Genomic DNA, 217,628 nt, shown 5'->3' with positions numbered 1-217,628 from the left:
TTTCATTAGTTGTCTGGCGGCGGGTCGGGGATGGGTGGGAAGAAGTGTTATCTCCATTTTTAGGTTGAGTAAATCACTCAGTATTGCAGAGTGGGAATCTGAAAATTATGCAAATAGACTCCAGAGCCCTCGCCTTTACCCCCACCCTGCTTCTTGTCAATATCACTGAGTGTGCATGAGGGTCTCGTTAACGATGGCTGAGGGGGAGACGATGAAGTAAGAGGAAGGGCTGAACAAAGGGCAAGAGAAAGGCGGAAAGAAGCTCCTAAAGAAAGCTGGACGGAATTGGGCTTCGCAGCCCTAATGGAGAAATGCGCCTTAGGAGGGAAGGGGAGAAGTTTAAGGGGAAACAGGTAAAATGAGGCAGAAGTTGAGCAAGTTAGTCAAACCCTAAATTCTTTTATTTATTTACAAAACAGCCTGGCGCGGTGGCTCTCGCCTGTAATTTCAGCACTTTAGGAGGCCGAGGCAGGAGATCGCTTGAGGCCAGGAGCTCAAGACCCCCCTCTCTGCAAAAAACAATTAAAAAATTAGCCGGGTGTGGTGGTGCGCTGTTGCGGTCTCAGCTACTCGGGAGACTGAGGCGGGAGGATGGCTTGAGCCCGGGAGGCGGAGACTGCAGTGAGCTCTGATCGCGCCACTGCGCTCCAGCCTGGGTGACAGAGCCAGACCGTCTCTAAAAATAATAATAGCAATAACAAAATAAAAATAAACAAATGTACTGCACCCAACTACGCCCCAGGAGTGGCACTGGGTTTCCGCAGCGCAGCGGCCGCGCCTGGGCAACCCAAGCAACACAACCAGCGCTGTCAGGAGGCGAATAGGAGCCAGGACAGAGAGCTGGGGAGGCCACCGCGGTCAGGCGAGGGATAAGAAGGCCGTCCGCGGCGTCATTGACGGGGCTGAAGAAACACCAGGGAGAAGAGTGGCAGACAGCTCCGGAGCCGCGCTGCCCGGGCGACGCCGGAAGAAGGGCCTCCCAGCGGTGTTCCTTTCAGCCAATGGCCGCGAGATGCGCCGTCCGACGGTGCCCCGCGCGGCACAGGGAGGGAACAAGCAGCCCATCGTGCAAGAAAGCACCATCTTTCTAGGTGACTATGCGAACTACCAGGGAAGTGTAGCCAGGGACAGGCTTCTCTGCCAGCGGTTAACCTAACTCAGTGCCACTACGCCTTTAACCTGAAGCCAGGGAGCACGGCTGCCCTCTGCCCTCAGTAAAGATGGCTGACTGGCGCGGAGAAAAAGCCGGAAGCAGCCGGGCCTTGCGGGGAGCCGACTGAGCGCTGCAGGGGCGTGGCCTGGCGGTGGAGGGGCGTGGCCAGCCGCCGTAACCTGGGTTTGCGGTCTTTGAGGCGCGCGCACCGCACCCAGTCCAGACCCTGTGGCTTCCTGGGGGCGGGTCCGCCGTCGGCCCCGCCCCCGCCCAGGTGTCTCCCTTTGGGAAGCTGCCCGCCGAGTCTCCGAGATTTGTCCCCGGTGGTCCCGCGGACCCCTCGTCCCTCCGCGATCTCCGGCTGGCAGCGATGGAGGGCGCCGGGGAGAACGCCCCGGAGTCCAGCTCCTCTGCCCCTGGGTCCGAAGAGTCTGCCAGGGATCCACAGGTGCCGCCTCCGGAGGAAGAATCGGGGGACTGCGCCCGGTCCCTGGAGGCGGTCCCCAAGAAACTCTGTGGGTATTTAAGTAAGTTCGGGGGCAAAGGGCCCATCCGGGGCTGGAAATCCCGCTGGTTTTTCTACGACGAAAGGAAATGTCAGCTGTATTACTCGCGGACGGCGCAGGATGCTAATCCCTTGGACAGCATCGACCTCTCCAGTGCAGTGTTTGACTGCAAGGCGGACGCTGAGGAGGGGATCTTCGAAATCAAGACTCCCAGCCGGGTTATTACCCTGAAGGTAAATTCCTGGAACGACTTTCTCCTTTCCAGCGGCGTGAGGTCCCCTTTTCGCAGGGCAAGGCTGGGCGCGAGTGTGAAGTGGACACAGTAAATTGACTGGAACTGTCGTCACCGACGTGTTCCAAGAACTTTGTGCTTTGCAAAGTGCATTCCCACCCATTTCCTCGTTGGGTTCCCACAAGGCAGGGAAGACAGACCCATTTTACGGATCAAGAAACTGAGTCAGAGGGAGATGAAAGGACTGGCCCAAGGTCCATGCGTCTAGAGAGTAGGGTATCTTGGAATCTCATAGTCTTTCTACCTCTCAGTGCTGAATCAAAACTTTTACTTTTGGGTGTGCCTGACAGTGCAGTTACCTTAACTTTCTTACCTGAGACCTCAGTAAGTCAAAATATGGTCTTTGCAATCCTCTCTCAAGGCCAGGATTCTGATTCCCGTTTCTTGATGTTTTGGCCAAGGTCAGTGAATGCTGAGAAGAGACTGGCAGGGATTAGGAAAATAAACACTTAGGTTTCACTGATCAGCCTAGATTGTTCATCTAGGCATGCCTAAACCTGTTTTCCTATCAGCAGCAAGGGGTAGGTTTTATCATCATGTTTAACTGAGAAAGCCTAAAGCAGTAGAAAGGCCACATTCTTTGAAATCAGACGGGCTTGGATTCAAATTGTACATTTGCTACTTACTAGCTGTGCGACCCTGGACAAGTTACTTAACCTCTCAGAACCTAGGTGGTTTGTAAGCATTTGACACATCACAGGCATGTACAAATTGTTGAATTAATTTCATCACCTAGAATACAGCCTGGTACCTAGTGGGGTACTTAATAATTTTTTGTTGCATAAGCACACATGCACACACAAGGTGATGGAACCAAGGTCAGAGTGCTAATGTCAAGAGGCGGTGTCCCATAACTTAACTGGAAGGACAGATCTGGGCTAAGTATTCTATGGGCATCAGAGAAGAATGTGCCAGGAGATAGCCTTCCCCACCCCATCCCCATCTTTCCACCCCTCCAACCCCACCTCCAGCTAAGTGGGTATCTGTGGATGCCCATGGGTTCAGTTCTCCTTTACTGACTGGACTTGGTGGGTGACCAGGCTGGGGGACTTGGTTAAAATAATGAAACTCAGGAATCCCTGGCCAGGGAAGGCATTTTCGAGGTCATGTGGTTCCTGGGTCTATGTGTCTCTTCCACAGGTTGACTGCTGTATGCAGGGTCTTCAACACATGGTCTTTATAATAGTATTCCATTGCTCCTGGCTCTGCACTTGGCTCTGGGGTGTGGAGCTAATGCACCCCCACCCCTGGTTCTCAGACAGCTTAAAGTCTGGTGGGAGAGACTGACGGAGAACCTGCATGCACCCTATAATGTTCTGTAGAGACACTGGGATAAGTCTGTGCAAAAAAGTGTGGTGACAGGAGGAGTCAGTTCCACCAAGTGGAAGGGGCTAGCCAGAAAGGCATCTGGAGGAGGGACACACCCAAGGCTTGAAAGAAGAAATAATTGGCAAGCAGACAAGAGGGAGAAAGGTATTCCAGGCCAAGAGAGCACCCTGAGCAAAAGTAGGAAACCATGATACAGCCCTGAGTGTCCAGGAGTGGGCGGAGTAACTGGCTGACTGCCTGGTTGGGTCAGTCACTGACAGGAGGGAACTCAGGATGAGGAGCCCATGGAACATCCAGGTACATGTCCCCTGCAGGAGACTCTCAAGTTCCAAGAGGACAGGGACCATGTGTGTTGGCTCACCCCTGTATTCAGTGCCTAGCACTATCTCTGACACATATGTCAATGCTCAGTATACCCTTGTCAAATGAATTAATAAAATGGGGTATGTAGGTTTGGCTGGAGCTCATCAGCATTAAGGTCATGGGGAAGACCTGGGAAGTGCTGCGGTCTCTCTGGGAGAGTGTATGGAAAGAGAACACTGGTGGGCATCATTTATCTTATTGATACCTGTGTGACAGCCTGAGGGTCTCTTTCACAGACTCCCCCCGGCATAGTGCACACCAGTGAACCCCTGAGATAGGGAGTTTGCCTCTGTTGCCATGTAGCCCGCTGCTGTTCTCATGCTGCCTTGATTGCAGGCAGCTCTGTGAGAATCCCCATCCATGCCCGGTGAGCTGTTCATCTTCTGCAGCCCACCTCAACTGATCTCAGGTCTTCTTTACGAAGCCACTAATCTCCTGGCCATAAAATCCAACTTATAGACCAGGGTTCTGGGACCAACTCTACCACCACATGCCTGGGCGACTTCAGAGGTTTAGTTTCTCCATCTGTAGAAAGGGCTGCTCACTCCTGCCTTGCCTCCCTCCTGAAGAATCCAGGAGTTATTGGATGTGAAAGTGGATGTTTGGACCACCGCCAGGCAGTGCTGGGAGACTAATGACCAGCATTTACCATGAACTTGTTTGGAGGGCCAGAGCACCTGGAAGGTGCCACCATGTTGTCACAATGTGCATGCGGCTTTCCAGTCCCCATTCATATCCATGATTCCAGTGCATCCCCAAGGCAAGAAGGATTACTCCTATTCCACAAAAGGCAGCAAAGACTTGGAGATGTCACACAGAGATAGTGATGGTATCAGGAACCCACGCATATCAGAATTCAGTGCACCTCCCCCTCTCACAGCACCTCCAAATTCCTCTATCCAGTGAGCACATTTTGAGCACCTACTGTGTGTCAAATACTGTGTGATACCCTTGTCTCATTTCATCCTCATCATTGTCCTATGCAGTGAGTCTTATTGTCACCAGAGTACAGATGAGCTAACTGAGGCCCAGAGCAGCTAAGAACCTCTGAGTGGGAGACCAGAGCCTGATGATCTTCTGTGGCCAGGAAGCATACATACCTACAGTGACCCTTTTTTTTTCCTGGGAAAGAGAGCATTCCTAAGCCTCCCACGACCTTCCCCTCTCCCCGCACCCAGTGCCACCCTGCGGGCACAGGGCCTTGCCAACTAATCCTTGTGCTTCTCAGGCCGCCACCAAGCAAGCGATGCTGTACTGGCTGCAGCAGCTGCAGATGAAGCGCTGGGAGTTCCACAACAGCCCGCCGGCACCTCCTGCCACCCCTGATGCCGCCCTGGCTGGGAATGGGCCTGTCCTGCACCTTGAGCTAGGTACCCAATGGGCTACCCTCCTGCCTGCACACCCAGGGCTCTGGTGATTAAGCCTTTACCCTCCTGCTGGGAATGAGCGGAAGGAGCCCTCTGCTAAGGAAGCAGAGAGCCAGGGATGTGACTCAGGATTAGTTAGGGCAAGAATTTGGGCTGAGGCCAGGCTGCCTGGGTTCAAATCCTAGTCCTTTATAATTTTAGGCAAGTTGTTTAACCTTTCTGAGCTTGTTTCCTTCCCCATAAGATGAGGTTTATAAATTATCCCTACTTCTTAGGGATGTTATGAGGATTAAATGAATTCATATACCTAAAATGGTTAGAATAATGCCTGCACATGGTCAGAACCCAATACTTGTGAGCTACTATTGTGATGACTATTATGGAAGGCCTCAAGAAATCAAACTTTCACAGAATTGCTGTGAGGAAGGTTAATAAGAAAATGCAGTGTTGTAGATTTGTGTCGTGAGTTGGGTAGATCAGTGATTTTTTTTTTTTTTTTTTTTTTTTTTTTGAGCTGGAGTCTCATTCTGTTGCCCAGGCTGGAGTGCAATGGTGCAATCTCGGCTCACTGCAACTTCCACCTCCTGGGTTTAAGCAATTCTCTGCCTCAGCCTCCCGAGCAGCTGGGATTACAGGCACGTGCCACCACGCCTGGCTAATTTTTGTATTTTTAGTAGAGACAGGGTTTCACCATCTTGGCTAGGCTGATCTTGAACTCCTAACCTCGTGATCCACCCGCCTCAGCCTCCCCAAAGTACTGGGATTACAGGCATGAGCCACCATGCCTGGCCAGATCAATGATTTTTATCACTGGTGTTCCCGTAAGATAGGATCCTTTTCCCCCAGATGACTCACAAATGAAGTTTCTTGATCCCAAATCTTGGATCATCCCAACGTGGAAGAGTCCAGGAGACCACACCCTCCCACCCCCACGCTGCAGCCAGGAACATGATTGGCAGGTTTTAGGATCGGTATGGACCACCTCACAGCTGCCCCTGCAAGAATGTGGAAAATCAGATCCCAGTACAAAGCCACACTGTGTCTAAAGTGCTTCATGTTCAGTTGACAGGGAGGCCAAATAGGCAAGGGCAGGACTTGTTACCAAGTACTCCCTGGACCTCTGTACCTGGGTGCTTTGCATGTCCATAGCTGAGTACATCTGCACCAACCCTTCTCCCTGTTTCCCTTCCCTCCTCTCAGTAGATTTCCCCCCATGTACCCACTAGTAGTTGCCCTCCACCCTTCCTCAATTCCAGCCAGTGAGTCCAGTCAATCACTGTGCTGGCCATTTTTGCCCTCTGACCCATACATCAGACCCAGGCCTTTCTCGCTGCCACTGCCCAGGTCAGACCTCATCTCTCAAAGTCACAGTGGCCTCCTTTCCAGTGTCCCCATGTGGAGGCCTGTGCCAGAACCCATCCCCTTCTCTGCAGCCTGAGTGAGCTTTCTTAAACCTGACCCTGAACCGTCATTGCCATCCAACGCCACCCACCACCCCACTCCTGCGCTCAGGGCTCATCCCTCCTGATCTTACTTCTGCCTGCTCCCCCAGTCCCCACCTTGGGCTTGATGCTTCGGCAGAGTCTCTGCTCTCTCTCTCCTTTGCCTGGTAAATTCTTGCTTATTCTCTATGGCCAAGCTCCAGCATTGCCTCCTCTTCTTGCCAGCCACCTCCTGGAAGCCTTCTCCGACTTTGTCAGCTGGATTCTCTCTGGGCCCTCAACACTTTTTTCAAACCCTTCAAGGGAGACCTGTTCCATTGTGTTCTATTAATAATTACCCCTGTCCTTGTCCATCTCCACCCGCTAGCCCTTAAGGGTGGGGACCTTTTTTTTGTTGCCAGTGTCACCTCCCTGGTGTCCTGCCTGGCACATTGGATATTTGTGGAGTGAATGTGTAAGTCAATACACTAAACTTTATAATTAAATGAGGAAAGGAATGTAAACCTCTTAGCATAACCTCAGGCACATAGTAAGTGCTCAATACATGGGAGTTGTCCTAATAATATTGTTATTCTATGTCCATATGTCTGTGCATAGAACACACCCATGCTATTACTATCATAATAGTATATACACAAACATATATAGGTGCTGTTATTATTATAATAACTGTTCCTTTTATTCTTAATAATCATTAGTAATTTCTTTGGAGTTTCTTTTGAAGGGTTTCTTTGCTTCTGCTCCAGCCCCCACTCCCCATCTGCCAGGGAGCCAGACAACCCTGGTTTTGCAGAAAACTGCAGCCTGGGTTGATGCTGCTGCAAAGATCAGCACCAGACTAGAGGCCAGGAGAAACCTCTGCAATAATAGAATTCCTGTGTGTCTTAACTGAAATTTGAAGAAGCAGATTGTGGAAGAACGGCTCTGGGATCCTCAGCCCTCTTCTGCTGTGGGGAACCTTTTGCAGGTTCTTTAATTCTGCGGCTTTGCTTCAGCACACAAGGCAGGCCTCTTCCAGGCCAGCCCCTCCTGTGGGCATTGGAGAAAGGGATGGAGCTGCTGTGATGACCTGGGTTCCAGTCTCCTGAGGAGGATGCTGCCTGAGACTCAGGAAGCAGGGACGTGAGCTTCTCCTCTTGAAGCCTTTCCTCGCCTTGCAGCAAGCCTGCACTCTCCTCCCAGACCCAGGGCCTGGCAAAACCTTCCCAGCCCACCTAGAAAGATGTTTCTGGTGTCTTGGGCAAGTCAGCAAGGCCTGGATTAGCTACGTGGAGCAGGCTGCCCCACCTCGCCCGCCTCCACCCTTCCTGAGGAAGCAGCTGCCAGCTCCCAGGTCATTGAAAACCTCCTGACCCATGTCTGACTTTGAGTCAGAGACTTCTGGTAAAAAGTGTCTCGTCACTGCTCTTGAGCAATCTGCAAGGCATGTTCTCTCCTGCTTTTAAGGATTTACAACTTTATTTTATACTTTACCTAAACAACGGTCTCCGCAGAGCTAAGAAAGATCAAAGGGAACCCACGAGATTTATAATAATAAGAATAGCAAGTTGCCACAGTAAGCTACAGTTTACAAAGGACCTGTATAAATGTGTACCGTCATGAAATATGCCTGCTGCCCCAACACTTTACATGCATCATCTTATTTAATCCTCACAATAATTTTATAGGGTAGTTAGTGCTATTTCCATTTCATAGACCAGGAAACTAAGGCTCAAAGAGGTCAAGAGACCTGTCCTAGGTCATGTAGTAAGAAAATGTCAGTGCTGAAATTCAAACCCTAGGCTGCAGACTCATAACCTGCCTCCCAAAGCTAAGGGGCAGCCAGGCACTCGTCCAGGGCCCTCTAGGGAGGCAGTGACCTCCTGGGCCAGGCCCTTTTTTTGTCTAGGCAGTGACTTCTTCCCACTGGTGGTGGGACAACCCTCAGAGCTCACACAAAAGGAGAATTACAAATAAATGCTGCTGAAAATCCTCTGTGTGGTCACTCATGGAGAGCATTTCTCCAGGGTGCCCCAGACTACAGCCTCAGGTCATTGATTCTGCCTCCTGTGGGAAGTGCTGGTCTCTGTTGGGGCATCGCCATCCTGTGCCACCCGTGCCTTGCACACTCCTTTGCATTGGGAGCTTGTGCCTTCATGGGCAGCCCCTCCTGTCTTAGATGATCTGCTTGTTAGAAAGGCTGCCCTGATAAGCCACATTGTTTAATGGGAAAAGCAAAAGTGGGGACTTGTTTGAGTCTATAACGGTGTCACCTGCTAGCTTTGACTTTGGCCATAAAACTCACCCTCTCTGAGTGGCTATTTCCTCATTGGTAAAACCCACCAGTGATGACAACCCCCAGGACTTGGCTCTGTGTAGTCTCAGAGTTGATCTAGGGCCACACAGGTGGCACTTACAAGAAAACAGATATTAGCAGTAAGGGAAGTACTGCTAAGATATCAAAATCTTAGAGAAACTGTTAAGTTTTTTTGGTTTGCTTTGAATGAAGGAGAATAAGATGGTTAAAATATTGATAAATAAAAAAGTTTTATTTATTTTGAATCAGTTCAGAGTGGCTTAAAGGTTACTTTGAAAGATGTGAGTCCACAATATGGGGCTTTATGGCTTTTTTTTTGTTTTTTTTTTTTGAGATAGAGTCTCACTCTGTCACCCAGGCTGGAGTACAGTGGCGCGATCTTGCCTCACTGCAACCTCCGCCTCCTGGGTTCAAATGATTCTCCTGCCTCAGCCTCCCAAGTAGCTAGGACTAAAGGCGCATGCCACCATGTGTGGCTAATTTTTTTGTATTTTTATTAGAGACGGGGTTTCACTGTGTTAGCCGGGATGGTCTCAATCTCCTGACCTCCTGATCCACCCACCTCAGCCTCCCAAAGTGCTGGGATTACAGGCGTGAGCCACCGTGCCCAGCCCGGCTTTATGGCTTTTTAAACATTTTTGTATACATTAACTCTGAAGGAGACAAGGTAGAGAGTATCCTTCTTGGTTTTTTTGTTTGTTTGTGTTTGTTTTTGTTTTTGTTTTTTTTGAGATGGAGTCTCGCCCTGTCACCCAGGCTGCTGGAGTGCAGTGATGCGATCTCAGCTCACAGCAACCTCCGCCTCCCAGGTTCAAGCGATTCTCCTGCCTCAGCCTCCCAAGTAGCTGGGACTACAGGCACACATCACCACACCTGGTTTGTTTTTGTATTTTTAGTAGAGAGGGGTTTCCCCATGTTGGCCAGGCTGATCTTGAACTCCTGACCTCAGGTGATCTGCCCACCTTGGCCTTCCAAAGTGCTGGGATTACAGGCATGAGCCACTGCGCCTGGCCCTTGATTTTTTTTTTTTTTTCTAAATGATTTGCAACCAGATCGCAACACCCTCCCCATGGAAACAGGGCCCAGCTACAGATCTTCTACCCAAAGCCAGGTTTGGTTCTTCGGCCTCCTGCTCAAACCCCTAGGAGCTCTAGTTTCCATCGTGATGAGATCCAGCCACTTACCCACACCCCTTTCTATTTGGCCTTCCCCACCCCATCTTCCTGGCTTCCTCCCCGCAAACTCAGCTCTGGGTCTGAAACCCCTTACTGTTGCCTGTATGCTTGGCATAGAAAGATCCTTCCTGGTTCCTCCTGCAGGTTCAAATCAACCCCAGTCCTTAAGGCCCAGCTGCAGTGCCCCTCCTCCAGGAAGTTTTCCCTGACCTGGATTGGAAAGACTCTGTCTCCACCTGCCAGAACTGCCCCTACCCCAGCACCTAACCCCAGGTGTGCACTTCTTCCCCTTCCCTGCTCCTTAGGCTGTGAGTTTGTGCTTTGATTCTTCTCCCTTTCTCCAGCCCCACTCGCAAGCCTCAGGGTAAACACCCAGTCTGTGTTTGGGGAGAGGATTCATGGAAGGGAGGGCCTCAAAGATCTCGCATTTGAGGAGTGTGAGTGCTGGCCTGCCTGCCAGATCTGATGGAGCCTGTTAGGAATTTATAAATACACTATCTGTTGTTGTTTGAACTACTGCAAAGTTTCTTTTCTTAGGTAGGTTGAACAGCTCCCCCTGACCCCCATCATTATATTTAATATTTTTATACCCACACCCTTTTTGCAGATATAGTGCAAAAATAAATCTCCACTCCTAAATATTTCAGTCTCCCAGTAAGAGGGCTCCAAGTGGAAAGTGTCTGCTGCCCTGGTAGATCTCAGGGGCTGTCTAATCAAGCTCATACCAACCCATAAGTGGTCTTGGCTCTTTTCTCCTTTTTCTAACACTCAAAGTTAATTTCTAAATATTTCACCTCCCCTCTCTTATACTTCAAATAACTTCCTTGGCCCTGAAAACTTGCTTAACATTAAACATTTTCAAGTCACTCACTGTAGAAGAATCATTGTTTAAACAGAACATTTGGAAGACTGAAAAGAAAAAGAACCTATAATCCTATCACCCAGAGGCAGCCAGTATTAACCTTATGTTATGACCTCCTGCCTGCCTTTTATTTAAACATATTTCAGATCATATAATAATATAAAATGTCCTACTTTGTTTTTTGATACTTAGTAGTGTGACCCTAATATTTGCCTGTGTTTTTAAAATCTCTGTATAAACATCTATTTTTGATAAATATATATTCTTTTTCTGTTTATAAAGTAACCCATGTTTATTGTAGAAAATTTGGGAAAAAAAACAGTAAAATACAATAAGAATAGCCTGCTCACTTCAAATCCCATCACGCAGCTCAAACCACTGTTAAGATTGCGGAGTATATTTCTTTGAGACTTTTTCTGTACAATTGAGATTATACTATAACCCCAATTTTTTTTTTCTTTGGAGACGGGGTCTTGCTGTGTTGCCCAGGGCTGGAATGCAGTGGCACCATCTCCACTCAATGCAACCTCCACCTCCTGGGCTCAAGTGATCCACCCACCTCAGCCTCCCAAGTAGCTGGGACTACAGGCACGCACCACCACACTCAGCTAATTTTTCTGTTTTTTGTAGAGATGGGGTTTTGCCATGTTGCTCAGGTGGTCTCAAACTTTTGACTCAAGTGACCCACCTGGCTCAGCCTCCCAAAGTGGCAGGATTACAGGTGTGAGCCGCAGCATCCAGCCTTCCAATTTTCTGTTTGTTTTTGTTTTGTTTTTTGAGACAGAGTCTCGCTCTGTTGCCCAGGCTGGAGTGCAGTGGTGCGATCTAGGCTCACTGCAAGCTCCGCCTCCTGGGTTCAGGCCATTCTCCTGCCTCAGCCTCCCAAGTAGCTGGGACTACAGGCGCCTGCAACCATGCCTGGCTAATTTTTTGTATTTTTAGTAGAGATGGGGTTTCACCGTGTTAGCTAGGACAGTCTCGATCTCCTGACCTCATGATCTGCCTGCCTCGGCCTCCCAAAGTGCTGGGATTACAGGCGTGAGCCACTGTGCCCGGCCCAATTTTTTTTAATCTGGCTTTTTCCACTTAATATTATATTCCATACAGGTTTCCCTGTTTATAAGTATTTATTCACATTGTTTTGAATGATTAATATTCCGTCATATGAAGACATTCTGATATACTTAACCTATTCCCAAGTTTTTAGATCTTTTCCAACTTGAGGCTATTGTGACAATGCTAGAATGAACGAACCTCTTGGCACATAAAGTTTTGTCTGCACTTCCATCTTTAGGATGAGCTCTCAGATGTAGAATTAACTGTAGGTCTGCTTTTTTTTTTTTTTTGAGATGGAGTTTCACTCTTGTTGCCCAGGCTGGAGTGCAATGGTGCGATCTCGGCCCACCGCAACCTCCGCCACCCAGGTTCAAGTGATTCTCCTGCCTCAGCCTCCTGAGTAGCTGGGATTGCAAGCATGCGCCACCACGCCTGGCTAATTTTGTGTTTTTAGTAGAGACAGGGTTTCTTCATGTTGGCCAGGCTGGTCTCTTAACTCCCCATCTCAGGTGATCCGCCCATCTCGGCCTCCCAAAGTGCTAAGATTACAGGCATGAGCCACCGCTCCCAGCCAGGTCTGCATATTTTTAAGGGGTTTGCAGGAGGGCTGTACCAGCAAAATGCATCATTTTACTGGCTGCAGAACATTTTGTGAAAAGCCTATTTTGCTGCTGTTAACCTACAGGGAAGGCCTGCTTGCCCCTGCAACTCTTCAACTCCAGCCTGTTCCCAGTCAGGGCTGCAACCATAGCATCCCACCTGACCTGTCTTTCCAAGTGCAGTGACCGGGCTGATTGATTTCCCTTTTCTTTGTTCCCAGGGCAAGAAGAGGCAGAGCTGGAGGAGTTCCTGTGCCCTGTGAAAACACCCCCTGGGCTAGTGGGTGTGACAGCTGCCTTGCAGCCCTTCCCTGCCCTTCAGAATATTTCCCTTAAGCACCTGGGAACTGAAATACAGTAAGTGCCAGTAGAGCTGAGGGGCTAGCCAAGCTGCAGGCAGCCTCTTCAGTGGAGCTTGACCCGCTATGATTCTCCTGCAGGGAGATGGGCCCTGGGAGAGGGTTATGGGCTTTATTTTCAATTAATCACATCATCACTTTAAAATATTACATTTGGCCGGGTACAGTGGCTCATGCCTATAACCCCAGCACTTCGGGAGGCCGAGGAGGCGGATCACTGGAGGTCAGGAGTTCGAGACCAGCCTGGCCAACATGGCAAAACCCCATCTCTACTAAAAATACAGAAATTAGCCGGGCATGGTGGCAGGTGCCTATAATCCCAGCTACTCAGGAGGCTGAGGCAGGAGAAACGCTTGAACCCAGGAGGCAGAGGTTGCAGTGAGCCAAGATCACGCCATTGCACTCCAGCCTGGGCGACAAGAGTAAGACTGTCTCAAAAAAAAAAAAAAAAAAAAATTCATTGGAAAAGTAGTACATGTTCATTATAGGAAATCAGAAACACCTGGAAGGGTATAAAAAATTACCCACTGGACGAGGTGGCTCACAGCCTATAGTCCCAACTACTAGGGAGGCTGAAGCAGGAGGATCACTTGATTATAAGTAAAGTATTTTTTTTAATTATCCGTTATCCTACCACCCAGACAAATATTCTTAGCATTTGGTATATTTCTTTCCTCTACATTTTCTATATACATATTGCATAAATGAGATCATATGGAATGTGATGTAGTGATGGTTTCACAAATGTCTTTACATGTCAAAAGCATCAAATTACTCATTTTTAACTTGTGCAATTTATTGTGTCTATCATATCTCAATTACTTTTTTATTTAATAATATATTATATATATACCTTACTGTTGTCAGGCTTTGTTTTAGATAATTTCTAAGAAGGTAGCAGTATAGGCCAGGCGTGGTGGTTCATGCCTGTGATCGCAACACTTTGGGAGGCCAAGACAGGAGGACCACTTGAGGCCAGGAGTTCAAAACCAGCCTGGGCAACTTCTGAGACCCTGCCTCTACAATAAGTAAAATGAAAAGTTAGCCAGGCGTAGTGGCATGTGCCTGTAATCCCAAGCCCAGGAAGTCAAGGCTGCAGTAAGCCATGATCATACCACTGCATCCTAGCCTGAGCAACAGAGTGAGACCCTGTCTCAAAAAAACAAACAAACAAAAAAAGGCAGCAGTGTGGCCTGGGATTTGGAAGCAAACTGCCTGGGTTTGTATCCTGGCTCCATCAGTCATGGCTGTGCTGCTGTTGGCAAGTTGTTTCTCAGTGCTTTGCTTACCTTGTTAGTAAATGTAAATACAGTAGCACTTGCCTTATAAGCTTAGCATGGTAATTAAATCATTTAATGCATGCAGACTGCTTTAGAACTGTGCTTGGCAGTCTTAAGCATGCAATACATATTAGCTGCTGCTGCTATTGTTACTCTAGTTGAAGGGATGGAAACTTTCAGGAATTCAAAGTATATCCAATAGTGATCCTGTTTGGGTGTTTCTTTTCTTTTCTTTTCTTTTTTTTTTTTTTGGAGATGGAGTCTCGCACTGTTGTCTGGGCTGGAGGGCAGTGGCGTGATCTCAGCTCGCTGCAACCTCTGCCTCCCGTGTTCAAGCGATTCTCCTGCCTCAGCCTCCATAGTAGCTAGGATTACAGGCACCCACCACCACGCCCGGCTGACTTTTTGTATTTTTAGTAGAGATGGGATTTCACTATGTTGGCCAGGCTGGTCTCAAACTCCTGACCTCGTGATCTGCCCACCTCGGCCTCCCAAAGTGCCGGGATTACAGATGTGAGCCACCACCATGCCCAGCCTGGGCATTTATGTTCCGTGTGGACTTCAGATGAACTTAGAGCTCTTAGAAAGCAAAATAGATTGCTCACGGGACTTTGATTAGGGACCCCTGGTTCTGTGTCACTCAGGCAGAGTATTTCCCTCTGCTGGCTTCAGTGTCTGAATTTGCTTGTGTGACTAGGAGGGTGGTGACGTCCTTTCCAGGAGAGAATCAGGTTTTAGGGAAAAGACAATGAGTGTTCTTTGGGGTCTGCTGGCTGGAGGTAGAGCTCCCCCACAGGCATTTGGATGGAATGACCTGGAGCCCAGGAGAGAGATCTAAGCTCGAGAGAGAGGCTTGATGGGTATAGGCCATGGTTGAGCCCCCCAGGGTGAGTGGACCTGGAGGGCACCCTGCAGGAGATCACCTGTTGGAAGGAGCTACAGGGAACTGGGTGCATTGGGAGCATGCTGGGCTAGAGAGGGGACCTGAGAAGTCCAGCTATCCCGCCAGCATGCACCCAGGGCAGTCTCACCAATATTAAGCTGAGTCCATGCCTGATAGAGGCCACAGCAGCAGAAGTGGAACATAGAAAACGCAGAGACCAAGAAAGGAAGGAAGCTTCAGAGGGTCATAGAGCAACTTCCCTCCTGTAACTTGTCATAGCTCACAGAAAATGCTAGGCTACTTTGCAAGAGAAGTGCCATGGGCTGCTGAGAGCCCCAGACAACTTGGTGAGATGAGAGCTGCCTTTGTGTGCTTCACCCCTTTGCTCTGGCTGGTCTTGGAACTCACTGTTGGTGCTGCCATGAACCCAGGTCATACTTAGGGAAGGGGGTAGGGAGCTTCCTGAGCACTGTGTTGGGTGCTTTATGCTCTCGAGTTGTCTGGACAAAGCTGTGAAGTGGTATCATCACATGGTTAAGTCCTCAAACCATGGAGTTAGACATCCAGGGCTGCTCAGCCCCACCGCCTACTTGCTCTTTAGTTTTGGTTACTTATCCTCTTTGAATCTCAGTTCTCTCTGTCCAACGAGGGTGAGAATAGTATTTACTTCATTGGTCTTGGGAGGATTAAGTGAGTGGAATGCATCATAGTGTTTCGCTTAGAACTTGAGCCATGGAAGGGTCCATCCAGTGTTCATTATGGATATGTTTGACATCCCCATTGCAGATGAGGAAACTGAGGCTCAGGGAGGATAACTGGCTTTCCCAAGGTTATCCTTTCAGAACAAGTCTTTAGGATCACCACTCCCATGCTGGCCAGGCCTTGCAGGCCTGGAATTAAACCTAAACAGAAAATGGTCCATGAACTGCTCCAAGCAAAGTTGATAAATTTATGAAATGGAAACAGCTCTTCCAAGCATAGTGGTTTAGCTGGGTGGTGACCAGCCGGACTATTTCAGAAGGTAGCGAGCTTCCCATTCCCAGAGATGTGTGCTAGGGCTTAGAAGGCCTTTCGCTGCCCTAAAGTTGTGGTTTCTGTGCTTTCCCACACCCCAGGCGTGACTGCTTATCAGACCCAGGACATGTCAGGGAGGGAGCAGTTCCTGGTTAAAGTGTGGGCAGCAGTGATGATTACGCCACCTAGTCAGTGCTTCTAGCTATAGGGATGTGGCCCTGTGTCCCTCTCCAACTCATGTGACTTGTGGTTTGTGAAATCCATGTAACAGGGCTCAGCACAGGACCCAGCATAAAGTGATGCTCAGTAAATAGTAGTGCCTATCATGATCATCATGATTCTCTTCAATGGAACTACATTCTTGTATTTTCAGATGGGGAAAGCAAGACTGGGAAAGGGAAGTCACTAGGCCAAGGAGCCAGGGGCTCTCCTTATAACAGGACACCTTAATAATTACAGCAAAAGATCAGGTATTGGGAGTGCTGAGTTCTAATTTCTTCTCTGCTCTTAATTCAACTGATGAATTTTTCCTTCTGTCACTCAGCTGTACTATCCATGAAAGTATAATCTCATTATTTTCTTATTCTGGGCCCAACTGTACAAAACACACACACACACACACACACACACACACACACACACCCCACACACAAACACACCTGAATCTTGTTTTAAGCTAAGTTTGAGATCAATAGAGGTTCTTTGAAAAGAGCAACAAAATTGACAAACCTTTAGCTAGGCAGACTGAGAAAAGAGAGAAAACTCAAATTACTAAAGTCGGGAACAAAAGAGAGCATTGCTACCAACCTTACAGAAACAAAAAGGATTATATGAGAATACTATGAACAACTATGTGCCAACAAATTTGATAACTTAGATGAAAATGGACAAATTCCTAGAAAGACACATTTACTAAAATATACGCAAGAAGAAAATCTGAAAAGACCTAATTACATCGTAGAGATTGAATTAGTAAAATAAATAAATAAATAACTACACACGAAGAAAAACTCAGGACCAAATGACTTCACTGGTGAAGTCCACCAAATATTTAAAGAAAAATTAATACCAATTCTTCACAGATTCTTCCAAAATATAAAAGAGGAGGGGACACATCCCAACTCATTTTATAAGACTGATGTTATTCTGATACCAAAACCAAACAAAGACATCATAAGAAAGATACAGACCAATATCCCTTATGAAGGCAGATGTAAAAATTCTCAACAAAATACTAGCGAACTGAATTCAGCAGCATATAGAAAGGATTAATCCAAGATAAAGTAGGATTTATCTTAGGAATACATGGTTGGTTTCACATCTGAAATTCAATTTATGTAATATACTACATTAATAAGAAGAAGGTGAAAAACCACATCATTTCAGTAGACTGAGAAAAAGCATTTGACAATATTCAACACCTCTTTGTGATAAAACCTCTCACAAAGACTGGAAAGGGCCAGGCGCAGTGGATCTTTCCTGTAAACCCGGAACTTTGGGAGGACAAGGTGAGAGGATTGGTTGAGGCCAGGAGTTTGAGACCAGCCTACAAAAAATTGTAGTGAACCCCATCTCTACAAAAAATTAGCTGGGTGTGGTGGCACATACCTGTAGTCCCACCTACTGTGTAGGCTCAGGTGGAAGGATCACTTGAGCCCAGGAGGTCAAGACTGCAGTAAGCTATGAGCATGCCACCACACTACAGCCTGGGTTACAGAGTGAGACACTGTCTCTAAATAATAGTAATAAATAAATAATTTTTTAAAAAGTCTAGAAGGAGGCCAGGCACATTGGCTCATGCCTGCAATCCCAGCACTTTGGGAGGCTGAGGTGGGTGGATCACTTGAGGTCAGGAGTTTGAAACCAGCCTGGCCAATATGGTGAAACCCCATCTCTACTAAAAATATAAAAATTAGCTAGCCATGGTGGTACAGGCTTGTAGTCCCAGCTACTTGGGAGGCTGAGGCAGGAGAATTGCTTGAACCCAGGAGGCAGAGATTATACCACTACACTCCAGCCTGGGCGACAGAGCAACTCCATCTCAGAAAAAAAAAAACAAACAAACAAGTAGAATGAAACTTCCCCAGCTTGATAAAGGGAATCAATGAAAAATGCAAAGCTAACATAGTTAATGGTAAAAGACTGAATATTTTCCCCCTAAAATCAGGAATAAGACAAGGATGTTCACTCTGGCTGTTTTTATTCAACATTGTTCTGGAGGCTTTAGCCAGGCCAATTAGGCAAGAACATGAAATTAGGCATCCATATTGGGAAGGAAAAAAGTAAAACTATCTTTATTTGCAGTTGACATGATATTTGTTTACAGAAAATCCTAAGGAAAAACTATTAGAGCTAAGAAATTAGTTCAACAAGGTTGCAGGATTCAAGATCAATATAGAAATATCAGTTGTATTCCTATATACCTGTAATAAACAACCCAAAAATAAAATTAAGAAAACATTCCATAACAATATTAGAAAAATATTTAGGAATGAATTTGACATAATAATGCAAAATGTGTGCTCTGAAAACACCAAACATTGTTGAAAAAAAGGGCTTAAATAGCTGGAAAGATATCTCATGTTCATGAATCAAAAGACTTAATATTGCTAGGCTGAGCGCGGGGGTTCACGCCTGTAATCCCAACACTTTAGGAGGCCAAGGTGGGCAGATCACTTGAGGTCAGGAGTTCAAGACCAGCCTAGCTAACATGGTAAATCCCGTCTCTACTAAAAATACAAAAATTAGCTGGGCATGGTAGCACATTCCTGTAATCCTAGCTACTTGGGAGGCTGAGGCAGGAGAATTGCTTGAACCCAGGAGGCAGAGACTGCAGTGAGCCAAGATTGCGCCACTGCACTCCAGCCTGGGCAACAGAGTGAGACTGTCTCAAAAAAAAAAAAAAAAAAAGAAAAGAAAAAAAAAAGACTTAATGTTGTTAACCTATTAATCTGACAATACTTCCCAAATTGATCTACAGATTCAATATAATCACCATCAAAATTCTGGTGGCTTCCTTACAGAAATTAACAAGTTAAACCTAAAATTCAAGATCCTGGAAATTCAAGAGCCCCAGAGTACCCAAAATAATCTTGAAGAATAAAAAAATTTGCCCCGTCTCCACTAAAAATACAAAAAAAAATTAGCCGGGCATGGTGGTGCATGCCTGTAATCCCAGCTATTCAGGAGGCTGAGACAGGAGAATCTCTTGAATCTGGGAGGTGAAGGTTGCCGTGAGCCGAGATCACTTCACTGCACTCCAGCCTGGGTGACAGAGCAAGACTCTATCTCAAAAAAAAAAAAAAAGAAAAAAAAGTTTGAAGACACACTCTTCCCAATATCAACACTACTACGAAGCTATAGTAATCCAGACACTGTGGTGCTGTTGTACAGTGCACTAAGTGGGGTGCACTCTGATATTTTCTTTCTTTTTTTTCAACAAAGCCTGACTTTCTTTTTTTCTTTTTTTTTTTGAGACAGTCTTGCTCTGTCGCCCAGGCTAGAGTGCAGTGGCGCAATCTCCGCTCACCGCAACCTCTGCCTCCCCAGTTCAAGTGACATTCAGCAACTCTCCTGCCTCAGCCTCCCAAGAAGCTGGGATTACAGGCATGAGCCACCACACCCGGTTAACTTTGGTGTTTTTAGTAGAGACGGAGTTTCACTATGTTGGCCAGGCTGGTCTTGAGCTCCTGGCCTCAAGCAATCCACTCGCCTTGACCTCCCAAAGTGCTGAGATTACAGGCATGAGCCACGGCACCCGGCCAAAGTCTAACATTCTTAACAGATTTTATTATCTTGACTGGCGTGCTTTAAATTCATAAAAGCTTTGGAGAAATCATCAATTCCCAACTCCATAAAAAGTATTTTGAATGAGGAAAAAAAAAATGGAAGTAATGATCTACACAGATACAAAGCATGCCTTAGTTCCTCCCATATCCCCAACTGCTATTTTGTGATAAAGAATTCTCAGAAAGCAGAGTGTTTTTAATACTCATCAAGTAGAATCTCACCAGTGTAAAGAACCAACAACGTTGATCTGGTGCCTCTGCTCACTCTTTGCAGACCATTTTTGGATTCCTAAGGTGTAATTATACATTTCACATACATTTGTGAGAATAAGATAAATATTATGTTTATATCCTACATGAGCCAGGCTTAAAGGTTTTCTAAAAACTGTGTGTGGCACTAGAAACTTCATGCTGTATCAAGTCAGTATCAGTATCAAGATACTGGACTCTATTGAAATATTATAGATAAACATTTACTGAAAACCAATATAAAAATCTGGGCCAGACCAGGCACGGTGGCTCATGCCTGTAATCCCAGAACTTTGGGAAGCCAAGGCGGGTGGATCACCTGAAGTCAGGAGTTTGAGACCAGCCTGACCAACACGGTGAAACCCCGTCTCTACTAGAAATACAAAATTAGCTGTGTGTGGTGGTGGGCACCTGTAATCCCAGCTACTCGGGAGGCTGAGGCAGGAGAATCACTTGAACCTGGGAGGTGGAGGTTGCAGTGAGCCGAGATCATGCCATTGCACTCCAGCCTGGGTGACAGAGTGAGACTCCATCTCAAACAACAACAACAAAAATGTGGCCCAGAAAGACCAGGATGGAAATATGCAATCTTCTTGAGTTAAGATGGTCAAGTGTTTTTTTTTTTAAATAAATAAAATTTTAAAAAGCTCTATACAGTTTAAGACAAGTATGTGTAAGATATGTGTATGTTTTGTATGTGCTGACTTGATCATGACAACTCACTGATTCTTTTTTTTTTTTTTCTTTTGAGACGGAGTCTCGCTCTGTCACCCAGGCTGGAGTGCAGTGGTGCCATCTCAGCTCACTGCAAGCTCTGCCTCCCAGGTTCATGCCATTCTCCTGCCTCAGCCTCCCAAGTAGCTGGGATTACAGGTGCCCGCCACCACACATGGCTAATTTTTTTGTATTTTAGGTAGAGACAGGGTTTCACCGTGTTAGCCAGGATGGTCTCGAACTCCTGACCTCGGGATCTGCCCACCTCGGCCTCCCAAAGTGCTGGGATTACAGGCGTGAGCCACCGCGCCCAGCCGAGAACTTGCTGATTCTTATGAAGGATTAGGGATACATATCTTCAGCAATGCACATGAGAAATAAACTCTGAAAAAGACAATTTATTGGGGTTAGGAAGGACTGTATTTTGGGAAGTACTTTAGAGAAACAGACAATAATTCTAGGATTATAGCTGAGAAGGATTGGAAGACTTCAGGAGATGCTTCAGCTTCTAAATTTTGAATGTTGAATAAATTATTGAAGTGTGATACCTACATTATCCTTTTCTTTGCAAAAAATTGAATAGTAGCACATTTCTTTATCCTGAATAGCAGACATTCATTTTTTCAATTAGCTGTTTCTCATCCAAGGCATTAGGAAGATCTCTCTCTTGCTTCCAAGTACTAGCACTGGAATTCCTTGTAACTGTGGTTTATCTAGATTATGTAGCTCATTTCTCAAGGCCTCTATCTTTTCACGATCTGCACCATCTGTTATGTAAACAATAGCATTGACTCCTATGCAATATAGTTCCTACGTGCTCCAAAATTGGGGTTGTCTTCCTATGTCCCAGATCTTTTTTTTTTTTTTTTGAGATGGAGTCTCGCTCTGTCGTCCAGGCTGGAGGTGCAGTGGCGTAATCTCAGCTCACTGCAACCTCCGTCTCCCGGGTTCAAGCGATTCTCTGCCTCAGCCTCCTGAGTAGCTGGGACTACAGGCATGCGCCACCACGCCCGGCTAATTTTTATATTTTTAGCAGAGATGGGGTTTCACCATCCTGGCCAGGCTGGTCTTGAACTCCTGACCTCGTGAGCCACCCACCTCGGCCTCCCAAAGTGCCGGGATTACAGGCATGAGCCACTGTGCCCAGCCATATCCCAGATCTTTACTCTGATGTTACCTTTAGTTACTTTCCTCATGTTGAAGCTCACTGTGGGTATCATGTTTTCACTAAATTGACCTGACGCAGTGATATTCACGAAGCTGGTCTTGGCCTAAGTCCTGTAGCCCTACAAGCGTCAGTTCTATCTCCTGCTTCCAAAAGAGCAAATGGAACTAGTACGGCAAGCAGGAGATGCGCGCCAGCGTGACGACCACTGGGAGAGAGGATGGATGGGAGGGCAGGCAAACAGAGGCAAGGATGACTTCCACACGAGCCAGCCTTGGCCTGGACCACCCAACAGCTCCTCAGGATCCCGATGCAACACAGGCGGATGCAGGCAGGTGGCAGCAGCCCTGATAGTTTCTATTTCATTTTTTAAATGCTGGTCATGACACTAAACTGATTTTACAATCTACCAATGAGTCGGAACCTTCGGTTCGAAATACACTGACCTAGTGAACTCTTTTCATCATTTTCCCTTCCCTGTTATTAATCTTATCTCTTTGCAAGGGAAAATAAACTCCTTGAACTGTTTTTACATCCGGCTCATTATGAACTCTGTGGTCTGTGATCTTAGGTCAGCCTTTGGTACTATCTAGTTCCTTTCTATAAACCAAACATGTATTAAGCCCGGTCTCTGGCATGTACAACCCAGTGTTGGGCACCAGCAAACATGCAGGTAGGTTAGTACCCGGTTCTTAAAGAAATGACATCACAAGGCTTCAGCCTAGACAAGCACTTGGCCAAAGGGTAACCCAGCTGTGAAGTACACTAAGCCCCTTGGAGGCCATGAGATGGTCAGTGAAGGCTGCACAGAGGACAGATCTGAGCAGGGAAAGACAGCAAGCAGGGAAAGATGCCAGGAGATGTTTGCAACTTATCTCAGCAGAAGTCGGGAGCCACTGATGGTTTTTGAGCCAGATAGTTATGAAACCAGATGAAGGTTTTGGGAAAGTTGGTTCAGCAAGTCCATTCAGCATTCACTCAACACACCCATATTAAGCACCTTCTATGTTTTGGGCACTGTTTAGGCGTTGTAGGTGCATCAGTTAACAAAACAGACAATACCTCCGCCTCATGGCATTTATATTCCAGCTGCAGGGTTGGGGGTTGAGGAAGTCAAGTTTGTATTATTTATAAGCCACATAGTGTGTGGAAGATGAGAATGCGAAAGAGATAGGTAAAGGAGATTGGGAGTGCCATGCGTGGGGAGGCATCACGTAGGGTGCCTGGAGTCTGGGAGACCAGTCAGGATGACAGGGTGTGGGGATGAGACCTGAGCTCCAGCAGTGGCGGCGGGAAGAACAGAAGGGCAGAAAGGCAGGGTTCAGCCTCATGCTCCTCTGTTCTCGTTTCAGAAACACAATGCACAATATCCGTGGCAACAAGCAGGCCCAGGGAACAGGCCATGAACCTCCAGGGGAAGATTCTCCACAGAGTGGGGAGCCTCAGAGGGAGGGGCAGCCCTCGGCCTCTGATGCCAGCACCCCAGGTGAGCCTCTGTCCAGGGCTGAGCTGCCTTCAGGGACCAGCTCCTCACGGCTGGCACAAGTGCCTTCTTTCCTTCCAGCGAACCAGCATTTGTGCTTTTGTGTGTGTCTTAGTTGGCTTGGGCTACTTACTAAAACACCATAGCCTGTGTGGCTTAAATAACAGATATTTATTTCTCACAGTTGTGTGGAAGCTGGGAGGTCCAAGATCAAGGTGCTGGCAGATTCAGTGTCTGGTGAGGGCTCCCTTCCTGGCTTGCAGATGGCCACCTTCTCACTGTGTGTTCACGTGGCTGAAAGAGCTCTGGTCTCTGCTGCTTCTTCTAAGGGTACTGATCTTATCAGGGGCTCCACCCTCATGATATTAAATCTGATCACCTCCCAAGGGCCCCACCTCTTAATACCACCACTCTACTAAAAATACAAAAGTTAGCTGGGCATGGTGGCCAGTGCCTACAATTCCAGCTACTCAGGAGGCTGAGGCAGGAGAACCACTTGAACCTGGGAAGCAGAGGTTGCAGTGAGTTGAGATTGCACCACAGCACTCCAGCCTGGGTGACAGAGTGAGACTCTGTCTCAAACAAAACCAAAAACAAATGTACACGTGATAAAATGACATAGACCTACACACACATATTGTACCAACACCAGTTTCCTAGACTTGATAGTGTACTATAGCTATGTAAGATGTCACCATTGGGGGAAGCTTGGTGAAGAGTACTTGGGACATGTCTGCACTATCTTTGCAACTTCCTGTGAGTCTGTAATTTTTTCAGAGTAAAAAATTAAGAAGAGGCTGGGCATGGTGGCTCACGCTTGTAATCCCAGCACTTTGGGAGGCCAAGGCTGGAGGATTGCTTGAGCCCAGGAGTTCAAGACAAGCCTGGGCAACACAGGGAGACCCTGTCTTTACAAAAAAATTTAAAAATTAGCTGATCATGGTGCGCGCCTGTAGTCCCAGCTACTTGGGGTGCTCAACTGGGAGGATCACTTGAGCCAGGGAGGTCGAGGCTGCAGTGAGCCGTGATCATGCATGGGTGACAGAGTGAGACACTGTCAAAAAAAAAAAAAAAAAGAAGAAGAAGAAAAGAAAAAGCACCCTTTGGAGCAGTCAGTGCCTGGCAAAGCCCTAGAGAGCACAACAAGCAGTCCAAGAGAAGGCCAGTGCTATATCGGATCAGTCATCATCATCATAACGCTAGCAGTTACTTCATGCCAGTGCTGCCATAAGCATTTTTTTTGGCAACAACTTTATTAAGATATATTCATGTACTATACAATTCACCCATTTAAAATGTGTAATTCAGTGGCTTTCTGTATATCCTCAGAATTATGCAGCCGTCACTATAATCAATTTTAGAACATTTTTATTACCCCGAAAAGAAACCTGCACCCTTAGTCATCAACCTTAATCCCCACTGCCCCATAACCCTAGGTGGCCACTCATCTTTCTTTCTCTATGGCTGTGCCTGTTCTGGACATCTGCTGTGAGTGGAATATACCATGGAATATACCATGCTGTGACTGGCTTCTTTGATTTAGTAGAATCTTTTCAAGTTTCATCTGTGTGTACTAAGCACTTTACCTACCTTGACCTTTTTAATTCTTACAGCAACTGGAACTGTATATATTGTATATATTGTTGTTATCCTCATTAGATTAATAAGGAAACTGAGGCATGGAAGGGTGGAGTGACTTGCTCATGGCCACAGAGTGAGTGACAGAACAAAAACTAATATATAAAGCAGGTAAAAGCAGAGTTGAGGCCGGAGTGGGAGTCTGGACTCCTCCTCTGCTCCTCTTACTCCACCTTCCTCTCCCAGTCAGCCCTAGAGGCACTCCTATGAAATCCAGGGCACTGATTGAACACCACTGTCTTAGGCCTCATTTTCTCTAATTACAAACTGGGCACTGTGAGGCCTGCCCTGCCTGTCCTCAGAGTTGGTGCACAGTCGTGTATCAGAGGGCAGCAGTGCTACAGGGAGCTTCCCTGCTCCCCTAGACCCCATAACAGGAAGGAGAAAGAGGTACTACATATTTCTGAGCTCTGCGGGCTGCCTTGTACTCAGAGTAACCTGATTTCTCTTCAATCTGGAACAAGACTGTTCTGGTTTTGCACTCAGCAAGGCACTGTTGTTTTGTTTGTTTTGAGTCAGAGTCTCGCTCTGTTGCCCAGGCTGGAGTGCACTGGCATGATCTTGGCTCACTACAACCTCTGCCTCCTGGGTTCAAGCGATTTCTGGCTAATTTTTGTATTTTTAGTAGAAACAGGGTTTCACCATGTTGGCCAGGGTGGTCTCGAACTCCTGGCTTCAAGTGATCTAACCGCCTCAGCCTCCCAAAGTGCTAGGATTACAGGCGTGAGCCACCGCGCCCGGCCGAGCAAGGTACTGTTTTTGCACTCAGTGTCTGGTTCCTGTCACCTACTGGAGTAACTCTTTATCTGTTCAAGATTGTTTGGCCAGCCCTTGGCCTGGTCTCGTGCTAAGTCATTTGGCCTGTCCCCAAAGCCCTGCGTGTCCCCTATCCTGGGATCCCATACCACATTCTTATTTTCAACACCTTTAACACTTTAGTCCCAAGAAATAGGTAATAGTTTACTAAAATGCATACTCCTACAAATGAGTAATTTGGGTTAGGAGATTTAGATAAGATCAATTTACAAGATCCTACAAAATATCTGAGAGTAGGCCATAAATGTGGCTGTAAGCTCAGCAGCCAAGGCAAAGAGGGAAATGCAAGCAGCTAGATTATTTCCAGTGTCCATAAGACTAAAAACATATTTTCTTATAAGAAGCAAAGCTTTTCTTGGAAGTTCCTAGGGTTGAAGGGAATTTCTTCTGCTGGGGACTCATAACAGGCATGATGTATATATCCCACATGAACAAGCTTCTCAAGGGCCCTTGGCCACATAATCAGGCCATTAAATGTCCCTTGATGCAGGCTGATGGCAGAGACCAGAAGCACAGCTGGGTCAGGGCAGGACAAGGCAACCCAAGAGAATGATTCTCTGATGTTGGGTTTGATTTAAGAATAAAATTTTAATGACTTGAAAACAGTGGGTGGCAAACATTTTTTGTAAAGAGCCAGATGGTAACGATTTGAGGCTTTGTGGGCCATAGGGTTTCTGTTTTAAGCACTCAGTTCTGCCTTTGAGGAGTAAAAGCAGCAATAGACAGCACATAAACAAATGGGCATGGCCACGTTCTAATAAAGCTTTATTTGTAAAAGCAGGCTGTGGGCTGGATTTGGCCTGTGAACCATAGGTTATAACCCAGGAGATAAAAGGACTATGCGTCCTTGAGACAATCAACTGTGGGGGAAATATATCTCTTAACTTAGCTTGGAATAAGAAGAATCAAGTTAAGTGCTTGAGCTGCTCTCTGGAGCAAGAATGCAGAGTACAGACATTCATTCTGTGTTCTTATCATCAGACATATCTGTGTGCTTTGAAAATCTCCTAGCACATAGAGGTGGGATCCTGAAATAAGGAACAGAACATCCTGCCAGGGCTTGTGCCCGAGGAGAAAGCCACTTGGCAAACACCAGCAGGGTTGAATGAGATAGACCCATGCAGGCTGGGTGGGATCTGAAGGAAGGAGACAGGCACAGTTTAGCAGATGGGCCAGCACAATGCAATAATGTTTATGTAGGCCAGTGGTTCTCACAGTCTAACCCCTGGACAAGCTGTGTCAGCATCACCTAGGAACTTTTTAGAAGTGCATATTCTCAAGCCCTGCCCCAGACCTATTAAATCCAGAGCTCCGAAATTAGGGCCCAACCATCCGCATTTTAACAAGCCCTCCAAGTGCTTCTAAAGCAACCTCAGGTTTGAGAACTGCTGATGTCATCAGTCATAACTTCTGCATTTCTCCTCTTGAGCAGGGAGAGAGCCAGAGGATTCTCCAAAGCCTGCACCCAAGTCTTCTCTGACCATCAATTTCGCTCAGAAAGCCAAGCGCCAGAACAACACCTTCCCATTCTTTTCTGAAGGAATCACATGGAACCGAACTGCCCAGGAGAAAGTGGCAGCCTTGGAGCAACAGGTTCTGATGCTCACCAAGGAGTTAAAGTCTCAGAAGGTGAGGTCTGGTCCCAGGGAGGCCCCAGGTTCCAGTGGACCCCTCCAGTTCCTGGAGCCTTTCGGACAAGCTAGATGGGATGCATTTGCCCTGCTGGGCACCAGCTACTCTCTGGTCTTTAAAGGCCAAACTGCAGAAGGTTGAAATATGCTGTTGATTACTCAAGAACCTGATGTCACTCAAAGTAAGTCACAAAAGGGCACCAAGGGCAGGTATCTCTGGAGATCTACTCTAATAACTATCTCTTGGACCCCTCCTGGAGGGCCATGCATGGTCTCACCCCCTACCCAGAAAATGACATTATTTAGAGGCAGGTGATCCGGATGCAGGGTCATGGGAGGGGCTGTCGATAGAACTGGGGGGAACTTTGACCTGGCAGCTGATATCTGGGCACAGATATCTGAATGACCGTCACAAGACTGTCACAGGAGAAAGCAAACAAGCAGCATGTGTGTGGCCCAGGGCTAAGCCAGGACCAACACAGAAACAGTGACAGGAATATTTGGGCTTAATATGGTAAGAAGTTAATTACGAGAGTTACAAGAGCTATATGATAATGGTAGAAAACAGATCTCACACACACAGACATTAAAACTACTACAAAATCCTACATCCCAGAGAGTAAATGGTATTAAAAGCTAGGGGCTACCTTATGAAGTAGTGAGGGTCCCAGGGCAAAGATGTGAGAGGGCTGCAGCTCCGGGCAGGAGCCCCTCTTTAGAGTGATAAAAGCGACTAAGTTAGGCAGTTGTTACATAAATCCCAATGGTGGGGCCTGGTAGGACCTGTGGTGGCAGTGGCGGGCTCCAGTGAGGGCCCAGACTCCTTTTCCTCTAGAGGAAGGCCTAAGCTTTTGTGTTTGAACTTTGGCTGCCCGGAGGCCCTTTCTGCTTTGTTTTCCAGCCCTGACTCCAGAGGACTTAGGCTGGGGAGGTGGGGCTTATGCCCTGTTACCTTCTGAATATTTCTTATAACTTGTACATTTCTTCTTTTCTTTTCTGCCCTGTTTTGGGGGGAAGAAATCTAGAAAAAATGCTCTCCCTATACCTAGTTTGGACCCTTGTCTGCCTTTTCTGCCCCTAAGCAGTGACCACTGTCAGCAGATCTCAGGGGAACCGGAGAGGCTTCATTCCTGGCATGTCAGAAGTTACTTTTTTTTCTTCAAGACAGAGTCTCATTCTGTCACCCAGGCTGGGGTGCAGTGGTGCAGTCTTGGCTCACTGCAACCTCTACCTCCCGGGTTCAAGCGATTCTCCTGCCTCAGCCTCCCAAGTAGCTGGGATTACAGGCGCCTGCCACCACGCCCAGCTAATTTTTTTTTGTTGTTTGTTTTGTTTTTGTATTTTTATTAGAGACAAGGTTTCACCATGTTGGCAAGGCTGGTTTCGAACTCCTGACCTCAAGTGATCTGCCCGCCTCAGCCTCCCAAAGTACTGGGATTACAGGCGTGAGCCACCGTGCCTGGCCAGGAGTTACATTTAGTGAAGCAACTGGTGATTAGACATTAGAGTTCTCAAAGGAGGGGGCTCATTTATTCATACGTTCTTAACTCATGTTGATTCACCAAATCTTTATTAAGGGCCTGTTGTTATGTGCATGTAGTGTTCCAGGTGCTGGCAAAGAACAATGAGCAAAAGACACAGGCTCTGCCCTTACAGGGCTTGCATTTCATGGCAGAGACAGACATTAAACAAAGCAACACCCAAATGTGTAGTTATAACACGTGAAGTCCCCTCTGCTGCTGCTTAGCAGCCCAGCTGTCTTTTCCTCCTGTTATCGTGGTGCTCCAGTTGTGAGGCTGCTGGACGCTCCTGAGAGCTGAGAGGGCATGAAACAGAGCCATAGCAGCTGCTTGATCCCTGGACTAGTAGAGCTTAAATCCCAAACCCAAACCTGGAAAGAAAAAGAAATCCTGAATATACGGGCAGCCCCTCTTGACACAGCCTTTCTTTCTAAGACATTACAAATTGTCAGATGAAGTAGAAAGGCCCCAGGAAACCTAGATTTCATGAAAGTTTGCCCCTGATTGCTCTGCATCTCTGGAGGACTCGTCATTCTTCAATAAATAAAGGCAAGATTCTTGGAGATTAATAAGGGTTGCCCAGGCTATTGACAACTCCCATATATTCAGAGGGAAATTGTCAGGAGGAAGTTGTTGACGCATTGAAGAATCTGGATTTTTTTTTTTTTTACCAGGTAACCTTCCACCAAACCTCAACTTTGTGTCCTGGGACAGACGGTCAAAAGGAGAATGAGTTGTGATTTATTTAGTTTATCTATTTATTGTGTAATATGAGTGGATTTGTTTACTCTCCAACCCATTCCACAAATGCACTTCAGTCTTCAGGGTGATTCAAAGAAACAGCCTTTAAATAAGACAGCACTGGCTCAAATTCTGGCCCTAAGGAAGTTTCTTAACCTCTCTAAGCCTGTTTCCTCTTCTGTAAATGGAATTACAGCCATGTTTACTGGAGAGACCTGTGCCCAGATTCATAAAGCCCAATACCTGGCACCCAGCAGCTGCCCAACAGAGGCAGGCTCTGGTTGTTCTGGCAATTACTGCAGCCCTCCTTACCCTCCATGTCAACCTCTTCCTGCCCTACAAGCAGTGAGGTGCCCTGCTGAGGGGCTCAGAGACGAGGCGGGAAGTGAGAGCCCATCGGTGCCTCCAGGAAATGTGCCGTGGGGCCATAGCAGTGATCAGGGAGCTTAGGTCTTTATTCCACATTAGGAAGGGAGGAACAGCAGCCCCGTAACTCTAGGGTTTCACCTGTAGCCCAGATGCTGAAACCAAAGAGGTGAGACAGAAAAAGCCAGCACAACTTCTGGGTGCCCAGTGGTGCCTCCAGGCACTCAGAATGCCACTGGGAGAGCCGCTGTCCATCTGAGACCCTCATTAGAGTCCCATTCATCAGCTGGGAGGATGGGCACCTGGACTCCCAGGAGCTACCCCTGCGAGGTACCTTCCTGCATTTCTTTAGTGGGAAGGCACCTCCTTCCCACTTCAAGAGGACATGGGAATTTGGGGTCTTATCCTAGCTGATCTGGCCATTGCCAATGGCTTTCGTGACTCTTTAGGAATTTCTATCTCAAACACTGCAAGATGCTCTTGAGAGCACATTGCAGACAAATCCCTGCCCTTGGGCACCTTACCGTCTAGTGGGGAAGAGAAGATGTGAGCATGGGAACTGCTGGTATGAATCGCGGACCCAGGACTGTGCTGAGCCTTCCCATGTGTTATCTCTGTCCTTACAATAGTTTTCATCCCCTTACTCTGAAAGGGAAACTGAGGTTCTCAGAGTGTCTGCATGCTCACGGTCTCCCAGGGACTGAGCCAGCATTTGAGGAGTTCAGAGGAGTTGGGTGACTTGCCCATGCTCAGGCAGCTAGAAAAGCCAGGATTGGGGCCCTAACCTCCTCCAGGTCTAGCGGCTGGGCTGTCTCCTGTCCTCCATAATCTCATGGTGAGGCCCACTATGAGACACAAGCACCGAAACTGTTCTTGAGAAAAAAATGAATCCACTCCCTGTGTACCCACTGGTGTCATATTAAACCACAGGGTGACTTCAATACCCATTAAGGCATTATCTGTCCCCACACCTGCAGCACTGGCCCCACAAGAGGTTTGGGCTCTAGGAGATAGCATCAGATGGCTGATTGGCCGGGGACTGACCCTTGGAGTTGACAGAACTCCACCCAGCCTGAAGACCGTCTGCTCTGGCAGATGGAAGGCTGTTGTCTGTGGTGATGTTGGCCATCTGTTGGCGGCTGGGAATGATGAACCCCTCTGGGACCCTGCCTGTAGCCCTCTGGGGCCACCTTAGTTCAATCAGGATTACTGGGTAAAGGAACATAATTTTTTAGGAAACTCAGTGGGGCAATGTGTAGCCTCTTACTTTCCTAGAACTGCAGCCAAAAACTTCAGAGGACATGAAAGAGGGCTGGGAGGTACCTTGGCCATGTCAGCTTGGGGAGGGACACTTGGCACTTTCTCTTTCATGCTAGAGGCAGTTCTGAGCAGAGGAGGAAGCTTTAGCCCCATTAATGAGAAAGCTAAGATTCAATGAAGAGGCCACCTGAGCTACCCTCGTTAGAGTCACCTCGTTAGATACACCCCCACGGATCCAGAATGGGAACCGAGGCCTGTGCAACTCCAAAGCCCATGCCCCTTCATCTGACCCCTGTAGGGCCCACCACTGATGAAAGTAGCAATGCTCTAAAAAGATAAAGGATTATTTTTTAAAGATGATTTATTGGCTTTTAAAAATTTAAATAAAGTGACAACTTAGGTATCAAAATCTGAGATGAACCAAACAACTCGATTGAGAAATATTAAAAGTACCACTTGGGCCAGGCATGGTGGCTCACGCCTATAACCCCAGCACTTTGGGAGGCCGAGGTGGGAGGATCTCTTGAGCCCAAGAGTTCAAGACCAGCCCGAACAACACAGGGAGACCCTGTCTCTACAGAAAATAAAATAATTAGCTGGGCAATGTGGTGCATGCCTGTAGTCCCAGCTACAAGGGAGACTGAGGCAAGAGAATATCTTGAGCCCAGGAGGTTGAGGCTGCAGTGAGCCATGATTGTGCCACTGCACTCCAGCCTGGGCAACAGAGTGAGACCCTGTCTCAAAAAAAAAAAAAGAAAAAAAACACTTTAAAAAGCTTAATTTCATCAACCCCTCTATTGTTTTTTGGTTTTTTTTTTGTTTTTTTTTTTGAGACGGAGTCTCGCTCTGTCACCCAGGCTGGAGTGCAGTGGTGCGATCTCAGCTCACTGCCAGCTCCGCCTCCTGGGTTCACACCATTCTGCCTCAGCCTCCTGAGTAGCTGGGACTATAGGCGCCCGCCACCACGCCTGACTAATTTTTTGTATTTTTAGTAGAGATGGGGTTTCACCGTGTTAGCCAGGATGGTCTCGATCTCCTGACCTTGTGATCCGACCACCTCAGCCTCCCAAAGTGCTGGGATTACAGGCATGAGCCACCACGCCCGGCCCAACCTCTCTATTTTTAAGAATTGGTCCTAAGACATTGCTTATAATCCAGACTTTAGGTTTCTTGAATTCACGACATTCTCACTCCTCATCTTACAAGTCCTACTGAGGCTCCCTCCCTCTGCCCTGGTTCCTTTCTTTCAAGCCTATTTTATTCTGGTACAAGAATTCTGGGGGTGGGAGGAGAGCCTCCTGGGCTGGTGTCTCAGTTTTAGATTCTGGGAGCCAAATGCGGGAAGGAGACAGCTAGATGTAATGAAATAAGCTTCAGGGTCAACTCCCCAAACTGAGGGAAAGACACCCACTGGTCCTGCTCCTAGGGCAAGTCTGAACAATGATGTCTGTTGGTTATTTCCCTGGGCAGTCATCCAAGGTAATCTCCAAATCTCAGCTGAAGTAGAAAATAGCCTAGGCCCCCAGTTATCCTGGAACCACAGGAATGTTAATCTCTCTCCACTGAGCCCTGAGAAGCTGACTTCTTCATTCCGGACATTCCAAACATTCCCTTTTGGTTTGCAATCACTGTGCTGTCCTCACCCCGCCTTCCTGCCACACCCCAGGGCTCCCACAGCTCCATGGTAGCTCTTTCCTTCCTCCAGGTCTTTAATGGGGCTGTGGCTTGGCCACATCTGTAGGGCCATCCCCACCCTCATCTCCCACCTGCTGCTTGACCATCTCTGGCCCTTCTCATTCTTCACGGTTTCGTTTAAATGCTCTGGACTGGTATTCCCCGCAACCTCCACCCCAGACAGAAGTCATTGCCTTTCCCACAAACACCCTTGTTCCCCTGACTTGCAGTAGATCATTCCACTGCGGTGGGTCATGTTCATTCCCACCAGCCTTTGCAGTCCTTGGAGGTGGGAACTCTCACCAGTCCCTCTCTGGGCCACGGCACCTGGCTCAGGGCCTGGCCTGGCACCGAGTGGTGCTTGGTAAAGGTTGGATGGATAGATGGGCGTGTGGAAGGAAAACAGAAAACCAGAGAAAGGATGGTCACGAGTCCTAAGGTTTCAGAAGATGCAGGATAATGTGGTCATGTCATTAGCTTCTCCAAAAAAGTAATGGTTTTTGGCAGTTCTCCTCCAATATACAATTGTTCTTAGCAAATAAGCCTATCCAGCCAATCCATTCATTTTAATACTTTGGTGTGGTAGAGTTGACATGTCTCTAGGAAACCATGTTTTTCCGAATGAGAAGCACAGAGCAGGGCAGTGTTGCCTGAAAGTGATACCTACCTGGTATGAGTTCCACGTGGGCCTGGCTGCTGATGTCCTGATCCTGGCCCAGAATGAATTCACATCCCTGCTTTGGGACAGATAGGCCTGAGTCCAGGCGTGGCCCTCCCTGGGGAAATTACAGGCTTAAAGGCACAGGGAGCTGAGCAGACCTTAAGTTCCTGTGTGAGTCAGTTGCCCCTGCTGAGGAATAAATCAGGCTCTGTTGTTTCTGAACTTTCTAGAGTTCCTTCCACCAGCTTTGCAGGCATCAGCTGGTGGGCTGAAGGGAACTAGGCACAAATGGGTTGAATGAGGCCCTCTGTGTGTGGCTTTACATGGGGATTGCCAGTGTATTTCCTCTTTAACCCTGCCTCAATTTGATTGGTAGTGACTGGCTGCTATATTGAGAATGATTCTGAGGCCTCAACTAGGCTGTGCAGGAAGAAGTATGGGAGATTAATTAGTAATGTCTGCCACAGGGATGAGATGGAAGAGTAATGCCACATAGCTGCCACCCCTGGTTTTCTTAGTGACTGAGCACAGGCTTTGGAATCTGTCCGATTGAGATTGAATTCCACTCTACTCTCTGCTGGGCCTCAGTTTGTTCATCCCTGAAATGGATGTGTATATGTCAGGGTATGGGCTCAGCTGCTGTAACAAAAACATCTCCACTGGGCATGGTGAGTCACACCTGTAATCCCAGCACTTTGGGAGGCCAAGGTGGGCAGATCATTTGAGTCCAGGAGTTTGAGACCAGCCTGGCAACATGGTGAAACCCCATCTCTACAAAAAAAATACAAATATTAGCCTGGTGTGTTGGCATGTTCCTGTGGTCCCAGCTGCTTGAGAGGCTAAGGTGGGAGGATCAGCTGAGCCCAGGAGATTGAGGCTACAGTGAGCCATATCTGTGCCACTGCACTCCAGGCTGGGTAACAGAGGGAGACGCTATCTCAAAAAAAAAAAAAAAAAAGTTTCAAAGCACTGTGGCCCAAAACGAGTGAGAGGTTTCTCACTCACATTAAAGAACCCAGAGGTAGGTGAGCAACTCTGAGCTGGGGGGGCAGCCCTTTCTCAACATTACCTTCTGCTGTGGGTCTGAGGCGGCCACTCTAGTTCCTGCCACTTCCCAGCCAGAAGCAAAGAGAACTGGACCAGAGGAGCATGTGTCTAGTGGTTTTAAAGGTAGGACCCAGAAGCTGCCCATCTCACTTTTCATTTCCCATTTAGGCAGAATAGTTACTTGGCTACACCTCACCATGGCTTGGCTGGGAGATGCAGTTTTAAGCTGGGGAACCATGTGCCCAGCTAACGGTCACTTGAACAGAGAAGGAGAAAGTGAGTGTCAGGATGAGATGCCACAGGGATGCTGCTGGGCATCTCTCAGGGTGGTTAGGAGAACTACTGATAACATATGCCCCACTCTGGCGCCCAGCAGGCCCTTCCTGAGCTCACAAGATGCTTCCCTCTCCCTGCCCAGGAGCTGGTGAAGATCCTGCACAAAGCACTGGAGGCCGCCCAGCAGGAGAAGCGGGCATCCAGCGCATACCTGGCGGCGGCTGAGGACAAGGACCGGCTGGAGCTGGTGCGGCACAAAGTGCGGCAGATCGCGGAGCTGGGCCGGCGGGTGGAGGCCCTGGAGCAGGAGCGGGAGAGCCTGGCGCACACAGCGAGCCTGCGGGAGCAGCAGGTGCAGGAGCTACAGCAGCACGTGCAGCTGCTTATGGACAAGAACCACGCCAAGCAGCAGGTCATCTGCAAGCTCTCTGAGAAGGTCACCCAGGACTTCAGGCACCCCCCTGACCAGTCTCCTTTGCGCCCCGACGCTGCCAACAGGGACTTCCTGAGCCAGCAGGAGAAGATAGAGCACCTGAAGGTAGGGGCCTTCCCTCCAGGGCCTGCCAGTCCTGCCGGTCCTCTGTCCCAGCCCTCAGGGAAGGTGCGCTCTCCACCCCTAAGGGTTTGCTAGGTGGAGTGGGGATACCCCTTCATCCTAGAATATTCACATTAGAAACACATGTTGATGGGAATACTGCTCTACGCTTCTTCACTTTCTTTACCACAAGGCCCAGTGTGGTTTGCCTGGGCCTTGATTGACCCATTAACCAGCAGCCCTGGTATCCTGGGCTACTGAAAAGTGAAGGTGCCTCTAGATTATCAAATAAGAGATGAAAGCCCGACTAGCTAAGTGTGGGGCCTGGCCTGGTCAACCTCTCTTAGTGCCATCCCAGGGCACCTGAGAGCCCTAAGGGGCCAGCACGACCCTCCCCCCCCACAGTCCTGTGCCTGCACACTGTACGGATGACCTTCAGCTGCCAATAGTCACCACTCCCATCTGTAGAATTTATAGGGTGTTTCCTGTGTGCCAGGCACTGCCCTCGGTGGGTGCATCGCCACATTTAGTCCTCGCGCCAGCCCTGTGAGGTGAGGCAGCCGCTGGTGTGCTCCCCCTTTACAGATGTGAATGCTGAGGCTGAGAAAGGTTAAGGAGCCTGCCCAGGGTCATGTGCTGAAGAAGTAGGGGAGCTGGAGTTGGGCTGGAGCTCATGTCTGCGGTCTGGTCTGTCTGCTTAGCTGCCGCTTCTAGCTACTGTCACCATCCCTGTTCCCCCTTTCCTCCCCTTCCTTCCCCTTCTCTGTCCCTATCTTTCCCTAGGCTTCCCCATCCCACAGGGACCAGTGATGTCACAGGGGGTAGGAACTTTATGTGAAGTGTGTTGCCTGCCGTGACCCACAGCCTCCTCTCTAAAGGGTTGTGACAGGAACTGTCCCACTGGGAGGCCTGTGGCTGTGGAGTGCACTCATAGCCTCCACTGTCCCTAAAGGGAGCTGTATAACCAGGATTCGTCCTGCCCTAAACCCTGCCACTCACAACCACATATGTACAGTCAGATGCCATATAATAATGGGCTGCATGTATGACGGTCCTATAAGATTACAATGAAGCAGAAAAATCCCTATCACATAGTGACATCATAGCCGTCATAACATCATAGCACAACTTGCTACCTTTTCTATGTTTACATGTGTTTAGATACACAAATGCCATTATGTGACAGCTACCTATGGTATTCAGTACAGTAACAGGTGCACAGGTCTGCAGCCTCGGAGCAGTAGGCTACACCATCTAGCTGGGTGTGTAGTAGGCTAAATCACCTTGGTTTGTCCGCGTCCAGTCTATAATGTTTGCACAACAGTGAAATCACCTAATGACACATTTCTCAGAGTGTATCCTCATCATTAAGCCACATGAGACTGTACATATAGACTTATAACCTTGAGAACTCTCGTGCTACTCTATCAAAGAACTACTCGGTGAGGGCAGATGGAGAAAGAAAAAAAAAGAAATCAGGAAGCTTTTGAGAGAAAAGCTCTCAGTGGGCAGTGTTGAACAGTGGCCACCACCCAAGCTTTGAAGTCAGACTGACCTCTTTGACTCTTGGCCCTGCCTCTTTCTGGCTGTGTGACTTTAGGCATGTTATCTCACCTCTGTGTCAAATAGCCCAACTAGCCCTCTTGACTAGGGCTGTTGGAAGGATAAAGGAAAAGGACATGAAACCTGATTCCCTTCCCTTTCTTTCAGCAAAGACTGAAAACCCACATAACCAGTTCCCGAATCTTTTCCCTTATTTAGTCTGAAATCAGAGACTCTTTTGGGTTAAAAGAAAACATAACCTTTCCAATGCAAATGCAGCTAGATGATTAGAAAGCTCTCAGCCCTCCACACAGCAGGGAAAACTGCTTCCATCTGATTGCTTTTATACCCTGCCTGCCCCCAGCCAGGCGGCTTCCTCTTCTCTCCACCCATACTGCCGGAATCCACTGTGCAAGCCCCGGTAGAGCAGCACAGGGGTCAGAAAGATTTGTGGTGGTGCACGCCTGTGTTCCCGTCTACTCTGGAGGCCGAGGTGGGAGGATCGCTTGAGCCCACGAGGTGGAGGTTGCAGTGAGCTGAGACTGTGCCACTGCACTCCAACCTGGGTGAAGGAGTGAAACACTATCTCAAAGGAAAAAAAAAGAACGCTAGATCACCCAGGTGCCTCCAGACAGCCTGAGAGTTGATTGTAATCATGGACTCACTAGGAGACTGAGTGTGCCCCTGAATTTACATATTCAGGAGGTTTTTTTTTTTTTAATTTTTTTTTCTTTTGAGATGGAGTCTTGCTCTGTCGCCCAGCCTGGAGTGCAGTGGTGCAGTCTCGGCTCATTGCAAGCTCCGCCTCCCAGGTTCATGCCATTCTCCTGCCTCAGCCTCCTGAGTAGCTGGGACTACAGGTGCCCGCCACCATGCCCGGCTAATTTTTTTTGTATTTTTAGTAGAGACGGGGTTTCACCGTGTTAGCCCGGATGGTCTCGATCTCCTGACCTCGTGATCCACCCGCCTCGGCCTCCCAAAATGCTGGGATTACAGGCGTGAGCCACCGCACCTGGCCATGAATTTTCTTTATCAGTGAGCTCACCTACATGGAGACTCTGGGTATGTGATTCACATTAACCAAGAATACACTTGCATATGATCCTCAGAGGCCCAGTGTTTTGTGCTTTGTGCTTTAAAGGGTTTCATAAGGCCAGGTGTAGGTGGCTCACACCTGTAATGCCAGCATTTGGGGAGGCTGTGGCAGGAGGATTACTTGAGGCCAGGAGTTAGAGACAAGCCGGGGAAACATAGCGAGATCCCATCTCTACAAAAAATAAAAAAATTAGCCAGGCACAGTAGCATGTGCCTGTAGTCCCAGCTACTTGGGAAGCTGAAGCTAGAGGATTGCTCAACCCCAGGAGTTCAAGACCAGCCTAGGTAACATAGCAAGACCCTGTCTCTAAAAAAAGTAAAATAAATTCGCTAGGTATGATGGCACCCACCATAGTCCTAGCTACTCAGGAGGCTGAGGTGGGAGATTACTTGAGCCACCCAGGAGTTCGAGGCTGTGGTGAACTGTGATCACGCCACTGCACTCCAGCCTGGACAACAGAGTAAGATGCTGTCTCTATTAAAAAAAAAAAAAAGAGGAAGAATTGCATGTAGTTGGTGTTCCTTATTTTTTAGCTCTTAGAAGACCCAGCAAATATCCATTGTCTTGAGTTTGAGGACAGAGAGTATTCAGGTTTCCTGCCTGCCCTTTGATTGAGGAACCCAACTTTAGGGAATGCCCCTTGTTATTCAGACTTTGGTTTTGAGAACAGGATCATTGACCTCTTGAATATCAGATCTGGAAAGACTCAGAAATCTAGTCTGCCCCACTCATTTTCTGGCAGGGACAGCTGAGTTGGGGCGAGGGAGAAGGACTGGCCCAGGGTCAGGCAGCAAGAGGCAGGGCTGCAGCCGGAACCTGGCCTCCCACACCCAGGCCACTGCCTTCCACACAGCACAGGGCCTAGTCCATGGGCATGGCCCAAAGAGAATTCCCGGGCTCCTGCTTCCTACAAAGGCAGGCAGGCTGGCTCTCTTCTTCCCTGGTCCCCCTTCTCCAGGGTTTTCCTTCTTTCATTCCACTGGTGACTGTCCTGTGGCTTTTCTCTTTTCTGAGGTTTCTCTTTTTCCTCCCTACAGTTCTGAGCCAAGACGAGCACTCAAGGTAGGGCATCGAGCTGGAGGGGGAGGTACTGCCCGACGCCGCCCACTGCCACTGCTGTTCCAGGCTGTGCTCACTCTACCTCCCTGTCCGGCATGTCTGTGCCTTCCCTGGGGCTAGAAGCAGAGTATCTTATGTGACAAAAGCCTTCTTTCCAAAGCCTTAGAAATACCAGTGTGTGGCCAAGCATGGTGGCTCGCAGTCCAGTGCTTTGAGAGGCCACGGTCGGAGGACTGCATGAGGCCAGGAGTTTGAGACCAGCCTGGGCAACATAATGAGAACTCGTCTCTACAAAACATTAAAAATTAATTAGCTGGGTGTAGTGGCGCACACTTGTAGTCCCAACTACTCAGGGGCCTGAGACAGGAGGATCACTTGAGCCCAGGAGGTCAAGGGTGCAGTGAGCTATGATCATGCCATTGCATTCCAGCCTGGGTGACAAAGTGAGACCCTGTCTCTAAAAATAAAAAAAGAAAGAAAAATAAATAACTATCCATGAGCACATCTAGGCCTGGGAGGAGGAAGGGGTGGTATCAAGGAGGGAGACCCAGTGGTGTGGAGCAGTGGCCGGCGCCAGAGCTGGGTCTGCTTTCTCTACGCAGTGTCTGCTGAGCACCTGCCATGGGCTGAACACACCTGGGTTTGGATCCTGGCTCTCTTTCGTGACAAGGGGAACTTACTTTCTCTGTGTGTGTTTCGTCATCTGTTAAATGGGAATTAGGGCACTTTAATATTTATCCCACAGCCTTGTGGATGTGAGGAAGATGGGCCAGGTCATGGTAGGTCCTTTCCTCCCTTGCGGGGGGCTTGTGGTATTTTCCCAGGCATTGGATTTGGAACTCTGTCAGCCGACTGAGGGGGTGGGTACAGGGTGGGGAATAGTAGCTCTCGAGCTGTCATGCAGACTCAGTGAGGGAGACGATGCTCACGCTCACGTTGCACTTGCCACATGCCAGGCACCGTTCTGAGCATTTTGCACATATTAACTCACTGAATCCTCTCCTAGCCGCATGAGGTAGTACTGTTATTATCCTCATTTTCTGGATGAGAGGATGAGGTTAAGTAACTTGTCCAGGGGCTCAGTGGTCAAGACAGAATTTCCACCCAGACAGCGTGCCCGCAGCATTCATGCCACTGACCACCAGGCGGTGCCGGTACATGGCCAACGCCAGCGTCTTTGATGTGCTGTTATACTGTCTGATGGGTAGGAGAGGTCACGTAAGCCTGCATGCGTGTAGCCAGGAGACACCAAAGGACAACGCTTGGAGGGCAGGAACTAGAGTGTGGGCATCCAGGTGGATTCCAGCTGGTGGGGAGCTCAGATGGTGCCCGGCAGGAAGTTTGGTGATTAGGGCTTTAGAATGAGACAGTCCTGGCCGGGAACAGTGGCTCACGTCTGTAATCCTAACACTTTAGGAGGCCGAGGTGGAAGAATTGCTTGAGGCCAGGAGTTTGAAAACAGCCTGGGAAACATAGTGAGACCTCATCTCTACAAAATCAAAAAATGAGCTCGGCGTGGTGGTGCCTGCCTATAGTCCCGGCTACTTGACGGGCTGAGGTGGGAGGGAGGTCGAGGCTGCCATGAGCTATGATCACACCACTGTACTCCAGCTTGAGTGACAGAGCAAGACAAACAAACAAAAAGAATCAGACAGACCTGGGTTTGGTCACATCTGCCTTATACTGGCTGTGCCTTAGGCAAGTTGCCTACCCTTTCAGAGCCTCTGAGGTCTCATCTGTGTCACAGGAATAATAAAAGAACATCCCTTCTAGGGTTGCTGGGGGGATAAGGTGAGAGGATATATGCCGCGTGGTGTTGGTGATGGGGGTGATGCCGGAAGCCTGCACAGCCTCTGTATTCGTAAGTTTCTATATCTCCAGACACTAAAGTGTTAGACTCCAGAGAGAGTGGGGAGTGGTCCAGGAAAGGCCTGATGCTCATGGGAGACTGGTCCCTGCACCACAAACAAGATTTTCACTTCTTGCCACGTAAGGATAGGATATGGGGACCATGGAGAAGAAGCAGGCAGAAACTTGCCAGCAGAGCGGCTGGCACACACAGCAGCATTTTTGAGAGGCAGTGAAGCTGGTTTTTTATCTAGGTCAGGGACAGGATTGGATAGGGGGAGGAGGGTGGCTGCCGGGGTCCAGCCAGGAGAAGGCAGAGAGCAAGCTGAGTGGATGCACAGCCTTTCAGCCTTGGCACAGCGAGGGAGATGAAAGCAGGGGTGGCCGGGGTTGGGGCACCACAGAGAGCCCCAGTGGAGCGGTGAGGGGTGATGTGATGAAGTCAACGGGGGGGCATTCGTTCCCTGCCCTGGGAGCAGAGGCCCTTCTAGTGTGTCAGGCTCTGGGCGGAGGGCAGCAGCCCCTGGGCATGCATCGGAGCTTCCAGCCTGGGAAGACCTTGGAGATCATCTTGGCCAGAGTGAAGACCCACCCAGGGAGGGCCAGGACCACCTGTGGGCTGTGCACATGTGACCCTGATGAGGAAGTGCCCCAAACTACATGTGATGTTCTTCATTTCCAAATCAGTCAGGCCATGTCAGAGTCATCCTTGCTGCAGCATCGCTTGCACTTGCCTCCAGCCCATACATCAATGGGAGAGAAAGGGCCTGAGTTTCAGCCAGTAAATACCCTGGAATTGTGAGGTATAGCTCTAAGAATGTGTTATGTGACTGAACGGCTTCTGTAACGTCCATCCCAGCAGAATTGAGAGCCACTGCTATAGCTGATCCTTCTCTGAGGCTCAGGTCCTTGCTTGAACCTTCCCAGTGCTTGTCCGGCTTCTCCTTGTATGCCCCAGCAGCAGGGAGCTCATTCCCTCCACTGGATGGGCAACTTGCAAAAGGAAAACTCAGAGATGTTCATCACAGCATTATTCATAATCAAAAACCAACTGCAAACACCCCGGGCTCAAATTAAAAAATGACAGGAAAAGGATTATGAGTAAGTTCTGGGAAATTCACCCAATAGAATCATCACCAGAGGTTGAAAATGATCATTGGGAAGCTTATGTAGCAACATTGAAAGGTTTTACAAAGTGACACTGAGTTAATTTTACAGTATGATTGTAAATATATGATAAAATATGTTGATTTTAAAAACAAACACTACTGGAGCACTTGCTATGTTTTGGTCCCTGTACTTAGTGTTATCACACATTATCTCACTTAGTCTCCCAAATGCCCAGTAGGTTAGTTGGTATTTGCCCCTTTTACAGATGAGGAAACAGAGGGTCAGAGTGGTTCAGTGGCCTGCCTGAGGCCTTCCAGCCAGGACATCAGCCAGGGCTTAAATTCAGACCTACTGGTCCCTTTACCACATCATGCTGACATCAAGAATAGAGAAGGGCGCTATGAGTGTTTTATTTTTCTTTCAGACTTCCTCTTCTGTTGCTATTATTGGAAATTTCTAAAGAAAAGAAGCTTTGGGGGCTCATTTGAGGGTGTGACTCCCCAAGACCAGGGAGATGTTTATGTCCAACTCATAACATATTTTGCTGTCTTCTCCAGGATGACATGGAAGCTTACCGGACCCAGAACCGCTTCCTCAACTCCGAGATCCACCAGGTCACAAAGATCTGGAGAAAGGTGGCTGAGAAGGAGAAGGCCCTTCTGACGAAGGTGCGGGGTGGGGCCCTATTCCTGCCGTCTCCATCCCTGGCCCCTCTGCTGGTCCCCATGCTGCCCACTCCATCTCACTCTCCTCATTTCCTGTCTGCCCCTCTCCCTCTGAACTGACCCCTTGTGAGCAGGGCCCATATCAGGTTCTTCTCCAGACCCCTGTGGTCTGGGGATTGAGTCATTTGTTCAGCAGCGTTCACTAAGTAGCTATGGGGTAGGGACATCAAGACCAATAAGGCTGGTTCCTGCCTGCAAGGAGGGTGTAGACTAGAGGGAGTGTAACACAATCAAGATGCACTTGGGGCCAGGCGTGGTGGCTCACGCCTGTAATCCCAGCACTTTAGGAGGCCGAGGCGGGTGGATCACGAGGTCAGGAGATGGAGACCATCCTGGCTAACACGGTGAAACCCCGTCTCTACTAAATATACAAAAAACAATTAGCCGGGCGTGGTGGCAGGCGCCTGCAGTCCCAGCTACCCGGGAGGCTGAGGCAGGAGAATGGCATGAACCCGGGAGGCAGAGCTTGCAGTGAGCCGAGATTGCGCCACTGCACTCCAGCCTGGGCAACAGAGCAAGACTCTGTCTCAAAAAAAAAAAAAAAAAAAAAAAAGATGCACTTGGGCTTATGGGATTCTTGGGGGCCCAAAGGGAGGAAGGAAAGTCAGGGGGGGCTTCCTGGAGGAGGTACCTTCTGAATTGAGCACTAAGGATGAGTTAATGTTATCCAGGCAAGCAGTGGAGAAGGACCTTCCAGGAAAAGAGACAGCATAGTAAAGACGTGTGGTCTGAGAGGTGGGGGGCAGGGCTAGAGAGAGTGAGACATGAGGCTGGAGTTGAGGAATTTGGAGTTTACTCCAAGGAAACTGGGGAGCTGAAGGATTCTGAGTGGAGAAGTCCTCAATCAGACTTCTGTTCCTGTTCCAAGAAGACTGCTGTGACTGCTCAGGAGGGTGGGCTTGAGAAGGTGGGCCTGGAAGTGGGGAGATTGTTTGGAATCATCAGCAGAAATCCCTAAGAAGGGGCCTGGTGTGGTGGCGCAGGCCTGTAATCCCAGCACTTTGGGAGGCCGAGGCAGGTGGATCCCTTGGGGCCAGGAGTTCAAGACCAGCCTGGGCAACATGGTGAAGCCCCACCTCTACCAAAAATACAAAAATTAGCTGGGCGTGGTGGTGCACACCTGTAATCCCAGCTACTCAGGAGGCTGAGGCATGAGAATCATTTGAACCTCTACCAGGAGGTAGAGGTTGCAGTGAGCCGAGATCGTGCCACTGCACTCCAGCTTGGGTGACAGAGCGAGACTCTGTCTCGAAAAAAAAAAAAAAAAAAGCAAGCAATCCCTGAAACAGGTGTTAATGATGGGACTCAGGAAGCAGCCCAGGCGACAGTGGTGGGCACCAGGTGGGATAGGTAGAAGAACAGGCACAGCTGGAGCTGGAGCCCAGCAAGTGTTTGGAGATGGCGACCGGGCAAGGGTGCAACAGAATTGTTCCCCTGCTGCCACCCCAGGATGAGATAGGATTCAGGGTGGCCCAGAGGTCATGGCAGTGCTATGAGCGGATTTTCACTGTCCCTATCTCACAAAAATGGAAAACAAGGAACTTGCCTGACTTGCCTAGCACCACCCAGCTTGTATAAATGGAAACACAAAAGTTCAAGGCGAGGTAGGGTTGGGGGGAGTGTCCCAAGCAAGGGAAGAGGGTGCAGGAGGGCTGTGAAGTGGGAGGGGTGTGTGTTGGAGGAACAGAAAGAGCCTAGGTGGCAGCGGCAGAGAGCACGAGGGCAGTGTCCATCCCCTGGGTGCTGCTCAGTCATACCACCTGCAGAGCTTGCTCTGTGCCAGGCACCCTGGGAAGGGCTTTATACACATCCGCTCATCTGATCCTCACCCAAATCCTGAGGCAGACTTTGTATGATCCTCATTTTACAGATGAAGAAGTTAAGGCACAAAAAGGTTAAGTAACTTGCCACAGGCCACACAGCTAGCAATGGCTGAACCAGGATGGGACCGTAAGCTGTGTAAGAGCCTGTGCTGTTTCTGCACACCCCTCTCCTCTTTCTTCTGAACCAGCTTCAACCTGGGCCTGGGCCTCTCTTGCCTGCCTTGCTGTAAACCACTGGCCTCAGGGCCCATCTCCTTTCCCTTATACAAAGGTCTGGGAGTTGGGAGTGGGGCAGATGAGAGCTGGAAGGGCTGTGCTGCCTAAAGCTGTTCAAGCCTCAGGCCTCTGGGGCGGCCCAGCTCCCACCAGGTAGCCTGACCAGCCTTTCCCTGTTTGCAGTGCGCCTACCTCCAAGCCAGAAACTGCCAGGTGGAAAGCAAGTACCTGGCCGGTCTGAGAAGGCTGCAGGAGGCCCTGGGGGATGAAGCCAGCAAGTGCTCAGAGCTGCTGAGGCAGCTCGTCCAGGAGGCACTGCAGTGGGAAGCTGGGGAGGCCTCATCTGACAGCATGGAGCTGAGCCCCATCAGGTGAGCCTGGCGGCCCAGGGAGGGCTGGTCTATGTGAGCTGGCGGCTCCTCCCCAGCTGCCTTGCTGCCAGGTCCTGCCAACCATGTGCAAGTCCTGCACAGCATTACCTCCTCTGATCTTCACGCATTAGTGTGCGGCTGCAGCTGAGATGGTTCACGCTCAGAGGAGGCAGCCCCCTGCCACGGCCCTATCGTACATTTGCAGCACAGGCTGCCTCCAGAACCCCATGCTTTCCGTTTATCCAGGCTGCCTCCCAAATGTGGCTGCCTCCCAGATGTGCCTGTCAGAGAGGGGACGAGGGGAGACAAGCAGGCCATCTCTGCACCAAGCCCTTGCTGAGCACAGTGGACATGGGCAGTTAAATATAACAGAAAGGAGGGTGGCTATGCTGGAAGGCCCCTGGAGGCTGAGTAGTCCAGTGGCAGGAGCTCGAACTTTGGAGCCAACCCTGGCCCTCTCGCCATGTGACAATTCCCTTTACCTTTCTGAGCCTCGTACTCAGCCTCTTAAGATATGTGCAAAGAGCTGGGCACAGTGGCTCACGCCTGTAATCCCAGCACTTTGGGAGGCTGAGGTGGGCAGATTGCTTGAGGCCAGGAGTTTGAGACCAGCCTGGGCAATATATTGGAATCCTGTCTCTACAAAAAAAAAACGAAAAAACGAGTGGTTGTGCATGCCTGTAGTCCCAGCTACTCGGGAGGCTGAGGTGGGAGGATCACTTGAGCCCAGAAGGTAGAAGCTGCAATGAGCTGAGATTGCAGCACTGCACTCCAGCCTGGGCAACAGAGTGAGGCCCTGAAAAGAAAAGAAAAGAAGGGGGGAAGGGAGGGAAAGAAAGAAAGAAAGAAAAGAAGGAAAGAAAAGAAGGAAAGGAAAGAAGGAAGGAAGGAAGGAAGGAAAAAAAAAGAAAAGATTTGGGCAAACACACCTGCTTTGCAGGATCATTAGGATTAAATGAGATTGTGCAGGCAGGGCACAGAGTGGAGGTGAGTCAACATTGAATAAATCAAAGGCCGTCTGGAATGGGTCCCCAGCTGTCCCACCTGTCTGTCATTGCTGCTGTCTGTTCCCCGTCCATCCCTGCGCTTACTGGCTGTGGTAAGTGGGGTTCTGTATGCACAGTGCAGGACTTCTTGGGCCTAAGGCTGCATGGAGTAATAAGAGCATTTACTGTGTACCAGGCACTATCTAGGCCCCCAGCATCTTACAACAGAAGATGTCGTTGGGTCTTTAGGAGGCAGAGCAGGGATTCCTATACCCATTATACAGATTCGCAACCTGAGGTTGGGAGAACTGAGGTGACCTGCCCAGAGCTGTGTGGTTAACCCTCAGTGAAGGCAGGGCAGGAACCTGGCCTGGGGTCCTCCCAGTCCCCACCACTGCTTATCTAGGGAAGGGCTCTGCAAGATGTTGCTAACATGGACTTTTGCTGGCAGTGAGTATGATGAGTACGGCTTCCTGACGGTGCCCGACTATGAGGTGGAAGACCTGAAGCTGCTGGCCAAGATCCAGGCATTGGAGGTACGCTCCCACCACCTGCTGGGCCTCGAGGCTGTGGATCGGCCGCTGCGGGAGCGCTGGGCTGCCCTGGGTGATCTTGTGCCCTCAGCCGAGCTCAAGCAGCTACTGCGGGCAGGAGTACCCCGTGAACACCGGCCTCGTGTCTGGAAGTGGCTGGTCCACCTCCGTGTCCAGCACCTGCACACTCCAGGCTGCTACCAGGAACTGCTGAGCCGGGGCCAGGCCCGTGAGCACCCTGCTGCCCGCCAGATTGAGCTGGACCTGAACCGGACCTTCCCCAACAACAAACACTTCACCTGCGCCACCTCCAGCTTCCCCGACAAGCTCCGCCGGGTGCTGCTGGCCTTCTCCTGGCAGAACCCCACCATCGGCTACTGCCAGGGCCTGAACAGGTGAGCCACCAAAGCCCAGTGAAGGTGTGACCTTTACCTTTTGGAGCACAGGTCCCCAACCCTCAGACCGTGGACAGGCAGCCATCTGTGGCCTGTTAACAGGGCCGCACAGCAGGAGGTGAGCAGTGGGCGAGACAGCAGTACCACCTGAGCTCTGCCTCCTGTCAGATCAGCGGCAGCATTAGATTCTCACAGGAGCATGACCCCTATTGTGAACTCTGCATGTGAGGGATCTAGGTTACGTGTTCCTTATGAGAATCTAATGCCTGATGATCTGAGGTGGAGCAGTTTCAAAACCACCTCTCCCCCACCCCAGTCCATGGAAAAATTGTCTTTCATGAAACCGGTCCCTAGTGCCAAAAAGGTTGGGGACCGCTGTTTTAGAGCACTGCTGTCTCTCTTTGGAGCCTCCCAAGAACCTAGAGACATGAGCCCAGGTTCCCCACCCACAGGCTGGTGAGAGGACATGTTCAAGACAGAGATGAGCCAGAGCTCAGAGCTCCAGGCCCCTTGTCCCTGCTCTGTCCTTTGATTTGTGCTTGGGGACGTACAACTTACATGGCCCCTCAAACCTTGGCCTGCTGGAGTCTACAAGTTAAGGCCCCACTCGCATATGGCAGGACTCTGGATCAGGAATCATTTGCTTTCAGTGAAACCCATGCAGAAGACCCAGGGAAAAGAGACTTTCTAAAAGTTACAAGGGGAGTTCACAGAAGCCAGGAAAAGAAAACAGAGCTGAGGACCAAATGGTCATTGGAAGCCAAGGCAGCTGCTGTCTGCAGCAGGGCCGCAGCCCTGCACAACCCCAGGAGGCAGCCTTCGTGCCACAGTCCTGGGATGCCATCCCCTGAGCTCGTATAGCACCAAGGTACTGCTCTGCTGCCCTCTGCAGCTGCATGGCCTCTGGCCTCTCTTCATTCTGCGTGTCTGCTTCCTTCTCTCTCAGCAGACCAGCCTCTGTCCATTCATTCATTGGACATTTAGGGACCATCGAAGCTGTTAGAATGGAGACCTCAGCCCCTGAGTCTTGGGCCTTTCAACGAGTCTTCCCACCCCACCCCCATGTTCTAGTTCTAAATTCCCCAAAGAAAGAATCTGATTGGCCCAGCCAGGAATAATTTCCACCTCTGGTCCAATTGGCAGGGGACGCAGGGAGGGACTGGAGTTAGGAGATGAGGTCACCTGGTTCACAGGGCTGTCTCCGCTCCAAGACTGTGAGGGACTGTCATCCCCCAGCTCCAGCCCCAGCTATTTCAGTAGAAGCTGCATAGTTGCAAATATCTTCCCAAAGCAAGTTTTCACTCAATTTAATTTAAGCACACATATACCTAAGCAAAATTTACATAAGCCATGCTGCTTTTTTTTAGGGTAGGTGGTGTGTGACATTTATTTAACACAGAATCAACATTCAGTGTCCTTACTCAAATTTGAGTGGTTCCCAAAGGTAGATATTTTTCATACTCTATTTCCAGCCTAAAATTGGGTGAAATTGAGCATGTATATGTACAATTCCTGGGAATTAAGAGTTAAACTCCAACAGTAATGCCTCTCAGTCAAAGCCTCCTTGGAAAATGTGTTCAGATTTCATGCCACACTAAATGTCTGCCACAGGTCAGGTCTGTAGAAATTTCATTCATTCAACAGTCTGACAAAAGCCCCTGTATTTCTCATTTGTTTGAACATGTTAAAATCCAGAAGAAACAAAACCTACAAAGCCTCTTCTAAGAATAGTTGTGAAGGGAGCTGGAAGCTATGAGATCAGAATGAATAATAATTTTTGCATTTCACACAAGGACCAGGTAGGAAGTAATGCATAATGGGGGCCTCTTGGATTCCAGGTGTTTAACACCTGATGGCATTTAATCCTCACAAAAACCTTCACTGGCGCCACCATGCCCAGATGAGACATGAGAGGGTCTGAGAGGCTGAGGAACCTGCCCATTGCCTCACCACAAATGCTGGCCCGGCCAACTGCTCACCCTGGCCCCTGGCCCCCAAATCCAGTCCTTTCTACAGCCTCCTCTCTCTCCAAATAGCAGTAGTCAGAGGCTGTGCTGAGGCCTCCCAGAAACCTTTCTCCTATGTAGATGTAACCTTCTCGAGACCTGCTTTGGGAGTTCAACCTGTGCTGAAGGGGCAGAGAAAAATCCTATAGCAGGAGGGGCACTTGAGATAAGCCTCATAGAAGGAGAAAAGCTTCTCCCTATGTGGAAGGAGGCAGCACACAGGCCACAGAGAGGCGCAGAAGGGACAACTGAGACCAAAAGAGGCGGAAGGTCCCCAGACGGATTTTCTAAAATATCTTTCTCTGAATAGTATTTTTACTTAAATTTGATATGCAAGTGCAGATAATTGGTATTCATGTAAATATTTACTGCTTAAAACAGAAAGTTACTTGTAATAGGCCGGGCACGGTGGCTCGCACCTGTAATCCCAGCACTTTGGGAGGCCGAGGCGGGCGGATCATGAGGTCAAAAGATCGAGACCATCCTGGCCAACATGGTGAAACCTTGTCTCTACTAAAAATACAACAATTAGCTGGGCGTGGTGGCGTGCGCCTGTTATCCCAGCTACTCAGGAGGCTGAGGCAGGAGAATCACTTGAACCAGAGAGGCAGAGTTTGCAGTGAGCCGAGATTGCACCACTGCACTCCAGCCTGGTGACAGAGCAAGACTCCATCTCATAAAAAGAGAAAGTTACTTATAATAGAAAGCCTGTTCAAATGTGGCAAGTGCAATGTATTGTTTTGGAGGCTCTAAACCCAAGCCTGCAGGTCCCTGACACGTCTTCTTTGCCATCTAGTGGTAACCATTAGAACTGCATGTGTGGGCCCAGCGCCGTGGCTCACACCTATAATTGCAGCACTTTAAGGGGCCAAGGTGGGTGGATCCCTTGAGCCCAGGAGTTTGAGACAGCCTGGGCAACATGGCAAAGCCCTGTCAAAAAATACAAAACACAAAAAAACAAAAAACAACCTAACAACCTAGCCAAGTGTGGTGCCACATGCCTATAGTTCTAGCTACTCGGGAGGCTGAGGTGATAAGGGGGCAGAGGTTGCAGTGAGCCATGATCATGCCACTGCACTCCAGCCTGGGCAACAGAGTGTGTCTCTGTCTCAAAAAAAGAAAAGAAAAGAAAAAGAACTGCATGTTTTACGTCTCAAGATGACAGACCCTGCCTCTAAGGCAGCAAATCCAGCTTGTTTAGTGATGGTCTAATGCTAATTTAGAGCAAATGTTTTAAACCTATGAAAATAAGTACGGTGCTTTAAAAGTGGTTTGTTTCTTCCCCCATCACACACTCTTTTCTTTGCAAGCCTACCTGGGCCCTAAATGCCTTAGGTTCGAATTCAGCCATACCCCTGAGCAGTTAGTAAGCCCTAGCAACCAGCCTCAGATAACTGACTTTTTAACATGTGCTGAAGTCTAAACCAATGCTGGCAGCTAACTCCCTAGACTGAGGCCATCCTGAGGCTCAGGGGGAACAGGGTGGGATAGAGTGGAGAGAGCACTGGGCTAGACTTTGGGAGCCCTGGGTTCTATTTCCACTCTGCCACCAACTGACTATGTAATGTTGAGCAGGTAACTTCTGCTTTCTAAGCCTTGGTTTTTCCACCACTGCAATAAGGAGTTTGTCTAGACCAGAGATGACCAGTAGGAAGCAGCTACCTGGAGCCCTGTCCCAAGAGAGTTTCTGAGGCAGCCTTCAGACTCAGTGGGAAAGAGTACTGTGATCAATTACTTATGTCTACCATGGGCTTAGACAAAGGGAATGCTGCCATGATCAGTTAGTTATGTCTGCCTTGGGCACAGACAAAAAGAATAGAGGCCAGTGTATCTCACGTTTGCTATCCTTGAACTCAGTGACCTATGGAGGTCCCCTCCCCACCAACTCTGAGAGAACAGAGCTTCCTATTTCCCAGGAGACCTGTAACTGTTCTCTTCATCCACTCAGCTTCGACTTAGGAAGGTTTTGTACAAGTATCTGAACCAAATTTGGGAGAAATTCCTTCCCAATCTACTGGTGAAAGAGAAGGGATATTTCTTCTTTTGAGATTCAACCATGTTTCTAAGAGTTGTGAGCCTCAAAAGAAGGTGGAGGTCATGAATCCAATCTAGAGAGAACCCAAAGAAGCATAAATATCTGGATGAGGGAATGTGTTCCTTAAATGCTCTTATGACCAGAGAGTCAGAGGCTTTCTAAAGCGACATCTCCCCAGGGTCCTCTGAGGAACATTCATTCTACTAGGCCCCCATGGATGCAATGGACAACAGGGGCTCTGTGGACCCCCTGGGTGACCCTGGGTTAGAGTCAGCCACACAGGGTTTTGTCACCACAGGACTTCTCAGAGGCTTTACTAAGACAGTGTGCGTCATAAGCCTCTCAGGGGCTAGAATGGGCAGCATTCCCCAGATATCTTTGAATATAGAAACTTGTGCTCACCTAGCATCTTGGGAGAACAGTAGTCCCTGGAAGACATTTTTGGAAAATGCCTTCTTGGATTGGCCCAGGATGAGAGCTGCCAGGGAAGATGGGAGAAGTAGAGAAAACAGTACTTATCCCAGGAAGACTTCCCTGCTCAGCCCTGTGGGTTTTTGTTTGTTTCTTACCCATGATTTCATTAGAGCCTTATGCTAACTTGGTGGGGAGGGGAAGTAAAGGAGAAAAAAAGCTATGTGCATTGAGCACCTCCTAAATGCCAGGCAGTGAGCGAGGCACAGTAGGTCTGTCTCAAGACGCCTCATGGCCCCAGGGGGATAGATATTGTTAATCTCACTTTTATAAAGAGCTCACTATGTGGCAGGCACTGTGTGGGGCACTGAATGAGCTCTGTTCATCCTCAAAACAGTCCTGTGATTATTATGAGACTGAGGCTTAGAGGGGTTCAGTAACTTGCCCAAGGTCACCCAGGAAGCCGCAAGATCAGGATTTACCCAAGCAGCCTGATTCCAGAGCCCCTGCTCTGAAGTGAACCCCATTGCTCTGGAAATCGCCAGTCATCCTCCCCAAAAGAGCGTTTGTCTCACTCCAGGTGCCAGGAGCACCCGTCTGGTTAGGGAGTGGGATTGCACTGATGCTCACATGGAAGGACTTTCCCCTAGAACCCAGGAAGCCACCTCTGCCATGTGCTACCTGGCAGGGCCATGGCTTCTGTAATCACTCCAGGCCTTCCCTACTACTCCAGGCTGGCGGCCATTGCTCTGCTGGTCCTAGAGGAGGAGGAGAGCGCCTTCTGGTGCCTGGTGGCCATTGTGGAGACCATCATGCCCGCTGATTACTACTGCAACACGCTGACGGCATCCCAGGTGAGTGGGGCCGGGGGGGACTTGGCAGCCTTGTAGGGCAGTGCCCCAGAGCTGTTCCTAGAAGCCTGTGACTCTCAGGAAAGTTGGGAATCTCTCAGGCTTCCATTTCTTCCTCTGCACTGTGGGAGTGCATTTGGCTGCACGGAAGAGAAGCCCAACCTAACAACAGCTTCAATCGGGGATTATTTTTCTCAGATAGTGAATGACAAGGCAGTACTGCAGGGTTCAGGCTCCTAGCTCCCTGCTCTGCCATCTCTGCCGTGTGGCCTTCATCCTCACACCCATCACCTCCTGGTCACAAAATGGCTGCATCACCTCCAGCGCTGTGGGCATGGCCTAGGCCAGGAGAAGCAGAAGGTGAACACCAGGAGCTGGCTCCCTGACCCAGCAATTTCTACTTGTAGTTTATTGGTCAGAACTATTTCATGGCTGCCCTAGTTGTAAGGCAAGTTAGGAAATGTACATATTTAATTTTTACATCTTAAATCTCTGAAATTGATGTGTGTTATATGACCCTCTTTTTCATATTTTATTATGGAAAATTTCCCACATTCAAAACAATAGAGGGAATAGTATAATGAACCTCCATGTGTCCATCACCTGGCTTCAGGTATCAACCCAAGGAGCCAGTGTTATTTCTTCTGAACTTCCATCCGCTCCTCCTGCTTTATCTTGAAGTAAATTTCTGGCATTGTATCAGTTCATCCATAAATCCTTCAGTAGGTCAATGGCATCTTAGACTAGGGGAGTTACCTTAGGTTTTGAGCTGGACACTTGGCCTCCGTAGATGACCCAAGGGTCTGGGTGAGGGAGGAGGGGAGCTACTGGCTGTTCGCCACAGCTGACGCTAATGCCTCGAAGAGGACATAAGTGAGGGGAGAGGACTGAGCAACCAGCAGTTCCAGGAAAAGCACGGGGAAACTCAAATGGAGTCATCACAGAGGGAGGAGGAGAACCACGGAAGAACCATGTCTTGCAGCCAGTGCTGAGAGTGGTTAACCCATCCAGTGAAACAAGGACAGAGACATGACAGTGGTCACAAGAAGAGGTCACTGGCCGGTGTCGCCAGGAGCACCCTGCTTTGAGAAGATTCCGTGATGTCCGGCGAGGCAGGACATTATGCGTTCCCACGCACACCTGTCCCTGGACCAGACATCCGCCTAGCATCTTAGGTGTCAGGCACAAATTGGGTATAGAGAAGGGTCTGTGGGTGTCAGCTGATATAATCCTAGAGACAAAGCTTCCATTTCGCCAAGGCCCCTGGGCATGAGACCAGTGTCTCTGAACTGCCAGCAGGATCAGCTGGCCCCTGAGCCCCTGCTTGGCTCAAGGGATTCAGATGGATGAGGGGGCGGAGAACGTGCCAGCCCACACGGCTCCACTGCAGAGCCCAGTGCCCCAGTCCAGAGGACTCTGGCCTATGTTAGGAGCAGCGGAGTGATATGATGCTGTACCTGACTCCCAGCTAGACTGGCCCCTGGCTCCCTGAGGTGCCTGGGACCTGCCCAGAGCAGCTTCAGGACTGTGTGTGGACTGACTGGGTAGGAATGCTGGGCAGGGAGGGAGGCAGCCCTACGCTGGGGCTGCAGATGACAGGCCCTCTCGCTGCTTTCCAGGTGGACCAGCGGGTGCTCCAGGACCTGCTCTCGGAGAAGCTGCCCAGGCTGATGGCCCACCTGGGGCAGCACCACGTGGATCTCTCCCTCGTCACCTTCAACTGGTTCCTTGTGGTCTTTGCGGACAGTCTCATTAGCAACATCCTCCTTCGGGTCTGGGATGCCTTCCTGTATGAGGGGACGAAGGTAGGGTGCAGCCAGGGGATGGGCAGGGGGCCCCTGAGCAAGTCCCTTCACCCATCTGGGTCTTGACTCTGCCCCTGGAGAATGGGAAGACAATGCTTACTTGTCAGGGCTGTTAAACGTCTCCTGAGAGCATTGTCAACTGTAAAGTGCTTTGCATGTATGAGAAGTAGTGGTTCTGCCTCTGAAGATATATCCTAAAGTTGGGGGATTTCCCTTCCGTGGAGAGGAGGCGTCAGAATGATCAGAGAGGCACATCCCTAAGCTGTCCTTGCCCCCTAGTCACCTGGGCCCTCCTTTTCTTCCTCCTGTTTGGACTAAGCCTTGGATTAAAAGATCGGAGCTCAGGTCTGGACCCAGCTCTGTACTGACCTTGCCCAGAGACCTTGGGCAGGTCCCCCAACTCAGCCCTAGTTTACACCTCAGTTTACAAAGCACCCACAGATTTCTCATTTCTTTCTTTCTTTTTTTTTTTTGAGATGGAGCCTTGCTCTGTCGCCAAGGCTGTAGTGCAGTGGCGCGATCTCCACTCACTGCAACCTCTGCCTCCCAGGTTCAAGCAGTTCTCCTGCCTCAACCTCCGGAGTAGCTGGGATTACAGGCATGCGACACCATACCTGGCTAATTTTTGTATTTTTAGTAGAGATGGGGTCTCATCATGTTGGCCAGGCTGGTCTCGAACTCCTGACCTCAGGTGATCCGCCCGTCTCAGCCTTCCAAAGTGCTGGGATTACTGGCATGAGCCACCGCGTCTGGCCTGTCATTTCATCTGGTTCTTGCCAAAGCCCCACGTAAAGATACAGATTAACTCCATGAGATTCAACAGGGGTCGTGCCTCACCCACAGTCATGGGACAAGACAGGCTAGAGCCAGGACTCTGTCCAAATCCCCAGATTTCAAGCTGTGCGTACCCCCCACCCCCCACCCCGGGGTATTCAGTCTCCCCCAGCCCCCTGGAGCCCTCCCCCACACATTGTGCCTCCAGGCCTCAACTTCCGCAGCCAGTCCACGGTCTTCCATACTGCCCAGGTCTGTCAGGTTCCTTCCCTCCGGGGATGACCTGCCTGGCCCCCCATGCCCCACCTGAGCCCCCACTCTACCCCCAGGTGGTGTTTCGCTATGCCTTGGCCATTTTCAAGTACAACGAGAAGGAGATCTTGAGGCTACAGAATGGCCTGGAAATCTACCAGTACCTGCGCTTCTTCACCAAGACCATCTCCAACAGCCGGTGAGGACCCCCCACCCCTGCCACTCCCACCACTCACACACCCCCAGGACACATAGCAGAGGGGAGGCTGATGTTTGCCAAGTAGAGATTGGTAAGTGACGCTGATGCTCGTATTATAGCTTAGAAATCTTTGGGGAAGTCTGACTGTCTGAGTGATATGTCTGCCCCCTTAACATGGCATTTGAGGCCTCCACGGAGTTTCATTTTTTGCCCACCTTCCCCTACCCTGAACACCCATGGCAGTGATCCTGGAAAACAGAATTATACGAGTTCCTAGGACAACCCCACCTCTAGGCTTTTGCCTTTGCAGTTTCTTTTACTTAGAATGCCTCCTTGCCCCTTCCACCACCACTATCTTCTTTGCCTGGTCATCTTTTATTCATTCCTTAAAACTCAGCTCACATGTGGGTCACCTCCTCCAAGAAGCCTTCCCTGACCAGCTCTTCCCTGCTGGGTTAGGTGTCTTTCTTCTGATCTTCCTCCTGCCTCAGTACATATCTCTGTGGGTGGAAATCATCTTATTCATTGTTTCCTCCTGAGGGCAGGGGTCAGGGCTCAGCCACAAAGGCAGAAGGAATGCGGGGATGTCTGTCTGGGAGAGCCGGGTAAACGCCGGCCAGGTGGGGCGACGTGCTCTGGGCTGATTGTGCCCTCCTCCCAGGAAGCTGATGAACATTGCCTTCAACGACATGAACCCCTTCCGCATGAAACAGCTGCGGCAGCTGCGCATGGTCCACCGGGAGCGGCTGGAGGCTGAGCTGCGGGAGCTGGAGCAGCTTAAGGCGGAGTACCTGGAGAGGCGGGCATCCCGGCGCAGAGCCGTGTCTGAGGGCTGTGCCAGCGAGGACGAGGTGGAGGGGGAAGCCTGACTTGGCCACCTCCCCTCCCCACAGCCTTCCTCACCCTTGGCTGGCAGACCCACTGGAGGTCAGGCACGGACCAGTGGCCCAGCCCTGGGTGTCCCATCACCATGTGACCCTGGACACGTCCCTTCCCCTCTCTGGCCCTCAGTTTCCCCACTGGGACGTTGTGTGCTGCGAAGCCGTTGGTTGGGCTACTTCTTCATAGGCACTTACTTACCCAGGGATGCCACCCTTTCGTCACCTCTTCCACAGAGCACTTTGGCATGTAAACAAGCAAGAGCACTGCCTCTATAGGGTAACCTGGAACATTCTCTAGGTTATATCAGTATAAAACAATGTAAATGGTGGAAATCATTCATAAGCTTTGGAACTTAAACAGTTCTCAGTTACCAGTTGTTCCTGGATGGGCCCACGGTGCCAGGGTGTGCCACCACCAGGCTTCCAGCCTAGGGCATCTCTGGCTGCTATTTCTGTGAGCATCTGCAGGGCCAGCCCCTGCCTGGTTCCCTGAGATGTTAGGGTTTTGTCTTTCTGGGTAGCAGCTCCTTTTCAGTACTGCCTGGGTCTGCATTCCAGGACGCTCTCCGTGTACTGAAGCCTTTTTCCAGAAACTGGCCCCTGTGCCCTCCTTTCTGCTCACAGCCCATTTTGGGGGGATCCCAGGGAAACCCCCTGTGCACCACCACCAGGAACTTGGTGTGGGGGTTGGGCAGAGAGCCCTGGGTCAGGTGCCCCACTTGTGACCTCCCACTGCCCACTTCACAGGCTGGGGCACAGAGGGTCACCTCTCCTCTGAAAAATGGGTGGTTGGGAGGATGGGAGAAGGTGGCAAGTGGAGACTGCTGCAGCACAAGCCAGGGCTGGCTCATCACAGCACCCACTGTGGCCCCAGCCCAGCGTCAGCCTCCTCCAGGTCCCTCCTCAGCAAATAGAGGCTTCAGTCTGTCCCCACCTGAGACAGGGGGTCAAGGCCATACCAGTGACTTTGGCAACTCATTTCTCAGCAAAACCTGTGTCTGTGCTGGCCTAGCCTTGAGCTGGCTGTCTTTGGTATGAAGGACTGGGCGTGGGGGGTTTTCACACAGAAGCCTCCTTTCTGGAAAACCACCCAGGATTAGGGGACACTGCCCTGGAACCTCCTAGCTCTGATCTGAGGCTCCCATCCGGGCTGGGGAGGAAGCTTTCCCCATCACTGGGGACCATGGACAGGCCCCGTGGTGGCCCTGGCTGGTCCCTAGCCCCACTGTCACCCACAGGTGTGAATTTGAGGGGTTGGCCCACCAGACTCCCAGTTCCCTACATTGCACCACCTGTGCAGCCTCGGGGAGGAGACGCTCAGGGTTCCTCTCCTCCCTGTCCACGTGGGCTCCTGGCTGGCCCGAGGGCTCCGCTTTTCTGTGAACGCCCTGCATTGGGGCTTGACTGCCTTTCTCATTGCTAAACTTTTTTCATCTGCTGAGGCCCTTTCACCACCAAACTATTTATGAAGTGTGATGGTGGCATGAGGGTGGCCTGGGGGTCCCAGCTGCACCCTGGACAAGCTGGATACTGCGCCCCTAAGTTGGTCATCAGGATGATGAGAGGTCCAGCCCCATGGGGCTCCCAGGAGGGCTAAAGCAGGTAAACTGGTGCAGAGCCTGGAGCCTGGCACAGAGGAAAATGCCACCGACGGGAACGAGCAGCCCAATTTTTTTTTTTTTCTTTTTTTTTTTTTTGAGACGGAGCCTCCCTCTGCCACCAGGCTGGAGTGCAGTGGCGCAATCTCGGCTCACTGCAACCTCCGACTCCCTGGTTCAAGCGATTCTCCTGCCTCAGCCTCCCAAGTAGCTGAGATTACAGGCATGCGCCACCACGCCCAGCTAATTTTTGTATTTTTTAGTAGAGACAGGGTTTCACCATGTTAGCCAGGATGGTCTCAATCTCCTGACCTCGTGATCTGCCTGCCTCAGCCTCTCAAAGTGCTGGGATTACAAGCGTGAGCCACCGCGCCCGGCCTGAGCAGCCCTCTTATGAAGGAAACACCACCTGCGGGGCCCTGAGGCCTGCAAAAGCCCCAAGGCTGCCTGGGAGCTCTGGCCCAGGGGGTCCCTCTGCCTTTAGCCTTGGAATTCACATTCCCTCTTCAGCAACAACAATCAAAAAAGAATCAGGCAATGGGCACAGGGGCTACTGGATAAATGGTAGCCCACCTCTATCTTTTTCCCTCCTCTTCCCTTCCCTCCTTCCTTCCCCCTCCTTCCTCGCCGTCCTCCCTCATCCCCCTTTTCCTCCTTCCCCATTCTCCTCTCCTTCCTTTCTTCCTCCTTTCTCCCCTCTTCCCCCCTTTTCTTCTTCCCTCTCTTCCTCCTCTCCGCTTCTCTTCCTCTCTCCTCCATCTCCCCACATCTCCCCAACCCCAGGCAGAGGAGAAGCTCTGCTCAGAGCTGAGTGCCTGTGCTCTTTCCCTCCCCTCCTGCGGAGAGGGGTGGGTGGTACTTTGCATTTGACCCAGCACAGTGTAACCTCTGGTTCCTACCTGCCTGCACCTTAGAATCACCTGAGTAGGCCGGGCGCTATGGCTCACACTTGTAATCCCAGCAGTTTGGGAGGCCAAGGCCGGTGGATCACTTGAGGCCAGGAGTTCAAGACCAGCCTGGCCAACATGGTGAAACCCTGTCTCTACTAAACATACAAAAAATTAGCCAGCCATGGTGGTGGGCACCTGTAATCCCAGCTACTCGGGAGGCTGAGGCAGGAGAATCACTTGAACCTGGGAGGCGGCGGTTGCGTTGAGCCGAGGTCGTGCCATTGCAATCCAGCTTGGGCAACAAGAGCAAAACTCTGTCACAAAAAAAAAAAAAAAAAAAAAGAATCACCTGAGTAGCTTTTTAAAAATGTTGGTGCTAGAGTCCTATGCCTGGAGCCTGTGGTGGAGCCCAGGCATTCTGATACATGGAAGGGTTGGGGACACAGGACATGGGACACAGGGCTAACTGCCTCCTCAGGCCCTGACAGGGAGCTGGGATTGAGAACTGCCTGTCCTGCAGGATCAACTCACCCAGGCCAAGCTCAGGTTACCAACAAGTAGACAGGGCTCAGAGACATTAGCTAACGTATCCAAAGTGACACAGCCACTGGTTGAGCCGTGCTCAAGCCTAGAGCCCTTACTGCAAAGCCAGGGAGGACTCCCCCGGCTTACCCTACCTCTGGAACCTAGAATACCTTCCCCAAGGACCTGGGGAAGGGGCATGCCTGGCCTGTGGCCTCCTGGGGATACCCTCAGAAGATAGTTCTAAGCCAAGGAAAACTAGAGGAAGAATTTCCTCATGGTTGCCTCAAGCTGGGATTGTAGCACTATTTCTCCCCTTTATCAGAGACAATAAGGGAAGCATGATACCCACATGGCAGGGAGGCTGAGCAGGGACCAGTGGGCCCACCCCAGAGCATCTGTGCCTGCTGCTGCTGCCCCTGGGGCACCTGCCCGCCCTTCCCTGCTCTTTCTGCAGGGTGTTTGGGGCCCACTCCTGGTGTCAGGTTCCTGGCCCGCACCACAGCTGTCGCCCCCTTCCCCTGGGCCTGCTGCCTTCCAGGGCTGGAGGATCTGATCCCTCTCAGCCCCACCTTCCCACCCTAGGGGATAGGACCTCATGCTCAAAGCATGCCTTCCCCAGGCCTTAGGCCCCCAGCAAGCTGTGGTCCGACCTGCTCTATAGGAGAGGAAAAGGGAGTTACCCAGGGAACCTCGCTGGGGTAACATCCCTAAGAATAAAGGGACTGGGTCAAAGGAGGTGGAAGGCCCCCCTCCCAACAACCCCTAACGTAAGAGGTGCTCACTCACTTCCAGAGATTGCCCGTGTTCAAGGCTACTATCCTCCAAACACAGACCCCCCAGTCCCCAGGTGCTGTCTCCTCATTCTTTCTCAACCCCCTCCCCCATGGACATGGGGCCATATCGTACAGAAAGTTCCATGTGGGGCAGATAGATGGAGAACTTGCCCCCCACCCCCACCACACACACACATATGTTCTGGTCCTGCACAAGATGTTTACCCACATATGGAAGATTAACAAAGCCAGCCATGTGAGTGCACTGGGAAGGAAGAGGGAGGTTTCCTGGCCCATCCCAATCCACACTAAGGTCCAATAGAAGATGCCGGCAGATGGGCCCAACTTTGGAACCAGACCTGCTATGTAGTTTTCTAGCTAGGGGATCCTGGGTAGGTCATGCCCACTGTGGCCTCAGTTTCCCCATGTGTGCAATCCTGCATCTGGACCAGGATTAGAGGGAGGGAAGGGGCAAGAGAGGAGGACACTCCCCAGCCACAGCAACCCCAGGAAGGGTCCCAGGTTCATTGCAGAGGTCTCCCTCTGGCTTATGGGTCCATATGCCCACAGCCCCCAGAGATGTCTCTGTCAAACCAGCTGTTCCCCAAATAGTCCCAGCCACCAACCGCCATGGCACAAGGTAGGAAGATGCAGGTGCAAGGCTGGGAGGGCACATCTTTAGGACATCCAGGAAGGCTAGGTCTGGAAGGATGAGTGGATTTAGACAAGGGAGATGATGATTTAGGAAGAGAACTGCAGACAGAGCAAAGGCTCAGAGATGTCAGAGTGCAAGGCGAGTGGCATTGGCAGAGGCAGAAAGCCACACCAGAGATGCTGGCCCAAGCCCTAAGTGAATTAAGACATTCAAGGCCAGGCGTGGTGGCAAGCACCTGTAATCCCAGCACTTTGGGAGGCCAAGGCAGGCAGATTGCTTGAGCCCAGGAGTTGGAGACCAGCCTGAGCAACATGGCGAAACCCTATCTCTACAAAAAATATAAAAATTGGCTGGGCATGGTGGCACGCACCTGTAGTTCTAGCCATTCGGGAGGCTGAGGTGGGAGGATTGCTTGAGCTTGTGTGGTGGAGGCTGCAGCGAGCTAGGATTGTGCCACTGCACTCCAGCCTGGGCGACAGAGCAAAACCATGCAAAAACAACAACAAAGATATTCAGATGCCTTAGTCTGGGAAAGATCATGGTGCCCACCGTCCAGCTGTAATTCAAGTAAAAACCAAACCATGATTACAAAGAATTCCCACAATGTTCTGATTTCACCCATGTTTTTTTTTTTGTTTTGTTTTTTGTTTTTTGTTTTTTGTTTTTTTTGAGACGGAGTCCCACTCTGTAGCCCAGGCTGGAGTGCAGTGATGTGATCTCAGCTCACTGCCACCTCCACCTCCTAGGCTCAAGTGATTCCAGCTTCCCGAGTAGCTGGAACTATAGGCGCATGCCACCACGCCTGGCTAATTTTTGTATTTTTAGTAGAGACAGGTTTTCACCATGTTGGCCAGGCTGGTCTTGAACTCCTGAGCTCAAGCAATCCACCTGCCTTGGCCTCCCAAAGTGCTGGGATTACAAGCGTGAGCCACTGCACCCAGCCATCCGTATGCTTGATACCCAACTCTTGCACGCTAACACCGGAAGCACGCGTTCAGTCTACCTGCTGGGCAGTCCAGCTCCAGAAGGTGTGAATCAGAGCTGTAGGGTGGGGTTTTCAGGACCATACTGCACACTGGGCTTTGGGTGGTAGGCAGGGAGCCCATCCAGCTCTGGGCAGGGTGGTGGTACGGTGGACTATGAAAGCTGAGTCACATTCTAAGGAGAGAATCAAGAGCTCCCCAAGTACCTTGCCACTCCAAGCCTCAGTTTTCTTATCTGTAAAATGGAGGTAATGATAGTGGCTAAATAAAGCCACTATTATTAGAAGCTTAGAAGAAATGATACAGATATGTAAAGTAGTAACAGTGCACTCTGTTATCCACTCCACAACTATATATTGAGTGCTTACTACCAGCCACGAGATACTAAGGCCCTCAAGATAACCCGTCTCTACTGAACAAAACCAAGAGCTCTTCAGAGACGCGGTGTGGAGTGGAGTGGCTGTTAGCTTAGTAGCCTTGGGAGCCATACTGCCTGGGGCTGCATGACTAGCCGTGTGATCTTAACCTAGGTACTTAATCTCTCTGTGCCTCAGCTTTCGTGTTAAATAGGTGAGTAATGGTATCAACCTCATAGGCCTGTGTGACAGTGAAGGGAGGTAATGCACAGAAGGCGCTTAGAGGAGTGCGTGGCTCAGTAGTGTTAGGTGGGGCTGGTACCCAAAGGTAGGGCCTCCTCATTGTCTAGTGTCCTCAGGGCTCCCCAGCCGGCGAGGCTGGCAGCAGCGCCCCCGCCGGTCCCGAGAGAAGGAAGGACGTCTTCCTCGGTTCCCAGAGGCGCTCCCAGCTCCTCTCCTCCCTGCGGACGGGGAAGCCTCGGTAACCGCTGTAACTGCTCGGGGAAAGGAGCGCTTCCCCGGCCGGGCTCGGCGCGCGCACTGTACCCGGCCGGGATCGTCACATCCAGGGCTCAAACAGCCTTAAGAGGCCGACGCAGTTACTGTCTCCATTTCATCACGGGGGAAACTGAGGCTCCGGGAGGTCAGGTTCCTCATCCCACACCACGCAGCGAGGGCACGGCGGGATGTGGGGCCGGCGGCTCTGCCTGTCCCCAGCCTCCGCCTGGTGGCCGGCAGCCCGCCCCAATCACTGCGGCGTGTGCGCGCCTGTTCCCAGCACGTGTGCGCGCCCCGAGACCCGCCCCGGGGAGCCAGGAGCGCGGTCGGGGTCGTGGGGGCGGAAGAGGGTGGCCAGGGCGGACCCGCGGGGCGGGCGAGAGGGCGGACCTTGGGCCGGGCCCCCGCCCCGCCCTCCGGCCCCGCCCGCCGGGCTGCAGCGGGAGGCGGCGGCGGCTCTGGGCGCGGGGAGTCGGCGGGCGGCGAGGAGCGCGGAGCCGGAGCTGGACGCCGCCGCCGCCACCGCCACCTGCGCGGCCGTCATCAAGGTAGGGCGGCCCCGCGCTGCCGGCCGTGCCTTCCCGGTCTGCGCGATGGGGGCGTCGGGCGGGACGTGTGCGCTGCGCCCCCCCGGCTGCAGCTCCCGGAGAGGGAGGGATGCGGGGCTCGGAGAGCGGGGGACCTGGCTTTCAGCCCCTTCGCGTGACCTTGCACAAAGCACTGCTCCTCTCCAGGCCTCAGTTTCCCCGTCAGGATAGCTTGCTCATTGGTGGCCCCTTTCTCGCGGGGTTGTTGGGAGGGGCCGCCTCGAGGTCCGGGCTCCCGACGGCTCGCTGCCCGCATGAGCACTGTCTGCACCGCCCACCCCTCCTGCCCGCGGTGAGGGAAGCTCACTCTGGGCGCGGCCAGCCGGTCCCGACAGGCCCCTGCTGTGGCCCGGGTGCTCCATGGGACTCTTGTCGGGACCCTCCCCCTCTTGGCTGCGTTACCTGCTGGGCCTCAGCTTCCTGGTACAGGAAACGGTGGGGTGGGGGGCATCCCCGGGTCCCCGCCAAGCCGGCTTGGCCGTGCAGATGGGGCATCAGCCGGCCCGCCAAGAGGGTTTACTCGTCTGGGGCTGGAGGAGCCCTAGGTTGGAGGTGGCTGGACTCCTGGCGGCACGACTGCCTGGACCAGCCCCACGTAGGCACCTCGATTTAGAGAGTGGTATAGGACAGCTCCTTCCCCTTCCCCACCCAGGCCAGGTGCTGGTGCCTATTTCTGTGTCCCAGAGCTAATGTGTGATAAGGTGTGACACACACTAGCTGGTGTGACAAGGGCTGACTGGCGGCTACGCCTGGACCTCAGAGGGGTGATAGTGCTAAGGGGCTGTGTCTGCGTGGCATTAAGGGATGGGGCAGAGCACCGGTCTGAGGGACTGTGGTCCCAGGCTCCCTAGGTAAAGAAGACCTATGGCATCTGGCCCAGCCCCTCTGTAGGATCCCCTCTGGAAGGTCTTGCTGCCCCCTTGCACACTCCTTGTGATAGGGATCTCACTAGTTGTAAACCAAGCTGGAATCTGCTACCCAGTCACTGCCTCTCCTGCTGGTCCTGCTCTGGACACACAAACAACCTCTGACCCTTCCTCCTCACCCTGGGGCAGTGATCAGGTCCCTTAAATATGCTCAACTCCAGACCCAGCAGCCCCAGGCCCAGCAGTTTCTCCCATCAGATCCCAGGGAGCCAAGGCAAGAAGAGGGAGCCGAGGTGTCTGCCCCAGAGCAGGCTGTGGGGCCTCCGCTTTCCTGGGGCTTGTTCAGAGCCCACCTGTGCATCAGGACTGGAATGTGTCTCCCCGGCTTCCTGCCCCTCCTGGGGACCGTCTGAGAGGTCTGGAGTGAGGAGAGCCCCTCTGCAGGCCTTTCCTGCGCCATGGGGCCTCCTCTCCACCTCCCTGCTGCCTGCCTTGTTTGAGGGAGCAGTTTCTAGGAATCACTTCTCAGCCTCCTGGTCTTTCTTGTCCCCTTCATGACCTGCCCCGCACCCAGGGATTTTCTTACAGCCAAAAGAGGGCAGGAGGCCCCTGGACAGATAGTGAGCGCTTTGTCATCACAGGTATTCAAGCAGAACCTGGGGGTGAGCTACCTTGGACTGAAAGTCTGTGGAATTTTAGGGCTGAAGTAGTGCCTATGACCTTGCCCTGTGGCCATGGCGGAGCTGCACAGGACTGGGAGCTGGACCGCAAATGAGTGTTATTATCCCCTCGTAAAAGCAGGCAAAGTATACGTGCTGGCCCATGAGCCCAGCTCCGACGCACAGGCTTAAGTGCTACCTGGGTCTCCTGTCATCTCGACACATGTATAATCTGGGACCTGTTTTCCTGCTTGCCTAATTCAAGCCTTTTTGGCCTGATTTAGGAGCATGGCAGATTCTGGTTATTAAAAAGTCATGCTATGACTTTAATTGCTAATAATTTTTAAATGCACCATGGAATTATGGAATGTCTGAGCTGAAAGGAGCCTTAAGATGTCATCTCATTCAACCCCCTCATTTTACAGATAGGCATCCCCTGTACCCGGAGGGGATGTGACTGGGCAAAGGTCACACAGCAAACCAGCAATTGAGCCCAGGGATCCTGATTCCAAGATTGGAGTGCCATTTTTTCTCCAAAAAAACACATAACATATAATAAATGAAAGCAGTCTATATTTATTCCTGTAAAATTAGCAAAAATAAAAATAAAAGGATGAAACTCTGTGCTGGAAAGGCTGTAGGGATTCGCCTGTGGCATTTAATTTTGCAGAGCAATCTGGCAGCCTGTTATCATGAAAATGACCATACTTGCCCTTTGCCCTTAGCCAGCTACTTTGGGGACTTTATCCTAAGGAAGTAACTAGAGAGGGAGACATATGCAGTGCTGTTATTTGTAAGAAGTTGTCTTCTGGCTGGGCGCAGTGGCTCATGCCTGTAATCCCAGCACTTTAGGAGGCCAAGGTGGGCGGATCACCTGAGGTCTGCAGTTCGAGACCAGCCTGGGCAACATGATGAAACCCTGTCTCTACTAAAAATATAAAAATTAGCCGGGTGTGGTGGCACATGCCTGTAATCCCAGCTACTCAGGAGGCTGAGGCAGGAGAATCACTTAAACCCGGGAGGCAGAGGTTGCAGTGAGCCGAGATTGTGCCACTGCACTCCAGCCTGGGCGACAGAGCGAGACTTCATCTCAAAAAAAAAAAATAAAGAAGTTGCCGTCTTGTGAAGAAGTGTCCAGTGTTTTATCTGAGGCTTAATAAACATTTCATTTGACAAATACAGCCTAAAAAATAGTGGCACTGATGTTTACATCAACGGAGTCTGGCCGGCATAGAAACAGTTTAATCCAGAAGAAAGACCATGAGACTAAAGTCAGCAGACATAGATTCCAGGATGAAGTCTTCCTCTACCCTACTGTGTGACCTTGGGCCGATCCGTTCCCCTCTCTGGACCTCACTTTCTCCATCTGTGAAATGGGGGTAGACTCAGTTGCTGAATTTGTTTGAGCTCTGACAGCCAACCTCTTAGGGTGAACAAATCTCAGTAGCAAAGCCGAGATTGGAAGGAGATTCATTAAATGAATCCCCTTAGAGGCAGGCAGCTAGCTCCGCACCGAGGGGTTTCAGCCTTAAACCTTTGCTATTTCAAAATGGCCAGAAGCTGGATTGTTTTAGAAGTTGGTGTGTTTTTATCTTCTCTATCAAATCTCAGGAGGTCCAGAAAATAATTCAGCAGAATCTTCTTGTGTTTTAAGTCTATAATCCGTGGCTTGCCTCCTTCAGAACAGATTGGACGTGCTTTGCAATCACACCTGGTCTGAAGGACCAGGAGTAGGTGACTTTGCTTCTGTGGGCAAACTGTGCCTCCTGGGGGTCTGCAGGCTGCTATGGGAAACTTACTAGGTTAAACCACATGAAACGGCCAGTATGCGACTTTTTTTGACTTACAAGAAATGGCAATTTCTTTTGGTTCAGCCTAAATGGAAAAAGATATACAGGTATTTAAAGAGCGGTGTGCTCCTTACTATAATTGAGAGATTGGCAGGGTGTGGTGGGTACAAGGAAGGTGTGATTATGAGCTTGGAGAAGTCAAGGAGGAGGGATATGGGAGCCTCACTTTGAAGAATCACTAATAGTAATAATAATAGCTAACATTCATTGAGTATTTACCACCTGCCTAATTCTGTCCTAAGTGCTTTGTGTTCATTCATTCGTTTAGTCATTCAGCCAGTATTTATTAAGCACCTACATTGTACTAGTTTTTTTGTTTGTTTGGTTTGTTTTGTTTTGTTTTTGTTGTTGTTTTGTTTTGTTGTTGTTTTGTTTTTTGTTTTTGTTTTTGTTTTTGTTTTTTTGAGACAGAGTCTCACCCCATCGCCCAGGCTGAAGTGCAGTGGCATGATCCCGGTTCACAGCAACCCCGCCTCTGCCTCCTGGGTTCAAGTGATTCTCATGCCTCAGCCTCCTGAGTAGCTGGGATTACAGGTGCATGCCACCACACCAGCTAGTTTTTGTATTTTCAGTAGAGACGGTGTTTCGCCATGTTGGCCAGGCTGGACTTGAACCCCTGACCTCAAGTGATCCACCCGTCTCAGCCTCCCAAAATGCTGGGATTACAGATGTGAGCCACCACACCTGACCTGTACTAGGTATTTTCTAAGTGCTGGGGAAAGGAGGAAAGCGCTGACATTAAACAAAATAGACCAGAAAGATCTTCCCCCAAAGAGCTTACAATCAGATGGGGGGAAAGACAGATGAAAAACAATAAATAAAATAGATGAATAGGTGATAAAATCAGTGATAAATGAGATGGAGCAAATAGAATATAGGAGGGGTTAGGGTGTGTGAGGGGGCAGTTTTAACTAGGGTGGGCTGGGGGCCTCATTGAGAAGGTGATTTTTAGGCAAAGGCTTAAAGAAAGAGAGGGGTGAGTCAGGCTCATTTCTGGGGAAACGGCCATTCAGGTGGAGGGAACAGCTGGGGCAAAAGCCCTGAGGCAGGACCACGCCTGGCATGTTCAGAGAAGCGTGAGCTGGAACAGAGTGATGGCAGGAGGAGAGGAAGAGAGGAGCAGGCAGGCCCTGGGCTAGACTGTGTACCCCACCATACTCACAATGGAATCCTGCGAGTGTATGAGGGAGCTACTCTTTTTATCCCTCTTTTCCAGTTAAGAAAACGATACAGAAAAGTTACATGGCTTATTGAAACTGTGTCTCATGGAGAATCTGGGACTTTCAGCCAGGGTCACTGGGAGCCGTGGAAGGCTTTTGAATCGGGTAGCAACATGGCCAGATTGGAATATTGGTGTGATTCCTGCGAGATTGCTACGGTCTGAATATTTATGTTCCTCCAAAGCTCGTATGTTGAAATCTTACCCCATAAGGGGATGGTATTAGGAGGTGGGGCTTTTGGGAGGGAATTAGGTCAGGAAGGCAGAGCCCTCATAATGGGATGCATGTTCTTATAAAACAGGCCCCAAAGAGACCCTCACCTCCTCCATCACATGAGGACACAGTAAGAAGGCGCTGTTCTATGACCCAGGAAGTGGGCCCTCACTAGACTCCAAATCTGCTGTCTTAGTCTTAGACTTCCATCCTCTAGAACTGTGAGAAGTACATTTCTGTTGTTGATAAAGCACCCACTTTTTTTGTTTTTTTTTGAGATGGAGTCTTGCCCAGCCACCTAGGCTAGAGTGCAGTGGTGCGATCTCGGCTCACTGCAACCACCGTCTCCCGGGTTCAAGCAATTCTCCCATCTCAGCCTCCTGAGTAGCTGGGATTACAGATATCCGCCATCATGCCTGGCTAATTTTTTTTTTTTTTTTTTTGAGATGGAGTCTCACTCTGTTGCCCAGGCTGGAGTGCAGTGGCATGATCTCGGCTCACTGCAAGCTCCACCTCCCAGGTTCATGCCATTCTCCCGTCTCAGCCTCCCCAGTAGCTGGGACTACAGGCGCCCACCAGCATGCCCGGCTAATTTTGTTTTTGTGTTTTTAGTAGAGACGGGATTTCACAGTGTTAGCCAGGATGGTCTCAATCTCCTGACCTCATGATCCACCCGCCTCGGCCTCCCAAAATGCTGGGATTACAGGCGTGAGCCACCACACCCGGCCAAAGCACCCAATTTATGGTATTTTGTTGTAGCAGCAGCAATGGACGAAGACAGGTGCAGAGAGACGGCTGTAGAAATAGTCCAGGCCTGGAGTGCTACGGTGGGACCTGGGCAGTGAACTCAGTGCTAGGGGAGAGTTCGGGGTCCAGGCCAGGTGAGCAGAAGGAGGATGAGGAGGAAGCCAGGCTAGCCCTGGGCTTATGTATTTAACAAACACTTATTAGCACTTCTTACCACCATCTAATAGTTTATATACATTAACCCAATCCCCATAACAACCTATAGGGTAGATACTGTTACTTATTATTTCTCCCATTTTAAAATGGATATATTTTATGTAAATGATATCTCATAAAGTTAATTTACAAAGAAAATACATTTTTAAAATTATAAACACTTGATAATGGAGAATTTTAGAAAAAGGCAGGAAAATAGACAAAATAAATTACCCATATCTTCTCCTCTTCTCATCCCACATAATCAATATGAACATTTACTGTCAGTCTTTTTTCTACTATCATTCCCATTTTATAGATGAGAACACTGAGCCCCAGGGAAATTGGGTAGCTAGCCCAGGATCATACATTCAATCTATGTCATCTGCCACCAGTGTCCAGGGCTTAATCACCTTCCCCTGCTGCCTGTAGTCCATCCCTGGAATGTCAGAGTTGGTGGGTTCCATTAAAATACTATCTTCCAAACCTAGCCCCTTCCCCCACCAGCCACCCCACTCCTGGCATCATTTCACAGATAGGTAAAGTAAGGCCCAACAAGAGATGGGGCCTTGCTCAGCATCTGTCAGCCAGTCAGGAACAGACATGTGAAGTCTCATTCAAATAAGAAATCGGGAGCTGAGCATTTGTGCAGGGTTGATGACAGCTGCTTCTAGCCTGGCCTTGAGCCTGGAGTTTGTAGGGGCCTGGCAAATGGCATGACCCTGCCCACAGGCAGTGCAAGGGCAGGCGTGTGTTCCCTGGGCCCAAGATTCTTGTCCCCCCAGCCAGCCCTGGGTGGGAGGTGAGTTTGGGGCTTTGCCCACACTGCAGGTCCCCTGAGAGTTGTCTCCTGTACTCTGACTGTGCATTTATTTCTGGCTCTGGTGCCAGCAAACTCCTGGGGCTGCCTGCTGCCAGGGATGCAGCCCTGGCTTCTAGCCCCATCTCAGACACTGAGTGGCCTTGGGCCAGTGTCTTTCCTGGCCCACCTGCAAAATGGCATCATAACGGCCCCAGCCACAGGATGAAGTAAGAAGTGCAAGGGAAGTTCTTGCACAGGGTGTGGTCCATGGCGTGCTCAATAACTGAGCAACTCCTGTGGCTGTTCCTAAGGCTGCACTAGGGTGTTGGCCCAGGCTGGGAAATTGAGCCCACTGCAGACAGAGCCCCCTCCTGCCAACCTCCCTTTCACACCGGGCTGACCAGGTAGACCTGCCTGAGAAATCAGAAACGAGCCTCCAGCAATGGTTTGGAGTCTAAGTCTGCAGACAACAAGGGATGCAGTGGAGCAAAAGAACCCAGGCCTCTAAAGAAGGAGAGCTGACCCCGCTACTGATATGCTCCTTAGGCAAGTCTTGACCCTTCTTTATGACTCAGCGTCCTCATCTGTAAAAGGGGGAGAATAATTCCTGCCTTAGTCATTGTAATGATCTTCACCCCGGCAGCCATCTATTGATGTTTTTCTAATGCTTGGGGAGTGTGAATGTAGACAAGCTAGACCCATCACAGCTGTGAGGGCCTGTAGCCTGGCAGGGGCACTACAGTTATCATAGGGAAGCCCAGGAGCTGTGGGGCCTCCAGGAGGGCACCTAACCCAGCCTGGCGTGGAAGTGGGGGGTCAGGGAAGGCTCCCTAGAGGAGCTGATGCCTGAGCTGGGTTGTTAGTGGGATTTGGAGACGGCCAGACTATGAAGGGTAGAAAAATAAGGGAAGATACTGGGTCAGTCACTCCACCTCTCCAAGCGTCAGTTTCTTCATTTATAAAATGGGGATAATAAATACCTGCTCTGCCTAATTTATAGGCTTGTTATAAGGCTCTAAATTGGATAAAAGTAAGGAGGCACTTTATGAACTACAAAATGCCAGGCACCTACCTATTCATTATTTATGGTGATTTCTGGAGCCCCTAGGGGTTAGGGAAATACCAGGCCAGCATCTGGGGCTGGGAGAACTTCCAGTTGGTTTTAAAAGGGCTACAATCAAATCGGACAGAGACAGACAGCTGCCATTAACCACACACCCCTTGATTTAAGGGCTCCGGAATATTTCTGTGCCTCAGTGTGGCTTTGTTTGGTGGGGTCCCTGAAGGCAGCCATGGCCCCATCACAGATCACAGCCCCACTCTAAGGATGAGGAGGAACAACGTCAGACCCAAAGCACTACGTCCCTGTAGAGGCCTGGGACCTGCCAGGGATAGGGATAGAAGACGGGAGCACCGTGGAGCCGCCATGAAGAAACCAGTCTGTTTAGAGAGAGGGCCACCGTGTCACGGTAAGAGAAAGAGTAGTATGTGTGGAATGAGCCTGTTTGGGTTTGAATATGAGAAAAGAATCTTTCCCCAGCATGCAGACATAGCAAAATATTCAGACAGACAGACATCAAGCTAATTATCACTAGGTGGTAGAATTTTGTTTTCTTTGGTCTTTTCTACATTTAAAATGTTTTGGCTGGGCATGGTGGCTCCTCCCAGTAATCCCAGCACTTTGGGAAGCCAGGAGTTTGAGAACAGCCTGGGCAGCAAAGTAAGACATTGCCTCTATTAAAAAAATAAAATAAAATAAAATAATTTTATATTTGATAGATAATTTATTTCTGTAAAGATTTTGGTGATATGTGTGTAGTCATTCCTAAATATTCAGCTTCCAGGACACCCAAGGATATCAAAATCTGTGGATATTCAAATCCCTGATATAAAATGGTATAGTATTTACATGTAACCTACACACACCCTCCTGTATACTTTAAGTCATCTATAGATCACTTACAATGCCTAACACAATGTAAATGCTATGTAACTAGTTGTTATACTGTATATACATATTTTTAAGACAGAGTCTTGCTCTGTCACCCAGAGTGGAGTATAGTGGCACAATCTCAGCTCACTGCAAACTGCCTCCCGGGTTCAAGCGATTCTTGTGCCTCAGCCTTCCAAGCAGCTGGGATCACAGGCATGCACCACCACGCCCAGCTAAGTTTTTACATTTTTAGTAGAGATGGGGTTTTGCTATGTTGGCCAGGCTGGTCTCGAACTCTTGATCTCAAGTAATCTGCCCGCCTTGGCCTCCCAAAATACTGGGATTACAGGTGTAAGCCACTGTGCCCGGCCCGTTATACTGTATTTTTAAATTTGTATTTTTTAATTGTTGTATTGTTATTTTTCTTTAATTTTTTCGAATATTTTCCATCTGAGGTTTGTTGAATCTACAGATGCAGGACCCACAGATACAGAGGGCCAACTATGTATGCAATGTAAGTTATAATGATATTTCGATAATAAAATAATCAGGCCGGTCTGACATCAGCAGGCTGCAGGGATGAAGTCAGCACTCACAGCATAAGGACTTTGGTGAGGCCTGGATGTCATCCCCAATGCTGGCCTTCGGAACAGTTGGGAGCAGAGTCCAAGGATGGCTTGATGGAGTCACACTGGAGGAGATGTCTGTGGGGGTTTCTGAAGGTGGGAACTAGGACTCTTTTCTTGGGACAAAGACTTGGGGTTTTGGGTGGCTGCAAGCACAGTAGCATTGTGACCAAACTGTCCAACTGTGGAACGTACCACATCAGCAGCAACAGAGGGTCAGAGGCAGAGGTGAGGATCCTGCTGAAGTTTGGGCCACTTTCTGAGCAAGACTAGGACAGCTGAGACAGATCCAGAGGGGCACCAGGCCAGGGAAGGGCCTGAGCCTTCAAATTCTGTGAAGCTTTGGAGAGCCAGGGTGAATGCTAGGCCTCAACAGACCCTTGTACCTTAACGATTTGTGTTCTTGGTCTTTGGTCCCATCTCACAGGCATTTCAGCCTCTTTGCAAGGGAAGTAAAGAATCTAAGCTACTGCGGTATTTCATTCAAGGCAGGGCTTATCTGTTGTGAGATGTACCCTTATTTTAGAATCCATTAAGAAAGAAAAAGCAACAGAAACTATGATTATAAGTTGCATCCCAGTTTCAAAGATGTTAAAATGTAAAAAACTGCCTTGGAATCATGTGACATGTGGCGGGCCCCCAGTTAGACTCTTAGTATGCATTCACTCATGGAATCTTCACCATCGCATTGTAGCTAGATAGTCTTGTCCTCTTTTTACAGATAAGGAGGCAGGAGCCCAGAGAGGTTGAGTAAATTTGCAAGGTCACACAGCCAGCAAGAGGCAAAGCTGGGCTTTGAACCTGGTCTAATTAGATTCCACTTCTTTTTCCTCATCCAACCCCACAAAGAAAAGGCTCCTGAGTCCTGGCCCTTCGGAAAAACAGAATCTCCACACTGCCAGCTCAGAAATGCTCCAGCGGCCTGGTCATTAAAAGCCTGGTACTCTGAGTAATGGGGGTGGGGAATGTGGAGGAGGGCTGGGGAGATAATGAACAGGAAGAAACTTTGAGAGCTTTCTGGCAGGGTCACTAGCCTCATCCTTGTTGAAACCATTGCAGGAGTGGCTCGGCCTGTGTGGCCCGCCCTGGAGAAAGGCTGTAGAGATATCTGCCCCACACAGATAATCCTGAAGCCTCACCCAGGCTGACCCATTCATTAGTTCCCTAAAAAGTTATCTTTCAATGTAATTTTTTGACTAGGACCTTTGTTCATGATTGATTACTTTCTGTATGTAAAGCATTAGAGATACCAAGCACAGCAAAACAGACACAGGCCTGCCTTTAGGGCTCACAGACCAAACGGGAGATGGACAGTAATCGTAGAGTCCCACAGAACCTGGAGGAGGAGAGAGGAGTGAAGGGTGTACAGAGTAGAGAATGTGCTGAGTCCGGGGTCACTGCAGAAGGCTGCAGTCCAGGGCACAGATGGTGCCGGTCAAGGAAAGGAAAGTATTTGGAGGTGAGATGGCTCTTTTAAGGAGGTGAAACTGAGGCTCAGAGAGGCCATAGGACTGGTCTGAGGTCACACAGCTCGGAAGTGACTCTCCTTGTGTGGTTTTCTGTGTTGTGGGTTCCTTTCTTGAGTTTTCCTTTGGAGATGAAAACATGATGTGAGGGGAGCCATGGCCTGCGAGGGGATGGATGGGATGTTCTAAGGAAAGGACGTTGAGCTGAGGTCTGAAAGATGAGTAGGGGGTGAGCAGGCGAGGGTGGGGAGGGAGGCACGCTGCACAGGAGAAACAGCCTTGCAAAAGCCCTCTGGCTGGAGGAAACAGGACTTTGAGGAACTGAAAGCACCATAATGTGTGCAGCTCAGATCCCTGGGCAAGGTGAGGCTGGGGAAGTAGAACAATGGCCGCCAAGGGGTCTGCTCACATTTACATATTTTGGAAAGATCAAGGACAAGATGGTTGGTGGCTGAGACTAAATGACCAAGTTTAACAGATGTTTGGAGCCAGGCACCGTGGCTCACGCCTATAATCCTAGCACTTTGGGAGACCGGGGCATGAGGATTGCTTGAAGCCAGGAGTTCCAGACCAGCCTGGACAACATCGTGAGACCTCATCTCTAAAAAAAAAAAAAAAAAAAAAAAAGAGAGAGAGATGATTGAGATGATTTGAAGGTGGGACAGGAGGCTGGGATTAGTAATGGATTGGCATTGGGTACAAGAAGAAGGAAGCCACGTGGGTGCCCGTGGGTTCTGGCTTTTCCAGCAGTGCCCTTCTCATGGCCTGACTTGCAGAGGGAGTCGTGCTGGGGGACACAAGCAACATGGGAGCAGCCTTCACCCCACTGGGGCCTCCTGCCCAGGGCTGGTTATTGTCCACCGTTTTCCTCCCAGCTGAGCTTAGATATTCAGGTTCACCCAGTGCTGGGGTTTGCCAGATGATGTGAAAAAAAAGTCAGTGGGGTGAGGGATTTTAGGGTGTTGATAAGAGTTAGCTGATGTCCCAGGTTACTGGGGACAAGAAATGTCCTTCCATAACATGCCCATGGGAATCACATGGCCCCCACACTATCCCCAGAGCTGGCCTCTCAGCAAAGCTGTTGCTGAGCGTGGTGGTGGAGTCGGGGCATTGCTTGATGCATTGTGTCATCCTGGAGAGGGATCTCTGGTTGTGGCTTCCAGGGCCCTCTACTCGAGCCTGAACCTGTTTTTACTGATTCATCAGTGGGGACACTGGCAAAGGGCTGGTCACATCTGGCAGGTGACAGGAGGCTGAAGGTGGGCAGGGTGCGGTCAGGAGGGGTGCTTGAATTAGTGACTTTGGAAGCAGGTGGAGCATTTTCACCCAATGACCGAGTTCACTGTGTGGTCAAAAGAAGGGATAGTGCAGGTCAAGGAAAGGAGGGTATTTGGAGATGAGATGGTTCTTTTAAGGAGGTGAAACTGAGGCTTAGAGAGGCCACGGGACTTGTCTGAGGTCACACAGCTCATAAGTGACTCTTCTTGTATGGTGTTCTGTGTTGTGGGTTCCTTTCTTGAGTTTTCATTTGGAGATGAAAACATGATGTGAGGGGAGCCATGGCCTGTGAGGGGATGGATGGGAATGCTTGCAGGAAGACTTCCTGGAAGAGGGAGCATTTCTCTAAGCTGAGCCTTATAGCAGCTGGTCATACAGAGTGGTGGATAGGGCATTACTGACAAAGGAAACGATGTAACCCAAGGACTGGAGAGGGGAAAACTTACTAGGCCTATATGGGACACGATGAACGTAGGGTCTGGTTTGGCTCAGTATAAGAGGCAGAGTGTAAGGTATTTGCCAGACGCCAAGGGCAGGGAGGTAGGTGCAGCCTGCCCTGTCGGGGGAAGTGTTTTAGCACTGAGGTGCTGACGTTGTTTAGAATTGCAGGCACATTATGATCGTAAAATGTCAGACTTTGAGGCAGTTTTGTTTTGTTTTTTTGTTTTGTTTTGTTTTGTTTTGTTTTGTTTTGTTTGCGATGGAGTCTCACTCTGTCACCCAGGCTGGAGTGCAGTGGCGTGATGTTGGCTCACTGCAACCTTCGCCTCCCGGGTTCAAGCAATTCTCCTGCCTCAGCCTCTTGAGTAGCTGGGATTACAGGCGCCTGCCACCTCACATGGCTAATTTTTGTATCTTTAGTAGAGACGGGGTTTCACCATGTTGATCAGGCTGGTCTCGAACTCCTAACCTTGTGATCCACCCGCCTCGACCTCCCAAAGTGCTGGGATTACAGGCAAGAGCCACCGCACCTGGCCTATTTTTAAATTCTCTGTTGAAAATGCACCTCCTGAGTGTCTGCACCCAGCCAAATGCTCACCTCCCTCCTGCCCTCGTCCCTGCCACTTCCCCTTCCCCACTTGCCTCACATCCCTTCTTGATATACTCCTGGGCCACACCTTGGCTTTGAATCCCCAGCTGAGAAGCTGTTGAAGGTTTTGGAATAGAGGATGCTGCCATCTACCAGCAGCCCAAGTGTGGTCTCAGCTTTAGAGAGGTGGGATCTGAGATGAGGACAGCCTGGAGGAGGCAGGAAGGACCTGGAAGATGGGGAGGATGAGAGATAGGAGCAGGATTGCAAGTCATTGCTTCATGAGACCCAGGACCCATGTCCACAGCTGCCCACCAACATGCCAGGCCCAGGCCAGCACAATGCTGGGCAGCAGGGGCTCCGCGTCCTGCAGGGTCACTGCTGTGGCTGGTAGGCAGAGGCAGAATCCTCACGCTCTAGCAGTCCCAGATCTCAGCCACTCAAGTAGGACCTTCCAGAGCCTAGGGAAGGGTTTCTTCCCAGCCCACAGATGTCAGCGAGACTTTACGGGCACTCAAACAGCAGCCCAAGAGCTGGTTTGATTCGTTCCATTTTACAGGTGAGGAAACTGAGGCTTCAGAGTGAAGCCAACTGAGACGCACAGTAAAGTAAAAGGACCAGTAAAGAGCTAGACTGTGGCCACTTTTAGCAGCCATTTGTAGCATCAAGGCCTAGAGACTTGCATTCTCTCCAGGATCTGCCACTGACCAGCCAGGTGACCTTGGACAAGTCACATCCCTTCTCAGGTTCTTGTTTCCTCACCTGCAAAGTGAAGGGTAGACTAGATCATTTCTGCCATCCTTTGAGCTTAAAAATTATCTCTGACTCTCTTCATCTTCTATCCCAATTGCCTCCAAAGTGATGTATGCAAGATGCACATTGGGGTGCAGGAAAAAATATCTAAACAAATAGAACAAAGAATTCAGTTTTACTCATATTTGCCAGGCGGAGAAACACTCGCCACCTGGAGTGTCAGGCAGCCTCATGTCTCATGTGGTCCAGGAGTCTCCAGAGAGAAGGGGAAACAGTCTGAGAAAGGGTAATGAGGACTCCCTTACTCTTTGGTCTGTTTTTGGCAAGTTATCCCAATTAATTAACCTGGTTTATTAATCCAGGTTAATCCAGACTAATTAATCCAGATTGGATTTACAAATTATATTCACCACTTTAAGCTAACTAGCCCTTACAAAGTGGACACGTGGTTTTTAAAGATTCCTACTGAAAAATTGTGACTTGTTAGCAGTGCTTACTTACTATGCTAATAATGCTAGTACATGAAGACAAGGAAATGGAAGAGGTTGAGTGCCAGCCTGTAATCCCAGTACTTTGGGAGGCCAAGGCGAGAGGATCACTTGAGGCTAGGAGTTTGATACCAGCCTGGGCAACGTAGCAAATCCCCGCCTCAAGAAAAAGTTTAATAATTAGCCGGGCATGGTGGCTCATGCCTGTGGTCCCAGCTACTCAGGAGGCTGAGGCAGGAGGATTGCTTGAGTCCAGGAATTGGAGGCTACGATGAGCTATGATGGCACCACTGCACTCCAGCCTAGGCAACAGAGCGACACTCTGTCTCTAAAAAAATGTTTTTAATAAAAATAAATTTAAAAAAGAAAAAAAGGGAGAGAATTAACACTGGGGTTTCCGGTGCAGTCACTTCATCAGCCACAAGACCCAGGACAAAAACAGGGACAAGCTAATAAGTCTGACAAGTTTGTCAGCTCAAGTTTGTTTGTTTGTTTATGTTAGGGGACACTTTGAAATAGATATTTACAGTCACTCTGGTTAGTGATGAATCTCAATCTGTGTATATGTTTTGTCTTGCGAGGTTTGATGATGATTACTTGTATATAATATAAGATAATGGGGTGTGAGCTCAGTTTTTTTTTTTTTATCTTGTGGAAGGAGTGAATGATCAAAAAAGTTTGGAGATCACCTGAGGTCAGGAGTTCGAGACCAGCCAGGCCAACATGGTGAAACCCCATCACTATTAAAAATACAAAAAAAATTGCCGGGTGTGGTGGTACATGCCTGTAATCCCAGTTTCTCAGGAGACTGAAGCAGGAGGATCGCTTGAACCTGGGATGCAGAGCTTGCAGTGAGCCGAGATTGTGCCACTGCACTCCAGCCTGGGTGACAGAGCCAGACTCCGTCTCAAAAAAAAAAAAAAGTTTTGAGCCCATTGCTCTAACCTCCTGGTCTTTTCCTTGCTCCTGCCACCTCTAACATGCCACCACATTTGTGATCAAGCATTGCTCCAGTAGAGTAGGATTTCTCTATTTTTCTACCCATTCCCAGGGCAGAGACCCCATGGGAATACCTCCATCCACAGAGCCCAGCACAGGGGCTATCTCCAGCTGGGGACTTGGAAAATGTGGGTGGAGTGAATGTGCTCCAGTTTTCCCCTCGCATCGTGGGGGCTGCTGATGCTCTGCCGGCCTTTCTAGCAGAAAAGACCTAAGGTCTGCCATCATTCCCAGCCTAAAGCACTCTCTGGAGAAACACAGTTCACCTTTCAAAGGAGTGAGTCCAGGAGAGCCTAGATAAGGCCAGTGACCCCTGAGCTCACAATTATAAGGCCTTTCTTTCCTAACCATCTTTGGAATTTGTCCCTCCACAAACGAGTTTCTACTATTACTTAGAGCAACACAGATAAGGAACAAAAATGTTTGGTACTGTATCCAGGTACAGGAGGACAGGACTCTGTTCTGTGTTTTAGCATACTCTTTTGGACTGGGAGGCTGGAGTCCTGGACCTTGTTCCTGGTTCTACCCTGTGTGAGTGGCCTTTGGCATGCTGACTCCATTTCCTCTTTCTGTACCCCACGATCTCTTGGGGTCTGGCTAGTGCTGTTGTTCTGAGATGTGACATCTGGGATCCTTTTGGGGACCTGCTCTACTGAGGAGTTCTCAGCCCCCATCTTCAGAGTTCGAGTATAATCCGGAAGATGGGGACAGCTTGGAGCATATGGGCAACCAAAATGGAGAGGACATGGGAAACCGAGTCACACAAGAAACTCCCCACCCCCCAGTGGAGCCATCCTAGGGACCTGAGTTAAGAGGTCTTCAATCTCTGGAAGGCTGTCATGGGGCAGAAGCAAGGGATGTGGCTGGCGGGGCTCCAGGAACAGATAGGGCAGTGGGGAAAATTGTAGATTTCTGTTCAGTAGATGCGAGGAAGTCCACTGGTTGAGCACATCTTCCCCCAGCAGGGGTGAGCTCCCCATCGCTAGACTGGTGCGAGCCAAAACCATCAGACTCTTCACATGGGGTGCTGGGGAAAAAAGGGCAGAATTCTGGGGTATTGTATTTGGTGCTTGCCCCTAGATGTAATATCATTTGGGAGAGAGTTAGTGGATCTGGCTAAAAATTGAAGTATTAGAGCTTTAGATTCTAAATCAACACTCATGGGTTGATAAGGGGCACAAGGCTTTCTCTGCTTTCATTCGGTTCAGAGGGTTTTGGTGCCTCCCAGCACAGGTGACACCCCTCACCCCTCCCCTGAATGTTTAGATCTTTAGATATTGGTGCTTTGAGGAAAAATAAAGGACCATGAACACTTTGTGCTTCTAGTTTAATCTGTAAGCCCTGTTCAAAGCCCATATTCATTTTTATTAAATGTTCATTTCAATCCATGAATACAGGTAAACAGTTTAGGACAGTACCTGGCTCACAGTGAGTACTCAATAAAGGTTACCATTATTTACTTATTTTGAGTTTAGTTATTTAACAAATACTTACTTTGAGTTTATCGTGTGCCAGGCTGGGTTCTAAGTGCTTGACAGATATTAACTCATTTATTGTTATCATCCCTATTTTACGGATGAGAAAACCCGAGGCCAAGAGAGGTAGATAACCGGCCCAATGTCTCCCAGCTGGTGTGTGGCAGGGCTGATGTCTGAGCCCGGCAGGCGGGTTCCCGACCATGTCAGTAGCCACTGCGCTGCTGCCTCTCGATGCGATTGTGTCGTGTAATAAATAAACCAGCCCCTCTGCATCCATTCTCCCTCAGAGCCTCCCTACAGCCTCCGGAGGGTGACAGGCAGGGATGCCCATGCCCATTTAATGGGTTGAGACACTGGAGCCCAGAGAGGGGCTTTCACAACATCACACAGCAAAAGGGGGCAGAGCCTACTGGAGCCGGGTCACTGGCCTTGGAATATCTGTGTGCCCTCCCTGCACAGAGCAGGGCTCCCTGCTGAAGCCCAGTGGGAGTTGGTGCTAATTAGGGGGTCCCTGGTCCCTCAAGGGGTCCTTCCTTCACCAGGAGGAGGGAGGTTGGTGGGAAGAGCCACGACTCTGCCAGGGGCCTGGGGAAATATCGTCCAGGCATGTCCTGAAGCAGGGAGGCTCCCGGTGTCTAGGGAAATAGCAAGGCCTCCCCACCCTACCGAGCCCCTCTGCTGGGGCCCTGGCAGAGATGGCCCTGAATAGCCAGGAGTAAAAGGGGAAGCAGACAGGGAGGGCCATCCCGCACCCCACCCCCTGCTTTTGAAGTCACATCAGGGACCAACTCTAAGGTCAAGGATCAGGAAGGGCTAAAAGAAGTAGGAGCTCTGTAGAAATCAACATGGAAGCAGAGATGTAGCTGCCAGGGAGTTCAGGAAAGCTGTGGGCTGATACCTAGGTGCTGTTATTTCTCTTTTCTTTATTTTTTTTTAATGATGGTGATATATACATAGCAAAGTTTACCATTTTAACCATTTTTAATTATACAATTCCGTGGCATGACGTACATTCCCATTGTGCAGCCATCTGTATTAGTCCACTCTCACACTGCTATAATAACATACCTGAGACTGGGTAATTTATAAAGGAAAGAGGTTTAATTGACTCACAGTTCTACATGGCTGGGGAGCCTCTGGAAACTTACAATCATGACGGAAGGTGAAGGGGAAGCTGGCACCTTCTTCACAGGGCTGCAGGAGAGAGATAACTAGCAGGGGAAACTGCCTCTTTTCAACCATCAGATCTCATGAGAACTCCCTTAGTAACACAAGAACAGCCTGGGGAAAACCGCCCCCGTGATCCAATCACCTCTCACCAGGCCCCTCCCTCCACACGTGGGGATTACAATTCAAGATGAGATTTGGGTGGGGACACAGAGCCAAACCATATCACCATCACTGCCAAGATTTTTACATTTTGATTTCACAGTAGCCTACTCTATTCTTTAATGTTTTTGTTTACATGTATCAATGAAGAGCTTATGTTCAGACTGAAATATATTTGACAAAACAGGAACATACATGTAGGAGACTAACACCTGGCTGGGCCCTTGCCAAGCACTGCTCTGAGGCATTTTATATGAATGAACATCTCCTCTGTAAGGTAGGTGCTATCATGGACCCCAGCTTACAGCTTAGGAAACTGAGGCACAGAGAGATTTAGGAAAGCTACTCAAATGCTTCCCTTGGCCCACTGGTTGCTGCCATTTATTGAGAACTTTACCATGGGCCAGGGCTACACGCTCTTTGTTTTGTTTTGTTTTGTTTTGTTTTTGGCGGGGGGGTGGGTGGGGGAACAGAGTTTCACTCTCGTTGCCCAGGCTGCAGTGCAATGGCACAATCTCAGCTCACAGCAACCTCCACCTCCCAGGTTCAAGTGATTCTCCTGCCTCAGCCTCCCGAGTAGCTGGGGTTACAGGCATGTGCCATCACGTCAAGCTAATTTTGTATTTTTAGTAAAGACAGGGTTTCTCCATGTTGGTCAGGCTAGTCTCGAACTCCCGATCTCAGGTGATCTGCCCGCCTCAGCCTCCCAAAGTGCTGAGATTACAGGCGTGAGCCACCGCACCCGGACCAAGGGCTACATACTCTTAAGCTCCTTGCTCATCTCACAGCATCCTGACGTTGTGGTACCGAGCCTTAGAGAAGGGAAGTGAGTCTGGATTTGGATCCAGGTTTCTCTGACTCTGAAGCCCGTATCTTTAGCACGTGTACTGGGCTGCGAAGCTGTTATGGGACAGCAGACGCAATAGGTGGATTTTGTTCCGGCTGTGGAGCACCATGAGAAGGAGGATGAGGAGGACTGGGATGCCCGGTTCTGGAGTGCTGGCCTCAGAGCATGCAATTTATATATTGAGAAGAAGACTTAAGAAAGCAAGCCAAGGAGCAGAGCCGCAGTGGCCACCGAGTTGGGGGATGGTTGAGTGCTCATGGAGCCCTTGGAGTTTGGACAGGAGTTCCTGCTGCTTATTAATCACGTAACTTCAGAAAACTGACGCCGCTGCTCTGCAGAGTGCCCTGGCCACACTCACGAAGTGGAGATAATCCTCCGCACCCCCAGGTGGTTGTGAGGGGTAAACTGAGCGATAGTTGTGAATCATAGAGCTGGGCTGTAAAGCAGCGATTCTCAAGGAGTGGCCCCTGGGCCAGCGGCTTCCTAGTCAAACTTGGCGGAGGTGCAGACTCCCAGCTCTCACCCATGCTGCCGAATCAGAAACTCTAGGGTGGGGCCCAACAATCGGGGTTTGTTTGTTTGTTTTTTGTAGAGACAGAATCACTGTGTTGCCCAGGCTAGTCTGGAACTCCTGGCCCTAAGCGATCCTCCCACCTCGGCCTCCTAAAGTGCTGGGTTACAAGTGTGAGCCACCACCTGGGTTTGTTTTTTTCTAGCCCTCCAGGTGACTCTGAGCACCCTCAGATGCTCTGCTGTGACACAGCAGGCAAACACATGTAAATGCGATGCTGTCACCTGTCCTCACAGCCAGCCTTGCGGGCAGAAGTGCCTCTCCCACAGGGGCACTGACATCTTTGCTGCACTCTTTTCATCCTCATAAACCCAGGCTGCTGGCACTTGAAATTTGAGAAGGGCAATCAGTCTGGCCTCCTGCCTTCCTGGCCTGCAGGCCCAGCCTGAACAAACAATTTAGGTGGAGCTCCTGGAGGCTGGAGGCAGAGAGGAGGTACCTCGCCATCCTCTCCTGCCAGCTGTTGCAGACTCTGCCTGGGGAACTGATTAAGGGTGAGCAGAGGCGTTTATCTCCATGTTAACAAGCAGGTGAGAGAGTAGCGGAAAAGAACTTCCCATCCACTTCCCACTGTGGGGTCGAGCTTGGAAGTGGGGCGTGGGGTCGAGCTCAGAAGTGGGGTGTGGGGCTGAGCTTGGAAGTGGGGCGTGGGGTCGAGCTCAGAAGTGGGGTGTGGGGCTGAGCTTGGAAGTGGGGCGTGGGGTCGAGCTCAGAAGTGGGGTGTGGGGCTGAGCTTGGAAGTGGGGCGTGGGGTCAAGCTCAGAAGTGGGGTGTGGGGCTGAGCTTGGAAGTGGGGCGTGGAGTCGAGCTCAGAAATGGGGTGTGGGACTGAGCTCGGAAGTGGGGCGTGGGGCTGAGCTCGGAAGTGGGGTGTGGGGCTTTCAGCATCTGCAGGAGCAGCCAGGCCCTCAGTCGTATCTGGGGACTCTTGTCCCAGGGCAGTCACACCCTTTTCCTCCCAAGTCCAAGCACGGATGGCCTCAGAATTCTCCCCCTCCTCCTCATGGGGTTCCGCAACCCCTCCAGCCCACTGGAGCTGGACATGAAATGAAACCCAATTATTTCTTCCTTAGATAACCAGCCCAAAGTTGAGGAAAGAAATCGTTTCCCAGGCTCAATGTCCTAATTTCCTAATTGCAGGGGTTAAGTCTACTTCGGCTCTGACCATGTCACACCCCCAGTTACAAACTTTGATGCCTCCCCACTGTCTCAGGTGCCACCTCCTCAGCACTGCACCCCCAGCACCTCTCCCAGCGGCAGCCCCATTGCTGGCCTGCAGTTGCTCAGGCCCAGCCTCCCCACCCCCGCGCTGCAAGCTCCTGCCTCCATCTCCGAACACCACAGACAGGCATGACCTAGCACAGCGCCTTCCACCCCATGCCTCCCCTTCCCTCCTCTGCTGGGCTTGCTCTACTTAGCCTTGAAGGCTCAGCTCAGTTGTATCCTCCCGGGGGCCCTCCCTGACTCCCCAGATTTCCATCTCCCTGCTGCAACTTGCAGCGCTGGCTTTAGCCCTGATGACCCTGAATTGAGCTTGCTGGTTACGTGGGGGCCTCCCCCATCCTCTGAGCTCCCCCATAAGTGACGCTGTCTGGGTCTGCCCATGCATCTCCCCTACAGTGCCCAGCATGGCATCAGGCTCAGAGTGGGCACCGATGATGTTGGCTGAACTGACTCTGGGCCCCAGGTCCCTGAGGCAGGCAGAGTGAGGGCTGATTTGTGGGTCCATGCTGAGAATAGAATGCAGGACCCCTGGTTGGATGCCCACCCCAGGACCAGAGTTACAGAGCTTCAGCCCTGCCTCGGGCTGACTGTGGGACCCTAAGCAAGGCGCGCTTCCTCTCTGAGCCTCAGTGTCCCTCTCTGTCCAAAGACAGGTCCGAAAGCTCTGTGCCAGAAAGTGGACAGTGAGCAGAAAGTGGAGCTACCAGATTTTCAGCCTCCTGGAGGTGTCTTAGAAAATCCCCGGTGACCCTTGTCACTCGAAACTCCCAGATAAGGAGATTGTGGGGCAATAAACCTGTGTGGAGTTTTGGTCAGAGCTTGATTTGGGGGATTAACCAGAAAGAAGCTCTGCTCTGTCTCCGGAAGGTCCAGGCAGGACAAGACATTCTCAGGACAGCTGACGGCTGGACAGCTCTGTCGCCCTTGTGGTCCTGTGTGTGTCTGGCATGTGTGGGCTGCAGCGCCCTCCACAGACCATCCTAACAGGTGGGCAGGGCAGGGCTGTTACTATTTTATGGATAGAAACACAGAAAGCGGGAGAGGGGACGAGATTTGCCCAAGGTCATGGAGCGAATTGGTGTCAGAATTAGGATTCTCAGCCAGGCTCGGTGGCTCACGCCTGTAATCTCAGCACTTTGGGAGTCCCAGGTGGGCGGATACCTGAGGTCAGGAGTTAAAGATCAGCTTGGCCAACATGGTGAAGCCCCTTTGCTCTACTAAAAATACAAAAATTAGCCAGGTGTGGTGGTGCACACCTGTAATCCCAGCTACTTGGGAGGCTGAGGCAGGAGAATCACTTGAACCCCGGAGGCAGAGGTTGCAATGAGCCGAGATCACGCCATTGCACTCCAGCTTGGGTGACAGAGTGAGACTCTGTTTCAAAAAAACAACAACAACAATAAAAGAATTAGGATTCTCCAGCCTGACCAGCACACCTGCTATGACAGTGATGGGCCCAGCCCCTTGGCTCCTAGCGCCCCAAGGAGGGGTTCAAAAGAAGCTGCTGGTGTGAGTGAAAGCTCAAGCCAGGAGTCAGGTTGGCCTCCCCCTGGGTACCCACAGGGCTGTAGGTGGGCACAGCAGAAGGGGAGAACCATCTAGGGTTGACAGTCCTATGGGTGTGTTGGTGGGGGAGGAAGGAAGAGAAGGCAAAAACACAGTGGACAGGAAAGGAGGAGAGAAGGGGCGCTTCCATGAGCTGAGCTCCTACTTTGTGCCAGACACATGCAAGGTCTTTTACATACATTATCTCATTTAATCTTCTAGATTCTATGAGAAAAATATGAGGATACTCTAATGCTACGACACAGAGACAAGTAGGGGTCCAGAGCTTGAACTTGGTGCCTTCTTTTTCCCTGCCTTTGGCTACCTCCCCAAATGTCAGGATGGGACCACATGGGATGGAGAGACTGCTCAGTCTGAGAGCTGGGGAGGCTCCCTGGAGGTGGTTCTGTTGGAGCTGGGCCAGGAAGGTGGGGTGACAGGAAGGGGCATTCTAAGAGCCCTGCTAAGAGCCACCCAGCTATTTACCTGAGCTGGCTTAGTTCTAGGCAGAGGGAAGGGGCGTGAGCAAAGACGGATTATCTGGGAAAATGATGCTTCTTTATTTTCTTTTTGCTTCTCCCCTTCTCTTTTGAAAACCATGATGATTTGACGGGAGAGCAGACAGACCAGTTTGTCTCAGAGAACAGGTCTGTGGAGATGAGAAGGAGGTCAAAGACTCAGGGGGAATGTAGGGACCTCAAAACCCAAGTCCAGCAGAGGACTTTATCCTGAGGACAGAGGGGACCCGGGGTGTGTTTTAAGAGAAAGTGCAGGGCCAGAGTTGGGGGTGGAATATGCGAGGCCTGAGTCCCCAAGAGAGAAGGCTGCTCAGGCCTTGGCATGGCCTGGGAGAGGGGTAGAGAGCAGGTGGGGGCCGTGGGGGCAGGGCTGGGGAGGAGACAGGGCAGGAGGAGGTGGCGGGGCAGGAGGAGGTGGCCCGCCCAGGGACGGTGGCTCTGGGCAGTGTCAGATGTGGGGAGGAGGCACTCCCTCAGGCCTAATCTCATCAGGAAGAAAGAGGCCTTGTCTTGGTTTGCTCTCTGACTCAATCTGTACTTCCTGTGGGCCTGCAGAGATGCATCTGTGCTGGACCAGAAGGATGGGCGGCGCGGGGGTGGGGAAGGCGGAGACCTGAGGACGGGACTGTTTGCATTTGCCGGCTGCAGACCGCTTCTGCCTCACTGGTGATGGTCAAGCCCCAAAGGAGGGTCCCCGGATGGCTGCGCTCTGCTTCCCTGCCTGGGCTGTGCTGATGGAGAAAAAGCAAAGGGCTTCTTCCCCCGCCCCTCCACCCCGTCCCAGGTCCCTCAGCACTAGGGCAGGGTGGAGCCTTCTGGCCTCCACCCAGGAGAGCCCAGCCTGGAGAGATGCACAAATGCACTCTCTTGGATTCTTTTTGATAGTAGGAATTGTCAGCTAGCCTTCTGCATGTGTGTGTCTGTTTCCCCATCATCATGGTTTGCGCCAGGGTTTGGAACTCTCATGAGCCACTTGGCCCCTGGCAGGCTGCTTTATGCTTTCTGGTTTGGGATTTTTACTTAGATACCCAAAATGCTGGCCTCCCAGCATATACCTGTTGTGTGTTAAATCACATCTCAGTGTCCTGTACACATTGGGACCACAACAATCTTACTAGCCAACATCTTTTGAACACTAAGTATGCACCAAGCATCACTCTGCATGCTGTGTGTATCACCTTATGTAAGTGTCCAGGAACCCCTGCGAGAGAGTGTGGACCTGTGACTGAACAGCCTGGCTTCAGATTCCAGCCCAGCCACTAACTAGCTATGTGATCTTAGGCAAGTTATATAACTTCTCTGTGCCCTGTTTCCTTATCTTAAAAATGGGGCTATGACAGTACTTGCATGAGGGTTGAGTTAGTATGTGGAACATACTTAACACCTAGTCAGCAATATAGGTGTTAGCTATTATGTGTATTTGTAGTGCCTGATTTTCCTGGTGAGGAAATAGACACATTAAGTAACTTGCCCAGAGTGGCAGGAAATGATAGGGTGGCGCTGTCCATCAGAACTTTGTTCAGAGATGAGCGTGTTCTTTAATTACACTGTTCATTGGGTGTTGCTTATATGGTTTCATCTGTGATTATGAAGCACATGTGGCTTTTGAGCTCTTGAAATGTTGCTAGTGTGACTAAGGAGCTGGATTTTACACTTTATTTAATTTTAACTTTAATTTAGAAGCCTTGTGAGACTAGAGGTTCTGTGTTGGACAGGGTCGTTTAGAGCCAAGATGAGACCCCTGACGGTCAAGCTCCGGGGCCTGGGCCACCTCTGTGCTCTCCTGCTTCTATCTTGCTTAAATCTTTTACAGTGGAAATTTAAAGACACATACAAAATTAAAGGGGAGATTCAAATGAATCCTCTTGTACCCTCACCCACTTTCAGTAGCCATCAGCAGCCTGTTTCATCTCTACTCACTCATTCCCTCCTCCTCTGTCCAACAACCCCAAGTTATTTTAAGATAAATTCCAGATGTTATATCATTTCATCTGTGAATATTAGGCATATGTCTCTAAAAGACAAAGACTCTTGTCTAATATAAGCACAGTATTATTACCACACCTAATGACAACAATTCTTTAATACTGTCAGGTGCCCACTCAGCTTTCCTTGATTGCTTCCTAATGCCTTTTTGCAGTTGGTTTGTGTGAATCCGGATCCACACAGGATCCACACATTGCACTTCTTGCTATGCCTTTGATCTCTTAAGTCTCTTCTGAACTGTAATGACCCTTGTCCCTTTTTCCTTGTCATCTTAAAGAAACCAGATCTTTTAAAAAATATATGTGTATTTCATTGTACTAAAATACACATAACATAGTATTTGCCATCTAAATCATTCTTAAGTGTACAGTTCAGTGGTATTAAGTATGCTCATACTGTCATGCAGCCATCACCACCATCCATCTCCAGAACTCTTTATCTTGCAAAACTGAAACTCTATATCCATTAAACAATAACTTTTCATTCCTCCCTACCCTCAGCCCCTGGCAGCCACCATTGTACTTTCTGTCCCTGTGATTTTGCCTACTCTAAGTAACTCATATAAGTGGAATCACGCGCTGTCTTTTTGTAACTGGCTTATTTCACTTAGCATAATGCCCTCAAAGTTCATCCATGTTATAGCATGTCTCAGGATTTTCTTCCTTTTTCTTTTCTTTCTTTTTTTTTTTTTTTTTTTGAGACAGGATCTTGCTCTATCACCCAGACTGGAGTACAGTGGTGTAATCATAGCTTACTGCAGCCTCTAACTCCTGAGCTCAAGTGATCCCCCCATCTTGACCTCCCGAGTAGCTGGGACTACAGGTGTGTGCCAGCATGCCCAGCAAATTTTTTTTTTTTATTTCTAGTAGAAATGAGGTCTTGCTGTGTCACCCAGGCTGGTCTTGAACTCCTGAACCCAAGCGATCCACCTCATCCTCCCAAAGTAGAATTTTCTTCCTTTTGAAGGTTGAATATTATTCCATGGTTTGAATATACCACATTTTACTGATCCGTTCATCTGTGAACAGACACTTGGGTTGATTCCACATTTAAGCTATTGTGAATAATGCTGCTATGAACATGAGTGTGCAAATGTCTCTTCCAGACCCTGCTTTCATTTCTTTAAGGGTGTATATTCCAGAAGTGGAGTTGCTGAATCATATGATCATTCTATTTTTAAATTTTCGGTGAACTGCTGTACTATTTTTCATAGCAACTGAACCATTTTACATTCCTACCAACAGTGCACTAAATCAGATTGTTTCAAATCAAATTGTTTGCTTGCTTGTTGTTGAGTTGTCAGAGTTCTTTATATATTCTCAACATTAACACCTTATCATATGGATTTGCAAATATTTTCTCTCATTCCATATGTTGCCTTTTCACTCTTGCTAGTATCCTTAAATACACACAAGTTTTTAATTTCCATGAATACAATTTGTCTATTTTTTTTCTTTTGTTGCCTGTTCCTGGTGTTATAACCAAGGAATCATTGCCAAGCCCAATGTTGTGAAGATTTTGCTCTTCGTTTTCTCCTAAGGTTTTTTATAGTTTAGCTCTTCTGTTTAGGTCTTTGTTGCATTTTGAGTTAATGTTAGAAACCAGAAAACTTAGCATGTAGGATGTCCTGTGTTTTTTTCCTGATTGCATCCGTGTGACTGTTAACATGTTTCTCCATACTCTGTGTGCATAGTTACATACAAAGACTCGGTCAACATTGGGTTTCATTTTTTGGCAAGGCCACTTTATAAGTAGTGTTTCCTGTTGCTTCATGTTAGCAGCACATAATGTCTGGTTATCTCTTTTAGTGATCCTAAGATTGGGCAGTGGGTTCAGGTATTGCCAACCCATCCATTACACCACTGAGTCTCAAACTTGAACCTGGGGGGCTGGTTAAAGCAGAGTGGTGAGTCCCACCCCCAGAATGCCTGATTCAGTAGGTCTGGGGAAGGAGGCTTGAGAATTTGCAACTAAAAAGTTCCCTAGTGATATGGTTAATGGGGGACTACACTTTGAGAACTACTGCATCACGTCCATTATGTGCTTCTGTTATCCTTGCTCCTAACATGCACTGGAATCACATGCACTGGAAGCTTAAGCAGTGCTGGCATCTGGGTCCCCCACCAAGTAATCTGATTTAAGTGATTCTAATGTGCAAAGTTGCAAGCCACTGCCCTGCATGTTAGCAATCCCTCAAGGTCACACCATCTCATCTCTTTCTGCTCTTGGTCATTTCCCTGAGAGGTATGAACATGTGGAGAGCAGTGACTGAATTATTCATCTCTGACCCCTCCGAGCCCTGCTGCTGACATGGCTTGGAGCAGAATAAGCACCAAGTCAATATCGGATGAAGATTGGAGATTGAATGAAATCCTCTTCACCTCTCTTTATAAAGCTTCCTGGATTATTCTGCTTTGAAATTTCTGTTCTCTGGTTCGGTATGTTGGGCTCTTTAAGAAATGGATTCTAGAGCCTCCTCTCTTGCAGGCAACTTGACAAAGTCAGGGCTACCAGGGATTTACAATAGAATTGTTACCTGTAAGCCAGGCACAGTGGCTCATGCCTGTAATCCCAGCACTTTGAGAGGCTGAGGTGTGAGGATCGCCTGAGGCCAGGTGTTCAAGACCAGCCTGGCAACAGAGCAAAACCCTGTTTTTACAAAAAAATTAGCCAAGCATGGTGGTACATGCTTGTTCTTAGCTATTCAGGAGGCTGAAGCCAGAGGATTGCGCAAGCCCAGGAGGTTGAGGCTGCAGAGAGCTCTGATCACGCCTCTGCGCTCCAGCCTGGGCAGCAAAGTGAGGCCCTATCTCAAAAAAAAAGAAAAAAAGAATTGTTATACATAGACCTTGGTGGTGGTGATAGTGATGGGAGCGTGACCAACTTATCCCTGTTTGCCTAAGTAAGACTTCCCCTAGTTCAGCACTATAAGTCCTGCCTCCCTGGAACCCCTCCACAATCCGAGGCAAACCAAGACAGTTAGTTGCCCTACTTCTGTGGAGAGCGGCAAGGACCCTTTTTGCTTTGAAGGAAGGAGGAAAAATTACCCTGTGGGGTGAGACTCTTAGGTCCTAGCACCCTGGATCCCACTGTATCACTTCAGACCTTGTTGCTGGCCAGTGCAAGGCAAAAGTTAAGACACCTTGTGCCAAGAGGTGGTGGTTTAAACCAGGGCCTGGCCTCAGATTCACAGAGCCAGTTGTGAATAAAATCCTTACAGAGGAGAAGTAGCTGGGCGTTGTATTTTTTTCTTCCTGCCTGCTGAGAAAGGAAGGTGCTGTGGGAAATGGTTACCCAGAGGCCTAGGTTGGCAGCAGGGTGGCCTTACCCTCCATGGGCTTTGACTTCAGAGCCAGATATCCCACTCGCAAAGGGGGGATCAGAGACCCCATAAGGATTCTGGATGACTGAAAAGAGCTTTCCCAGCAAGTATAGGGCCAAGGCCAGGATCAACATAAACTATGATGGATAATAGTGGGTCAGGGATTGGAGTCCAGGTGAGGGACCCACCCATGATGAGACGTGTATTGTGTGAATTCTCAGCCTTTGTAGAGCACCTTCACATAGAGCGTTCTTTATCTTGATTAACAGTAACCTCTTTTCGGTTTTTGAAATAACTGGGTAACTTGTGGTTCTAATCTTCCCTAACCGTGGCTGTGACTTAAGTGTGGTGGTTCAGACCCTGTAACCAGGCACTTACAGGTGGCAGCTCACTGTGCCCACAAGTCAAATTTTAAGAGAGAGAAAAGATAAAACTTCAAATATCATATGTGAAACCACAAATTTACGAAGGGGCACTGGTAGCCAGCAATGCCTACCCATCCTGTTAAAAGACCAAATCAGGTCATTTCATTCTTTCCTTAAAGCCACAAGCAGCACAATTAATGAATAATCTATTATAATGGTTTGCACCACACCCAGTTTGGGTTCAGTTTCAGCCACCCTGCAGCTAACCCTTGTCCTGCAATGAGTTTAGGGCTGGGTAAGGAAGAGGGGCCTTTGGAACAGGCAGGAAACTCTCTCTGTCTCTTTCTCTCTCTGTCTCTCTCTCTCTCTCTCTCTCTCTCTCGGGGCCTTTGGAACAGGCAGGAAACTCTCTCTGTCTCTTTCTCTCTCTGTCTGTCTCTCTGTCTCTCTGTCTCTCTCTCTCTCGGGGCCTTTGCAACAGGCAGGAAACTCTCTGTCTCTTTATCTCTCTGTGTCTCTCTCTGTCTCTCTCTCGTGGCCTTTGGAACAGGCAGGAAACTCTCTCTGTCTCTTTCTCTCTCTCTCTCTCTCACACACACACACACACACACACACACACACACACACACACCCCCGCATGTATGTCAAGAAAGGAGCATATTGCATAGCAGGAAGAGGGGTCTCTCAATTAGTCCTCGGACTACTTCCCACCTGCACTGCTCATCATAACATGACTTTAGTCTAGTCACTTCCCTTGCACCCCAGTTTTCCCATCATCAAATGGGGAAAATAATCCCCACCTACCTTGCAGGAGAGTTGTGAGCCACTCTCAGGTGTTAAGAAATAAACTCAAGGCCAGGCACAATGGCTCAAGCCTGTAATCTCAGCACTTTGGGAGGCCAAGGTAGGCGGATCACCTGAGGTCAGGAGTTTGTGACCAGCCTGGGCAACTTAGCAAAACCCTGTCTCTACTAAAAATAGAAAAATTAGTGGGGCACAGTGGCATGCGCCTGTAATCCCAGCTACTCTGGAGGCTGAGGCAGGAGAATCGCTTGAACCCGGGAGGCAGAGGTTGCAGTGAGCCGAGATAGCACCACTGCACACTCCAGCCTGGGCAACAGAGCTCCGTCTCAAAGAAAAAAAAAAAGAAATAAACTCAGTGCGATGCAAAACCCAGAGATGACTAAATCCTTTTTGGGAGTGGGGAATTCACATGCCCCGGAGCCTGATCCCATGGCATCAGGCCCACCAAGCCTGCATGGGATCGCAGCAGCAGAGTGGATGCCACCTCCCGCCTTGTGCCCCAGCAGGCTGTCCCAGAGTGCCACACCTGAGAATGCCTGCTGTGGCTTTGATGTGGGCCCAGCCAGATGGAATGGGGCAGGATAAGACGAATGGCCTGGGATAGACCTGGCTCGAATCGGCTGTTCTGGCCCAGCCTGTGGGCGAAGGGCCCACTACAGTACTCACTTGTGGGCAAGTGCCTGCTTGTAGGGAAAATGAAACTCCTGTTCTCTGAATTGCTGAGTCACTAAAGTCATGCATGCACTGATACACGCATGCGCTCATGCATGTGTCTATACACAGCCTCAGTTAAACATCCAAAGGGATGCACACGTTCTTGCACACCCACAAAACGACACAGGCGCTCATGAACTTCCTGATGAATGCAGTTCTTGTGCACACACAGTACGCACACAGGCCAGCATGCATGCACAAGCTTCACCCATGCATATGCACATACACTTCCATACCACATACAAAGGGAGAGGTAGCTGGCCTTGCTAGCGGCTGCCCCACCCCCTACTTGTGTAATTTCCCTTCATGACAGCAGGTCTGGAAGAATCTTAGCAGTGCAAATTAGAGTTACAGTGGGGAGAGGATTGGGGGGCGGACAGAAGGGCACTGATGTTCACGCTCCTTTACTGTCAGCTGGCTTCATCCGTGGGGAAGTGGGGAGCCTTTCCAGAGGGGTCTGTCTAGCTTCCTGGGCCTCATTTTCCTTCTCTGTAGAGTGGGAGTGATCATGATCATGACAGTTCCTCTTAGGGACAGAGGTGAGATCCAGGGCTGTGATGGGTCTGAAAGAGCTATTGTCATCATGGGTATTGTCTGTGAGGACCTGGAGCTGCAGGCTCAAAAGCTACAGGCTTGAGACAGCTGAGTGCAGCCCCCAGGCCTGCTGTTCACTAGCTGTGTGACCTGGTTACTGGCCTCAACACCTACATCTGAACGGGGGAGCAAGGTAGCACCCACTTGCTCTATTCATGCATGGAAAGCATTTGGAATGGCACCTGGCAGCTTGTAAGCACTCAAAAACCATGACTTCTTATTGCCACAGAGGTGACTGTGAGCTCCAGGGTAGGTGTTGCCCAGGCCTCTCACGGCCTCCTCACTCCTCCTGGATGGGGAGTGGCTCTCAGGAGTTGGGCCAGACCCCAGGTACCCCCTACAGGTGCACAGACAGGCTGTGGAGGGAGACAGCTCAGAGGGTCCGGAAGGGGTCAGGGCTGTTGTTAATGTAAGGTCATGGCAATTTCAGCGACTACCCCAGGCCCGCCACATGCACTCAGGCACCACATTTGGTTGATCCCACCTCCTTGGTATTTAGTAACATCCTCTCCCCGCCATCCCACCCACTTCACTGCCCTACTTCAGCCCAGGTGACCATTGTCTCTTACCTGCTCTAACCTTTCCTCTGCTCAGTAATCAGAGGAAAATCTGAAAATTAAATCCGGTCCTCTATCTCCCCTGCTTTATTTATTAGAATTATGATTAATTATTTTTGAGACAGGGTATCACTCTGTTCCCTAAGATGAAGTGCAGTGGTGCGATCTTGGCTCACTGCAACCTCCACCTCCTGGGTTCAAGTGATTCTCCTGCCTCAGCCTCCAGAGTGGCTGGGACTACAGGCAGGTGCCACCACACCCGGCTAATTTTTGTATTTTCAGTAGAGACGGGGTTTCACCATGTTGGCCAGGCTGGTCTCGAACTCCTGACCTCAAGTGATCCACCCGCCTCAGCCTCCCAAAGTGCTGGGATTACAGGTGTGAGCCACCGTGCCCCGCCTCTCCCCTGCCTTAATTTCTCCAGTAGCTCCCCACTGCCCTCAGAGTCCGGGTACCTGAGATGATCTGGGTCCTGCCTCCTTCTCTGTGGCCACACCAAGCACAGGCAGCCACTTGCCATCTCCATGGGCCGGACTTGCATAGGCTATATGAGTCAGGATGAGTCGCTGTCCTCCATGACAAATAACCCCTTATCTCGTGGTTCACTCTACAAGTGTATTTCTCTGTTGCACTGTATGTCAGTAGAAGAAAGTGCTCTGCTACGCATGGTTCCTGAGGGACCAACTACCTTATAGATTCACCATCTGAAACATGCACCCTTCTCATCCCTTCAGCCAAGGACAAGAGTCCTAGAGGGTCACAGGCAGGTCTCATGTGCTTTGGGCTGGAAGTGACACACATCACTGTGCCTCCCATGATCCACTGGCTAATGGGTCATAGGAGGCAGTGATGTGTGCTATGGCTGCCTGACTGGAAGGGGCCTGGACATGAGGGGAGCAATGGGACGTCTGGTGATCATCACCAGCTGCCACAGACAGGTGCACTCGCACCACCCCCAGCAGTTGCTCAAGGTGAGGCAGGCGTGGGGGGGCCTGGAGCGGAGCCTGCTGATTTGCTCCTTGCTTTCCCACCCGAGCCCAGGCCCAAGGTGGCTCCTCCACTGCCACCAAGTTGCCAAGACCCTAGGGAGGTCATTTGTCCTTGTTGTTCCTTTCCAAGCAGACCCCCAGTACCCATTTCTCTCAAAACTCACTATAGAGAAAAGATGTGCTGCTCCTTAGCAACTTGTGGCTTTTATCTTATAGACACCAAATAAATCCCTTTCTGATTCTGTTTTCCTTGTTGAATTGGCCACTAGCAAGCTCAGACCCAAATCTGAGTTCTACCTCCTCTGTGTGGTGGACCTGGCAGCACACCTAGCTTAACTCCTCCCGCATTTCAGGTGATCTCTTTTTACCTGCATTTTCCTTGTGTCCCCATTTTTTCTCTTGTAGCTTTTTCATTTCCTTCTATCTTGTGTTCTATTTTTGTGAGTCTTCTTAAATCCTTTCTGGAATCACATGGGCATTAATTAGTCAGTCCGTCCCTACATTCTGTGCAGCTTCCCGTAGCTCTGGCAAATGCAGCCGGGGTTTAGGGCAAACCTCCTGAAAGGAGAGTTGGAATTTCTGAGCTTTACGGGATACACAAGCCCCTGCAAGATTGACATGCTACCTGGTGCTTCTAAAGGGCTTGCCCCAGGGGTCAGGAAGGTTGACGTGGTACCTGGTGCTGTCTAAAGGGCTTGCCTCAGAGGTCATGCCCTGATCGCTGTGAGTTGCCTGAGGTTACACAGTGTAATCTCGTTCTGAGGAACTGAGCACAGAGAAGAACCTCATGGGTCAGCCGTGTGGGCTGGGTGAGCACCTTCTTTGTCTTGACCAGTGTAGGCCCAGCCAAACCTGCCTTCCCACAAATGGGGAAGGTGGGGGCCCAAGGGGGATAGACACTGTGCTAGACACTCCTGGAGCAGAGCCTTCTCTGAGGAAGCTCCAAGCCAGCAGAGAAAATGAGAACTGACCCTGAACCCCAAATCAGGGTAGACAGTGTCAAGGGCTAAAGGCAAGGGGAGAGGTGGCTGTCAGGGAACAGAGGAGAGCAAGATCTCTGCTACTTGGGATATCAAGGAGGACTCTCTGGAAGAAGTGGCTTGGGAGCTAGGGAAGGGGCAGATTTGGATTTGTGGAGATGGGAACGGGAGGTGGGGGCATGGGAATGGCAAGCCAAGCAGCAGGAGAGGGAAGGGCGAAGAGCCAGAGGGCTGGAGATGCAAGAGCAGGTGCTGGGGAAGCTGGAAGGTGCCGTTTAGATGAGCTAGAAGAAAAGAATCTTGGAATATGGAATGAGACCCAGCCAGAGGCCTTGAATGCCAAGCCAAAGGATCTGGCCTTGATCCTGTACGGCAGCAATGAATGGGCAGCATCAGAGGGTGATGTGAGGCCAGGGGCAGTGGCTCACGCTTTTAATCCCAACCTTTGAGAGGCAGCTACAGGAGAATTGCTTGAGATCAGGAGGCTGAGACCAGCCTGGGCAACATGGCAAGAAAAAAAATTTTTTTAATTAGCCAGGTATGGTGGCATGTACCTGTAGTCCTAGCTACTTGGGAGGCTGAGGCAGGAGGATCCTTGAGGTCAGGAGTTTGAGGCTACAGCGAGCTATGATCACACCACTGCACTCCAGCATGGGTGACAGAGCGAGGTCCTTCCTCAAAAATAATAATAAATAAACGGTGATATGAGGTGGGGATGAGGTGGTGAGGGCTTGGTATTCAGAACGGTCCCTCTGGCCAAGAGGAGGCCCCCTGGTATTATTGGTATGGGTTTGGCCATGAAAGAGGCCTAGACCCTCTCACAGGCCACTCGTGATCTGGCTCTCCTTGCCCCTCTGGCTTGTATTCTCTTCATTCACATTACCCAATATACATGGTGTGTGTGTGTACGTGTGTGCGTGTGTGTGTGTGTGTGTGTCTGTGTGTTTTCTTCTTTTTAATTTCTCTTTGATAATCTTATTAAACCACATGTGGTTCCCCCAAACTGTTCTATCTGCCTAAGACACCTTCCCCCAGCTCTCCCTCATCCTGCCTACACGACCAACTCCTACTCATCCTCCAAGTCACAGCTTAGTTGTCACTTCCTCTGAGAAGCCCTCCCTGACTGTCATGTGCGAATCTCTGTTCTTACCCATAGTGCAGTCAGTCCCAGTGGCCCAGACTCTCCTAGTAGCCTCACCCAGAGGACACTTCACTCCTGTAAAGGCTGGGCTCAGGCCTACTGTTTCCAAACTCCCTGGTACCTGGCACAGGGCCTAGACACACAGTGATGCTCAGTAAATACTGAGTGAACAATATAAGGCTGAACGAGGAGCAAAGCAAGCTGAAGATGACTAGATGATACTAGTGGCTGTGATTGCCACTGTTGTATCACAGCCACTGTTGTATCTGCCATGCACCAAGGGGTCTAAATACACCATCTAACTTAATCCTTATGACAAGGCTATGAGACAGATACTTTTTTCAATCTCTCTCTCTTTCATTTTTTTTTTAGAGACAGGGTCTTGCTGTGTTGCCCAGGCTAGTTTTGAACTCCTGGGCTCAATCAGTCCTCCTGCCTTGGCCTTCCAAAATGCTGGGATTACAGGCATGAGCTGCCATGCCTAGCTGAGACAGATACTTTTGTTACCTCATTTTACAGATGGAGAAACCGAGACTCCAGAGGTTAAGTCACTTGCCATCCAGCTGATAAGAGACAGAGCTGGGATTGAAACCCAGGCAGGCTGGCTCCAGAGAGCACATTGGTACCTACTTAGTTGGGCTGAGCGTGCTGGGCTGTCTGGTGAGACGGCAGATGGGGGTCAATGTGGTGGATTCTCTCTATGGTTCTTCTGCCTTTTTATATTCACACTCAAAGGGATGAAAAGCCTTAACACATCAGCAAGCAGGTCAGTGATAGCTATACTTCGTCCCGTCTTGTCTCACCAGGTCTATAGAAATAACTGTAATTAGTCTTTTCACTTGGTCGCCCTTCACAGTGCATCACTGTCCACGTTGAACTGACCACTGTCCTGCTCGTACCCTCTTATGTACTCTTAAGATGAGAGCTCCATGTGTCCCATGATCAGGGCAGTGAGCCTCATACCCTTTGTCCCATTTGTCTCCTGCAGATGTCATGGCACCCCCAGTACCGGAGCTCAAAGTTCCGTCATGTCTTTGGCAAACCAGCCAGCAAGGAGAACTGCTACGACTCCGTGCCTATCACCCGCAGCGTTCACGACAACCACTTCTGTGCCGTGAACCCCCACTTCATTGCAGTTGTGACTGAGTGTGCTGGTGGAGGGGCCTTCCTCGTCATCCCCCTGCACCAGGTAAGGACACCTCCAGGCCCAAATAGCTCTCTGGAGGCAGGGCAGGACAGAGGGAAAGTGGAAAGAGCCTGGGTTTCTAGAAAGTCCTAGCCCTGCCCATTACTAGCTGTGTGACCTTGAGTAAGTCATTTCATCTCTTTGAGCCTTGGTTTCCTCACTGGGAAAAATACACCTGTCCTGAATTTTAGCCTCTAGCAGTTGGCCTAGTTACTCCTAGCAACTCTCCTCTTCTCTGCAAAATAATTCTGTGAATTAATTTCCTCCTGAATAAAATATAATTTTTTAGTGCTTTACTGGGATTACAGGAAATTGGGAAAGTCTCCAAAGCCACCTTCCCCACCAAAAAAAGGGAAACAAACATTGAGTCAAAACTAGCTAGGAGAGGCAAACAGTAAGCAAGCAGGAAGAACAGGCTTGTCCTGAGGGCAAGTGTTGCTAGCATAGGTTGGACCATATAAAATTGTGGATATTCAACTGGTTTTGACCCCAAAAAAGCAACAGTTTCACATAGATCAACCTAATAGCAGGTCCATTCAGGATGCCAACCCTGAGTCTCTACCTTAAGGCAGAACACCTGAAGGGGCTAGAGGGATCCCAGGTTAGTAGTGCCACTGGCTCACAGCAGAAACTGACGTGAAGCCTCTCCAGAGGAAAGCATCCACAATGTGGACAGGATCCCCACAGATTAAACATAGGGAAATATGAATTCACAAAGATCACAAAGCATGTACACCACCATGAGTGAGAGTCAGTTGAAACAACAAATAGCAGACTTAGACCCCTAGAGGACTTCAGAAGTTAAAAGATCATACAGATTAGAATCTCATAGAACAGGTTTCCTGAACACAATGCAATTGAGTTAGAAATCAATAACAAAAGATAAATCTTAAATTCCCATTCATTTGGAAACTTAAAAACATATTTCTAAATAATTTATAGGCCATAAACAAAATCAAAATGGAAATTTAAAAATCCTTGGAACTGATAAAATGAAATATATCACAAAACTTACGAGATGTAGGGTAAGTGGGGCTTCAAGGGAAATCTATAGCACTAATGCTTATATTAGAAAAGAAGAAAGGCTAAAAATTAATGACTTAAACATTCCATCTGAGAAGTTAGAGCCAGGTACAGTGGCTCACACCTGTTATCCCAGCACTTTGGAAGGCCAAGGCCAATGCCAGAGGATTACTTGAGCCCAAGAGTTTGAGACCAGCCTGGGCAACATGGTGAAACCCCATCTATACAAAAAATACAAAAATTAGCTGGGCATGGAGGCATTTGCCTGTGGTCCCAGCTACTCTGGAGGCTGAAGTGAGATCACCTGAGCCCAGGGAGGTTGTGAGCCATGATTGCAACACTGTACTCCAGCCTGGGCAACAGAGTGAGACCCTGTCTCAAAAAAAAAAAAAAAAAAGTCAAACAAAGAGTAGCGGAATAAACCCAAAGAAAGTTTGAGGATGGAGATAATAAAAAGCAGAAATCAATGAAAGAGAATATAAGCATACATTAGAGAAGATCAAAAGGGCCAACAGTTTGTTTTTAGAAAAGGGTGATAGGCCCCTGCAGAGACTGGCCAACAATAAAAGAGAAAGGGTACAAAAAGCATCAGGAATGAGAAAAACAATATCACAGCAGAGCTTTGAAATCTAATAAGAACTAATACAGGCAACTGTATGCCAATAAATTTGAGGACATTAACAATATGGGCAAACTCCTTAAAAAATATAACTTGTCAATACTGATTCATGTAGAAATAGAAAGCCTGAATAGTCCTTTAAAGGAATAGTACTTTAAGTACTTTAAAAATTGAACAATAGGCCAGGCGTGGTGGCTCATGCCTTTAATCCCAGCACATTGGGAGGCTGAGGTGGGTGGATCATGAGGTCAGGAGTTCGAGACCAGCCTAACCAACATGGTGAAACCCCATCTCTACTAAAAATACAAAAATTAGCCAGGCACAGTGGTGGGCACCTGTAATCCCAGCTACTCGGGAGGCTGAGGCAGGAGAATCACTTGAATGCAGGAGGCAGAGGTTGCAGTGAACTGAGATCATGCCACTGCACTCTAGCCTGGGTGACAGAGCCAGACTCCATTTCAAAAAAAAAAAAAATATTGAGCAATAAATATTTCCCTTAAAGAAAATAGCAAAAGGAAAGGCAAGCTGTAGAGTGGAAAAGGATATAATAAACATGACAAAAGACTCATTTCTTGAATGTATAAAAGGTACCGAAAAATCCACAAAACACTTAACCAACACTTCATAGCAAAGAAAATCCAAATGGCTAATAAGCATTTGAAAAACTACTCAACCTCATTAGTAAACCAGTGCAATACCACTACACATTAGATTGTCAAAAATGTCTAACACTAGTAAATGACAGCAAGTATACAGAGTTGTGTAAACTATCAGACACTTCTGATGGGAGTGTAAACTGGCACACCTGTTTTGGAAAGAAGAAAATGCATACACCTGTGACCCAGAAATACCACCCATAGGTTTATACCACGCAGTGTGCACCACTGGTGCTCTGTGCACCAGAACAGAAGCATGAGAATGTGCATAGTAGCATTGTTCGTATTATTGCAAAACTAGGAAAACCTGTATGTCCAAGAATTTCATAAATAAATTATGGCATATCCATACTAGTGAATATACAAAACCATGAAAAGGAATAAAGTGTAGTTATATACAACAACATGGTTGAGTCAAAAAGATAAAGTTGAGTGAAATAAGCCAAAAAAACTTTAAACTATATCATTTAATTAACCTTAAATTAAAAACAGCCTACACTAAACCATACTTCAACAGTTGCATAATTACATAGTAAAATTTTAAAGAAAAACAAAGAAGAGACTACCATGAAAAACAGAATAGCAGTTACCCCTGGGGGATGGAGAGGGTTACGAATGGAAAGCATCTCATGGGAGACCTCCTATGTGCTAGTAATGGTTCGTGTCTTGGCCTGGGAGGGTAGCAATTATGGGTAATTTATTTTCCAGTAATTTGTTTAGCTGATAATTTTCATTCTTTACACTTTTTGCGTGTTTCTTACATTTTACATATATATATATATATGTAAAATATATATATACACAAACACGTAAGAAAGACTCCAGGCCTAGGTGGTTTTACAGGCAAATCCTACAAAACTTTCAAGGAACAGATTCTAATCTTTTACAAACATTTCCACGAATAAAAAAGATGAACAACTTCTTTCCTCATTCTGTGAGGCCACTGCAACCTTGATACCAAAACTAGACAAGGAGGACAGAATAAGAAAGAAAAAAATATTGATCAATCTCACTCATGAAGATGGATGCCAAATTACTAGCAAATTACAGTAAATAACAAAAGATACATTCTGACCAAGTTGGATTTATTCCAGAAACTAAAGGTGATTTAATATTAGTAAATCTATAAAGGTAAATCATATTAGCAAGTGAAAGAGGAAAAACCATATGATCATGTTCATAGATGGAGAAAAAGTGTTTGATAAAGCCTAATACCCAGCCATGAGAAAAACTCAGCAGCAACAAAAAGAAAATCAGCAAATGAAGGATAAGAGAGAATTTCACTGACCTATAGCAAACAGCATTTTAAAACCTTTTTATCTTGAAGCAATTTCAAGCCTACAGAAGATTTGCAAATAAAATTGAACTGATTCCTGATTAACCTTCACCTGGTTTACCGGTTTTAACATTTTGCCTGTGTGTGTGTGTGTGTGTGTGTGTGTGTGTGTATGTTTGGAAACAGAGAAGTTACAGACACGTAGCCTGGGCAGTATAGCAAGACCCCATCTCTTAAAAAAATTACTTTTTAGTTAGCTAGGCACAGTGGTACACACTCGTCCCAGCTACACGAGAGGCTGAAGCAGGAGAATTGCTTGAGCCCAGGAATTTGAGGTTGCAGTAGCTATGAAAGCACCACTGCACTCCAGCCTGGGTGACAGAGTAAGACCCCATCTCTTAAAAAAAAAAAAAGTTATCGGCTGGATGCGCTGGCTCACGCCTGTAATCCCAGCACTTTGGCAGGCCCAGATGGGCAGATCACTTGAAGTCAGGAGTTCGACATCAGCCTGGCCAACATGGTGAAACCCCGTCTCTACTAAAAATACAAACAATTAGCCAGGTATGGTAGCGGGTGCCTGTAATCCCAGCTACTCATAAATCTGAGGCAGGAGAATCACTTGAACCCAGGAGGCAGAGGTTGCAGTGAGCCGAGATTGTGCCACTGCACTCCAGCCTGGGTGACAGAGCAAAACTCCGTCTCAAAAAAACAAAAAAAGAGAAAAAGTTATAGAGATGACCTTTACCCCCAAATATTGTACTTCAGTCTGTATCTTCTAAGAATAAGAATATTCTCTTATATAACCACATCCTAGAAATTTAACATTGATACAATGCTAGTTATAATATACAACCCAAATTCAAATTACATTAGTTGTCCCAATAATGACCTTTATAATAGCTTTTTTTTCTGATTTAGAATCCAATTCAGGACCACGCATTAGTTGTCATCTCTTGGTCTTCCTTATTTCATGATATTAACATTTTTCAGGAGTAAAGGTCAGTTGTTCAGTAGAATGTTTCTAAATTTGATCTTACCAAATTGTTTCCTCATGATTAGAATCATTTATGTATTTTTGGCAAGAATATTGCATGAGTGGTGGTATATCACTTTTAGGTCATTACATCATGGGACACATGATGTCAGTTTGTCACATTATTCATGCTATTAACTTGACTTATTTGTTAAATAGTGCAAGTATCATTCATAAAGGGGAAATGTTAGAAGCATCTATAGGCCAGGCAGGGTGGCTCACACCTATGGGCCCAGCACTTTGAGAGGCCAAGGTGGGCGGATCTCTTGAGCCCAGGAGTTCGAGACCAGCAGCATAGCGAAACCCCATCTCTACAAAAAATGCAAAAATTAACCAGGTGTAGTGGAGCATGCCTGTAGTCCCAGCTACTCAGAAGGCTGAGGCAGGAGGCTGCCTTGAGCCCAGGAGTTCGGGGCTGCCATGAGCCATGAACGTGCCACTGCACTCCAGCCTAGGTGACAAAGCGACACCCTGTCTCAAAATAAATAAACAAAATAAAATAAAATCAGGAATAAGATAAAAGGTCATGGCCTGCACAGTAAGACTAGAAAAATGTAACTTGTCAATACTGATTCAAGTAGAAACAGAAAGCCTGAATAGTCCTCTTAACTACTAAACATTGAGCAATAAAAATTTCCCTTAAAGAAAAGACAAAAGAAAAACAGCAAAACAGGCCGGGTGCAGTGGCTCATGCCTGTAATCTCAGCACTTTGGGAGGCCAAGGTGGGTGGATCATCTGAGGTCAGGAGTTTGAGACCAGCCTGGCCAACATGATGAAACCCTGTCTCTACTAAAAATAAAAAAATTAGCCGGGCATGGTGGTGGCATGCCTGCAATCCCAGAGGCGGGAGAATTGCTTGAACCCAGGAGGCGGAGGTTGCAGTGAGCCGAGATCGCGCCATTGCACTCCAGCCTGGGTGACAGAGCAAAATTCCGTCTCAAAAAAAGAAAAATAGCAAAAGAAAAGTTGAAAGTGTTAGGATGGAAAAGGAAGAAATAAAACTGCTATTATTTACATATATAATTGTCTACATAGAACCCAAAAGAACATGTAGTCAAATTATTTAAAAAAAAAGAGTATTTAGAAGGTAGTGGATACAAGAATCAGAACACAAAAATGAATTGCATTTGTACATACTGGGAATATTTTGATGATATAATTAAACATTTGCAATAGAATAAAAGAAGATTGGATACCTAGGAATAAACAAGCAACGCTTAGAAGGAAAATGATAGAACATTGTTAAAAGACTAATAAAGATGATCTCAATAAATGGAAATATTTACTATATTCATGGATAGACACTTTTACTTCCTCCCTCAAATTCCCACAGCATTCTCTTTTTTTTAGGACATATTCCAAGCCTATTTTTTCCTTAGAACCATGCCCTGACTACTTTGAATTAGAGTCATTTGTGCTTTTCTGCTAGTACCTCCTAATATAGTTGGGTGCATAATTGTTGCTCATAAATTTTCATTGACTCCACAAATTATCTCATGGTTGTTCATCCAAATAAATACGGAGGGCATAAATGGCAAAGGGAAGGGCACAAGCAAAGGCATGGAGGTGCAACTGTATATAGAATGTTCAGGAAGCAATGCAGAGAGCAGCTGTCTGGCCAGAACAAATAATCTGTGAAGGAGAAGAAGGGGAGTACCCTAAGGAAGTGGACTGGGGCCAGCTGAGCAGAATCTTGAATGCTGGAGTGAGGCATGTGACCTGTATCCTAAAGAGAAAGAGAATGTTTCAAGCTAGGGAGGGACAAGTGCAAAATGGAATTTGTAGAAAGACATAAAAAGGTCAAAATGGGAAGGACCCCTATAGATGGCCCATTTTGCTACTTGTTTCTTCCAAGCTTTGCATGCTTGTAAAAGATTATGTCCACCAAACAAACTGCATTCTTAATTAATTCAATAATTAGTTGGTTTTTCCTTTTATTACTCAAACTCTCAGAACTGTCACTGTTTCTAACTTGCATGAACTGCTCAGTGTAAATGGGTACTAACAACTGATATAAAGAAAATAAATTGGTGTGATGTGATAGAGTGTGACGTGGGTTGGGAGAGGGGACCTAGTTTAGGCAGGATAGTCTGGGAAGGCATTCCTGGGAAGGTGACCTTTCAGCCAAGAGCCACTTGAGGCTCTAGAGGGAGAGTATGCTGGCAGAACAAATAGAACATGCAAAGGCCCCGAGTGGGAATGGGTTTGGTGTGTCTGTGCATTGTCAGTGCTGGCAGAACAAATAGAACATGCAAAGGCCCCGAGTGGGAATGGGTTTGGTGTGTCTGTGCATTGTCAGTGCTGGCAGAACAAATAGAACATGCAAAGGCCCCGAGTGGGAATGGGTTTGGTGTGTCTGTGCATTGTCAGTGCTGGCAGAACAAATAGAACATGCAAAGGTCCCGAGTGGGAATGGGCTTGGTGTGTCTGTGCATTGTCAGTGCTGGCAGAACAAATAGAACATGCAAAGGCCCCGAGTGGGAATGGGTTTGGTGTGTCTGTGCATTGTCAGTGCTGGCAGAACAAATAGAACATGCAAAGGCCCCGAGTGGGAATGGGTTTGGTGTGTCTGTGCATTGTCAGCACATGGACACATGTGCTGTGACCACAGAGTGGCGGGAGGAGGTGAGGTCAGATTGGGGAGTAGGGCCTGGACTGCGAAGGCATCATAAGCCCAGGCAGGAGCCTGGGCTGTATCCTGAGTCCAGTGGGAAGCCACTGGAGGGTTGAAACACTTGTCAGCCGGGTGCTGTGGCTAACACCTGCAATCTCAGCACTTTGGGAGGCCGAGGCAGGCAGATCATGAGGTCAGGAGTTTGAGACCAGCCTGGCCAACAGGGTGAAACCCTGTGTCTACTAAAAATACGAAAAATTAGTTGGGCGTGGTGGCAGCCACCTGTAATCCCAACTATTCAGGAGGCTGAGGCAGGAGAATTGCTTGAACCTAGGAGGTGGAGGTTGCAGTGAGTCAAGATCGCGCCACTGCACTCCATCCAGCACAGGCAACAGTGGGAGACTCTGTCTCAAAAAAAAAAGAAAAAGAAAGAAAGAAAAAAAGAAACTCACTTGTCCTGCACAGCCTGATCCTAGGTAAAATGTGTGATTCTCTTTGGGCTTTTTGAAATGTCATAAATAGCTCAAAGATACGTGTTAATCGCTATCATCACAGACTCCTAGGAATCCAGACCCAACAGGAGCTGTGATACAGTTTGGATGCTTGTCCCCTCCAATTTTCATGTGGAAATGTGATCCCCAGTGTTGGAGGTGGGGCCTGATGGGAGGTGTTTGGGTCATGGGGGGCAGCTCATAAATGGCTTGATGCCCTCCGTGTGATAATGAGTTCACCTGAGATCTGATTGTTGAAAAGAGTCTGGGACACCTCTCCGCGGCCTGCGGCACACCTGATCCCCTCTTCATTGTCTGCATGATTGGAAGCTCCCTGCAGTCCTTACCAGAAGCAGATGCTGGTGCCAGGCTTCTTTGCCGGCTGCAGAACTGTGAGCCAGACAAACCTCTTTTCTTTATAAATACCCAGCCTCACATATTCCTATATAGCAATGCAAAATGGACTAACACACCCAGGAGCCACTAATCAGAGCTCCTCACACTTTAGTGTTACAACACAGATTCTGATGTAGTGGGTCTGAAGTGGGGCCAGGGAATCTGCATCTCCAACAAGCTCCCAGAGATGCCCAGTTTAATTTGACTTTCAGATTAAATACAGGGTGCCCAGTTTAATTTGACTTTCAGATAAACAACAAATCGTTATTTTTGCTTTTTTCTTTTTAATTAAAAGTTTTATTTTGACATCATAGTAGATTCACAAGCAGTTATAAGAAATAGTACAGTGCAATTCTGTGTATCCTTTAGCCTGTTTCTTCCAGTGGTAACATCTTATAAGACTACAGTACACGGTACAGCATACTGTTGTGATATTGGCATCACTACAGTCAAGATACAGAACATTCCATCATCACAAAGATCTGTTCCCTCCACCCCCATTCCCTCCTTAACCCCAGACGACAATTAACCTGCTCTCCGTTTCTATATTTTTCCCGTTTTAGAAATGTTACATAAATGGAATCATACAATATGTAACCTTTTCAGCTTGGCTTTTTTACTCAGCGTAATTCTCTCGCAGTTCAGTTGGGTTTTTGCGTATATTGAGTATTGATCTTTTTTGTGTGTTTTTTTGTGTGTGTGTTTTTTTTTGAGACAAGCTCTGGCTCTTTCACCCAGGCTGGAATGCAGTGGCATGATCATATCTCACTGCAGCCCTGAAGCCTCCGCTTCCTGGACTCAAGCAATCCTCTTACGTCAGCCTCCTGAATAGCTGAGACTACAGGTGCATGCCATCACACCCAGCTAATTTTTGTATATTTTTTATGTAGAGGTGAGGTTTTGCTGTGTTGCCCAGGTTGGTCTTGAACCCCTGGGCTTAAGTGATCCACCCACCCCAGCCTCCTAAACTTCTGGAATTACAGGTATGAGCCACTGCACTTGGCCCCAATTGTGTGTTCCTTCTTTCTTTTTTTAATTTTTATTTATTTATTTATTTTTATTATTTTTTTTGAGACGGAGTCTCACTCTGTCGCCCAGGCTGGAATGCAATGGCATGATATCAGCTCACTGAAACCTCCACCTCCTGGGTTCAAGCAATTCTCCTGCCTCAGCCTCCCAAGTAACTGGGACTACAGGCACACACCACCACACCTAGCTAATTTTTATATTTTTAGTAGAGATGGGGTTTTGCTATGTTGGCCAGGCTGGTCTCAAACTCCTGACCTCAGTTAATGCCTGCCTCAGCCTCCCAAAGAGCTGGGATTACAGGCATGAACCACCTTGCCTGACCTCTTTTTTTTTTTTTTTTTAATAGAGACAAGGTCTCATGATGTTGCCCAGGCTGGTCTCAAACTCCTGAGCTCAAGTGATCCTCTTGCCTCGGCCTCCCAAAGTGTCAGGATTACAGGCGTGAGCCACCACTCCTGCCTCTGTTCTTTCTTACTGCTGAATAGTATTCTATGGTATGGATGCACTACAGTTTATATAACCATTCACTCACTGAAAGCCAGTGGGTTGTTTTGAGTTTGGGGCTATTACAAATTAAGCTGTTACAAACATTTGTGTACATATTTTTGGGTGAATACAAGTAAGTCTCCATTTCTGTGGCATAAAGGGCCAGGAGTGCGGTTGCTGAGTCATAAGGTAGTTGCATGTTTATCTTTAGAAGAAACTGTCAATTTATTTTTACAAATTTTTAGTGTAAGTAAAATATTGCATGGGACCTCCTTATGCTAAAATATTAGTTGTTTATCTGCAATTTGAATTTTACTGGGCATCCTGTATTTTACTTGCTAAATCTGACTCCCCTCTTCCCAGGTGATACCAATCTACTTGTTTGCCAATTGCATTTTCAATAGCAAGGCTCTAATCTAGCTCATGTTCATAGTTATGGAAAAATCTCAAGCACAAAAGTAGATAAAAATAATATGATGAACTTTCTTCAGCCCAGATTCTAGAATTATCAAGTTTTCCCTCTTGCTTCACTCATCCCTTTTCCCTGAAGTATTTTAAAGCAAATCCTAGACATTTTGTCATTTCAACCTCTGCCCCCCGCCCCCAGCCCCCTACCACATGTCAGTATGCAATTCTAAAACCAGGGACATTTTCTGACATAACCATAATGCCAAGATCACATTAATAATAACTCTTGTGTCACCTGATTCCTAATTCATGTTAATGGTCCCTGGTTGCCTCATACATGCCACTTTGCTTGTGGTTTGTTTGCCTCAAAGTCCAGATGGGGTCCACATCTTGCATTTGATTAATGTTTCTTTTTAATTTTTTCTTATTGTAAGTAGAGATGGGGTCTCGCTATGTTGCCCAGGCTGGTCTCAAACTCTTAGGCTCAAGGGATCCTCCTGCCTCAGCCTCCCAAAGTGCTGAGATAACAGGCATGAGCCACCACACCTGGCCAATATGTTTGTTATTAAGTAACCGCATCCATTACTACTGTGTGGGCACCATTCCATAGCACTTACTTGCACAGACAGGTCTTAGAGGCTCTTTATTATGTTGTAACCAAGGTTGGAGTGATTATGTTGATACATAATGAACATTAGCCCCATTTATAGGGGATCTTGCCCCATTGCACAGATGAGGTCACTGAGGCTCAGGAAGATGACTTCCCAGAGGACCCTGTGCAGTGTGTCCAGGACACGAATGGGAGGCCAGACCTGGGTGTGGCCTCAGGGCCTTGCTCTCACTTCACCGACATGCAGCTCCTGAGGTTTGGCGCTGATTTGCATCAGCTCCTACTCGTTACCAGGATTACATTCTGTGCCAGGCACAGAGAGGTATCAGTAGGTGAGTGATGTGAGAACGAGGAAGGGACAAGCTAGCTAATGATTTAATTAAGTACATAAATTGCATTGAGATTGGGAGATGTCTGGCCTTGCCACAGCGTCCAGGAAGTCCTTCTCAGAGGGGCCGGGCTGCCCCAGGCAGTTTCAGATGTCCCAAAGGGAGTGACACTGCAAGCAGGGTCCCTCCCTCTTGCCTGTTGTGACCCAGGGTGAGCTGGTTAGAGGGAGGCTGGAGGTGAGTTTCGCAACCTGCAGCCTTGGCAACCAGGGACTGTACTTGGAACAAAGGCAGCAGAGGAAGGCTGGGGAGAGGCCAGGACTGTGCTCCTGAGCCTGGGGCCCAGCCTGCCACAGAGTCACTCCAGGGAGGGGGTGAAGAAGGTGGACTTTGCTGTGAGGTGTGGAAGGTGGGGAGGAATGAAAGCAAGGGCAGGCAGAGCCCCTGGGGGTCAGCCCTGGAACCCTGCTGGGAGTAGACAGGCCAGAGGGGACATGGCCCTGAGGGCCTAATGGACACCGTGGCCTTCAGGTGCCTGGGAGAGTGGAGAGGGGCACTTCACTGCCATGCTCTTAAAGGCCAGCCTTAGCCAGCATGGTGGCTCACACCTGTAATCCTGGCACTTTGGGAGGCCAAGGCAGGAGATCACTTGAGGTCAGGCGTTCGAGACTAGCCTGGCCAACATAGCAAAACCCTGTCTCTACCAAAAATAAAAAATCAGCTGGGCGTGGTGACACATGCCTGTAGTTGCAGCTACCTGGGAGGCTGAGGCAGGAGAATCACTTGAACCTGGGTGACAGAGGTTGCAGTAAACCAAGATCGTACCATTGCACTCCAGCCTGGGCGAAAGAGCAATACTCTGTCTCAAAAAACAAACAAACAAAAAACCAAGGCCAGCCTGACCCTTCTCAAGCCGATGTGTGTCCACATCACTCCGCTGCTCAGATGCCTCCCAGGACTCCCTGCTGCCTGCAGATAAGGTTCTGCCTCTCTCATCAAAGCCCTCTGTGCCCTGTCCTAGCCAACTGTTTGGAACCTCAGAGCCTTCCATAGCACATATCTGTTCCCTCCATACAAATTCCCCTTCTAGAAAGGCAGGGTGTGGGCTAGTCTGGCGTTTTGGAAGTCTCTTCCAGTTCTAGGGGTTTGTTCAGCCTGGACAAGAACATACTCAAGGAATGGGTCCTCTGTCCTCAAATATCCAAGGAGCTGGCCTGCGACAGAGGGCCCGGATGTGTCTGTAGGTCCCCAAAGGACAACACCAGGACCAGAAGTGGGAAGTGAGGGGAAGCAGGGGCCACCTGGAGGCCACACTGGTCTCGAAGTAGGAAACATTTCCTCCGAATTCACAAGGTCTGAAAGTAGGATGAACTACCTCGGGAGGAAGTGAGCTCCCTGTCCCCACAGGTGACCAAGTGGGGACACCAGCTGTGGTTCACTGCTTTCATCCCTGGATGTTGGATTCTACAGTAAACCCTCCACAGGCTTATCTGGGTGCTCATAAGGAGAGGGGTGATGAAGGATGCTCTGCCCTAAATCGTGGGAATGTGCTGTGCATTTTAGAAGTGCTGCCATTCCTAGGGTCAAGAAATGCTCCTCTCATCTCTCCCTCTGCTCAATCCCAGCCTCCTCTGGGCGGTCCCTGGTCCCACATCTCACCCTCTCCAGTCAGGACATGGCTCACCTATCCATTTGTCCATCTCTCTATTGGGTCCAGCCCTGCACCCTGGGCAGGGTGAGTAGACTCCATGCCCTCAGCCTCACCCCTCTTGCTCAGCCTCCTCTCTTGCCCTGTCCTCCAGCCTACCGTGCCCGCTGGCTGCTTCAGCCTCCTCCCACTTAAAACCTACCTGTGGCCCTGCCTTTCTGACTTGAGATTCCTCCCCTCCACCTGGCCTGGTCAAAGTCTCCCTCTCTTTAAGGCCCGATTTAAAGTCCTCCTCCTCCAGGGAGCCTTCTCTGGTTCATCCCCCAGGTCTCTTGTGTGCCTCTCCTCTGAGCCCAAAGTATATTCCTTCCTGCCTCCTCTGTAAGGCAGATGGCTCCTATAGCCCAGGATTGTGAGTACCGCATCTCTGCCATCATCTGCATGCGTCTGGCACATAGTATGTTCCTCAGTGAAAGGCCTGTATGATGATAATGATAACCATGGTGTGAGGACAGCAAGAGCAGACCAGGCCATAAGAGGAAACATTCCCAATCCTGGCTCTGCTGTCCTTAGTACATGATTGTCAACCTCTCTGAGCCTCAGCCTCTGCACTTGTAAATGGGGAATTCTTGTACTACGTCCTGGGGTGGTTGGGAGGTAAATCAAATATTATGAGCAACGCAGCTGGCACTGGGCCTGGCACATATATGACTCCCTAGATTATGGTTTCTAAAGAAAAGCTTTTTTTTTTTTTTCTTCGAGACAGGATCTCACTCTGTTGCCCAGGCTGGAGTGCAGTGGCATGATCATGGCTCACTGTAGGCTGGACCTCCCAGGCTCAAGTGATCCTCCTGCCTCAGCCCTCCGAGTAGCTGGGACCACAAGTGTGCATCCCTACACCGGACTAATTTTTGTAATTTTTGTAATTTTTGTAGAGATGGGACCTGTTGCCCAGGCTGCTCTTGAACTCCTGGCCTCAAGTAATCTGCCTTAGACTCCCAAAGTGCTGGAATTACAGACATGAGCCACTGTGCCCAGCCAAAAAGCATTTAAAAACCTATTTCTTGTAGACATGGGAACATGTCTGATCCATCTGCCTGCGTTCACCAGTAGGAAAACAATCAAGCCACTAGTTCATTCGTGGAGGGCATGCCTGGAGCCACTGCTATGTAGGAAAGGATGGGAGTCCCCCTGCAGAACAGTTTGTCCCCCGCCCAGTGAGTATATCCCCTGGCCCCTGAAACATACCGAGCAACAATGAAACTGGGTAATGGTAATGAGCTGTGATGAGCTTCTCCTGGCTAATGTACTGAGTACTTAGCAAGTACTGGGCACTGTCTTCAGTGCTTTACTGTGAATGAGGTGCTGCTACTGTTGTCATTTCGTAGATAAGGAAACTGAGGCATAGAGAACTGAGGTCACTTGCCCAAGGCTGCACCGTGGTAAGGGATGTGGCAGGGATTCCACCCCTGGAAGCCAGGGTCTGCCTGCCCACTTCACCTCTGCTACGCTGTGTGTCTTCCCTCTGCCCGTCCTGCCACCCCTGCCTGCCAGTCTCCACCCTGAGCTGTTGGGATGCTCATTTGAGGCCGTGACTATGATGCTGTTGTAGGAACAGCTGCTCCCTTGACTGCTGAGGGTCGTGACAGTAGCCTCACAACCTCTCCCTTTCTGGCAACGGAGGTCAGCCCTAGAGAGCCCCCAATCTGGTCCCCCACCCGCCTGACTCCTCCTGGGTCCTTCTGTCCTGTCTTCCCCCTCTGCCCCAGGGCAGCCTCTTGGAGACTTGGAGGTGATGCCTCTCCAGGCAGAGTGGCCCAAACCAGGGTTCTGTGGGGTCTGCGAGGGGAGCAGGCGTGTCTCCCCTGATTTAGAGCTTGTACACCCCATCCATCAGAAGCCTGTTTCTGGCTGAGTGCTGGCCTAATGGGCAGAAGGTGGAAATGGCCTCCTGATGATAAATGTCCCTGACAGGCTTTTAGCAGCTCAGTCAATAGCCCACCAGGCTGGCTAATGTCCACTCCTGCCTGTGGTCCTCAGCGTAAAACCTTTTAGAAGCAGAGCAATCTGCCAGCCCAGGGCAGGGCAGGGCAGGGGAGGTGGGGTGGAGGGGAGGGGGGGGTGGGCTGGGGTGTGAGCGGGCAGCCTTCCCTCATCAGCTGAGAAGGAAGAAAAGGCTGAGAAGGAAGAGAAGGCGGAGAAGGAAGAGAAGCTGTCTAGGGCTAGGCCCTCTGAGCCACGCCCAACCCTAAGGCGCCTTCCCTGAGTCTGTGGGAGGTGGGAGGTGTGTGTCTGAATGGGGCTCCTGGGCACTTTGCCTCCCGTCAGCCCGAGGGCAGACTGACTATCGGCTCTTCTGGCTTTTCTTGAGAAACCGCACTGCAGAAATTGGGGCATGGCCCTGGGCCAGAGTCTAGAGATAAAGGCCCTGAGAGCAATCAGTGCCCCATAGCCAAAGACGCGGTACTGCTCATGGCCTTCGACCCAGGAAATGATTCAAGAGAAAGGAAAGGCTGTGTGCAGGAAGGAGGCCAAGGCATGGACTCACAGAGCACTGGTGCTCCCTCAGAGCACAGGAAGTACAGCACCAGGCTCACACTTGGGGGACCAGAGGCCTGGGCTCAAGCCCAGCTCTGCCCCTCACCTTTGCAGTGACCCTGGGCAAGCCCCTACTCCATGCTGGGTTTCCCCAAGTCTGAGGTCCGAGAGAGGGTGCTGGGATCCATTCGCGATGCCTGCCACAGGTGCAGGATAAGACAGTGCAGCTGTGGGCTCCATTCCTGGTCTCTAGAGCCCTTCAAGAGCTACAGTTTTATAACAGAAGTTTTTGGCTAATCCTGGATGGACCCATTTTTTCAGAAAATCTGTATTTTTGTTTTTAAACACCTTTTTTAATTGCAAAACTTACATAGCTAAAAAATAAGACAAAGATTAATTTAAAGCCAGCCATTTATTCCACCATCTAGATATAACCATGATTAACATTTTGGCTCATTCCTTTTAGTTTTTTTTCTCAGTTTTGACATACAAATATACATACATATACATATAATAATAGCTTCTGTTACTGAGCACTTACAGTAACACCTGACTGTTGGGCTCTTCATGCATAGTATCTCATTTAACTCTCAACAATCCTGCAAGGAAGAAATGATTATTCATTCACATTTTATAGATGAGGAGAAAGAGGCTTGCAAAATGTGAGCAGGTGCACAACATGCTCAGGTTTTAATTTTCGAAAACTCACCTTGAGGACTGTGTACACGATGTCCTGGAGGCTAAGCAGGAGGTCATTGGCAGCTGGGCGCAGTGGCTCAAGCCTATAATCCCAGCATTTTGGGAGGCCAAGGCAGGCAGATCACCTGAGGTCAGGAGTTCAAGACCAGCCTGGCCAACATGGCGAAACCCCGTCTCTACTAAAAAATACAAAAATTAGCTGGGTGTGGTGGCGCGCACCTGTAATCCCAGCTACTCAGGAGGCTGAGGCAGGGAGAATTGCTTGAACCTGGAAGGTGGAGGTTGCAGTGAGCCGAGATCTCACCACTGCACCCCAGCCTGAGCAACAAGACGAGACTCCATGTCAAAAAAAAAAAAAAAAAAAGGTCAGTGGCTTAAGCGGTTGGTCCCATGGAGACCTGGGCCAGGGCCTGTGGGTGCAGTGTCCTTCTAAGACCCTAGCTCCAGGTACCGCCCTGCCAGGACAGGGCAGGAAGCATGCCCCTCTCTTCCCTGTCCTGCTGTGGAAGAGGCAGAGACCACTTGAAAGAAAGAAAACTTTCACCTACCTCCATGCACATCACAAACAAAGGACACAAGTCCACATTCTTTCCTTTTTTTTTGGTTCTCTTTCTCCCTCTGAATGTGTAGGTGTGTGTATAATTTTTTGTTTTCAGAACTGTTTGAGGGTAAGTTACATCCATCTTAGCCCTTCATCCCTAAATACTTCTGTGTTTCCTAAAAATACAAATATTCTCTTACATTACTGCAGTACATTATCAACTTCTATAAATTTAATGTTGCAATAATACTTTAATCTACCGTTCTTGTTCAGATTTGTTAAATAATGTCCTTTATAGCGTTGTCCCCTCCAGTAGGGGATCCATTCTAGGGGGAGGTGTCTGATCACTTTTTCCTGAGGGGAGAGAGCTGGATTAGCCAGAGTATTTCCAGAGGGAGGCACAGGACCACCTCCTCTGTTTGCAGAGCTACTAAAATGCATGCATAGGCCAGGCATGGTGGCCCATGCCTGTAATCTCTCACTTTAGGAGGGCAAGTTGGGAAGATTGTTTGAGCCCAGGAGTTCGAGACCAGCATGGGCAACATAGCAAGACCCCATCTCTACAAATAATTTTAAAAATTAGCTGAGCTTGGTGGCACATGCCTGCAGTTATAGCTTGGAACTTGGGAGGGTGAGGTGGGAAGATTGTCTTACCCCGAGTTCGAGGCTACGTGAATCGTGATTGCACCACTGCACTTCAGCCTGGGCAACAGAGTGAGACCCTGTCTCTTAAAAAAAAAAAAAGTACAGTGGTCTCTACACAGATGGGGAGGTGATGGAAGAAGAGAAGGTTGTGTGTTCCCTGAGTCCACCCTGTTCTTGAAAGTCCCTCTAGAAAAAATCCCAGACTATTTATTCTGCAAAGTCAAAGGAGTATGTTGAGTGTTCACCTTGCAATCAGCCCCTCCAACAGTACCTGTCCCCTGGGCACCTCGGGAATATTTGTGGGATGGATGGATGTTGGCCAGTTTTCTTCTCATCTGTCTCTTTCACTTAGATATAAAAATGGCTGGGGGAGCATTCTGGTGGGTGGCTCAAGAACCTGGGACTAGATGGTGGATGTGGGAGGCCGAGGGCCTGGGTCCTGGTCCCTGTTCTGCCAGGGCCATGCAATGTGATGTGCAAAATGAGCAGATTGGTCACTGCCAGTCCAAGGTTCTGTGACTGAACTGGTGTGGTTTCTCTATGACCCCAAGAAATCCAGGTCTGTTGGTGGAGTTGGAAATAGCTTCAGGGCTGCATGGCATGGGCTGGGGGACCTATATGTCCTTCCCAGCACCTATACAGGAATTCTCATTAGGAAAGGGGAAAACGAGGGAAATGCCCTTTCTATGTAATTGTGATAGAATTCACATACCAGAAAATTCACCGTGTTTTGTTTTTTGTTTTTTATTTGAGACAGGGTCCCATTCTATTGCCCAGGCTGGAGGGCAGTGGCACAATCATAGCTCACTGCAGCCTCGACCTCCCAGGCTCAAGCAATCCTCCCACCTCAGCCTCCCAAGTAGCTGGAACTACAGGCGTGCAACACCATGCCTGGCTATTTATTTATTTATTTATTTATTTATTTATTTATTTATTTTTGAGACGGAGTCTCACTCTATTGCCCAGGCTGGAACGCAGTGGCATGATCTCAGCTCACCGCAACCTCCGCCTCCCGGGTTCGAGTGATTCTCCTGCCTCAGCCTCCCAAGTAGCTTGGATTACAGGCATGTGCCACCACGCCCGGCTAATTTTGTATTTTTAGTAGAGATGGGGTTTCACCATATTGACCAGGCTGGTCTCAAACTCCTGACATCAGGTGATCCACCCATCTTGGCCTCCCAAAATGCTGGGATTACAGCCGTGAGCCACCACGCCAGGCCTAATTTTTTGATTTTTTGTAGAGACGGGGTTTTGTCATGTTGCCATGTTGGAAAATTCGCCATTTTAAGGTGTATAGTTCAGTGGATCTTAGTATATTCATAAGGTTGTGAATATACTGTGAATAAACTGTCACCACTACCTAATTTCAAAATCATTTTATCACTCCAAGAAGACACCCCTCACTCATTAGCAGTCACCCCCTATTGGCCCTTCTCCCAAGCCTGAGGCAACCGGAATCTGCCTTCTGTCTCCATGAATGTATTCTGCATTTTTCATATGCATTACTTAGGGTTCCAGATACCAGGTACCAGGGGGATGCATTAATGTGCTCAGGCAATGAAACCACATCTGGAACGACATCTAAGTGGAATCACACAACGTGTGGCCTTTTGTGCCTGGCCTCTTCTTCTAGTGTTTTCGAGGTTCATCCACGCTGTAGCAGGGACCAGTACTTCATTCCTCTTTTTGGGGACAGTAGTATTCCGCTGCATGAATATACTGCATTTTGTATGTCCATTCTTCACTTGACGGGCATTTGGGTTGTTTCCACTTTTTGATATTATGAAGAATATTGTTGTGAACATTGGTGAACCAATTTCTTTTCTTTTTTTTTTTTTTCTGAGACATAGTTTCACTCTTGTCACCCAGGCTGGAGTGCAATGGCGCAATCACAGCTCACTGCAACCTCTGCCTCCCAGGTTCAAGTGATTCTTCTACCTCAGCCTCCTGAGTAGCTGGGAGTACAGGTGCACGCTACCACGCCTGGCTAATTTTTGTATTTTTAGTAGAGACAGGGTTTCACCATGTTGGCCAGGCTGGTCTCAAACTCCTGACCTCAGGTGATCCACCCACCTTGGCCTCCCAAAGTGCTGGGATTAGGTGAAACAGTTTCTTGTGGACTTATCTTTTCATTTTCCGTGGGGATAGACCTAGGAGTGGAATTACTGGGTCATGTGGGAACCGTTTAACCTTTTGAGGAACTGCCAGACTATTTTCCAAAAGAGCTGCACCATTTTACGTGCCCGCCAGCAGTGTGTGAGGGGAAATGCCCTTTTATTGAACATCTGCCATGTGCTAGGCACTGTGCCATACCTCCTCTCCCATAATCCTCACACCAACCTGTGAAATACCTGTGATTTCTCCCTTTTACTGAGGAGGACACCAGAGCTCAGAGAAGTGAAGTAACTCCCCCAGGATCACACAGGGAATAAGAAGTAAGGCCTAGATTCACACCCAGCTCTGTCCCTTATATGTTTTCCTGTTGACTGGTTGCTGACTGACTACGTGACTGTCCAGATGCTAATGTGGAATCCACCTCCTCCCCAACCCTCCTGGGCACTGTCTTGCAGACAGGGAAGTTGGACCCCCACTACCCAAAGGTCTGCGGGCACAGAGGCAACGTTTTGGATGTCAAGTGGAACCCTTTTGATGATTTTGAGATCGCCTCCTGTTCTGAAGATGCCACAGTGAGTGTCAGCCCCTGAGGGGCTTCCCCTTCCTGAAGAGTGGGATTGGGGTGGTTGGGGTGGAACAGTACCTGTTCTTGGCTCTGGTGCCCCTGACTCCATCGCGGAGGTGAGGTCACTGTATGGGGAGGTGTTAAGTTAGGTAGAGGAGGAGACATTCTTGGTGCTGTAGGACTAGCGGCACCACCCTTCCTCTCTATGGGCCTTAGTTCCCCACCTGTAAAATGGGCATAATAGCTCCACCCAGCTAATAAAGCCTAGTGAAAATGTATATTCCGATGGGAAAACCCATCCTTTGGGGAGCTATAAAAGGCTATGAGGGGCATTTTTATGGTGATCAGAAAAGATGTTCCACTTAATCCCACAGTGAGGAAGCAAGCTGTAAAAGGCTGTGAGGGCCTTGGATGAATGTGGACACTAAAACCATTCCAGCAGCTTCAGTCTCACTCACTTTTTTGAGCCTGTGTTCTGTACCAGGGTTATCATCCCTGCCCCAACAATGTTCAGTGTTACTTATTTACAATTCATTTTTTACCTACTTCTAAAATATGGTGGGTATGGCTTAAGACAAGAACCACAGATATGCCAGGTTCAGTGGCTCACACCTGTAATCCCAGCACTTTGGGAGGCTGAGGTGGGAGAATCACTTGAGGCCAGGAGTTGGAGACTAACCTAGGCAACATAGTGAGACCCTGTCTCTACTAAAAAATTAAAAAACACAGATATGATCAGATGATTAAAATAAAGATAAAAGTCATTGTCACCATTTATTGTGAGCCCACTGTATTCCTAACTGTCATCACACTTATCATTTCACAGTCTCCCCAGCAACCCCACAAGGTAGGATATTTTTCTGATGGAGAAGCTGAGGATCAGAGAGGTACAGCAATTTGCCTAATGTTACACAGCCTGTGGGAGGCAGAGCCAGACTTCAGACTGAGGCCTGTCTGGTTCCACAGCCCATTCTTTTTCCAATGTGCTGTGACACATCTTTAAAGAGAAGCAGCCACAGATGGAGAAAGTGAGGAAATACTAGAAATGACGGCTAAGGAGGGTTGCAGCAGCTAAGCCCCTAGTTTAGCTAAGAGCTACCTGGCAGCCAAGGCAAAATGGGCAATAGAATGTATTGCAAAACCTTCAGTTAGATCAAAAGAAGCAGACCAGTTCATCAGGAAAGGAAGGCAGAAAATTCAAAGAGGATTTGTGTCGGTTTCCATATAGCAGATGCTGAGGAACGTAAAGGACAGTGTCTGCCAAGGTGATTTCACCAAAGGGGCAGTCAGGTCCTGTGAGAATTGGCCCTGTCTCCAGGGAGTATAGGGCCTCTGGCAGGATATCAAATATCTGAAACTGTCCCCACTTTTGTAATACCTGCCTTTTCAGGACTGCTTTGAAGGCTCCCATCAAGATCTTTATTAAATCTCTTGCTAGCCTCATTGCCTGCCACTGCCCCTTCCCTGATGCCCCAAGGCAGGACATGACTGTTGGGGGACTGAAGAAGGAAGGGGCTTTCCTCCCCGAAGCTATGCCCACCGTGAATTTATGGAGTGAATTCATTCCTGTTCCTCCCTGCCTTCAGGGCCTGGAGGGCACGGTTGCTCCTCTAGCACTGGGGAGTCTTCTCTGCTTCAGTGTTGCGGGTGGTACCTGCATCTTCCAAACACACCTGTTCAGAGTGTGTCTTCTTTCTGGGGTTCTATGCAGTGACAGCCCTCATCAGACCGAAGTATCTGGAGCCTGTCACTACTCTCCTGGGGTTGGCTTCCTGGTTTTAAATCCAAGATGACCAGGAAATAAATATTTGCTGAATTGAAAGCAAAGTTGTCTACCTGAAAAACCTGTATACCTCTAAGGGAAACAGTGCATACAATCAACTAGGGGCCAGAGGACCTTGCAGGACCAATAAGGAAGATCAAGTCAGCAGTATCCCAGGCTCACCTTGTACTCCATTTGTGTACCTCCGTGACAGGGAGCTTACTCTCTGCCATGGGAGCCCCCTCCATCTTCAGACAACACTACTCTGGAAGGAAGTCCCAGCGCCTCTTCTCAGGCCCTCACCATGAAATACAGGCCTATGACCCCATCCAGCCTAGCCTCCTGACCTTCAGAGTTTCCTCTTGCAGGCCATCCAGGGTGCACCTCCAAAGCAAGAAGTTTGTCCCTGCCCTGCTGCAGAGACCTCGCCGGCTCCCTAGTGCCCTGAGGATGCAGCCTAAACCCTTCATCCTGGCATTTGAGGCTCGACCCTGGGCCTCTGGCACAAGAAGGGTGTAGAACACTGTACTTTGGGGGATGTCCTAGCTTAGGAGACAGGCCTGAAACCCAGCCACCTGCCCACCACCTCAGGCCAGCAGGATGACAAAGATCTCTCAAGGGCAGATTTGGAGGCCTAGACTCATCCCTGGTCAGTGCTGGCCCCTGCTCGGGCTGGAGGAGCTTGGGGAAGCCCCTGTCCCTCTGAGGACCCTCAGCTGCCCCTCCACTGCCCCTCAGTGCCCATAGCCACTGAGTGGGAGGTGGCTATGGAGAGAGCTCCCTTGGTCCTTCCGCTGGTCACTGCCAGATCTGTGGCTTAGGCTGGTGATGGTGCCAAGGTGCCCTGGCTAATGCTGCCTTGGGCCATGTCTCCCCTCCCAGATTAAGATCTGGAGCATCCCCAAGCAGCTGCTGACCAGGAACCTCACGGCCTGCAGGAAGGAGCTCGTGGGCCATGCACGCAGAGTGGGCCAGGTGGAGTGGCACCCCACGGCCGCCAACATCCTCTTCAGTGCTGGCTATGACTACAAGGTGAGTCTGGTTATTCTTTCTCTGGGGCAGCCCCAACAAGTTCCCACAAACTGGAATACAATTCTGTCACAATTCTGGAGACCAGAAATCGAAAATCAAGGTGTTGGGAGAGCCAGCTCCCTCCAGATGCCCTAGGGAAGAACCCTTCCATGCCTCTCCCAGCTTCTGGTGGCTCCAGGCGTCCTTGGCTATAGCTGCGTCACTCCAGGCTCTGTTTGTGTCTTCAGTTGGCCTTCTGTCTATGTACCTGTCTTCCTTATAGGAAGAGCAGAGCAACTCTCATTGGATTTAGGGCCCACCTAATCCATTATGATCTCATCTTAACTCATTTCAGCAACGAAGACCCCATTTCCAAATAAGGGCATATTCTGAGGTTCCAAGTGGACATGAGTTTTGGGGGAACCCTGTTCAACTCATTACAGCCTGCCTGGAGGGGATGGGATGGCACTGCCCAGGAAATCGTTCCCCCCACCCTGCTCCACTGACAACCAAGCATGCAGGCAGTAGGCCCTGTAGATTGGGACCCACAGTACAGGAGACCTTGATTCTATTCCAACTCAGTCTCTGACCTGCACTATAGCCTGGGAAAGTGCCTTGACTTCTCTAGGCCTCAGTTTCCCAATCTGTACACAAACGGAATTGGTGGCACCATAGCTGTGGCCTTTCAGTTCTTTCCTTTTGATACTATGGGGGTTTACAGAGACACCTCAGGACCCTCTGTGATGGATAAAAGGGAGGTGGGGGCTGGACATGGTGGCTCACACCTGTAATCCCAACAGTTTGAGAGGCTGAGGTGGGAGGATCACTTGAGCCCAAGAGTTTGAGACCAGCCAACATAGTGAGACCCCGTCTCTACAACAAAATAGAAAAAATTAGCCAGGTGTGGTAGCATGTGTCAAGTAGTCCCAGCTACTCAGGAGGCTGAGGTGGAAGGATCACTTGAGCCTAGGAGGTTGATGCTACAGTGAGCCATGATCATGCCACTGTACTGCAGCCTGGGCAATCCTGTCTCAAAAATAAATAACTAAAATGGTTGTGGGGAGCACTGAGGGAACCTAGGCCCTCGCTCTTCCGATCCACAGCGCTTTCTCATCTGTTTGTATGGGCTGTCTGCAGAGCTGCTGTGTGTGTTTGCGCTGCTTCTTCTATACCCAACTTCAGGGGGCACTAGTCACATTCTAGTCTATAGGAATGGATTGCCCTGGAGCTCTGCATGCACAGCCTGTGCAGCTAAACATACAGCCCTGTTGATCTGTGGGAGGTGTAAACTGCTGCTAATAACTGAAACCGCCTGGATTAGCTGGTTCCCTGGGGTCCTCCCAGCATGGATGTTTTGTTGCTCAGAGGCAGGTGGCGTTTTCCTTTCACCACTAGACAGCCTGGCCCTGGGATTCCCCCTCCTGCCACAAGCAGCTTCAGCCTGCACATCATCCTCCCACCGAGGCTTCTTGGCCAGGCTGCCAGCTGCGCCACCCTCCTGGGGATACTGTGTTTCACTGCATCCTGGCCAGCATGTGACGTGGGGCCCAGGGGCGGTGTGGCCCCTGTGCTCAGAGCTGGCTCTCTGCCATGCAGGTGATGATCTGGAACCTGGATACAAAGGAGTCTCTCATCACAAGCCCCATGAGTACAATTAGCTGTCACCAAGATGTGATCCTCTCCATGTCCTTCAACACCAACGGCAGCCTACTGGCCACCACCTGCAAAGACCGCAAGATTCGGGTTATTGACCCCCGAGCAGGGACCGTCCTCCAGGTCAGTGCTGGGCCAGGGGCTGGCTCAGGCTCAGAGGAGCAAGGGGCAGAGTGGGGACAGGGAGAGGCTTCAGAGAACAGGACAGTGATGCTGTCAGCATCTGAGCCGCGCCTTCACAGGCAGCATCCCCGTCTGTCCTCTCGGGATTGCTGGAAGGTGGGATATGTCCTTTCCATTTTGCAGATGAGAAAACTGAGGCCTGTGAGAGATGAAATGACTCACCCCCTTGGAGAGCTGGGATCTGAACCTGGTCTGACTCCAAAGCTTGTTGGCCTGCTTCAGCTCTGGCCAGGGGGTCAGGAGAGGCAACGATACCACTGTTTAGCCACTGTGCAGCCTTGGGCAAGCACTTCCTGCTCTGAGCCTCTGTTTTCTCATTTGCAACAATGGGCTGTTAGTCCTTCCTCTCCGAGGATTAGATAAGACAGGCCAGGTGACAGTGCCCGCCCCTGTAGGGATGCCTGATACTCTTTCAGCAAGAACAGGGAGCTGGGCAGAAGTTTGCTTCTGTTCTTGCTCAGAAAAATAACTCTTAACACAGATAGTGGGGAGAGACTCCATGTGGATGAGAGGGATCCAGGTGGTGTCCCTGGGAAGAATCTCCAGGCAGAGCTAGGGTGAGAAAGGGAGGCCTCCCAGGTGGAGCGGCGGCATAAGCAAAGCAGGGAGGCCAGAAACCCCAGCTGCCCACTGATCCTCCAGCGTCTCTCCAATACCGACCACACATGTCCCTCCAGGAGGCCAGCTACAAAGGGCACCGGGCCAGCAAGGTGCTGTTTCTGGGGAACCTGAAGAAGCTGATGTCCACGGGCACATCCCGATGGAACAACCGGCAGGTGGCCCTGTGGGACCAGGTGAGGGCTGCACCCCACCCCTCATCATCACCCCTCAGCTGAGAGCCAGCGTCATTCATTCATGCATGCATTCATTCAGACACCCATTTATGACACACATTTAGCGTAGACTGCCAGGTGCTGGGGATCCGGGGATGAATAGCAGGGAGATGCCGACATCCCCAGGCGAGCCCGGACCCTGTGCATCTTGCCACCCAAGGAGGGAGATGGGTCAGGACCCAGGGGAGGCCGTTGGCTAGAGGAGGGGAGGTAGCTGAGTCTGGGACCAGGACTAGGAGGAAGGGAGAAGGAGAGGGCCATCTGGGCAGAGAGTGCACCTGGAGCAAATGAGGTACTAACGGGTATGGGGAGAAGGAGCTTTCATCGGGACAGCTGAGGGTGGAGCCGGGTAGGGTGAGGGCCAAGCTGGCGGTAGTGTTTTGAGGGAGCATTTGACAGAGTTTCAAAGACTGGACAAATCACACTTTCTCTCTGAGTCTCCTTCTTCATCTATTAAAATAAATTTTAAAAAACAGGTAGGAGAAGATTGGAATGAGATCGGGTGTGTCAAAAGTGATTTGTTATGGCCAGGCGTGGTGGTACATGCGTGTAATCCCAGCACTTCGGAAGGCCATGGCGGGAGGATCACTTGAGGCCACGAATTTGAGACCAGCCTGAGCTACACAGCAAGACCCCCATCTCTGCCAAAAATCAGCTGGGTACAGTGGTGCATGTCTATAATCCCAGCTACTTGGGAGACTGAGGCGAGAGGATCGCTTGAGCCCAAGAGTTTGAGGCTGCAGTGAGCTATGATCGCACCACTGCACTCCAGCCTGGGTTACAGTTAGACCTTGTCTCAAAAAAAAAAAAAAGTGATTTGTTAAGGGCAGAAAGCTGACAAAATAGGTGGCAGCAGCATTTTAGTGCCTTTAAGATGTCATCTCCACTAGACAGTAGCCCACACATTGGAACTCAAGAACCAGGGACATCTTCCCCCAGCACACACATATAAAAAAATCACCCTTTTTCTCTGACACACACACTCTCGCCCAGAGCACCATGGCAGGAATTCTTATCTCCGGGAGCACCACTGAGGGCCCCCAGGAGTGACCCAGGCCTTCCCTGCCTCCTCTTCCCCTGCAGGATAACCTCTCTGTGCCTCTGATGGAGGAGGACCTGGATGGCTCCTCGGGCGTGCTGTTTCCCTTCTATGACGCAGACACCAACATGCTCTACGTGGTGGGGAAGGTCGGCTTGGCACGGGAGGGAGGTGACTGCCTGGACCCCTGAGACAGGGGCAGACAGCAACCTGGGGCCGTTGGGAGCACAGGGCAGGGACGGGCAGGCCTCGCTGGCCACTCTTCCCCTGTGAGAAGGAACCCATCCCACCCTCCTGGTTCCCTAGGAACACCTGGAGCCAGGGCTCTGGCTGGACACCTTGACCTTGTCTCTTCCCAACTCCAGGCCCAGATATGGGGGGACCATTGGTGTTTCTCAGCAGGGGCACCTGCTGAACTGGGGGCAGAACAGGTCTCCACTGGGTAGGACTATCCCATATCTGGCAGCCCTGGCCCCTGCCCACCAATGCCAAGAACAGCATCTCTCCCCCTTCATCCAAGTCATTATGACAACCAGAAATGTCCCCCATGGTAAGACCTTCTGGATGACCTCTGAGGCCACCCCAGTTGTGACTTTTGCTGCTGCTCTCAGATAGGAGCGGGATTTGGACTTGTCTTCCCAGAGCTTCTGTCTTAGAGGAACAAGGGTGGGCTTTGCGTCATGGTGGGGGAGGATTGAATATTAAAATAAGGGCCCAGGCCCAGCACAGTGGCTCATGCCTATAATTCCAGCACTTTGGGAGGCCAAGGTGGGAGAATCACTTGAGCCCAGGAGTTCAAGGCCAGCCTGGGCAGCATAGTAAGACCCCATGTCTACGAAAACGAAAAAATAAAAAATGAGCCAGGCGTGGTGGCACACACCTGTGCTCCCAGCTACTCGGGAGGCTGAGGCGGGAAGATGGCTTGAGCCCAGGAGGTTGCAATGAGCTGTGATTGCACTACTGCTCTCCAGCCTGGGCAATAAACTGAGACCCTGTCTCAAAAAAATAAGATAAAATATAAAACAAAATGAAGATCCCCTCATCACCCTCCTGCCTTGGTGACAGGGCCCCCGGTTTCCTGGTGTTCCCTTGAGTGAGATGGGTTTGCCGATAATCAAAAAAAGCCAGGTTTTTGCTGCATGGCTGGGTTGCTGATGAGCTGATGAGCTCCAGCTCTGAATCTCACCCTCCTCTTCCTCCTCCTCCTCCTCCTCAGGGAGATGGCAACATCCGCTACTACGAGGTGAGCGCTGACAAGCCTCACCTGAGCTACCTGACTGAGTACCGCTCCTATAACCCACAGAAGGGGATCGGTGAGTGAGGGACACTGAAGTTCATGCCTGTAATCCCAGCACTTCGGGAGGCCGAGGTGGAAGAATCGGGGTCAGGGCTTCAGTGCGGGGTCTGGGGAGACAGGGATGAGTCCGATGAGAGGAGAGACAGCATAGCAACACTCTGACTTGGTGGGGGCTGTACTTGACATGTGCAACAGCACAAAGGAGGAAGTCGGGAGGCTTCTCAGAGGAGGCAACATTGGAGGAACTGAAAGAGGAAGCAGAGCCCAGCAGGGGAAAGAGGGATGTGTTCTAGGTCAAGGTTAAGCAGTTACCACAAGAGCAGAGATGGAAAGGGCTGACCTAAAAGAGCCTCTAGGAAGCAGTCCTCAGTTCCTTTCTAAGTGTGCTTGAGGATTAAAAACACAGCTATATTTCTGTAATCTACAAGAAACCCACTTTAAACATAAAGACATGGCTAGATTAAAAGTAAAGGACTAGAGAAAGATGCACCGTGCTAACCCTACTCAAAAGGAATCTGGAGTAGTTTGATTAAGAGCATTTGGGTCACAGGAGCTGTGGGGATGGAGATGGGGAACCTTAAGCAGAGCAAACTGCCTATAAAAGTTCAGCTAATCCAGCACTTTGGGAGGCCAAGGCTGGAGGATCACTTGAGCCTAGGAGTTCGAGCCTAGCCTGGGCAACAAAGTGAGACTCCTGTCTCTACAAATAAATAAAAAAATTGAGGTGCATACCTGTGGTCTCAGCTACTTGGGAGGCTAAGGCAGGAGGATCGCTTGAGCCCAGGAGTGTGAGACTGCAGTGAGCTATGATTGTGCCACTGCACTCCAGCCTGGGCAACAGAGTGACACCTTGTCTCAAAAAGAAAAAAAAGTTTAGCTAAAATAATTTAAACCTTTGAAGGTGAAGAGTCTGATTAATTCAACTCCGTTTCCCAACATAGGGCCCAGCCCAGTGTAGGTATTTGGCCCTGAGCTGTTTTCTGGGAGGAGGCTGGCTTCTGTTCAGGTCCAGGTGTGCAGCCTGGCTTTGGCCCTCGCACTGTGGCCCCAGCCTAGCCAGAACCTCTTGGCCCTCCCTGTCTGCCTGCAGGTGTCATGCCAAAGAGAGGACTCGACGTGTCCTCCTGCGAGATCTTCCGCTTCTACAAGCTGATCACAACCAAAAGCCTCATCGAGCCCATCTCCATGATTGTGCCCCGGCGGGTAAGGGCAGTGGGGACCGCGTGGGAGGGAGGTGGGGAACCTGTCCTGGAGAAGACAGACCCAGGGCTGTCGGGCACCAGAGCCTGGAGCCCACGTTCATGGGGCAGCCACAGAGTGGCCTTTCTCACAGCCAGTGTGACATCAGTGGGCGTCAGGAGTCCTGGGTCTCGGTCCACCTCTGTTCTTGAGCTGCTGCGTGACCTTGGGCAAGTCCCTTTGTTCTCTGGGCCTCAGTTTCCTCAATTCAGCAGGGGTTGGGGAGAGCCTGGACTCCCAGCTCTAAGGGTCCTTCCCATCTGAGCAGCCTACCCTACCACCCTCCTCACTGTCTGGATTTCTCCTGCAGTCGGAATCTTACCAAGAGGACATATACCCTCCAACAGCAGGGGCCCAGCCCTCCCTGACGGCCCAGGAGTGGCTCAGTGGGATGAATCGAGGTGAGGAAGGCAGAGAAGAGGCCCAGGCAAATGTGGCAGGAACGTGGCATGCCCAGTGGCCCCAAGCAATTGAGAGGGGTTGGGCCTGGATTCTTCTTCTCTCATAACCTCAGAAGCCATGCCCTTGACCTTCAGTCCTCAGTGGATATCATGGTCACATACAGGTCCAGAAAGTCAGGGGGCTTGACCCAAGAGCTCAGGAAACTCCAACTCAAGGGACTTTGCCCCATGGAAAGCTTCTTTACACTCTGGGGCTATGCGGGGTGCCTGGACCACCTCAGCCAGACTCCCCGTCCCTGTTCCCCACCCCTACCTCTGCAATTCTTTTTGTTGTTGTTGTTGAGACAGAGTCTCGCTTTGTTGCCCAGGCTGGAGTGCAGTGGTACAATCTCAGCTCGCTGCAACCTCCACCCCACCCCCAGGTTCAAGTGATTCTCATGCCTCAGCCTCCTGAGTAGCTGGGACTACAGGCACGTGCCACCATGCCCAGCTAATTTTTTGTATTAGTAGAGATGGGGGTTTCGCCATGTTGGCCAGGCTGGTCTCAAACTCTTGACCTCAAGTGATCCACCTGCCTCGGCCTCCCGAAGTGCTGGGATTACAGGCGTGAGCCACTGGGCCTGGCCTTTTGCGATTCTTCTTGACCCAAGAAGCCCTCCAGGCAGCAACCCCCACCCAGGTCCCTCTGCCCACTCTGCCTGTCCTGAGCCACTCTCCCGCTCCTGCCAAAACGAGGGCCAGCCCAGCAGAAGCAGCCACCCCAGCTGCTCCCTCTCCCTTCCACCCCCACAAACTTCCTTCACCCCCACCCAAGTGGCTGAGCGGGCCTCCTGGTGTACTGGAAGAGCCTCTGCCTTTGGGGGCAGCGGACCAGTGCCAAGTCCTAGTTTTGGATAACCTTAAGTAGGTTTTGTCCCCTGGGCCTCAGTTTCCTCATCTGTAGCCGTGATGCCAGCCTCCCCTGCTTCTTGGAGGTGGTGAGAGAACTAATGAACTTGGTAGATGGTGGGGTGCAGTGTGGGTGGGACTGTCCTTACAAAGCAAGGGCAAGGTCTCACGTGAGCTTGAAGTGTTTGGGGGCTGCTTCAGTGCACGCACCGTGCTGTTCCTACAAACCAAGCTTCACTTTGAGGGTGGCACACGTGGGTATTTGTATCTGTTAGCCCTGCTCTGTGGGTTTGGGCCTGTCCACAGGTAGCTGTATTTCCCACACATGTTGCATGGGTCTGCATGGCTCTGAGTGTCTCTGCATGCCTGCCTGTGTCATTGGTGCCCCATATGCCCATCTGCCCATGGGCACCCAGCCCTCACACAGCTCTGCTTCCCTTCCAGACCCAATCCTGGTGTCCCTTAGGCCTGGCCCTGAGGTCCTGAGACCCCACCCACTGCCTGCAGAGAGACCTGTCTTCAATTCCATGGCCCCAGCCTCACCCCGGCTCTTGAATCAGACAGAAAAGCTGGCTGCAGAAGATGGCTGGAGGTCTTCCTCCCTGTTGGAGGAGAAGACGCCAAGGTGGGCAGCAGAACACAGGCTGGAGGAGAAGAAATCCTGGCTGACAAATGGCTTTGACGTTTTCGAATGCCCCCCACCAAAGACAGAGAATGAGGTGTGAAAGAGGACGGGGTGGGCCTTTCACATGGGGCAGCTGGGGTGGAGGGGAACAGATCCAGGCTGAGAAGAAGGGAGAAAATGAGGCATGAGAAGAATAGCCAGCTGTGTGGCCTGGCCTAGTCGCTTGACTCATTTTGTTAATTCATTCAACAAACAGGCAGTGAGCTCCATCTTATACCAAAATGATGGGCATACATAAAGATGGTGGGAGGCCGGGCATAGTGGCTCACACCTGTAATCCCAGCACTTTGGGAGGCCGAGGCGGGCAGATCACGAGGTCAGGAGTTCAAGACCAGCCTGGCCAACATGGTGAAACCCCATCTCTACTAAAAATACAAAAATTAGCCGGGTGTGGTGGCGTACACCTGTAGTCCCAGCTACTCAAGAGGTTGAGGCAGGAGAATGGCTTGAAACTGGGAGGTGGAGGTTGCAGTGAGCCAAGATCACACCACTGCACTCTAGCCTGGGCAACAGAGCAAGACTCCATCTTAAAAAAAAAAAAACAGATGATGGGGACCAGGTGCAGTGGCTCACACCTGTAATCCCAGCACTTTGGTAGGCCGAGGCAGGTGGATCTCTTGAGGCCAGAAGTTTGAGACCAGCCTGGCCAACATGGCGAAACCCAGTCTCTACTAAAAATACAAAAATTAGCTGGGTATGGTGGCGCGTGCCTGTAGTCCCAGCTACTCTGGAGGCTGAGGCAGGAGAATCGCTTGAACCCAGGAGGCAGAGGCTGCAGTGAGCCAGGATCACACCACTGCGCTCCAGCCTGGGCAACAGAGTGAGACTCCGTCTCAAAAAAAAAAAAAAAAAAAAAAAAAAAGATAGTGGGAAACCATCTGTAAAATGAAGAGGGTTTGACCTGGTGGGTATCAAAGTCTTTCCAATTCTGACATTATAGGATTTTCTGTGCTTTCAAAGTCCACATTTGTTTAGTGCCTACTGTGTGGCAGATCCTGGGGTAGGCACTTTGATACAGCATGTGATTGAATTCTCTCAACAGCCCTGGAAGTCAGTCTGTAGTGGCTAAGAACACAGAGGCTGACATCTCACAGATGGATTCTGATCCTGGCTCTGCTGAGTACTAATTTAGGGTCTCAGACCCAGAGACTGAATGTCTCTAAGCTTCCGTTTCCACAGTGGTACAGTGGGAACACTAGCACTGCCACCCTTATAGGGGTGTCACAACGTTCCAGTGAGATAACGAGGCCCTTAGGGCATCACTCAATATCTAACACCCATTCTACACAGACAACAGTTTTCTCACCCCATTTCCCAGAGGAAGGAATGGAAGCTCAGAGTGGGAAAGTAACTTGCCCAAAGTCACACAGTTCAGTGATGGCGAAAACACCAATCCCCAGACTTCAGAGCCAGGCATCCTTTCCTCTATTTCACGGAGGATCTATGGAGGCAAAATACATCTGAAACATTCCAGTCTTCTTGAATTTCATTTATTGGGTGAAGTAAACAGGGTGTTTGTAAAAAATCTATGCAGTGACAGCCCCATCAGGCCTCAGCCATGTTAATGTGACCGCCTCCACCTTTCTGAGTCAAAGAGGGATAGTGGTTTAGCTTTCAGCTGGTGTCCTGACACCCTGGTGATCCTGCCTTCCGATCTTTCTTCCCCAGTTGCTGCAGATGTTCTACCGGCAACAGGAGGAGATCCGAAGGCTCCGGGAGCTGTTGACCCAGCGAGAGGTCCAGGCCAAACAGTTGGAACTGGAGATCAAAAACTTGCGGATGGGCTCAGAGCAGCTCTGAGCAGAGACCTCTGCCCTCCTCACCCTCAGGGACACCACTCGGCTCCATGGGGAAGTTTAGAACCAAACCATAAGTCCCCCCAAGAACAACCACTATTTCTATATTTTTTACCAGAAAACAAAACTCTCCATCGCTGAAAGAGATTCCAGTGGGACATGGTGCCGTTTTTCTATTTGCCTTCTTGCAACAACAGTTTCTGAATTGACTTTGTTTTCAGATGATGCCTTCTGTTGAATTCTGTTATTAAGGGCCCATGATGAGCTGTAACTTCTCAAGAGGAAAGAACACAGTAGAAAACTGGAGCTGGAAGGACCTAGGTTGACCTGTCTGTGATTTTCAAACTGTGGTCCAGAGAATAGGGGAAGACTGGGCCAGACGCAGTGGCTCATGCCTGTAATCCCAGCACTTTGGGAGGCCGAGGTGGGCGGATTGCTTGAGGTCAGGAGTTTGAAACCGGCCTCAGCGGGTGTGGTGGCTCACGCCTGTAATTCCAGCATGTTGGGAGGCCGAGGCAGGTGGATCACGAGGTCAGCAGTTCGAGACCAGCCTGACCAACATGGTGAAACCCCACCTCTACTAAAGATACAAAAAAATTAGCTGGGCGTGGTGGCAGTCACCTGTAATTCCAGCGACTTGGGAGGCTGAGGCAGGAGAATTGCTTGAAACCGGAAGGCGAGGGTTGCAGTGAGCCGAGATTGCGCCACTGCACTCTAGCCTGGGCAATAAGAGCAAAAGTCTGTCTCAAAAAAAAAAAAGAAAAAGAAAGAAAGAAATCAGCCTGGCCAACATGGTGAAACCCCATCTCTACTAAAAATACCAAAATTAGGCAGGGCGTGGTGGTTCTTGCCTGTAATCCCAGAACTTTGGGAGGCCAAGCTGGGCGGATCTTCTGAGGTCAGGAGTTCAAGACCAGCCTGGCCAACATGGTGAAACCCCGTCTCTACTAAAAATAAAAAATTAACCAGGCATGGTGGTGCATGCCTGTAATCCCAGCTACTTGGGAGGCTGAGGCAGGAGAATCGCTTGAGCTTGGGAAGCAGAGGTTGCAGTGAACCAAGATCACTCCACTTCACTCCAGGCTGGGTGACAGAGTGAGACTCCGTCTCAAAAAAAAAAAAAAATTAGCCAGCCGTGGTGGTGAGCGTCTGTAATCCCTGCTATTCGGGAGGCTGAGATAGGAGAATTGCTTGAACCTGGGAGGTGGAGGTTGCAGTGAGCCAGGATTGCGGACTGCACTACAGCCTGGGTGACAGAGCGAGACTCCGTCTCCAAAAAAAAAAAAAAAAGAGAGAGAGAATAGGGGAAGACTAAGCAAGAAGGCTGTGTCTCCCTTCCCCACACTGTGTTCCAACCAGACAGCTCCCTTCTGTTTTATATGTTGGGCTAGTATGAAAAACAATTCCGCTAGTAAAAAAAAATTTTTTAGAAGTTTGAAAACTAGTGATTTGACCCAAGTTCCTCATTTTACAGGTGGGGAAACTAAGGCCTAGATAGAGGCAAGTGATATTTGTTTCATGGCAGGGCTGGGCTGAGATCCTGCTTTTCTGGGTCTGTCTTTTTGCTGTTTTGGGTCTGATGCAGTTCTCAGCCCACAGAGTAGAAATCTGTTGCTTCTGGCCTCAGCTGTGCCCCAGCTTACTCAGTGACCTCTTGCAAGTCCTGCCCTCTCTGGTCTCAGTTTCTTCATCTGAACAAGGGGTACCCTGGAACAAGCTGCTCTCTGCAGCATCTGCCACCTGAAACCTTGACCTAAGAGAAAACTACCTGTGGGGTGATCTGGGTTTGCTACAGAAACTAACAGACACTGGCAAGGGGTCAGAGGCATTCAACCCAATTCTACAACACAGGCAGGAAGTCAAAACCAACCTTTCCAACCAGAATCAGCCTGATATGGATAGATGCTGTCCCTTATGGAGGGACGCAGACTTCAGAGCTGTGCCCATGACTGCTGACTGCCACCACCAAGGCCCTCAGGTACACAGCCTGCCTCCTGCAGGATGATGTGGGCAGATTTCAGCCCTAGTTAACAGAAGAGTCCCCCAGGAGGTAGGGGGCCCCCATCACTGGAGACATGCCAGCAGAGCCTCTGGCCACCTAACCAGGAGGTCTTCTGAAATGACTATACGAGGTAAAGAAGTAGGACCAGATGGTCCCAAAGTTCCCTTCTAGCCTGAAAGCTTTTCTTTGTCCCTCGTTAGTGAATCTGTGTTCTGAGCCCTACTCTAAAGTTCAGTGGTCAATACAATAGTCCACCAAGAGACTGGGAATGATTAGAAGTGAAATTGGTCCCTCCTTACCAAGGAGGGGCAGATGATCTCCATTGCACAGGGCAATTAGATTCTGGAGCTGAGGTGGGGACTGCAGGAGGCCACCTAGTCTGGTAGGTTTCAACCCAAGCTGTGTACATTAGAATTCCCTTGGGAGCGTGCAGGAAATACAGATGCCCAGGCCACATTCCAGACCAACTGAAGCTGAATCTCCAGAGTAGGGCCTGTATGTTCATATAAGCTCCACGGGTGATCTGCAGTACAGTGAAGATGGAAGACTGCATGTGTACCTATTTGCAATAAAGATGAAGAGGACAGCAAGCTTCAGACAGGAGCTGCAACTCAACCCAGATCTCTTAAGTCCTGGCTGGTGGCTCCTTAGAAGTCCCGAAGTGTTGTCGCAAGCCCTCCCTCAACATCTCTGGGAGCCGCAGCTGCAGCACGATGGGGGTTCAGTGCCCCCGTTTGCCCCTTACCCAGCTGTGGTTTATTCTGCTTGTATGTCTGCACAGGCCAGATGCTCATGTTCCTTGCCTTATTCTCCATTTACTCAGTCACTGGGGCTCACTCCCGTCTGATGCACTAGCCAAGATTGCCTTAGTGTGCTCCAGAACAGAAGGCCAAATCCCAGGCATTGTCAGGGCAGCAGAGCTCTACAGGATAGGCTTACCTTTCCCACCTGTGTGGCTAGCACTTCACAGTTCACAAATTCCTCCCACCTCCACTCAGAGAAGTGAAGAAACATCATGCCACGGTCACTGACTGCCAAGCGGTAGAGGTGGGGTTGCATCCAGAGAGCTTCCCGGTATGCCTCTGCACAGCGCCATTCCTTGGCCAGCTCCCTCCACCCCAAGGGACCCAGACTGCACACTTAACAAACAGGACACAGGTGTCTTTGAACAAACTTTTTTTTATTATTATTTTTACATCTAGAATAAATTATTTAAATTATTTCACAGCAAGGGAGAGGGATAGGTAATTTTTATCAGATATTTTTTTAAACCATCTGTTTTTTAAATTACGTTTTTGTTTATGTTCTTGAGCTGATGCAGTGGAACTTGCCTAGCACATACAGGTCCCAGCCAGTTGGCAGAGCATGCTCTCATCTCCTTATTCCATACCCTGGGCGTCCCCTTTCTGTTGACTCAGGAACTTTCTGAGAATGAGGACAGCACTAGGAGATGAGCTTTGGCGGGTATCCACCTTAACGCTACAATAATTGTGCTTCCTGGAACAAAACTTGAGATTGTATCATAGAAGGAAACAGGAAGTCAGAAATCAAATCTATGCTTTTAATTGAAACCGTGCCTGAAACAGTTTGAATGATTGTTTTAATGTTGTTTCTGAAATTCCTTGTACCTTTGTGAAAAATAATAATAATAAATAAAAGTGAAAATAAATAGATGTGGAATGTGCAATGGAAATAATGTAACAAAATAATAAACATCTGGCCATTTTACTACAAGGAGCTTTCCTTTTCTTGATTTGTTCCACAAATACCAATTAACTATCTACTGTTGGAGTCAGACACCAAGCTGGAAAACAGGCAGAACAGTCTTTGCCCTCTCCAGTTTTCAGTCATGGCTGCGGGAATGGGGAGGGCCAGGATAGGGAAAGCATAGGCTGTTCTGGAAGGAGAAGCAGGGAAGGCTTCCTGGAGGAAAAGATAGTAAGGTAGAAACCTGCAGAATAAGTTGGAATACTCAGGGCAAAGGGCATTTGGGAAGAGGAATGTTCCAGGCAGGGTAAACTGCACGTCCCCCAGTCTTGAAAAAGCACGGGGTGGAGCATAGGCAGGGCAGGGACCAAGGATCTTAAGAAAGAGCTAAGGGCTTTATAAGCGGAAGTCGAGACTTGAGCCTGGGGGGCAACTGGAATTTGGGGTGGCGGTGTGTGTGTGAAAGTTGTCAGTACCAAAACAGAGTCACTTACATGAAAATCAAACTAAATGGTGCTCCTGTAGTCCCAGCTACTCCAGAGAATGAGATGGGAAGATCACTTGAGCCCAGGAGTTAGAGGCCGCAGTGAGCTATGATCGCACTATTGCACTCCAGCCTGGGCAACAGAGCCAGACCCTGTCTCAAACAAACTAAATGGTGCTGGGAGGCTATGAAGTGTGGGGGCCCTCATCAACGATTTGCCTGGTAACAGGAACTATTATTGCAAGAGATTCCACCAAACTGCAACCTTGCACAAAGAACCACAACCTTGCACAAAAGCCATGATATGAGGACATCTGCCCAGCAACTGCCTGTTCAACTTTTGGACTGAAGTCACCTGTATTAATTCTTGTAACCAAGTATTACTATTTTTAAACGATCTGGCTGGGCGCGGTGGATCATGCCTGTAATCCCAGCACTTTGGGAGGCCGAGGCGGGCAGATCACGGGGTCAGGAGATCGAGACCATCCTGGCTAACACGGTGAAACCCCTTTTCTACTAAAAATACAAAAAATTAGCCGGGCGTGGTGGCGGGCGCCTGTAGTTCCAGCTACTCGGGAGGCTGAGACAGGAGAATGGTGTGAACCCGGGAGGCGGAGCCAGTGAGCAGAGATCGCTCCACTGCACTCCAGTGCACTCCAGCCTGGGCGACAGAGCGAGACTCCGTCTCAAAAAAACAAAAACAAAAAAAAACCCACCAATATATGCAATCCTCCTTGTTTTGCCTTTAAAAGCCTCTGCTTTACTCCGCGCCCCCACCCCTTGGGTGCCATGGCACATTTATTCCCGAATTGCAATCCTTCTGCTCAGTCCGAAATAAACTCAATTGGAGAATCTCTGTGTCCTTATTTGAGGTTGACGAGGTATCTTACTGTTGTGGGAATGATTATCTTTCCCGGGAAAAGGGCAAGAGAGGATCAAGGGAAAGTGAGAGGAGCACCCCCGGAAGGTCACCGCCAACTTTGGTTCCAACATCAGGGCTGCAGTTTTCTGGACGTTACTGGACCAGCGTCATTAAGCAGGAAGCCCACCCTCTCCCAGCTGGCTCATTAGGAGCTTCCCATTTCTGCTAGGGCCACCTCCCGGCCTGGGCGGGCAGAGGGAGCACCCTGCTGGTCGGAGGATGCTCCGAGGCCCGACGCTGCTCCCGGCGGGCTGTCATCCTCCTAGCGGCCGGCCAGCTGGCCTGCCTGGAGCCGCCCCGCCCACGGCCGAGGTTTCGGTTTCCCTTGGGAGCCCCGCCCCGTGCCCCGGGGAGCCGGAGGTGGCGGAGATGAATGGCGGGCGCGGCGGCCGGGAGCCGGACCCCTGGGGGGTCGGAGCTTGTCGAGGGATGCGGCTGGCGCTGCCAGGAGCATGGCGACCGCGTGGCTGAGCTCTTCTGTCGCCGCTGCCGCCGCTGCGTGTGCGCGCTTTGCCCGGTGCTGGGCGCGCACCGCGGCCACCCGGTAGGCCTGGCGCTGGAGGCAGCGGTGCACGTGCAGGTGGGGACGATAGGGACGGGGTTCGCCGCGCGGGAGTTGGGGGAGCCAGCCCAGGCATAACGGCCGAGGAGGGGGCGTGCCTGGCCGTGGCCAGTGGCGGGTTACAACCTGGAAACCAAAGGTGCCCCGAGGGCGTCTAAGCGGTCGACCGAAAGTTCAGAGCGGGAGTCTGAGACCCAAGCAAGGGCAAAGGCGAGCCAAAGCCATCAGTTGAGCTTCAGAAAAGGTGGGTTTAGGAGTGAGAGGTTGGGAGCCCAGGCTGGTACCCAGATGTCCTTGACCGTGTCCACCATGGCCGATCCACCACACTGCCATTGGCCTGGAAGACGGTCTGCCTTTTAGTTAACAGAGGTACAAACTCTCCCTCTTAATAAACAGCCCTGTGTAGCTCAGAAAGCCACACAGACATCTCAGGTTTACTTAATCTGCAGTCCACAGAAAGGGCCTGTGAACTTTGAGCTGAGGACAGCCTGACTGCCCTGGGAGCAGCCTCAGCTGTCACTACCTACCTCCTCTCCCCTCCCTGGCCACACAGACACTCCCATTCCTGCTCATGGCAGCCCTGGGTGAGCCATTATTATTACAGCCATTTTATAGGCCACAAGAGGAAGGATCTGGAGGCAGGGGCAGGCCTTGAACCCAGGACTTCATTAGCCAGATGCCCCCAACAGGGCCATTGTCACCATGGAACCCTCACCCATGCATAATCCTAACAGTGCCCAGGGGCTCTGGGCTCCTGCTCCAGCTTCCCAGCCGACTTGTTCTGTGGCTCCTCTCAAATCCTTATCTCTCTCTGGGTTTCATGAAGCCTGGGTGAGGTAGGCCCTCCTGTCTGACAGATGTTGATCCTACCACTTGTCTCCAGGAAGTCTTCTGTGATGAACTCAGCCCCATCGTGAGCCTTTCTCCGGTACTGCATGACTCCAGACCACCACATTGTGACAACCTTGGAACTCCAAGGTGAAAAGGGGATCATGGGGGAAAATCCAGTGGAGTCGTGGGCTCAAGACCTGTCCCTGTCACCAGACCCTTCCCTTTTTTAACGTATGAAATGGCTGTAATTATAATAATGGCTCCTTGAAAAACTGTTATTCAGAATTAACAAGGCTGCTTTCCACAGATCTGGCTCAAGAGTCTCACCCATCCATTTGTCCATCCCCCTACCCACTACCTACTGTCAACTTGAAGTAATAAGATTCAGAAAATATGATTAAGTACAGAGTTTATCCAAGCCTAAAGCTTGAGGATGGCCAACTAGGACCATAGATTCAAATTTCTGTGACTATCCACTCTGATTAGCAGCAGTGACATATAAGTTTTTAAGGAAAAAAGAAGAAGCAGTTCCTAAATTGTTTACCAAGAATTTACATTAAAATGACATAAGCAGTCAGGCACAGTGGCTCATGCCTGTAATCCCAGCACTTTGGGAGGCTGAGGCAGGAGGATCACATGAGGCCAAGAGTTCGAGACCAGCCTGGCCAACATGGTGAAACCCTGTCTCTACCAAAAAATATGAAAATCGGCCAGGTGTGGTGGTACACATCTGTAATCCCAGCTACTCAGGAGGCTGAGGCATGAGAATCGCTTGAACCCGGGAGATGGAGGTTGCAATGAGCCGAGATCACGCCACTGCACTCCTGCCTGGATGACAGAGTGAGACTCTGTCTTAAATAAATAAATAAGTGAAAAAGAGAATCTCTATGGCAGAACAACACCAAAACTATTCCACTGGAGAGTCAACTAAAAACATCATGAAGAAAATCCCAAGCCTTCTTTAAAAGCCAGGAATTGGCTTCTAAAACTTTTTCTACAACCTTCCTTGTTGTAGCCAGGAAATAATTCAGGATTTAGTCCAAATTGTAGGAAAATAAAAACTCAAAAACAATGGCCAGGGCTGGAATCTAATAACAGGAATAACAGGTGTGCATAACAGGTGTGCTAAGATTTTCTTCTGAAACATAATTTTTCTCTCTCTAGTTCCCTGTTTTTACCAAAAATGAGTCTTGATAGGACAAATTTACTTGCAAAGTAAGTTTTAGTATTACACTTGGCCTGATAATTTGCATTATTGGAACTTTCATAAGGAATTTTGGAATTGACTTTTTTTTTTTTTTTTTGAGACACAGGGTCTCACTCTGTCACCCAGACTAGAGTGCAATGGCATGATCGTGGCTCACTGCAACCTCCACCTCCCAGGCTCAAGCAGTCCTCCTACCTCGGCCTCCCAAGTAGCTGGGACTATAGGCATGCACCACCACACCTGGCTAATTTTTTTTTTTTTGTATTTTTTTGTAGAGACGGGGTTTCACCATGTTGTCCAGGCTGGTCTAGAATTCCTGGGCTCAAGTGATCCTCTTGCCTCAGCCTCCCAAAGTGCTGGGATTATAGGCGTGAGACACCACGCCTGGCCTGGATTTGACTTTTAAAAGCCTCACAGCTAAAAAGCCAAACCAAGGATTCACCATCAGACTATGCCTGTGATACCCATACACATTGGGTGAATTCTTCTCTTCTCAAGGTCCCAAAATATCTTGAGGTTCCTAGACCTGTCAGAAAGTGACATTCTTTACTTACCACAAGGTCGGGAACCTTGTAAGGGAACTGTGTAGACAAGGACCAAGCCAGTCCAGTCTTTCCAAGGATCTTTTTTTTTTTTTTGAGACAGGGTCTCACTCTGTTGCCCAGGCTGGAGTGCGGTGGTGCAATTTTGGCTCACTGCAGCCTCCGCCTCCCAGGTTCAAGTGATTCTCCCACATCAGCTTCCTGAGTAGCTGGAACTACAGGTGTACACCACCACTCCTGGCTAATTTTTGTATTTGTTGGTAGAGATATGGCTTCACCATGTTGGCCAGGGTGGTCTTGAGCACTCTGACCTCAAGTGAACTGCCCACCTCAGTGTCCCAAAGTGCTGGGCCCCCTTTTATTGTATTTTATTTTATTCTTGTTAACATTTTTTAATAGAGGCGGGATCTCACTATGTTGCCCAGGCTGATTTCAAACTCCTGGACTCAAGTGATCCACCTACCTCAGCCTCCCAAAGTGCTGGGATTACAGACCTGAGCCACCAAGCCTGGCCCCCAAGGGTCTTTTTATGGGCTCTGTAAACTTGACTTCAGTTCCTGAAAGCAGTCTGGTCATATATGAAGATATATCATTTCAGTCAAAGCCTTGATAAAATTACCAGTGTCTCCAATGTGGTCTGTTATGAAAGAAAACATATTCTTATTGAACTTATGCAAATAACTATATTGTCATAAAATAAGAATACTCACAAATAGCCAGGTGCGGTGGCTCACGCCTGTAAACCCAGCACTTTGGGAGGCTGTGGTGTGCGGATCAGTTGAGGTCAGGAGTTGGAGATCAGCCTGGCCAATGGTGAAACCCCGTCTTTACTAAAAATACAAAAATTATGCTGGGCGCAGTGGCTCACACCTGTAATCCCAAAACTTTGGGAGGCCAAAGTGGGTGGATCACGAGGTCAGGAGTTCGAGACCAGTATGACCAACATTGTGAAACCTATCTCTACTAACAATGCAAAAATTAGCTGGGCATGGTGGTGGGCACCTGTAATCCCAGCTACTCGGGAGGCTGAGGCAGGAGAATTGCTTGAACCCCAGGAGGCAGAGGTTGCAGTGAGCCAAGATTGTGCCACTGCACTCCAGCCTGGGTAACAGAGCAAGACTCCGCCTCAAAAAGAAAAAAAGAAAAATTAGCCAAGCATGGTGGCATGTACCTGTGGTCCCAGCTACTCGGGAGGCTGAGGCAGGAGAATCGCTTGAACCTGGGAGGTGGAGGTTGCAGTGAGCCGAGATCATGCCACTGCACTCCAGCCTGGGTGACAGAGCAAGACTCTGTCTAAAAAAAAAATAAATTAATTTTAAAAATGAAAATAAAAAAATATACAAATAGTTTGCAAATTTTGGTGAAATCAGGTAGAGAGAAAGACAAATGTTTCAATTTTGCTCACAAAAGTATACTTTATCCAGTTGCTGTGACAAAAGAAAAAATTTTCTTGACTGAAAAACAATATGAAAAGAATCAGCAATGTTTCAAATTTTTAAAATCATAAAAATCACTTTTATCCTCTATCAGTTTAGTCACATGTAAATAATTCTTGCTCTGCTTGATGTTGGGTTAGCAGTCTTCATGAATGCCTCAGGTTTTTATTGGAGTTCTGGAAGCTTTTGCTTAATCCAATGGTATGATCTCTGAAGTTACCAGAAACCTGTATTCAAGAGTACTTGTCAGGGTTTTTTCCAAAAATTTCCTTAAAGAAGAAGCAAATTTTGTAGCTGATTATAAATGACTTTTTTTAAAAGAATCAAAGTAAAATAAAAATTGTCGGCCGGGTGCGGTGGCTCACGCCTGTAATCCCAGCACTTTGGGAGGCTGAGGTGGGCAGATCACAAGGTCAGGAGATCGAGACCATGGTGAAACCCTGTCTCTACTAAAAATACAAAAAAATTAGCCAGGCGTGGTGGTGGGCACCTGTAGTCCCAGCTACTTGGGAGGCTGAGGCAGGAGAATGGCATGAACCCGGGAGGTGGAGCTTGCAGTGAGCCAAGATTGTGCCACTGCGCTCCAGCCTGGGTGACAGAACGAGACTCTTGTCTCAAAAAAAAAAAAAAGAATTGTCTGTGGATGATAAAAGGCTTAGAATAGCCACGCTCAAAGACGAAATTGACTAGGATATGTGGTTATTTGTGTGGCGTACACCAGTTTATCATAATAATTACGATAATGATATACTGATAACATATACCAAGACATATCAGAGTTTTAGGAATCTCATACAATTTTGGAACACATTAATAATACACTTTTATAAATATAACTCAAAGAAAGTTAAACATCATTTCTTATTTGACAGTATTTCCCATATGACTTTGACATCCCAAATAAGCCTAATGTGTCTCTTTTGGACTTCCAGGGGTCCTGGTTATGCCCAAGTTAGCTTGGGTCAAAAAGACTTAATTTTTGAATATGAAATTTAATTTTGGGAAGTATCTCAAATATTAAAGGTTTAAAACACTTGATATAAAAATAAGAAAGGTTTAAAACACATGATCAAAATAGAATCACAGGTCACTACAAAATAATGGTAATTAATTTAGCCAAAATGATTATTCAAAGATTTCAAAAAGCAAAAACCACTCTGATAGAGGAGATTCAGTTCTCAATCAAGAGACCTAATAAAGACAGCATGGCACAAACTCTCCCCAGTTACCTTTTCTCTGCCATTTATGCAAAAGTAAATACATCTTTTACCGTCTCTTACTAATTCTACATTACATTTTTATTCAAAGGAGAAAAACAAGTTTTACTTTTAGGCCAGGCACAGTGGCTCATGCCTGTAATCCTAGCCCTTTGGGAGGCCAAGGCAGGCAGATCACTTGAGCTCAGGAGTTCAAAACCAGCCTGAGCAACATGGTGAAACCCTGTCTCTACAAAAGATACAAAAATTAGCTGCGTGTGGTGGTGTGTGCCTATAGTCCCAGCTACTTGGGGGGCAGAGGCAGGAGGATTGCTTGAGCCTGAGAAGTCAAGGCTGCAATGAGCCAGGATTGCACCACTGAACTTCATCTTGGGTGACAAAGTGAGACCCTGTCTCAAAAAAAGAAAAAAATTACTTAGGTGTTAGTATATTGTCTATCATCCAATCTCAGTCAGCTTTGACTACACAAGACAAGATTTCCATAAACCTTCGATAATCTCTCACCATTTTCTATTAAAGAGCAGATCAATGCTCTGATAAAACCCAGTTGTTACAACACAGGAGCCCAGACTCTGGCCTTACATAAGTGTGCTTTTGATATTAATACTAAAGTTTTAGAAAAACTTATAAAAAATTTCCTTCTAATTTTTTTTTTTTTTTTTTTTTTGGCGATGGAGTTTCGCTCTTGTTGCTCAGGCTGGAGTGCAGTGGCATGAACTGTCTCATTGCAACCTCCACCTCCCAGGTACAAGCAAGTCTCCTGCCTTAGCCTCCCAAGTAGCTGGGACTACAGGTGCACAACACCACGCCCAGCTAATTTTTATATTTTTAGTAGAGACAGGGTTTCACCATGTTGGCCAGGCTGGTCTCAAACTCCTGACCTCAGGTGATCCACCTGCCTCAGCCTCCTAAAGTGGTGGGATTACAGCCATGAGCCACCGCACCTGGCCATTTCCTTCTGATTTTTTTTTTTTTTTTTTTTTTGAGATGGACTCTTGCTGTGTCACTCAGGCTGGAGTGCAATGGCGCGATCTCTGCTCACTGCAACCTCCACCTCCCAGATTCAAGTGATTCTCCTGACTCAGCCTCCTGAGTAGCTGTGATTACAGGCACGCACCACCACACCTGGTTAATTTTTGTATTTTTAGTAGAGACGGGGTTTCTCCGTGTTGGTCAGGCTGGTCTCAAACTCCTGACTTCGTGATCTGCCTGCCTCGGCCTCCCAAAGTTCTGAGATTACAGGCAGGAGCCACCACACCCGGCCATTTCCTTCTCATTTTAATTCCTTCTCATTTTAATTTAATTTTAATTTGATCACATACAAAATGTCTTTTGTGAGATTAATCTTCCACAGACCTTCTAGAATTTGCTTAAATCTTCAGTTTTGTCCTATACTTCCTTTTTATTTTGTCATTCTGCCTTAGGACAAAAATTTACTTCCCTTTTCCCATTATCATTTTGACTACACAAAGTTCTCTTTCATGCAAAAGAAAAATTACTCTCTTTCAACAGTCTTTACCAAAAACACATCTGACTTTCTTTATACACTCTGTAAATAGAATTATTTCTTTTATATCAAGTAGTTTTAATCACATATGTTAACTACAATTTTCACTCTTAGTAACCCAGATTTCCAGTGAAAAACCTAGGAAGTAAGTAATTTTTAGCTGTTTTCTACCAGCATTTGTAGATGAAAATAATTTCATAATTTCTAGAAAGATGGCGCCTCAATTTTTTTTGTTAACAGATCGAAATATATTTAGCTTTTCTATACCATATAAATGATTCAGACATTTTATAATGACCTATTACTTCATTTAACATAACATGATATTAAGTTACTGAAAACAATTTTTGTTTGTTTGTTTGTTTGTTTTTGAGACGGAGTTTCACTCTTGTTGCCCTGGTTGGAGTGCAATGGTGCGATCTTGGCTCACTGCAACCTCCGCCTCCTGGGTTCAAGTAATTCTCCTGCCTCAGCCTCCTGAGTAGCTGGGATTACAGGCATGTGCCACCATGCCTGGCTAATTTTGTATTTGTAGTAGAGATGGGGTTTCTCCATGTTGGTCAGGCTGGTCTTGAACCCCCAACCTCAGGTGATCTGCCTGCCTCGGCCTCCCAAAGTGCTGGGATTACAGGCATTAGCCACCATGCCCAGCCTGAAAACAATTTTTAAAACTATGAAATGTTCATTTATAAACTTTTATCCCATTTACATTTATTTAATTTTTTCATTCTTAACAATTTTGCCTGAATAGTTCATTAAACAAAGCTAACCACCATCAATTTATTTCTTTGCTAATATTTTCTATAGCCTGTGAATGTCATCCTCCCAAGCAGCTGGAACTTCAGGCATTCTCCATGAAGTTCAGGCGTTCTCTGGCATGCCCAGCCAGGTTTTTTGTTTTGTTTTGTTTGTTGTTTTTTGGTAGAGATGGGGTCTTGCTATGTTGCCCAGGCTAGTTTCAAACTCCTGGCCTTAAGTGATCCTCCCACCTCAGCCTCCTGAGTAGCTGGGATTACAGGTGCAAGCCACCATGCTCAGCTCTTGAATTTCATTACGTAAGGTTGACACTATGAATATTCATTTTGCATCCACATACCCACTTTCCTATCCATTCACCCATTATTCATTCATCCATTCATCATTCACCAAACATCTATTCAGCATATATTTTGGGCCATGAGTCAAAGAATAGATCAGATCCTTCCCTGACCTGGAAGAATTCCCTGGCTGGTTTGGGGGAGACGCTGGCAGCTCCTGATAATTGGGTTTTTTTTTTGTTTTTTTTTTTTTTTTTTGGAGACGGGGTCTCACTCTGTTGCCCAGGCTGGAGTGCAGTGGTGTAGTGGCATGATCATAGCTCACTGCAACCTCCTGGGCTTAGGTGACCGGCCCCTGACCTCAGCCTCCCAAGGCTACAGGTGCATGCCACCACGCCCAGCTAATTTTACTTTATTTTATTTTTATTTATTTTATTTTATTTTATTTTTTGTGGTAGAGGCAGAGTCTCACTATGTTGCCCAGGCTGGTCTCGAACTCCTCGGGCTCAAGTGATCCTCCTACCTCAGCCTCCCAAAGTGTTGGGATTACAGACATGAGCCACCAAGCCTGACCAGCCCCTGATAATTCTGTTCAATTCAGCAAACACTTCTGGGTCACACCCTGGCCCCTGTGGGGAGTGGGAATGAAGCGAGCCTGCCCTCAAGAAGCTCCTAGTCAATGGGGCAGCCAGATCTGGGTCCAGCAGCTGAGTGTAAGGCCAGCTGTAAGAAAGGCTAAGATGGAGATGAGATCACACCCTTGGAGAAGGGGAGTGCAGAGCAGACTTTGGGGAAAACAGCAATTTCAAAAAGCAGAGATATGGAAGGTGGAAAGATCAGGAAGCATGAACCCCACCAACTTCTCACGTAGTCCAGGGCCAGAGGGTAACAGACTCCCTGGAATGTATGTTTCATGAGGGCAACACCTGGAACAGGGCCCAGCACATAATAGGTGCTCAGTTAATAATAAGTAGATGCTCTTTCCCAGACCCCAAGCTGTTTGCCTTAAAGTCCTACTTGAAAGGCTGGAAAAGCAAGTCACAAGCAAGACTTGTCCTAGATAAAGTAAAGTGTGAGGAAGGGGTGCAAATCAAGATTTGAGGCATACCTGATGCGGACCTCCGAGGATCAGAGAGGTCCTAGTCCCAGCTCATCCACCAACTTGCCATATGACTTTGGGCAAGTTACCTCACCTTCAGATACCTCCACTGGAAAAGAATACAAGGGTAAGAGGAGGTGACCCCTGCGGGGGACTGTTATTTGGAAAGTGACAGTATTATGACTTTTTTCCTAACTCCCTCCTGTACAGAAACTCAGCCAAGAATGTTTAAAGCAGCTGGCAATCAAGAAGCAGCAGCACGTTGACAACATAACCCAGATAGAAGATGCCACCGAGAAGCTCAAGGCAAGTGGACATTTCTTCCTCATACCCATGGAAAGACCCACATTTCCCCCCAGACAGAGGGGACCCCCAATACGGAGCCAATGAAAATAAAAACCAACAGCGAAGGGGCAGATGATGAGGCCTGGAGCTTCTATAATTCAGGGTTCTTTAGAAAAAGAACACAAAATTACAGACAAAATTAGGTGCGAGACCATGAAGGGGCTCTGCAACTGAGGGGCCCTGAGCTCCGGTTTCCTTTGCTTTGTGGCAAATCTCTGGTTCCTTAGTGTCATCTGCCACTCTGTTGGAGGAATTAGCCCATTATCCCAAATTTCCTTAAACAAAGCAAAACATAGCTTAAGGAATATGCAGATATCTCTTTAATTCCACTGCCATGCTGAAAGAAAGCAAGTAGGGTATAGATCTGTTCCACAGATAGGTACTTTCTTCACTCTCCTTTCATAATGATGTTTGAATGGATTCTCTGTGGATTTTGAATAGGAACTTGAGGCTGACGTTGTTCTAAGTAACCATTTTGACATGACAAAGTTGTTGTGTTTTTAGGGCCTCAGGAGCTGGTCATTTCCCCTTGCGTCCTCCGTTGCTCCCTCTCCCTTAAAGTCATCCTCTGTTGCTCCCTCATCCCCCTTTCATCCTCTGTTGCTCCCTCCCTCTTTCATCCTCCGTTGCTCCCTCCTCGCAGTGAGGGCTGGGGTGGGAGGCCCTCCTGGGGCCTGCCCCACTGAGAGCTGGAAGAACCCCTGCTCTGCACTTTGGGAGGCCAAGGCTGGAGGATCACTTGAGCCCAGGAGTTCGAGACTAGCCTAGGCAAGATAGTGAGACTCCCATCTCTACTAAAAATAAATAAAATAAAATAGTCAGGTATGATGGTGCACGCCTGCAGTCCCAGCTGTTTGAGAGCCTGAGGTGGGAAGATCGCTTGAGCCCTGAAGCTTGAGACTGCAGTGACCTAGGATCACGTCACTGCTCTCCAGCCTGGGCAACAGAGCAAAACCCTATCAAAAAAAAAAAAAAAAAAAAAAGGAACCCCTGACTGATTCACACAAGAGGAAGAGTGGCTCTGACCATGGGAGAAGCTGGCACCCAGTTTCTCCTGTGACCAGGCCAGGCCGCAGAATTGGCTTCCACATTTGCCTAAAGTCCATTCTCCGTCAGGTGTCTTCATGACAGTTTGCCGGTACCCTGAAGACGTTTGTAGTTCACACCTGTGGCCCCAGCTTAATAGTGTCTCTCATGTCTTCACGAGCAGAACTCTGGGCTAGGAGATAAGCAGTACCAAAGGATTTAGAAAGTGAAAGCTGTCACGTTGGAAGGGCCGTGGGGAGGCCTGAAGATCAGGCTCCCTGTCTGCAAATGCCTGAGCAGATATGGTTTGAGGGCCCCCAAGAATTAGGACCCATGTGGAGGGTCTAGGCTTCCCCAGGCCACACTGGAAGAATTGTCTTGGGCCACACGTAAAATACATTAACACACTAACACTAACAATAGCTGATGAGCTAAAAAAAAAAAAAAATCCCCAAAAAACTCATGATGTTTTAAGAAAGTTTACAAATTTGTGTTGTGCCACATTCAAAGCTGTGCTGGGCCACATGCGGCCCACAGGCTGCAGGTTGGATAAGCTTGGCCTGAGGGATGGCCTGGGGTAGGTTTCAGCTTAATCTAAGGCATGGTTGTCTTTCTCTTGACCCTTTCCCCAACTAACTTTTTAACTTTGTAGAGGAAGTTGCAAAAATAGTAGAGTTTTGTGTACCTTGACCTAGTTTGCCCCAAGGGTTACTTGTTACATAACTATAGCACACTATCCAAAAAAAAAAAAATGGGTGGTATGTGTGTATAGTTTTATGTCAACTTATCACATGTACAGATTTGCATAACCACCGCTGCAATCAAAATGCAGGCTATTCCATCACTGCCAAGTTCTACCTTCTTCTAGGCCAAGCGAGGTTGCTCACGCCTGTAATCCCGGCACTTTGGTAGGCTGAGGCAGCCAGATCATTTGAGGTCAGGAGTTCGAGACCAGCCTGGCCATCATGATGAAACCCCATCTCTACTAAAAAAAATACCAAAAAAAGCCAGGAATGGTGGTGCCTATAATCCAAGCTACTCAGAAGGCTGAGGTGGGAGGATGGCTTGAACCCAGGAGGTGGAGGTTGCAGTGAGCCAAGATCATGCCTCTGTACTCCAGCCTGGATGACAGAGTGAGACTCCATCTTAAAAAAAAAAAAAATCTACCTACACCTTTATGGTCACCTCCCTACCCACCATCTCCCCCCCACCAATCCCTAACTCCTGGCATCATTAATTTGTTTGATAATTGTGGCATTTGAAAATGTCATAAAAATGGAAAATGACCTTTTGAGGTATTTTTCACTCAGCATAATGCCCTTGGGATCCACCCAAGTTGTTGCGAGAACCACTAGTTCATCCCATGTATTGCTGAGTAGTAATATTCCACTAATCCGATAGTATGCATGTACCATAGAGGTTTTTTTAAACCATTTGCCTATTGCAGGCCGTTTGGTACAGTCTAGGGCTATTGCAAATAAAGCTTCTTTGAACAGTTGTGTCCAGGTTTCTGTGTGGACATAAGTTTTCATTTCTCTGTGTTAGATGCCCAGGAATGCTATTGCTGGGTCATATGGCACTTGCCTGTTTTGTTTTTTAAGATACTGCCAAACGCTTTTCCAGAGTGGTTGTGCCATTTTACATTCCCACCAGCAATGCATGAGAGAGTGTTTTTCTGCATCTTTGACAACGTTTGGTGTTGTCCCAAGTTTTTATCTTAACTTGCATAACCTGTGTGTAGTGATACCTTATCATGGTTTTAATTTGCATTCCCCCAGTAGCTAGTGATGTTGAGTATCTATTCATGTGCTTGTTTACCATCTCTACAAAAAACTAAAAAATCATCCAGGTATGGTGGCACATGCCTTTAGTCCCAGCTACTCAGGAGGCTGAGGTGGGAGGATCGCTTGAGCCCAGAAGGTTGAAGTTGCAGTAAGCAATGACCATACCCACTACACTCCAGCCTGGGTGACAGAGCGAGACCATGTCTCAAAAAAGAAAAGAAAAAGAGTTTGTTGGGATTTTGATAGGAATTGTGTTAAACCTGTTTATCAATTTGGGGAGAATTGACATTTTTACTATGTATTCTTCCAATCCATGAACATGGTATATCTTTCCATTTATTTAGATCTCTGTTTTCTTTCATCAGCATTTTGTAATTTTCAGCATACAAATTCTGTATGTTTTGTTAGACTAATACCTAAGTGGCCTTCATAAGGTAATAAGAAAAATGGAATTAATAGTCAGCATTTTAAACCTGAGACATATTTGTATAAAAATTTATATTTAGGAAATTGGAAAGATATTGCCACCCTGTGCTTGCACTCTCATGTGGGGGCAGATGGAGCTGAGCAATGGCTACTCCCATGGCATGGGATCTCCCAGCTCCACCCTGCCCACTTCCTTCAGTGTTAACAACCTGGCTCCTGTGAACATTTATATTTCAATTCCTAATCAAGAAACAGATTTTTAAGAATTCATCCATAATCCTGCATCCTGCCACTTCAGGCCAACTATTATTCACATTTTGAGATTTTTTTTCCTGTATATGCTTATGCTTTTAATGTAGCTTGAGTTATATTGTACATACAATTCTAATATATCCCCAGTCTGGAGGTGAGGCATGGTGGTTCATTTTCTTGTGTGGTTTGTCACGTGTATTATCGTCTTGTCTCCAGTAGGTATTTACCATAGATGTCCAATACACCGTGGATTGTGAGTGTGCCCCTTCAGAGCACTGTGACCTGAGCATCTTCAGGAGATGCTATGAGTTTCAGTAGCTCCAGACTCATTTTCATATTATTTTTCAGTTTTGAGTTTCCATGAATTTGGACTCCAACCCTGCTTAATGCAAAACTGTTGTTTTATTTGTTTTGCTGGTGATTTTCTTTTCACCTGTGACCCTGGATGGATGACTAGATTCCTCTTCTTTTCCCTGGGCCAGCGGGTGGAGTTTTTCTGGTGCTAGTTGATGGATGGAGCAGCTCTTTTTGGATCTGACTTGATGCATGTCACTCCTTTCCACTCTCAGCTGGAATGTGGCCAGGTACCCTGTGCTCCCCCTGGATGGCCAGGCCCCATTGTGGTGTGGCTTTCATCTGCATGCATGCACCTCTGGCTCCACTCCTTCCAGGTCACTTAGCTTCAGCTCCTGCCAGGTCACTCACACTGTGTTTCCTCTTTGGTTTTGGCATCAGTGAATTTGTTTGTTTATTTGTTGTTTGTTTGTTTTTTGAGACGGAGTCTTGATCTGTTGCCAAGGCTAGAGCACAGTGGCGTGATCTCAGCTCACTGCAACCTCCGCCTCCTGGGTTCAAGCAATTCTCCTGCCTCAGCCTCCTGAATTTCTGGGACTGCAGGTGCCCACTACCATACCCAGCTAATTTTTGTATTTTTAGTAGGGATCGGGTTTCACTATGTTGGCCAGGCTGGTCTCGAACTCCTGACGTCAAGTGATCCTGAAAATGCAGTCTGCGGGGTTCAGCCCCTCTGTCCTACAGAGCAGAGCCGGGGATGGGCAGGAAATGGGCCTGAGACCCAAGGGCCCAGCCTGGCACCAGACCCAGAACCCTTGCGGGTGGAATAAAGAGCCTCAGTCGCTGGCTCCGTGCCTTTCTCTGTGACCCACAGGAGCTGTAGGGACTGAGCCATGGCTTGGGATCAAGGGACCAGTGGGGGGACATGAACCAGCCTTTGCCAGACTGGGAACGAAAAGATGGGGACTCTGCCAGGCCATGCTGCTGACAATGCCACTGGTGTCCATTGCCCCTGCTGGGCATGGCCACTCCTGCCTCTTCCTGCCTGCCATTGCCACCATAGCAGAGTCTAAAGAGTCCCCATGCTAACATGGTCTGGGCAAGGTTGGACAGCATGCCTCCTTTCCCTGGTGGTGCATCCCATGAGAGGCATCCATGGGAGGGTTGTTGGAAGTCATATTGAGTTTCCAGCAAAACAGCACCCTCCTTTCATCTCCTCACTCTCCACAGGACCCAGGGGTGGATTCACACAACAGCCCACACTCTGAGTGCAAAATCCCCCGGCCTTCCCTGACCAGGGCTTCATGGCTGTTCAGCTTCTTTCTCTTCCACAGTCCTTAGACCCTGCTCAGCTAGACTCTGTTAGGCCCTCACCCAGCCACCAGCTCTCTTCAAAGCCCAGCCCAGTTCAGCTGGGATCCAGTTTCACTTTGAACCAATGGGACCCAAATCAGATGGCGTACTTCCTTGTTTCATGACCAGGATATTCTCTCACGCTCTTTCTCTCTCTCCCCTTCCCTCTCTCTCTCTACCCCTTTCTGACCATATTGCATAATCAGCCTCATCTGCTTATACAAGAAGTCTTTTCTGGTGGCTGTTTTCCATATTGGTTGCCACTGTGCTGAGAGTTAGTACAAGGTATAGTGTCATGAAGCTTCTTTTGTATTTTCTACTTTACAAAGTGGATCTATAAAAACTGCTTGGAATGTAATTTGGTTGGGAGGAGATATTTGCTCTCTTGGTTTCTCTGCAAAGGTCCTCTGTGTACTTACGTTGCTTCAACATGTGTTCATAAATCAAGAGTTTGAAATACATTTTATTTTCTTCATTTGGTCATTCAGTAAATATATATTTGTGTCCAGGCTCATTGACCCATTGCAACCATATAAATGTGGACTAATTCCCAGGCTAGCTTAAAACTATAATCCATAGGTGTGTGGTATGAGCTAGCCTCTGAACCTATCCGCTGCCTGGAGCATTGGATAGGAAACACAGATTAGAGAACTCATCTCCTGTTTGCTGTGAAACCACATACTGTCCCCCTGAGAACATGGTATCACGGGAGCCTGCCCACCCCTCGTGACTGGCTGGGTGCTGGGGTCATTCTGCTATGTGGACTGTGCAGATGTTTGGGCTGAGGAAGGGAGCTGGCCTATGTTTAATTTTTTTTTTTTTTTTTTTTTGAGACGGAGTCTTGCTCTGTCGCCAGACTGTAGTGCAGTGGTGCAATCTTGGCTCACTGAAACCTCTGCCTTCCGGGTTCAGGTGATTCTCCTGCCTTAGCCTCCCGAGTAGCCAGGACTACAGGTGCCCGCCACCACACCCGGCTAATTTTTTGTATCTTTAGTGGAGACAGGGTTTCTCCATGTTGGCCAGGATGGTCTCCATCTCCTGACCTCGTGATCCATTTGCCTCGGCCTCCCAAAGTGCTGGGATTACAGGTGTGAGCCACCATGTCCAGCTTTAGTGTTTTTTAATTGTATAAATAATACATGAACAAATGGTCATTTTTAAAAATTTAAACAATGGTATAGTATGGAACTATATAAAGTACAAAGCGAGAGCCTCTCTTTTCCCTTACCCCCAATCCCATGCCTCTTGCGAAATATGACCACTACTAACAAACATTTTAATTGCACTTGCAAATATATAGATGTATACGTACATCCATATACAGGTTTTGTTTTATTATGTTTTACATAAATTTGGATCATCTTGCATATATTATTCTGCAGCTTGTTCTTTTTCACCTGTTTTTTTTTTTTTTTTTGGAGAACTTTCCCTGCCAGGACATATAGGTCTACTGCATTGTTTTTTGTTGTTGTTGTTTGTTTTTGGAGACGGAGTCTCGCTCTGTTGCCCAGGCTGGAGTGCAGTGGCATGATCTCGGCTCACTGCAACCTCCGCCTCCTGGGTTCAAGCAATTCTTTGCCCCAGCCTCCTGAGTAACTGGGATTACAGGCGCCCGCCACACGACCGGCTAATTTTTTTGTATTTTTAGTAGAGACAGGGTTTCACCATCTTGGCCAGGCTGGTCTTGAACTCCTGACCTTGTGATCTGCCCGCCTCAGCCTCCCAAAGTGCTGGGATTACAGGCGTGAGCCACCGCGCCCAGCCTACTGCATTGTTTTTGTTGTTATATTTTCTTCTTTTTTTTTTATGGTGATAAAATATATATAACATAAAATTTGCCATTTTAACCATTTTAAAGTATTCAATTCAGTGGTATGAATTATATTCACGGGCCGGGTGCAGTGGCTTACGCCTGTAATCCCAACACTTTGGGAGGCCGAGGCGGGCGGATCACGAGGTCAGGAGATCGAGACCATCCTGGCTAACACAGTGAAACCCCGTCTCTACTAAAAATACAAAAAATTAGCCGGGCGTGGTGGCGGGCGCCTGTAGTTCCAGCTACTAGGGAGGTTGAGGCAGGAGAATGGCGTGAACCCCAGGGGGCGGAGCCTGCAGTGAGCCGAGATTGTGCCACTGCACTCCAGCCTGGGCGACAGCGAGACTCCGTCTCGAAAAAAAAAAAAAAAAAAAATTATATTCACAATGTTGTACAGCCATTACCTGTGTCTACTTCCAAAACTTTTTCATTATCCCAAATAGAAACTCTGAAACCATCAAGCAATTACTCCCCATTTCCCCTCTCCCAGCCTTTGGTAACGTCGACTCTACTTTCTGTCTCAATGAATTTGCCTGGTCTAGATATTTCACATAAGCGGAATGATAAATTATTTGTCCTTTTGTGTCTGGCTTAATTCACTGGGGATGATGTCTTCAAGGTTCATCCATGTTTAGCATGCATCAGCACACTGCATTCTTTGTAATCGCTATAAATTATTTCATTGTACGAATGTAGGACAATTTATATAATGAACCGATATACACGTCCCATATTGAAAATTGTGCCAAATATGTCATGGTTAACAACTGTCTGAGGCTGGTGCACAGGGGGATAAAATAATTTACCAAAACAGTATTGAGTTTAGAAAGGCAGATTTATTTAGAGAAAAGGGAGCAACGGGTGAGACGGCAGAAAGAAGACTGTCTGCAAAGAGGCAGGGGCTGGAGGCGGAGTTTTCTAAGGTTGTGCAGCTTGAGCTGAATGCTTGCAGACAGGATGCCTGGGTGCAGGTGGACTGTGAGCTGAGTGCTTGTAACAGGATGCTTGAGTGCTAGTGAGCTGTTTGTGGTTGACCCTATTTCTCAGAACATTCGCTCCCCACTGCTGTTGTTTCTGTTTCTGCTAGTGACGCCCATTTTTCAATATTTTTTTCTTTTTTTTTTTTTTTTTGAGTCAGAGTCGCATTGTCGCCCAGGCTGGAGTGCAGCGGCCGGATCTCAGCTCACTGCAACCTCCACCTCCCGGGCTCAAGTGATTCTCAAGCCTCAGCCTCCCAAGTAGCTGGGATTACAGACACCTACCACCACACCCGCCTAATTCTATTCTCTATGTGTAGAAGCTATATACTGAGAATCTTGGTACATAAATCTTAATGCACATGTGAAAGCATTTTCTAGGATATAAGTAAAGTAAGAGGAATTGCTGCATGAAAGAATAAATGTATTTAAAACTTTGAGGCCAGGCGCAATGGCTCATGCCTGTAATTCCAGCACTTTGGGGGACCAAGGCAGGCAGATCACCTGAGGTCAGGAGTTCAAGACCCAGCCTGGCCAACAGTGACTCCCTGTCTCTGCTAAAAATACAAAAATTAGCCGGGCATGGTGATGGCCACCTGCAGTCCCAGCTACACGGCTGAGGCAGGAGAATCGCTTGTACCCGGGAAGCGGAGGTTGCAGTGAGCCGAGATCTTGCCATTGCACTCCAGCCTAGGCGACGAGAGCAAAACTTCGTCTGAAAAAAAAAAAATTGATAGCTATTGTCATATTGTCCTCTAAAAGCGAAGTACCAATAGACCCTACCACCCACAGTTTATATAAATGCCCTACTTCACATACCCTTACAGACTGTATTTCAATCTCTTAAAAGTCTCCCAATCTAATGATCAAAAACTATTCTCTGGGCAGGGCATGGTGGCTCATGCCTGTAATCCCGCACTTTGGGAGGCTGAGGCAGGTGGATCACCTGAGGTCAGAAGTTCAAGACCAGCCTGACCAACATGGTGAAACTCCGTCTCTACTAAAAATACAAAATTACCTATGTGTGGTGGTGCGTGCTTGTAATCCCAGCTACTCAGGAGGCTGAGGCAGGAGAATCGCTTGAACCTGGGAGGCAGAGGTTGCTGTGAGCCAAGATCTCACCACTGCACTCAGCCTGGACAAGAGTGAAACTCCTTCTCAAAAAATAAAAATAAATAAATAAATAAATAAAAATCATTTTGTATTTCATCTAATTGATTTATTCTTTGGGCTTTATGTACAGTGTTTTAGTTTAACTGGACCTTCTCTTTTGTTTGTTTTCCTTAACCTTTTATTGTGGAAAATCTCATATTATTTTAATTATTTTCATTTTTATATTTTTAGTACAAAAAATACAAAAATTTATTCTAAAATGCCACTGTTACACCACACATACACATATATACGTTTCTATATATAATTTGAGTTCTTTTAAAAACTCTTTATTTTGTACTTTTGGCCTCTTATCTATGCTTGAGCCACATGGTTTTAGATCCTGTAGATTTATTGGTTTGTTATCAGGTAAGGCAGATAAGGCAGATAACCTCTTATTAGTTTTCTCTTTATTGATTTTTTAAAGCAATTTTGGCTTTTCTTATGCTTATTCTCTCTCCTAATGATTTAATAATTTTTAATCAGCATGTTAAGATTTTGATTAGAATTTCATCAAATTTATAGACTAATTTAGAGACAAATAGTGACTTTATAGTAATCAACCCTCCCAGTCACGAATATGGTTTTGTATTAGGTTTATTTCCACATATTTTGCTATTTTTTCTCCCATTTTCAAAAGGATCTTTATTTCTCCGTGCATTTTATGATTGGTGATGGCTGGTGCTTAGGAAAGCTTTGGTTTTTATAAGTTGATCTTGTGTCTGACTGGCCACTTTACTGAACTCACATTTCAGATGTCATAATATTTTTCATGTTGATTATTCTGGATTTCCTGGTTGGCAGACATGTCATCTGCAACTGGCTTTTCTGTTTTTAGGCTAATGCAGAGTCAAGTAAAACCTGGCTGAAGGGGAAATTCACTGAACTCAGATTACTACTTGACGAAGAGGAAGCGCTGGCCAAGAACTTCATTGATAAAAACACGCAGCTTGCCCTCCAGGTGTACAGGGAACAAGCTGACTCTTGCAGAGAGCAACTTGACGTCATGAATGATCTCTCCAACAGGGTCTGGAGTATTGGCCAGGAGCCCGATCCTGTCCGGAAGCTTCAGGTATTGCTGGGGTCACTCCTCTTACAGCTGCCACCTGCCACCCACACTTCATCTCAAGTATTGTGGCATTGAGCACAGTATTGACACACTAAGCAAGTACACGGACTGTTGTCTTGTCACCATATAGACTGTCTTGCCTCCACACAGGTGGTCAAGAGAATATACATTGTTAGGAGGATAATACACATCTTGAGCTAATTCAATAATATTAACAGCCACCAATTTCAAAGGCCCCTGTGTTCTGAGCACTGTGTAGCTTAGCACTAATATTCACCAGAACTCTGCAAAGTGGGCTCACCCCATTTTATAAACAAGAAAATGAGGCTCAGTGAAGTGACTCACCTGCTCTCACACAGCAGGTAGGTAGCAGAGCTGGTATCAGGTCTGGCTGTCTGTCTAGGTCTGTCTGACTCTAAACCCACAAGGGACCTTGCCTGGCCCTCTGCCTGTATAGTCTTTTTTTTTTGAGATGGAGTTTCTCTCTTGTTGCCCAGGCGGGAGTGCAGTGGCGCGATCTCAGCTCACCACAACCTCTGCCTCCTGGGTTCAAGCAATTCTCCTGGCTCAGCCTCCTGAGTAGCTGGGATTACAGGCATGTGCCACCATGCCTGGCTAATTTTGGTCAGGCTGGTCTTGAATTCCTGACCCCAGGTGATCCGCCCGCCTCAGCCTCCTAAAGTGCTGGGATTACAGGCGTGAGCCACCGCAACCAGTCTGCCTTTATAGTCTTAAATTGAGACACCCCTCCTGAAAAGGCAGGTGTCCTTGCAGCTACTGAGCACATTTCAAAGACTGAGTCACAGTTGGCTCAATGGTACTCCTTGGCCACTGGGCTTTGTTGAGGAAGAGTCTAAGAAATAGCCCCTGTGGCAGATCATTTGAGGCCAGAAGTTTAAGACCAGCCTGACCAACATGGCAAAACCACCTCTCTACTAAAAATACAAATATCAGCCAGGCGTGATGGCGTGCACCTGTGAGGCTGAGGTGGGAGAATCACTTGAATCGGGGAGGCAAAGGTTGCAGTGAGCCGAGATCGTGCCGCTGCACTCCAGGCCGGGTAACAGAGGGAGACTCTGTCTCAAAAAAAAAAAAAAGAACTAGCCCCTGGGATACTAATTGCTACATTTAGGGAAAGCATGTTGTTGAGGATGGTGTTTCTGGCTACTTTTTTTTTTGAGATGGAGTCTTGCTCTGTCACCCAGGCTGGAGTGCAGTGGCGTGATCTCAGCTCACTGCAAGCTCCGCCTCCTGGGTTCACGCCATTCTCCTGCCTCAGCCTCCCGAGTAGCTGGGACTACAGGCGCCCCCCACCACGCCCAGCTAATTTTTTGTATTTGTTAATAGAGATGGGGTTTCACCATGTTAGCCAGGATGGTCTCAATCTCCTGACCTCGTGATCCGCCCCCCTCGGCCCCCCAAAGTGCTGGGATTCTAGGCGTGAGCCACCGCGCCCAGCCGATGGTGTTCCTGTCTTTAGGGAACTGTGGAAGAAACTCTTGTCTGGTGTCAATATCCCTGTGCAGTCACTTCTGCACTAGAATTGCTTTTCCACTAATAGAGCTCCTACTGTTTCCTTCTTTGCTTTGGGAAGTTCAGAGCCAAATCTGCTTAGACTAACCAGACTAAAGCTTCATGGCAAACACTTTGTGTCTAATTTTCTCTCTGCTTCATTTTTCTCGCTATAAAGAAAAACCTTGCCTTATTAGAGGACCTTCGCAAGACATTTTAAAGGCTGTGGGACAAGGCAGGGTACAACTAAAAGTGGCCCCAACTCTAACCACAGATTAGTATGGGCTCTGGCTGGAAAATAAGACAGACAAATAAGCCAGTCAACACAAAACTAGCCAAGCCAGTCCCCAGCTGGGGATTTCCACTCTTGTGTCTTTATGTGGCCTCAGTCGGTTCAGCCTGTGTCTCACTGTCAGCTGTTTGAGCCAAATTCTGGATGAGGTGCTTTCCTAGGCATAATGGGTATTGTGCTTTGAGAGGGGCAAAGATGCACAAAGTGATACATTTAATTGTCTCTTTAAATAATGGTCATTTTTAAGGCTATGGAATACAAAGGAATCCTTCCATGGAGAAGCATGCTATTCTCACATCAGAAAACGGTTTCAGGGTTTGTCATCTTTTTTTTCCAAATTCTCTTGTGCCAAAGCTACTGATTTTAATCATTCACCATTCCCACCTTCTATGTGTTCATTCGTTTATTCATCAATACATACTGAGCCAGACCACTTGCTGGACATTAGGAGCTCACAGTTGGGTGGGGAGACTTGCTCAGAAACAGTTATTTACAATACAGCTTAAACAATTGTGTAAATATGAAGCTAGCGAAATTATGTCCAAGAAATGTCTGACACTCTCTGGCTGGGAGAAGGATGCAGTCTGGGAAGACTTCTAGGAAGAGGTGATGGTAGGGCTGGGTGCTGGACAATGAGTAGGAGCACACTATATAGAGAGAGGACGCAAAGAGGACAGACAGGAACTGTGTACATGTGAGAGCTTGGCAGGCTGGGAACCAGTTGGGGTGCAGCCTGACTTGAGGAGGGGTGGGGGTATAAGGTTGGGGGGATTGAGAGACACAGCTGGATCCATAGGCCATAGATAGTTCATGAAGGCCCTATGTGCCATGGAGTTCAGACTTTGTCCTGTAATGAGATAGGAGACAGGAATGTTTGTTTGTTTGTTTGTTTGTTTTTGAGACAGGGTCTCATTCTGTTGCCCAGGCTAGAATGCAGTGGCTCAATCTCAGCTCACTGCAAACTTTGCCTCCCAGGTTCAAGGGATTCTCCTGCCTCAGCCCCTTGAAGAGCTGGGACTACAGGCACGTGCCACCATGCCCAGCTAATTTTTGTATTTTTAGTAGAGACAGGGTTTCACCATGTTGGCCAGGCTGGTCTCAACCTCTTGACCTCAAGTGATCCGCCCACCTTGGCCTCCCAAAGTGCTGGGATTACAGGTGTGAACCACTGCACCCAGCCCAGGGGAGTGTTTTGAACTGAGGGATGAAAGCATTCACATGGTCAGATTAGTGCTTTAGAAAAGTCACTTTAGAGAGAGTGGAAGATGGACAGAGGAGGCCAGGATGGGAGGCTGGAAGCGAACTTGGGAGGAGGCCACAATGTCCAGGAGAGAGATGATGGTGGCCTGGACCAAGACAGGGGCAGTGGGGATGGGGAGAAACAGGCAGGCCAAGAGATGCCACAGGAATGAAGATTGGAATTGGAGAATGAGTAGGAGGAATCCCGAGATGATGCCTGAGTTTCTGGCCTGAGAGATGAAGGGCTGGGGTTTCTGTTCTCTGAGTCTGCAAAGGCAAAAAGTGGCTGTGCTTGGTTTCATGCATTGATTTATTCCATCATACATATGTTTTGAGAACCTGTGTGTCAGGCCTGGTGCTAGCTGCTGGAGTTTGGGGTTACCAGGTGGTGCCATGTGTCCTCTATCGACCCCTCATCCTACCCTACTCATCTGCCCTCTGAGCCCCCTCTCACCTCCCCGGAGCTGCTCCCTGCCTACCCTGGACTTCCTGCTAGTGCTGGGTCTCCCCTGGCCAGCTCCATTCCAGCGCTCTGGGTGTGACCTTAGGCCTGGTTCCCCACCAAAATGAGGTTGGACTCTAGACTCCTGGCCTCCTAGGCTGAATGGGGCTTGCAGGCCATCTCACAGCCCCCTTGCAATGTACAGCATGCTGCCAGGTGGGACCTGCCCCTGCCCAACAGCCAAGTGCTAGGCCACCCTCCCTCCCTCCTGAGGCCCCCATCTGTCCACCCCTTCTCAGGTGGGCAGCACTGCCACTGCCAGCCAAGCCTGATCACCTGAGGCAGTCAGCTTCCTTCCAACTCCTGGCCAGGACAGCGCTTCAGAAAATGCAGCCCTGGTTCTTACCTGCAAACATGAGAATCCACTGGAACTGTTTTAAGCAAGAAAGGAGTTTATGGAAGAGTATGAGATAGCTCATAGGATCTCCAGGAGGGCCAGAGAATCGGGATGGAAGATGGGCAGCAGGAATGAAGTCCAGACTCCAGCAGGGGTTGGTGCCAGTATAGGCCCCACGGCACCTCTGCTGGGCAAGACATCACCACTCACACCACTGACCAGAGCCCCCACCACTGCTGTCCCTGAGCACCACATGCCACCATCACTACCTTCACCCTCATTTCCAAATCCACACTTTGGCTTGGAGGCGTCTGGTCACACTCCTGCAGCACAGGTGCAAAGGGATCTGGGAGAGGGGGTTTTCTAGCTTCTCCTTAGTGAAGCCACATACCACAGGAAGGTATTGAAGAGGGGCTGTCCAGGCACAAAACAGGACACATGTGCCCTGCGGTGGCCACACCCCCTCAGTCAGCACTGCAGCTGAACCTTGCTGGCCTTTGGCAGCCTTCTTAGAACACGGTTTCCTGCTCCACCTTTGAATAAGCTCCAGGGGCTCCTTCCCCAGGGAGACTGACCTCTCACCCTCACACACCCGAGGCAGACCTGTGGTGCAGTGTGTGTGAGGCTGAAGCCTCTCTGGGAAGGGCCCCGTGTCAGCCTGACCCCGCCTTCTGCGTGTATAGCTGGCACAGAGTAGGCTTCAATGAACACAGAACGAAGGAAGGAAAGGAAGAGGGATGGAGAGGGAGGAATCCCCAGTGCCAGCACTGAAAAACCGTACCTCCTCATGGCTCCCACGTCAGGGATGCCATATGGTCCCTCCAGGGCTCTGCTCCTGCGGCATGGCCTGGGCTGACCATAGGTGCCAGGCCAAGGTGGAGCCTGGGCATGCTGGTATGGGTTTGTTCCTGGGTGCAGCACAAGAGGCTGGGATGCTGCCTGCATCTCCCAGAGCCACCCTCACCCCCGTGTGCCCACACAGGCATACACAGCCACCGAGCAGGAGATGCAGCAGCAGATGAGCCTCGGGGAGCTGTGCCATCCCGTGCCCCTCTCCTTTGAGCCCGTCAAGAGCTTATTTAAGGGCCTCGTGGAAGCCGTGCAGAATACATTACAGACGCCATTGGACATTCGCCTTAAGGAAAGTAAGTCGCCAAGTGACCAACTTTGTGTTCTTAACTCCCCTAGTGTCCTTTAGCCCAGAGGCGAATGCAAAGATCATCTCCCTACATCCTGTCTCTCCCACACTGAGGACCTTGGCTGGGCGGTCAGGGGCTCCTGGGCCTGGTGCCCAACCCACCCTCGCCACTTCACCTCCAACCCTTCCTGAGACTGAGACCTGCCCTTCTCCAGTCACACTGCCCTGCTTCTGCCTCTCAGATTGCTCCTGGGAGCCTGCCACATCTCAGCCTTGCTCTGGGCTCCCAGCTGGAATGACCAACTCTTCCTCGTCCTCTTCCTCTGGCTGGGGCCAAGGCCTGGCACCCCTTCGAGGCAGACTGGCACAGCTGCGCCCACCTGGGAAGCCCTTTCCTGCCAGCCCAGTCCTGACTCACTCTCTCCTTTAGCCATCTCCCCTCTCCCTTCCCGCTCCAGGGCCTGCCCATGTCCTGCTAGAGGGTGCTCATGAAGTGGATACATGGACCCGCTCCTTGCCCCTTGTAAGCACGTGAAGGGCAGAAACCAGCTTTAGGTCCAACTCTGAGGTCCCCCCAGGGCCTGGCACAAAACATGTACTTAAAAATACCTGTTCTTTGATTCATTCATGCATTCATTCATTCATTCATTCACCTCTGCTATCATGATTCATTCAGAACATTTATCAAGCCCCTCTTATGTGCCAGGCATAGCAGGGCACAAAACAAAGCTCCTTCTCCTCTTTTGGTGCTCAGTCTTCATAGGGGAAGACAGACAGTACACAAACATGTCAGGTGACAGGAACTGCTATAAAGAATAATAAAGGCCGGGCGTGGTGGCTCACGCCTGTAATCCCAGCACTTTGGGAGGCTGAGATGGGTGGATGATGAGGTCAGGAGTTCAAGACCAGCCTGGCCAACGTGGTGAAACCCCATCTCTACTACAAATACAAAAATTAGCCAGGCATGGTGGCATGCACCTGTAATCCCAGCTACTCGGGAAGCTGAGGCAGGAGAATTGCTTGAACCTGGGAGGTGGAGGTTGCAGTGAGTTGAGATCATGCCACTGTACTTCAACCTGGGTGACAAAGCAAGACTCCGTCTCAAAAATAATAATAATAAAATAATAATAATAATAATAAACCAGGGCAGCATGGAAGACAGGAAAGTGACAAGGAGGAGGAGCTGTTTTATATAAGCAGTTGGGAAGGCCTCTGAGAAGGGGACACTCAAGGTGGCCCAAAGGAAGTGTTCATTCTGCAGGTTCTGTGGGTCTGAAGGGCCAGAGAGCACAGTGGTCATAGGCACGACCTCTGGAGCTAGGCCTCCTGGGTTCCTATCCGAGGTCTACCACTTGGAACCCTGCTGAACCCTGCCATCTTGGACATGGCTCCTCCCTTTTCCATGCCTCTGTTTCTGCATCTGTAAAGTGGAGACCATAATGCAGTCGCCTGTCCTGGGCTGCTGTGAGGATTAAATGAGCTCTTACACATATAGCACTCAGGCATAATAAGCACCACGTACATCTTGGTGATTTTGATTGCTGCTGCTGTTACATCTGGGGGAGGTATTCTAGACAGAGGGAAAAGCAAGGGTGGAGGTCCTGAGGTGCGATGGGAGTGAGCTGGCCATATCGAAAGAGCAGCAATGGGGACAACAGGAGTGGACATAGGGTCACAGGAGAGAGAGGAAAGAGATCAGAATCCAAGGATTTTGACATGGGCAACTCGCAGAAGGAAACTGTCATTTTCTGAAGTGAGAAAGAGCATTTAGGACTGGAGGGAATGAAGTGAACCTGTTAGATTTGAAAAGTTGGACTTCCCATGTAGTGGTATCGCCTCGGCATTAGGACCTATGATTCTAGAGTTCTGGGGAGAGGGGAGAGGCTTTTGCCTTGATGAAAGAACAACTTCAGCCAAATTAAATTTAAAGGAGTTTAAATGAGCAATGAAGGATTCATGAATCTGGCAGCCCTCTGAGCCACAGTGCACTCAGAGACTCCAGCACAGCCACGTGGTGGAAGAAGATTTAGGGACAGAAAAAGGAAAGCGAGGTACAGAAAACAGAAGTGAGGTACAGAAGCAGCTGGATTGGTTACAGCTCGGCGTTCGCCAAATTTGAACACAATTCGAACAGTTGGCTGCATCTGATTGGCCAAAACTTGGTGATTGGCACAAGTGCAGGCTACGGTCTGTTTACACCTCCACTTGTTATTGTTCACAACGTACAGAAAAATATTTAGGCCGAACTTAAAAGATGTAAGGAGGAGCTTTAGGCAAAACTTGATTTAAACAGCCTGCAGGTGGGCTTCCCACAGATCTCTACAGGCCCCTGTGATGAGTGCTGGGAGTGTTGGGGGCGGAAGGCACTTCTGCAGAGGTGCTGAGTGAGCTCCAGCCCCAACAGCTGGGAAGGAGGCAACCTGGGCAAGGGGGGAAGGGTGTGGGGAGGCTCTCCAGGCAGAGAGCACAGCAAGTGCCAAGGGCCCTGGGTTCCCCTGCTGTGCCCGCTTGTTGAGATAGACTCCCCTCCTTTCTTTCTGAGCACTCAGACCTTCCTGAGGACTCAGCTCTACTTTCCTGTTTTCCATCTTTACCCTGGAATCTGTACATCTTCCCTGAGTCGCCGCCCATCCTTGAGTGTTGGATCCAGTAGTTGTTCGCGCCTCAGCTCCTCCTCCTATTTAGGACTCTCCCATACCAGCCTCATCATCCTGGGGTTTTCCTGTCCCTGTGAATTTACATAAATCCCTTAAATCTGCCTGGCTCTTGGGCGAGATTACGCGCATCTCCAGTTGTGTGATATTTTTAGCATGTCTTATTTGTCTGCTTGCATGAGCTCCAGGTGCTCATTTCTCAACAATTCCTTACAGGCATGAACTGCCAGCTTTCAGACCCTTCCAGCACCAAGCCAGGTACCTTGTTGAAAACCAGCCCCTCACCAGAGCGATCGCTATTCCTGAAATGTAAGACCCCCGGGAGTGGGGATAGGGTGGAGACGGTGGAGACGGTGGGATGTTGGGTGGAGGAGGATCATGGAAATGGAGGTCCCTCTTTTCTTCTCATTAGAATTTATTTTTTTTAAGAATTTGTTTTTTAAAAAATGTTTATTATTAAAGGCAAGTAAAACAATAATTTTTCATTGTAGAAAAATTAGAAAACAAAAGAAAAAAGTTACTCATAATCCCTCTTCTGTGAATAACTGCTATTATTATTTGTCCTTTTAGCTTTTTTTTAGCACATCTAATATGCATATAATGATATATTTAATATATCTTTTTATTTTACAAACGTGGTGTCATACTATACGTACTGTTTTGTCATCTGTTTTCATTTACTGATATATTATGAACATATATATTTGGGATTTATACAGTGAGCCACTGTGCCCAGCTAATATTATCACTGTGTGTGTGTGTGTGTGTGTGTGTGTGTGTGTGTGTGACAGAGTCTTGCTCTGGAGTGCAGCGGTGCAGTCATGGCTCACTGCAGCCTCGACCTCTTGGGCTCAAATGATTTTCCCACCTCAGCCTCCCTCATAGTTGGGACTATAGGTGTGTGCCACCATGCCCAGCTAATTTCTCATTTTTATCATTATTTTTAGAGGTCGCATGGCATTGCATTGAATGAACGTGTCATATTTAGCCAGTCTCATAATGTTGGATGTTTACATTTTCATTTCTAAAACAATGCTGTAATAAACGTCCATTCTTGTACACATTTGTTGAATTAATGAATGAGAGAATGAACACACCATACCTCATTTTCAGGTTATTTTTTAGGAGTAATTTCTCAAAGTGGAATTACTGGGTGTCAACCTAAAGAAGACTCAATCTAAAGAAGGCTCAGTATCCAGTTAGCAGAGTTTATTCAAGTGCAAAGTAACCATCAGGAGACAGAAGGAAACCAAAGAATGGTGATCAGTGCTCCTGGTGTTGGGAGGGGGACAGTGAATATCAAAACAGAGGCACTGAATAGATTTACATTTTCCATACAAAGGCTAACATACTGATTTAAAGGCCAGGCACGGTGGCTCACACCTGTAATCCCAGCACTTTGGGAGCCCAAGGCAGGTGGATCACTTGACGTCAGCAGTTCGAGACCAGCCTGCACAACATGGTGAAACGCTGTCTCTACTAAAAATACAAAAATTAGCTGGGTGTGGTGTCAGGTGCCTATAATCCCACCTACTCAGGAGGCTAAGGCAGGAGAATCACTTGAACCTGGAGGTGGAGGTTGCAGTGAGCCGAGATCACACCACTGCACTCCAGCCTGGGTGACAGAGTGAGACTCCGTCTCAAAAATAAATAAATAAATAAATAAATAAATAACATACTGATTTAAGATTTGATTGGCTACTATTGATTGCACCCTAAGGGGTTAACATCCGATTGAAAACAGGTAACAATCAAAAGGGTCTCTGTAGCCAATGTCATTTAGTGTGGGTTTGAATGAAGAATAGGGAGTCTGGTTAATGTATAACATCTCAACACAAAAGTCAGAAAGTAATGGTCACGCACCAGAGAAGAAAAACAGCCACGTTATGTGACTTAGTTTCCAGGGCTTAACTTTTCCCCTTGGCATAGTAAATTTGGAAAGTCCTGAAATTTTATTTTCTTTTTACACTGGACATGAATTTTTAAAGTAAACTTTAGTTGAAATATAACATGCGTAAAGAAAAGTGCACAAATCGCTGGGTGCGGTGCGGTGGCTCATCCCAGCACTTTGGGAGGCCGAGGCGGGTGGATCTCGAGGTCAAGAGATCAAGACCATCCTGGCCAACATGGTGGAACCCAGTCTCTACTAAAAATACAAAAATTAGCTGGGCATGGTGGCATGCACCGGTAGTCCTAGCTGCTCAGGAGACTGATGCAGGAGAATCACTTGAACCCGGGAGGCGGAGGTTGCAGTGAGCCAAGGTTGCACTACTGCACTCCAGCCTGGCAACAGAGCAAGACTCCGTCTTAAAAAAAAAAAAAATGCACAAATCAAATGTGCAGCTCAATCAGCTCAATGATTTTTTAAAAAGGAAACATATTTTATAACCACCTTCAGATCAAGAAATGGAAATTTCCACTCCCCAGAAGTCTTCCTCATGTGCCTTCTTGTTTACTATCCCCAAAGGGGATCCACTCTCCAGACTTCTAGGACTATAGGTTAGTTTTACCTGTTTTTGAACTTTCAGTAGATCATTCAGACTATACCCTTCTGTGTTTTGCTTCTTTCACTCAATGTGATTTATTCATTTTTGTATATTGACATACTGAGTGGCTGTTATAAATTCACTTAGTACTTCTAAGCTATCTACAGATTATTTGGGATTTTCTGTAAATAAGCATGTCACCTATGAATAATAATCTTTCATTTCCCCAATCTTTATTCTTGCCTTTCACTTCTTTTTCGTGCCTTGACTTACTGTCTACTACATTTAGAACATTGTTGAATAGAAGTGGTTATAATGAGCAGCATTTTCTCCCACCGTATATATCTAATATATATCCAACAGAAATGCATACATATGTGAATCAAAAGACCTACACAAGAATGTTATGTGACCGAAACACAGGTTCAGTTGCTCAACGCTTTGCAGAGTTCAATTAACAAGAGCGAGGTCTGGTATAAAGAAAGTGGTTTTATTCCAAAGCTTAGCTTAGGGGAAGAGGTACAGGCTCCTCCTGCCCTTAACGGTACCGCCTCACTTTTGGGGCAGAAAGCAGAGGCTTTTAAATGGGGACTTTGTATGAATGGCATGCAGGGGAGGAGCAAGCAGATGGGGGTCTGTGTAACTCATTTTGATGCCTTTTCTACCAGGTGGTTGAGCTGGTGCCACTGAGGGCAGAACTAGGTTGTAATGTGGCCGTTGTCTTGAGATGCTGTCCAGGTGGAAGAGTTCTGTCACAGGCGTACTTTAGGTTGTAAATTGACTGTTGTCTCTGAAGGAAATCTCCTGGTGGGAGAAAGTTCTAGTTCTAGACCCTCTAAGTAGGTAGATAAGTTTGCCCTGTAGGGAGTATCTGGTGAAGGGAAGGTAATGGTTATAATTACATTTCTAAAGAGCTAAGTAGAGGCAGGGCACAGTGGCTCACACCTGTAATCCCAGCACTTTGGGAGGCTGAGGCAGGCAGATCACCAGAGGTCAGGAGATTAAGACCAGCCTGGCCAACATGATGAAATGCTGTCTCTACTAAAAATACAAAAATTAGCCAGGCATGGTGGCAGGTGCCTGTAATCCTAGTTACTAGGGAGCCTTAGGTAGGAGAATCGCTTGAACCCAGGAGGCCGAGGTTGCAGTGAGCCGAGATCGTACCACTGCACTCCAGCCTGGGCAACAAGAGTGAAACTCCGTCTTAAAAAAAAAAAAAAAAAAAGAGCTAAGTAGGAAGTGGGAGACAGGAGAAAAAGGGGGAAAATCTTAAAAATAACTCTTTCTCTTAGAAAAATGCTCTTTTTCTTAGAAAACTTACACGTTTACAGTTATAGCAACATTAGTCACAACAGGCAACACCGAAATGATCCAAATGTCCATGGAAAACTGGCATTGTTTATGAAAGCTGAACATCCACATACCCTATGATCCAGACTTTAAAAAAAAAAAAAACTTCATGTGTACATACATGGTGTAATGCAAAGAGAAATGTTAATGGGAGTTTAAATCACTACAAACTTTGGGGAGGATAGTTTTGCAATACATGTATCAAAGGCCTTAAAAACAATCATACCCATTGACTCAGCAATACCTGTTTTAGGAATATATTCTACAGAAGCAATCAGATACATAAAAATGTAATTGTATTAGTGGTTTCAAAAGCTTTTTAAACAGACTAAATATTCCAAAAAATAGAAGACTAACTTATGTGTCCAAACATGAAAATTTTAGAATCTCCACTAAAATGCTCTTGTGAAAGGATATTATTTGATGTGTCAAAATGCCTCAAAAGTAGATCAATCAATTTTAAAAATCAGATTACCTAATGGCATGTCTAGTGTGACACCAATATTAAGAAAAGCTATAAAAATTAGCCGGGCGTAGTGGCGGACGCCTGTAGTCCCAGCTACTCCGGAGGCTGCGGCAGAATGGCCTGAACCTCGGAGGCGGAGCTTGCAGTGAGCTGAGATCGCGCCACTGCGCTCCAGCCTGGGCAACAGAACGAGACTCCGTTTCAAAAAAAGAAAAAAAAAAAGGAAAGAAAGAAAAGCTGTAAAGCAGCAAGGGGAGGGGAAAGATAGGAAGTACACACACCCTAATGTTAACAGTGATAGGATTATTTTTAATTAAATTTGTATTAATTGGCAACAAATTTCACGGCACAAAATACAGACAGTATAAGGGATGTGCAGCAGAGTGATCTCTGCTTCCCCTTTCCCCAAGCCCCCGCCCCAGGGGCAGTCGCGGTTTAAAGGGGTCTCTCACTCCCTCCTTGGGCCATTTCCGCGCTTCGCATTTTGTGCTTTGCACGTGCGTTGGTGGGTTCCCGGGGGCGGGGCGCCGCGCTGGCCCCGCCCACCAGGTGCGTCCCTTGTCTCGCCCCCTGCAGACGCGCGCACGCCCACGTTGGATCCTGACACGATGCACGCGCGCCTGCGCCTGTCCGCCGACCGCCTGACTGTGCGCTGCGGCCTGCTGGGTAGCCTGGGGCCCGTGCCCGCGCTGCGGTTCGACGCGCTCTGGCAGGTGCTAGCTCGCGACTGCTTCGCCGCCGGCCGCCACTACTGGGAGGTAGACGTGCAGGAGGCGGGCGCCGGCTGGTGGGTGGGTGCGGCCTACGCCTCCCTTCGGCGCCGCGGGGCCTCGGCCGCCGCCCGCCTGGGCTGCAACCGCCAGTCCTGGTGCCTCAAGCGCTACGACCTCGAGTACTGGGCCTTCCATGACGGCCAGCGCAGCCGCCTGCGGCACCGCGACGACCTCGACCGGCTCGGCGTCTTCCTGGACTACGAGGCCGGCGTCCTCGCCTTCTACGACGTGACGGGCGGCATGAGCCACCTGCATACCTTCCGCTCCACCTTCCAGGAGCCGCTCTACCCGGCCCTGCGGCTCTGGGAGGGAGCCATCAGCATCCCCCGGCTGCCCTAGGGGCCAGGACCGGCGTGACAGCCTCCAGGTACGCCGCAGCTGCCCAGTCTCGCCTAATCTACCTAGATCAGCGTGGCTGGTCCCCTTACTGCCTGCTTCTTAGGGCTCTCTCCCTGCCCCAGCTTTCCCCGACCAATCACGCCTACAGTGCTTTGAAGGTTTCCTCTCCTAGGCTAGTTTCAAACAGGCCCTAAACAAGTCTGCTGCTGCCCTCTCATCAGACCTCCGCACCCCCACCCCACCATCACTTACACTACTTTAATCCAGTTCCTTCAAAGTGATACCCCCAGGTAAGCCCTCAGCATCCTGAATACATCATCCGCAGCCTGGGAACCTTCTCCCTCGTACAGCACAGGAACCTGGCACATAGTAGGCACACAGTAAATGTTTGTGAATGATTGAGATCATCCAGCCCTGACTCTTCTGTCTCTTGAGTTCCCTTGAATCTACCGCTTCTTCCCCACCGATTTCAGCGTGTCCACATCACAGCTCCCTCCAGAACAGCTGCAAGAGCTTTTTAGCAGTTTCTGGTCTGAACCCTCTCCCAGTCCACATCTTCCACCCTAAAACTAGAGTGAACTTCCTAAAACTTCACTTAACCTCTCAGCTATGAAAAGGCTTCCAGGAGTTTCCATGAAATAACAAAAAAAATACAAGCGCTTCACCTTAGCATTCAAGTCTTGTCTAGTCTGCCCAAAATTACTTATCCTCAGCTAGCTCCTACCACTCTTCTTAGAGACTCTCCAGTCAGAAATGTGTCGCATAGTTCCACCTCCACACCTCTCTGCTGCCAGCACATTCATGCAGAAAAGTCTTTTCACCTGTCTCAGTCTTCCCCAGGCTTACCTGCGCCAGGAAGTCTAACCAAGGAACAAGAATCTCACTGTCAGAGCCACAAATCTGGGACTGTCTTTCCAACTAAATTGGAGGCTTTGGAAGAGCAGCTTTGTCCTATACTCTCTCCACCCTGAAAAGTTCCCAGAAAGCCCCTTCCCTCCCAAGCAGTGAATTAATAACCATCAGGTGCCTATCACTGAGTCACAGGAGAGCTGAGCTAGGCAGGCCTCACAGGTCACGCAGCCAGATCTCATTTGGGGAGTCTGAGGTCCTGAAAGAAAGCAGAGCTGCGTAAAGTTACCCCGTGGTGATATAGGGGGGCCAGACGTGTGCCCCGTTCACCCACTCCCAGGCAAGCATCTGACCTGTCCCCTGGCCCAGCCCTTAGGCCCAGCTTTCAACCTGCTTACTCATTTCTCAGGGGATGTTGGGAAGGAATCGGCAGGTGACAGTTGCTAAGCAACCAAAGGGGGTGGTGTTTCCCAACTGTCTTGGGACAAAAAGGGGAAGAGCACCCTTAGATCCAGATGTTGCCAAGGAAACCCGGAGCGCCCAGCTGTCTGGAATGAAGTGACAGAGGTAGAGAACAGTAGGCCCTCACAGGGAGGCCAGCTTCTCTAGCAGGGAGGGGGAGGCCTCTTCCCAGGGATTTGTGTCTTCATTCTGAAGGTTCTGCATCCTGTTTTGTCAATTCCCTAGACGGTTTTGAAGTTATATTCTGTTAAAGCATCTTCATAGGTGCTTGGTGGGAGGCCAAGGTCGCCGAATCCTCGTGGTTTAAACAGACTTTCAGTGCATTAGTTTGAACCATATAAAACTGACAATTTTCAATAGTTTTTGAGTTAAAAATGGCACTTTTGATATGAGACAATGTAGCAGAATACCAGGCAAACAGAACCTTGCAAAGGCCTTAACTTCTAACCAAAGACTTTAAAACTCTGGCTGGACAGAGTTTTAAAGCACTATGCTGCAGGAATCGTGAGAAAAAGGGGAAATTAATTCTACTAGGAATGGCCCAAACTGAATTGTGACAGGCAGAGGGCGTTCCTGACAGAGGGAAGATGAATACACTTGACCCCAACATTCCTGTCCATCCCTGATGACCAAGACCCCTTTCCAGACCCACAGCTGCAGGGGCCAAGTAATAACAGCTCTTAATAGTTTATAATGCACTGTTTTAATGCTTTATGACTAAACTCGTCTGATCCTTTCATCACCCCTAGGGGGTAGAAAGTTTTCCCAATTGTACACATGGCAAAATGGAGACCCAGAGTCATTTGCCCAAGGTCGCACAGCTAGTGGTGGAGCTGGAGTCTGTGCTCATGGCCACCAGGCCCTACTGCTTAGGGTGAATGCAGCTGGTCTCTGGCCAGTGCCTGGTGCTCTGGCCCCTCTCGTGGAGCTACTGCCCATGATGCTTTCCTAGTGCCTGGTTACTCTGCGAGACTTGAATCTACCTTTGGACTGCCTTCCTTGGGGTCTGAGATGAGGCCTTATGGCCCAGAGGGGAACTTGATTCAAAAATTTGGGATTCATGTAGCAGAGACAGAGCTAGACTATAAAGGTCACAAACTAGCTGTGTCAAGGCCCGTGATAGCCAGAAAGCAGCAGTTTCAGTCCATATCAATTGTGTGACCAGGGCTAGTCACTTTTACTTCTCAGTGCCATCTATAAAATGGGGATAATAGCACTACCTACCAGTGCTGTGAGGCTCAAATGAGCCAAAGGTTATAAACTTGCCTTAAAACTATAGTCCTATACAAAAATTAGCCGGGCGTGGTGGTGCATGCCTGTAATCCCAGCTACTAGGGAGGCTGAGGCAAGAGAATTGCTTGAACCCAGGAGGCAGAGATTGCAGTGAGCCGAGATCGCACCACTGCACTCCAGCCTGGGGACAGAGCAAGACTCTGTCTCGAAAAAACAAAAACAAAAACATATGTAGTGCTGTATCATGCCAGGATTTATCAGCATTCCCAAGGGAGTTTGCACGGTACTGACCCAGTGCGGAGACTACTGGTATTCCCAGCTGCCATGTGGCAGCAGCAGGAGCTACTAGAATATTCTCAGCACAGGATTGAGGCTTCCTTGGTTTCCATGTCTGTAAGGGTTACTGATCACTTACCTTATTCTCTTTCAGACTTGAATCTGTAGCCATTTCTTTATTGATATGACAAATTGCTTGCAGATATTTTAAAATGACAGCAATTTTCTAATATTTGGTTTAATAAAATGTGAATAATGTCCCTTTTAACCATGGTCTTCACTGGGAGTTCATGTTGCTTCAAGTCCCTAGCACACAGACCCGGAAGGGCCTTTACTCATATCCTATTCCTTACGCAGCCTTCTGGTAGTAGTCAGCTGCTCCCCGATTAACTATCTCCAGGGATGGGGCATTCACTGCTTCTGAAGATAACTCATTAAAGTTCTCACTTATGTGTAAACAAACCCTGACTCCCACCTGTTCCCATCCAAGATAGTATTATAGCTTGAACTCCTGCTCTCAAGCAATCCTCCCGCCTCAGCCTCCTAAGTAGTTGGGACTACAGGCTCACACCAGCATGCCTGGCTCACATACCACCTTCCAACATATTGTGTGACTGAATCTCTATGCTATGGATTTTTATGCATCTGCCCCCATCTGAATGGAAGTTCTCTGAGGAAGGGATTGGGGCATGTTCATGGCCATATCCTCTGTGCCTAAAGCAGTGCCTGGCACAAAGATGGCCCTCAGTATTTGTTCAGAGAAGGAACACATGCCATTTCCCTCTCTTTGCTCTGGAGTGCTTTCAGCATTTTCTGCCTACAAGATCCTTTGACCAATCCTTTCTCTGACGTGGAGTGACTGCTATACAATGCCAACTAAACACAGAGGCCAAGGGCAGGAAAGGGATAAAGACAATGGAGAAGTAAAGGGCTGTAAGGAAGTGAGAATGAAGGCTTAAAGGAAAGGACCTGTGCAGCCAGCTCTCACCCCTCTCTGCAGCCACCCAGCAACTGGAGGATATGGACTTGGTTTGGAACCACCCCTTCTTCTGGTGCTGTCTATAATGCACTGTTGGCCAGTGCACTAAGCTGGCCAACTTGAAGCAGAGACTGCATCACTGGATCTTTTTCTGTCTCCAGTGGGCTGACACAGGGCCTAGCCCAGAAACATCTGCTGTGTAAGGAGCAGGTGGAGGTGGATGACAGCCAGGTCCCTGGAGACCACCATTCCTGCCCTCGCCTCACTCAAACACACCCGACAGCACCAGAAAGGGAACTGAGAATTCAGAGAATGGCACTTTATTTTTAAGACTTGATTTTTTTGCCATGATTATCTACCAATTCTTCCATGATGGTGTCATCCTCTTCAACAGTGACCAGGACCTTCTTGCCCACTAGATTAAAGATGTCTTCAGGAGGATAGCCTTTGGGCTCACCCACCTTCACGGTGAGCATGTCCATTGTTAGAATGGTGCCTTCCGGAATTTTCACTTTGGCCACCACAGACTTGCCCAGCTGTGGACAAAATGAACATTCAGTGCCAGCTTCACAGAAGTAACTAGTGCACACTACTTTACACTCCAGGTCCCTGATCAGTCTTCCCCAGGCAGTACCTTGGGAGCAGGCACTCTGTTGCCCCTTACACTGCTCAGAATATCTCATACATGGCAGGAATTCAACCAGTATAGATGGAATTCAGAGACTCAGAGGAGGGGCCTTTACAATAAAGTGCAAAGGAAAGGGCTGAGGCTATCTATGTAGGCGGAGCCAGGTTCAAATCCCAGTCTGTGGGGTATAGGCCATGTTTTAGTTTCTCTGTCAAATGGAAACTATCCTGTCAGATGACTGTAAGGATTGGTGATATTACAGAATGTACCTGGAACATAGAATGCTCTCAATACATGCAAACTCTGATTCCTTTGGTCACCATCCAGCTCAGTATCTCATTGTAAACATGGGGAAACCGAGGTCCATACAGGGTGGGTGACTTGGCCAGGGTTGCAGACAGCCAAGATGAAACATAGGGATGAGATTCTTAACTCCTGACGCACCGTTCTCCAGGACACACACCTTACCGCCACTTTGTTTGGTAAAACAGAAATATGAAGGACTCATAAGATGGTGAATGTGGCTGTTATGCAGATGACAAGAAAAGGAGCCCCCGAGGAAGGGGCAGATAGGACAGGCAGATGAGGGAATGAAGGATACCTGAAGCTTATGACCAGTGTTTGTCTTCTCCATAAATGCTTTCAAATAAATTATGTGTTTTATTACTCTATATCCTCCACGTAAGAATGCAAGGAATTAATTCTGCTTGGAATGTGGTGCCAGGAAAAAAATGTCTGTCCAGTGATAATCATGCATCCTGTTATGTTTCACTGTCTGCTCAGAGAGCCAAATTAAGTGCTCAGCTGTTATAAATCTTACTCTGGTTTCTGGTCTAATTCTCTCCTGTTTCCTCTATAAAGAAACTATTTTTTACTTTGTTTTAATTTCCTGGTATAGACGCATCTTTGATTTGGGGAAGCAGGTAGGCCCCACTAGAATAAAAGATGACAACAGTCCCAGGCATGCCTGGTGTTTGGTCTTTGCCTTGACCCCGACAGCCTACAGGTTAGGTGTGTGTGCGCGTGCCTGGCAGCCCCAGGATGCCTGCCTGGCTCTATGACTCAGAAGGCAAGAAGGTCCAGGCCACGGCTTCCAGGAAGCCCTGATAGCATGCCAGGCAGTGCTTCTAGGCCTACCAGTTCCTCTGTCTGAAGGTCAGTGTTGCACAAGGAATAGCTGCATCATCACCCACCCACCTCTGCAACGACTCACTGCCCTTCCCACCAGTGCCACCCTGGCTTAGGAAATGCCACAGGCTCTTCTGGTACCTCAGGGAACACCTTGCCTAAATGTTTCTCAGGGCTTACCTGCTCCAAGGGAGCCCAGACTTGACTTATTCCAGGGCCTCACTCCTGTTACATATTCTGGAGTCTAGGAGTACTGGGGCCATAGGCTTCAGAGAATTAGTGGAAGACTCTAATGTGACCCTAGGTGGCCAGAGAAACTGCTAAAGTTTCCTTTAGATAACATGTTTCTCCTGTTGCTGCTACAGGCCAGAGTGCCATGCATTACTGAAGAGAAGCCTGAAGAAGCTGACAGGGGTGGGAGCACATTCCTTCGTCATTTCATGAGCCTGGCTCAGGGAGGGCTGGTCCTGACCATCCCTCTCGGGCCAGCCCATCCTGTTTCCGCACACGGCAGCAGAGCCGAGTGGAGTCCGGCAGGACGCACCTTCTCATTGCAGGCCATCTCACAGGGCAGCAGCTGCTTGGTTGGGGAGCCCAGGGCACGCTCCACAAGACGCACTGACCGCACCAGCTCGGCCAGTTCTCCAGGCTCCAGCGAGGCCGAGTGGTCACTCCCCTTCCAGGTCTTGTCCAAAGTTATGTGACGTTCCAACACCTTGGCCCCCAGAGCCACTGCGGCCACAGATATCGCTATGCCTGTTTCATGCCCAGAATACCCTATGGGAATGTCAGGAAAGAGCTTCTGATATTCCTTTAAAATGGAAAAAGAAAAATAACGTTAAATATCATGCTGCTTTATGCATATTCTCCAGGTGAAGCATATCTGGTTGAGCCCCGGTTTAGCCACTCACTAGCTGTGCAGCCAGGGGCAAGATACTGAGGCTCTCTAAGCCTCTCTTTCCTAGGGATGATAATAATACTTGCTGAGTGTTGCTGTAAATGCATGAGAAGCACTCAGCACATTGTAAATGCTCTAAAAATGGTTACTGTTATTCTAAAGAATGCATTTTAAGAATGTTTCACGTTGCACAATACACCAAGAGTAACAACAGAACTATAAATGAATGTGTAACCTCATTCAAAAACCGTCTGTCACATTTAATTAGCCTGAGCTGCTGAAAGCAAGTGTGCTATATGCACAAATATCATCATCAATAATATACACAGCCCAATCTCAAAACAGTCCTTTGGTGGAAATGATAAATAAATAATCCATTATCTATAATTCACTGAATGCAACAAAAGACACTCTAAGATGGGTGAGTCTTGTTGGTGAGGGTGACCAGAAAGCTGACTACAGTAGAAAGACTCAGGTAGGGTGTATTATTATTTTATTGTTATTTATTATTTCTTTTTGAAACAGGGTCTTGCTCTGTCGCCAAGGCTGGAGTGCAGTGGCATGATCTCAGCTCACTGCAACCTCTGCCTCCTGAGTTCAAGCGATTCTCCTGCCTCAGCCTCCTGAGCAGCTGGGACTACAGGTGCCCGCCACCACGCCCAGCTAATTTTTGTATTTTTAGTAGAGACAGGGTTTCGCCACGTTGGCCAGGCTGGTCTTGAACTCCTGGCCTCAAGCAATCCACCTGCCTCTGCCTCCCAAAGTGCTGGGACTACTGACATGAGCCACGGTGTCTGGCCTCAGGTGGGGTTTAACAAAAGATTAGGAGGGTTAGGTGGCAAAGGCCTTGAAAACCAGGCTTAAGGGTGTGATGGAGTGCGGATTGCTACAAGTTTGAAGATTCAAACCGCTGTACTATCTGCAGGCCCAAGATGGGATAGGCTGGCAGAATAACTCCTGCAATGTGTAGTGTCAAGAGAGAGGACATGACAGCACCTTGAGTCGGGACGGAGATACACTGAAAAGGAAAATAGCTGGGGTCACGTCTACTAAACTGTTAATTATCGGAATCTCTGTGGGATGGGAGTGCAGGGGATGTTTACTTTTGACATTACATATTTCACAGAAATCATTTTTAAATTTTAAAAATAACGTGATTTAGATAAGCTATAAGTGAAGCAAAAACAGGATTGGGAGGGACAGAAAGTTTAGGTAAAAAGAGGGCAATGTCAGTTTTCAAAAAGGCTAACTTTTTAAAAGTTAATGGCTGTATAACAACATGTAAGAAAGCTTATATTATGGGAAAAACAATGTCAAATACTATACTGAAAGGAAAATATAAAAGGAAAACAACTGCAATATCAGGATTCTAGTATGTGTGGATAGACAGATAGAATTCCATTAATGTTACTATAATAGTTTTAATGATAATTACATACATATTTTCGAATGAAGTTAAATTTCCAGTGCTACAGGAGAAACTGAGAGAGATGGCGTAAGACAGTAAGAGACAAAGGCCTAGGGAGACATGCCCAGGTTCTAGTTCCAGCTTTGCCACCAAGCTGCTGTGGGATTTCAGGCTTCCTGACTTGGGACTGGATTTCGCCATCTGTGAAATGACTGAGTAGGGAAAATCCTAGGAGAGAGTAATTTCCCTCAAGGCTGTCACTATAACTAGTTTGAGCCTCAGGGATGCTCAGCATTAGAAAATAAAGAGAGTCAGCAAATAACAAAGCAGAAAAAGCCAGGAAAAGCCAGGAAGTTTCAAGAAGGCCTCCTATAACTCAGTATGAAAAAAGATGAATATTTATCTGTACACTAGTGTTCATAGCAGCATCATTCACAATAGCCAAAAGGTAAAATCATCCCAAATGTCTGTTGACAGATTTTTTTTTTTTTTTTTTTCCCCCTGAGAGTCTCACTCTGTCACCCAGGCTGGAGTGCAGTGGTGCAATCTCGGCTCACTGCAACCTCTGCCTCCTGAATTCAAGAGATTCTCCTGCCTCAGCCTCCTGAGTAGCTGGGACCACAGGCACGCGCCACCATGCCTGACTAATTTTTATATTTTTAGTAAGAAGGGGTTTCACCATGTTGGCCAGGCTAGTCTCGAACTCCTGACCTCAGGTGATCTGCCCACCTCGACCTCCCAAAGTGCTGGGATTACAGGCATGACCCACCGCGCCTGGCCAAGAAAATTTCATTTACAGTCACCCTCTTTAGAATGTATGTGCTTCCTCAACTGCTTAGCTCGAATTTGATTTGGTAACAGCAAGACTGTCAAAGGATGTTCAAATTATAAAGTATGCCATAGTTTGTTAGAATTTTGGTTATAAAAAAGACTACGTCTTCCCCATAGTAAATGGCCCAAGAAGGGAACCCCCTCCCTCCTGCTCACCGAGATGACCCGCAAGTTGACGTCCTCAGGCTGGAGCGGGTACGCGCTGGTACACTGCAAGAAGCAGAAGTTGGGGTTGAGGGGCTTCACGATCTGATAAACTTGCTTCATGGTGTCCATCGACTGCATCCCGCTGGAGATCACCATTGGGCGACCTGAGTAATCCAGCACCAACACCATCAGCACTTTCTCTTTAGAGGTTCTGACTCTTCCCCAACACATCCCAACTGCTGGTCTCATCATTCACCTGAACTCCACAGACATCTCTTAAAACACTGTGCCAGCCCCTGTGGGGGAACAGAGAGGAGCTTGTTGGGTTCCTGCCCTCAGCCACAGGAAAGGTGGGCTCCCCTCTGCCCCCCGACAGTGTTCTTGAGCAAAAGGAACTGAATTAAAGAGGCAGAGGAATTTCACACTGCCAAGAGGAAAATGAGTATCTCATCTGATTAATAGGTTGTATACCATGGCAGTACAGTAGAATGAGTGCTGATTCAAGAGTGTGAGTGAATGTGAGGTGCGGAGCTGCCACTTCTAGCTGTGCCTGGGCAGAGTACTGTCCGTCTCTGAGTCTCAGAGGCCTCCCCTGTGAAATAAGTATCAAGCATCATAATCATGACCTGTTTCAGTCCTAGGGGTGTTATGAGGATCAAATGAAATTGTTCATGTTGTAAAACCACTTTACATGATCATGGCCCACTGTGGTCTCAAACTCAAGCAGTCCTCCTACCTTGGCCTCCCGAGTAGCTGGGGCCACAGTAATGCACCACCATACCCAGCAAGGTTTTATATATACTGCCGTAGCCTTAATTTCTTATAAATTTTAGTTAAAAAATTTTCTAGGACAGGTGCAGTGGCTCACACCTGTAATCCCAACACTTTGGGAGGCCGAAGTAGGAGGATCACTTGAATCCAGGAGTTCAAGACCAACCTGGGCAACACAGACAGACCTTGTCTCTATTTAAAAAAAAAAAAATTCTTAAAAAGAATTTCTAAATGTCTTATAAAAACTGTCATATCCTTAATTCACTTTCTTTCAACTTAGCTTACAAAAAATGGAAGTACAGGCTGATTGAAAAGAGGTTTCTGGCAGGGCACAGTGGCTCATGCCTGTAATCCTAGCACTTTGGGAGGTCGAGATGGGAGGACTGCTTTAGGCCAGGAGTTCAAGACCAACCTGGCCAACACAGCGAGACCCTGTCTCTATTTTAAAAAATGAAAAGAGGCTAAAATTTGTCTTCATGAAATCTGCCTGCAAGTGGCCCACCATGAGGGGAGTAAAAATATGAAGGTTTGGACTCCCTTCAATTTTAAGTCAAAAATTAGACACTTACCTTTTTTGGCTGTCTTTTCCAGATAAGGAAAATTATTAGTGTCTCCAGATCCAACTTTGAAAAATGGAACATTCAGTTCATGCAGGAATTCAACTGCCATCTACAAAAATCAAAGAGGGAGCTCCTTTTCACCATTGTTCAAAAACACTGTTGTCATGACAGGCGAGGAATAACATACAAATAGAAAAACCCCTCCTCTGATGCAGTAGAGGGACACTCAACAACTTGAAAGCAGGCAAAGATTTGTTCTCAGTCATTTCATTCAAATGCAAACATTCATTTGCATCCACCCATCCATTAGCCCAGCAAACGTTTGGTGCTGGTCTTTGCTGGCTACAAGAATCTGGAAAAGGACTGGGCGCGGTGGCTCATGCCTGTACTTTGGGAGGCCGAGGCGGGCGGATCACCTGAGGTCAGGAGTTTGAGACTACCTGACCAACATGGTGAAACCCCGTCTCTACTAAAAATACAAAAATTAGCCGGGTGTGGTGGCAGACACCTGTGATCCCAGCTACTCAGAAGGCTGAGGCAGGAGAATCACTTGAACCTGGGAGGCGGAGGTTGCAGTGAGCTGAGATCGTGCCACTGCACTCCAGCCTGAGCCACAGAGCGAGACTCCATCTCAAAAAAAAAAAAAAAAAGAATCTGGAAAAGAATCTTTCCCCTGGCCAGACCCTACCTGCCCCAGGGGCCCAAGGCCAAATGAACAAACATGAAATGGTCATGACCTAATCCTGACCCAGAAAACCAGGCAGTGAAAACATGAATAGCCTCAAAGGCTTTCCCTTCTACTTGGCCAAACGAGCAGGAAAAGGGGCTATTTAAATTCTTGGCGAAAGGGGTAAAATGGAGCATTTTTTTGCCCAGCCTCTACACAAGGATCCATGGCTGGCAGGGCCCATTCAACCCGAGCCCTTTCAGGCCTCAAAGCACGCTGCCTACTTAAAAGTGAACCTCAGTCACTTTATTCAGATATAACGTCACTGCTTGAGGTTACCTATTTAGTGCTCTTCAACATCCTTCTCTAGTATTCATCAACAAGACTCAGGAAATTGGTAAATGTCAGCAAATGCTTGCTGAAGGAATCAGTGGATCACAAGTTACAAGAGTAAAATCTCAGTTTGCTGTCAAATTATAAGAACTCAAAAACTTTTTATTATCATTTCCTTCCAGCTTCAGTAAGGTGTAATTAGTGCACATAATGTAATTTGGTGAGTTGGGACTTAAGTATACACTACTGCTACCATCACCACAAGAGTAATAAACATACACATCACCTTCAAAAGTTTTCTTGAATCCCTTTGTTTTGTTTTGAAGTTGGAAATCAAAAGTTGAAAAAATCAATATCTCTGAATGGTGACTCAGAAATAAGTTAGGGCTTAGTGAGTTTCTCACACTTGATCACATGGGCACAAATCTTTCCCTGTCCCAGGGATGTTGCTGAAATGAAATGCAAACTCTGATTGGTCTAGGACCGACCAACCAACCAACCAACCTACCTCCCTTCCTCTCTCCTTCCCTCCCTTCCTGCCTTGCTCCCTCTCTCCCTTCCCTTCCTCCCTTTCCTTCCTCCCTCTCCTTCCTCCCTCCCTCCCTTTCCTTCCTTCCCTTCCCTCCCTTCCCTTCCTCCCTTTCCTTCCCTCCCCTCCCTTCCCTTCCTCCCTTTCCTTCCTCCCTCCCTCCCTTTCCTTCCTTTCCTCCCTTCCTTCACCGTTCTTACTGCTCTTCCTCTCTGCTTTATTTTTAACTCTTCTCTTTTCCCCTTCCATCTTTTTCTTTTCTTTTGTGGTAGAGACAGGGTCTTGCTATGTTGCCCAGACTGGTCTCAAACTCCTGGGGTCAAGCAATCCTCCTGCCTCAGTCTCCCAAGTAGCTGGGACCACAGGCACATGCCACCACATGTGGCTAATTTTTTTTTTTAATTTGCTGTGGAGATGGGGTCTTGCTATGTCGCCCGGGCTGTTCTCAAACTGACCTCAAGCAGTTGTCCCACCCTGGCCTCCCAGAGCGCTGGGGTTACAAGCTTCAGCCGCCATGCCCAGTACCTTCCATACCTTTCTACCTCACTCTTTCCTGTTTGTGTCTCATAACACTGCTAACTAGCCCTAAGACAGAACTGAAAAAACATCAGTTTTAAATATATTTTTTGAATAAAATCTAATTTTCCTACCCTTCTCACTTCATTTGGCAGATGAAGAGAGTGCTTTCTGTTTAAAGAAGGAACCTTCCACTGAGTTTTCTTTTGTATAATGTTCATCTTGTGGGAGTGTGGTGTGGCCCTCCAGGGCATAAACAGATGCAGGAACCCCCCCAAGAGAGGGGCAGAGCGATCAGGGGCAAGGAGGGGGGACAAGTGCAGAAAAACACTTTGCAAAAGCTTACCTACAGAGGCTGAAAATCTGCATGGAATTCTATAATTTTCAAGTAAAGAAAAAGGCCAATTCCTGCTGGAAAGGGAAGGGGTGCCTCATTTTGCCGCCTCCTGGGGAGCCAGCGCCACCCAGTGGCCATCTAGAAAACTGCCACTCAGAGCCATCGGGCAAAGGGAATCTGAGTAATCTGGAAGATCCTAACTTTCAGCCTTAAGACAGTATCGCTATGCCTAGGGGCTACTACAGGCTGGGTCAGCAACTGGTGACCCCTTTCTCTTCAGGGACTCCTTGACTTCCTCTAGCCTGCCCACCCTGCTATCGGGTTCCCTCTCTATCTGGGGTTCCATGCAGCCCAGCAGCCTCAGCACTCCTCTCTCCCTCCTGCCCCATAGCACAAAGTCTATGGGAGTCTGAAGGGAGCTCAGGCATGTACAACTCTCCTCGGGCTCCTAGCTGAGTTCAACATGCAGAAATGGGTCCCATGGATAGCTTCATTTGGGAGAAACACTACCCTGCCTTAATGCCTTCTTAGAGGGTCCCAGTAAATCAACTTAGCTGAGTTCCAAACCCAGTGTTTCCCAAACTTATTCGACTCAGAACTTTATTAATTCTGGCCAGGCACGGTAGCTCATGCTTGTAATCCCAGCACTTTGGGAGGCCAAGGCAGGAGGATCATTTTAGCCCAGGAGTTTGACACCAGCCTAGGCAACATGGCGAAATCCCGTTTCTGCAAAACATATAAAAATTAGCCAGGTGTGTGGTGTGTGCCTGCAGTCCCAGCTACTCAGGAGGCTGAAGTGGGAGGATTGCTTGAACCCAGGAGGTCGAGGCTGCACTGAGCTGAGGTCGTGTCACTGCACTCCAGCCTGGGTGACAAAACAAAAAATAAACCAAAAAACCCTTTATTGATTCTAAATCAATTAATGAATGAGGGTGGACAACATGTGCCCATAGAACCCCGTTTCTGTACTGTGTCCTGTGGGACACTCTGGGAACTGCTGATCTGAGTCAGGGGTAAGGAAAGAGAGGAGTGGAGCTGAGATTTTTCTAAAGTCCCTTCCTCTCCCCTCAGTTTTTGGATCCTGCAGGATTAAAAAAAAAGCCCAGGCCAGGTGCGGTGGCTCACGCCTGTAATCCCAGCACTTTGGGAGGCCGTGGCGGGCAGATCACGAGGTCAGGAGTTCGACACCAGCCTGGCCAACATGGTGAAACACCGTCTCTACTAAAAATACAAAAATTAGCCTGGCGTGGTGGTGTGTGTCTGTAATCCCAGCTACTCGGGAGGCTAAGGCAGGACAATTACTTGAACCTGGGAGGTGGAGGTTGCAGTGAGCCAAGATCATGCCATTGCACTCCAGCCTTGGTAACCGAGCAAGACTCCGTCTAAAAAAAAAAAAGGCCCATGGTGATGAGCTGGGGAGAACAGGGAGTCAGGGGAAGGGTGTAGCCACAAATAGGCTGGGCCGGCCTCAGGGCAGCAGTCTGTCAGAGGGCACCGTGCCTAGGACCGAGGCAGGTGCTGGAGGGAAGGGCGGCTTTGCTGGGATGGCCACTGTGTGTGAGGGGAGCATGGCCCTCAGGAGTCACCTCTTTGGTCATGGCTTCCATTTGCCTTCTCAATAGAACTTTCCTTTTAGACTAAAAACATTCTGCTGTTTCACCTGAGTTCCACAGCCTTCGTGCAACTTTCAACCAGAAGCCCTGACAGTTTTCTTGGCCTTAATAAAATTCTGCCACATGTTAACCTTTCCTCAGCACACAGAGAACGCCCTAGAACAGCGTACAGTGTGCAGAAAATGTGCACTCAATAAATGCCTGTTTCTATAAGGAAGTTAGGGTAGGTAAACACTGGGAGCCACTTGCTAGGTAAATACAGAACAAGGAACCAATCTACCTCTAACAGTTTGACAGATGGCAAGGTAAATTAACTCTTGTAAAGGCTCTTAATGCACTTTCCTGCTGGGCACGGTGGCTCCCACCTATAATCCCAGCACTTTGGGAGGCTGAGGTGGGTGGATCATGAGGTCAGGAGTTCAAGACCACCCTGGCCAACATGGTGAAACTCTGTTTCTACTAAAAATACAAAAATTAGCTGGGCATGGTGGTGGGCACCTGTAGTCCCAGCTACTCGGGAGGCTGAGGCAGAGAACTGCTTGAACCCGGGAGGTGGAGGTTGTAGTGAGCAGAGATTGCGCAACTGCACTCCAGCTTGGACGACACAGCGAGACTCCGTCTCAAAAAAAAAAAAATGCACTTTCCCTCACTGCCTGTGCCCTAGGTCAGGCAGGGGACTAGCTGGGGACAAATGGCATTCCTCGTCCAGAGGAACCTACCTGCCCAAATAGGCTGAAGCAGAAAAACTCCAAAGGGTTCTGAGTAACAGAACAGCCATCGCTGGGTGAGTACAGACCTGGCCCTGTGCTGGCACCCCACGGGCTTAGCTCCCTGAATCCTCCAGATAGCCCCAGGGGCATCTTAACAATCCTGTTTTTACAGACGGGGGCCACTGCGGCTCCAAGGTTACATGAGGAGCCCAAGCCACACAGAGTGTGAGCACCAGGATCTGAGCTCAGAGAGCCTGACTCTAAAACACACATCCCAGACACCAAGCAAATGGGCTGCCTGGGGAGCAGAGGGAAGGAAAACCAAGAAAGAAGGAAGCCCTGCTACAAACACCAGACTCCTCCCTATCACCCAACCGCTCCAGGTTCTCAACCGATGCCACCTGCAGGGCACGGCCTAAAGAAGTGACTCCACCTCAGCAGCCTCACAGGGGCAAGGAGGCACCTTTCTCCTAGGTCGGATCCAGGAGCTCAGAGAGCTTGCATTTCCAGGAAACGTGGACGGAAGCAGAAAAGTCCCCATTCCAGGTGCAAGTCACCTTGATGACATCTTCCCTGGTTCTGCACTGACTCAGGACATCAGAATAGAGAGAACCACTGGATGGTAGCTTGGTCACACACAGAAAAGGAAATGGTGGCCCAGGCAGGGAAGGAGCTCACCAAGGTCACACTGAGAGTTAAGGGCAAAGTCAGGACAAGCACCCAGATGTCCCAGCCTGCAAGTACCCAGATGTCCTAGCCCTTAGCCCAGGTTGCTTTCCTTAATTGTAACTAACATTCACTGAATATTGATTGTGTACTATGCTTTATATTAACGATCACATTTAATCTTCACTTTCCCTCCCAGATGGGTTCTGCTAGGAAGCCCGCTTTACAAATGAAGAAAACAGGCAGAAAAAGGTTAAATAACCTCCACATGGATATACCAGAAATGACAGGCAGAGCCATATTCAAACTTAAAATCTGACCCTAGAGTCCATTCACTTGGCCACTGGGCCATATAGCCCGGGTATGGGCCACACAGCAGGGTGTGTACCACAGAGCTGGGGTGTGCATCATACAGTTGGGGGTATATACCATACAGCTGAGGTGTGTACCATATAGTCGTGCCATCATATAGCCAGGGTACACACCACACAGCTGGGGTATGTGTATACAGCATTCAGCATGGGGTCCCAAATGTTTTCATCTTCAAATTCTTAAAAATTACTGAGGAGGCCAAGTGCAGTGGCTCACACCTGTAATCCTAGCACTTTGGGAGGCCGAGGTGGGAGAATGTTTGAGGCCCAGAGTTTAAGACCAGCCTGGGCAACATAGGGAGACCCTGTCTCTACAAAAAAATTTAGAAATTAGCTGGTCGTGGTGGCATGGACCTGTAGTCAGTCCCAGCTACTAAGGAGGCTGAGGTGGGAGGATCGCTTGAGCCTGGGTGGTCAAGGCTGCGGTGAGCTATGAGCTATGATTGTGCCACTACTTTCCAGCCTGGGCAACAGAGCGAGACCCTGTCTCAAAAAAAAAAAAAAAAAAATTACTAAAGAGTCTGCAGATCTTTTTTATTTTTTTATATGGGTTTATTTATTCGTATTTGCTGAATTAAAAATTAAAATTGTGGCCAGGCACGATGGCTCATGCCTGTAATCCCAGCACTTTGGGAGGACAAGGTGGGCGGATCACCTGAGGTCGGGAGTTTGAGACCAGCCTGGCCAAATGGTAAAACCCCATCTCTACTAAAAATACAAAAATTAGTCAGGTGTGGTGGCGGGTACCTATAATCCCAGCTACTCAGGAGGCTGAGGCACAAGAATCTCTTGAACCCAGGAGGCAGAAGTTACAGGGAGCCAAGATCATGCCATTGCGCTCCGGCCTGGCCAACAGAGTGAAATAAATAAATAAAATAAAATTTTAAAATGAAAGCCGGGCATAGTGGCTCACACTTGCACTCCCAGCACTTTGGGAGGCTGAGGCAGGCAGATCACCTGAGGTCAGGAGTTCAAGACCAGTCTGGTCAACATGGTGAAACCCCATCTCTACTAAAAATGCAAAAATTAGCTGGGCATGGTGGCACACACCTGTAGTCCCAGCTACTTGGGAGGCTGAAGCAGAATTGCTTGAACCTGGGAGGCGAAAGTTACAGTGAGCCACAATCGTGCCACTGCACTCCAGCCTGGGTGACAGCGAGACTCCGTCTCAAAAAATAAAATATAAAATAAAAGAGGAATCTTTTCTTAATTTTAAACTTTGAATTTTGAGATAATGGTAGATTCACGTGCAACTGTAAGAAAGAACACAGAGAGATACTATATACTTTTCCCCCAGTTTCTCCCAATAGTAATGTCTTGTAAAACTATAGTACAATATTACAACTGGGTGAATGATATTGACAAAGTCAACCAATCTTATTCAGATTTCACCATTTCTACATGTATTCATTTCTGTGTGCCTATATTTAATTCTATGCAATTTTACCCCATGCACAGACTCATGTGACCACTGCCACAGTCACCATACAGAAGGTACCATGATGCCACCGCTACAAGGATCCTTCATGTCACCCCTTTATAACCACATCCCCCTTCCCCTTACTAACCTTTGGCAACTACTCATCTGTTCTCCATTCTCATAATTCTGTTATTTCCAGAATGTCATGGAAGCAGAATCGTACAGTATGTACCCTTCTGCATATGCTGCTTTCTCACTCAGCATCATTTCCTTGAGATGCATCCAGGCTGCTGCACGCATCAATAGTTCATTCCTGGCTGGGCGCGGTGGCTCACGCCTGTAATCCCAGCACTTTGGGAGGCCGATGTGGGTGGATCACGAGGTCAGGAGTTTGAGACTAGCCTGGCCAAGATGGTGAAACCCCATCTCTGCAAAAAATACAAAAATTAGCCAGGCACCATGGCATGTGCCTGTAATCCCTGCTACTCAGGAGGCTGAGGAAGGAGAATCACTTGAACCTGGGCAGCGGAGGTTGCAGTGAGCCGAGATCGCACCACTGCACTCCAGCCTGGGCGATAGAGTGAGACTCCATTTCAAAAAAAAAAAAAAAAGAAAAAATAGTTCATTCCGTTTGATTGCTGAGTAGTACTCTACGGTATGCATGTACTACAGTTTGTTTCACCATTCACCCACTAAAGAACATGTTGCTTTTTCTAGTTTTGAGCTACTAAGAATAAAAGTTGTAATGACACTTACATTCAGGTTTTTGTATGAATGTTAAGTTTTCATTTCTTTGGGGATAAATTACCAAATGACAACTGGTGGGTCATATGATAAACACATTATCTAGCTTTATAAGAAACTCCCAGTCCACGTTAAGTGGTTGAATTGTACAGTATACGAATTATGTCCCAATAAAGCTGTTTAAAAAAGAAGGAATGAAACTACCATACTGTTTTCTAGAGTGATTGGATCATTCTACATTCCCACCAGCAATATATGAATGACCTATTTTCTTTGTACCCTTGACACCATGTGGTGTTATCACTTTTTTTTTTTTTTTTAGAGACAGGATCTCACTCTTTTGCCAAGGCTGGAGTTTGGAGTTCACTGGTGCAATCATGGCTTACCACAGCCTCAAGCTCCTGGGTTCAAGGAAGCCTCCTGCCTTCCTGCCTCAGCCTCCCAAGCAGCTGAGGCTACAGGCACACCCCACAATGCCTGGCTTTTTTTTTTTTTTTTTTTTTTTTTTTAAATACATAGGGTCTTGCTATTGTTGCCCAGGCTGGTCTTGAACTCCTGGCCTCAAGCGACCCTCCTACTACAGCTTCCCAAAGTACTGGGATTTCAGGAGTGAGCCACTGCATCCAGCCAACCACTTTTTACTTTAACGATACTGACAGCTGTGCAGTGATATCACATTGTGGTTTAAAACTCAGAAATAAAGAAAAAAAAAGCTAAAAAATGGCTGGGTGAGATGGCTGACACCTGTAATCCTAGCATTTGGGAGGCCGAGGAAGGCAGATCACTTGAGGTCAGGAGTTCGAGACCAGCCTGGCCAACAAGGTGAAACTCCATCTCTACCAAGAGATACAAAAAAAAAAAAAAAAAAAAATTAGCAGGGCATGGTGGTGTGCGAATCCCAGCTACTTGGGAGGCTGAGGCATAAGAATCGCTTGAACCCGGGAGTTGGAGGTTGTAGTGAGCTTAGATTACACCACTGCACTCCAGTCTGGGTGACAGAGTGTAACCCTGTCTCAAAAATAAAAATAAATGAGAAATTTTTAAACATATAAATAGACAAACACAGAAGAAAAAAAGATAATTTTGACATCATCAAAATTAAAGATGTTTGTAATTCAGAGTACACTATCAAGAAAGTGAAAAAGGGTGAGGCATGGTGGCTCATGCCTGTAATCCCAGCACTTTGGGAGGCCAAGGTGGGCTGTTTGCTTGAGCTCAGGAGTTTGAGACCGGCCTGGGCTACATAGTGAGACCTTGTCTCTACAAAAAATACAAAAATTAGCTGAGTCTGGTGGCACATGCCTATAGTCCTAGCTACTTGGGAGGCTGAGGTGGGAGGATTGCTTGAGCTCAGGAGGCCAGGGTTGCAGTGAGCCAATATTGCACCACTCTGCACTCCAGCCTGGGCGAAAGAGCAAGACCCTATCTCAAAAAAAAAAAAAAGAAAGTGAAAAAGACAACCCAAAGACTAGGAAAGTTTTTTACAATCATTTATCTGCTAAAGGACTTGTACTTAAAATATATAAAGACAATTCATTGGAAGGCTATACATGAAAAAATAATTAATTAAATTTCAAAAGAATATATAAAGAAAAATAATCCAATTTTTAAAACTGACAAAGGATCTGAATAGACATTCTTCCAAAGAAGATATGCAGATGACCAACAGGCACATGAAAAGATGCATCAGAGAAATGCAAATCACAACCACAATGAGATACCATGTCACATCCACTAGGATGGCTAGAATCAGGAGGTAATAACAAATGATGAGGATGTGAAGCAACTGGCACCATCAAACCCTGCTGGTGGGAATGGCGCAGCCACTTTGGCAAACAGTCTGGCAGTTCCTCAAAAAAGTTAAACATAGAGTTACCAGGTGACCCAGCAATTCCACTCATATATATAATACCGAAGAGAAATGAACACATCCATATAAAACCTGTACATAAAAGCTCATAGCAGCATTATTCATAATAGCCAAAGATTAGAAACAACCCAAATGTCCACCAACTGACAAATGGGTAAATAAAATGTGGTATAGCCCTAAAATTGAATTATGAATTAGCCAAAAAAAGAAACGAAGTACTGATATATGTTACAACATAAATGAAAACACAGTGTTATATGAAAGAAGTCAGGCTCGAAGGACCACATATTGTATGATTCTATTTATATGCAATATCCAGAATAGGCAAATTTATAGAGACAGAAATTTGAGGCTGGACGCAGTGGCTCACACCTATAATCCCAGCACTTTGGGAGGCCGAGGCAAGTGGATCACCTAAGGTCAGGAGTTCAAGATCAGCCTGGTCAACATGATGAAACTCTGTCTCTACTAAAAATACAAAAATTAGCTGGGCAGGGTGGTGCATGCCTGCAATCCCAGCTACTCGGGAAGCTGAGGCAGGAGAATTGCTTGAACCCGAGAGGTGGAGGTTGTGGTGAGCCAAGATCCTACCACTGCACTCCAGCCTGGGCAACAAAGCGAGACTCTGTCTCAAAAAAAAAAAAAAAAATCGATAAGTGGTTCCCTAGGCCTGGGAGAATTGGGACAATTAAGGAATGTTGCTAATGGGTAGCTTTTCTTTTGGGGGTGATAAAAAAATGTTCTAACAGTAATTGTGTTAATGGTTGCACAACTCTGTAAATATTACTAAACACCACTGAATTGTATCCTCAATCGGGTGAATTGGATGGTGTGTCAATAAAACTGTTCTTTAAAAAAAAGAACACACAACACACCTTCCATTAGGTGAGCCGCTGCCAGAGGAATGATGCCATCACACATCACCTAGCCTCTGGAAAACTCCACTATATACTTGTGAGAATGACGATGGAAAGGACAAATAACATTTGAGTATCATTATGGAAATAGCTTTGCCTTTGTGGACCTCCTGAAAGGGCTCATGAATCCCCCAGGGGTTCCTGAACCACACTTTGGAAACCACCTTCATATACTTCTCATTACTCTGATTGGTTATTATTGTTTTTAATTGTCACTGCAATGAAATGCACACATAACATTTCTCCTTACTATGGATTCAACACTTTGGTTCTGTTGTTGATACTTACAAGACCTATTCCTTTCTGAATGGAGGCTGCTATGTCACCAGTTCAAACTGAATTTGAGCAAACCCAGGTCTCAGATTTGAAACTGGATGCAGAGTGAGACCCCTGCCCCAGGTTGCAGGGCAGTAATTAACTGAAGATCAGCAATATATCTAAGTAACCTTTTTATGTAGGTTTTAAAAAAAAAATCTGTCCCCACTCCCAAGGCAGCTCTTGGGCCCAGAGACTCTCCAGCCAACTTCAGTCTTGAACTGGTACCGAGCGTGGTGCATGCAGAGACTCTGCTGAGCTTTCAGGCATTCACAGTGGGAGTCTATGCTCTGGGAAGCCTGGGCTGCCAGCCAGGCAGCAGCAGCTGAGGGACTGTGGAAAGCATACTGCTCTAGGCATCAGATCTGCTACCTTTAAGACCCATTTCCTAACTGAACAAACTTCTGGCCCCTCTGGTCCTCCATTTCTTCATCTGTAAAATGGGGCACTGTAGGGATAAAATATATTACTGTATGTGAAGATGCTTCATAAACTATAATGTGTACTTCAAAAGTAGGGAATTAGGGCGGGTGCGGTGGCTTATGCCTGTAATCCCAGAACTTTGGGAGGCTGAGGCAGGCGGATCACTGAAGATCAGGAGTTCAAGACCAGCCTGGCCAACATGGTGAAACCCCTTCTCTACTAAAAATATACAAAAACTAGCCGGGTGTGGTGGCAGGCGCCTGTAATCCCAGCTACTCAGGAGGCTGAGGCAGGTGAATCACTTGAACCCGGGAGGTGGAGGCTGCAGTGAGCCAAGATCGTGCCATTGCACTCCAGCTTGAGCAACAGACCGAGACTCCGTCTTAAAAAAAAAAAAATTAGGGAATTAGGATTGTTAAGTGCACAACTGCATTTGAAGAATGTCATGCGTATGAATGCTGTGAATTAAGGAATGAATTTGGTCTACAGAAGTGAAGCCTGAAACTGCCAAGTTCTCCAGAGGCCTAGGTTCTCCACCTTCCTCCTTTTTTAAACCACCCATTACCCCTGGCCTGAGCTGCATGTGTGCTTCTTTCAACTCAATCAACACACATGTTTTAGAACTGGAAAAATGGCACAGAGTCAGAAGTCTGCTTCAGATAACCTGGTTGACGAAAAGAAAAAGTGTTTCAAGACCCATAAAAATATTCTAAGGTTTTACCTAAAAATCTGTTTCTAAGAAGCCATCTTAAGGAAACAACCCCAAACAGAGAAAAGATGTCTATCTCAGCACTACTTATTAGCACAAAAAAAACAGGCTGGGTGCAGTGGCTCAAACCTGTAATCCCAGCACTTTGGGAGGCCTAGATGGGAGGATCACTTGAGGCCAGGAGTTCGAGATCAATCTGGGCAACACAGTGAGAACCCGTCTCTACAATTTTTTTTTTTAATTAGCCAAGTGTGGTGGCACATGCCTGTAGTCCCAGCTACTCAGCAGGCTGAGACAGGAGGATCACTTGAGGCCAGGAGTTTGAGACCGCAGTAAGCCATGACTGCATCGTTGCACTCCAGCGTGGGTGACAGAACAAGATCCCATCTCAAAAGACAAAACTAGGCCAGGCACGGTGGCTCACACCTGTAATCCCAGCACTTTGGGAGGCTGAGGCGGGTGGATAACCTGAGATCAAAAGTTCGAGACCATCCTGGCCAACATGGTGAAATCCTATCTCTACTAAAAATACAAAATTTAGCTGGGCCTGGTGGCAGGTGCCTGTAATCCCAGCTACTCGGGAGGCTGAGCCATGAGAATCACTTGAACCTGGGAGGCAGAGGTTGCAGTGAGCTAAGATCACGCCACTCCACTCCAGCCTGGGAGACAGTGAGACCCTGTCTCAAAACAAGCAAACAACAACAAAAAATAAAACTGGGCTGGAGGCTCACACCTGTAATCCCAGACCTTTGGGAGGCTGGGGCGGGCGGATTGCCTGAGGTCAGGAGTTTGAGATCAGCCTGGCTAACAGCCCCGTCTCCACTAAAAATATGAAAAAAAATCAGTCAGGCCTGGTGGTGCACGCATACTCGGAGACTGAGACAGGAGAATCGCTTCAACCTGGGAGGCGGAGGTTGCAGCAAGCCGAGATCACGCCACTGCACTCCAGCCTGGGTGACAGAGTGAGACTCCATCTCAAAAAAATAAAAATAAAATAAAATAAAATTGGGGAATCTTTTTTTAATTTTAAACTTTGAATTTTGAGATAATGGTAGATTCATGTGCAGCTATAAGAAAGAACACAGAGAAATCCTATATACTCTTCCCCCAGTTTTTTTGAGACTCTGTCTCAAAAAAAAAAAAAAAAAAAAAAAAAAAAAAAAAAACCTGAAATAACTTCCATGTCCAAAAGTAGAGGAATGGTTAGGTACAGTATAGTACATGCACCAAAAGAAGTATTACGTTGCTATCAAAATCTTTAAGCATAAGGTGGGGTAAAAGTTCATGCTGTAATGTTAAACAAGCAGGCACAGAACTCAATGTTCATTAAATAGTACCAGCAGGCAATAAAACAAGCATGTAAAAAGACTTCAGGAGGAAATATGTAAAAAGAATTGCTATAGAGGGATTATGGGTCAGTTTTTTCCCCTTTTTCTTGTTTTCTAAACTTTTTGTAATGTTATTTTTACAACTAAAATTTTTTTACATTCAAAAGAACACACGAAGGAATTTTAAGGAGGCAGGTCACAGAGCAGATGGGACCTGAGACCTGGCACCAGCTGCACTCTTCCAGGATGTGCATGGCCAAGCCAAAAACCACCGGTGACCATCCTGTGAGCCATTCCCTTCTGGACAGTGCCAGTGTCCCCCCACTCAAGTCAGTCAAGGCTAGTCAGCAAGGGGCGGACTCCAGAATTGTGGTTTCCTTGCTCTATTTTTTTTTTTTTTTTAAGAGACAGGGTCTTACTCTATCACCCAGGCTGGAGTGCCATGGTCCAATCATGGCTCACTGCAGTCTCAAATACATGGGATCAAGCAATCCTCAGCCTCCCAGACTACAGGAGTACACCACCACGCCTGGCTAATTTTTGTTTTCTTTGTAGAGATAGGGTCTCCCTATGTTGCCCATGCTGGTCTTGAGCTCCTGGCCTCAAGCAGTCCTTCCAGCTCAGCCTCCCAAAGCTCTGGGATTACAGGTGTGAGCCACCACACCCAGCCCCTGGTTCCCAGACCATTTTCTACTGGGAGAAACCTGGCCCAGGTGGCGTGTCCCTATAGCTTGGAGGGGCTCTGGGATTCCAGTGTGGCTGACCCCTACTTCCAAAGACAACTTGTTATTGTTATTACTATTATTTTTTTTTTTTTTTGAGACAGAATCTTGCTCTATCACCAGGCTGGAGTGCAGTGGCGTGATCTCAGCTTACTGCAACCTCCACTTCCCAGGTTCAAGCGATTCTCCTGCCTCAGCCACCCAAGTAGCTGGGACTACAGATGCACGCCACCACGCCCAGCTAATTTTTTGTATTTTAGTAGAGACAGTGTTTCACCATGTTGGCCAGGATGGTCTCGATCTCTTGACCTCATGCCCTGCCCGCCTCGGCCTCCCAAAGTGCTGGGATTACAGGTATGAGACACTGCGCCTGGCCCTTTTTTTTTTTTTTTTTTTTTTAATTTGAGATGGAGTCTTGCTCTGTTGCCCAGGCTGGAGCACAGTGGCATGATCTCTGCTCACTGCAACCTCCACCTCCCAGGTTCAAGTGATTCTCCTGCCTCAGCCTCCCGAGTAACTGGGATTACAGGCACGCACCACCATGCTCAGCTAATTTTTGTATTTTTAGTAGAGATGGGGTTTCATCATGTTGGCCACACTGGTCTCGAACTCCTGACCTCAGGTGATCCATCCCCCTTGGTCCCCCAAAGTGCCGGGATTACAGGTGTGAGCCACTGAGCCCGGCCAGAGACAGCCTGTTTTTAAAACAATGGCATCCTTCCCACAGATTCTCACTGGGCTTTGGCACCTGCTAGCCTCTCCAGTAGTTGGAAACAGAAAAGATGAGCAAGGGCTGGAGCTGGCCCTAAGCCGGAAGTCACCAGGCTGCCTGCTGCCCCTTGGTCTGCTAAAGTGACAAATGACAGAGCAGCAGAGGACTCACCTCATCCATGCCGGAGGCAGTGAAGAAGATCCCAGCCTCCTCGGCGTACCTCTGCAGCTCCCTGTACTGGTCATGGCTGAACTCCAGATGTCGTTTGTGCTCCCCGTACGTCTTCCCCCAGGAATGCTTCGAGGTGTATGGCCTCTCCAAGGCTTTCCGATTAAACTTGAATTCTAGCTCACTCTTCTGGAACTTGGCACAATCAGCCCCACACTCCTACAACACACATTAGGACACCTTTCAGTGACTGTCGTAGATTCTCAAAAAAACGAAAAAATTCTGGAGCAACCACTATGACATCACCATCTTTATTTATTTATTTATTTAGAGACAGAGTTTCGCTCTTTCACCCAGGCTGGAGTGCAGAAGGCGTGATCTCGGCTCACTACAACCAGTGCCTCCCGGGTTCAAGCCATTCTCCTGCCTCAGCCTCCCAAGTAGCTGGGATTACAGGCGCCCACCACGACACCCAGCTAATTTTTGTTATTTTTAATAGAGACAGGGTTTCGCCGCACTGGCCAGGCTGGTCTTGAACTCCTGACCTCAGGTGATCCACCCACCTTGGCCTCCCAAAGTGCTGGGATTACAGGCATGAGCCACCGCGCCCAGCCGACATCACCATCTTTAAAAACAACATAGGCTGACAGAGACCTTAAGGACCTCCAAGGAAGCGGAACAGAAAAGGCAAGAAGGTCTGAAGGGAAGAAAAGGTTGTTTGGAGATGGGAGACCTCCCCCTATTTTTTTCTCTTAGCATGCCAAAAGAAAAAAAAAAAAATGGGACTTTTTTCCTTTGTTTTGCATTGTAAATATTAAAAATATTGGATCAAAGAGTTAAGGAAGATTTTAAGTTATATAACTGAACAAAGAATAGTAAAATCAGCACTGGACCAGAATTTAGTAAAGAAAAATTCTGGTTTAACTTTGACCCTAACTCTTAGATAAGTCACTTCCCAGCTCTGGACTCAGTTTCTCCATCGATATAAAATCAGTTTGGGCTACCTCCAGGATGTGTAAACTGTCCTAATGAGGCCCTCTCAGGGACAGGAAAATCCAGGGACAGTGCCCTGTGCCTCTTTCTCTGATTTCAACAATAGCAACTCTGCTTTTAGCTGCTTTGCACTGGCACTTTTCTCCATGACATTTTCTTTAACAGGTTACGTGTTAAAAAGCAGACAAACAAAACAAAAATGCCCCAGCCTTTTTTGATGACTTCTACTGAGCAGAGGCAATAATATAAAAGCTGGATTGTTTGACTGTAAAAGCTATATAAAAAAAAAAAAACACACACTCAAGAGGTCAGGCACAGTGGCCCATGCCTGTAATCCAAACACTTTATGAGAGGCCAAGGTGGGAGGATTGCTTGAACCCAGGAGTTCAAGACCAGCCTCGGCAACATAGTAAGTAAGACCCTGTCTCTACAAAAAATATAAAAATTAACCAGGCATGGTGGCATACGCCTGTAGTCCCAGCTACTCAGGAGGCTGAGGCGGGAGGATCGCTTGATCCCCAGAGGTTGAGGTGGCAATGAGCTATGATGGTGCCACTGCACTCCAGCCTGAGCAACAGAGTGAGACCCTGACTCAAACAAAAACAACCTACTCAAGAAAAAGAGTAATTAAAACCCACTAAAATCCCATCTCACAGCCATTTCTGTAGACACAGAGGTATTCATGCTATTAAAAACTTCTTGGCTGCCGGGCACGGTGGCTCACGCCTGTAATCCCAGCACTTTGGGAGGCTGAGGTGGGCAGATCACGAGGTCAGGAGATCGAGACCATCCTGGCTAACATGGTGAAACCCCGTCTCTACTAAAAATACAAAAAATTAGCTGGGAGTGGTGACGGGCACCTGTGGTCCCAGCTACTCTGGAGGCTGAGACAGGAGAATAGCGTGAACCCAGGAGGCAGAGCTTGCAGTGAGCCGAGATCACACCACTGCACTCCAGCCTGGGCGACAGAGCGAGACTCCGTCTCAAAAAAAAAAAAAAAAAAATACTTCTTGGGTCCAGAAATGTCAGTGCTGAGATCACTACTCCTGCTCTTGGACAAATCATAAGATGGTAGGGTCAGGACTTGATGCTGGAAAGTTCAAAGAACATTAGAACTGAAAGTGACCTTGGGCAACAGAGCTCTCATTGTCTAGATGAAGATCCCAAGGCCCAGACTGACCTGACTGAAGTTGCACAGTGTCTCTAGCAGAGCTGGCCAGATCCCTTTCCTAAAGGCTGCAGCCACCTAGATTCCGGCTCAATGGAATTAGAGACAGGGTCTCGCTATGTGGCTCAGGCTGGTCTCGAATTCCTGAGCTCAAGCAATCTGCCTTCCTCAGCCTCCCAAAGTGATGGGATTACAGGAATCAGCCACTGCACCTGGTCAGTACAGCTTTGTTTCTATGGCTTCAGTATCTCCAGATATTTTTACAACTTCAGCATTCCAAGAGGAGAAACAGGCTGCTCCTTCAAATTAAGAGTGGGAATTTCCCTCTAGGAAACAATGTTGCAGAAGAAAGGCTGGAGTCCTGTGGCTTAGGAGCAAAAACTGAAAAAACCCCTTACTGTATTTATTATACTAGCTATGTGACCTTGCCTAAGTCACTTATTTTCTCTTAGCCTTTAAAATGAAATCAGCAGCATCATGGCATTGGTTTGTTGTAAAAATTAAATGAGATGGTGCATGTACAGCATTTAGCTTAGTATCTGGTAGAGTAAGCACTCAAAAAATGTTAGCAATGTTAGTTTTGTAACGTATTTTTATGATTCAGTGGTTCGGTTTCCATAAAATCAGTCCCAAAGGAACAGTAAGGGCCGAGGGTGGTGGCTCACACCTGTAATCCCAGCACTTTCAGAGGTCAAGGTGGGCAGATCGCTTGAGCTGAGTTCGAGACCAGCCTGGGTAACATGGCCAAACCCCATCTCTACAAAAAAATTAGCCCAGCATGGTGGTTCACGCCTGTGGGTCCCAGCTACTCGAGAGGCTGAGGTGGGACAATCACCTAACCCCGGGAGGCAGAGGTTGCAGTGAGCCGGGATCATGCCACTGCACTCCAGCCTGGGTGATACAGAGAGACCCTGTCTCAAAAAAAAAAAAAGAAAAAGCTCCAGCCTGGGTGACAGAGCAAGACCCTGTCTCTAAGATAGACAAATAAATAAATAAACATTTAAAAAAACTATCACAAACGATACAAAATCAGTTGAGCAGCATTGATGAAGGGAAAGGAAAGATGGGGTGAGCTATCTCTAAACCAAGGAATCATAGTGCAGGCCAGGCCTTATGCTGGGGGCTGGGGTCGTAATGAAGAATATGGCAGTTCCAACAGAAGAGGGAGCACGCATTTACCGACTCCTATGTGCCAAGTGTTGGGCTCAGAGCTCTATCTGAGAATCTCATTTGATCCCCATAACAACTCCATGTGGAAAGAACTGTTATTATCAAGCCCCGTTTTCAAATGGGGAAAAGGGTTCACGGAGGCTAAGTAAGCAGCCCATGTTCACACAGCTAGTAGTGGTGGAACTGAGATTTGAACTCAAAGGCCCGGCTTTTAACCACTTCACATTTCACATACAGGGAATGGCGGGTGAGAGAGACCACAGCAACTTCCAGGACTGTCATTCCTGAAAGTAACTCTGTGCCGCTGAAGAATGTCAGAGAAGAATTATGACGGGCTGGAAGGGGCCCAGTCATTAAAATCTTGAAGGCTATATTAAAGGGTTTCGACTCTACCCGCGGGCAGGAGGGAGCCACAGAAGGTGCCAGGCAGGGGGGATGGTCTGATCAAGTCTGACTTTTAGAAAGATTATTCTGGCACCAGAACGGGGAGGAAAGAGGTCGGGTTAGGAGGCAGCTGCTGTAATGCAGAAAGATCAGGAGGGTGGCGGACGGGGTGAGGAAGAGGGATCCGAAGGATTCCGAAAACGGAACTGGCGGGCGGGAGGAGGCCGGACCAGGGTACCGAGCCGCGGAGCCCGTGTGGCCCTGGCTCCCGGCGGCCCCGCCCCGCCCCGCCCCGCCCGGCGCCCGAATCCCGGGTCCCGGGAGCTCCCGCCTCACCTTGGCCATGCGGATCATGCGCTTGGCCACGTCCAGGTCGCCCTGGTGGTTCTGGCCGATCTCGGCAATGATGAAGCACGGGTGTTGCCCGCCCACCCAGCGCCCGGGACACAGCTCCAGCTCCAGCGGCATTGCAGCGGCTCGGGGTCCGGCGCCTCACTGCCAGTCTGGGTCCGGCCGCCGCCGCCGCCTCTACTCTATTCTGTGAGCAGCTCTGCGAGACCCACACGCCGGCCCCGCCACGTCAGCCCGCGGCCGCCGCGCAGCCAATCCCCTAGGCCCCGCCTCGCTCCCGACAGCCAATCGGGGCGGGGGGCGGGGCCTCCCGCGGGAAGGGCGGCGGGGGGGGTCGAGGAAGCTCCGCGCCACTCTCCTGTGCGAGGCTTGAGGCTTGAGGCTTGCTGCGCCTGAGCGCGGTCTCGTACCATCGCGGTATCCGTGCGTGCACCCAGGAGCAAGCATTCCCTGCAGGAGGCGGACGGCTGCCTGCGCAGGGCATAGCATATGTCCAACTCTCAGGAGCATGGGAAGAGCGCGCCCTATGGTGTAATGGAAAAAACAGGTTTGCTAGAGTTAGAATCACAGTGCTGGATCGAGCCCAGCCTATGCCACTCACCAGCTCCTGCTCACATATACGTTACTCAGTCTTCCCGAGCGTTTTCTTTCTCTCTGAAGCAAAAAAAATAAAATAGAACTGTGAGATGACGTATAGAAACCCCTGATCACAATAGTTGGCTTGTAGTAAGTTTTCAAGAAGTGGCGGACGTTCCTATTATATGAGAGGCAACAGGTTTGCGAAGTTGCACTGGCTTGTCCAAAGCCATCCAGAAAGCCAGAGCAGAGCTGGGACTAGGACCCGGGCCTCCCAGCCCCGGGCTCTTAAAATACAATCACCTGGCCGGGCGCGGTGGCTCACACCTGTAATCCCAGCACTTTGGGAGGCCAAGGCAGGCAGATCACCTGAGGTCGGGAGTTCAAGACCAGCCTGACCAATATGGAAAAACCCCCGTCTCTACTAAAAATACAAAAAAATAAGCTGGGCGTGGTGGTGCGTGCCTGTAATCCCAGCTACTCGAGAGGCTGAGGCAGAAAAATCGCTTGAACCCAGGAGGTGGAGGTTGCAGTGAGCCCAGATCACACCACTGCACTCCAGCCTGGTGACACTGCAAGACTCTGTCTCAAAAATAAATTAATTAATTAATTTAAAAAATAAAAGAAGATAACAGTTATTTCCCAAAATAAACCTCCTTCTTGCCTGGGAACAAGACTGCCTTTGTAGGACTAACAAATTAGCCACAAGATTAGACACGTAGGAGTCATGCACCTGGAGGCTACAAGATTCTGACCCTCCCCAAATTGCTCCTGGGGATAACATCACTATTGTAAAACCTAAGATCAGTGCTTGAGATATGTTGCAGACCCTGCACTTGATGGATCAGCTGGCACCACCAGATTGATAAACTGGTTCATCTGATCTTGTGGCCCCCACCCAGGAACTGACTTGGCACAAGAAGACAGCTTTGACTTTCTATGATTTTATCTCCAACACAACCAATCAGCACTCCCAACATACTGGCCTCTCTTAACCCACCAAATTATCCTTAAAAACTTTGATCTCCAAGGTGGGACATAGTGGTTCACACCTGTAATCCTAGCACTTTGGGAGGCTGAGGCAGGCGGATCACCTGAGGTCAGGAGTTCGAGACCAGCCTGGCCAACATGGTGAAACCCTGCCTCTACTAAAAATACAAACTTAGCCAGGCATGGTGGTGCATGCCTATAATCCCAACTACTTGGGAGGCTGAGGTAGGAGAATCGCTTAAACCTGGGAGGCAGAGGTTGCAGTGAGCTGAGATTGTGCCATTGCACTCCAGCCTGGGCAACAAGAGCGAAACTCCATTTCAAAAACAAACAAAAACCCCAAAAACCTCTGATCCCTGAATGCTAGGGGAAATTGATTTGAGTAATAATAAAACTCAGCCAGCCTGCACAGCTGGCTCTGCATGAATTTCTCTATTGCAATTCCCCTATTTTGATAAATCAGCTCTGTGTAGGTAGTGGGCATGGTGAACCAGTTGAGCAGTTAAAAATTTGGGGGCTCATTCGGGATTGCCCTTGTGCTACCTGCCCCGGTTCTGTAGACCCCCTCTGGCAATGGATCCATAGGCCAGCCCAAGCGGCCACCTAGTTTTGGACTGGGGGCTGACTCTGGCATCATCTCTATCAGCAGGGTTCTACTAGCCCAATATGTATGGAGTACACTTTGCAATAGAGAAATTGTCCTGGAGAGATGTCCCATAACTAGAGCTCCATGGTGAGGTGTCTCTCTGTAGCTCCACCATGGGGTGCCTGTAACTGTAACCTTATCACAGTGTCTGTTTGTAGCCCCATCATGGATTGTCTGCAGCTGTAGCCCCATTATGGGGTGTCTGATTTGGTGAGTATTCTAGGTGCTGCCAACACCCCTTTCCTTCTCCCAGTTGGTTCAGCTTCTTCAGGGGTCTCAGTTTACTCTCCCTAATTAGTAGGAAGAGTCTTGGTTCTGGAGACTTCTCCTCAGTCAGTAAGATTTTGGGGAGATTTCTCAGACGGAGAATAGGAGGATAGTTTGGAAGGAATACTCTTGGAATTCTTGGTTAGGGATCTTGGTTTGGAAGTCCTTCTGTCCGTCTTGTCTTTGTGTGTGTCTGTATATGTGGAGGGGATCTCTGAAGGAATTTCTGATGCAAGTCCAGCAGGCCTAACTCAGAGAACCCTCTGTAAGTATGGTCACATTCAGTGAGCTCTGAAAAAAAAGCTTAACAGGCCTGCCTGTTAAGGGGTAACTGTCTGCTCTTCGTCTTGCCCAGAGACTACTCATTGATGCCATCCCTTCCCACCTTGAATGGATCAAAGATGATAGGGACCAAAGGGAGACAGTTTGAGCCTTGCTAGGTTGATACTGGGTGCCCATTGAGGTGACTGCTGAGATGGAAAATGTTAATTCAGTTCTCCATGCAGCCCATCGGGCAGCATCTTACAAAGTTGAGAAGCTTTGCCTATGGTTCCATAAAACAGAAAAGGATGATATTTATTTATGTATTTATTTATTTATTTATTTATTTATTTTGTAGTGGGCTTGGCACTCACAGCTATAGCATAGTGAGCAGAGTTATCAAAGGCCACTCCGTTCTTCTGGAAGCTGCAGAGAAGGGGAACCTGGAAACCTGGTATGCCAGCAAAAAGGGTAACAACTTACTAGCCAAGTTTCTGGCCTCTGTGTGTGTGTGTGTGTGTGTGTGTGTGTGCGTGTGTGTGTGCGTGTGTGTGTGTGTTAAACATCACTGTTTGTCTCCTCTACAAAGGTCTGATTAATAGAAGAAAAGACTTATGAGACTAGTTTTAGGCTATAGAAAATCTCGTGTACTTAGTGCTATGAATTTGTTTTTCTGTGTTGTTCTATAATGGAGGGGCATCACAGGATAGAACGTGGACTTAGGAGCCATATAAGCCAACTGTCCAAAGCCAGTTCAGCAGGCTGGTCACTTACAAACTTTTCTGTGAGTCCCTGAAACCAATACCAGATGAAGTTTCTCTCTCATGTTGTTTTATGTCCTTGAACTTAACCTTGTGACCATGTGAGGATACTTTATCTTGGATTCTGCCACCCAGAGGACAGGGATTTTGGGGTTCATGTCATAGTTAGCCCAAAAAATTATCTTGAGCAGTTAAAAGCCTTTGCAAGCTCAAAATCTTCCTTCTGGGAAGAGCAATAGAAAGCGCTTAATGCGGTAGCTCAGTACTAAGGCTTTGGCATTTGACAGTGGTGGCCCAGGTTCAATTCTTGGCTTAGGGGGCTTAGGGAGTGAGCCCTTCCTGGTTTGTTATTTGTGTAACTTTTTGCCATTTATTGATTCTTTTTCCCCATGGACCGATTCTGGTTTCCTGTCTTTATTTTTACTTTTGCTGAACTACCTTTGGGAAGACTGTAATTATTATAAAACAAAAACAAAAACTGCTTACCATCTCTTTAAGACAATTTATACGTCCATGGTTAAGTTATGACCTTAGTTAAAATGTATTAATTTCACATGGGAGGTTACCTGTGGTAGAATTCAAAAGCCAGAAATATTGGCTGTCCTGGCTAGAGTCTGGTAATAAAAGATTTTAGACTGAGCACGGTGGCTCACGCCTGTAATCCCAGCACATTGGGAGACCAAGGCAAGTGGATCACCTGAGGTCGGGAGTTTGAGACCAGCCTCACCAACATGGAGAAACCCCATCTCTAATAAAATATAAAATTAGGCAGGCGTGGTGGCACACGCCTGTAATCCCAGCTACTCGGGAAGCTGAGGCAGGAGAATCACTTGAACCCAGGAGGTGGAGGTTGTAGTGAGCCGAGATCGTGCCATTGCACTCCAGCCTGGGCGACAAGAGCAAAACTTTGTCTCAAACAAACAAAACAAAAATGTAATAGTTCTTTTTTTTTTTTTAGAAAAAAGAGCTATATGGTTAAAATCAGCTTAATAAAAAGTGGATATGCAAACTGTACATATATTTAAAAAGCCTTTATATTTGTTTTCTTTTCTCTTCTTGGATCTATTTTTCTGAAGGAAAATTAAAGTTTTTTTTTTTTTTTCTTCTCAGTCAACTGAATTGTTTCTCTCCATTTTGTCTTCTTGCTATTCTTGATGTCCGCATGAGAGAACCTAAGATAATTACTAACAGCCTGGGACTCCTGGGGAAAAACAGAGGAGGTGTCACAGACCCCATTCTAGGAAAAACCTCTGTTTCCCTCATGTAACCCCAGGAATTGAAGGAGGATAGAGTCCTCTCAAAATCTAAGGCTCTGTTCCATTTTACATTACATTACCTGACACTTTTGACTTTGGGGGTGGGTTGTCCAAAATTACTTTGCATTGTGAGAGAGCTTTTAGCCTTGGTGTGTAATAACCAGGTAGGAAATATATTTTAAGGGATGGGTAATGGCAGTTAGGAGGGATACTTGGCTCTTTGCACGCTTGGATCAAAGAAGCATGCTCTTGACCACCTAGAGGCATGGAAACATCTCCACCCCACCCCCTCACCCCTGCCAAATATGAGACTCCCATAGGGGATGGGCTGATTACAAAATGAGCTGATTGGCTTTGGGTTGCCTTGCATTGAAATCCACAGTAGAAGCATTGCACTGTCTTCTCTGGTAGCATTTCCCTTCTTTTTGGGGATCCAGGATCCAGTATGAAAATGGGACCCTTAATTTTGGGGATCTGTTTTTGCCTTCCAGCTGTGGGTGCTTGTTAGAACATTGGCTCACTCCTCTTAACCCACATCATGGGTTAAAGAAATCATTGCCAGGAGGCCTTCACTCCTCTAGAAGGGCATCATTTGTTAAGTCCTTTTTCTATGGTTTGGAGTAAAAGGGGCAATGATTAGAAATGTATCCCCCATGATAGGTTCTATAGCAGGTTCTACTGTAAAGTCTGTGGTTCCACAACAGACTTTATCTTATGAAAGTTATGCTAAATAATGGAATTGCTCTAGATTACTTACTGGCACAGAAGTATCTATGCAGCTGCTGGCACTTGTGGCCTATGGATAAATACATCACATCAGGCATTATAGAGATTCAGTTGTAGGGGATTAGCGGAAAGACTGCTTAGTTAAGCGAGTCGACTCTTCATCTAGCTCATTCTTTGATCTATGTAATTTCAGGTGGTTTGGTTTATGGGGACCCTGGTTAAGGAGAATACTCCAAACACTTGGTGTTATCCTCGCGATAGTCATAATAGTAGTCTCCCTGGTGTGCTGTATTCTCTCAAAGGTTTTAAGTGTTTGCACACAGCCATCTTTAGAATGTCAAATGGTTTCTCTTCCGTTGGAATGACAAGAGCTGAAAGAAACATGCAACCATGCCGGGTATGGTGGCTGACTCCTGTAATCCCAGCACTTTGGGAGGCCAAGGCAGGTGGATCACTTGAGGCCAGGAGTTCGAGATCGGCCTGGCCAACATGGTGAAACCCTGTCTCTACTAAAAAATACAAAAATTAGCTGGGTGTGGCGGTGCCTGCCTGTAAACCCAGCTACTCAGGAGGCTGACGCACAAGAATTGCTTAAACCCAGGAGGTGGAGGTTGCAGTGAGCCAAGATCACACCACTGCACTCCAGCCTGGGTGACAGAGTAGACTCTGTTTCAAAAAAAGAAATGTGCAACCATGAGGACGCCATAACCTATGAATGACACGCTGAGACCAGAAACCCAAAATGATGGTAACTGAGAGTGGCGTTAAGTTTTGGTCACGGTCTCACCTAAGTGAGAACTCTCACCTAAAGGAGAATGTGACCAAAAAGGGGGAATTTTTAAAAACAAAATTAGGGGAGGCCATTGTTTTGGAATGAGCACTAGGCCCCAAACCAAACCAAAATGGAGTCACTCATGCTAAATGTGACATAGTGATACTAAGACTTTAAGGAACACATAGATCCTAGAACAAACCAGGTTTTGGTTTTCTTCTGTAAACAGGACGTTCCAGCATAAGGAGTTACCCTCTACTCAGTCCTTGTTCCCACCTTGCAAAACTCACTGTTGTACTGTTTCCCAGTGGGTTTCAAGACCAAATAAGTATATTTATGCTGAGCTAGTGATATCAATGACTAAAGTTTTGGTCAATCTCTCAAAATTGAGAAAATGACCAAAAGTGGGGAATTGTTCAATCAAGTTTAGCCTAAAGCTGCCTCCTTATATATTTTAAGTTCGACCTAAAGGTTTTCTGTACATCATGAACTATAACAAGTGGTGATGTAAACAGACTGTAGCCCATACCTGTGCAAATCACTGAGTTTTGGCCAATCAAATGTAGCCAATTGTTCCAACTGTGTTAAAATAAGGCAAACGCTGAGATGTAAGCAATCCAGTTGCTTCTAAACCTCATTTCTGTTTTCTGTACTTCACTTTCCTTTTCCTGTCCATAAATCTTCTTCCACCACAAAGCTGCACTGGAGTCTGTATGCCTACCCTGGCTCAAAAGGCTGCCCAATTTGTGACTTGCTCATTGCTCAATTAAACATCTTTAAATTTAATTCAGCTGAAATTTTTCTTTATCACCGTGGCAGAGGCATTTGAACCAGAGTGACTCCATGTTGAATGGGGGCTAGATAAAATAAGGCTGAAACCTTCTGAGCTGCATTCCCATGAGGTTAAAGCATTCCTAGTTACAGGAAGAGACAAGAGGTCAACACAGGGTACATGTCACAAAGACCTTGCTAATAAAAAGTAGTGGTAAAGAAGTGGGCCAAAACCCACCAAAACCAAGATGGCAATTAGAGTGACCTCTGGTTGTCCTCACTGTTCATTATACACTAATTATAATGTATTAGCATGCTAAAAGACACTCCCATCAGTGCCATGACACTTTATAAATGTCATAGCAATGTAGAAAGTTACCCCATATGGTCTAAAAGGGGGAAGAACTCTCAGTTCCAGGAATTGCCCACCCCTTTCCTGGAAAACTCATGAATAACCCACCCCTTCTTTAGCATATAATTAGGAAATGATCATAAAAGTGGACAGCCAGCAGCCCTTGGGGGTGCTCTGCATGTGGAATAGTCATTCTTTTTTTTTCTTTTTTTTTTTTTTTGAGACAGAGTCTCACTCTGTTGCCCAGGCTGGAGTGTAGTGGTACGATCTTGGCTCACTGCAACCTCCACCTCCCAGGTTCAAGTGATTCTCCTGCCTCAGCCTCCTGAGTAGCTGGGATTACAGGCATGCGCTACCATGCCTGGCTAATTTTTGTATTTTTATTAGAGATGGGGTTCTCCATGTTGGTCAGGCTGGTCTCAAACTCCTGACCTCAGGTGACCTGCCCGCCTTGGCCTCCCAAAGTGCTAGGATTACAGGGGTGAGCCACCGGCCAGAATAGCCATTCTTTATTCCTTTACTCTTTTTTTTTTTCCTGAGACAGAGTCTTGCTCTGTCACCTAGGCTGGGATGCAGTGGCATGATCTCGGCTCACTGCAACCTCCACCTCCCAGGTTCAAGCAATTCTCCTGTCTCGCCTCCTGAGAATTACAGGCGCCCACCACTACGCCTGGCTAATTTTTGTATTTTTAGTAGAGACAGGGTTTCACCATGTGGCCAGACTGGTCTCGATCTCCTGACCTTGTGATCCACCTGCCTCAGCCTCCCAAAATGCTGAGATTATAGGCATGAGCCACCACACCCAGCCTATTCCTTTACTCAAGTTGAACCATTTTCAAAAGCCAAAGAAGCAGTTTATAACCTTAAAGCATTTAGCAAACCTAATATCCGACCCGCCTAAATTAGAATAAATGTTTTTATTTTACCAATAATCTTTAAAATTGTTTTTATTTCCCAAAGGTTACTAAAGTCATGTGAACTAAAAGGCATTACAGTTTTTATTTTTCTTTCAAAATATTTAAGTACATATTCTTCTTCAAGCCGATTAATCAGAGCTCTTTTATGTAAACATCACACACACAACACATATATAACTACACAGACAGACAGATGGAAGAAGATCCAGTAGCTGTAGGATTTTTCATTTGCCAGTTTTTACATTTCTTAATTGGATTACTGGCTTTAGAGTGGAGCCCTTGAAGAACAGGGTGAGGAAAGCATGCAGTTTCTAGGGCCTAATAAGCAGGCACACCTGGAAGGTAAAAATGGATTCCCCCAATATTAAGGGTTTCATTTTTAGATCAGATCTCAGATCCCAAAAGGAGAAATGCTATGGAAAAAGACAGTGCAATGATTTTACCATGCATTTAATTGCAAAGCAATCCAAAGCTAACCAGCCCATTCTGTGACTAGCCCATCACCCATGGGAGTCTTGTCTCTCAGTAAGGGGGTGGGGAGGTGACATTTCCATACTTTTTTTTTTTTTTGAGAGGGAGTCTCACTCCGTCACCCAGGCTGGAGTGCAGTGGCATGATCTCAGCTCACTGCAACCTCCACCTTCTGGGTTCAAGTGATTCTTCTGCCTCAGCCTCCTGAGTAGCTGGGACTACAGGCACGTGCCACCACGCCCAGCTAATTTTTGTATTTCTAGTAGAGATGAGGTTTCACCATATTGGCCAGGCTGGTCTCAAACTCCTGACCTCGTGATCCACCTGCCTTGGCCCCCCAAAGTGCTGGGATTACAGGTATGAGGAACCATGCCCGGCTCATTTCCATGCTTTCTAGGTGGCCAAGAGCATGCTTCTCTGATCTGAACATGCAAAGAGTTGAGAATTTCCCCATAATTGCCATTAGCTATCCCCAAAACTGTATTTCCTACCTAGCTATTACACACTAGATTTCTCTCATAATGTGAAGTAACTTCTGGTACCCCCAAAACTCAAAAATATCAGATAATGCAATGCAGAAAAGAGCAGAGCCTTAGATTTTGAGAGGGATCTAACTGCTTCCAATTCCTGGGGTTTCATGAGAAAAACAGAGGTTTTTCCCAAAACGGGCTCTGTGGTGCCTCCTGTTTTACCCAAGGAGTCCCAGGCTGTTAGAGCTTGAGTATCTTTTTGGGCATCCTTACAGCAGTGGTCCACTCTACTGGTACTAATTTACCATATTTGTCCATTTTCACACTGCTGATAAAGACATACCCAAGACTGGGTAATTTATAAAGAAAAAGACGTTTAATGGTCTCACAGTTCCACGTGGTAGGGGAGGCCTCACAGTCATGGTGGAAGGTGAAAGGCACATCTTACATGGCAGCATAAGAGAGAATGAAAACCAAGCAAAAGGGATTTCACCTTATAAAACCATCAAATCTTGTGAGACTTACTCACTACCATGAGAACAGTATGGGGGAAACCGCCACCATGATTCAATTCTCTCCCACCAAGTCCCTCCCACAACACATGGGAATTATGGGAGCTACAATTCAAGATGAGATTTAGTTGGGGACACAACAAAACCATATCACCCACCCATTGCAGTGATACTGAATCAAAAGTTCAAGTGGTCACTTTTTGGTCACAAAGGGACCTTTTCCAGCTGTCCCATAAGCTCTCAAATTTCACCTTTGGGGAGAAAAGTTTCCCCAGGTTCTAAGGTCCTGTACATGCCTAATCCTGTCACTCATAGCTGTCAGCGAAGAGTACAAGGCAGATTTAATTTTTTTAAATCAATTAGTTGCCTAAGCTTTTTATTTGCCTTTTGTAAAGTCTTTAAATAAAAATATGGAAATCTTTTTAAACTCTTCTGCATATCAGCTGGGCACAGTGGCTCACGCCTGTAATCCCAGCACTTTGAGAGGCCAAGGTGGGTGGATCACAAGGTCAGGAGTACAAGATCAGCCTGGCCAATATGGTGAAACCCCCTCTCTACTAAGAATGCAAAATTAGCCGAGTGTGGTGTCGCATGCCTGTAATCCCAGCTACTCAGGAGGCTGAGGCAGGAGAATCGCTTGAACCCGGGAGGCGCAGGTTGCGGTGAGCCGAGATCACGCCATTGCACTACAGCCTGGGCAACAAGAGCAAAACTCCATCTCAGAAAAAAACAAACAAACAAAAACACTCTTCTGCATATCAACAGACATTCCTAGATGAGACTAATTAGGGAGCCCTCATTTTCAAATGCATTTCAGTGCAGTTTTATTCATTTGGAATGTTCCACTTTCAGTTACCTTTAGTACGATTTCACCATTTCTGTAAGACTTCGCTACTTCCAGGGCCCTAACACTTATGCATGTATAAGTCAGAAGGAACTCAGTTCTTCAGAAATTAAGTATCTAATTTTTACCTAGGATATTGGGTTTGCTCTTGGGTTCCCTTGATTAACTTAGCCAATGATTTCTTTTCCTGTGTAAGCACTCAAGAAAAATGAAACAAAGGGGTGAAAAACAAAAATCCCTGTGAATTTCCAAAACCCAAATTTTACACCCCCTGCAATATTACCATTTACTACCAGTTTCTTTCCGACCCAGTCAGATGTAAGAGGCCTTAACTGGATCCAAGCCAGTTAATTACCAGATCTAATTCAATCCTGGACCCAGTCCAATTTCTGTTGCGATTTCCAAACCCAGTTTGAAACAGAAATTTCCTCTAAGAAACTCAGAGGGCTCAAAGCACAAATCCATGGAGTTCTGAAATCTGAGCAAGAACTTACCATGATCCCCAGCTGCTCCAAGAGATCAAGGGACACAAATGGGTCCTGCAGGTACCTTGCTTGATCACTCAGAACCCCTGGGGGTCATTAGAAGCTCTACTTCAGACCCTGCTTCTGACCCCATCTGATGAAAGCAAAACTTCAGCTGAATTAAATTTAAAGGAGTTTAATTGAGAAATGAACAATCCATGAACTGGGAAGCCTTTTGAGCCAGGCTAGGCTCAGAAACTCTAGCACAACCATGTGGTGGAAGAAGGTTTACGGACAGAAAAAGGAAGTGAGGTTCAGAAACAACTGGATTGGTTACAGCTCAGCATTTGTCTTATTTGAACACAGTTCAAACAGTTGGCTACATTTGATTGGCCAAAAAACTCAGTAACTGGCACAGGTGTGGGTCATGGCTTGTTTATGCCTCCACTTGTTATAGTTCACCATGTACAGAAAAACCTTTAGGCTGAACTTAAAATATGTAAGGAGGCAGCTTTAGGCTAAACTTGATTTAACAAGGGATACCAGGGATGACCTTGTACTGAGAGAGGGTTTGACCTTGGCATGTGTAATGGTGGACAACAGCTACAAAGTTAGGGGTGGCTGAGCGCAATTTACAGAAAGTAGACTTGGCTGTTGTTTTTTTTCTCTCTTAGGAAGCTGTTGTTTAAGGATCCTACTTCTAGTTCAGAGGTGCATTCTTTATTTTTATTTTTATTTTTTGGAGACAGAGTCTGCTCTGTCACCTAGGCTGGAGTGCAGTGGTGCAATCTTGGCTCACTGCAACCTCCGCCTTCTGAGTTCAGGCAATTCTCCTGCCTCAGCCTCTCACGTAGCTGGGACTACAGGCATGCACCACCATACCCGGCTAATTTTTTGTGTTTTAATAGAGACAGGGTTTCATCATGTTGCACAGGGTGGTCTCAAACTCCTGAGCTCAGGCAGTCCACCCGCCTTGGCCTCCCAAAGTGCTGTGATTATAGGTGTGAGCCACCACACTGAGCTCGGAGGTGCATTCTAAAGGGTCTTCTCCATTGCTTTTTCTCCCAGAATTAATCTCAGTTTGGCTTGTGTGTGTACATTTAGGTGAGGAACTGAACTGTTGTTTTCATAGGTAAATGACAGACTGAATTTACTCCACACCCAAGAGAAAGAGCATTTTGCCGCCAGGCGCGGTGGCTCATGCCTGTAATCCCAGCACTTTGGGAAGCCGAGGAGGGCAGACCACGAGGTCAGGAGATCGAGACCATCCTGGCCAACATGGTGAAACCCCGTCTCTACTAAAAATACAAAAATTAGCTGGGCATGGTGGCGTGTGCCTGTAATCCCAGCTACTCGGGAGGCTGAAGCAGGAGAATATCTTGAACCAGGGAGTTGGAGGTTGCAGTGAGCCGAGATGGCACCACTGCACTCCAGCCTGGTGACAGAGCGAGACTCCATCTCAAAAAAAAAAGAAAGGGCATTTTGCCCTTCCTAGGTGAAAGGCGCCCCTGGGTGACCAGGAGCCACATGGGAGTGCCTGGAGGGTTGACCCTTATGACGTGCAACGGCCCTACAGGGAACCCTCACCAAAATTAGTTTTAAAAAGGCTCGTCCAGGAAGGAAGGGCATATGGAAGCTGATGACTCCACACTTTCAGCCCTCCTGGAGGGGCTTAGACCTCCAGAGTCAGAAAATGAGACACTAAGAGGGCAGCAATGCCTCAGTGGTGACACACTATGGAGTCCTGCCACCAAGCAGCACACACTTTGACCCACTCCACAAAAGCCCTAGGACACAGCTCAGTTCTTCCTTTTAAGAACAAAAATAAAAAAGGAAACAACCTAAGAAGGTGGAGAAAAAAGAAGTGTAACCCCCTTTGGGGCACTCTTAGTGTTATGGCACCTCTACTCGTTAGAATTTGTGTAAAATGGAAATATTATGGTCTTTGTGCACAAGACGACCACTGCATTAAGGAAAAAGAGCCCAAAGGTCCATAGAATTTCTAAGTTTTCTTTCTCTCTATTTTCTTTTCTGCTTGCTTTAACTCTGCTGTTACTTTTCTACTGAGATAAAAACAAGTTTAGATCCAAACTTTTTTTTTTTTTTGCAAGCCAGTGAATTTGTGTTTATCTCATGGCTAGAGTTCTGAAGTAAAAGCTATAGGATCTCTGTGTGTGTGTGTATGTGTGTCTGTGTGTGTGTATTTAAAAGGCCTTTATGATAGATTTCTATAATTTTATGTTTAACTGGCAATTAAATCAGTTTTAACTTCCCTCTAGCACACCAGTCTTTTTCCTCTCTGTATTTAGAGATGTAAATTTTGCTATCTGATTTTTCACCTAAGAGTTGTTTGCTTTAACATGCAAATTAGCCAGGCATGGTGGCCCATGCCTGTAATCCCAACACTTTGGAAGGCTGAGGTGGGCAGATCACCTGAGGTCGGCAATTCCAGACCAGCCTGGCCAACATGGCAAAACTAAAAATACAAAAAGTAGCTGGGCATGGTGGCGCATGCCTGTAATCCCAGCTACTCGGGAGGCTGAGGCGGAAGAATCGCTTGAACCCAGGAGGGAGAGGTTGCAGTGAGCCAGTATTGTGCCATTGCACTCCAGCCTGGGCAACAGAGCAAGATTCCATCTAAAAAAAAAAATGCAAATTTAGGGCTAGTCAGCTGACAATTCCCTAGAGTAATGAAACAGGTTATCAAGAATTTGCAAGTCTAAATAGGGAAAAAAAAATAGGTCTTATGAGTCTATAAGATGTACTTCTATCGGTATGCCTACTACGTCTATGTATTTATGTGTTGTGTACACAATGTTTCACTACTAAAAATATATGAGTTCTAATTAACTGGCTTAAAGAAAAATAAAAGTGCTTAAATCAAATACTTTATCAAAAAAGAAAGACTAATCAAATGCTTTTTCAAGATTGCATGACTTAAGTAAACTCTTTTTTTTTTTTTGAGATAGAGTCTCGCTCTGTCTCCAGGCTGGAGTGCAGTGGTGTGATCTCGGCTCACTGCAACCTCCGTCTCCCAGGTTCAAGTGATTCTTCTGCCTCAGCCTCCTGAGTAGCTGGTACTACAGGCACACACTACCATGCCCAGCTAATTTTTGTATTTTTAGTAGAGATGGGGTTTCACCATGTTGGCCAGGATGGTCTCAATCTCTTGACCTCATGATCTGCCCGCCTCGGCCTCCCAAAATGCTGGGATTACAGGCTTGAGCCATGGCACCCAGCCTAAGTAAGCTCTTTAATAAATAAGCTGACTTTAACATTACAGGTAAAATAACATTAGAAATGTTTTAAGAATTGTTAGCATTTTTGTTTGCATGTATTGATCAAGTGGTTTAGTGCTTATTCGATATCACAGTTAATCTAGGAAAACTATTAAATAATCAGGTAAATGTAATGGAATAAATGCTTGAAAAACAAACTTGTCATATGACTTGAGATCTAAGATTATTAATAGATATTAAGTGTCCAGGCAATTTTCCAATTTAAAAATTAGAGGAAAACTTTTTTTTTTTTTGAGACAGAGTCTGGCACTCTCGCCCGGGCTGGAGTGCAGTGGTACCATCTCGGCTCACTGCAAGCTCCACCTCCCGGGTTCACGCCATTCTCCTGCCTCAGCCTCCCGAGTAGCTGGGACTACAGGCGCCTGCCACCACGCCCGCCTAATTTTTTGTATTTTTAGTAGAGACAGGGTTTCACCAGATTAGCCAGGATGGTCTTGATCTCCTGACCTTGTGATCCGCCGCCTCAGCCTCCCAAAGTGCTGGGATTACAGGCGTGAGCCACCGCGCCCGGCCAGGAAAGCTTTTTTTTAAAAGATGTCCTTAGGCCAGGCGCGGTGTCTCACGCCTGTAATCCTAACACTTTGGGAGGCCGAGGCAGGCAGATCACCTGAGGTCAGGAGTTTGAGACCAGCCTGACCACCATGGAGAAACCCCTGTCTCTACTAAAAATACAAAAAATTAGCTGGGTGTGGTGGCAGGCGCCTGTAGTCCCAGCTACTCGGGAGGCTGAGGCAGGAGAATGGCGTGAACCTGGGAGGCAGAGCTTGCAGTGAGCCAAGACCGCGCCACTGCACTCCAGCCTGGGCGACAGAGCAAGACTCCGTCTCAAAAAAAAAAAAACAAAAAAAGCAAAAAAACAAAATTAGCCAGGCGTGGTGGCACATGCCTGCAATCCCAGCTACTCCGGAGGCTGAGGCAGGAGAATCACTTGAACCCGGGAGGCAGAGGTTACAGTGAGCCAAGATTGTGTCATTGCACTCCAGCCTGGGCAACAAGAGCAAAACTCAGTCTCAAAAAAAAAAGATGTCCTTATTGCTGGGTGAGGTGGCTCATGCCTGTAATCCCAGCACTTTGGGAGGCCGAGGTGGGCGGATTACCTGAGGTCAGGAGTTTGAGACAGCCTAGCCCACATGGTGAAACCCCATCTCTACTAAAAATACAAATCTTTAATAAAAATGAAGAATGGAGAGAGAAAAAATTGGCTTCAAAAACAACTATAGTACACCTGTTGTTAGTTGTTCTTAAGTTTTTTTTTCCTGCAATTTGGACTAAATCCTAAATTGTTTGTGGGTTACAAGTCCCCAAACTAATGCTTTCAAATCTTTACTTTTAATACTGGGAATTTTATTCCTCATCCTAGAAGTCATTATTTACCTTATAGTACATTGTTCCCCTAAATACTATGCTAAAACTGTAGATGAGAATACTGGCCAGGTGCAGTGGCTCACACCTGTTATCCCAGCACTTTGGGAGACCAAGGTGGGTGGATGACTTGAGGCCAGGAATTTGAGCCCAGCCTTGCCAACATGAAGAAACCCTGCCTGTACTAAAAATAAAAAAATTACCAGGCGCGGTGGCTCACGCCTGTAATCCCAGCACTTTGGGAGGCCGAGGCAGGTGGATCAAGAGGTCAGGAGTTCAAGACCAGCCTGGCCAAGATGGTGAAACCCCCTCTCTACTAAAAATACAAAAATTAGCCGGGTGTGCTGTCAGGCACCTGTAATCCTAGCTACCCAGGAGGCTGAGGCAGAGAATTGCTTGAACCCGGGAGGCAGAGGTTGCAATGAGCCGAGATCGTGCCACTGCACTCCAACCTGGGCGACAGAGCGAGACGCCGTCTCAAAACAAAAAAGAAAAGAAAATACACAGGTGAAGCTGCCCCCGAGGCAGGAGAAAAGGCAATGTGGAAGCTCAGAGCAGAGGTCTTGAGTGGAGAGAGATCCAGGAGCCACTCTGAGTTGGAAAAAGACTGAGGGTAGGCCCGACTGCTGCAGGAGAGCACATGCCGGGGGCTAAGCAGTGCAGAGGAGACAGCAGGTGCAGCTGCCCTGGGAGAAACAAGCAGGAGACAGAGCAGGTGTGTGTCCTGAGGAGGCGAGACCCACAACATCAAAGGTCCCGAGCAGTCCAGGAGAATGAACTAGAAGACACCAGTGGCCATGGGGATCAGGGGGCCACTTGGAGACAGCAGATTTGGCGGCAAAGGGGAGTTGAAGAAATAGAAAAAGTGAAAATAGCCCTTTCTTGGAAAAGCTCAGTTGTCAAAGCAGGTGGAAAATGGACCCTGGGCTGGAGGAATCCAAAGAGTTGAGGGGTTCTGAGGAAGTGCATGTTTGGAGACCAACAGGAGGCAACCAAAGGAAAGAGAGAGATGCCGCGTGCGGTGGCTCATGCCTGTAATCTCAGAACTTTGTGAGGGTGAGACAGGAGGAGAACTTGAGCCCAGGAGTTCAAGAGCAGCCTGGGCAACATAGTGAGACCTGGTCTCTACAAAAACTAAACAAGTTAGCCAGACATGGTGGCGCATGCCTGTGATCCTGTAACCACCCAGGGGTTCACCTTACCCGCTGCCTAGACAGAGTCGATTCATGAAGACAGAGGAAGTGCAATAGAGAAAGAGTAACTCAAGCAGAGCCAGCTGTGCGGGGAGGCTGGAGTTTCATTATTACTCAAATCAGTCTCCCTGAGCATTCAGGGAGCAGAGATTTTAAGGATAACTTGCTGGGTGGGGGAAGCCAGTGAGCCGGGAGTGCTGATTGGTCAGGGATGAAATCATAGGGAGTCGGAGCTCTCTTCTTGCACTGAGTCAGTTCCTGGGTCGGGGCTGCAAGATCAGATGAGCCAGTTTATTGATCTGGGTAGGGCCAGCTGATCCATCAAGTGCAGGGTCTGCAAAATATCTCAAGCACTGACCTTAGGAGCAGTTTAAGGAGGGTCAGAATCTTGTCCCCCTCCAGCTGCATGACTCCTGAACCATAATTTCTAATCTTATGGCTAATATTAGTCCTACAAAGGCAATCTAGAGCCCAGGCAAGAAGGAGGTCTGCTTTGGGAAAGGGCTGTTACTGTCTTTGTTTAAACTATAAACTAATTTTCTCCCAAAGTTAGTTCAGCCTACGCCCAGGAATGAACAAGGACAGCTTGGAGGTTAGAAGCAAGTTGGAGTCAGTTAAGTTAGAGCTCTTTCACTGTCCCAGTCGTAATTTTGCAACGGCAGTTTCAGTCCTAGCTACACAGCTACCCAAGAGGCTGAGGCAGGAGGATTGCTTGAGCCTCCAGAGGTGGAGGCTGCAATGAGCCGTGATCATTCTACTACACTCCAGCCTGGGCAACAGAGTGAGAGTCTGTCTCTAAAAGTAAAAATAAGAGGGAAGGAGGTTGAAGCAGGTTCACTTATCATGCATGAAATATGGGTGTGCTACTCTAGATGGCATGTGTTTAATGTCTCAGGTTTTTTTTGTTTTTTTGTTTTTTGGTTTTTTTTAGACGTAGTCTCTCTCTGTCGTCAGGCTGGGGTGCAGTGGCGCGACCTCGGCTCACTGCAACCTCTGCCTCCTGGGTTCAAGCGATTCTCCTGCCTCAGCCTCCCCAGTAGCTGGGACTACAGGCATCTGCTACCACACCTGGCTAATTTTTGTATTTTTTAGTAGAGGCGGGGTTTCACTATGCTGGCCAGGCTGGTCTCGAACTCCTGACCTCGTGATCCGCCTGCCTCGGCCTCCCAAAGTGCTGGGATTACAGACATGAGCCACCACACCTGGCCGTGTCTCAGGTTTAAATGGCCTTCACATTCTGGAGTGAGGCTGAGCAGCAGACTCTGATCACAGAGAAAATGAAATCCAGCACTAAAGTAACTCAGTCGCTTTTGACTGAAGAAAGCTATTGCAGTTTTGTATAATTTGTGAATAAGTGGAAATTAAAGGAAAAAAGAGAAATCACATTTAAAAATAGTCATCTCACAAAAGCAAGTTAGGCTCATTTGTGACTAAATAAACATTTTCAGTAAAGTAACGTAGTACTTTGTCTTACTATAGTAAAGAGGAAAGAACTCAATTTTCATTCCACTCTTATTTGGATTTAAAGTCAGTTTCTGGTGCTTTTTCTGCTTGGATAATGAATCAATGTTCAATCTGTCCAAATGGCTGAGAACGTGTAGGAAGATCTTTAAAAATAAATTAGGCTGGGCTTGGTAGCTCATGCCTGTAGTCCCAGCACTTTGGGAGGCTGAGATGGGCAGATCACTTGAGGTCAGGAGTTCGAGACCAGCCTGACCAACATGGTGAAAACCCATCTCTACTAAAAATACAAAACATTAGCTGGACATGGTGGCTCGCGCCTGTAATCCCAGCTACTCAGGAGGCTGAGGCAGGAGAATAGCTTGAACTCGAGAGGTGGAGGTTGCAGTGAGCCGAGATCATGCCACTGGGTGACGCAGAGAGACTCCATCTCAAAAATAAAATACAATAAAATAAAAATAAAAATAAGGGCCGGGTGCAGTGGCATGTACCTGTAGCCTTCCAGCTACTTGGGAGACTGAGGCCATGAGGATTGCTTGAGCCCAGGAGTTAGAGGCCAGCCTGGGCAACATTATGAGATCCCATCTCAAAGAAAAACAAGTAATAACAACATATTAAGCCAATGAGGGACTCTTTCCTGTTGTTAACAGGAGAAGGCAAGGAAGAACTTAGTTTGGAGAAGCTAGAGTACCCAGAGTGCTAGGTCACA

At 48.3% G+C, this 217,628-nt stretch overlaps 4 protein-coding genes across 12 annotated transcripts; 3 read left to right on the top strand and 1 right to left on the bottom strand.

Moving 5' to 3' along the window:
- The first annotated feature begins 595 nt into the window (after positions 1-595).
- TBC1D2 (TBC1 domain family member 2) lies at positions 596-56,794 on the top strand. 2 transcript variants are annotated; one of them, XM_054520352.2, is made up of 13 exons: positions 596-1,892; positions 4,872-5,013; positions 12,662-12,797; positions 23,245-23,378; positions 27,262-27,458; positions 35,148-35,543; positions 42,753-42,863; positions 45,143-45,330; positions 46,768-47,244; positions 52,430-52,550; positions 54,167-54,352; positions 55,456-55,577; positions 56,243-56,794. In XM_054520352.2, exons 1-13 carry the CDS (start codon positions 1,524-1,526, stop codon positions 56,244-56,246), a joined length of 2,583 nt encoding a protein of 860 aa, XP_054376327.2. In that variant the 5' UTR covers positions 596-1,523; the 3' UTR covers positions 56,247-56,794. The 2 variants fall into 2 exon arrangements, with proteins under 2 accessions (XP_054376327.2, XP_024108367.3); XM_024252599.3 differs by having other exon boundaries at positions 597-1,892; positions 56,239-56,794.
- A 5,962-nt stretch (positions 56,795-62,756) lies between these two features.
- Positions 62,757-131,907, top strand: CORO2A (coronin 2A). Of its 3 annotated transcripts, none has more exons than XM_054520351.2 (12): positions 62,757-62,881; positions 98,401-98,601; positions 118,211-118,327; positions 120,965-121,114; positions 122,690-122,869; positions 123,607-123,723; positions 124,846-124,950; positions 126,018-126,114; positions 127,189-127,301; positions 127,648-127,738; positions 129,071-129,345; positions 130,980-131,907. In XM_054520351.2, exons 2-12 carry the CDS (start codon positions 98,401-98,403, stop codon positions 131,109-131,111), a joined length of 1,578 nt encoding a protein of 525 aa, XP_054376326.1. In that variant the 5' UTR covers positions 62,757-62,881; the 3' UTR covers positions 131,112-131,907. The 3 variants fall into 3 exon arrangements, with proteins under 3 accessions (XP_054376326.1, XP_009242959.1, XP_054376325.1); XM_009244684.4 differs by lacking the exon at positions 62,757-62,881 and adding an exon at positions 63,179-63,284; XM_054520350.2 differs by lacking the exon at positions 62,757-62,881 and adding an exon at positions 72,297-72,530.
- A 4,562-nt stretch (positions 131,908-136,469) lies between these two features.
- On the top strand, positions 136,470-194,489 carry TRIM14 (tripartite motif containing 14). Of its 6 annotated transcripts, none has more exons than XM_054520346.2 (7): positions 136,537-136,802; positions 145,871-145,966; positions 155,924-156,157; positions 161,019-161,181; positions 164,045-164,137; positions 168,707-169,270; positions 194,330-194,489. In XM_054520346.2, exons 1-6 carry the CDS (start codon positions 136,596-136,598, stop codon positions 169,240-169,242), a joined length of 1,329 nt encoding a protein of 442 aa, XP_054376321.2. In that variant the 5' UTR covers positions 136,537-136,595; the 3' UTR covers positions 169,243-169,270; positions 194,330-194,489. The 6 variants fall into 6 exon arrangements, with proteins under 6 accessions (XP_002820067.3, XP_054376321.2, XP_054376322.2 ...); XM_054520347.2 differs by lacking the exon at positions 194,330-194,489 and adding an exon at positions 186,613-186,748; XM_054520345.2 differs by lacking the exon at positions 194,330-194,489 and adding an exon at positions 178,052-178,520.
- On the bottom strand, positions 173,346-198,801 carry NANS (N-acetylneuraminate synthase). The gene is made up of 6 exons (XM_002820022.6): positions 198,534-198,801; positions 194,486-194,701; positions 179,422-179,521; positions 178,091-178,245; positions 175,342-175,608; positions 173,346-173,577 (listed from the first exon to the last, which is right to left on the bottom strand). The coding sequence occupies exons 1-6, from the start codon at positions 198,663-198,665 to the stop codon at positions 173,368-173,370; spliced, it is 1,080 nt and encodes a 359-aa protein (XP_002820068.3). The 5' UTR covers positions 198,666-198,801; the 3' UTR covers positions 173,346-173,367.
- Positions 198,802-217,628: the final 18,827 nt, after the last annotated feature.

Source organism: Pongo abelii, chromosome 13 (genome assembly GCF_028885655.2).
Source record: "Pongo abelii isolate AG06213 chromosome 13, NHGRI_mPonAbe1-v2.0_pri, whole genome shotgun sequence".
Taxonomy (NCBI): domain Eukaryota; kingdom Metazoa; phylum Chordata; class Mammalia; order Primates; family Hominidae; genus Pongo; species Pongo abelii.
Note: the sequence above shows the minus strand (reverse complement) of the source record. Positions and strands in the feature narration are given on the sequence as shown.

Bases quoted from the DNA above. Each gene is read 5' to 3' on its own strand.
- TBC1D2 (XM_024252599.3), top strand. From the start codon at position 1,524: ATGGAGGGCGCCGGGGAGAACGCCCCGGAGTCCAGCTCCTCTGCCCCT. The intron at 35,544-42,752 runs GTAGGGGCCTTC...TGTCTTCTCCAG, and splicing joins AGAAGATAGAGCACCTGAAG to GATGACATGGAAGCTTACCG. The intron at 45,331-46,767 runs GTGAGCCTGGCG...TTTTGCTGGCAG, and splicing joins ATGGAGCTGAGCCCCATCAG to TGAGTATGATGAGTACGGCT.
- CORO2A (XM_054520350.2), top strand. From the start codon at position 72,489: ATGGAGTCACACTGGAGGAGATGTCTGTGGGGGTTTCTGAAG. The intron at 122,870-123,606 runs GTCAGTGCTGGG...ATGTCCCTCCAG, and splicing joins GAGCAGGGACCGTCCTCCAG to GAGGCCAGCTACAAAGGGCA. The intron at 127,739-129,070 runs GTGAGGAAGGCA...CTTCCCTTCCAG, and splicing joins GCTCAGTGGGATGAATCGAG to ACCCAATCCTGGTGTCCCTT.
- NANS (XM_002820022.6), bottom strand. From the start codon at position 198,665: ATGCCGCTGGAGCTGGAGCTGTGTCCCGGGCGCTGGGTGGGCGGGCAA. The intron at 179,522-194,485 runs GTGAGTCCTCTG...TGATTTTTGTAG, and splicing joins CTGCCTCCGGCATGGATGAG to ATGGCAGTTGAATTCCTGCA. The intron at 173,578-175,341 runs GTGCGTCCTGCC...TTTTGTCCACAG, and splicing joins AGATGGCCTGCAATGAGAAG to CTGGGCAAGTCTGTGGTGGC.
- TRIM14 (XM_054520346.2), top strand. From the start codon at position 136,596: ATGGCGGGCGCGGCGGCCGGGAGCCGGACCCCTGGGGGGTCGGAGCTT. The intron at 136,803-145,870 runs GTGGGGACGATA...CCTCCTGTACAG, and splicing joins AGGCAGCGGTGCACGTGCAG to AAACTCAGCCAAGAATGTTT. The intron at 156,158-161,018 runs GTATTGCTGGGG...GTGCCCACACAG, and splicing joins ATCCTGTCCGGAAGCTTCAG to GCATACACAGCCACCGAGCA.